Below are 288,358 nucleotides of genomic sequence, written 5' to 3' on the forward strand. Positions count from 1 at the left end.
ATTTCCAGAGAATTCCTGGTGCTGGCTCCCCAGGTCTTTCCAAATGAGAATTTGTGGCCTGTTTGGGGGGGGGGGGAGCAACAGAATTAACTTGTAGGCATCTTTTGTGTAATCCACTGACTATTGCTTTTCGCACACAGAACGGAGCATTTACACTGTGCCAATATTGATTGACTTAAATCCCACCTTTTTGCCAAAGCACTTATGGTGATTTATGCTATTTAATAACTTTACAATCTAAACAACATAATGCATAAAGAAGAGTGTACAACTGGTCTCACTAGAAGTCTTTCTTACTCACTCTGGCCTCTCCATTGAAGCTTTTTCTTTAACAATTGTGTTAACTTAATTATGCTAATATTCCTTTTTAAGTAGAAAGCAAATCTGTTACTTCCTGAGCATGCTTGTGCCCCCTTCCATCTTAGTTTCTGACACATTTCATTCAGTTTTGATAGGCTTATGCTACTAATCGGTGGCATTGCTAGGAGAGTGCAAGGGGTGTGGGCCACATCAGGTGATGCACACAGGGGGGTGACACCACTACTGGCCAAAATGTTTTAAGTCTTGGAATTTTCAAAAATACCATCCTTTTATATTAATCAATGGGTAATCTGCAGAATGCAATGCAACAAACCGCATTGAAATATCTCTATTCTGTCAAAAGTTATAGCCAAAAACCCAGCAGGGGTGGGGCAATGGTACATCACCACACCCAAAACTTGGGGTGTTGCCCCACCCGCTGCATGGGATGAGATCCATCATAGGGGTGACACAGTGGCCTCCCGCACCAGGTGCTACAAACCCTAGTGATGCCTTTGCTACTAAGTCATGAATGTAACTGCAAATTTTGCAGTTTTGACAAAAAATAACCCATGATTGCAACCCTCAAAACAAGGTGTATGCATGTTGTTAGATCTGTGACACAAATTAAATGTGAGAAGAGCTGCTTCGTGAGTACCCTCCAGAGTCTGCCTGTCGCAGCATTTTGAAAAACATGTTTGACTGCAGAGTCTCAAGGCAGTGCTTCCCAATCTTTGCTGTCCTGCAACTCTCCAGTGTGCTGCAAATGCAGCATGTGGCTCCCCGAAGTACTTGGCAATGACATCATCATCAGTTACTTCCAGGTTCTGAAACTGCGTGGGATGCTACAAACAAGGGTAAGAGACTCAGGGCAGGCAGAAGGGCCTTTCCCAGCACACAAAAACCAAACACAGGAGGTCAGCCCACTGGGCCTAACCTCTTACCCTTATTTGATTTGATTTCACAGACACCTGGAGTACAGTTGGGTGCAAGGTCAAGGAAGGCAGAAGTTGAAGACAACCTGCGGAGTCAGAAATGTATGGCTAGAGGAATCTAAATGGTAAAGGGGAAGAACCAGAGAATATTGTGGTTTACATCAGGGGTACCCAAACCCTGGCCCTGGGGCCACTTGCGGCCCTCAAGGACTCCCAATGTGGCCCTCAGGGAGCCCCCAGTCTCCAATGAGCCTCCAGAGATTTGCTGGAGCCCGCACTGGCCTGAAGCAACTGCTTTCAGCGTGAGGGCGACTGCTTGATCTCTCCCGTGAGCTGTGGGATGAGGGCTCCCTCCACTGCTTGCTGTTTCACATCTGTGATGCAGCAGTGGCAGTGGAGCTAGGGCTGGTCTTGCTTTGTGCCAGGCCTTTTATAGGCCTTGAGCTATTGCAAGACCTTCATTCATTCATACAAGTTCATCTTTAATATATTCATTTATGTAAACTTAGTCAAATTTTAAATGTAAATTCTTTTTTTCCCTGGCCCCCGACACAGTGTCAGAGAGATGATGTGGCCCTCCTGCCAAAAACTTTGGACGCCCCTGGTTTACATGAATGGAGTCCAGCTCATCATGGGTGACACCTGCAGAATTCATAGTTTGGTTTTTCAACCCCCAATGCTTTTTACTTGTCAGAGCACATATTTTATTAGTTACTGGTTGGCACAACAATCCTATATAGAGGTCAAATATAAATATAATCTAAGTGTAGATGTTTGAGGATTGAGAGCAGGGCCTTTTCTGTGGTGTGCCCTCCGGAATGCCCTTTCAGGGAAGGTCCATATGACTTAAATGCAACAGTTTCAGATGGTTAATTGATACAGACTAACAGACTTTGGGTTCAAGGCAGTGTGATTGTTGTGCTGTGCTTTTGTCACTGCTTTCTGTGCTTGATACATGGGGGGGGGGCTTGCTTCCAAATTTGTTTTGAAATGTGTTAATTATATGGTATGCTTTGTTATAGGTTTTGTTATAAGCTAGTTTGGATTAAATTTGTAAGAGAGGTTGGGTAGGAAATCTTAAAATAAAACAGATTTCCTGCCTACTTAAGTCACCAAAGGCATTTACTGTTGGTTGCAAGTTTGCCTGTGCTTAACTTAGGTTGGTAGCATATTGAGAACTTAAAAGGCAGATGCTGAAGACTGTCCCATTTCACAGAACATCTTACGTGACTGAGATGTGGGCCCCTTGTTTCCTTCCCTTTGAAGTGTCAACCACTGAGCTGAGTTTGCAATCCTTGCACAGGTAGGTGTTTTCTAAACAGAGTTGAACAGCACAGCTAACTCTGCAAACCAGATCACTTGGTGGTGCTAAAGCATGTTTTCTTCACCGCAGAATATCCCTTCCTGATCTCTCTGTCTTCCCCCCCACCACCACCATAGGGCAGCGATTTTCTCTCTCTCTCTTTTTTTTTTAAGAGAATCTAACCCTGATTTACAACTCTGATGTATAGGGCAAGTGCAAACTTCAGTTTGCCGATTCAATCTATGGTTTACTATAAACCAGGAACTGAGGGAGAGGATCAGAACACATGAGGAAAGGGGGAGAGGAGCATGCAAGGACTTTTTTTTTCAAGTTTCCTTTTGTGAAATTGCCCTTCATCCTCTTTGCAAAGCACAGTTCACTAAGGACTGTATCTACAGATATACAGATATACACCAGCAATGTATATCTACAGATATACCAGCAATGTGCTTCACCTTATCTAATAGCTCATAACAGGAATATTAAAGGGGCAAATGAATTGACTTGAACAACAGATCAACATTATTTTCTGCTTTGCTTCTAAGCTTCTCTAGTGAAACAGATTAAAGTTTTAAATGCGGGTGGATTAAAGTACATGAAATCACAAATTTAGGCTGGAAGAACATACCGGGGATGTAGCCAGTGTAGTTTGGAAGGAGTCCACAGTCAGCTCGGTATATCAGCTTTCCTTTTCTCTTTTGAATAGCACCTCTATTCTTGGTCACTGAAGTTAGGGTTTCCTCTGGATCAGTCTTGGGGATGGTGGTACACAAGATCTTCTCAGAGATATTTCTACCAGGAGGCAAACTAGGCCTTGCAGAAGAAGGAATCTGTCATGCCACAGAAATAATTTGGAGCCAAGCGATTATTCTGTGATTTGCCTCCTCCAAGTTCACCTTCCTCCTCAGCTGCTCAAAAGTCTCCTGCACCCTGAAACGGTTCTGCCCATTCTCTCCTGCAGCTCCTTGTGTCTGAACTCCAACCCAGAACACTGTGTTGCCACTTTTCTCTCCCTTGTCAAATCCCTTCTCAAGACCTTTCTCTTCCACAAAGTCTCTGCAAGCCCTTAGACAGAAACAGAGCTTAAGAATGTGCAAATCTGCTCATTGCCTCCATGTTTTCTCCCTTCCCTTCTTGCTTTTATACCCCTTTCTGGGGCAAATTTAAACAAACTTAAAGCTACTTGGGACAAGAATATGACCCAGTTTTGCATCTATTTCTTTGTAGTCTATGACATGAATTGATTGTGCTAATTTAAATGCCAGATTACTGGAGATAATTTACAAACCCACTGGGAGCCAGGTGAGTGATGAATTACAAGCCAGTATAAAACTGTGGTTTAGTAGTTGCAAACATGTGGTAATGTCAATACAGTTTGGTGTTACATGAATGATCCCTGGACTTGCTCTCTCCCTTTCACCTCCTTCATCTCCCCATTCCCCTCATGGGTCTTTAGTTAGCAACATCTTGGTTTTTCACAATCCATAGTTAGAAACCTTTGAATTGGAAAAAGACGGTTTGTATGAGCCCTGGAAACTAGAGTTTGATCTTATTTCAAGGCCTGGGTGCAGGGCAGTTGGAAACCATAGTCTACCAATTTGGATGTAATACCAAGCTATGGCTTGCTGGAAACTGAAAAGTTACTAATCAAGCAGAGTGTATGCACAGATGGTGTGCAAGGATGAATCTCATTTCTGTCACTCTAAGCTATGTTTCAGTGTTACATCTGGAGGGACTTAAGTCAGAGGATCCTGAAGTTCTAAATGTGCAATCACAAAACTATGTTACATGGAGTGTTTAAAAGCCATGATAATTGTGATGATGCTTGAAATGGGCATACCTTAATTGTCTCATCTTCTGGTTTGGTTTGAACAAGCCATCTTGACTCACTTGATTTTGGTGTGGCTTTTAAGTCTACGTTGTCCTCCACTGTTGACTGAAAGGCAGAAGTTATCTGAGGATCATTGTCATCAGTGCATCTTTGTGCAAATGAACATCCATTGCTGTGTGTGTATTCTGGGGAAAAAAGATGAGCAGTGTTGGCTGCAGAATGGAGGCAAAAATCCAAGAGGCATTTGAAATCAGGAAGTCTTGGTTTTAATCCTAGATAATACTTGGATTTCATGCTTGGTTGTAATCAAGAGGCAGATAAGAGAATTGGTGTTTTAACTTCCTCTTTCCTTTTATTAATTGAGACTGAAATTTAATATGCTCTTTCCTATTAGTGTCAAACTGTCTTGTGCGTGCATTGAACATGTACTTTGTCCAGGGTACAATTATGTATACATTTTCATGCAGTCTTTTTGTTCCAGGACAGGGTGGCCAGATAACAATGGAGGATTGCCCAATGGTTAAAGTGCTTATACCTTTAACCATTGTGTAGAAGAGGGCATTTTGGCAGGTGCAGGAAGGGTTTAAAAAGCTGCACCTGCCAAAATTCCCTCTTCTAAACAATGGTTAATGGTGTAAGGCACTCTGTCTTCCATTATATCTGGTCACCCTGTTCTAGGGAAATGGAACACAAGATGGAACACAAGTTTACCCCTTACCCCACAAGTTTACCACAACACAGTTTACCCCTTACAAGTAGTGGAAGGAAAGCATCCACTGATTTGGGATATATTTCCAAGGGGATGGAATAGCTGCCTATGGTCTTCCTGCTATAATTCAGGGTGGTGAGAATCACTTTTCCTCTCTGAATTTGTATAACAAAGACACAGTAATGTAAAATTTGGCTATGGAGAGGACTGTGTTGATTTATCTGGGATAGGAGTGCTTGAACCTGATCCTTAGTTTGGCCTTCTGCTGCTAGCCTAAAGGTTGATTTTTGGTAAACAGTTTGAAATCCAACTCCACTTTCACCCCCTCATCTACTATGCATGCACACAATTCATTCCAAGTTTGCACCATTGGGAAAGAACTGTAGTTAGATAGGAAGATGGCTTTGAAAGCTAGTTCAGAATCTTTTGTAAGATCCTCAATAGCTTTGCTAGTTTCCTTTTTTTTTTTTAATCTAGCACTTTCAAGTTAATATTACCTATGTTGACACAGAACTGACCATTGAAGTAGACAACATACTTGGATAGTGATATATCAGAGAAAGGGAATAGGAAAGGAGCTAACTGGGATTGAGGAAGAACAGAAGCAAAGCAAAATGATTGTGATGTATATGGCCCAGCATCTTTGCAGGGTGAATTCCAGGGGGCAGGGGGCAGGAAGGTACAGTGGTAGAAACTGCCACAAGCAGGGGTGGTTCCATTCTAGTTTCCAAGGCTGACCTGTAATCCCAAACTATGTCCTCTGTTTCTCATTCATAGTTTTAATTTAGGAGTGGCAATGAATAGTTCATTTACTATTCATTAGTAATAGTGAACAGATGGCGGGACAGGTGGAGTAATAGAGGACAGGTGAAAAATTCAACGCAAAAATACAGCGAGTCCTAACATATGTCCTGGTTCTGTTCTGGACATGTGTCCAGAAGTCAGAACTGATGGAAATGAGAACAGTGCTATCACACCTGCACAAAAGCATAAGGATGGACAGACTGCACCTGCGTGAAAGTGCAGACAGAGCTATCTATGAGTTGGATGGCTTTTACTCGGGGATGACCTGTATGGTTTTTGAGGGCATTCCTAGATGGTGTGCAATCTGTAGTTCCACCCTAAAAATTAATACTTGGGTAGGGAAAGGTGTATCCGTTATTATTGCCTGTCTTCTGAGATTACTGAATCACATAATTAGGATGAGGGCCTTACCATACATGGCATTTCTGTTCTGTGCCAGCTGAGTGTATCCATATGGCCGTCGAGGTGTCCTGCTGAGAAGATACCTGTGCCCTGGAATGCTAGCTGCAGTGTGCCTTAAATGTAGCAACTTGGCCCGCTGCATAAGCAGTTTTCTTGTAGCATTGCCGTAGGTTTCTCCAATGATGCTTTCGAGGTTTGGAATGAAGCCTGTATATCTGGGAGGTGGGGGAGGAAAGACCCACTGTCAACTTTCATCTACCTTGTGAAAATTCGGTTGAAACAAGGAAACAGCCAAAGCAATGAAAAGGGGCTATTTCATCCAGTAGTCTGGGCAAACTGGAATTTACCACCAAGTGTACACTCATGGAGAAACTGTAGCCAATTAAGACTCCCTGACATGTATTGCTATACACTACATGCATTTATGACCTTTGCAGTTTATATGCTTGGGTGCAGTGCTGACCCTAGAAGGGTGTGTGCCTGGGGCAACTCAACCAATGCAGGGCCCCCCCCCCATTATGCCCATATATTGGTCATGAAAGCGCAGGGCCCAGGATGGTCACTCTACTTGCCCAATGCAAGGGATGGTTCTGCTTGGATGTACGTGACTTCCCTGAGGACAGACCTGCCCCCCCCAGGCTATTTTTAAGGACTGCTGAAGACGCTTTTATTTTGCCCTGCCTATATTGATGAGATTGACTGTTTTAATACTGATTGGAATGGGTTTTACCCTGCTGCTTAATGGTTTTATAGCCCAATCCTAACCAAACTGCCTATGCTATGATACAGTGATGCCAAAATGGCCATCACTGTATCCAGCACGGGAAACGAGGCTGCTGGAGGTGTCCTTGAGGTAAGGGGATACACTTGGAGGAAGGATGGTATCAAAATGTGGAAAATAAATAAATGTGGGCATAGTGGGAAAGCCCCCACTTAAGACTGCAGTGTATTGCAATCTTAAGATGAACCAATGTAGCTACCATACAATCTTATGCGTTTTCTACAGCTAGAGAGATTGCTCTCCGTTTTTTTTGTATACTGACCCTCCCTAAAGAGTGGGGGTGGTGAAAGTGAATCGAAGGATTTCATTTTCATCTTCCGTGGCATACCCTCTCCTTGAAAGGGGCATGGGGCTCATGTTACAGCTTGGGTGTTACCTTTCCTGGCCTGATGTGCAAAATAAAGTTTCCTGTCTGTTAACTTTCTGTACTTCTAAGAATATTTGTTCCAATAATACACTTTGTTAGCTTTTTATTCTGAAACAATGACATTCTCAAATAAAGGCTACCTTGTACCTTGTATGTTCATTTGCTGGAGAACTACCATCGTGAAAATTATAATTTATTTATCACTTTTTTTATACCATCCTTCCTCTAAGAAACTCAGGGTGGTGTCTATGGTTAATCCCTTCCTTTTGTCCTCACAACAATCCTGTGAGGTAGGTGAGATTGTAAGAGAGTGAGTGGTCCAAGGTCACCCAGGAAGCTTCGTGGCTGAGCAAGGATTTGAACCTAGATCTTCCAGGTCTAAGTCCAACTCCCAAAGCACTACACCATCCTGGCACTTCTCTCTTCTCCCATTCCAACTTGGCTTCATTCAAGGCCATTCCCGAAGCAGCGATCTAGGGAAAAGTTTTGGCAACATTTTACTTAGTCCTAATAAAGGTACAATCTTATTTGGTTTAGGATCTCCCCCCCCCCAATCCATTTTAGAGTGTGACAGGTGCTTGTTACGAATGTTCGGGTTACAGTACATGTCTCTTTATCTTGTATAACTAACACTGCAGTCTTATACAAGGCCACTGAACTCAGCAGGGCTTACTACTGACTAGATATGTCTAGGATTGTGCTGTTAAGTTCAGATGTCTGGAGTTCTGCTACTACTATGTATAATGTCTGAAGGAGGTTTCAATCAGTCTTGCATAAAACTTCACAAAAGCTACTAAACAAAAATGTCTTGACCGTCTCTCCATACATATTATGTGATTTCCCAACCTTTCCAGCCAGTGATGTTCAGAGGCAGCATGACACAGCTGAGTTTCACTGGAAGGAAGATTCCCCACCTATGAGGAAACCATCCCCCAACCATCAACTACCATTGAAGAGACATGCTCCACTGACCAGTCACCAGCCCCTCGCCTAGTAAAGGAATGATCAGCAGTCTTAACAAGGTTTATGTGACAGACTTATGACACCTTGATGGTATGAAAGGAAATACAAAAACTATTTACAAAGCTGTCGTGCCTGGTTGACAATAGAGGTGATTCTTATCACAGGCCACCAGATGAATGACTATTTATAGGTCTGGTTTGCATTCCAAAAGGGTAGCTAAGATACTTTGGAGCAAAATCAACATCTCCTGTGGCACCTGCAGCACAACCACATACAATGTTTGGCACTCCTACACCCATTGAATGTCTGATGCCTACCTGCTCAACTAGGCTCACACTCTGAAGCAGCTGGACGTTCTAGCTTTATAAATTATGTTCTCTGCACAAACCTTTTAAGAGGACATGGTTGTCTGTGCGTGTGATGTTCAAAATTTCAATTTGCTTATTTGGGAAACTGAATTTTTTGGGTTAATTGTGACATCTGTGGTGTTGTCTGTTCCTTGGAGGCACCAAGAGATGGGTGGGTGACCAACTCTTGCAAGGAGATTGGTGTAATGAAGCTTGCAACACACCTCACAGCTGAGGCTGAGTGGGGTAAGAGGACAGCAACCTGGCGGGGGGGGGGTTTAAAGGGAGAACAAGGGCAGAGCAGAGGGAGGTGGAAGGAGACAAGAGAAGAGTGGAGAAATAGACTGGGGAAAGAGAAGACAGGACGGCAGAGGAGGGGACAGATGAGATTGAAATAATGGAGCAGGACAGCAGTTAGAGGGCAAGGTAGGACTGAAGGGAGAACAGGGAGGCAGGAGGAAGAGGACAGTGTGAACAAAAGAAGAGGTGGCACATGGGGGGGAAGAAAGGGGTGAGTGGCAGGGGCAAGGTGAGGCAGCAAGTGGAAGACTGAGGGTGAGAGTGGTCCAAGACATACATGTAAAAGGGAGAAATGGAACCAGGCAGGGCCAGAGAGAAAATGAAATGAGGGGGACCCTGCACATGCCTGATCTCGGAAGCTAAGCAGGGTCAGGCCTGGTTAGTACTTGGGTGGGAGACTGCCTGGGAATACCGGGTGCTGTAGGCTTCTACCATAGTCTTTCGAGACTGAAGGTTGCCAACCAAGCAGGGCAAAAAGCCAAAGGCAGGCATGGGAAGAGAGGGTCAGGAAGGAGGAGGACAAAAACAGGTGCTGAGGGAGTGCAACTGTGCCTAGAGAAGCTGCTGGTGGGAGAGAGAAGGGACCTCTGCAGGTTGAACAGGTTAACCACCCTGGTGGTGGTGACCCAGCAGTGCTTTCTGCAGAATCAGGGCTATTCCAAGTGAAGAGGGGAACTAACTAGCTTAAAGTGGGCATAAGTTCTCTAGGCCAAGTTTGGAAAGGAAATTTGGCAGAACACCAACCTCTGAGCAGTGGGAAGTAAGATTTCAGGCCATTGTATGATGTGGCTGAACCTTCAGTGTGCAGCGTGGAAAAGACTATTGAGCTCATCATGATGGAATAGTTTGCTGCCATCCTCCTGACAGTGGCACATAACTGGGTGCTATGCCATATCCCCCACCTCTTTGGAAGAGGTCCTTCACCTAATGGAGGAATTAGAAGCCACAACTGCGGCTACTTACCTGGTGACGGGTGGTGAGCAGAACCAAGTACCTTGGCCCTGGAAACCAGTTCTGTGTTGTGTCCAGCAGCCATAGACAAGGGCAACAACAGGAGGACCAGAACCACCCACCTGGGGTGGTGCACCATCTAGCAGTACCCACTTAACATCGTACCTGAGAGAACCAATCCCAGTGAGAACCCCTTCTCTGGGTCTGCATCCAGCTTTGCCGCACCCAGCACCTACCACCTGCTATATGGGTGGGTAGCCAGGACAGGTGAGATGAGATTGCCTGTTCGTGGACTGTTCCCAGGTTGATGCACAGACAGCAGCCCAAGTAGGCAATCCTGGGGCTGTAGGTACTGTAGGTAGGAGGGTGGTCGAGGCTCCCATAGGCTCCAGGTGATCCAGAGCAATAGCTAAAGCTCCGAAAGGGCAGAATGTGCGTGCATGCATATCAGGGGATTTAAAATAGCTGCAAAACCAACACTGCACTAAGAAAATAGCTGCGAGAAAGACCAACTCAAAGCATCGTAGGTCAATACTATTAGCCTCTCTCCATCTTGTGGTCACCTGGAACTTCTCTGATTGAGTTGATGGCACAGCAGGTGCTCCAAGATGTCTGCACAGCCCCTGCCATCTGAAGCAACTTGAGAGGCCCTGAGCTGTATGGCCTATACTGAGGCTCATATTAGCCCTGCCCCTCCCAGAAGCTGCATAAAACAGGCATGGGGAGAAACACAGGAAGTGCACTGCAGTGGCTCAGATGCAGAAAATGTAATGTGAAAAGGGACCCTAGAAAACCTGTAGTTTCCAGCCTTGCAAGTTCTCAAACCAAAGGGTGAAGAATGCCAGTTTCCTTGAGTGCATATACCCAGGGCCTAGGAGAGGGGAGTAAAGGGGATAGTTTGTACCTGGGCCCAGGATCAGGAAGGGGACCCAGGAACCAAAGGAGGGGCCCATAAATTTCCTAGGATCCTACATTCTCCAATCTCACTGCCCACGCAGGATGTTGGGGGCAATACCGTGGGCATTGGCCACGACTACTCTATACACACCAGGCCCAGAATTGCATACATTCCTTAACAGTGTCACATCTGGGAGGAAACTGACCTGCTACAGTAGCTCTTTGGTTTGTAGATTTGCTAACCATGAAGGAGTGTATAGGAGCTCAGCAACACAGCTGCAGGACTGTAGCTACTGCAGTTTTGGTGTACACAGGACACTTTCCATTCTAGTGTGAGCATAAATACAATGATACTCATATCCTGCAATGATTTTCTATATATGAAAGATTTTAGAGAGACTTAGGAGTATGTCTGGTTTTCCGTATTACTGTATCTACCTGCCAACACCCGGCAGGCAGGTAGACCTGAGCTCTGCATTGGGAAGACTGATAGACCTGGGTTCCAAAGACTATTCCAGCTGGTGCCACTTTCCCCCTACCTGTTTTGCCCCCATTACCACCGCCCCATTCTGTTTCAACCCTCCCTCTTTTGGAAGGGGCCCAACAGAAACTCTGTACCCCCTGATAAAATTCCTCTGCGAGACTCTGCATGTGCCCACTGGGTCATTGGTCACTTCCTGCCAAGCAGTGGAGAGAATTTTATCATTTGTGTGTTCCTGATCAGAAATTTGGGGAAGTAGTGGGATTCTTCTCATCACATGGCAAAACAAAACTAATGACAACTTACCCAGTGATTATTTGCACAGCATTGTAAATTCCCACTTGAGAAATGACATTCTGTATTTTCCCAAAGACTGGCTCAGAAATGACAATTGAAAAAGATGTGTGATTGTTTTTTTACATTGCCTTATTTCCCCCCGCTAAGCCATTTGCATGTTTTACCAACCAATCTTCAGATTTAGACCACTTTAGACTGCAACCAGAATCCCCAGCATTCAGAAGCTCTGTGCTGTCTACCCTATTTAGCTACAGAAATATTCTCATTACAACTGCTGCCGTTCTAGAAGTTCAATTTTAAGCTCTTACCCTGGTATGTAGATAGAATTGTAAGAAAGCATTCTCTTGACTGGGCTGGGGACTGTTGTAAGGAACTTGGATCAGAGGTCTGACAGCAGTAATTGTTGCTTTACTTCGAGCTCAGCCCAGAAATAAGAAATCTCCAGCTTACCTTCACCTAACTTTGCTTGTGTAATTGCAACACTTGCTCGAGCACCTATGTTTTGTCACCATAGCTACTTAAGCCAGGTGGGGCTAAGGAAACAAAACATGGAAAATGTAACACTGCCAGCCTGTACAATAAGTTGTCAACAGAATAACTTGACCTGCCAGTACAAAAGAGGAACTTTTAAACTAACCCTTGAGTACTGTATTTAAACCATGGTTTAGATGACATATATACTTACGCATTACTAACAGAGCATGATAGATATGCCTAAAAATACTTTGTATCTATCATCGCAGTGGTTGAGCATTGGGGCTGCAACACTTTCCTGGGAGTAAGCCCCATTGACTATAATGGGACTTCTGAGTAGACACACACAGGATTGGACTCTAAGTTACCTGAATAATGCCATTGTTACTTAAGGTGGAAAAGGGCAGACTTTCCTAAGGGGAGAAACCTTTTTCTGTTTTCAAGTTAACCACTCCAATTTGTTGAGATAGAGAATTTTAAAATAAAAGCAATATCATTGGGAATGTTTACTTTATGAAAAATAATACAATCTAGTCAATACTTTAATATTTACTCTCATATACCACTGACACTTCATACCCATTTAAAGACTGCTAAAGGAGAGGAGATACAAAAGCATAGTTTTCTGTATCAATTTCTGAGCACAGATTGTTCAGGAAGCCCACAAGCCAAATCTCAATGTTACTCAAGTCTGTGAAATGTGATCCGTGTGATCAGGTTTGCACATAGATTTCAGCCCTTTATTGCACAGAGGGAATGAGGGCCTCATCACATGTTACATATTTTTAGGTATTTACCTGAATATGAAAATGCAAATTAAAAGTGCAAATCTGGAAAAGGTCAAAAAGTGGAACCGGAAAAAATACAGAAGAAAGTGGTCAAAATGATCAAAAATGGCCAGGACACCTCCCTTAAGAGGTCAAGCTACAGTATTTGGGCCTCTTCAGACTAGAAAGAAGGTGTGTGAGGGGAGTGTACAATTGAGACATGATTGTCGATTTCTGGGTGGTGGTCTAGAATGATTAGAAGTAGACTGTCTGGGTGCCACATACAAGGGGGTGGCAACAGGATACAGGTGTCTTGTTGTCTTGTGTGCTCCCAGGGGCAGCTGGGAAGCTACTGTGACATATAGGAACCAGGTGGACCCTTCGCCTGACCCAGCAATGCTCTTTTAATGTTCATGACAAACCTTAACTTGTTGTGAAATATCTGAAATGACCCTGAGCTGCTGCACACAGAACTTCTCTCACATAGCACCACCTCAAATGCAATACTCTGCGGCAGAGTCAATTTGCGCATTAAGTCACCATATGATGAGTAAATAATCAACTGAGGGAAACATCAGTGATGTATGTATACATGTGAATTCCACCAAAGTATCTTGAAAGTAGAGGTTGGCAACCTTCTCCTGCATAGGGCGCCAGACACTGGGTCTGACAACAGTAAGAACGCACGTGCAAACTTCCCGATTAGGCCATAGAGCTAAGAAAAAAGAGATGGGTACAGCACAAAGAGTCACATACCCAGACAGAGAAGCTCAAACGAAGCTTCTGCCCTTGATCTGTTTACACAGCTTTACAGAGTTAGAATTAAAAACTTGGGCTGCATTCTTTTTTTAGCTAGGGAAATAGGTGGAAGTGACATTTCTCACGTGACTAGCATGCTTCCAGCACGATGTGTTTTAAAACGGAAGTCAAATAGTGCTGAACGTACCACTTCAGGTGTTTTTGCAACATTTAATCATTGCCTCCACCCAAAGGATCTCCTCTATGGAGAACTCGTGCAAGGAAAGCGCCCTACAGGTAGACCACAGCTGCGATACAAGGACATCTGCAAGAGGGATCTGAAGGCCTTAGGGATGGACCTCAACAAGTGGGAAACCCTGGCCTCTGAGCGGCCCGCTTGGAGGCAGGCTGTGCAGCATGGCCTTTCCCAGTTTGAAGAGACACTTTGCCAACAGTCTGAGGCTAAGAGGCAAAGAAGGAAGGCCCATAGCCAGGGAGACAGACCAGGGACAGACTGCACTTGCTCCCAGTGTGGAAGGGATTGTCACTCCCAGATTGGCCTTTTCAGCCACACTAGACGCTGTGCCAGAACCACCTTTCAGAGCGCGATACCATAGTCTTTCGAGACTGAAGGTTGCCAATACATCCAGTCAATAAAGGTACCTCAACATTATTCATCTCTGTATAATCCTTTTACAACCTTTAGAATGGATGGCTCCTTGTGTGCAAGTTCAAAAAGCCCCTCCTCTGCTGTCTCCACTACTTGTTGTACAAAATGGCTGCAATCAGTTGTTTCCTGGGAGCAGAACCATAAAATAAGATTGCTGACGGCCATCTTTTCTAGCTCCTAGCTTGCTCGGAGAAATTCTAGAGTGGCTGGCATGCTAGAACCTAAAACCAGAATGCAACCTGTGCATGCTGGAAGCTGAAAAAAGCTCTCTAGTGCTTCTAGAAACCTCCTTTTAAAACCTCTCTAGCTTCTTTTATAGTGCTAGAAGCCAAAAAAAAAAAAAAAAAAAAAAAAAAGAGAGAGAGAGAGAGAATGCAACCTTAGATTCTTTTTGGGTGACCATGTGGGCTGGGTGGATATATCCTTTTGGAACTATAGACCAAATCCGGGCCATGTGCTATAGGTTGCTTACTCCTGTCTTAAAGGGAAAGGAAAGGAAACGGGTGCAATCTGAGAAGAACTTGGTTGCTGTCATTCCTTGAGCAAGATGTCAGCAGGCACTGCTCTCTTATTTTCAGGCATATTGTTCTCAACCATAAAGGCATGAAACTTTTTTTTTCTCAGAAGTTGAATTTAATTCCTCTGGAACATTTTGCATTCTACAACAAACCACACCATGCGTATACACAGCCCTGCTTAGAGGAACAACTTCATGCAAAGTTTTTTTTGGTTTTGTTTTATTAATGGCATGGGTTTATTCTGTGTCCACTCATGCAACACTGTATTCTGAAAAATGTTAGTGAAGTACCTTGTAGTTGACTTTTAACTTTTTCTGACTCAACTTCAAGAGGGGATAGAATGACTACAGTACAAACACAGTCAGTGTAAGAAGGATTGTGAAGCTTTGAGTCCAATTTTTGATTCACTGAAGAGGCACTCCACTGGGACTTGGATGATTTTATCAGACATGAAAGACACCAAATAAGGTCTGAGTAGATCTCCTGCCCCCTCCTTCATCAGCCAGTAAATATTCTCTTGTGATCTCAAGTCTGTTTCAATCAATCAATTACAGAAAAAAATTGGCACATAGTGTCATTTTTTGCAGAGAGTTACTAAATGACCATTTAAGAATACATTGTGGTGTCCTACCCATGCCAGATCATTTCTGCTGCTACATTATTCTTAAGCTTTCCTTAAATTAAAAAAACACACAAAAAAGCCCAAAATCTATAACTTTGAGTTTGTTTGTTTTTTTAAATAGGAACACAAGATTTTTCTAGTTCTACATTTGGGGGAGTTATAATGATGTACCTGTAATTTAAAAAAAATGTAGTGAAATAGTTCAAAGTTCTTATACACTCCTAGTCACACTTGCACAGGCCTAAATTTTATAGTTTCAAGAAGGATCTATTTTTTCCCCTCCAAAATTGCCAGCTGACCCATCAGGCAGAATTTCTCAAATTGTAACCCTAAACCATATTTCTGAGCATGTGTGTGCTGGTTTTCCATTATGAAGAGAAACAGATTTCTTAAGAAAATGGACATCAGGGGCCTGTGCATCTGAACATGTGCAAAATATCCCCAGATCATTGTCTAAATTTAAAAAAAACTCTCCCTTTCCTTAAAATGTTTCTATAAAATAGAGAACTACATTAAGGATGCATTCATACACAGTTACATAGGAATAAATCCTACTGAACTCAATGGGATTTACTTCTAAGGAAAGATGCTCTGTTACAGCACTATGTCTACCTGCTGAGAAATCCCTTTGTCTTGATTAAGGTTTATGCCCAGATAAGTGTGTATAGCAGTGGTTCCCAAACTTTTTAGCATCAGGACACACCTTAAAAAAAAAGGTTTACCAATCACTCAAGCTTCTGTGGCTATAAAGGTTATTTGACCATAGCCAGTAGCAGATTGATGTAGCAGTTTAAGCCTTGATGCACATAGTCTAATTCAGTGATTCTTCACACATTTAGCACCGGGACCTACTTTTTAGAATGAGAATCTATCAGGACCCACCAGAAGTGATGTCATGATTGGAAGTGACCATCAAGCAGCAAAATTTTTAACAATTCTAGGCTGTAATCCTACCCACACTTCCTGTAAGTGTGGTCCCATTGACTATCATTGTTCAAAGAATATACATAGTAGCTTGTTAAAAGTACAGGTCTGTAACATTTCCCCAATCCAGTCACATACCATGGGAGCATCAAGTCTAATATATTAAAAGTAAAATAATGAAATGAATGAATGGAGACCCACCTGAAAATGGCTTGCGACCCATCTGGTGGGTCCCGACCCACAGTTTGAGAAACAGTGGTTTAATCTAAATGCTTAGTCTAGTCATAATCCAACTGTCAGTTTCATGACCCACTAAAAATTGGGTCTTGACCCACTGGTGGACCACAGTTTGGGAACCACTGGATAGGCTTGCAGCTTTACAGTCCCATTATAGTCAATACAGCTTACTCCCAGGTAAGTGTGGCTAGGACTGGAGCCTAAGAGCCCAGTCCTATGTATGTCTACTTAGAAGTTATTCCCATTCTGGTCAATGGGGCTTACTCCCAGGTAAGTGTGGATAGGATTGTAGCCCCAGTAGGTTTTTCTGACAGCAGGGCAGGAGGCTGAGAGCCCAATCCTATTCATGTCTCCTCAAGAGTAAGTCGCATTGTACTTAACTGGGCTCACTCCCAAGCATGTGTGGCTAGGATTGCAGCCTTACAGCCCAATCCTAGGCATGTCTACTCAGAGGTCAGTCCCATTATAGTCAACGGGGCTTACTCCCAGGTGAGTGGGGGTAGGATTGGAGCCCCACTCAGGCACCACCTGCGCCTGTGTGTGGGGAGGGCGTAAGCCCCACGAAACTCACAGCCCAATCCTACCCCCACTTTCCTGGGAGTAAGCCCCATTGACTCCAATGGGACTTACTTCTGAGTAGACCTGGCTTGGGCTCTCAGCTGGGAGGCTTGCTCTGGAGCCTGCCGCCGTGCGGCCCGCCCTTGCAGCCCCTTTCCCCGCGCAAGAGCCAGGGCGCGCAAGAGCAGGAGGCGGTCTCGAGACAGCCGGCAGGAGGAGGGAGGCTGGTGCAGGCTGCGGTGGCTGCCACGAAGCGCCGCCCTCTGCGTTCCTCCGTCCTCCTCCGCCTCCTCCTCCCTCCAGCCCCCGCAGCCGCCTCTGGCAGCGCGGCGGAAGTCTTGCAAAAGCGGCTGCAGGGAGAGGGAGGCGGAGGGCGGCTGGCTGCCGAGTGGCGCTTGCAGCCTGAGCCCGCGGCGGCATGGCAGACGGAGCCCGTTCCCTGCTGGGCGGCAGCCGCAGCTCCAGCCCGCTTGCCAGCCCCCTGTTGGGGAGAGGCGGCAAGAGCCACTCGCTGCCCACCCAGCCGTCCCCGTCGCAGCGAACGCCGCCCGCGTCGCCCTCCCCGCAGCAGGCGGCGGCGGCCACTCGCGGGAGCGCCCCCGGGCACGGCTTCAAGAGGGTGACCCTCACCAAGCCCACCTTCTGCCACTACTGCACCGACTTCATCTGGGGGCTGGCGGGATACCTGTGCGAAGGTGAGAGCGCCCCGGGGTGGGGGTGAGGAGGGGGAGGCGGCCCCACTCTTCTTGCAGCCCCTAGTGGGGCAGGCAGGAGGAGGAGGAGGGGCATTTTGTTCCTCCTCATGTAGTTTAGAGGAGTGGTCGCCTCCCCGCCCTTGTACCCTGCAAGGCTCTTGTGTCTCAGTTGCCTACTGGCAGACAGAAATCCAACAGGTAAAGATTTCTCCATCACTTCACTCTACTCTACTGGGGACTCGCACGCAATTCCCTATGGCAGTGGTTCCCAAAGTTTTTCTACTGGTGGCTCGCTTGGCCTGTTGGGGACACACACAAGGTTCCCAAACTTTTGGGGCTGGTGGCTCCCTTGCCCTACAGGGCCACGGGCTGCGGCTCCCCATCAGGGCTGCTATCCTGTACATTAGCCATTTTCAACCACTGTGGCACAGTGGTGTGCTGCAAATGGCCCACAGGTGTACTGTGGGAATTTGGGGGAGGGTCATTTATTAGGAGGGCTGTTGGGGGGTGGGAGCCCCCCACCAGCAGCACGGTGTGCCTTGTCAATTGTCAAAAAACTGATGGTGTGCCGTGACCGTTTTAGTATGTTGTCAGTGGGCCGTAAAATGGAAAAGGTTGAAAATCGCTGCTAAAGATTGTATAGGGTGGTGGATTTTTTGAAAGGATTCTGATGCTCCCTTGGCTGGTTTCTTTGGCTCCCCAGTGAGCCACAGCTCACTGTTTGGGTTCCAGTTTGAGAACCATTGCCTTATGGATTAGATGTAACAGGTTTCCTTTGTGTTTGGATTGCCTGCATTTTCTTCATGGTGATGGTTGGATGGGTGGCTACTTTGTGTTAGGCAGAAATTCAGCAGGGCAAGCATTTCCTATTGCTGCCTCAGTACTGGGAAAAAACTTTCCTGGTTGCCATAGCAAATGCAAGGGATAGGATTTCCAAAATGGGGCTCCTATGTCTTAACGGTTGTAAGGCTTTCCCTATCAGTTCATTAGGATGCTATGAAAACTTCCCATGTTGTAATAGATGCAGATACCAGGGGTATATCTTTGTAGGGTTGCCAGTGCCAGTGCTGATACAGGAGTTTTTTCCCTACTGACAAGGCTCAAGTGTGTTAACAGTTACCTGTCTAAAAGGCTGATGTTTGTCAGATGAAGTTCTTCCCTCCCTTCATTTCTGTGCTGGGAAGAACTTCCCGCCTTCCAGTAACAGATGTAGAGGGCTTTTTCTTGTGAGAGTGTCAGTACTGTATTTGGCTTTTCTGATGAGCTGCCTGTCAAGTAGAAACTTGGAGGTGAAGCTTTTCTCATTGCTTCAGCTGGCAGGGAAAGCCTTGATCTGAAATATATTGGGGGGGGTATCCGTTAGGTTAGGCAGCTGATAAAGTTATAAAGTCATGCCAGAGAAACAGCTACCTTACCATGTGAGCTCTTAAGCCATTTCTGCCCAACTTTGCATATATGCAACAGGAACCAAATGCATACACCTGTGTGCAGGGCAGAAATGGGGTCTAAATCAGCACCTGGAAATGACTAGTCTATTGGGACCTGTGTGTGTATTAATGTGCCACCCACATCAATTTTGAGAATTAGTAGGCTGCCAAGCTGAAGAAGGGTTTATCTCCTTTCTTTCTAATTGCTGGCAGGAGCACAGCTTTTAAAAATTAAGTCTTCTAACTCCATCAGCCCAGGGCAAGTAACAAGTCTTTCCAAGGAAACAGATTTTGTTAGACTTGATGATTCAAGATGGCCACCCATAGATAGGTGTGGATAGGCAGGTTGTAAGCTGGCAAACTCTTTACAGTTGTCTCTTGATGGCTTTGTCCCCTCTGAGCAGCTGCCCTTGGGATGCTACCAGTAGAGGGAAATGCTTGCAGAGGCGGTGTGTGTATTTGTTCCAAAGCTCTTGTGTTCATTTGGTGTAGTTGTATGTTTTTGTGGCTCTCTGGACTGGCAGGTGCCCAAACCAGGCAAAGTGAACAAATTTTTTCTTAGAACTCCCATATTAATAGGTTGTGATTCATATAAGACATCATCATTCACCTCTACTACAGTGTTTTTTACAGTGATGTTATCTCATGTCTATTTCCTTGAGCAATGACTTCCCTGTTAAAAATGATACATAGGAGGCCTTTTCCTTCACTCTCAGATGTTGTTAGGTCACTGATGCAAAGATATCACTGTGTCTCTTTCCCTGAAGGAGAAGCAAGAGAGGCAACCTGTCAGTGCAAGGGGTATGAATGTCGTCTTTTGGGGGCACTTCTGGGAAAACCCATTATCCTCAAGTAGAGGGCATGCTCTTCTCTCTGAATTGTGGTGATCTACAGGTGTGTCTGAAAAATTCTTCTTCATGTTCATGCCAAGAAGACTTCAAAATTTTAGCCAAGTGGTGTAAGAGACCTGGATCCTTTGTACCTTAAGAGTTGTGGAGGTGGCTAGTTGAACGAGAATAACACTAAGGCACTGTCAGTTCTTAGGAAGAAAACATTAACTGTGTGAGCTGTAACTGTGTGAAGGTTCTAAGGTTTAAAAACGAGTTGGGGTGACTCTACTTACCACTCTTGTGATGCTTCTTTTGCTTGCCTTTAACTTCTACCAGAAAACCAGATTTTATAGTTGAAATAAACAATGAGTCATTTGAGGATTAATTTGAATAAAGAACCTTCTTCTCCTGTATGTGGAAACTGGACTGTTTTCATTGTGGCACTAATTTAATCCTCTCTGAAACATACTTTTTTTCAGAAACATGGTTTCTGCATCCTTATTGGTAGAAACTTCAAGTCATGCTTCTTTTATCCAGCTGTTTGTGCATACATTAGACTCATTCACCAGCTGTGCACCTGTTTGCCACCAGGTGTGTATTGGGAGTGGGACTTCCCCAGTTTAATTGGTACAGTATTATCCTATACCAGTTCCCTGCAGTATGGGGAACATGGTAGAACCAGGGGAGGGATCGACTTCAAGGTCTGCTTCTCTCACCCTCTCCGTTAGAATCCTGGTGGCAAATGAATAATTCTGTTATGGGCACACTGAACCTATTTCTAAAGTGTGTTGCTGTGCAGTAGTACTATGTCCATAGTGCTGTTTCCTTTCTTACTAATTTATGTTGTCCTTGGAGGAAGCAGCTCTCCTTGTTTGTTCTTTGTTCATACATACAAATGTCTGAGCATCTTAGCACTTCACATTGATCTGTTGCAACTTGCTAAGATGCCGGCATTTTAAGATGACTTTGAGCAGGAAGGCTATGTACAGAAGGACAACATAGACTGTTTAAAGATGTGAAGTACTGGCACAATGATTAAGCATTGCTCATATCCATGCTACGTCAAAACTCCAGAGGGCGTGAGCCAGGTATAGAACCAGGGGCAATGACTAATGGATGTAGTTGAGAAATAACACAGTATGTATGGGCGTGCCCAAAGAGGAGGAGTTAATTTGATCCTCTCACTTCTGAAAAAGTTTAAGCAACGACCCACAAGAGTGCCTGTTGCTTCTGTTTAAGTTTCTTGCACTCATTCTCTCAGTTTCATGTGAACTCATTTAAACCCTGAAAAAGCAGGAGATTAAATTGTTTGATAAAAATGCTGTATCATAAATAATGGAGGAATATTAAGTCATTCCTGCATTACTTATGGCAGTGGTATTCAAACTGGGGTGCCGTGACGCCCCAGCCTGTGGGTCCTGGCCTCTGCCCCCTTAAGGGGCGGGGGCAGCCAGGAGACAGGGGGAAGGCAGCTGCGTGATCTGCAGGATCACGCTGCTCAGGGGGGCTCCAGGGGCTTGGGTGCACTTGCCCAAGCCTCCTGCAGCCTCCCGGGGGTGTGGGGAGCCCTGTGCAACCTTTGGCAGGGCTCCCCAGGTCAGGAAAAGTGAAAGCGGAGCGATTGCGCCCCGCTCTGCAAAACCGGAAGCGGAGCGCAATCGCTCTGCTTTCCCTTCTGTTGGGGCTGCAGGGACTGGGGTGAACTCGCCAGTCCCTACAGCAGCTGTCCCTGTGTGCGGGGAGCCCTTTTGCGGAGGCAGAGCAGATGGCTCCACTCTCCCTTTCCCTAACCTGGGGCACCCTGCAGGCGCTTGTGCAAGACACCCCGCACACAGGGATGGCTGCTGCAGGGACTGGTGAGTGCACCCCAGTCCCTGCAGCCCCCTGAATGACGCAATCCTGGGGATCGCATTGCTGCCTCCCCCCTGCCCCTGCAAAGACTTACTGCGGGTTTCAAACTCCCGGAGAGTTTGAAAACCGCAGACTTATGAGATAGCATTTTTATCAACAATTTAATCAGGAAAAGGAGTTACATTATTGCTTGCATTTAAGCAAAGCTGTAATTTACACATTTTGAAAATGATTGGTTAGGTCTCAATTTGTACTTTTCTCCTGATTTTCTACTCTGTTCTTTAGCTGGTAACCCTTTGAAATATTGCCCTATGCAAAGAGCTCTTCTTTATAACGATCAGTTCCTTATACTGTAGTACAGGGGTGCTCAATAGGTGGATCGCGATCTCCTTGTAGATTGCGAGGCAAAATGAGTAGATCGCGGAGTGCCGACCCCCCCCCCTTCAGGTGCCTCTGGGAGGAAACGCCGGGAGTAAGGCCCATTGTACTCAATGGGGCTTACTCCCAGGTAAGTGTGGCTAGGATTGCAGCCTCACAGCCTAATCCTAGGCATGTCTACTCAGGAGTAAGTCCTGTTATACTCAGTGGGGCTCAAGGTACACCAACATACATTGTACACATAAATGTTATATGTTATGATGGCGCAAACATTGTAAAAAAAACTCTGGTAGATCTCCGGGCCTTGCTGGGTTTCAAAGTAGCTCTCGGGCCAAAAAAGTGTGAGCACCCCTGCTGTAGTATGTCACAGTTGGTAAGCCCTGTTAAGTATCTCCCCTCTTTCACATTTTGTTTTATTTTAACCAACCTCTCATCCCTCTCTCTGTGACTTTGCTACTGTTTTCCTGCCACTGCTCCTTGATATATAGGGTACTTTGAACAATCCCTTGGCTTGGGGGTGAAACCAACTTAGAATTTTAGTTCTGTGTGGTTATGCTCTGTGTATTTTTTACAATGGCAGTACAATATTTGAGGTGAGCCTTTTGCAGTTAAATACTGATTGGACTGTATGTTTGAGAGATCTAGCTTCAAGTTTGAGTTCTTTTATTTAGCTCTGTAAAATGGTTGACTCAAGGCAAATTAAAATAAAGTTTGAAGCAAACATTTTCTTTTAGAGTACACTAAAAAATTCAGAAACAGTTGTTCATACATAGGAATGTCAAATGTAAGTTAGTTTAATGCAGCCATTTTCAACCAATGTGCCATGGTGCATTGGTGTGCTGTGAATGGTCCTCAGGTGTGTCGCAGGAATTTGGGAGAGGGTAAAAGTAGGGCCATTGGGGGATATGAGCCCCTATTGGCAGCGCAGTGTGCCTTGTTAATTGACAAAAAATGGATGGTGTGCCTTGCCCGTTGCCGTAAGATGAAAAAGGTTGAAAGTCACTGGTCTAATGGTTTAAATATTAATTTTAGTCCTTTTATAGGACTTGGAACACTTGTGAGTCAGAAATAGTTGCTGCTGAAGTTCTTGGACATATAAGAATACAAAGAGCTTCACCTCCTTTGGTTAAACACGTTATTCTCTGCCATCACCAGGTTCACATCACCCCTTTTCTTTAGTCTGCAGTGTCTCCTTATTATGCCTGGTTAGATGTAATATTTCCCAATCTCCTGTCTTTGCCTAGGAGATTTGGATCATGCTTCAGTCTTACATGCATCGACCTCTTTCCTGTGCAAGTTCAACCCCTGCTCCCCATTGTTCACCCCATGGTTTGCTTTAATTATGGTGTAGTATTCACTGCTGAAACAGAGACGCCTGCGTTGGCTCGGTCATGTCATGAGAATGGATGATGGCCGGATCCCAAAGGATCTCTATGGAGAACTCGTGCAAGGAAAGTGCCCTACAGGTAGACCACAGCTGCGATACAAGGACATCTGCAAGAGGGATCTGAAGGCCTTAGGGATGGACCTCAACAAGTGGGAAACCCTGGCCTCTGAGCGGCCCGCTTGGAGGCAGGCTGTGCAGCATGGCCTTTCCCAGTTTGAAGAGACACTTTGCCAACAGTCTGAGGCTAAGAGGCAAAGAAGGAAGGCCCATAGTCAGGGAGACAGACCAGGGACAGACTGCACTTGCTCCCGGTGTGGAAGGGATTGTCACTCCCGGATTGGCCTTTTCAGCCACACTAGACGCTGTTCCAGAACCACCATTCAGAGCGTGATACCATAGTCTTTCGAGACTGAAGGTTGCCAATACTATTTAAGGTCTACATCTGTACTAATTAGATTCCCTTGTAATCAGGGTCTGCAGACTCCTTTGGAAAACTTTCAAGTGCTGGTTAAGAGGGGAACTCTGGCTATGACTGTTGCAGGCATGAGGGCACACCATGGTTAAGATAAAATAAATTGTGGTGGGCAGAGGGGAGAACTTGAGGAAGGAACATATGGGCCTCCAGTGGTCTCTCAAACTCCTAAGCATATGTTGAGACATCCTTCTGTCCCTGTCATTCAGTTGATCAGATTCAAGCTTCTGCTCTTCTAAAGCTCTCTTCGTGCCTTGTCTGTTGCCTTCTCTCTCTCATGTACCCATCCTCATTCTCTCTATTTGGCACAATCTGCCATTTTGACAACATCTTTTCATTTCCATGGCTTTGCCTTCTGCCATGCTCTGTACCTAGATCTTGTGTATCTTAAGTTGAAGAGTAAAATTACTTTTTCAGGAGTTTTCTTTTAAAATGTCCTCCTAGCCTTGTTTTGGTTACCTGTGCTTCTATGGTCATTAGACCCTGCCACAGCATTTCTCATCTCTCTTTTTAAAATCCATATCAGACCTTGCTCCTGTGTTCCTCTGAGCCTTGTGCATTGAGAGACTGTGTCACGTCTATGTCTTGTACAATGTACAAGTATGTTATCAGGAAAGCAATGTTTTGAATTTTGCTTGTGATTTTGCGGTCAATGTGGCATAGCTTTCAACTACTATATATGTGCTTGGCAAAAAAAAAAAACCAAAAATTTATATAATGGTGGTGGTGACTTCGTCCATCCTTTCACTCAAAAAGTGTGTGCCCTGGAGTAAGACTGGAGTGTAAATCTGCATTTTCCTCAGTCAGTCTCAGTTCCTACATGCTGGAGCTCACACTGGAGACTTGCTGGAGCCAGCGCTGGCCCGACGCAACTGCTCACAGCATGTGGACATTTGTTCTACCTCTCATGTGAGCTGTGGGACAAGGGCTTCCTCCACTGCTTGCAGTTTCATGTCTGTGATGCTGCTGCAGCATTGAAGGAAAGGCTGGCCTTGCTTTGTGGACCGTTTATAGGCCTTGAGCTATTGCAAGACCTTCATTCATTCAGATAAGTTTCATCTCTAATATATTCATTAAAGTAAATTTATTCAAATTTGAAATGTTTGTTCTTTTTCCCCCCGGCTCCCTGACATAGTGTCTGAGAGATGATGTGACCCTCCTGCCAAAAAGTTTGGACACCGCTGCACTAGGGGTTCTGGAACAGAATCCCAGTGGATAACGAGACATGATAACTTTCTAGTCTGGCTAACTAATTTTTCTGAAACATGCACTCAGTGTTAGTAGTATGAATATTAGATTCAAAATAGCTGTGTTCACTTTCATTTTTCTAAGAACGGTTATACATATAACTTTCTTTCTTTTGTTGAGTAGTCACACCTCAACTGAGAAGTCAGTGTTGGAAAGATTTTCTAAATGTCTGCATCCCTGTTATAAATTAAAGACATATATTCTAGTCATTTTTTGTTGAATTTTAGCTTTGAATTTTTTTAAAGTGAACTAGATAGAATCAATATAAGAATGATAGTTTGGTTCTGCCTCTTTGACTGTTTATGTTCCCATCTTGAGATGTTCTCAGCTGCTGATGAGAATGGAAGGAGAAAGCAGATCTAATATTGGAAACAATTATTTAGCCATCGATTGCCCACCAGCTGCTGTGCTGGCCAGCATTTCTCCTTTCCCCTCTGCTTTGTCTCTGTCGTGGCCCAATTCTGTCCAACATCGCAGGGCCAATGGAGCTGCAATGCAGCCCAGAGGTAAGGGAACAAACATTCTCTTGCCTTGGGGAGGCTTTCATGACTGTCCCACCACCACAGGAAGCAGTGCATGTCCTATTGGCATTGCTGCACTGAAAAGCTGGATAGGATTGGACCTTCAGCCTCCTCGCCATGCTGTCGTTATGATGCTAAGAAGTGCTTTCCTGCCAAATCCTCTAGCTTCCCTTTGGAACTGGAAGATGGAAGGAGACCAAAAGTGCCAGTTTTGGGGGGGGGGTGCAGACTGTCATTTAGGTGTTTGCCTGGAAGCCCTTGACACTTATCCTTGGAATGTAGATGAGTGGGTGAGCTTACATTTTCTGAAACATCTTATGTGCTTTCTTTCTGCTAGTGGTGCAAACATGGAAAATTGCACACATGTAGATATAGAACACATGTCTTACCCGGGAAAAAGGTGCAAAGAAAATTTAAAAAATCAACTCTGAACATGTGCAGTTTAACTTTTCTTGTCGTGCTTGTAAATGTTTAAAGTGGGTGCTCTTCTTCTTAGCAGGGGGAGAGTAACTAGCCCACCTCACCCCAGCAGCATCTTTTCTAGTGGCTGTCTGCTGGTGTTCTTTTGCATCTTTTTAGATTGTGAGCCCTTTTGGGTCAGGGAGCCATTACTTATTTGATTTTTTTCTCTGTAAACCGCTTTGTGAACTTTAGTTGAAAATCGGTATATAAATACTGTTAATAATAATATTAGTGAGTGAGAACAAAGTAAAATGTGAATTTTGTTTGAAGGATGCTTGTTCTGTCCCAGAAGCAACTCCAGATGTACCTTTCTCATTCATACCCACCAGATCTGTAGATGTAGAACAATGTATTCAGTTCTGGAAATTAGCTTCTTAGAAGCAGTTATAGCCTTGATTTGAAAGGGAGAAAGGTTGCTATAGCAAGAGGAGTAGAATTCATCATCTGAAAGCAGAAGGGGAAAATGCAAGCCTCACCTTTTACAATGTCTAAATTGGAAGTATTTCTTTAAAAAATTTTGTCTCCCGTTTCTCTCTTGCAAAAGAGACCCACGGTGGCTAACAACCAAAGAAAAACAGAATGCAATAAATAATACATGCAATCTGAAACACAAAGCATAGCAATAAAAGCAGAAACCAGTCATAAATCACTATTGAGAACACAGATATCCAAAACAAAAGAACTTAAGTTCCCACTGGAAATTCAGCAAGGAGGGTTCAGATCTTAATTCAACAGGGAGAGAGTTCTTGTGCTGCTAATAATTGTGTTGCTACCATGGAGAAGGCTCTCCCCTTTGTTGCCAGCAGCTGAGCCTCAGATGCTGATGGTAGGAACCCCTCTCAGATGACCTGAGAGGGAGGGCTATTGCATATGGAAGGAGTCTTGAGGAAAAAGACTTGATGGTAATAGTCTTGACTTGACTTAATAGTCAAGTCAAGTCAACCTTTATTAGGCATAAAGTAACCTTAATAATAACCTCTGTGAAGTTACATATTTATATTCTTGGACTTCTTAACCCATTTCTGTCCCGCCCACAGGTGTATACATTTGATCCCTGATGCGGATATGCAATATTAAATGGCAGAACTCCAAATCAGGTCCACACAGCTTATAGCTCTCTGGCTCAGCCTGGCTGGAGTGAAATGTAGCCCCCAACCACTCAGGGATTGATACCTCATGATATTTATTTTAAAACATTCTACTCTGCATCTTCGCCCACACTTTATGGAAGCTTAACATGGTTTGCAATAGCTAAGTAATACAGTGAAAAAGCATAAACAAAGTGCACACTAACAAAATAAGAAACAGCAACCAACAAAAAACCAGAGCTAGGAAAATATTAACTGAAAGTACAGGCAAACAAAAAAAAATTTACAGAAGGCCAATGGAGAGGGAGCAGTTCTCAACTCTATGTGGACAGAGTTCCAGAAGCACCACAATGGAGAAGGCCCTGTTGTAGAGCACTTCTGGCCAACTCTCAAAAGATGACAGGGCTTGCAACAAGGTCACTTGAGATGAATAGTGAGATGGAGAAAAGCTTTATTTCAAACTACAGTTGGTCCTCTATATCCAAAGGTTGGCACCTGCAGATTTGATATAAAGCAGATGCTGAGCCTGTGTCTCACAGGACCTCCTGGGTGTGCCTTCTGGTCATGTCCAGGAGGTTTTGTGAGGCCCATCAATGGAAATTGGTATCTGCGAGGAGCCTGGAATGGATTCACTGAGGGCCCTTTTGTTCATAGGACTGGAAAGAGGTGATACCAAGCTTTCCTCGCCAGTGGCTCAGTTCAGCTTCTGAATACTGTACTCCTGAGAAAGACTTGTTTAGTGAGGCACCATAACTCAGAAAGAGCACTGGCTTTGCATGTGGAAGGTCCAGTTCCTGATTTTTAGCAGATTTAGGAAAGATGCTTGCTTGGTGCTCTGTAGGGCCATTGCTCTCCAGTAATACTGGCTTTCTCTAGTTAGACAGAGTAACTGTTTTCCTGAACAATTTTGCTTGTAGAAAGTTTCCCATCAGCTGTTTGTCATCTTATTGAACACTTCTCAACAAGTAATTATATATAATGTTCAAGAATGTTTGCTTTTAACTTCAGTCTCAGTTTATTAAAATCTTTGGATTGATTCTGTGGCTTTTTTTCTGCTGATCTGGATTTGGGCAACTGTTATCTTTACTGTGTGTACCATTCCTCTGCTTACATTCATTCAATCAACTCGCTAGTGGAGCTTACTCCAGCCAACAGAAGATTCCAGCCCACAGATGCAGCCTCTCTGTTGCTCCATATTGGTATGTGTATTGTTGTTGCTGTTATTATTGTTATTGTTATTATTATTATTATTATTATTGTTATTATTATTATTAATATTATTATTATTATTATTATTATTATTATTAACAGTATTTATATACCGCTTTTCAACTAAAAGTTCAGAAAGCGGTTTACAAAGAAAAATCAAATAACTAAATGGCTCTCTGTCCCAAAAGGGCTCACAATCTAAAAAGATGCAAAAGAACACCAGCAGACAGCCACTAGAACAGACAGTGCTGGGGGGAGGTGGACCAGTTACTCTCCGCCTGCTAAAAAGAGGAGCACCACTTGAAAAAGTGCCTCTTACCCAGTTAGCAGGGGTAACTCATGGACTTGTTATCTTTCACTATGTTTCCCTCCCCCCCAATACAGCAGTGCTCCACTTACATTAGTCGTGAACCTTATTTTGTGCAATGCGTCTGATGTTTTTCAGTCTTTAAAACTCAGCTTATTCAGGGCAAGATTCCGAGTAGGAGGGCACATTGCTATTTGTGACAGAAGAGTTTATATTGAGTGGGTATTAATCTCTGGATCTTGGATATATAATGGGCTAGTCAGGCCTATTTGGGAGTAAATCCTATTAAATTCAGACGGACTTCAGAGAAACCTTACATAAGATCAGACTGTAGATCCATTTACCAGATGAATATGCTGTATGTAGATTACACAGTATCTTAGATAAATCTGGTTAATGTAGCCTTTTAAATGTCCACACAAATTATCCATTTACAAAGTATCCCTATATGGCTGCTTGGAGGAGATTCTTACCACCAGTTCATAACACGCTTGGGCTGTGACCTTTATTTTCAGTGGATACAAAACTGTTCTTCCATAGTTATTTTTGGTTTTAAATGAGTTTTAAATGAGTTTGTTTGAAACCAGAACAGATTGCCCCCTTTCATTAAGCAGCCTTGAAATTTCACTTTCTTTGCTACAGTGCACGGTAGCTATAATTTTCATGTGCAGCTTGCAAAGAACTATACTCTCAAAAGTACTAAAAGTGATTTTTTAAAAAGCCTTTATTTTCTAACTTCTCTCATATGAATATTTGTACAGTACAGTGTTGTTAGAGAATATATTGCAGATCTGACTGTCTTTTGTCTTCTTGGGGAAACTAATATACACTTGGCATGTTGGGGGAAGAACGTCATGTGCTGTATCTAAATTTTGGTTCTGCAAGCATCTGATGGCCAAGACACAGATCAAAAGGAGGCTTGCAGTTTTGTGAGCTTTTCACAATGCATAGTTGACTGTGGCATGTCTGTGAACTGAGTACTGGTATATCTTACAGCCGCTGGTATATGCAACACAGTTTTATCCACTTGGTTGCAAAGCATTTCTTTTCTAGTAGGAGTAGGTAAATGCAACTACTGTACCAAAAAATGGGCAGCTTTCTTTCCGCGCTTACTCACCTGCTGCTGCTTGATCCTGTAGGTGGAAAAGACGTACTCCACCTCTGAGTGCCAGGTGGAGCAACCTCTTCCTGTTTCAGGCAATTGGATATAGGACCCCTTCATTCCTCAAAAGAAGGAAGGTTGAGGGCCCAGCCCTGTCCGACTTCCCAGCTCTGATGCAGTCCTGCCAACAGGTTGTGTACTGTATCCTGTGGCGGGTGGGACAGTCATAGAGTTCTTATCAAAGTAAGGGAACATTTGTTCTCTAACCTTGGGGCTGCATTATGGCTGTGTCAGTGCTGGGAAGTTGGATTGGATTGGATGATCTGAGTGATTGGCCCTGAGTGATCTTGGTGGATCAGCAAGCTAACGTGTAATATAATGATATGCTTCAAGCACAAGTTCAAAAGAGAACTTAAAAGCACCTTTACAGTGTTGTGAGCCTCATCTTGATGTCAGTTCACCTTGGCCTGATGCTGTTTGACAAGGCTAGCTAAATACTGTACATTGTTTCTTACCATACTGAACATTGTTTCTGTTTCACATGCTTCATGGGCTTCTCCAGCGATAATGGAGCTGCTATTTGCATTTTGTGTATACACTGTTTTTAGTGTTATAGGTTATCCACCCAGCCTTTCTCATCAAGGTGGCCCAAGGCAGTTTGCAATATCTGCTGTAAGAGCAAACTTGACACTTTGTATGGCGCTCTGAGTATATAAAGCACTTCATTTTTATTATCTTGATATTGTCCTTAGAAAAACCCTATAAGATGGGTTATCTAACAAAATTTGTTTTAGATTGTTCAGAGTTTGAATCCCCTACCTCCATCATTTGGTTCCCATATCCCCAAGGGTTATGAATATCCCCAGTTAAGAATCTAGATAGTGAGAAAATAACCAAATTTAAAAAGATGTTAAAGGTGGAGGAAGCACTATGATTGAGAGAGGAAAAAATTGGGGAAACAATGTCAATCTGAACATTGCAAAATTCCAAGATAGTGGTTGTCAAACTTTGGGTGAGGATCCACCAGTGGGTCATGAAACAATTTTTGGTGGGTTGTGAAATTGACAAGCTGATAGCTGCAGGGAAAATGTATTGAGCCCTGTGGAAACCGAAATGGAGCAGTATGTGTGCATTTACTCATGAGTAGGCAAGTGTACCCCACTTTACTTTGAAGGGTTGGCTGAGTGAAATGCAATGCCACCAGATTGGTCCCAATCCGATAAATTTGGAGCTCAACAAGTGTTCCAGAAGGCACCTCCCCCCCACCGTAGTAAAAAGGATAATGGAGACTTTGTTGGTAAAGTGAAACTTTTAAGTTTTGTAAAGCTAAGTGGGTCCCGACAGAGTGTCATTTTAAAAAGTGGGTCCAGATGCTAAAATGTTCGGGAATTACTTTAAAATAATTCCACCATCTCAGAAATGATGAGCTCCTTAAAAATGAATGTAGAAGACTACAGGGCTGGTGTCCAAACCATACCCAAATATTTCACTTTTTATTTCTCCTCTCATTTACTTTTTTTAAACCCACATGTCGAAAGTTCTACAGAGACAGGGAGGGAAGGAAGGAAAGTGGAGGAGGTCCCTTGCTCACCTTCCCTCTTGTATTCAGGCTGTTCCCACTTGTTTTATTATAAGATAAATGTTGTTGTGGCAATCCTTTGCCCCCCACTCTTTCCTCTTGCCTTTATTATGTCATGCTCATGGAAAGAGTTTCTGGGGTAAGTGTAGAAAGAGCATGACAAATGAGCAAAGATAATTGCATGTTTATTACAGATTTGTTTATTATCAATCAGTTAAAGATAGTTTGGTAGTTGTTACTAATTATGATGTTGCAATCTTCCAATAATACATCTTTGAATACTAGATTGTAGTATTTAGTACTGTTGTTCTCTCTCTCTCTCTCTCTCTCTCTCTCTCTCTTTTAAATAAAGGCGTGGAGGAACTTTTTTACAATATAAAAAATCCACTTTTGCTCATCTCCTAAACTGGAGTAACTGAGCAAGGGTAATATTTGCAAAATTAGTTTTGGACAGTATAGCTTGATATATACAGATTTTAACCCCAAAATCAATGATATAAAGCAGGGGTGGGCAAACTTTAAACTTTAGGGCTCCTGGATCTTTAACAATTGTATAGAAGAGGAAATTTCACCAGGTGCAGCTTGTCATCTCATAGAAGACAAGTTTCACCTGCTGAAAGTCCCTCTCCTGCACAATTGTTAAAGGTTCAGGATCCATAAAGTTGAAAGTTTGCCCACCCCTGAAAGCTATGCAGTTAAATATACAGTTTATAAAGTTATATACACAGTTATGAAGTTAACTATACAGTAGTCCCTTGGTATCCATGGGGGATCTATTTCCAGAGCTGCCATATAAACCGACATGCAGATACTGGGGTTCGCATTAAAAGCACTTTTAAAAGTTTTAAACAAGTTTTTAAAAAAGTGTATCTTTTGCACCGCACATCATGTAGGCTGTAGGGCAATCTCTGGTGCTCCCAGAAGGCATTTTCAGGCCCTGCTGAGGCCTGTGACCCCCCCCCCCTTATCCCTGGTTCACCTCAGAACAAATTGTGGAAGTGTTTCCCGGACACTTTTGCTATGCATTCTGGGGCAAGCCAGGGCCAAGAGAGCAGGTCGTGGGCCTCAGTGCAACCCAGAAATGGCTTCTGGGAGTGCCAGAGACTGCCCTGTAGCCTGTGTGGTTTGTGGCGCTAAGGTAAGGAACACATTTAAAAGTGCCTGATGTATCCCAGAAGTGGCTTCCAGGAGCAACAGAGACTGTCCCCCCGCCGCCTGTAGAAGCCAGGGACTACTGCAATGTGAACAGTATGACAAGGAGCAGAAACACTTTAAGTTTTAACTTAACCTTTATGTTTTCCAGTTTCTTTGACTATATTTCAGCAAACTCAATCTATTGTCATATTAACAATAAACTTAACATCATATTAATTAATAAACTTAATCAGTAGGATCCACTCTTTGCAAATTAATAATAATAATAATAATAATAATAATAATAATAATAATAATAATAATAATAAAACTTTATTTTTATCCCGCCCTTCTCCCTAACGGGACCCAGGGCGGCTAACAACATATTAAAAAAAAACAGATTTTAAAAACATTAATACATAGCAGATAAAAACATTTAAAAACACATTACAGGGCCATAAAAGCAGTAGTCAGATTAAAAGACAGCATAAAAGAGCAAGTCACCGAGGAATCAAGCCTGTAAAAAACTAAAAAATGTATAAAAATGTTAAAAAGGCCAGAAATCAGAAGGCTTGTTTAAACAACAGTGTTTTCAGGCCTCGCCGAAAACTCTCAAGAGAGGGAGCCATTCTCAAGTCAAGGGGAAGGGAGTCAAATTAATATGACTATTGGCAGAGAAACATAATCAGGATCACTTCAAACAATGACGAAATAACAACTGTGTGATGCTTCAGTTTAAAAGCTACAAACTATAAAGACTTATGCTTCTGTATCTGATCTCTTCAAGGTTATCTGTGTTCAGCTGCAGTGTGCCAAGGAGGACACTGGAGAGAAACAGGAGTAATTAGGCTTCAAGCCAAGAGTAGCACATAATTAAAAAGAGGGCAAGTCTCATAGAGCCCATTCAAAATGGCTGCTTGAATTTTCATCCTCAGAAAAATGCCATTTCCTTCTTTAAAATTGTTTTTGCTAATTAACACATGATTAAAGCTGAAATCCTAAGAGTGCCTACAAAGTTTGACATTTATGTCATTTTTTATTTACTTTTCATTAAAAAAATCAAAGTGGTTTACGTGAATAATTAAGAAAGCAACCAGCCATAAAGCACAATTAAGAACGATATATAAAAGAAGCAGCAGTAAAAACCAGCGTGAGTAATAAAAACATTAAAATAGAAAAGCCTTGCAGTATAAACAAGTTTTTAGCTACTTATAAGCCACAGGCAAGGAGAGCTGTGCACACCTCTTTGGGAAGGGCTTCCATTACTTAGGGGTCACTGCTGAAAATGCCCTGTCTCTGGTACCTGCCAGATGGTGGGCCAAAGAGCAGGGCCTTGGAAACAGGGCTAGAACGAATCCTTGCTCTCAGATGGATTCTAAGAGCCAAAACTAGCATTTTAATGGGTCCAGAGACAAATTGGTAACCAGTGTAGTTAGTGCAAAGTAAGTGTTGCATATCCATACATGGGCAGCATTCTGCACTAGTTGAAGCTCCTGAACTATTTTTCAAAGGCAGCTCCGTATATTTACCATTTCCCAGTAGTGTATTCTGGATGTAATCAGTGTAAGGATAACAGGGGCCAAGTTCAATTTTTCCAGGTATGGCCACAGTTGGTAAACCAGTCAGAGCTGGTAAAAGGCACTCATGATGGTTGCTTCCACCTACGCATTAATCACAGTATTAGGACTGCTCACAAGCTGTGCAGTTTTGTGGGGACTGTAGCCCACTTCTAAAAAAAGACAGAATTCCTTCACTCTTAGAGCATCAATATTTCCCACCCATAGCATCGCCATCTCATCCAGATTCAACTTAAGTTCGTTTGCCCTCTAGATCTTCCTCCAAGCGCTGGTTTGGGGTTTCCACTGCCTCCCTAGATTAGATAACTGGAATGAGAGGTACTGCTGAGTGTCATTTGCAGACTGATGACATTTTAGCCTAGGGTTGAAATGAAAACCTAGGGTTTTCATACAGGTATTGAAAAGCATAAGGACTTGGATGGGACCCTTCTGTACCCCAGATGCCAAAGACCTGTATCACCCTGTGGAACCATCCCTCCAGGAAGGAGTGATGCTACTGCAAAATAGTTTCATTCTCTCCCCCCCCCAGCTGTTAACCCAAGAGCCTACTTAGAAGGTTTTCATAGTCAATGGCATCAAAAGTCATTGAGAAAGCTGAGAGAACCAACAGGGTTGCACTCCTGTTTCTCTTCCAGTACAGATCATCCACTAGAGCAGTGTTTCTCAGATTTAGGGTTGGGACCCACTAGGTGGGTCGTGAGTCAATTTCAGGTGGGTCACCATTCATTTCAATATTTTATTGAAATGAATATCTAATATTTTTTCTAATATCTAATTTATCTAATATTTTTCATATTAGACCTGATGCTACCATGGTATGTGACTGCATTGGGGGAAATGTGACAGACCTGTACTTTTAACAAGCTACTATGCATATTCTTTTAACAATGGTAGTAAATGGAACTTACTCCTGGGTAGGTGTGGGTGGGATTGCAGCCTAGGATTGTTAAAAATTTTCCTGCTTGATGATATCGCTTCCAGTCATGACATCACTTCCGGTGGGTCCTGACAGATTCTTATTCTAAAAAGTGGGTCCCGGTGCTAAATGTGCAAGAAACACTGCACTAGAGTGACTAATAATTATTAGTCTCATCCAAAATGACTTGGAGATGAGTTGCTTCCATCTGCTCCAGAGCCTTGCCCAGAAATGGTAAATTAGAGACAGGTTGGTAACTATTCAGATTTTCCTGATCTAGGGAGGAGTTTTTCAAGAGGGTTCGAACCACAGAAATAGCACCCTCAGTAAGGGAGGTGTTCATTAACTCTGACCAGTGGCGTCGCTAGGGGGTGTGGACCACACCAGGTGACATGCAGTGGGGAGGCTGAGGCACTAAAATCACAGTGGTTAGGAGTAACCCCATCATATTATATACCGTTGGATGTGGAATTTCGAGCAGAATGCATTGCAAAAAATCAGAGTGAAATATCTCCTTTCTATCAAAAGTTATGACCAAAAACCTGGAGAACAAAAAATGCATGGATCCTTATGGAAAGTGAGCATGTTTTTCCCTATGGAAAGTATTGCATGTTTACTTGTGAGTAGGCAAACGTGCCTTAGTCCGTTGGAAAGGGCAGACTGAGAGGAATCCAACGACACCAGAATGGTCCTGATCCAATGAATGCAGCCCCCCAAAACACCTGAGAAGGAAGTCCCTTCCTCCAAGCAGCTGAATGTATTGAGTCCTATGGAAAGCAAAACTAAGCCTCATGGCCACGTTTACTCACAAGTAAGTAAATGTGCCTTGGCTGGTGTGAAAGATCAGGTGAAGGAGAGTGGAAGGCTACCTGAATGGTTCTGATCTGATGGAGCTCAACAAATGCTCCAGAAGGCAGCCTCCCCCCCCCCCCCACTTAAAAGGATCAAAACAGAGGCTTCAGCTAATAAGGTGAACCTTTTTGAGACTTGCAAAGCCAGGTGGATCCTGACAGTGATCTGGTTTAAACAGAAGTTCTTAAATTGAACTGGGTACTGGGTAGGGCTGAAAACCTTACTGATTTTGGAAGGGGGGTGTTATTGCAGACAGGCTGCAGAGGAAATTCACTTGGTGGAACAGGGCTGGCTTCTGCTTATTTAATTATTTGTTTTACTTTAATTATTTATACTGATTTATTTTAATTTGCCTGATGTCACTTCGACCATGACATCACTTCTGGTGGGTCTTGGACAGATTGTCATTCTAAAAAGTGGGTCCCAGTGCTAAAAGTTTGAGAACTGCTGCAATAAGCTGTTAGTAAGTTGACACCTGGGGTGTGTGACACCACTAGTGACCAAAATAACTAAAATCATAATTGGGAAGAATAATACCATCATGTTATGTATCAATCAATGCGTAATTTTATGCAGAATGTGTTCTATCTTTGTTCTATCAAAAGGTACAGCCAAAAAACCAGTGGGGGCAGAGTGACGGTTCATCACCATGCCCACCACCTGGGGTGTAGCCCTGCCCACTACATGGGGGGGGTGACGCGCTGACTTCCTGCACTGGGTGACGCCACTGCCTCTGACATCTACACATGGAAATATTTAACTTTGCCAGTGTTAATACCACTTAGAAAAAATGTCTAACCTGATGAGAAATAGGCTCAGACTACTGAATGTGATCTTAAGCTTTTAGCTACGTTAGGTATCCATAAAAATGACAAGGTTGGAACACCGACACTGATGTAGCATAATGACTTAAGTGTGAATAATTCATTGAATGACCTTAGGCGCACCGGTCTGTTAAACTTACCACCTCTTATTTGCGAGATTGGGACAATAATGGCTTATGCCAGTGGTCTTCATTTTTTGCACCACAGCCTAAATCAGGGGTGTCGAACATAAGGCCCGGGGGTGGCCTGCGGAAGTTTTTTATCCGGCCCTCAGGCTCTCAGCTGCTGAGCAGTGCTGAGGTGTTACTGCTAAAAGGGCAGCCCCCAAGAAAATTTGGCTGTTTCGTATCTTGAAATATGATCAAGATTTGTGTGTTTTCTGTTCTGTCATTTGTAGTTAATGAATTCCTAAGTGAGAAAAAGTGCTTATTTTTGGTTATGACCTGTTTAATGACATCACTTCCTGCCTAACGACATCACTTCTGGCCCTCAGCAGGCATCATGAATGCCATTTGGCCCTCGGTATGAAACAAGTTTGACACCCCTGGCCTAAATAAAGACTGGTGACCCACTGCAGATCCTGGTCTCCTTCCAGGACCCAATCTGCCCAACCCCCCCCCCATGTTTCCCCCACCTCTTGTTTCCTCACAACAACCATGTGAGGTAGCCCAGGATAGTACAGAACAGGGCAGCCTTAGGTACTGTGGGGCAAGACAGTGAGAAGGGTCTGTGCAGTATTATATCAATAACTCAGTTTTGATAAGTCAGTACCATTATTGGTTTGGATCCAAACCCTTTCTTGCACAGACTTTGAAAGGTTTCTGTGACCCCCAAATGAGTCTTTGCAACCCCATCGGCATCATGACATACAGGTTGAAGAATACTGGCCTATGCCATTCAGGGCTGTTGAAAGAAACACAATGTATATGAAACAGCCTGAACCATTAAATTGGATATACAAGTACTAGTTTTTTTTAGTAGTAATGTTATCCTCACTGCCATTTATATATCCACATTACAGTGCTTTGTCAGCTGGGGTAAAGGTTCCTGGATTGAAATTGAAGAAAGCAGAAATTTGAACTGTGTTCTTGTGATTTATAATCCATCTTTTTTTTTAAAGGCCCATTAACGTATATACTTTATTTTCCACAGTTTGCAATTTTATGTCTCATGAGAAGTGCCTGAAGTATGTGAAAATTCCATGTTCATGTGTTGCTCCAAGTCTTGTAAGGGTAAGTGTCCTATGGTTTGTTTCCTTTTTTTTTTTAAAGAAAACCTTAAATGAACACCTCTTATGCTTAACCTTGAATCTCCTTTTCATTACCTTTTTTGGCTATCTTCTTATTGAAAACAGAATGGTGTAAAAAGGTGCTTTACATGCCACAGAATATTAATCTTGAAGAAAACTAGAAATGCATCTAATGAGATTTGTTCCTAATCTTGGGTCTCTGTAGGTCTTTTGCTAAAATGTTAAATAAGTCAAAAATCACTTTGAAGAAGGGATTGTGAAATGCCTGGCAAAATGCATAATGCCCCCCACTTTTGGAATCCTTATACCATTAAAATGCAAGTTAACTGAACTGCAGTAGACTAGGACAACATGCTGTGTGGCAGCATATGATCAATATTATGCAAGCATGCTAAGCAACTAGGATAAAAGACGTGTATCTTGCAAGAGTGCGGACTTATCATTATTATTCAGTATTTCAGCCTTGCCTGAAATGTATTCCTATTTTCTAGTATGTATTAAAAAAAAAAACCAGTAATGGATGATGTAATATACTGGGGCTAATAGTGATATCAGAAGCCTTAATTACTGTTCCTGTGAATATGAGCAAAAGGAAGCTGAAGTCCGGGAGACTGGAGTACAAATGGAATTGATTACATCTTGTGACTATTTACCTTGGTGAGATGTTAATGAATATTTGCAGTAGAAACTATTGGTGATCTGGCGAAACACAATATTTAGAATTCAAGCCCAAAACCTGGAGACACCATTTAGTGTACGTTACCTTCTCTTTAGTTTCGTGTACATGTCTGGGTCCGTCAGTCGTGTAGCTGGAAGGGGGTACCACTGAGTACTGCAGGCGCTGCAGTGTCCTGTGGAAGTGGCTCCTCCCACTTGCCGTGGTTTGGCAAGCAACTGCATGTTGCCATTGCTGCCTGAAATGTCTCCAACAGCAAGTGGACCACTTACATGGCATGTTGTGGCACCTGCAGTACTTTAGTGTTTTGTGCCCTCTATGCTATGCTACTGGTCCCTGTCAGGCAAGTATTCTGAGCTAGGCATCCAAGACCAAGGGTTCAAGTGAAATCAATGTGCCTGAATTGAGCTAAGATTAAAAGTAGACCTTCAAATGCAGAGGTAAAAGAGGAGGTGTCAGAGTGCACGGAACCAGCTTAGGTGGGCTGTGTGTGGGGGAATGTCAGCCTTTTGCTCAGTAAAGTGCCCTTCTTCTCCACAGAGTTTGATTTGCATGTTTTGGTGGTGTTCTTTGTTGCTGGTCCACTCTTGTTATAGTATATGGTAGTGGTTCTCGAACTGACGACTGGGGAACCGGAAGCAGGCCATTCCCCCTTAAGAGGCGGGGCAAAGCACTGATGGTGGCAACAGCATCACAGTGTTCTTGGTGCTGCTGTGACCAAAGGGTTTCATAACATACCTAGGGGGTAGCCCTGGCCATTTGGAGAGTGTGGGTGGCTCTCAATTTGCTCTGTGGGCCTCCCTGCTGCTCAGAAAGGGTCCTTTATCTGATCATGACCCTCTTCTGTCACCATCCCTGCAAATACTTACAGGGTTCCCAACTTCCCTGTAGAAGTTTGGGAACCAATGGTATATGGGTTTTATGTTACTTTTTTGTGGCTCATAGTTTCAGGTCATTCTAAAGTTTGTTCTGTCTTATTTTCTCTTAATGCAAATTTTTCAAAATTGGAATGCATGGAGAGGTATCTGTTTTTCAGTAGAAAGGTTATGTTACCAGATTTAGGAAGAATTACAGGATTGAGAGTACCCTTAAGTTCTGTTACACTATATATTTAAGATACCCTTGCTGTATTTGTTCCTGATGTGAACTTGAACTAATATTGTAAGAACTTTCAAGGTCTGCCAATCTCTGTATGCCCTCTTATTCAGAAACCTTTGTATTTCCCCTTTAACATTTCAAATCTGTTTCATAATTATAATTTGACTGGGATGTTCTGTCCACTTCTACTGCTGGGATGTTATGTCTACTTCTATGGCTGTATGTAACAACAAGTTTTTGTTGTTTTTCCTTTTTGCAGAAGGCAAATTTGATATTTCCATAGCTTGAGCTGGATTTTAGAAATCTGACACTTTGCAACCCCATGAACATAGTTTGTGGTTAGTCAAGCTAGCAGAGAAATGGGAAAGTACTTTTCTCAGGAAAGCATCTTGTTTTCTCAGGAAAGTAGTTTTCTCAGGGAAGCATTATGATATTTGAAGATTAGACTTTTTGTTTTCCCATAATAAAAAGGAATTGGCATCCATGTTTGAAGATACAGTAGTTTACTTTTGGAGGTGCAACAATGGTGTGATAATCTCTGCTCTTATCTGTGGAGGTGTATCTCTCCTTGTCTAATGGACAGGATAGATTCTAGAAATATGCCACGAGATGAAAATATGCATTGGCAATTCTGATCCCTTTGCCCCTCCGGGCCAGGATGGCAGAATGCCACCCCCTACATCTGTCTTCTAAGGGATGTAGTAGGCCGCATACGATTTCTCCAGCCCTCCAAATGGGGAGGAAGATGGGGGGGGGCTAGGAAGGCCCCCCCTGGCCCCCCCAGGTATGCAGTGAAAATATGTGTACTAACTGAACAGAGGCACCTATTAAAGTGATGTTCCTCTTGTATTTAGTGGCAGGGGAGCAACTATCTTTACCCAAGCATTATATCGTTTCTAGTTGCGGTTTGCTGTTTCTTCTGCATCTTTTTTAGACTGTCAGCTCTTTTGGGATAGGGGGCTATGTATTTTGCTGTCTAAACCACTTTGTGAACTTTTGTTGGAAAGCCACACACTTGTATCTTCCTGCCACCCTTTTGTACTAAAAACATAAACTGCTGTTTTTCAGTTTTAATGTGATCTCTGTAATATCGATTGAAAGTCATGTCCCACCCCGATTTTATTTATTTGTTCATCACTCTGCTTGTTTCTGTTGTTGTCTGAACAGGTTGAGGTCGGGGGGAAGAAAATCCCTTTGCAGTTTGTATTCCTTTGTGGTTTGATTTTTTTTTTTTTTGCAGTAGCCAGTAAAATAACCTATTTGTTGTTGGAATTTTCCTTCTGTTGGTGCTGTGCAGAATGCTTTTGGTTTCAGTGCTTCATCACTGAGAACAACTTTGCTTTCAGGCTTGCAAAAGCAGTCCCTTTTCTGTAAATGGGGTCTCCAACATTAGACAGTGTAATGAAATGTTCAACTGCTGCTACTAATTATGGACCATCGGATGGGTTTAATACTCTGCTGTGCAACTGCAACCGCATTTGGGATATCTGTTTTTGTGTGTTGGCTCCATGAATCAAATATTCAGCTTGGCGCTTAGCTTAAAAGCATAACACAAAGCTTAATGGTAGTTTATTCTATGTATGGCAAGCTTTTATTTTAGTTCCCAACCTCTTCTTCCTGATTATACAAAGTAGCTATTTATGGAAAGCTCATACAAAGAGTGTTACAGATTTTTTCCTGCTGGATTCTCAGAATATCCCAATTTTGTAAGACCTGAAATGCATTTTGAATACTTGAGGGTTGGGGGGGGGGAGCTGACCAAGAGTCAATTTCCTTTCAATTTTTCTTTTGATGGTAAATGAAGCTGAATTATTCCTCTGTCTTGCTGAAAATGTCACTTTTAAACAGGACGTGGAATTCAAAGTTGAGTAAAGGCTCTTGAACTCAGAAGGATGACGTGAGTCAAGCGAGTTCCTGTGTCGACTACTTTCAAAAGAGAATTACATGAAGTTCGTGTACTATGACTAATATCTGTTGCATGGGTTTGGTTTCAAGTTGTTTCCAGTCCATGATATAAATCAGAACCCCTTTTTTTGAGCTGCCTATATTGTCCAGTACCTATTAACAACACTTTAATTATGGGCGAAATGGTAGGGAGGGTCCATAATGGAATCAACACTCTCTCTCTCTCTCTTTCTCTCTCCCCGCAGTTTTAGCCAATTCATGATTTTCCTGTAGCCTTCTAAAAGCAGTAACTAAGGGAGTCTTCACAAAAGGCCGGGTTCTGGGTCCATTCTGACTCTGAAATCCAAACATTGTCTATGAAACAAATGTTGAGAACTTTCTTCTTTGGGAACTCTTTCATTTCCTTGCTTTATCTTGCTTCATTTCCATGATTCTATTACTAAAGATTCTCTTCATCTTCTCTGACCAGGGAGGTAGGGAGGGGAGAGAAAGCAGATGGAATGTTAAAAATATATTTTTTTATCAAACACGTATAAATTGTCTACTGATTTTACTCAAGGAACTGAAAATAAAAGTGTAACAGTACAATTTATAACAGTTTATTAAAACAAACTCAGCAACAAAATTAAGACTTCCTATAATAAGCGAAACAAACAAAGATTTGGCCTTAGTCCTGAAATGAGACTGAATGGGGGAGGCAGAAGTGAGAGCCGCAACTGCATAAGTTCTGGTGAAGGCCTTAGGAGTGGACAAGTGGGAAACCCTGGCCTCTGAGCGGCCTGCTTGGAGGCAGGCTGTGCAGCATGGCCTTTCCCAGTTTGAAGAGACACTTGGCCAACAGACTGAGGCAAAGAAGGAAGGCCCATAGCCAGGGAGACAGACCAGGGACAGACTGCACTTGCTCCCAGTGTGGAAGGGATTATCACTCCCGTATTGGCCTTTTCAGCCACACTAGACGCTGTTCCAGAGCCACCATTCAGAGCGCAATACCATAGTCTTTCGAGACTGAAGGTTGCCAACAACTACTGGGTGACCCAAGATGTGACCTGGTTCAGATGTCATATGTCGCTGGTTTAATTGTGGAGTCATAGTGTGTCATGTTCAGTGCTTGCACCCTGCACATGAGAACAGATAGTTTTCTATTTCTGTTCTCTGTTCAGAACAAACTGGAATTTACCATGACATCCGACCAGACTTCCTTGTAAGCTGTGTGGCCGTTCAGACCTGTGCACCTCTCAGCAACCTGGAGCTTGGTGCTGATGTCATCACCACGTGCTCCAGAACTACACCTACGTAGCCACTGTATGGTTCCGCCCACTCCCCTCAAATTTAGAGGAAATATTGCATCAAACCCTAACAAATCCTGGTTTGCTGTATCCAGCGTTTGCAGATGAGTCAGGGTTTGACATGAAATTCTAAATTGAAAACAGAAATTGAGAGCTTGCTCCCCTCATATACTGGGGAGCATAAAGCCCAAGCCTCATTTAAGTTGTCTGTAACCAGGATTACATTATGGTTCTATGTGATGCCAGAACTAAACCGCTAGATCCAGACAGATGAGCAAGGTACCCCAGAGTAAGCTGTTCCACTTAAGGGTACTTTGTATAGATTATGCTGTTACAGAATAGAAGCACACACTGAATGCTGATGTGTAGCTAAATGTATGATAAAATGGCTCTCTGTATGAGCTCTTCATCTCTTAAAAAAAAGGCCTCCCCCCAGACTTTTCCAACAGATCTTAAATTATGGAGATGCTCGTATTAGCATTTAAACCACTAGTCATCTCCTGGTGTCTTATATGTAAATGTGGTTAAGACAGGGCAACACGACATTGTGGGCACCTACAGTTTCATTTTTACCCACTGCAGAAATGTTTCCTGCATGTTATATGACTACGAATGACAGAAGTGATGTGTCCTTTGTTTCAGGGGGTACTTAAAAATGATTCATGCTTACATGTGCTTGAGAGATATTTTTTTCATGTGCTTGGCATATCCACGTGTCAGCTTATTTATACAAGTGCATTAATCACCTCCAGACTAGTACTATATGTGTTTAAGATTCATGAGTTCACTTAATTGAAGGGATGTAGTTTTGTGTGTTGAGCTATTGGGAAATGTCATGTGTGGATTGAGTAGTGTCTTGTGTGGAAATCCAGTTTTACGTAATTGAGCTATAGCATTCCCAATGAAGTCTCATCTAAACAGTAGAGTGTTAAGACATTCGTGCATTAGGTTAATGCAACATTTTTCCAAATGCAAGGGCATGGTAGAAAAAGGGCATCATAACCACCTTGGGCATTTGCTTTGGCATGGAAAATAACTTTTTTGAATGAATGAATGAATGAATGAATGGGAATTTGTGGTTGGATTACTTCAGGCAAATGGACTGTTTAGTAATGTTTATGTACATGTGGGCAATTTCGTTCTATTTTGGATTGGCCATATTAGCATGCCACTAGACGAGCACTGATGAATAATAATTTTGAAGATGAAAAGTTGCATCTTAAGTAGTTGCAGGAAAAGGGGTTTTTGAGAGGGTAGGTTGAAAAGGAGGCAATGTGTCTTGGCTACCAGTTCATTGGTTGAAATAATTATATGCTGTACATACTATGCATATGATAGGCCAACACAAGACCTCTTGACACCCAAGGCAACATATCTACCCTCCCTTACCCAATGCTTCCTCCTGCTTTTTTCATTGTTACCCATACGGTGTCTGCTGGCCTCTTGGAACATTTTTCAACCATTTTTGTACAGGGCCACACCGCAGAGCTGAGAATAGAACCTGAATGCCCTGTATGTGGGAATGTGCACAAGATCTTCTAGTGTTCACACTACAGGAAGCAGCACTACACGTGCTCCTTCTATTCATACTGCACTCGCACTTCACAAGTGCTCCTTCTGCAGCCTGCTTTGTGCTGCCTGCTCAGATCTACACTTTGCTGCTTTCTGCATACTTTCTACACTTTTTTTTTTAAAAAGGTATTGGACAAAAACATCTGGATTTTGAAATAGTTGGAATATCCAAAATAGTTGGATTTTGGATGTCCAGGTGAGGGATAATCTATCTGTACTCTCCCTGCATTTGCCCTCTCTGTTCTCTTTTGCCAGGGAAGCAGAGAGACTGGGGAGGATGGCGAGAGCAGGCATCTTGCCTGAGGATGGCACAACCTTGAGAGTTCAAGCGGCCATCTGAGGCGTCTGGTCCTATTTCCAGTGGTGTTTTCGTCTGGCAGGTGGAGAGGAGGGGATTGCAGTGGCATGGGGTGAAGTGATGCTGCGAGAAGGACAAGGAGAGAGTGATTTGGGTACAAGCAAGGAGGATGAGCAAAGCTAGAGTCATACGGAGAAGATGCAAATGTTCTAGGCAGGGTATTTGTGGGGGGACAGGAGGGCTGAACTTGTAAGAGATGGGCAAGAGTGCTAGAACCTCCCTTCATGCATAGCTGCCAGGGAAATGTTATGGGTCATTGGTAGGAAAGAACCCAGCCTGTTTTTTGTGACCTTGTAGGAAACCCACTCAATTTAAATATTAGAATGTGTTTTGTAAGGATAAATTGATGTAAACTTAATTTGTAAATAGAAAGACAGATAGCACTCTGAAAAGTGCTCTGTGCATGCTCATGAGCACTCTATTAATATTTCATGTTTTCAAGGCTTGAGTGACTATATTTTCACATTTTGTACATTTTTCGTAAGTTGCTTTGTGGTTTTTGCACAAGTCTTCCACGTTTATCACATGTTCTCTTCTGCGTGCCTTTCTCGCACATCTTTCTCGCATGGTCTTTCACGCTCTCTTCACACGTTTTCTCCTTGCACGTTCTCTTCACGTTTGTCTTCTCACATTTGTCTTCTCACGTTTTTCTTCTCACATTTTTCCTTGCATGTTTTTTCCTTGCATGTTTTCCTCACACGTTCTTCATATGTTCTCTTCACACCTGTTCTTCATGTTTTCTTCATGTTTTTTACGTTTTTCACGTGTCTCACGTTTTCACCTTTCCTTCACATGTTTTTCATACGCTCTGCACATGTTTTTCACATTTTTCCACCTTTCCTTCACACATTTTTCATACACTCTGCACAAAAAAAGTTTTTCATGTTTTCTTCACATGGTTTTTGCCACAGGGTTTTTGCCACATTTATTCACTTTTTTCCACAGTTTTTTTCATGGTTTTTTCACCTTTATTTCACATTATATATATTGAGCATAGCTTCCCAGGTAACAGTTTAACATCCTTCTGGTTTCATTTCACTGTGAAAGGTTTTTCAGTGTTCTTTGGCTATGAATATTGTTTATGTTTTGCAGTCATGCATGTCATTGTTCTAAGCGTATCAGTGTAAGGAAGGCTTGCATAGCAGAGGGAAACCCCTATAAAACTTGAAACAGGAAGCGTAACTGCTGAAGATAGCTGAAAATAGAACGGGCATCCTTGTGCCGCAAATAGCTATTAATGCATTCATTCTCTAGAGTTAAATCATATTTTTGTTTTTGCTTTACTCTCTCTATGCTTTTTGTTAATGTGAAGTGAATTGCCTTTCCTGTAAAAACCTCAAACTTGGAGGGGGGGGGGAAACCCATCCTTTTGTAAATTATATTTTCAACTTTACCCTGCTTCTCTGGTTAATTTATTACTGCAAAGCTGGAATTTAGATATTCTTGTCTTGCAACTTTTGGATTCAGAAAGCACAGTAAAGATCTGTATGTAAAGTACTATATGAAGTGACCTCTTTGATTGCTTCATCTTTTATGTGGTTCTTGTATGTATCAGTGCAAATGCCCACAGTGTATGTATAGCAAACATCATAAAGTGGCAACTGTACTGTATTTGTGAAGCTGTGGAAATGTGCAGTGCACAGGTACTGAGTAGCTGACACCAGGTGGGACTCACTGGCATATACTCCTCACAAGAGCTCACAAACAAACCTTGAAGCTTCACATTTTATAGCATTTACTACTGCAGATGCACTTGCTGCACATAATGTAAACTGGCCTATAGGTTTGCCTGTCGCTTGGCTGCGGTACCTTGAATTGGTGTCTTGAGTCAGTGAAGTGTAGGCAAGCAAGCTGAGATTAAATCTGAATAAGACAGACTCTCTCCTGGTCAGGAGCCCTGCTGATTTGGCAGTCGTGTGTTCATAGTTTGGGACTACAGTGGAGTCGCATTGTACGTGTCTTCAGGGTACACTAATTCAATTATATGTGCTCAGCAAAGAGTTTTAATTGTGTAGGTGAATCCACCATTCGACTCAATGAGCATATGCCTCAGAGGGAGTGTGGAGTTATGAATCTGCTGTTCCCTTAGTCAGTCTCCCGCATGCCTCTTACAGTGTGGTTCTAGTTTTTAAAGATACAGTATGCATTTTCTGTACAACATTGCTGTTACTAGCAATTTTAAGGGATTTTCGAGGGAAATGTTGTGTTTGTGCAATTTTTGCTTTGCGCAAGAGCTTTAGAACCAAACCCCTTGTATGATTCCCCTGTAGTCCGGCACCAGCCTTGCTTTTGGATGCTGAGGTAATGGCTGTGGCCCAGGGTGTTTTTCCAACTTGGCTGGTGAACAAGCTGCACCTCTTTCCACCTTGGTCTGACCCGGCTTTGCTTACTCTTACTTTGGTCACCTCTCATTTGGATTACTGCAACATGCTTTACGTGGGACTAGATTGAAAACTTTTCAGAAGCATCAACTAGTACAAAATGTAGACGTGAACGTTGTATGAGGCACAAGATATTTTGGTGGCACTGGTTAGCATTTTGTTTCCAGGCCTGATTCAAGATGCTGGTTATATTCTTTAAAGCCTAAGGCCCAAATCCCAACAAACTTTCCCACACTGACATAGCTGTGCCAATGGGGCATGTGTAGCATCCTGCAGTTGGTTGGCAGTCATGGAAACTTCATCGGGTATGGGAATGCTTGTTCCCTTACCTTGGAGCTGCATTGCCCTTACCTCAATGCTGGAAAGTTGGTTAGGATTGCACCCTAAGTGACTTAGAACCAAGCTACACGACGGGCCATCTCCCTTCACATGAGTTTGCCCAAGCTCTGAAATCATCTGTGGGAGTCTCTCTTGAATCTCCCACCACCACCTGAAGTGTAGCTTCCAGGGATATGTGAAAGGACTATGGTGGTCCCTTCCCTTTGGAACTCTCTCCCTGAAGAGGATTATTTGTACCCCTCTCTTTTGCTGTTTCAGAGAATGCTGAAGACAAAGTTGCTTTCAGCTGGCTTTCTCCAGTAATATGTATGTGTTTTCAGCTCTCTTGGTAGTTGGTGTTCTGTGTTAGCAATTTTGGTTTGGTGAGTGCTCTTTATTTGACTTTTACCGTATTTGGCTATTTTTGTGAGCCACCTTGTATTATCAAAGAAAGACAAGATGCAACTCTTAAATTATGCGCCAACAGGATTTTCACAAACTATGCATCTCGGGAGCCAGCTGATCCCAGCTTTTGTGTGTGATACACATCTGTGTAGCAGTTGCAATTTACATTTTCAGATGTTTAAAGTATATGTTTAAAGTATATGCCCCTAAAAAGCATAATAAGTAAAGATGCCTTCAGTATTTTTCACAGTGCAAGCTAAATTCCTCACTTGGGTTTAAAGATTGATATCTAGGCCTGATAGCTGGGAATAAAGCAGTGAAAGTAAACTAGGAGTAGAGTAAGCCTTTAAGGGCATATTGGGAATAGCATAAAATCCCTGCATTAAATGTTGATTAGAAATTTGTTCTGAGTCTTAAAGGCAGTTTAAAAGTATTGCTAGGTTAAGATTGCTACATCGTCCTGTGCAAATTGATTTTTTGTAGTGTATTAAGATCACATTGTAGAAGAGGTTTTTCAATAATAAATGAGAACCAATGAAGTAAGTCCCTGCTGATTGGGCAAAGAGACACCATATAAGGCAGTGTCTCTTATATTTAGCTGGGGGAGAGCAGTGATTCCCATTCACTCCGGCATAGTGTTTTTTCAAGGGCTTGTTTGCTGATGTCTCTCTTGCGTCTTTTTTATGATCATGAGTCCTCTAGGACAAGCCATATTTTCATTTATTTTGCTATGTAAACTGCTTTATGAACACTCTTGCTTCAAAGTGGTGAATATTTAATATATGCCATAAATGACGCAGTTTTCTCAGTGTGTCTTGTGACATTGCAATATGGAATGAATGCAGCTAGTTGTTCATGGTGGATATTAAGAACTGGTGTAATTAAGATTTTATGCCATAATAGAAGAGTCGACCCTTGTTTCCCTAGCATTCTCTGCAGGAATCTTGAGGAGGATGGTATTAGATAGAGAAATTATATTTGTGCTTTACCATCCAGTTTCTGAAGCAGAAGGTATAGACACAGTCTGACAACTCAGTGCGGAAAGGCACTTTTGGATGTGTGCTTTCAGGGAGGTTTTATTTTTGAGGGAAGGGAAACCAGTCAGAAATTGCATCATTTGATCACATAAAGAAATGAGAACATTCCTTTTGCAATGCTTGAGCAACAGAGAAATTTCTTTTGTCCCTGTGTTGCTAGGTCAATAGTGGCTCACACTATCCCTTCCTTATCTTTAATGGTGGAATTACACTGATTGCAGGTAGATTTCTTCTCTTCCTTTTGGTTTTTCTTACCCTCTTAATAGAGAGGCATTGTACTTGTGTGATCTTGGGTATAATTTTCAGGTGCGCTGGGCTTTATAACCAAGATTGTGTGAGCTCTGAATTTCATTTCATTTTCCGCTTTTAGTTAAACTGGAGATCTTTAAGACGACATTGCTCAAGGTGGAAAAAAGTACTGTTTGTTTCTTTCAACCTCTTGGGCATTGGTATGACTTTCACCTTCAAAGCCAAATATATCTTGCACTTCGGCATCAGCTTTCTGCTTCATTGTTGGACACCAGCAAGCCTTGCTCTCTTGCTAATGACCTTGCTAATGAGAGCTAGGATAGTGTAGTGGTTTTGAAGTTGGATTTAGGGCTGGGAGATCCAGGTTCAAATCCCTGCTTAACCATGAAGATAAACATTTGTATAGCATTTTTTGAGTAAGACAGTGCCTCACATGTATTCCTTTGATATGAATATGAAGAGCCAGGATGGTGTAACGGTTCGAGAGTTGAACTTAGACCTGGAAGATCTAGGTACAAATTCCCGCTCAGGCATGAAGCTTCCTCAGTGGCCTTGGGCCCTGTCTCTCAGCCCAACCTACCTCACAGGGTTGTTGTGAGGGCAAAAGGAAGGGAGGAACCTGAGCTCCTTGGAGGAAGGGCAGATAAAAATGTGAAAAATAATAATGCTGATACATATGCTCATATCATATAAGGTCCAAATCATTTGAACCGTATATGAAGGTTGGTGATGTAATTCATCTAAGGGAGAAAAGCCTTCTAATCATCACAGCTCTCACCCACATCAGTGACTGCTTTCAGCACTTGCAGTTGATTCAGTTCTGTTTTTAATGTCTCCTCTTTCCAGCGCTCCCACCGGGTACTTGCTATTACCAGTGTCACCATCTACATATAATTTTACATATGAACTAAAAAAAAGAGTGCTGTCTCCGCATTCTCATAATGGCACAATAGGAAGATTCGCAAGAAGATATGGTGGTCATAACCATCTGTTCTTTCTGATAGTCAAAGGAAAGCTGTTCCTGGGTTTTTGACTACCATTTGGCTTTCTTTGCTGCTAGTCATTAATGCTTGGTTCTAAAGCAGGGGTTACATCTTGTCACAAGTTGCAGAAAAATCAGCTTTATGAATGAATGAAATTTAAATGAATGAATAAGTTTTACTTGCATTTTTTTTGTAATCCGCATGATATGATTCAGAAGAAAAGAGAACTATGACAATTACTAAGTTACAATGCTGTTCTTAAACTGAGAAATGATATATAATGGGTGAAAATGTCACGCATTAGCAAATGCTCTGACAAAAAAACAGTTGTTGCGGGGCAGATAAAATCTTGTGGTGGGCTGGATGCGGCCCCTGGGCTATAGTTTGGCAACCCCTGTTTTAAAGGAATAGGTACATTCACAAAGAGAGCTCTGCCCATTTTCTGTCACAACATGCTACAAGGATAAGAGCTCAATATAATCCCTTGTCAGCCAAGATCATGCAGCATCTCTAGTGGAGCACATGCTGCCTGTTATGGGCTGGCGGGGGGGGGGAGAGAAACCAAGGCAACCCACGAGAGGTAAGTAAAAAGCATTTTTACTTACCTTTCCATAGGCCATCTGGTCTCCAACTGGTCCCTTCAGACTTACACCAACTTTTTAGCTGGTGTAGGGAAGTCTGGGGTGGGTCTGGGCTAAGAAGGGCAGAGAAGTTCTTGGCATGTGCTAGTGCCACTGTGATTCTTTCGCCATCAAACCACTCCCAACCAGTAGTGGGGGGGGCGGTACCTAGGGCCGGGCGACATGATGATTTCTGATATTACTGAGTGCACAAAAACTAAAACTTGCTTAAACTGTTGTCTTTAGTGGCTTATTTGATTTTTATCCCAGACTTGTACAGTTTCAGTCTGATGTATGCAATTCAAGTAGATGTATTTTCTGTGCAGGTTCCAGTTGCACATTGTTTAGGATCTTCAGGACATTACAAGAAAAAGTTCTGCGCTGTGTGCAGGAAGCAGTTGGAATCTCCAGCATTTCGCTGCGAAGGTAAGACTGAAACGTAAGAAGTTGTGGTTTTATCAGTGTGGTAATGGCAGCAAATTCAAAGGACAAGAAGCGCCACATTGCATCCTAATTGAGCCTTTTTTGGATTGTGTATCACCTTGGCTAGATTTCCCTTTAACAAAGGTTTTGGAAGCACCCTTCTGCTGAGGTTGGCATATGGCAGCTGGTTGGTCATTCCACTCCACTTGACTGAGTCAGACAACAAGTAAAAGGGGCTCAGGTTTTTACTGGTGTTTGGCTTTTGTTTAAGGCAGAATTCCTCTTATTTTAGGGACCTCTTTTCTTACCAGGGGGAGAGGTTTTCCAAGGTGGGCTCTTTCTGTTTGAGCCTCCTAACATTGGGGGTGGCAGTGGAGACCTAACGAATCCCCGATTACCCCTAGACCAGTGGTTCCCAAACTGGTGGGTCATGACCCACCAGCCCAGGAAGCACTTGTCTCTGGCTCCTTAAGGGACAGAGAGGGGGAAAGGCAGTACCGCAATCCCCCGGATTGTGCCGTTGCCGGGAACAGGGGGATTTCACTTACTTCCCCTTGTGCTAACTTCGGAGGGGGGGGGAGAGTGTGTGGAAAGCCCTGCAAATGCTTTTGCAGGGCCTCCCCCAAGCCTTAGAAAAGTTAAAAATAACTATCGGAAACCAGTTTCATGATTTAAAAATGGAGGTGGTTTCTAAGCACTATTTTTAAGTTTTCTAAGTCTTGGGGGGGGGGGCCTGCAGTGGTGTCTGCAGGGTTTCCCGCACCTCCCCCCAGAGGCCAGCTCGGGGGGGGTAAGTGAAACCCCCCTGTCCCTGGCAGCAGTGTGATTTTTGGGGATCATGTTGCTGCCTTCTCCTCAACCCCACAAAGACTTAGTGCTTCCTGAACTTCCAAGGAGATGTTTGGGAACCACTGCCCTAGACCAACCAGGGTGGTGGTGGTGATGGTGGGAAAAGGTGGGAGGGGTGTTACTAACTGTTGGGCGTTTGGCCTCACCCGTTACATCTTCCCTGCAATCAGCATTTCCTAATTCCTATCTTAACTGCTGCAGATGTAATTTTAAAGACACTTTCTGACATCCCAGGATGATGGAACCGAGGAATTCCACAAGATGGAAGATGGATGAATATTTTAAAGAATAGAAAAGAGTAGACTCACAGGGGAAAAATTTTTTTGTTTTAAAAAACTTAAAGGAAGTTTGTTTGAAAAACTGTATTTTCTTATTCCAAAAGAATAGTGTGATACCAGTATTGGTGAAATGCTATTGCGGGTGCACTGTCATTTGTTGGAGAAGGTTGATTTCAGAAGTCATTTTTCTCCAAATAAAATTCTGCTGTGATTTCGGTCTGTTTGGTGATTTAAAAGCTGTTAAAAGCAGCTTTTAACAGAATCAGGTCCAACTAAGTGACAGTCTCTCTCTCTCTCTCTCTCTCAATGAGAAGTACTTTCTCAGCACCGCTTATTTGGGTTCCTTTAATTCACAGTGCTAGAGACCAAAGTTGGGACTGTGTGCAAGGCATGTTCTCTGAGCTGTATTCCCTGGAAGTCCACTTTTGAACTTGGGTTTAGATTCAATCACCTGTTAGTCTTTCCTTCCCTGTAAAGGTACTGAAATATCTTAAGAGGAAAGCAGGAGACAAGAAATTTAGATATATGCAAGTGTAAAACCAATTCACTTTTGCTCTGCTTACTTTCAGTGTGTGAGCTACATGTACATACAGATTGTGCCCCATTTGCTTGCAGTGACTGTCGTCGGTGCCATGAAGATGGCCATCAAGATCACGTTAGTACTATGCCTTTTGTTTAAAGAGATTATAAACCTTTCTTCTAAAGCTTGAACAAAGTGGATTTTTTGTGTGCTCTTGAAAACCTCTATGCTCAATATTTTCTTTTTGCCTTTCTGTAAGATTCTATATTCTGAATTCAGATACAACTTATGTGAGTAGTTTACATGTTCTGTAGGAATTTTTAAAATCTCATGGAAAATTTTTGAAAATGGGTTTATTTGTGGTCTTTTCAAAATAGGATACATACCATCATCACTGGAGAGAGGGAAATCTTCCTTCAGGTGCACGGTGTAAAGTCTGCAAGAAAACATGTGGCTCTTCAGAAGTGCTCTCGGGCATGAGATGTGAATGGTGTGGTATTACGGTATGTATATTTTCAGTTTTATAACGTGACTTCTGGCCCCCCAAAGATCCTAAAACAACTCATAATAAATAAAAAAATTAAAAAAATATTTCCGTATTTTTAGCCAGGAAACCGTTACAATACATTTTATATTTAAAGAAATAAAACACTGAAGTACATATTATACAGAAATGAGTATAGGCTGGAAAGCCAAAATGCCTTGAGTCTATAAATGGTCACCATATTTAACAAAGAAAAAGTTATGTAAACTACATAGGACATACTTATACAGATATAATCCTGGTGAGACAGTAAGTACATGATGAGAACAGCAAATAAATCACTTTGACATGAACCGACAAAAGAATGCCTTTTTATCTTTAATCTTCAAATATACTTTCTTGTGTTTTTTTTGATGACAGCTTAGTGGGAAGAACTGGCAAAACTTCATGCTTTCTTCATGGTGGTATTTTGAATAAGTTTTTATCTGTATACTCAGGTTTACATTATTCTTTTTGTGTAGCTGTTTAAAATACACGAGCGTACAAAGTTGCCTTGTCCTGTTCTGTTGAGTTTGTTGTTGTCTACTCCTGTGGGCAGCAAATTTCCAAAGTTTTAGGCAGGTTTTCTTTCCTTTGTCTTAGCACCAGAGATTCTTTTAGCTTGAGATGGTAGAGATTGAAACTAGGGGCTTCTGCCTGCAAAACATGTGCACTGCCACTGAGTTATAGGTCATCCCCATAGATATAGGTATTCCTGTCTAAAATGTTTGGTTCTGCAAGGTCAGATTCAGTGCAACAGTAATAGAACCATCTTGTGCTGAAAGTCTAAAGGGGGGAATGTTATCAGCGGATAGACTGAAGGGGAGGAATCATCATTCCCCATCCCTGTTTCCTTCTTACTCTGAAATACACATGGGGGGCATATAATCTAAACTGTGGTTGTTAGTATTTTTGTTTGCTGTAACAAAACAAGAAAATCAAAGCAAAAGGTCTTTGCATTGTAGAAATGAAAGCATCTCAGCTAGTATTTCACCATACTTCAAAAAGCAATGTGTACAAGAGTGTGCTGGCAATCGGTAACAGCCTTCCAGAATTCCTGTAAATTCTATTTGCTATTCATTAAACTTAATTAGTTGAACTCTCTGCTTAGACAGATTTTTTTTTCAAGTTAATGTATCTCTACATGAGGGGTGAAAGGTTGGGTTAGGATAGTTGTACTTGGTCTTTCATAAGAAGCTAGGAAAAAACTTTTTAAATTAATAAAATTTGAGTTAAAAAATAACAAACTAGACTGACATCATGAGGATTACTTCTGTCGTAGTGGTTTAACTTACTTTAGGATCTCCTCTATGGAGAACTCGTGCAAGGAAAGCGCCCTACAGGTAGACCACAGCTACGATACAAGGACATCTGCAAGAGGGATCTGAAGGCCTTAGGAATGGACCTCAACAAGTGGGAAACCCTGGCCTCTGAGCGGCCTGCTTGGAGGCAGGCTGTGCAGCATGGCCTTTCCCAGTTTGAAGAGACACTTGGCCAACAGTCTGAGGCTAAGAGGCAAAGAAGGAAGGCCCATAGCCAGGGAGACAGACCAGGGACAGACTACACTTGCTCCCGGTGTGGAAGGGATTGTCACTCCCGGATTGGCCTTTTCGGCCACACTAGACGCTGTGCCAAAACCACCTTTCAGAGCGCGATACCATAGTCTTTCGAGACTGAAGGTTGCCAATACCTATAAGAGAATTGAAAAGTCTTTAGCTGTGCTGAAATGGCAGTGCCCCCACACCTCAAATTGTGTGTTTAATGAAATTAAATCTACAGTATTTGTTTCTAAATTTTAAATGTCGTCTTTCTCTGTCTTCCTAGTGCAAAAACCCATTTTGTAACATTTTTTTAAAATGAGCGAAATCTTCAAGTTTATGTCTGTGCAACAGATGTAGACGGCATGTTTAAAGAGATGTGATTGCTTCACCTTCTTCCTCCAGCTCCTGGATCCTGGGAATTTAGTTGTAGAGCTGTGAGGAGAATATGGTTCTCTGGCAGTGATTTCTCAGCCATGCTAAAAGAAAAATCTAAAATTTATCAGTTGTCTAGGGCAACTGGTAGTCAAAGCAGCAATCTTAACAGCACACTGGCAATACAGCCAGCACTCAATCATCAGTAACAGTATTTCCAGTGTGTTTTTCTCCAGCAGCTGCGCTGTACAACTGAAGTAACTTAAATGTGGTTAATTAAATAGTGAATTATTTTCACATTCTGCAGCTATTTAAAATATGAGATGAGATGCGGTCTAGTGTTACACTCTATGTGAGAAGCACCTTGTGTGCTCTCCAGTTCTTTCATATCGTCGTGTTTTCACTGTGAAGAGAGACAGAGATACAGAGAATGTGTCCCTCCCTCCCACTGCAAAACATCTGTGCCTCAGTTTGTTCTTGTAGCTTGCATTTATATGTCTACAATTTTTGGGTCTCCGAATGATCAAATTATGCCGCATATTCAACTCATGACAAAAATCGATGTTACTTCATTGTCCTTCATTATCTTCTGTGTACCTTGTGTATCACACCACCGAAATTAGTAACTCAGAAGAAGTTTTGACCAAACTGTGATGCAGTCCGCTGACTGGCTGACAGGGGCTTTGCATGAGCCAGCCCTAAGTGTGGTTTCCTACAGAAAAGGCTGTCTAAAGGAAATAAAAAGTGGAGTGGTAGTTGTGAAAGCAGGTTTGGGCCAGGGAGAAGTTCCAATCATGGCTGCAGGGCTTAAGCTGCCAGTCAGTCTTGGAGGAAAATGCTGGTGAGGTAACTGGACTCCCCTTCTAAGTCCTTTGGCTGTTCAGCTTCCAGGGAAAGAGATGAGACTTTTGGGCAAGGTTTCCTGGGCAACCATCATGTAAGTTTAAACCTATATATGCAGTACTTACATTAGCCATTTTGGCACACCAGTTGCTAGAATGGGGGGGAGGGGAACATAAGAACATAAGAGCCCCACTGGATCAGGCCATAGGCCCATCTAGTCCAGCTTCCTGTATCTCACAGCGGCCCCCCAAATGCCCCAGGGAGCACACCAGATAAGAACCGGAAGATAAGAATCAGATAGGAAGAACCAATGGATGCTCCAGTTTTTAGAAAACTTCCTTGTATGGTTGCTGAAAAGAATTCTTCCTTGCTGTTTAAAAGCTTGCTGCTTTAAAAGCTTGCATTAGTGCGTTAGTGCAGATAGTGGTGCACAGACCTAAGTAACCTAAGAAACAAAGTGAAGATGTGAATGCATGCAAAAAGAAATGGAGAAAAAAATTTAAATTCAACTGAATGTGTTCATTTTGTTTTAAATAGTTGGAAATATATGGGATATGAGGCGTAGGGTGACCGAATGTCATAACCCAAGGCACTCCAAAATGTAGTACATCCAAGAAAAATGTAGTACATGACAGAATAAAAGCTGAAACCACTCATATATTGATTTAATATGGTTAATAATAATAACTATATTACTTATTAAATTTAAAACTATATTGCATATAATTAATTACATATACTTTATTAATTACAAGAAGGCTATGTGCTACCTGCTCACAGGGAAAAGGAGGGTATATAACTTCTTTTCCAGGACACAAGGCTAAAAAAGAGGGCCTGTCCTGGGAAAAGAGGATGTCTGTCACCCTGATCAGGCAGCTCCAGAATTGGTGGCTTCTGTCTCCAAAGAACCTTGCAATATTATAAAGAAATGACAGCTGATGAATTTTGTTTCCCGCCATAAAACTTACTGAACTCTTTGCAGATTGGGCAGCCACATACATAAGCCTTTGATATGTAAAGCATAACTCTGTTTCACCAGATGCCTTGAACTTTATATGAAATATTCAAACTTGTAGCAAAACTGGTATGTCGCAACATGTCTCTTTGGCTTATTTTGGATAGACAGGTTCATATTCACTCATAGGTGACCTGATTTCATGTCTTGACTAGTTAAAGTGATAGTTGATCCATGCTCTGCCTTAATTTTCAATCTACCTGCTTTATTTAATTATATTTCTCTAAACTCGTTTTTCTTCTAGGCAGATGTCTTGGGGCCCAATCCTATCCAACTTTCTAGCACTGATGCAGCTGTTCCAATGGGTATACGCTGCATCCTGTTGTGGGGGCACAGTCAAAGAGGCCTCCTCAATGTAATGGAACATTTCTTTCCTTACCTCATGTTGCATTGTGACTCTATTGGTGCTGGAAAGTTGGCTAGGAGTGGGACCTTAAAATAATTGATATGGACATTAATTCACAGTTGCTGATGTATGTGAAGATTAGCCCTGTATGAGAAGATTCATGCGGATTATTCAGCTTTAGGCCTTTTTTTTTTTTTTTTTTACTAATACTGCTTTTCAGTTAGTAGTTTCTGCATATTTCCCTTAAGAAATAAAAACATTATTATTATTAAGAATGTATTTCAACAATTCTTAGTTGTTATCAAAGTAGTTGTACAACAAAATAAATCAATACAAGGTTTCCTGTCCCCAAAGGTCTCTCAGTCTAAAAATAGATGAAGAAGAGGCACCAGCAACAACCACTGGTAAAGACAGAATGCTGGGGTGAAGATGGACAGTAGCTCCCCCCCGCTAAATACGAGAGGAGACCACTTTAAAAGCTACCTGTTTGCCCAGTTAGAAGGGCGGTGTACTACATCCTTCAGTTGATTGATTCATCACCACTCTTTCCTGAGTTTCACCCCTATAGCAGCAGTAAATAGTACTAATTGATAGGCTGGTGGTTAAGCAAATTGTTTTTTATCTTGGGGTGGGGAGGAGAATTTACTAGAAAATTTAACAGAAGTAGTCATTAAGAATATATTAAATAATCAGGAATGTGCAGAGGTCCTATATGCTCGGGGTCCATTCATTCATTCAATGGAGAGAAGGCCAAATTGCATACAGAAACATGCTCATGGGACAGCTATTATTCATTTCAGTGATCAGGAGGTCATGTCAAGTGTGACCACTGAGCTATTGAGCAGAAACCTCTTAACATTTGGGACAAATATAGTCTCACTGGCTCTTGTCCCAAGAGTTGGAGGTTTTGGACCTGTGAGGATGTAGGATCTCTGCACATCCCTGCTTACATGGCAAACTGGATGTAGACAAATGTGTTTAGTGATATCATGTATTTGTAATTAAGGGAATGCAAAGAAACATGGAAATTTGAAGCGTTCATAAATAGATATGTGATAATAGAATCTGAAAGCTTTGTTTTTGTCATAAGGCTCAGCTTTTCTCTTAATCATTGTGACATGTACATTCTTGTAACTAGCTACAGAAAATGCATGGGGTCAAACAAAAATAGTGTAATTCTCTGGGTGGCCAGTTGCTCTTGTGAATCAACATTGACAGCTCTGAAATATGTGAATGGAAACTTTACAAGAACTTGATGCTGTGTTTTCTATAGGCTCATGCTGCTTGCTATGTGATTGTACCTCCAGAATGTACATTTGGAAGACTAAGAAACATGATTCTGCCTCCAAACTGTGTGCGCTTATTTTCTCGCAACTTCAGTAAAATGCACTGTTTTCGGATATCGGAAAGCTTACAAACAGAAACAGGTAAAGTTTTGAATAGGTAAACTATTTATTTTGCTAGCAATCCTAGTGGCTGAGTTTTCAGTGTTAATGAATACTAATTTGCTTTCTTTGTCAAAGGAACATTGTCATTCTAAAAAGTGACACTCCAAACAGTGTTGAGAGCAAGAGCAGGCAAGACATAGTTCTCAGCCTGGTTTTCTTACATCTGCCATTACATTTCCTTGCTTGTTTAGTTCTGGAAACCTATCTGCAGGCATATGGTCTAGTTGAACAGGGAGAAAATTTTTTCTGGTGTTTGCAAGTCTTTGATTTGGGCTGAATATCTACCTCTGGTTTAGAGGGCCTAAGTTAACTTGCTGAGAATTTAGCAATAATTGCTTTAGAAGATGGTTGTGAAGGGAGAAGCAGGACATCTCTAGTTTGGCATCCAACTTACATCATTCTTTGTTAGTTTATATTGGTATTAAATATCTTTAATAATGATAAAACATTAAAAAGGGAGGAGGAGGGAAAGAGGGAATGTCAATGTCAAAGAATTTGAGAATTTGTCTGTTGTGGGTAATATGTAGGGAATTATTAAAATCAGGTGAGTTTGCCTACAAAAACAAAACATACATGCAAAGTGGCTGCTCCTTGATAAATGGATGGAATTGCAATATTATTAGTTGCTTACTTTCATATACAAGCAACTATAGGAATGGACCACAAGGAAAAGGTAAATTTTAGCATGTATTTATTTGTTTATATCCTGCCTTTCCTCTACCAGTAAAGCAGTGCCCAAGGTGGCTAACATCATTTTAAAAATGCAGTAAAATAAAACTTCAGTACAATGCAAACTGATCATAAATGATAAGCAACATAACTGAATTCCCTTGAAATACATCCCAGAACAATATTACTGAAAGCAAACAGAACACTCCTCCCATAGCTAACAATAGACATTTGGCCCCCAACAGCTGAACAGAATAAAAAGTTTTTAGCCATCACCAGAGCAGTGGCAAGGACTGAGACAGCTTTACATCATGATAAAAAGAGTCCTACAACCTGAGTGCAACCATGGAGAAGCTTCCCTTATGTCCGGCACCAAGGATACTTCTGTCAATAAAACATGCTTGAAGCCTCTCTTGCTTCACCTTTGGAGGTAGGCAAGTTCCTTGGGGAGGCAGTCCTTCAGGTACCCTGGTCCCAAGCCATTTGGGTTTTCAAATCCAGGCTCCTTGATTTGCATCCAGAAATGGACTGACTACCTGCGTAGTTGAAGCAGCCACATGATGTTTTCTCTGTGCCTTGTGTCAGCATATTTGTAGTAGCATTCTGCATTGGTTGAAGTTTCCAAATGATGTCCAAGGGCAGCCCAGGTACAAAACATTACAGTAATCCAAACGTGATGTAACCAGAGTGTGGAGCAACCACAGTTGAACAGTTGGTGCACTAGCCTAAACTGAGCAAAAGCTCTCTGAGTCACAACTGGCAACTGGGCATCCAAGTGCATGAGAACTGCCATCTCAACATCTGTTCCTTCAAGGGTAGTGCAACCCCTTCCAGAATGTACTGGCAATCCCTATTCTGGGTCACAGTCCTTCTAACTGGTGGCACCTCTGTCTTGATGGGATTTCAGTTGGTTCACCCTCATCCAATCTCACTCCAGGTGTCAATTCAGGGTCTCAACAACCTCCCTAGTTCCAGATGGAATGGAGATGTAGAGCTGGTTGTCTTCTATGGACAGGTGGCACCCAATCTTCCCATGACCTTATGATGATTAGAGGTGGTGTAGAGTATTTGTTCCCCATCTGTCTTTTGTCTTTACTCTTAACATTACATGCAATTAAATGCTGTAATAGGAAAAGGCAAATAGTAATGACAGCGTTCAAGTACGACAGTAAATACCTTCTTCGGTGATTGAAATCTGAGAAAACAGAAAAATCTGAGAAAACGGGTCATGCACCATGCACGGGTCAGAATTTGTAAAATGTTTTTCCCTGTATGTCATTTGCTGTACCTATACTGAAAAGACCTTGTAGAGTTGTATTTTACTGCCACCTAGAGTACATTTTGTACAAATCTAAATACCTATGCACACCCTTTCTCTAGAACATATTTTTCTTAAGAGAATTATTGTGTGTCAGCTATTATTAACCATAAAAGCAGGTCTGTGGCTAATTCTTCTTTCAGGCTTATGAGCTTTCAGAGGCATCTGGCTGGCTTCCTTTGGAAACAGAATACTAGACTAGATGGACCTTGCTTTGCCCACCAAGACAGTTCCTGAGTTCTTCCAGTTGTCTTAAATGTGATGCATGTTAAGTTCTGCACAATCTGGTGCCGGTAGTGCTGTTTTGATACAGCCTATTTTTATTACAACTCTTTGCTAGTCCAAAAGAGGATGGTGCTTCAGAGCCATTGGAAAAGGCAGCTTGAGAGGTCTAAATGAAAAGTCAGTGTGAATGTCAGTAGTCATGGCAGTAAACTTGTTCATATTACTAGCAAGAGTTACTTAAGGAAATATGAAGTGTGCACGTGGTTTTTTCAACCTGACTAATGGACCAGCCCTCATGGGCAAGACATCTGCTATTTATAGCTTCTCTTAAGCAATACCTCATTCTAAGGCTTGTGTAGAGATACTGCTGGTTCCATCTTAGCTAAGGTCAAGTGATAGTCTCAATAAATAGTTAAATGGGGAACCCAGGTTAGCATTAATCATGGTTAAGGTCGGTGCCAATATTTTTCTTGAGCTACAGCTAAGGGCAGGGCTTTTCAAGCTAGGGCGTTGTGACGCCCCAGCCTGCAGGCCCTGGCCCCTGCCCCCTTAAGGGGCGGGGGGAGCCTGGAGGCAGGGAGGAGGCAGGATCCTCCTGGGGATCGTGGTGCTCGGGGTCTGCAGGGGCTTGGGTACACGTAGGCGGAGGCGGGGCGCGATTGCTCCGCATCTACTTTCACTGCTGCAGGGAGCCCTGCTGCAGGTTGTGGCAGGCTCCCCGCACCCCTGGGAGGCTGCAGGGGCTTGGGCACGTGCCCCCCTGAGCAGCGCGATCCTGGGGATCACGCCGCTGTCTTCCTCCGCCCCTGCTGCCTCTCCCCTCCCGCCCATGCAAGAACTTAGTGGCTCTCAAAAACTCTCTTTTTGAGAACCACTGGCTAAGGGGATGGGTTGGAAAGTCTATGACTGGCTTCCAGTCTCTTAAGTGCAATCTCTTGCATTTTGGATTTTAATTTATTTTATTTCTCGCGTACTGTTGCTAATTCTTTCATTTGCATTATGTACCTCAGCATAGGGTGAAAACTCATCCTGCTTGATTTACATAGATAACTAAAAGAAGGGGAAACTCATTTTTACACCTTTGCAAGATGGCAATCTCTGTCATTCAGAGACATTCGTCTGTGAGGACTGGGCTTGAAGTGCTGAATTAACTGGGGTTGCTGAGCCTCATAACTTATTGCAGGTTGTTACAGACTTATGCCTAAAGCTACTGTGTAGCAATCCTCCTCCATTAGATATTGAATTTTCTGGTGATTTTTGAAAAGGAGCTGCTGAATACAGTCATTTCATGCAAAATCTTCCTCTGTTGTGATGTTGTGTTATTGCTACTCAAAAGGAAATTGGTGTCTGTGCCCCTGTGTTGCTAGATGTGGAATTTTGCTTTCTTTCATCATATTCCATCGAAGTTTTGTCATAGTGTCCATACTTCAGTGGCCAAGTTACTCAAATGATTGCTTATATGGGCAGGATTTTTAGGGGCACCAATGAAACAGCTTACAGTTGGAGAGCTGCATGTGGTCTGTGAGTTGCACGTCTTTACTGCAAGGGATCATATGGTGTGGCTGTACGTGGACATAAAATGTCTTCTGTTGGCCCTGCTCCCACTCCCTAGATATGGTCTTTCATGTGGCTGCAGTCACATGGCTGTGTTGTAAAGAAGATGGGGTAGGAAGGGCAGATAAAAGCCAGCCATTCTGCCCAGGTTTGTTTCCAGTGCTGTAAAGTCACTATTTTTGATAGGAGTTGCTTGACATGCTACCGAGGAGCAAACCAACCTGTCATTGAGTTATGTCCAAAAGGGAGCAGTAGCCAGTTCTGACACTCTGATAATGCCTATGTCTCCTATCACCTGTTTTTCACATTCAGCTTTGAGCTGTATACCTTAAGAATGTAAAGGGTGAAGATCGTTGGGAGGAAGCAATAATGGGCTCTGTTTCAATTGGCAAGTAGAGAATTGGAAAGAGACTGCTATTCTGCTCTTTCCGACTGGCTATCTCTGGGACAGGCGTCCTGTCCTGTCCTGTTACTGTGGCACAGTTAACATATTGAGGCTTATGATGGCCTCAAAGTCAGCATGAACTTTGTCAAGTTTCTTTAAGCCAAGAAACACACAAGCTTCTCTATAATTCAAGATAGCTATTTGGCTTGCTTTCCACCCTCCCACCAATAAATCCTTTTTCTTAGTTAAAAATCTTCCTGTTTAGGAGGAGGAATATGTAAGTACTATTTGGCACTTGTGATTTTGTCTGAATTGGTTTTGGCCAGAAGAATGATTTTATTGAGCTTTAAAGCTGACTCTCTGAAGGCTAGCAATGTTGAGTGCTTCTAATCTTTACTCTCATTAGCTTTCAAGAAAGATTTCATTATGTGCAGGTCTAGCTCATGCTGCGCTTTGTCTTCAGTTTGAAGCAGGACCAGCCCAGCCATGAGGCTGACTGAAGCAGCCACTTTGAGCGGCAAGTGGGAGGGGCAGAAAACTTACACGGGGTGCACTGCCACCAATGTTGGCCTGCTCCCCTGTCAGGCTCACTGCCCACCCAGCAGCTTCAATTGATTGAGAGTGAGAAGAGAATACAGGCAGCAGCCAAGCACCTGTTCCTCTCCCCCCCCCCCCCCCCTGCAAGCAATCAATGTGTGGGATTGCAAGAGGAAGCAGCTGGGCAATCCTGTTCTGAACACACACTTGGTTTTACCTCCTTCTTTTCTGCCCAGGAAGAAGGCTGGGGGGGGGGCAAATAGGAGTAGGTGAAGTCCCAGCATTATGTTTCTTTCCTCTTACCTTGAAGCCCTCCATCCATTGTTGCTTCCTTCCACTTATTCTCTTCTTGACCTTGTTGAAACAAATAGGATGATTGGAATATACCTGCTTTGTGACTGCTTTCCTCACCATCACTGGTGGTGGTGCACACGATGCTGATGTGTGTGCAGGGCTGTTCTGGTTTTTCAACACATTCAAGCTAGCAGGGGCGGTGGATCTGCACCAATTTTAGAACTATAAATAATCTTTAGAACATTTTATATACTGCTTTTTTAACAACAGCAAGAAAAGGTTTTCAAATGGGTTTGTGTGGCAAAAGGGAGTGAGAAAATGGTTCTCAGTCCCAAAAGGGCACATAATGTTTTCTGATTTTAAGAAGGCACAAGGGAGACGGCAGCAACAGCCTTTGGGGAAGATGCTCTGCAGGGATGAATGATGCCACCCTGGCATCAGGCAGTGAAAAAAACTTCTCTAAAATGGTTTTTGGGTTAAGTTTGGTTCTCTGCTTCTCTGAGTTAATCTGTAACTCAGTTTCCTCTTGTAGGAGTCATCAAAGTTTGTTTTGCTTCAGTTGTTTAACCTGGGGATTTAAAAACTTGTACCTCTGGTGCGATGCCCAGTGTTTCCCCATACCAACATGTATTGCTATCTGTGCTTTAAAAAAAAAAAAAAAAGAATTTCAAGTGTCATGCAATTTTACCTCCCATAAAATATGGAATGCATTACTGCTAAGTTGAGCACTGTGAGGAACAGTGCTTTGGGAGACATAACTAATGAAAAGGCAGGACTCTGATGGTGAATGACCCTACGCTTCCCAGAATGCATAACTCCCAGAATGCATGGCTCCCATTTCCTACAATGGCTGGTGATTATGCCAGGATACGGAGTGTATAGCAAACTGGTACTAGAGCAGCGTCTTGGGAGGGATTGCTTTCCTTGAAAAAGCTTCTCAACAGATGCTAAGTGGGCTAAGAAGCAACCTATCCAGTAAGAAGAAATTTCCCTATATTTAGCAGGGAGAGAACATAGCAAACATCTTTCCTATGGCTATTTGTTAGTGTCTCCTTTTATCTTTTCTGTATTATTAAAAGATTATGAACCCTTGAGAACAGAGAAATGTCTTTTTCATTTATTTTGCTATACAGGTTGAGCCTCATTATTCATGAGGGTTCCATTCAAAGCACTCATGGATGGCAAAAAACGCACTTTAGCAAATCAATTGAAAAAACAAAGTTTCTTTACTCCAGTGATTGAAAAACAGTCTTGTTGACCTTTTGATGTAGGATAAGAGTCATTAAGAAGACAATCCATCAATCAGTCCTCCTCCAAATGCTTCACTCAGCCACTCCCTTCACCAGTGCAAAGTGATCACCTTTCTTTCACTGCTCAGGGGGAAGGGAGGGGTTGCCTGGAGAGAGAAGGTTTGATGGATTGTCAGCCAGCTTCTCTCTCTCTCTCATATTAAGGAGGCTGTTGTTAAACGACTGTTCAGTTTTTAAAACTGATTTTAAAGGGGCGCATTTTCCCCTTCTCCAGGGATCAGCACATTCCTTCTCATTTGCAGTGGCCATTTGTGCTGAGTCAAATCCGTGTATAAAAAATCCATGTATAAATAGGCTGGACCTGTATAAATCGCTTTGTTAAATCTTTTGCACAAAAGTGCTATATAAATATTTATATTAATAAAAATTCAGAAAAGGTGGACATTGCAAATACAATGGTTGCAAACCATGTTTCAGTATAAGCTCTGAGAGGGAAAATCTAACATCATTGTTTTGTTTCCCATCATTCTGTTTAGGCTTGTTTTCAATACAACAGTTATTTAAAACGGCCACCTTTTTGTGCAGTACACATTTAAAAGAGCTTGAACTTTTCTGTCTGCAGATGATGACGATGATGTTGATAGTTCAACACAAGTATCCCAGAAAGAATCCCAGGTTTCAACAGACTCAAGTAAGTAGGTTTTTTTTTTAATTAAGCAGGAAGCGGTTTGCTCAGAGAGGTGTGTCCAGGGTGAACATAAATGGCTTTTCATGATCATTGGAAAGTCTGCTTCTTTAACTCCTACTACCGCATTGCTCTACAGCAGTGGTTCCCATACTGGTGGATCTTGACCCACTAGCCAGGGAAGCACTCTGCTCTGGCCCCTTCAAGGGTAGGGGCAGGGGGATGGCAGCAACGCAGTCCTCAGAATTGCACTGCTGCCAGTGATGATGGGGGGGGGGGATGTTTTGACCTTCCTTCTGCTGCACCAGCCTCTGGGAGGCGTGGGGTGCCCCGCTGAGCCCTCTGCAGCCCCAAGCCTCTGTGAAAAAGAATTGTAGAAAATGTGATTGGAAAACACTTCCAGTTTTGCAAAAATAAACCAGAAGTGGTTGGGGAGGGCTCCGCAGGCCTCCCTGCACTCCCTGGAGGTCGGAGCTCAGAAGTCACGTAACCCTCCAATCAGCCCCAGCAGCAGTGTGATCCTGGGGATAGCATTGCTGCCATCCCCCCACTCCTGAAAAGACTTAAGTGGTTCCCTCCTCTTGAGGAGGACTTTGGGAACAACTGCTCTATCGGGAAGAGCCTGGACTATGTCTTTCAACTGCCACTCCCACCATCATAATCCTACTTATGTTTTACCATTGTGTGGATTTTAATAGAGTATTCGTGTGTCTGAAGGGTCAAATCTTGTTGTGTCTGTTTCTCTTTTCAATCCAGAAAAATCCCCACGGTAGCTTAATAATAATAATAAATCGATGTGGCTGCAGTTCCATCTGACACATGTCATTGTTCTGAAGTAGCGTATTCCCCTTAGGACCATAGGTCTTTTTTGGTTATCTCAGGGCAGAGTGAGGAAACATCTGCACGTCCTGAACCATCTCCTGTTGTTTAGAGCAGTGATTCTCACACATTTAGTACCGGGACCCACTTTTTATCTGTCAGAATCTGTCAGGACCCACTGGAAGTGATGTCATGACTGGAAGTCCATCATCAAGCAGGAAAATTTTTTAACAATCCTAGGCTCCAATCTTTCCCACACTTACCCAGGAGTATCATTGTTCCATCATTGATATCCCATTAGTATCATTGTTAAAATAATATACTTAGCACCTTGTTAAAAGTACAGGTCTGTAACATTTTCCCCAAATGCAGTTAAATACTATGGTAGCATGAAGTCTAATATATTAAAAATAAAATATTGAAATAAATGGGGACCCACCTGAAATTGGCTCGTAACCCACCTAGTGGGTCCCGACCCACAGTTTGAGAAACACTAGTCTAGAGGGTGCATTCCCTTGCTAGGTGCTCCCTAGTCCTCCCCCCCCCCCCGACTACAATTTTATTTATTATCCCATGGCAGAGAGGTAGGAGCCAGGTGAGGGGGCTGGGTGATGGCAGGTGGCTCTCCTATTGTTGCATTCCCTATCTGGTTTTCCCTAGAACTGTAGGTATTTCTACCTTCTAAGGCCAGAAAGCGACAAATTGGATGCAACAGCTGAATTTTAGGTTAGCTGTTAGGTGATCACATTTAACTCTCTTGTTGCCTCATGTTACACTGACTCCTGCTGTGCACTCTTTTATGTGCTCTTGTTTCTGCCCCCCCCCCACTATAGGGGATTTTTTTTAATTATCCAAGGGTTGAGAGGGAGCGGCCAGCTGGAGTAGCTGAGCTGCTGAGTGGTGACAGCTGGGTGTTCTGTTGTGGGCTCAAACGTTATGAAGATTTAATTATGTTCATTAAATTTTCTGCTCAAGTGCGGTGCTGTAATACACATAATTATATATTTGTGTCAAGACTGGCATTTACTTATATTTACATCAAGTGGAACTCCTATACCCATTTCTAGCTCTGGAATAAGCGGTGGTGTTTTTTGCAATGGTAGGAATCCAAGAGCTCTTAGGTTTAGTCAAGGGCCTTATGTATTTGCCTTGTTGAAATTTTTTACCTTGAGCACCTAACCCCTTGTGCCATTTTCACAAGCTCCTTTTGAAACTCCCTGCAGAAAATCTCTGATGGATCATACTGAAGGCCTTTCTGTTCCAGCACCTTGCATTTCCCTACAGAGACCCATGTACTGTCTCTGGGAAGCCCACAAGTAGGAGAAAAAGACATCTCACCTACCATTGCTCCCCTGCAACTGGTGTTCAGAGGCATTAGCCATCTGATAGGCCTATCATCTGTGAACTTATCTAATCACCTTTTAAAGTGATCCAAGCTAGTTGCTTTCACCACATTTTGTGGCAATGAATTCCACAGACTAATTATGTACAGTGTGGAAGAGGTAAGCAGTTTCCTGTGTGGCAAACCAGCGGCAGCATTACAAAATTGAATGATCTCCTTTAAGAGTCTAAAGCAGCTATTTTCAACCTTTTACATCTCATGGCATGCTGACAAGGCACTAAAATTGTCATGGCACACCATCGGTTTTTCGACAATTGATAAGACGCACCGCACTGATAGCAGGGGCTTGCGTCCACCAGTGACCCTAGTAACAAATGATCCTTCCCCAAACTTCCGTGGCACACCTACCAACCACCCGTGGCACACCAGCATGCCATGGCACAGTGGTTGAAAATGGCTGGTCTAAAGTATGAAGAAAGTCACAAAAGAGACTAACAGTCCTGCCACTTTGCTTGCATTGAAAAATTCATTTAAAAAGAAAAGATGTCAAGAGGCTTGGTGCAATGTCTATACTAGGCAATAACCTTTTTGTATATATGTGAGTAGTAAATGTAAATTTTTGTGGTTCCTAGTTGGTACCAACTGTGATTTTACTGTCTTCAAGTTATCCCAATTGCTTTTGCTTTCTCTTGGTTAGTCGTGCTGTTTATTAATACAAAAAATTGTTTTTTTAATACTGCTTGTGGGTAAGCTTTTGACTGTAGGAAAATTTAGGATTTTCCCCCTTTAGGATCAGTCTCTCTTTCTTAAGAGATTGATTAATAGTTCCAAAGGCTACAGTTTAACATGAGTGTTTTGCTGGCATTCCAGGGGCATACCTCAGACTCGGAAGTACAGGCATGCCCTGTATCCATGGAGGTTCTTTTCTGGAACTTCCATGATTAACTGAAGCCATTGTTACCAGTGAACAACCCCCCATCCTCCCACCCTTCACCTCCAAAGAGTTCTCTGAGCCCAGCAGAGGCCATGGATGTCTGTCCTCGGCCTCTGCTGGAGTCAGACTGAGCCTGAGGGGGGAACCATAAAACCAGAAGTGACACTTTTAATGCCTTAAACTATTAGGAGGCCCGGGGAAGCCCCAGGGCATGGGAGGCATCTGTGGAGCTGACCCGTGGATAAGTGAATCCGTGAATACGAAGGCTGCCTTTACATGAATCTGTAAGTTTGCAATCTGTCTTGAGAGCCAATGCAGTCCAGAGATGATAGAGACGGTATCCCAAGTGCTGTTTCTCCCAAACACCCTCTAGTTTCTTTTGCCCTATGCCTATTGACACTAAATTGTATTCGGCAAAGTACCAAGTGTGAGGAAAGGAAATAGCAAGTAGTGCTGTAAAAATAGAGCAACAGAAGCTGAAGTGATAACTCTTGAGAGGTGTGTGTTGGAGGTGATAATGGTGTGATGATGGGGTTTCTACTTTACCAGAAATTACACCATGACATATGGGTGACCAAACCTTTAATCTTTGCATTGTAAATATAAATCGCTGTTCAGTTTAACAAAGCAAATGTTTGTGTTTTGGACTTGGCAATGCTATGTGACTATAATGTGAGGGTTTAGAAGGCAAAATATACACAGAATTCCATACATCACTGAGTCTTAAGGTGTTACAAGAAATGATATTCTGATGTTCGAACCTATGCTAATACTCTTCTTGTCTGATCACAGGCACTTCTGTATTATGGCAATTTTTTATTTGTTTGCTGTAATTCTCCAAGTACATATGCTCCTGCTTTAGGTTGTTTAATTTGGCTAGTTTTGAAATTATGTGTTTCCTGTTTTTGGAGGTTCTGACTCTTACTAAAAGCATGGTATTTTTAAAAAGACTAATTCTGTTTTTTGTTCATGTTTCTGTTGTCTGTCAAGTTTGGTAAACTTTGTTCTGTTCCCTGAGCTGTAGAACTTGGAATGAAGGCCGTTGAGGGATGATCATCTTGCTTTTATCAATTTTATAGGTCCTTTAAAAGCTTGCAGCCAGCTTTTGTCTGCATAAATACTGCTGTTAAGTGCCTTAAACTAGCCTAGGATTATAGTCTGTGTTCAGATAAGGACTGTCTTGCTGGTATCAGTTTGATGAATTTATCAAACTGTTTTCCTGTAATTGCCCCCATACCTTCTTGAAAAGGTGTGGTAACCACTCATACAATATGTTATAGGAAGATGCTTGGGTGCCACTGAGCTTTGTGTGATGCGCAATTGGAGGAACATGCAATAATATTGGTTTTCTTGGTAAACCACTTTGTGAATATTTTTGTTAGAAAGCAATATATAAATATTCTTAATATAGGTCTCCCCCAATATCTGCAGTGGATAGGTTCCAACTTCCAGCTGCCACCGCAGATACTGTAAGCTGCAGAAAGCAGTGAATTCTACTAGAAGCAGTTCACAAATCCCCCCCATTGCACACATGACTTATCTATTTCTGAATACAGCCCTCCTGACACTGTCTCTCTGCTATCTGCAAACGCAAGCAGGAAGAGCTAATAGGAAGCGAAGTAGAGGCTAGAAATAATATGAGTATCGCTTTTTTCAGCTCTGTCACCCATCCTGTTAGCGCTTCCTGCTTCCTCTTAGTGCCTCCTGTTTCTATCTAGTTGTGTCCATAGCCAGGAGGTTAGTCTGATACTTTTGAAATCCAAAATTTGGCAACCTTATTTGTAATTCTGTTGGGCTGGTAGCCCTTTGGACAGCAGTGCAGTAGGAAGTCATGGGAAAGAACATGTTTCAAACAGTGTCTCAAAAGGTATTGTATCGGTTCAACAGAAGTAAAGCAAACTTTAGTTAGAAGCTAAGAACTGTTGTGTTCAGTTCTAAGCAGTGTGACAGAAATGAGAGAGAGATCCAAAGCAGAAACCATTTAAAGCTACTTCAAAAGTTCCTTAGTAGTTGGATGTTGCACACTAGTTTTATTTCTCACTCTAAATGTTAAAATATAATTTTTGCTTTTAGGCAAACAAATATTAAAAATATACGATGGGAATGATGCTGTAAAACGCAATCAGTTTCGGCTTATTACAGTTCCAAGGATTGCAAAAAATGATGAAGTTGTGGTATGTATGCCAAGGATTTTTTAGACTGACTTGCACATATCCTAAAGCGGAGGTTCAGGAAATTGTTGGCTTCGTTATTGCATCTGTATGTGAGACAGATTGTTTGTTCTGAGAAGAGTTATTAGGCTTTTTATTCCAGTACAATAAGCATTCGTGAAATCGACAAATATGTGGTGTTTGTAATTCAAAGACTGTCCATGGCAGTAGTCATTATAAAAACAGATGAACTGCCATGCCGTGTCCCTTCCGTGCTTCCAATAGCCTCTGTTCTTTTTCTCTGATTGTCAGTACAGAAATGGAACAATAGGACACTTCTGGTATGCCAGTGCCATTTTTTCCAACTTGAGTTCAGTGCCTCTTTAAAGCCTACTGTCTTCTGAACAGTAAATAATTTACTGTTGCTAACTTTGATTTGGAGTCATTTGGGAATCGGCAACTGGAGGCTTCTGGGCCAATTCCAGCCTGCTGAGATGTGTCCCCCAGTTGCCAATGTTGAGACAACAGATGTTAGATAAAACAGTATGTGCTAATAGTACTTCCCAGCAGGTGTCTTCAATGAGAGAGTTGAGCCACTGTCCTACCACTCCTCACTCTTATCAGATTGTCAGAAAAAATTTAATAGCTGGATCCAAGTTTGAATATATTGTCTGTCAAATATGTGAGAGCTGCATCTCCTTTCTGTTCATATGATCTTTTAAAAGCAAGCTTACTTGGTGTATCTCTTCTGCTGTAGGAGGCTGCACTGAGAGCATGCTACATCAACGATGATCAACAGGACTACGAACTTCAGACATTTACTCAGCAGGCTTTGTTTTGTGATGACATAATTAATAGAAATCATGCCTCAGAAGAGGCCCACCCTGGATCAGTGTTCCGAGAAGCTGTTCCTGAAGCTTGGATCATCCGAGCGAAACCTAGGGACAATGAAGTCATAAAAATTTATCCTGGTTGGTTGAAGTGAGTGTGTTATTTCCTCCCCCTCCCCATTTGTGAGAACCTGTCATCCATAACGAGAGTAACTTGTGCAGCCTTGGATGATACATGTGTTGAGGAATTCTCTTTAAAAATCAGAGGTTCCCAAACTTGACTGTGTGGAGCCTCTCTACAGCCAAAGAAAGCACTTTGCTCATTTCCTAATTCCAGCATATTAAAGAGAGTTCTCCTCCATCACTCTTTCTGCAAAGAATTTGAGGAAGGCAGATGAAAGGAAAAAGGAAGAGGATATTGAACATATTAGAAAAGTCATACATTTTATTTGTTCTGAACCCTTTATTAGCTTTAAAGATGAATATCTTGGCTGCCCCCATACTCTTCTTACAGTCTTTAATGTGGCCAAGAGAGATAGCCAGAGTGAAGCAGGCTCCTATGTTTCCTGACAAGTTCTAGCAGCCATAATCGCATTGCTTTGGTTGTGGGGAAGGTGTCACTGTTCTAATACAGTGTGCGCATGGAACTGAGGGGGAAATTAGAGAAAAGCTTATGCTGTTTCTTTAGCTTTCCTTTTAACTTTAGAAACTAACAGTGCCTTCTCAGGAAGGTCTGCTGTAGAGCTATGAAGAAAGCTAGAGTTTCACACAGTACTGTAGTCCTTTCTGGCACATGCCTTAAAATGGAGAACCTGTTCAATTTTATTGACTGAGCAATGTGTTGCATGTAGATCAGTGGCTCTCAGACTTTTTAGCACTGGGACCCTTTCTAGAATGACAATCTGTCGGGACCCATCAGAAGTGATGGCTGGAAGCGACATCATCAAGCAGGGGAAATTTTTAACAATCCTGGGATACAATCCTATCCACACTTACCCAGGAGTAAGCCCCATTAACTATCATTCTTAAAAGCATATAGTCGCCTATTAAAAGTACAGATGTGCAACATTTCCCCAAATGCAGTCACATACTGTCAGGTCTAATATATTAAAAATAAAGAATTGAAATGAATGGGAACCCACCTGAAATTGGCTCGCGACCCACTGGTTCAGGCTGTGTCTTTAATCTTTTCTAGTGTCTTGAGGTCTGCTCACTCATGTAAGATCTCTTAGCTCAGATTTCCACATTATATTAATTTCTAGACTGCAGAGTAAACTTCCATATGTGCTGAAGTTTGTGGTACAATTTAAAGGATGTGTGAATAATTCTTGTGAGTGCTCTGTCATGGCCCCGTCCTGACATGTAGTCTGTTTTAGTGATGGCATAGTATGTTAATGTATGAAGTAATCACACTTAAAACCAGACCAGATACATATACATGTAGTGGCCTTTATTCTCCAAGAAGTATTCAGTATTGCAATTTGTCATACTGAATTTTTTTTTTCATTAAATGCAGAGTAGATTGTGTAATCAAAGTGTAAAAACTGTTGTCTCCCTCTTTGCTTTCATACATTTCAGGCCGCGATTTTTGCATATTAGATGGTAGCAAGCCAGAGTTCATTGATGAATGGGATCTAAATGTAGCAACTTCCTACATTTGTTAGGCTCTAGTTAGAGAACAGGAAACTAACATTGCAGGGTGATGACAGAAACTTGTTCATGTATTTACAGATGGTTCTGACCAAGTTACATAATAAGAGGGACTTGGGTGTGCGTATGTCTGATTACTAAGAGCAAAAAACATAAGGATGCGAAATTCTTCCGCTTGTTGTCTGCCTCCTTACTTCACTTTCCCCTTCACAATCTTCCAGTACCAAAAAATGAACATGTTGTGGAGGAACGGGTCTAGGGGCATGCCTCATGTGATTGAGGCAATCTACTGTAATCAGGTGAATGTGCCTCTGTCAGGTGTAGTTTGTGCTTCAGTGTCTGGTTTTATGGGCAGCAGAATCAATGTTAGGGAGTTTTGTGGGCTACCCTGTTCTGTGATGTCAGTCTACAAAGCAGGTGTTCTTCACTGACCCTACCCACCTCATACAACAGGTTTTTTTCCCCATAGGGTTGGTGTGGCCTGTGTCTCAATACGAATAAATAAAGAAAGCACTACTCAGATGGTAATTAAAGAAGTTCTTCCATTACTGGGATACCAGGTATGCAGTGCGAAATGGGGTGTGCGCGTGCATGTGTTTCACTGCTCTGGCTTACATTTTATTGTGTTGCTTAAACCAAAGTACCACAGAATGCTTGTTGTACAAACGCTAAGCAAAAGACATGGAAACAGTAAGGGAGTTCCATTGTGGGTTTGCTAGATTTTTTTCAAATGCCGTATCTGTTTTTAGTGCCTTAAAACACAAATGCCTCTTGAGTTGAAAAGGTTGTATAATTAGAAATCTGAATGTGTTTATCTTTCAGCTGTCGGAATCTCCCCATAACTTCAAATTGGTAGAAGTACTGATGGGATCTAAGCAAGGTAAGTAACCGATCGTGTTTATTATTACATGTTTAATCTTAGCAGTTGTCTTCAGAAGCCTAAATGTTAATTTAAGGAGTCTAGAAAATTTGACTTTGAGGAGCTATTGTTAATATTTCTTTTGTCTCCACTTACTGCTTGGAAGATTTAATGTAACTGCATGAATTAGTATCCAAATTGGGAGGTTTGAATGAATTCCATGATTGGTTTTTCATTAAAAAGGGATCACATATAAATTGTTTTTCTTTTCCTTAGTTCAGAGAATGGTACTGGATGATCACGAATTGATTCTTGGCAGATTTCAAGACATAAGGAAGGTAAACAAATAAGGAGAACCATTGGCATCACTTTTCAATAAGTCTCATTTATTGAATGAGGGCATCTCATAACTTTTTGATAACTTTGTAGTGATTCTCAACTCCTTTATCTCTTTTATAGACTTCAATTCGTCAGATGAATCAAACAAGATTTTATATTGTAGAAAGCAATATATCAGCTGTGCGGGTACACTTGTTTGTGGGTGGGCTTCCACCTCATCTCTCTACTGAAGAATACACAAACATCCTCAAAGATGAATTAACTATCAAAAGTAAGTCTCATTCCATCACAGATTCTATTAATCTATCTCTGAAATGCTATTTACATTTTGAAATTGTTCCAATTTTTTGGTCATATTTTCTCAGGGTAACTTTTTTGAAGGTTTTTTTTTTTAAGGGAGTGTTTATGTGGTACAACTTTTGAAATCAGCTTCTAAGTTTATGAAAGCACACCACCATTTGTAGAAAATGTTTGATTTATTAATTTATTTAGAGTATTTGGTGTCCTATTCTTCAGTCCCCAAAGAGGCAGCTACAGAAGTGCTTATTCTTTAATCAAGAGCACTGTGCGTTTCATCCATTGATGCTGTATGTTCTCCTCCGTCAGTGATCTGAATAATGTTTTATATTTCTTTATCTTTTGTAATATTCAATAGCCATTTTTATTTTCTGTTTTTATATGGTTCTGTATAAAAATGTGCTTACTTTAATTACTTATTAATTAACACTTTGAAACTTTGAACTCTTTGGAAAAATGACCTGAAAATGTTCTAAATTGAAAACAAAAAACCAAACAGATAAATAAAAGGTTTGTGTCCTATGTGGCATGCATGGAAGCAAAGTTCCCCAGCTCTTCCTTGGACCCCTGTGCCCTTGAAAAACCTGTTTGGCAAGTTGGAGGATCCTTCAGAGTAGGATTCTGTGGATGTGAAAGGCTTTGGGACGGTCAGCAATTATCCCCCCCTTACGTAACAAAAATGTCTCCTGTTTGCCAAAGAAGATGTTGGGATGCAACCTAAAATATTGACATGAGCTTCACGTAATGATCCCTTGAAAAGAACGGAAGTTGGTGTATAACACTTGTTTGCTTTATAATGCTTACCAAGTCAAGTGTTTGTGGCAATGGGAGGCAGATGGGGAAATGGAGATATGTGATCTGTTGGTTAATCACAGGATAGCAAATGTGACTCATCCTTATTTATTTTAGAAACACTGTATGCTGCCTGCCTTACATTCAAGAATGACCAAGGCGGCTCACAATCAAACCAATGAAATAAGCCCAACAACCATTTACAGTAGAAAAACAAAGTACAAGAAATAGCATCAGACATCAATCGAAAAAGCACAGAACTAGTCCAGAAAACTGTACAGAGGCGATTCAAAGAGAGAGCACAAAACATCAGCAGCATAATTGATGAAAACCTTAGTGAATTGCTCCTTTTTCAAAAACTGACAATAGGAAGGTTATCAGCAACCCCAGTGCATGTGTGGAGCTAAGTCTGCTTGTTGCCTTTTGGAATCCCACCCATGTGGGATTTGTTGCCATGGCAACAAATTAAGATTATAACATTTAGTTTAAATGTGATTTAGCTGATACATTCTACCAGCATTTTTGGACCTGGATTTGTCTACAAGGAACTAGTTGATCTTGGTCACTTGGCTTGTTATGCATGGGTAATTTGTGTTTAAATTCCACATGCCTTCAGATTAACTTTGTTTATCTTGCTCAAAAATGTAAAATTTGTAAAATGGGACAGAAGTAATTTGTTAAGCTTTTTAAAAGCAATCTGCTTTTGGGAAAAAAATATTTTAATGCTATACTTTTTTCTTTTTTAATGTTTGCAGCAAATCTAGTTTCTGTGAGTCATGTATATTCATCTCAAGGTGAGAACAGACTATTTTAAGTGATGCTTGCTACATTTTCTTTAGAATCTTACAGAGTAAATCTACCAGTTGGACTTGCTTTGGGAACAGCAGCATGGGCCGGTAAAGAGTACAGGTGCCCCCCATAAGAACAGCCCCACTGGATCAGGCCATAGGCCCATCTAGTCCAGCTTCCTGTATCTCACAGCGGCCCACCAAATGCCCCAGGGAGCACACCAGATAACAAGAGACCTGCATCCTGATGCCCTCCCTTGCATCTGGCATTCTGACATAACCCATTTCTAAAATCAGGAGGTTGCGCATACACATCATGGCTTGTACCCCGTAATGGATTTTTCCTCCAGAAACTTGTCCAATCCCCTTTTAAAGGCGTCTAGGCTAGACGCCAGCACCACATCCTGTGGCAGGGAGTTCCACAGACCAACCACACGCTGAGTAAAGAAATATTTCCTTTTGTCTGTCCTAACCCGCCCAACACTCAATTTTAGTGGATGTCCCCTGGTTCTGGTATTATGTGAGAGTGTAAAGAGCATCTCCCTATCCACTCTGTCCATCTCCTGCATAATTTTGTATGTCTCAATCATGTCCCCCCTCAAGCGCCTCTTTTCTAGGCTGAAGAGGCCCAAACGCCGTAGCCTTTCCTCATAAGGAAGGTGCCCCAGCCCCGTAATCATCTTAGTCGCTCTCTTTTGCACCTTTTCCATTTCCACTATGTCTTTTTTGATATGCGGCGACCAGAACTGGACACAATACTCCAGGTGTGGCCTTACCATCGATTTGTACAACGGCATTATAATACTAGCCGTTTTGTTCTCAGTACCCTTCCTAATGATCCTAAGCATAGAATTGGCCTTCTTCACTGCCGCCGCACACTGGCTCGACACTTTCATCGACCTGTCCACCACTACCCCAAGATCTCTCTCCTGATCTGTCACAGACAGCTCAGAACCCATCAGCCTATATCTAAAGTTTTGATTTTTTTGCCACAATGTGCATGACTTTACACTTACTGACATTGAAGCGCATCTGCCATTTTGCTGCCCATTCTGCCAGTCTGGAGAGATCCTTCTGGAGCTCCTCACAATCACTTCTGGTCTTCACCACTCGGAAAAGTTTGGTGTTGTCCACAAACTTTGCCACCTCACTGCTCAACCCTGTCTCCAGGTCATTTATGAAGAGGTTGAAAAGCACCGGTCCCAGGACAGATCCTTGGGGCACACCGCTTTGCACCTCTCTCCATTGTGAAAATTGCTCATTGACACCCACTCTCTGTTTCCTGGCCTTCAACCAGTTCTCGGTCCACGAGAGGACCTGTCCTCTAATTCCCTGACTGTGGAGTCACATTTCCCCATTTCCCACATTACCACATTCCCACATTCCCCATTTCCATCGATCCGGTATCTATGAATTCAGTGATCTGCGGATCTGGGGGGACCCTGCACCCATTAACTTAGTTTAGATCCTTAATGTTGCGAAAATGTTCTTCCTTTTACAGGTCTCTATAAGCATGCAAGCTTATAGCATTTGCAGGCAGACTGCAGACAGCCTGAATGCTTGAAAAGACTAGATTGAATGCTAACAGAAAGCAGAAAGTTAACTGCTTCTTGTTAATGTTTGATCAAGTCTCTTCAAGCATTCAGGCAACCTGCAGCCTGCCTGCATGGGCTAAAAGCCAGTATGCTTTTAGCAACCTGAAGAAGGAAGAACATTTTTTTGCAGTGGTAGGAATCTAAACAGCATTAATGGATATGGGGGGGGCACAGAGATATCATTCTTATCTGTGGGGGTTCCTGGAACGAATCCCCTGTGGATGCGGGGGACACCTATTTCTGATTATAAAGTGCCATCATTTGGAGGGTCAGTCCATCTCTGCATGGTGTGACCAGGAGCAGTTTTCTGGCTTGCATGCTTTGCCTCCCACCTCCCTTTTCTGTTTATAGAAATGAATGCTAGGTATAGGGGTTGTTTGAATTCTGGTTCACTCCTAACTCTGAAGATAGAAACACCTTTTGCTAGTAATATGAGAGTTAGAGGAGCTGTTTCATTCAGATAATGGTAGGATCTCACTTTCAGGTGTTGCTCTTAATCAGGTGTGCCCAAACCCTGGCCCTGGGGCCACTTGTAGCTCTTGAGGATTCCCAAACCGGCCCGCAGGAAGCCCCCAGTCTCCAGTGAGCCTCTGGCCCTCCGGAGACTTGCTGGAGCCTGTGCTGGTCCGACGCAACTGCTCTCAGCGTGACGACCAACTGTTGGATGTCTTGTGTGAGCTGTGGGATGAGGGTTCCCTCCATTGCTTGCTGTTTCACGTCTTGATGCAGTAGCGGCAGCAAAGGAAAGGCTGACCTTGCTTTGTGCAAGGCCTTTTATAGGCCTTGAGTTATTGCAAGACCTTCATTCATTCATACAAATTCCATCTCTAATATAATCATTTATGTAAATTTATTCAAATTTGAAATGTAAATTAATTCTTTTTTCCCCAGCCCCCAACACAGTGTCAGAGAGATGATGTGGCCCTCCTGCCAAAAAGTTTGGACACCCCTGCTCTTAATCAGAGATTTCAGATTGGCTCTTAATCTTGCCACACATAGAAATGCAAGGAGTAAAATCTATGCCACCCCCAGCATGTCAGCAGGAAATGGCAGAGGAACAACCCTGTGCACTAAGGTCTTGTGCAGTGGCCTCATTTTATCAGACTTTCAACAGAAGCATGCAGGAAAGTGTTCCATAAGGAGGAGAAAGGAATGCTTTTCTGGATGGTGTTTAGTGCAGCTGTGATGTTCTGCCTTGCCACCTGAAGCAGGTGAAGCAGGGTGGTGGTGGTAGCTGTATAGTTGAACAGTCCTTGCCCTGTTTCTGATGCCAATCCCCAACCTGTTGTCTAGCAGCTGATAGTGATTTAGTGAGCCCTCTGTGAGCAGGTACCAGTCTCCCCTCTTGCAGCTCTGTCCTGAAAGGTGAAAAGAGAAACTTGTGCTAATGGAACATTCCACGTCCCATTTTCAAAAGCTACGAATGTGTTCTCTGCAAAGCATTCTGCTTTCTGAACAGTCAAAATACAGTGCCTGAGAAAATGCAACTTCTTTAACAAACAAACCTGGGCAAATGACCTGCAGACTTTGCATTGAAAATGAGATGCGTGTATCTGACAACGAAAAGCATGCTTTAAACATCCGAAAGCCCATAGAGGAAAGTCAGGTATTGCTTCTTTTCCCATAGTGCTCATTAAAACAGCCCTTAGTTCTGCATGCCTTGCAGAGTTCCTGCTATGATCTTTTTGTAAGGTGGGCAATATGCTGCAAAAACAGCATTTCTGTTTTGAGTTGTCCCCTTATAATGTGCAGGGATAATTTCACAGCCGCCAGTGATGTGGAGTTGGGGAATGCACACTGTTATGCAGGCAAGTATTCCTGCAGATTATAGGGGAAAATCTTGATGCACCGATGTTGTTTTTTGCTAGCAATTCAGTGTCCCCTGTATCATGTTTCCGCTCCAAAGAGAATTGGAGTTGCCCTGCATTCCTTGATTATCTTTGGAAGACACAGCAGCTTATAGTACAGTTTTCCTCTCTGGAGGAACTGGATGCATTCTTAGAACTGGTAAGTACTTACTATCCCCTCCTTGTTCCTGCGCTATTTGAGCTCTCAGTGAAAAGTGCATCGACTTCTATCCTTGTGGGCCTTAAGTGCTCGTCACTCGGAGCACAAACAGATCTGCAAGATGGTGTGTGCAGAGAAAGCACAAAGACATCAAGAATATTGTATCTAGAAGCTCTGTTGGGACCTACAACAGGTATTATCCGAGGAGGTGTATCATGACTGTGCCCATTCTGCTGCCCAGAAGTAACCTCAGTCACTGAAGGTCATAGTGTTTAATAGACCTCCACATATGGCAGAGCTACTTTTAAATTTTAAGTTAGTGATTTGAGTTACGATGTTTATCCTGACACCAAGGATCAAATACAAATGTAAGCTTGTTAGATCACATTATTGTTCGGATAAGTCTATGTGTGTTTCATATAAAACAAGTGAAGATATTCTCAAATTCCTTTATTTCAGGTGCTGTTGTACTAGAAATCTCCTGTTTCTCTGAAGCCGAAAGACTATATATGCTAGCTAAAGATACCACTGTTAATGACAAGACTCTAACTGCTGTTGTCCTCCCTGAAGTCCTGGTAAGTCCCATTGTTATGTGTTATATAGGAGCAGGTACTCTTCTTGTAAATATAACATATAATATTATAAGAGTGGAAAGTTGGGCAGAAAATAAATTCGTCCGTTTTGGTCATCTGTATTGTAGCTTTCTCGTCAAATGGATAGTGATTTACTTCGTGTATTATCCTATTTCCAGGTAAACTGTGTATCATCTTCCTCCATAGAGGTTGGTTACCATCTAAGAACAGATGGCACTTGCAAGTCCTTGGTGGGAACCAAATCCATCCTTTCCTCCTTTTTTGTCCCCCTTTCCCAGTCTGGCGAAGAAGTGAACCTGTTCTGGCCTGGTAGGCATCTTGCATAGAACAAAAATGAGAAGATGCTTTGGAGGCCTTGGCTGATGTCAGTGAGACCTCTGGAGCATCATCTCGCTTCACTCTGAGAGGTATACCTGCCCTTGTTTCAGCCTGTGGAACTATGATTGTGGTGAACCAAGTGCTTCAGAGTCTGATGTGATTGCTGGCGGTGTCTGGCCCTTGAACAACTTGCTTGAAGAATATTAATTCCACAATAAAGCTGCAGTCTTCTTGACAGCATCCATGTACATATATGCCATTTATATGTGCTGTTGAAGTTCAAGGGGAATTATCTGCATGCGCTTATGAAAAGTGCAGATGGGAACTACTTGATTTTGAACGTGTTTCTAGTATACCCTGGGATAGTTACGAATCCATCCTGCAAGCGGCTATGTCCAAATACTAAGTGGGTAGTTATAACTCATCTTGTACACATGATTGCTTTTTTTAACTTGATTTCAATCACTAGTGACATTTTTGTTTGCCTAGACTAAAAGTAGAGATGCTTGCACCCAAGTTTGTATCCAAGCTCCAGTTTAGCACTCTTCCATTAAGAGCATTTTTGAAGCCTGTATTAGTGGTATACTAAACTGGGATGTTGAGGAACGTGAAGATAGCAACCTTATCACCTGTGGAATCAGTAGTTAAAGAGATTCAGATAAGGCTATGTAAATTAGTTGTCAGTTGCTTTACCAGGGAATCCAGGTTAGTGTTCATGAATGAAACCCATATGACTGCACAGGTACGCATCACTTAACAGACAGGGGTATGTTCTCCGATCCAAATCCCTGTTATGTGATTAGGTCATTAAGTGAACATTCAGCCCAGTCTAGTGCCTTTGTTGTATAAACAGACACTCCCTGCTAGATACTCCTTGTGCAGGCTACTGGAAACAGATTGTGTCTTCTTTGCATAAAGAGTCTCTTCTTTGTTGTGTAAACAGACACTCTGCTGCAGGTTTGGGAGAGCTTATTGCCTCATTAAGAGCCTCTTTGTTGTGCTTTGACCACAGTCATATATGCAGTCCGTCATTAGATAGGTTGTTAAGCGACACACTCCTGTACTTGGAGACCTTTTGCATTTCAGCTTCTTAAAATACCAATGCCAGAAGATTTTTATTTTATCTATAACGGAAAATATTCCAATATGCTAGATGTTGGGAAAGTGCAACTCACCGCACCTGTCGGAAAGAGAGTTCATCTATATAGTTCCAGGGGCAGAATGCAACACTGATAGTTAAGCTTGAGTGAGCATAATACATACATGCCTTTCAGCATTTTCTTTACATGAGAACCAGAAACTTGAAAAAGAAAATTAAGATTCTTTGGGGTTTAATTTTTTACAAGGGATGCTTAAAATGACTTTTTTCCACTTTCTGCATTGCGTTAATAAACATTTACATTCCAGACTAAAGTTGATTGTGTTATCACTTGTGAATGAAACTTGCTCTTTTACATTGTCATTTTGGGTTCTTAAAAGACAGTATTTGGCAAGTATAAGGGAAATAAATTATACTGTGAATACGGCTTATCTAAATATTTTATGTACCCAGTTTTTTGTTTGATGTACACCTGCTCTGATGCCCTTTAAACAACTAATCTTCACCATCTTGTTCCAGTAAAAGTTGCATTAATTAAATTTTTGGCTGCCAGTCAGTGTTAATAAGTACTATAAATATAATAATAAAAGTAGTATATTATTTTCTATATGAGAGTAACAAATGTGATATTTGTAATAACTTTAAATGAAAATAAATTAAATGCAGTCCTGCTCCCAGTTGGCTTAGCTCTTTTGCTCTGGCTAAAGAGAGTATGGGAGCAATTAACAAATAAGGGAATGGAGCAAGTTTTACTGCCAGCAAAGGAATGTGTGGTTATAAACAAAGAACAGTCATGTTTCATTTTGGCCTTAAAACAATGAGCTATTTTTGGTCTACCTAAAAGGAAAACAGCCTTAACATTTATAATATGGAAGGATAGCTAGAACATGGCTCAAATAATGAAGTTGTCTATATATTTAGAGCATAGCAGTAGATTAATTTTACTGCACTTAAGGTACTCTTTAAAACAGAGTCTGTATCCAGTTGGCTCTCTTGAAGCCTGTTGTGAGCACAAAACTAATTTCTTAGCTATTTGGCCATGTTTACATCTTCTGAAATTATCAAGACTATATAGTGGCCTCATTTACACATACCTGAAACAGTATGGAAGAGGTTTCCCTGTGGCCTGATTCCTACGCTCCTCAGTATTGTGAGTGAAGGACACAGCCATATGGATCAGGTCAATCATGAGTCTCGCCCAGGCAGACTGTTGTCTAGCTAGAAAGTGAGAGAGATCTGTGTGATTGCTCCCCTTTCCCTCCATGGCTGCTTTCTCACTCATATCTGAGCAGTTTGTAAGTGTACCCATAGGGCAGTGGTACTCAAACTTTTCCAACCAGTGGCTCCCTTGAACCCCCTGTGGCTGTTGGCCGTGACTCCCCATCATGTTCCTGAGGGTTGGAAGTGACATCATTAAACAGGAAGTGGCCAGAAATATTAACCATATTAACATTAATTATATTAATCATATCATTAATTAAATGCAGATCTTAAAAATATTTATTATTATTATTATTATTATTATTATTATTATTATTATTATTATTATTATTATTATTATTATTATTATTAATACACAGCAATATACATGCTTTATAAATGATCAGCTGCCGATGCTGATCTCAGAGACAGGATGCTGGAGTAGGTAGATTTTGTCTGGTCCAGGAAGACTCATTTTTTTAAGCTTTGTAAGCATACCAATAGAATTGTTTTATCAAATGAACTTTGTGAACAACCAGTCTGACCAACATTACACCCACCCACCCCTGTGGACCCCGATCCAACTACTGGACCCCATTCTCCTTGGGTAGGCTTGAACCCTTTATTAATTTAATTAAATTAAACTTTTCCAGCAGCTGGTGGGGAAAACAAAAATAGACCATGAAAATATATCAGAGCTGATAAGGGTTTGGTTAGGAAGCTGATTTGTCTCCTATACTAGGAGATGCACAGCTGAAGCCTGTGCATGTCTACTCAGAAGTAAGTCCCATTAGAGTCAATGGGGCTTACTCCCAGGAAAGTGTGGATAGGATTGGGCTGGCAATCACTTTATCAATGGCTGATAAGCATTCCCTTCAAATAAGATTTATCACTTTAAAAATACAGCCTTTCCTCTTCAGTCAAACAACAAGATTAATAAATCACTTTAAAAACAGTACCCTGTTTCTGCTCCTGGCCAAGTAAAGTGTGTGCTTCTCTCTCTTCCTCCCTCCCCTTTGCCAACTGTATGGAAACAACTTTAAGAGCCCTGGTGACTGGTGAAATAGGAAGCGTCTTATTTGGGGAGGGGGAGGAAAGCGGGAAGGTTTGGAGATTGAAAGGGGGGAGTGGAAGAGGGAGGAGTTGAAAAGAGAGATTTCACTTGGATGAGAAGCTTTGATGAGAAGATCCTAGGCTGGGAACTAGGAACCAACCAGACAAGGATCAAGGAGGGTTTCTTTCTGATGGTCAGCAAGGGCAGGGACAGCAAGCTGAGCATGCTCAGTACTTGCCAGATGGGGGCTGGAGTCAAAGAGCTTTGGAAACAACATGCAGCGAACACAGAAGGCGGCAGCCTCGGAGTGGAGGGAGAAGAGGGCGGGGCGGCAGCAGCCACTCTCGCAGCTGAGCAACTCCCGTTTCTTCTGCTTTAAAAAAAAAAGTGCAGATGATGGGCTTGTATTCTGCCCAGGGGTGTGACTGCATCGCTGCGAGAGGACATCCCGCGCCTCCCCTTTGAGTTCCTGGTGCCTCCCTAAGGAGCTGCGCCTCACAGTTTGAATAACACTGCCATAGGGAATAAGTTGTCATACTGTCGCTGAAGCCTGCTCACGGTGCCAAGATGGATCCTTTTTCTTAGGATGTGCAACCGAAATAGTAGTATTGGCTTTGGGATCTGCTTGCTATGTAAGATGTGAGGTTGCAAACAATTACTTATAGAGAAGTGAACCCCATGGAAAAACCACACTCACTCCCACCCCCCATCTCCCTCGACATGTCAAACACATTACCCTTCTGCAGGGTTGACCCATAAACCACACAACCTGTCACGCACCCCACTTGGCATTCAGTCACTCTCATTTCACTATTATTACTATGTACAACACTCCCTCTCACTGAACTCTCTCACCCCCTGTCCCCCTCTCACAGAGCCAGAGGTCCCCACCTTCTCCCTTGTCCCTCTCTCACCAAGACAGAGGACACTAGCTACTCCTTGAGTTCCTTAATCCAAGACCAAAGGTTAACACTCCTGAATCACAACCACAATTCACTCACATGACACCTCCTCAACCAGCCACTCACAATCCTGCATTCGGTCTCACAAAAAACCCTAATGCTGACACAATGCCTCCTAACCTCTCCCAGATGTCCAACACGGCACTGCATAAAAGGGGAGGGTATAGTGCTGGTGATCAGGGATCCAAAGATGATGAGCCGCTCAGCAACAAGAGCCATAACAAAGAGTCATACAGCTTCCTGATCCACAAATTATGTGACTTCCCATTTCACAGAGAAACCAGAAGTGGTGTTTTTAATGCATTACAAGGCATTGAAAACATCACTTCTGGTTTCTCTGTGAAATGGATCTCCCCTTGCCTCCAAAGGGGCTGTGTGTGTGTGGGGGGGCGAACCTGATTCATAGATAACTGAATCCGTGGTTTTGGGTGCCCCCCATATACAATTGGTTTATTTCATCATTTTGGTAAATATTCTGCATATATTGTTAAAATTCTTAAATGGGCTTAATATGAATAAGAGACAGGATGTACCTGCATGTGAGAGTTGCCTAACTCTGTCAGTTGTGAACTCTAGACTGTCCCCTTCCACCCAGCAGAGGAAGGGGTTCACAATGGCAGTCATAGGGAAGGAGGAACTGCTACTTGTTTTTCTTCATAAGCTACTTGCTTCATAAGTTACTTGCTTATTTCTGCATGTCTCTCTTACTAGTGTCTAGTTTTTTTCGAAGAATTAGGAGGAGGAGGAGCAGGAGGAAATTAGTTGCTAAGGAGAGCTATGTGCAGAGATAAATGGATGGAGTGTGTTTGTTCATCTGTCTCACTGCATGTATATGAATGAGGAACCTGTGGCCTGTCACAATCAAACCTAGTCCTGTAACCATTAGAAGGCAAGAGCTCTTCTAGTGCATTCTTGTATAAGAAATGTAACATCAGAGTAGTAATATTTCTTTCTAGACTGGCTAGTTAAAATTGGCTAGTTGCAACAAACTAGTAGACTTGTTGCAAACATTTAGACACCATGTGTTCCTCATTCAGGGATGTTTACTCAAACCTAAAAATAAAATTAGTTGAAGTAAACATTGACTCAGTTCAGACATTGCACCAAGCCATGGTTGTGAAAAATTGAACCCTGTGGGTCAAGTTGATCTCTGAATTGATAAACTGTGGTTTGTGATTGGCTAGTACAGTGATTTTCAACCTTTTTCATCTCATGGCACACTGCCAAGGCACTAAAATGGTCAAGGCACACCACCAGGTTTTTGATAATTGCTAAGGCATACCATGCTGTCAGTGGGGGCTCACATCTCCCATTGGCCCCATTAAAAAATGACCTTCCCTCAAATTTCTGTGGCACACCTGTGGACTGCTTGCGGCACACCAGTGTGCCACGGCACAGTGGTTGAAAATGGCTGGGCTAGTCAATCAGAAACCATGGTTTGAAGTGGGTTTGCAAACCATGAATGGTGCTTGTAATGATTTGGCGTGACCAGGTGAACTGAGCACCACATGGTCATAATTGTTACTCTCCCTCTGGAGGCAACTTCATTTATGCATGTTTATTACAACAGGCAGTTAGACAACTCTCACATGCATAAGAACATAAGAACATAAGAACAGCCCCACTGGATCAGGCCATAGGCCCATCTAGTCCAGCTTCCTGTATCTCACAGCGGCCCACCAAATGCCCAGGGAGCACACCAGATAACAAGAGACCTCATCCTGGTGCCCTCCCCTACATCTGGCATTCTGACTTAACCCATTCCTAAAATCAGGCGGCTGCGCATACTCATCATGGCTTGTACCCCATAATGGATTTTTCCTCCATAAACTCGTCCAATCCCCTTTTAAAGGCGTCTAGGCTAGACGCCAGCACCACATCCTGTGGCAAGGAGTTCCACAGACCGACCACACGCTGAGTAAAGAAATATTTTCTTTTGTCTGTCCTAACCCGCCCAACACTCAATTTTAGTGGATGTCCCCTGGTTCTGGTATTATGTGAGAGTGTAAAGAGCATCTCCCTATCCACTCTGTCCATCCCCTGCATAATTTTGTATGTCTCAATCATGTCCCCCCTCAAGCGTCTCTTTTCTAGGCTGAAGAGGCCCAAACGCCGTAGCCTTTCCTCATAAGGAAGGATGCAGTTACATCCTGTCTCTTATTCATACTAATCCCATTTAAGAATTTTAACAATACATTTGTACCTGGCCATTCCGCTGCTTAAAATTGTTACGGTAGCTTACAAAAGTGAAAGCACAACAAAATTGTATTACACACTAAAAACAAAAAAATGATAAAACAACAATTAAAACGCTGTACAGTGCAGTTCAGCAACTGAGTTCAGCTCAGAGATGGAAAATGAAAACAGAGAAACACTTCAAATCTGATGATTTGTCTGCTACATTGGGAAGCTTTGGACCACAATTTGGGCTCCAAACTATGACTAGTGCAAACTGTGGTTTGAACTGAGCTTCTGATACATGCAGGCTTGGCTGTTGCTGTTGTAGAAATAAACAACTTTGTCTATTGCTTGGTTATATTAATTCATTCATTAAATCTAAAATTAATGTCTCTCTATTGCTGCCATTTCTCACTGGCTTAAGCCAACAAAAGTTGCTTTCTCCAATCAACATTGGTGTGGCTGCCAGTAGCCCTTTAAGACAGAGGCAAGCTGTTCATGTATTTGAGCATCTACCTAGAACAATCAAATGTTTATCTCCCATACAGATTGTAAAAAGCAGATTGTTGTGATCTCGCCTCTACCATGAACTGTGTTTGTGTGTATCTTTTAAACACTTTTGTATGCATTGTCAGAAAGCCCTAGCTCAACTGGAGATCACAGTTGTGGAAATTATGCAAAACATATTGATTAAACTTTGCATGACTGCAACCGTCATATTTAATATCTAAAGCATGGGGTGACCATTATTTGATTTGCCTGGATTTCACCTTTAAAAATGGGAATGATGACTTATCAATCTTTCAAGGTAACTGTAAAGAATAATTGCTTGGAAAACATCTCTGAAGGACTGTGATCATTTGAAATGAGCTAATAGAAGTGTTACGAATAAAGAGGAATGTGTGCTACTAGCAGAACGTACTGTATCTTAATTTGAATGCTAAAAGAGAGGTTACAAGATTTACTTGTTTTATATCTTGTTGCTTACAGGCTGTAGCCCTGTAAAATGATGTGTTTAATACTTCTAATTGGTTTTTATGCTAGAATATTGTTTGCATTAATTTTGTTAGAGCTATGCCAAAAACAAACAATCTTGAATTTCACTCTGAGGATGTGCACACAGTTGAATTTCTTTTCTATACAAGCTTAAGGTTGAAATGAATAAGTGCTAAATGGAATGAAATAAATGAAAAGTGTGGATTAACTTTTGCGCATTGCAAAAAGGGTTGCACAGGAGAGACTCGCAATAGATGACAAGGCTCTGCTTTCGCGTAAAATGTGCACTTTGTATTAATTCTTAGAAGTTGGAGGGGGAAATCGTATCTTGTTGATCTTATCTACAACTTAGTTTAACCATATTTCCTTGTCTCATCTAGTCAACAAAGCTTCCACAGAACTGCTGTCCCCTGCTTGTATTTGTGAATCCAAAAAGTGGAGGCCTTAAAGGTCGGGATTTGTTGTATAGTTTTAGGAAGCTGTTGAATCCTCATCAAGTTTTTGAACTGACAAATGGAGGCCCACTTCCTGGGTAAGTTTTGATTTTGTTCAGTATAGATTTCTTATGTATTTTCTTCAAGTGGTATTATTTTCTTGGGCTCCTTCCTTCCATTCTGCTGCTGCCTGGTCTTGAAGGCAGATGATATACTGTAGTCCAGCTGGAGAAGTTAAGTGACCTGACCCTGAGTAATTCTGAGCTAGGAGACTGTCTGGGAGCCGTATGTGAGCTGTTCAGAACACCTTGGCAGGGAGAGTAGGCTGTAAATAAAACTATTCATCTCTTCCCACCCATCGAACTGTTGTAACTATTTCCCACCTTGGCTCCTTTTTGTCCCTTGAATTCCTGCTTGTGATTTGGAATTGTATATTGTGATACTTTTCAGTCTGTGGGCTCTGGTTTTTTAAAAAATAAAATAGTATCTTCACAACATGAACAAAAAGGCAGGTTTGCTTTGAGCATTGGCCAAGAATTAAAAACAGGCACTGGAATTTGAATTGTTGGAGATACATCTAAGGCAGTGTTTCTCAATCAGTGGTATGGGTACTACCAGTAGTACCACACACCACCTCATGGGACACCTGCCACCCAGTTGTGAGATCAGGAACATGACACAACACACAGTGGTAGGAGGCTTAGCTTGGCTGGCAGAGTTCCAAAGCATGCTTTTCCATGATGGAAAAAAGCCCTCCTGTCCACCCTAAGCCTCTTACTGGTGTTTGTTGCCAATCTGGCCTGCCAACCCAGAAGTAACAGGCGATGATGTCATCACCAGTTACTTCTGGTGGTACTTCGAATAGGTGGACCCTGTGAAGTGGTACAGTGGAGGACGAATGTTGAGAAATACTGATCTAAGTCTTATAGAGGCTTAGTGGGTTTTGCTTTTCTTTTAATAGCAGGCTGTGGGCCAAATCCTATCCTATTTTCCAGTGCTGGTGCAGCCATTGCCAACAGGGCATGCACTGCATCCTGCAGCTATCACAGAGGTGTCCTCCAAGTAGGGGAATGTTTGTTCCCTTTCCTTGGGGCTGCATTGCGGTTACACTGGCCTTGGAAAGTTGGATAGGATTGGGTCCTTAGTCACTTGAGGTGGTGTTTGGGGGCGGCTGTTCATGCAGTGCAAATCAAAATCTTCACTGACGTACATCGCTAGGTGTCCAGGGCTTTGAGTCACTGGTTTCCAAAGTTCTTAGTGCTGTAATTGGGCGACAACTACAGTGTGAGTAGTTGTGCAGCTGAGAATGAAAAATATTAATGCCAAAAGACACAATGGAGTAGGGATGTTTAACCCCACTGTCACATAATAAATCTTTCTGCTATTTTCAAGTTTTTAATGTCGGCTAACAGAACTGTAGGGGTGAATTTAATAAATGGCATTTCTATTTTTGCATTTGGGATTTGGCAGCAGCTATAGAAATGTAACAGGCGCTCATTTGTCAAAGGAACAGTGATGTACCAACTGTGAAATGGAATGTATCTAGAGTAGAGGGAGGCAAGAAGAGGGGGAAAGAAGGCAGCAGTGTCCAATCTGCTTAGCTATCTGTTGTTGAAAAGTAGGGCTCACTCGTATTATTTGATTCCAAATTTCAACAGGTTTTATTCTGTGATCTTCTGTACTAATTTCAACATCAGTAAATCTTGGTTGGCTGGAGCCTCTTGAAGTGCAGTATTACTTCTTAAAACCACCTGAAGCCCAACTAATCGTTTTGATGCACTGTTTAGAAAATGTTAACCAGGATGGTTGAATTTGATGTTTGTTTGAGGCTGGGTTGTGTACAACCTCCTCCCAAATACTGCATTATGTACTGGTTGAGCAGATTTTTTTGGCACTTCCAGCAGGCTGTTTCTCTATATCTTATTGGTACAGGTTCTCCTATAATTTCCTCCTCTGGTGTTCGGTTTGGTGTCATGTAACTGAAAAGTGTTGTAAAAAAAAAAAAATTCTCTGTTTAGCAGCAAATACATTTCATATATATATTCTGTGACAACTGGATAAGTGCAAATATCATAGAGAGATAAATGTGTAGGCTTGTATCCAAAGTACTGGACAACTTGTTCTAAGTGTCGAGAGGAATAGTGGACTTCATGCTGTATGACAAGCCACTTTTGAGATGAAGAAGTGTTGTAAAACCCAGTTATGATATGGTACATGAATCTGCTGTTCAGAGGAAATTTCATGGACTTGCTTAATCTTTGGTTGCTGGCCATATTGTCTGAAGTTTAATTGATAATTTAATAAGGTTTCATATATGTCTAAATGTAACAGCTAATTGAATTTCAGCGTCTATTATGTGCAAACTAAAACTAGCCTTTTTTTGAAAGATCTCCTGTAAAATAAATATTAACGTTCATTTTCTGCATGAGCATTCCCTTGTTAGCATAGTTCTGTGTTTGCCATGATGGTGATTACGGTAGAAAAGCTAAATTTGAAGTATAAAGGAATCAAAAATTTTGAAAAGTATTTGGTACCATAATTATTATTACCAAGTTTATATGTAACATGGTACTTAGGATATTTCTCAAAGTGAAAGCAAAAGCTTTTACTCTCCTCTCACGTATGAGAAATGAGGTGGGGGGGGTGAAGCCTTAGGAGCCCTTAGGCTCATTCATCTAGCACAGGGGTGTCCAAACTTTTTGGCAGAAGGGCCACATCATCTTTCTGACACTGTGTCAGGGGCTAGGAAAAAAAGAATTTACATCTCAAATTTGAATAAATTCACATAAATGAGTATGTTAGAGATGGAACTTGAATGAATGAATGAATGAATGAATGAATGAAGGCCTTGCAATAGTTCAAGCCCTGTAAAAGTCCTTGCACAAAGCAAGACCAGCCATTCTTTGCTGCCGCTGCTGCATCACAAAAGTGAAACAGCAAGCAGTGGAGGGAGCCCTCGTCCCACAGCTGACTTGAGGGGTTGAACAGTCACCTTCGTGCTGAGAGCAGTTGCGTTGGGCTGGCACATGCTCCAGCATGTCTCCAGAAGGCCAGAGGCACATTGGATACTGGGGACTCCCTGTGGGCCGGATTAGGAGTCCCTGAGGGCTGTGAATGGCCTCCAGGATCGGGGTTTGGGCACCCCTGATCTAGCACTTAAACAATGGTTTAGCAGTATCTCTGAACTGGGTGAAAGGCTTTCAGGGTGGCTGAGGTAAGAAGACAATATAGAACAGAAAATGAAGCATTATATCTTACACACCTTGAAATAAGGACTTGGGAATGCCAGTGAGAGGCTTGACTTTTTTATTTGAACAGCAGATCTCTGTGCCAAATCATAAAGTCTTTTTGAAGCACAGAAGTGGCTGCTTATTCAAGTTCCCCTGACTGTTGCTCAGTTCTTTGGATCCTTACCTCTGTCTATTAAAAGGCAGGTGATCATCTAATCCAGGGGTCTCTAAACTTTTCAGTGTGAGGACCACATTGTATATTTTACACATTTTTTTTTTCAGGCTGAAAAAAAATCAAATGAATGAATGTAATTTTAAATGAATGAATGCATTTTCCTTGGATTTTTTTGTCATCGTCATGTTATGATTCAGAACAAAGAGAAATGCGACAACTATAAAGAAACAACGCTGTGCTTAAACTGAGAAATGATATATAAGGAGTAAAAATGTCAAACATCATTAGCAAATGCTTTGACCAAAAATAAGTTGCTGTGGGCTAGATGTGGCCCTCAGGCCGTAGTTTGGAGACTCCCAAGCTAATCAATTGTTTGAGCAAATTAATGACATCTGAATTAATTCAGACATGTCTGCAGTAATGTTATACCCATGTGTTTTATGTTGTAGATTCCATATGTTCTCTCGAATTCCAAATTTCCGAATATTGGTATGTGGTGGCGATGGCACTGTTGGTTGGGTTCTCGGTGCGCTAGAAGAAATCCGGCACATGCTTATCTGTTCTGAACCATCTGTGGCAATTGTGCCTTTAGGAACAGGTGAGGATAAAACTGGATTCCCAAAGCAAACATTGGGAAACTGTTAACTGAACTCATGAATGTGCAGATTTTTTCCCCCACTCTAAAAATATTCATGTTCTATTTTTGTCATTATGTAAAATATTTGTTACAGTGAAGTTGTTATGAACAAAATGTTCGAAGCATTTAATATATGTAAGTGACTGTTTAAAAGACAATGGGGTAGTGTCTATATTGACTGTCTGATATTTAGAGCTAGGCCTTTTGCCATTGTACAAATTAATGAAAATGCTCTTCTTTTGGACTAGGTAATGACTTGGGGAGAGTGCTGCGCTGGGGTGCTGGTTACAGTGGTGAAGATCCATACTCCATTTTGATATCTGTGGATGAAGCTGACAATGTACTAATGGATCGCTGGACCATCCTTTTAGATGCTCAAGAGGCTATTGAAAGTTCAGAAAATGGTGTGTTAGAGCCCGAACCTCCTAAGGTATTTTTCTTGTATTTTTTTCCCCTCAAACAAGAGAGTGAAACTTTAAACTCATTAATTTATGGAGCAATCCAATGAAAATTGTGCTATATGCCAATTTTGATTGCTAAACTCATTGTAACAAATTCCCTTCCCTACTTACTACAGGCTGAGTATCCCTAATCCGAAATGCTCCACAATCCAAAACTTTTGAGGGCAACTTTCTGATGGCTCAATGTATACAAACTTTGTTTCATGCACAAAATTATTTAAAAAATATAAAAGTATTAAATAAAATTACTTTCAGGCTATGTGTATAAGGTGTACAGGTCCAACCTTGTTATACATGGATTTTTTATACACTGATTTGACTCAGCACCAATGGTCACTGCAAATGAGAAGGAATGTGCTGATCTCTGAAGAAGAGGAAAAATGCATCCCTTTAAAATCACAGTTTAAAAAACTGCTTTTCTTACTGTTGTAGAGAGACAGTCATGCAAACGATCATTCCATTCTTCAGCTGAGCCAGGCAAAGGCAGGGGTCCTGTGCATTTGTAATTGCTAACTGCTTCTCTACATCAGTAAAAAAAAGTAGTTTTTAAACCACAATTGTAAAGGGATGCACTTTTTAATTTTTTTTAAACTGCTTTTATTTAACACATTTTATGGTATTAGCAGGGAGTCCCAGAATCAAACCCCTATAGATGTTTAGACACGACCTTATTCCATTAGGAGCAATGGAGGGGCAAGAAACCTGGAAGTGGGTCTTTAAATCTATTTTTTCACTGTTTTTATCCACAGATTTTTTTTATCCTGTAGAGGTTCTGGAACGGAACTCCAGTGGATAACGAGGGACGACATGTATATGAAATTTGTGTTTAGACTTGGGTCAAGTTATCTCATTATGTATATGCAAATATTCCAGAATTAAAAACACTGCTGATCCCAAACATTTCAGATAAGGAGTACTCAACCTGTATATAAGGACTCAGTGCCCAATCCTATCCAATTTTCCAGCACTGGTGCAGCCGAAGTGCAGCCCCAAGGTAGGGGAACAAATGTTCCCATACCTTAAGTAGGCCTCTGTGACTGCCTCCCCACCACAAGATGCAGTGCCTACTGTCATGAATATGTACAGTTTAGGCCTAGTAACATGTAAAGCCTGAACCAAGCTAAAACAGTAACACAGAAGTGCCTTGCAGTCCTAGCTGCTAAGAATTTACAACCCAATGGAAGGTGATAATGTAGCACCTAGGCAGCCAGAAAGACGCCCATCAAGGATGGAATGCAGCTGTAGATCTCCAGGGGGGAGGGAAGAGCTGAGAGGGTGAGCATCCAGCCCCACTTCCATAGGACAGGATCTTTTGGTCTTTGTCTCTGGGTGAGATGGGTGGTGGGTGCACATCCTGCCCCGCCAGGACCATGTGGCCTCTTAGGTAACTGACCTGTGGATCTATAAAAGAAGCTGACCAAGGTGAGAGTTAGAGAATAATAGAGTTAGCCAGTTAGCTTTTATGCTGATACGTTTCCCAGAAGTTTTTATGCCTCTAGCATTTGCTGCCTTTTGTAACTTTTTGTAACCCTATGTACTTAATAAAGTAAAAATCCTTTTACCATGTTGGTTCATTGTCTGTTGGGGACAAAGGTTCAGAAACCTGCCTAGCCATTCAGCAAGCTACCAAAAATCCTCATTGTGGACTAGTAACTTGAGGACTGAGACTTTAAGTAAAGAAAGTGCTCATTGCCTACAAGGGATATAGTTAAGCCTAGAGGGTCTCAGTATCCCTGGACTGAGACACTGGCTCTTACAGGGTGGTGGCAGTACTACCGAACAGGGATCTTTGAGGGCTCTAGGGTTCAGACCCAACAACTCTGAGCACCCCAAAACCCTGGGAGTGTGACGAAGTATACGACACCTACCCTATTGGCACCGGCTCTGGAAAATTGGATATGGTCGGGCCCTCAGTCAGCAGATCATGGAGAATCAGGGTAATGTGTAGAGGTTATCCCATATCCCAACAACTCTGTGATAAATGTTAGGTTACAGTATTTGATAACATACTTTAAAAATTAGGAAAGGTCTGCATAAAACTGTGAGAGTTCTTTTTTCTGTTTTTAAAATTTTTCAGATTGTACAAATGAATAATTACTGTGGCCTTGGAATCGATGCAGAACTGAGTCTAGGTTTTCATCATGCGCGGGAAGAAGAACCAGACAAATTCAATAGCAGGTATCTACAGCCTAATGCACACATTTTCAACTAATACACATGTGAAAGTGTCCATTGGTATTCATGGACCTAAAGCACATTTCTTCTTTCCTTGTGGACATACACTGTATATGAAATGACTACATTTGTGAAGAGGCCCATAACAGAAGAGAATGTGATTGAATACATCTGGGGATTAAAGGATAGTTTCTCTTCTAATACTTGTGATTTATGTGTTTACTTTCCTCTGGGTTACTAGACACTGGCTGATGACTGAAGGGAAGAGGTAGTCATAGAGTTGTCCCATGGGACAAGAAAGGCCTGATTCACATAATGGCAGAAATCTGGAGCATCTTCTGTGTAGCTTTCATGTTGCCTGGGAACATATGCGAATTGGAACCACATGGCAAGGCCAATGATATGATTCACATCAACCTTGCTAATAACCATATGATTTTAAACCACTATCAAGTTATATCTGTGCTGGCCAATGGCTGTTCTGAGGAACCTCTTGTTTTCACAACTGCCAAGAATAATTAGTTACTGTCATAAAAAGTCTGCATTTTTTGGTGTATATTTTGTCTATTTCCATGTGGGAGCAAACTTAAAACTAAATGGTCTAGTCTGTGCCTGTTAGAGCTGGAATGCAATTTATAGGCCACTTGCCAGACAAAGGAATGCAAATTACAACCAGCAAAACCAGTTCTGCCAGTTCTGGGGGGATCCAAGGAGAGTTCAGCAGATTGGTTGATCCCATCTGGCTCCTCTCCCAGCCAGGAAAATGTAGAGATTAGGAATGGAAGACATTGCTTCAGCTGAGGAGCTTAAGCCCCACCAACCATAAGCTCCACTTTCACTTTCCCTGACCTGGGGAGCCCTGCATCTACACAGCAGTATGAGTTTTATAAAATGGAATTGATGTTGTCGAAAGAAGCACCTTTGTTACAATGCACCCTTACTTAAGTAATAAGTTCCTTTCAACACAGCTAGGATTACTATGCAAGTAAACATGCATAAAACTGGGCTGCTTTTCTTCAGTTCACATTGAACTCCCATTTTCAGTTTAGAACTCTCTGGTCAATGTTTCGAAATTGTCATTTAGAAATGTATTTTTCCACATAGTACTCTGAATCAGCAGCTAACAATGCACCAGAAGGCCAATAGGACATGGTTTTAATTATTTTGTTCTGAAACCATTATATCATGTCTTTTCACCTGCCACTATCAAAAGGTGTCTAGGCTGTCTCATAGCAGTATTTAAAAAATATTTTGTTTGGTTTTTTCTAAGACCAAATGATTACACTAATTTATAATACAGTGAACGAGAAAAACAATAATCAGATCAACAAGGCAGCAGTGATCGCAAATTAACAAAAGCAGCTGGTCCTATTCAGCGAGGGGCAAAACAAGGTTAAATCTGTGCTTAAGCAACTCCTTTGGCTCTGTTTCTGAGCCCAACTAGAAATGTCAATGGTTTTTCTTTAAAGTCCTACATGGCTTGGGACTTGAGTGCCTTATTTTCCCAAGCTTTTAAATCTGTGATGAGCCTATTTTAATTCTGCTGTAATTTTTCTTCTGTGGTGTTCCTGTGTTGTCTTGCTGATGGTTTATGAATGTTGTTGAATGCTGTAAGCCAGTGGTCTTCAACCTTTTTTCTTGCCATGACCCAAATAAATAAATTGGGGATCCACCATCAGTCCTGCTACCTCCTGGGATGCTATTCACCTGCCCCATTTCCCACCCCATTATGCCCCCCCACACTGTTCACTGTGACTAAATATTCTTATTAAAGAGAGCAGAAAAAAGTTACTACAAAGCCTGGCACTAGTGAAAGCTATTTTAGCAGAATTGCAAAGAACCTGAGCAGGACTGGGATACATTTTCCTGATACCTGATGCGGGGTACACTAGATGTCTCCCCCTTTACCTGGTGGTGCTCTAGTCCAGTGGCCTTCAATATTTTTAATTCCCATAAGTTGCCACGACCCCACAACTGAGGCTTCACAACTCCAAGGTTGTGAACACTGTTGTAAGCCATCCTGGGAATTTTTTCACTGAAGGGTAAGATGTATTTCATGGACAAAAATCCATGAAATAAAGTAATTTTAAAATATTGGGAGCAAATGGGTTCCTGTCATGTTTTAGGCCTGTAGTGTGTTAACTTTCCAGAAGAAGCAGGTATCCTACAAATTTGGAGGAGGAATATGTTGTGTAAATGAGCCATGTACAACCAGTGGTGCAGTGTGAAGTCTGCATTGTGCATGAAATGAACATTGAATGGAAAACTTCTCCCTTTTTTTTTGTAGGTTTCACAACAAAGGTGTTTATCTAAAAGTTGGGCTGCAGAAAATGAGTCATACCAGAAATCTTCATAAAGAAATAAAACTTCAAGTAGACCAGCATGAAGTTGAGCTTCCAAATATTGAGGGCCTTATTTTCATTAATATTCCCAGGTAGAAAATGTGTATGTGTATGTGCCTGCCCATGCAGTTTTGGTGGCATCTTTGTTTCTATAAGAAGGCAATATTTGCATTAAGATGGCATCCTGCCTCATATTTAATATCCAGTATCATTTATTAATAGAAGATCTTGTTTGTGCTAAGCCTTGGACTCAATCAATATGTGCTAATAATATATTGGAATTGGTTAGATGTCCCCAGGAATTATTTGCAGAGTTCAAAATGCATTGATTCCAAGACGGCAACTCCTTCACTGAAGTATGGCAGAATACATAAGCATATAAGGACTTGCAGATGGACAGATGTTATACCGGGCCCAGTCCTATCCAGCATTTCAGTGCTGATGCAGTCTTCCCGGGGTGTGCACTGCAGTCCTGTGATGAGGAGCTTGTCACAGAAGCTTCCTCAATGTATCATGTGTAAAAGGCAGGGGGTAGAAAGATGTGCATCTTGCTACCCTGGCCACTGTTTCTTGACACATTCAAAACAACCCTCCATCTAAAGCTGAGCGGCATTATCTTCTGAACTTATTCATCAATATCCATTCATGGCATATGCAGGCAAGTGTTTTTTCTTTCATCTTGTGATCTGTGGTTATCTGGTTATCTTCTCTGTCCAGTTGGGGATCTGGTGCTGATCTCTGGGGCTCTGATAATGACAATCGGTTTGAGAAACCAAGAATTGATGACGGCTTACTGGAAGTTGTTGGAGTCACTGGAGTTGTTCACATGGTAGGTCCTGGGCCTAATGCCAGTTCAGTTGAGTAAACCAGTGTTTCTCAAACTGGTGGGTTGTGACCCACCAGTCTGTGTAAAGGGTCCCCCATTCCTTTAAGGGACGGGGGGAGGGGAGAGGGCAGCAATGCAATCCCCGGGAAAAAGAGCGCAAAGCACTTCTTAGTTGCGTTTGCACTGTTAAGTTTTACCAATTCTCAGTCTTATGTGTTTGGTTCTTCTTGACTTTTAATGTGTTGCTGCCAATAGGGTCAAGTACAGGGTGGTCTGCGTTCAGGCATCCGCATTGCCCAAGGCTCCTACTTCCGTCTCACGCTTCTGAAGCCGATTCCTGTACAAGTCGATGGGGAGCCCTGGATCCAGGCACCAGGCCAGATCATTATTTCCGCTGCAGGACCAAAGGTCTGGGTATAGTTTTTTGGGATGGGCAGTCAAAATATGTTTGTTTTAAAACAGGAAAAACTCAGTGTAGTATTACTGCAGGGGATGGACAGAGTGGATAGAGAGATGCTCTTTACACTCTCACATAACACCCAGAACCAGGGGACATCCGCTAAAATTGAGTGTTGGGAGGGTTAGGACAGACAAAAGAAAATATTTCTTTACTCAGCGTGTGGTCGGTCTGTGGAAGTCCTTGCCACAGGATGTGGTGCTGGCGTCTAGCCTAGATGCCTTTAAAAGGGGATTGGACAAGTTTCTGGAGGAAAAATCCATTACGGGGTACAAGCCACGATGTGTATGCGCAACCTCCTGATTTTAGAAATGGGTTATGTCAGAATGCCAGATGCAAGGGAGGGCACCAGGATGAGGTCTTTTGTTATCTGGTGTGCTCCCTGGGGCATTTGGTGGGCCACTGTGAGATACAGGAAGCTGGACTAGATGGGCCTATGGCCTGATCCAGTGGGGCTGTTCTTATGTTCTTACTGTGCTTAGAGTACATCCATCCATACCTGTAGATCAGGAGCCTCTAAAGTACAGCCCATGGTGCAAGATAAGTGTCTCGGATGTGTTGCAGTACGGCAGTGGTGAAGCCTTACCATTCTACCTTTCCGCCTCCTGTCGTTGTGGCTAATCTTTACGGTAATTTGTACCAGGCAACTACTTCCACTGCCAGTCGCCCCAGAAGACTCTGTACCAAGATTTTCTGGGGAAAGTGTCTGCCCAGTGGGAGTTTCTACAAAGACTGGACATGACAACGGAAGGCGACAGAGTAGAACAGTAAGACTTTGCCCTTGTGCCTCGTTGCACCCGGGAGGCTTTTCTTGGTGTGCAAGATTTGGCCTGTGGGCCATAGTTTGGAGGCTGCTCCTATAGATTATCAGTATTCCAAACGTTCTTTTGGATTGTCCAAGGTAGTGGTTCCCAAACTGTGAGCCATGTCTCTCCAGAGAGCCCTGGAATCCAGCCCAGTAGGTCATGGGAGCTTCCAGTCAGAAAAGTTTGGGAACCACTGCTCTAAGGCCAAGTTCTCACAGAGTTCTCACAAATGTTTGCGTTGGATTCCTGCACAATTGGATATTCCTCCTTACAAAAAACATTCCTATACACAGGCAATAGCATGTTAGAACAAAGGCCTAGCTCAAAAACTTCTCCCTGACATTTGATTTTCTATGTGGAGGGAATTTTTTGTGCAAAGCAGCGTTCAGTCCTATTGATATCATACAGGCCTATATGTCAGGGAGAATGCATTGGCTGGCTTCCAAAGTCCTCATGTTATTTTCACTTGCTTCTCCATGTGCCCAGGTGTTGTCAATTTCCCTTCTGTCTACAGTCCTTCACATTGCATTGAATGCCACTTGAGAGAGTCCCCTGACTTTCAGGGGTCGCTTTTCTGGGAGCTGAAAGGGAATTGAGAAGCCCAGTTATTCATGCCGCTCTTTGGATTTTCAGCCATAGTGCTACAATCTTAGGTTTGCTTCATATGTTAGTGGAATCAGGCATGCGTTAAAGAAATTTAAAACATATTTGCTTATACTCTATAATTTGTGGGGAGAAAAAAGTGTGTGTTCTGTCATATGTACCCTACAGTACTGGCAAGCCCATGTCAATTATGTCCTTCCCATTAAATATAAAAATTAAGCCCTTGTCTATTACAGCGCACGAAGCAGCTTTTTACAGTGTAGTTTGTTGCTCAAATAGGAAAATAGAAAAGAAAATGTTATCTAGGGATTTGAAAACAGAAAATAAAATCTAAAATGATCCTTAGCATTGTTGCTTCTATTGGGAGAGGCATATGTTTGACTAAATGTTGTTTGTAGTGACTGTCTTCATGTAATTTTATTGAAGGTTCATATGCTGAAGAAGTCAAAACAGAAACAGAAAAAAACTGGAAATTTGAAAGACTCCAGAACTGAGGACATGTCACTCGGTGAAGGGGGACCCTGACCGAAGAAGCTGCCCACAGAACAAGCACAGCACACCTCCTGTCGATGAAGGGGACCTGCCTGGTGTGGTAGAGTTTCTGAAGAATCGCTTATGAGCCTGCTGTTCCGTTTTTGTTGTACAGTGCCTGCCCCTAGCTGACATTAGGTATAGGTGTCTGCATCATGTTGATCAGGTGCATTTGCAGTAGGCAGGCTTTCCATTTTTGCTTTTACACAAATAACTAATAAATTGGAGATCCTGCTATGCTGTGCTTTTAAAACTATGGTTTTGTTTTACCTTTGTCTCCATCTTGGAACCATGCCTTTTGTTAAAATAAGCATTTTGCTTAATTATCGTTCCCTGTTTGGAGCTTAAGGATGCCTGGCATTCTTCACTGGGGGGAAAAATAACAGGATATGTTGATGAACTTAGCAAACTTAGGTTGCTGATTGATTTGTGCAGCATGCTTCAACTAGGGCAAGGACAAATGGGTTTAAATTCAGGGTGTGATTAATCTCCTGCTCTGTGGGGCTTGCTTCTGCTGTTCACTGCTGTGTTCCTGGTTATTACCCATTAGTGCACCTTGCCGCTCAATCTTCTCCAGTCCTTGGTGCACAGGTTGCTCATACTTCCTTAAGTGGTAATATCAGGGTGCATTGCAATGTGCTCAGTAGAGGGCCAGGGTGCAGGGGAAGGAGCCAAATAGTATGGGAATCCCTTTCCCACACACACAGCTTTGTGCCAGTTGTGCTTCACTTGTTTTAGATAATACTGGTAATTGCGTAGGGGTTGAAATAATAGGTAAAACATGTCCCTTCTCCACAATCAAACCCTCTGTGGGAGTGGACCCGATCTCCTCATTTCCCTTATTTTTATACAACACAAACTTGATATACACTACAGGCTCCTCGCTTTCTGCTCTCCCATGTGCGTATTTCTTTTCTATAATTTGATTTCATTTGGTAAAGCCCTTTTTCCTTCAACATAGTGTGAGACTGTTGCTGGCAAACCAAATGCTGAATCTAGATTTTTGTAATTATGGTGCAATATAGTAAACTAATATATTTCCACATTAATTAATGTCTATTAAGTACTGATACACTAAACTGAATTGTGCAGTAGTTCATTCTTTAGTGAAGAACTGATCTAGGTTTTAACATGTTCATACCATCTGATCTCTATCTGTATTCTTCATCAGGTAAAAAGCTAGAGCTGAATGTTACTGTACTGTTTACGTGCATACTGAAACTGTACAGAGGTCCTTGCTAATCACTCTTTCATCAGGCTTTAAGGGCAGTGATTGTGAGATCTTTCTTGCTCACAAGCTTAACTTGCTTCCTTCTAGCTTAACTTAGTGGCGTTTGCTAGTGTTAGAAAGGATTCTTGAGAACCACACTCCTTATATCAAGCAATCTTACTCTATTTTTCACAGTTTTTTGCAAGCATAGAAGGAGAACGGCAGCAAAATAACTACCTTGAATTTAATGTCATCTCTGATAGCTCTAATAATGGTTAAAGACAATTATTTTTGTAGAATTGTTTTTGGGGGTGGCTGGCTACCTGAAGTTGTACTGTATTGTGGAGGAAATGTTGATCCAGAGTGCCAGAACAGTAGCTCCAAACATCATAATTATTCAGACAGATGCAGATGATATATTGCAAATTATGAGCAGGCTCTTCTATGACAAACATGCAGAGGCTGCCTCTTGGGTCTGCGGATGGAAGGGGAGGGGCTCCACCTCCTGGCTATCCTGGAAACTTCTGCTTGCACAGCCCTAACCTCCTGTAACATAAACTAGTCTTTTTGTAACTAAGCATCAGTTTGTCCTCTTTCAAGAATATTCTAAGACCATTTGAATCATGCATCTCTTTTTCTTCCGTCCAATCTGTGATTGGGCAGGGATCCAAAGAACCACAAAACTAGTGCCCTGAGCCAAAAAAAGAAAAACTGTAGACTTATTTTTTTCATATAGTGGCTGACCATGTGGTGAACAACTCTTGAGTTCTTTTCTCCTTCTTAAGGAAGGAGTTTCTGCAGCAAATAGGGATCTGGCATGGGGACCAGCTGTTCAGGGTGGGAGGGGGCGATGTCAAATTCCAGCAGATGAATACAGGCTCTGGGCCTGCCAAGTATCACTTGATGTTCCAGCTTCTGGTTCCTTGCCTCTGCAGTTGGTTAATTAAAGCTTACACCATGTTGAAGTTGGTTTCTAAAACTGCTAATTAAGCATCAGTGCTGATTGGTGAAATAGTACAGTGCAAATTCAATGCAATATTTTTATGACATGAGTGTGTGCTTTCCTTAATACTGTGCTCACACTGATTATGGTATCGGTTGCAACAGCACAATGTGTATTTGTCTGCAGCGGTTTCAAGGAGCAGCAACCATGGGTGCTTCTTCATTTGCACAAGCACTGGCTGCAGTAACATTGTGCACTATCAAAAGGACATTTCTGGCACAGAATCTAAAGAAAATCTGAGAGGCTAAACGCAGAACATGGAAAATGGCTGCCTTATGGTCTGACTCAACCTGTTATCTGTGAAAACTACTCCCCCATACAGTACTTGTGCAGCTTCCTTTGCGGAGAAGTTGACACTATGTTTGCATGATGGAGTGTGTGTGTGTGAATGAGAGAGAGAGAGAGAGAGAGATGCTTGTGACACAGATGCTTCCAAGAGAAAAGGAAGAGTGTTCAGATTCTTAAAATCTCAAATGGTCCCCTGCATTCTTCCCTTATATATTTAACTTGCATCCCACTGTCACATCAGTGTAATCATAAATGGAAAGCATTTAACGCAAGCCTCTGAATTTAGATTATTTCAGCAAGTGTCATGAAAGCATTTCTTTGCAGAATTTTGATTCTGAATTTGTTTTAGTTTTAAGATTCAGTAATTAGGTCTATATGCTCAAGGTTTTTTAGACCTGTGTTTCTGTAGCAGTGACTTTCTCTCCCCCCCCCCCCCAAATTAATGCAGACCAGTTTCAAAACATAGGGGAATTTTGGTAGCTTTTATTTATTTTATTTTTTGGTATATTTTATCAGGGGGACTGCTGAATAGAAGGGGAGGGGAAATGTTCCTTCTGAGCCTTAAGTGCTACTTTGGATCCTGGTTTTTATGCAGGTCTGGCATATTGGTTCATAATGTTCATATTCGGAGGGCACCAGGATGAGGTCTCTTGTTATCTGGTGTGTTCCCTGGGGCATTTGGTGGGCCGCTGTGAGATACAGGAAGCTGGACTAGATGGGCCTATGGCCTGATCCAGTGGGGCTGTTCTCATATTGATCATCCTCCCCAGTAGGCATGAGCCAGTTAATGCTGGATAATTCTATTAAATTCCATTTGTATTAGTGGGAGCAAGTTAAGCACATTCTTGAGTCTTCTGTTGAAATCAAACAGGAGTTTTGGTGGCATGAATCATGCCCGTGGTTTTGGCTGTATGAACAGACATCACCTCATTCTGACTTCCCTGGGTAGGTGTCGAAAATGGCCATAGCTGAATCATATATAGAGCACATTTTCCTGACTCCTTCAGGTTTCTGCTGCAAATCTTTCTACTTCTAAGGAACCCACGTTAACCAAAACCAAAAGCACAGCCCTGGACCAAGCAGTTAGCTTAGTCTCGGTCTTGCCTCTGATCTTTGTAATAGCATGTATATTGACAAGCTTAAGTGTATTTTATGGCATTAAGGATGACTGTGCTTTCTAAAAAATAAGTTTACATGGCTCTTTGCATAGAACATGCTTTTGACATGGCTCAAGCTTAGCCACACTTGGTAGCTGTTGAGTTTTTTAGGCATATGCAGCTTTTCAGAGTTTTTAGATGAGCATTGACACATTCAAATTATTTTATCTGAGGAGAGTATGTTACTTCTGTGACTATTTTGTTTAGAATACAGTTATTTTTATTACACTATTGCTGAAAGTGATTTTGGATTGAATAGAGATACTAAAAATTAAACTCCATATTTTACTAATCTGTATCCTTTACGTGATTGTCCTTTTATCCTTAAACTGTGTGCTTTTATTAAAGCACTGTGTTGATTTACCTGGGCATTATAGATGACTTGTATGTTTGCACAACAAAGAATATCTTTCTGTTATTCTGTGCAATGTGCTTCTGCTCCTTCTTAGCATCTCTGTAGAGATGGAGGGGATGTCCTGCCAGTTTTTATTAGTTCTCCTGAGATTACTAAAGCTTTCAGTTGTGGTGATGGGATTTGTGAGGGAGCTTTTTTTCCTAACAGGAAGGTTGTCATCACCATAATTTCTATGCCAGCAGCTCATCTGACAGTGATCTGGTGTACATGTGCTCCAAAGTTCCAGCAAACTATGATTAGCAGATCAGGAACTAGTCTTGAGAGAGAGAGAGAGAGAGAGAGAGAGAGAGAGCTCTCAGCTACCTTTTCCTTCCCAGTATTAACCATGGCATCACACAAATCATGGTTAAATGCAAACACAACCATTTTCAGCAACCCACTTCAGTTCCTGGACTACAAGATAACCATGGTTGTGTTGATTAATGCTAGGGAAGGAATGAGTGGGAGGAAAAGTGAGGCTTATGCTTTTATTTTGAAAATCAGGGTTTGCAGGGCACTATCATCATGTCTGTATCAGGCTTTTGTCACCACTGAATATAGCCAGCATCAGAGCAGTATTACATTACTGTTTTTGTATACATTTGTATATTGTATACCATGCATATATGGGGGCATGAGTAATTTCTTATATGGAAATGGCACTCTCTGTGTGTGTTTACCATTGTATACATCAGAAAGTAAATGCAGATTGGCTTCTCAGTGACTGAATTAGACTAAAAAAAACACCAATCCTCACTGCCACTGGTACAGCTTTTCTTCTTGTACAAAATACTCGTATCTTCATGTTCAGGTACAAACCTTGGTCAGCACTGATAAAAATGTTACACCAGAATAAACCTTCATACAGGGATCTTTGAAACAGACTTGAGTGTCTAAATTTCAAGTGGTAAATTATGTAAATTTTCAAAGTTTTACAAGCATCTGCCTCCATTGTTTACACCTCCCTCCATTTTGCACTTGTAAATATGAGAGAAATGTCATTATTTTGTATATTTCATTGCAAAGTGCTTCTTTTTTTTCCTGCCATTTTAAAACCTTTGCGGTAAACTAAGAGCTGTGCAGTTCAGGTTGAGATCACATCTGTAGTATTCAGCTGGAAATTCTGTTGATAGTTCTAGTGTATATTTATTAGTGCCCATTTTTTCCACTGATTTTTTTCCCCCTGATACCCAATTACAGATTAGGGGTGGGATATGAATGTAAGGAATATTTTTGTACCTGATTCTCTCAGCAGTTAACAAAAGTGAATGTTCACTTTAAACTCAAAAGATAAATTAACTATTAAGATGTGTACAGTCCTTTACAGACATTCTGTGGGAGATCTGGAATGTGTGTTATATTTGCACTGGGCCTACGCATTCATAGCTTGACCAGTGTCTGTAGGTCCAAACTGCAGACCGTGCACTCCCATTTTGTGGTGCTGAAATCATGCAGTTTGAGTTTGTGACCCCACCCCAGCTGCTATTAGTTGTGATGGAAAAAGAACTTTTTCTTTTTGTACCTTGGCTAATAGTACCATTTGGGCTTGATTTACAGGAAAATGTCCTGTGCTGGCACCACAGCCCAGACCCAATTCAGGACCACCTGTGATTGCTTTAACTTCTAATCCTAAAATAGACTTGAGAGATCTTGAACCACCAATAGGACTGCATCAGTTGAAATCCATGATCTCCAAAGTGGCTAACTGTAACTGTACTGGAATAAATGCTGTATCAATCATGGTTTAGATTGTCTAGTTCTGCATTGACTATAAAGCTGTTCTTTGCATTGCTTACAGTAGCACAAATGTCGTTGGGTTTGTGTTAGTGTTTTTCTTGAAATGCACTGTTTTGACTTGCCGTTTTGATGTTTACATAATAGCGACTGTTGATTGTAAATGTTCATATCCATTAGGAGGTATCTCTGTTTGCTTGCTTATGGAATTTAATACAATAATTGCCTGTCTTGACCCAGCCTCTTACAGAACAATCCTGCAACGAAAGCTCTGAAGTGCGACTTCACTCTTACGCTAGAACAAGAATGAGCAGGGTTTGTATTGTATTGACACAAACCTTGAACAGAATATTTCTAATAAGAAGGTTTATATTTTCTGAAGATAATTTGTAAGGAAGGTTTTATATGAAATTATAGTAGTCTTAATGTTCATGTTGGTCCAAATATTCAGCATAATAAATGCATCTATAATAATGGAGAACCTTTTTCAAGGATGTTTTCCCCATCAGATTTGGTAAAAGGTGTGGGTATACAGTTCCCATTTATTGCTGCATTTTTATTGCAGGATTTCAGTGTACAAATGCAGCGCATGCTACATTTCCTGCACAGAGACTGCTTCCATGAAGGAAATTTGCACACCCTCCACAGGCATGCGATTGCATGTGGTCAGCACACGTCTTTCTGTGTATGCACACATGGCCGGCCCTAATTGGTGGCTTTTTATACTGTGTAGATGTGGTGTGTAGATACAAGTCTGTTGGTCTCAGTAATTGTACGTGTGCTTGCAGGATGTGCAATTTCCTAATGGGAAAATGAAATTTGACCAGGGTAAAGTAGCCGTTTTCAGCAAGGCAGAAACGGTTTTGTGGAATGTGTTCCTTTTATTGGAACACAACTTTATGTAAATCACACTCGGCCTTTCAACCTTCTCTGTTACTGAGAACACAATCAGCTGCTTAGCTTTTACAGCTTAGGGCACAATCCTAACACAGACATAAGGGCAAAGCAGCTCCTAGGTAAGGAAACAAACATTCCCTTACTTTGAGGAAATAAGGGCACACCCTCTATGAGTGTCCCCCAGCTGCAGGGTGTAGCACACATCCATCCCATTGGCACAGCTATGTCAGTGCTGGAAAGTGGGTTAGGATTTGGACCTTAGATATTTTCTTAAGTCAGATTCATTCCTTTTTAAGTCGGTGGTTTTCAAACCATTGAGCATTGCTGCCACTATGTGAAATGAGACTTTGTCCCAACAAGTGTCACTTGCTGTTTTCCAGCTACGTGTGGCTGGACAAATCAATCATGATGAACATGTTGTCTTTAAGAGAAGTTTGTCTTCCATTACTGATTTTCTCAATGAAAGAACTCTTGATAAGTTTCTGAAGGACCTTAAGGTTTTCCAGAAGTCTGAAAACCATTGCTCTGCAGTTAATGGACCAATTTCTGTTTGACCTTGGCATTATGTAATTGGTACACTTTTTGATTTTAACTTTTTTAGTAATTTGTTGATATGAAATTTATCGTCATAAGTGGCCTTTCTTGAACTTATTCACTCCTTTCCAGTCCCAGCCAAGTATATGAAACCAATCAACATTCACACCTTTCAGTGCTCCAGAAACCAAGAATTGCTGTTTTCCAGACAGCAAGACTTTCTGGAGAAATCTTAAGAAATGAGTGAGACTGTCATTAATTCACTAATGTGAATTATTAGAAATGGAATTTAAAATCAGTTATGTAAGTAGTTTTGTTTCATAATTACTAAAAGACATTTAGAAGCATTCTAGTTTCTATTAAATAAGGCTACATAGGAACTGACCCAATGAAATTGCAAAGCTTGCAGCACAGATCTGAATTGCAAATTATTAGCTTTATTAGCTAATTAGCTTTATGCCAGTTTGGATATCATGGCTGCCCCAAAGATAATGATAATGATAATTTGGAGAATGATAATTTGGAAATAATTTGGATAATTATCATGAGAATGATAATTTGGAGAAGATATTGAGAAATTTCTGTTGGACGCCCTTCACAGAACTATAGTTCCCAGTGTCTGTTTAGAGGTCAGATTCCATTCTTCTTTTTCCCCAATGACATGTACACCACAGAATTGGAAACTATAGGATGTCAAACAGAATTCTCAGTATCTGCACCAAATTGCCATTCTCAAGATTCTTTGGGGAAGCCGTGACAGTCAAAACTGGTATAAAGCCAACATATAGGTTTGAATATATTCTGTACGCTAATGTCCACTGATGTAGTTAATCTTGGTTTTAAGTGGTAAAACAATCATCTTTCTGTAATTAGTGCAGTGGCTCTCGTAATGTGGGGTGGGCCCCCTTGCACAGGAAGGCAGCTTAAGTCATCTGGCTAGAGGGCAGAAAATTTTGGCAAACGAGAGGATCCTGAAAAAGCAAAGCCAGAGATACTTTCTTCCCAGCAGCAGAGGCCTAGCTTTACAACACCCGAAACTGCTCTGCTAACTACTGGTATGATGGTTACAATGAGGCAGGGAACATATGAGATTTTCTGACCACAGCTATTCCTTCCCTTCCTGGCTTAGTTTAGCTCTGCGATGCTGTGCTGTCGGCTTTTTCTAATGCTAGTGTTGAATTGATGCCCCAGTCCAAAGATCCAGGAGCAGGTTGGGTTCATGTAGTCGTGTGTGAGGAGTCTGTGTCCCCCTGCCAAAGAGATCACTTGGAAGGTATAGGGAGTTTAGCAGGGGGGCCACGTTCAAAAACTTTGAGAGCCACTGAGTTAACAAACGGCACTGAATGAGACCAATAAATAAGCTCAGCAAAACTTTGTAGCAAATCCCTGAAAAAGTTCCTCCTATTATGCTATAATGTAAGGCAAAGCAAACCAGCTGGAATAGTTTCCCTATTGTGTAGTAATTGCTCTTTGCAATCTGTTGGCTTAATAATTATCTCGAGAGTCATTGTAATACTATAACGTTAGGTGAACACTATTTCCACATTGTGTGCCTGAACAGCAGCTAGAAATGCACATCCTCCTTGTCAACTTCCTGTTGTTCTGTCTCAAACGGGGTTTTAGTGTGCTTCTAGTTGTCAACCTTGCAAACCACTTTTTGTCTTTGAATGATCTGTAGCAACTGTAAAAATAATTTATATAATGTGCTCTTTCTTTTTTGTATTGAAATATCCATTTGTCTTCAGAGTATATTCTTAGGGAGATTCTGTATATATTTTTGCTATGTATTTGTGTTGGTTTCATTTTGATGGTGTAATTTGCACTGATTTGAAAATTCTGTATTAAGTGCTTTGTGATTCTTGGACATCTGATTATAATTTGTCTGTGACAAATATAAAGGCCGATTTCTGTTAATAACCTGGATACGTTTGTTGTTTGTGTTTTTGTGCTAACCAGCAAGTTTGTAAAGATTTTTCAGGTGACTTACAGCCCAATCCTATGCTTCCCAGTGCTGTGGGCTACAGCAGTGCCAAAATGGCAGCTGCTGTACCTTGTGGGGCCAGGGAAGCTGCCAGAGGTATCTTCAGAGGAAGAGAGTATTTGTCCCCTTACCCCGACTGAAACCCCAGCCTCTGCAATGGGGCTTCTTGAATCTGCACCAGCTAAATCACTGGAGCAGACTTGAGAAGCTTCTAAGCCTGACATGGGGTATAGGATGTGGTGGTGGAGTCTCTGCCAGTCACTCCTCTCCAGGGCAGTTCCTTCTCATTCTGCCCTTCCCCTGCTGATCTCCCACACCTGCTACCCAAGGTAATATGGATCATGTAGTTCAAATTACTTGGTGAGCTTTCAGTACCTCCTATTATGTATGCTCTTTCTCCATGGAGTTTGGGGAACATCCCATGTAATCATCACAACAGTCCATGAGTATGAACACTCTTCAGCACTCAACCTGGGTCACTGTGAAGTAGCTTGTCAGAAGAGGGAATAGTTGACCTGCTCTCTGACTCCTTTGAATTCCAAACTTATACTGCCTCCATTTTGTGGGGGAGGGACTATTGAAGTTGCCTGTTAAGATGGTGTACAGATAAGCAACAACTCTACTTCAATGTCTATCAAAATAATTTACTGTGCTATTGTATGCAGTTATGGCACTTGAGAGGCTTCTGAAGAGTCAACAACTGTGTCTGAGGCACTTGGGATTAGTTCAGAGGCCAATCTGAAGCATTTCATGTTTGCACAGTTATGGCAACATCATCTTCTGTTTTGTTGACTGAACAGGCACTCGCTTTCTCCGTGCTGATCCTCCTATAATTGGTGTGAAAGGCAGTGACGAAGCAACAAGCCATCACGCTCGCAATTCCAGCCATCACTAGTGTTGAAGCTGTAGGATAAGAAAAAGAGAACAGTATTTCATCAAAACTGATTCTTCTCAAAGAATCTCTGGTATGAATGGGGAAAGAAAATCCAACTGCTTGCTCTTCTTAAAAATATGTGAAAAGAGCAAAATCAGATTAAGTAACCATAGAGTAGCAAGCTAAACTTGTTCATGAATGTTTTTACCATTTGGAATATTAAAATAAAACTAGAACATGTAACCAAAATCAGCCACTGCGCAAACCTCCTAACTGAGGGGGAAAAACAGTTCTCACTAGAAACAATGTGGTGCAATGGCTAGAGTGCTGGACTTGACCAAGGGTGTTGTAGGTTTGAGTCCCTGCTTGTCTATCGGGTGGTCTTGACCCAGTCATTTACACTCAGCCTTCTCATGAAGACCAAGTAAAATAATCTAGGTGTGCTACTGTGAGCTAGCTTAGGATAAAATATGTTAAATCTAAATATATGATCCCCACATGCTCCCTGAAGTGACAGTCCGGCAAGAGCTGCATTGTACAATTCCACATGGTTGGGCTGAATTCTGTGTAGCTTCCTTGTTTGCTTAAATAGAACCATGTTTCACTCCAGGATTCAAAGTCTCTACCCCCCCCCCCAACCAGAGTTCCCATCTTAACCCTGGTATGATGCAGGTGTGCAAAATCTAATTAAGACAGAACCTTAGTTAGTAGTGTTAAAGAAAGAATTCTGAACCCCATGGTTAAACTCAGAAAGAAAAGATTTCAGCACCATTAGCTTTTTCTTCAACATTTTCTTAGCGTCTATTAAATCTCTTTCCAGCAAAGGAGGCCATGCAGCCTCACAAGTTGAGAGCTGCCTGCAAACTCAGTCAGGGATTCAATTCCCAAAATGTCTTGAGAGAGCATCTGATATAGAAGGGACCACTTACTTGACCAGTTGAGCAGTCCACCTTCGCTTGCTCTACAAGTAGAGAATGGGGCTTCTTTCATTTGAACAGCTAGGCTTTGGAACAAAATCATAAATAAAACTCCTTGGACCTGGCTGTTTAAAATAAAAGAACAAAAACAAAAATCTGATTGTTATTCAGCTTCCTTTGTTGACTCATAGTTATGAAGTGCATTCAATGGATTCACTGTCATGTCTGTAGAATCTAAACAGCCATGCAGTAACAAAGATCTCCATTCAGTCTCTCTCCCAGTGATGGTCCACTAGTAGACCCAAAGTGGGATGTGGCCCCAAAGCACTTCTTTTGTGGTGCCAAAATTGACCTGAAACCCTGTTGTTCTGTGTCTTTATTCCTGGCACTTTATTCTTATTTGCCAATATACAGAACCAGAGTAGGAAGGGACCGGCAAGGTCATCTAGTCCAATCCCCTGTCTGTAGCAGGAAATCCTCCTACAAGCATTTCCAGCTGGTGCCTGTCAAGCCTTTGCTTGACAATTACATCACAGGCAGAGGGTGGAACTCCAGATTCACCAGCCTTCTCCATGTAGACTAGGGGCTGAAGACATATTAGAATGTGTGTGTTGCCAGCCCACTGAACTATGGAGCAACTCTGGAAGAAAGAAGGAAAAGTCTCATAAGATTGCAACAGCTTTTGAAAAGGGGACTTGCTCAAGGCAGTAAAGGTGAGTGTGGCAGTGTTCCGTGGCTGCTGCTATTGCCTGATATATGTATACATATACAGCACATGTATATACATGCATGCTGGGTGAGTGGCAGGGGAATGTGATCCAGACCAGTCTCATATCCTTTTGCTGGGACTGATGGCAAGAAAGCATCAGGTCCCACAGATATTTAGTGGAAAAACCAAATGCTGGTTTGTTGGAGCGCGCACACACCCCCCCCTGCCAAACACCTTGTTAGCTTCCTTCCCTTGGAAGATGCCATGACCAGCTGAGTCTTGCTTGGGCAGGCAATTCAGACTTGTAAACAAGGCTATGTCCTGGATACTTCCTGACCTCACAAAATAAGTGCCTTCAAGGCTGGCTTCCCTCACCAGCTTCACTGCAAATTCAATCATGAGTCATTCGCTAATGAAGACACAGGCTCCAGCACAATGGACTTTTAAGGTACAGTGATAAAAAGCAATTGTTTTACCATTGAAAGTGATAGCAGCAGAAACTATAGAGTCAACCTGTAAAGCAGTAGAAGCTATAGATTCAACCTGTAAAGCACTGACCGGTGATAGCCTGACCTGTCAAGTTTGGAAAGTGACCAGTGATGCATTGACCAATGTTCAACCTCACATGAACACAGAACCATTAACCCCTGCTAATTGGGTAAGAGGCACTTTTTCAAGTGGGTGCTCCTTTTTTTAGCAGGGGGAGAGTAACTGGCCCACCTCACCCCAGCACTGTCTGTTCTAGTGGCTGTCTGCTGGTATTCATTTGCATCTTTTTAGATTGTGAGCCCTTTTGGGACAGGGAGCCATTTAGTTATTTGATTTTTCTTGTAAACCGCTTTGTGAACTTTTAGTTGAGAAGCGGTATATAAATACTGTTAATAATAATAATAATAACCACCTTCCCTGAAGCTTTTGTAAATAGCTATGTCAGTGGTTCTCAAACTTCCTGAGATTTACTCCCAGGGTAAGTCTTTGCGGGGTGGGGGCAGGGACAGCAAAGCGATCCCCAGGATCGCGCCCCTATGGGGAAAGGGGAGCTATTTTTTTAACTACCCACATGGGCTTCCAGGGTCTGGGGGTGTGTGGCTTTTAAACAGTGAAAGTTCTAAATGCAATTAAACCGGAAGTGGAATTTCTGGTTTAGTCGTGCTGGGAACTTTCACTGTTTAAAAGCCGCGGAGAGCCCTGAAGGCGCTACGCTGGGCTCCCCACACCCCCTGGACCCTGGAAGCACATATGGGTAGTTAAAAAATAGCTACCCCTCCCCCCGCAGGGGTGCGATCCTAGGGATTGCTTTGCTGCTTTCCCCCTGCCCCCGCCCCTTAAAGGGAACGGGGCATCTTTGCACAAGCTGGTGGGTCGCGACCCACCAGTTTGAGAACCACTGCGCTATGTAATCGGTTTGGGTTTTTAGAAACTTGTGTTGCTTTGTGTAAGCACCTGTTCTTCAGGCATTGCCTGTGCATTTAGGTTTGGTGAAATCTTCTCCGGCTCCCAGGTAAGAATAAACCAAATGGCTCTGTCAAATAAGGCAGACAGAGCCCTTCACTCTCAACAAGACAAGTTAACTGCAAATAGTGCCCAGTTGTCAACATCTTCATGCCATCGGTGCATCAAGTCTCTTCTCTAGTAAGCCACTATGGGATATTACAAAACTTGTTTAAGCGATCTGTGTATTGACTACAGAGGAAAGGTCAGCCAATTGCCTCTTAGGAATCTGGCTAGCCTGCTTCCTGTATGCTGGAAATAGGAGGAAGAATCTCTATATTAGCATAAATGGCCAAAGCACATTATATAAAAGAGACCAAGGTAAGTGCAAATGTCCCTTTTTTGATGCCTCTCCTGGTTCTGCTACTTACCTGGTCACAAAAATTAGCCCCGATGACATTCCTTCTCCCACTGGATAGGAGCATTCCACAGCTAGTTCCATAGAAACAGGGTAGGAAGCAAATCCAAAGAACCCAAAAAGTGAGCTGACTGTTGCCACAGCATAGGTCTGGTTCCTAAGTTGAGAAACCTGCAAGAAGAAAGTCTATACTGAACGCTGATGGAGTCCAAAAATTCCACCTCAGCAAAGTCCAGACCATGTCTGTCCCTAATGCAGCTGCCCCTCTCAGCTCAGAAGAGAACCTCATTACCAAAGCCAAACGGTGTAATCCTGTTCTCCAAATGGTCTGCAGAACACCTCCAGGCATTTAGGTTAAGCTCCCAACTTATAATGGGAGGAAGATGTATTTTAAGAGGTGCAAAGATGGCTTTTAGGAGCACCTCGCCCCTTTCTGCAGTCTCCCAGACCTATACTGCCTCAGCAGAAGGTGGCAGACTGTTGAACCACAGGCACCGGCTTTGTCTGCAGACATCATTTTTTGCACTTTGTGAACCAACCTTGCTGAACTCGTCTCCATAATGGTAGTTTAGATCAACTACAAATGGTAGTTTAGGTCTCCAGACCACTGCATGCCAGCAAAGGCTTCCCCAGCGCTGATGGTGTTGACTGTTCTTCTGGGAAGCCTCTGTAAAGCGCCTCCATGCACCCTCATTTTTGGTCACATCCAGCTGCTTCTGCCTGGAAATCCAGCCTCAAAGACTGCTGGGGTATCAGAGGCCAGAAGCGGCTGGACGCAACAAAAATGGGAGGCAAGGACGCGCTTGCAAAGGCTCCTCTGCAGAACGGTAAATGCTGTCTACAAGGGGAAGACCTTAGGAAGCGTACAGGATCCGGCCTGTGGGTCAGTGTTAGAGAGCCCTGGTTTAAAGGTATGATTGAGTTCCAAGGCTACTTACCACTGCAAATGCAATGCTACTCAGTGCACTAAGACTAAGAGAGATCTTGGTTGCTTCTGTAAATTTCTTTGTTCTATCAACATAGAGCCCAAGAAGAAAGGCACCAATGAGTCCAAACACAATGACTAAGGCACCGTTCAAACCTGCAAAAGACTGCAAACAACAATGGATCAGGTTGCAAAATCAAGCAGCAGACTTGGCTTGTTTTTTTCCACTCACAACAGTTTGTGATTAGAAGGGAACCCAAAACCTTCTGATTATTCGCTAACATTCTAACATCCAGGCTCATGATGGTGTCAGGAGAACCTCTGTGGAGGGCAAGGCTCCCCATGACTTCCAATTTCACCACACTAAATGAAGCCCCATTTTGACTGAGGTGCATTTGTTCACCATATTATTTTAGTTTTATTGCTACGTATCTAAGAAGCTGGTTCAAAGTAGCTCACATATTTGTAACGCAGCATCTTGAAACCCGGAAATGAAGATGAACCGAAACACATCAAGAGGTTCTACCTTGCGGCATCTGTGAGATCCTGTGTTCAAATAAACACCACATTTCCTTGGATCAGGCATGATGTTGTACATGAAGTGGGGGAGAACTGTGGAAAAGGTCAGGGAACCAGACCAGCGTAATGAACCAGAGGCCTGTAATTTATTTACCACCAGTACAATCCCACTATATAGGTGTCCGTGATGGTAGAATAGAATGGAGAATTTCCTTTGAGTTCTTAATATGTCATTTACATGGCTAAACTTATTGGATTTCTTATGCTGGAAATTTTTTTCCCCAGCATTATACTTGTGCTTGAAATGTTTGTGCCCCCATGTTTGGCTGATTTCCCAATATGTTGATTTTTGCCTGCCAAACAATAATTTTAAACACAAACATTTAATGAAACTCATGAAAATGAACAGGAAACTCCAAAAATCTTACTTAAAATCAGACCCGTAAGCCTGGGGTGTCAAACATAAGGCTGTGGGCCAGATGCAGCCCCTGGATAAATTTTATCTCCCAGAGCCACCCTTTCAGTAGCACAGCTTCTGACAAGGTGTCACTTTGCAAAGCACCTCTCAGCTGTGCTCAGGAGAAGTGGCATTGCTGAAAGAGTGGCCACACTCACCCATACTTTGATCAAAACTTGCGTATTTTCTCTTCTGTCATTTGCAGTTGATGAATTCCTTATTTACAGCCCAATCCTCTGCATGTCTACTCAGAAGTAAGTCCCATTAGAGTCAATGGGGCTTACTCCTAGGAAAGTGTGGATAGGATTGGACTGCGAATCATCCGCTTAATGATGCCACTTTCTGCTTACTAATGTCACTTACTTACTTGCTTACTAATGACACAAAAGGACATAGTGGAAATGGAAAAGGTGCAAAAGAGAGTGACTACAATGATTACTGGGCTGGGGCACCTTCCTTATGAGGAAAGGCTACGGCATTTGGACCTCTTCAGCCTAGAAAAGAGACGCCTGAGGGGGGACATGATTGAGACATACAAAATTATGCAGGGGAAGGATAAAATGGATAGAGAGATGCTCTTTACACTCTCATATAACACCAGAACCAGGGGACATCCACTAAAATTGAGTGTTGGGAGCGTTAGGGTAGACAAAAGAAAACATTTCTTTACTCAGCGTGTGGTTGGTCTGTGGAACTCCTTGCTGCAGGATGTGGTGATGGCATCTGGCCTGGATGCCTTTAAGAGGGGATTGGACAAGTTTCTGGAGGAAAAATCCATCAGGGGTTACAAGACATGATGTGTATGTGCAACCTCCTGATTCTAGAAATGGACTATGTCAGAATGCCAGTGCAAGGGAGGGCACCAGGATGCAGGTCTCTTGTTACCTGGTGTGCTCCCTGGGGCATTTGGTGGGGCTGCTGTGAGATACATGAAGCTGGACTAGATGGGCCTATGGCCTGATCCAGTGGGGCTGTTCTTATGTTCTTACTTCTGGCCCTCAGTAGTCACCATGACCGCTAACTTCGGCCCTCTGTATGAAACAAGTCTGACAACCCTGCTAGAAGCCATTGATCAGGAGGGGTATAAGGAAAATTCTACAAGTCCATTTGGGGCCATTTGTGACATTACCATGGTGGAATGAGAGCCACCCATAGGACAGGCCTGGAGTGTTTTCTGCTTGGTCTGATTCTAAACCAGAGCATGCCAGCACTCGTCCTGGTTGATCCTTTGGTGCCCAGCAGTCTCAGGATGCATATGGACAGCATAAGGCATGCATGCTCCTCTGCCAGTCATAGTCCTCCTTCTTAAAAAAAAAACAAACACAAAAAAAATCCTCCAGGACTCCTACAGGAATAGAGGCATGCCCCTGGCTCCTCTCAATGATGCAGCCACATTCCTGTGACACCCCTCCCATGTTTCTCAGCTCCACTTGCCCAAGCTTTCACAAGCTTGTCCGCTAACAAGATGATGATGTCAAAGAACCATGAAGTAACTTACATCAGAATATCCATTTATACACAAGATCTGTTCCAGCAGAGCAGAGAAACAGGTGAACAGGGCGATCCCGCACCCAGTGCAGAGGGCTAGGATGATGTATGGCTTGTTTCGCAGCAGCTAGAAACACAAGACAAGACAGAGTTAGCAGACAACAGCTCACTGTTCGGGAAGAAGCCAGCTCAGGCTTGCCCTCCCAGCGGTTTGCTGACCTGTCTAGCTTGTTCTTGAGGGCAGCTGGTGATGTGCCAAGAAATTCTGCACTGTGGTCAAATTGAAAATGCATCCTGGAGCATATGCACTGAACTACTCGGAGACCAAGCACTGTGGGGTTTTGATCGGCAGCCTACGGTGGGGGACGCCACTTTCCTGCCTCCAGCATGTGTGTTTGAAGAGCTCTTATTAAAGAGTTTTTTTGGTGCCCCACAACAGCAGGCTGACTCTTGTTTCAGGTGCAAAAGAAGTCTTCCTGCCAGTGTTGTTTTGAAGGCATCCACAAATGGACCCCCCCCCCCAAATAAAACAAGGGTACTGCTATGGGGAGGATGTTTGATTTGTGGAGTGAGATCTAGATCAGAACCTCACTCAGTTCTGAAACTCTTTAGATTGCTGTGGGGGCATCACCTCCTCTTGCCCCTAACAACCCACTGTAAGAAATGACACCTCAGAGGATCGATGAGGCTCAGATGCTAAAACAGCTAACCCAGCATTATAAATCAGGACAGGTGGGCTGCATCATAATCCTAACTTAGTCATTGCAAAGCATTTCACATGTATTATCTTGACCGAGATAATGGATTTTGTTTTATGAAATAAAACTTAAAAATCTTGACGTAGTCCTTACTGCAACCTTGGAAGGTCAGTATGATTAGCCCCATAATGCTGTTGAGCAATTGAGGCTGCAGTCCTGGACACACTTTCCTCACTGAAAACAATGGGACTTACTTCTGAGTAGACACGAATAGGATTGCACAGTGAGGCTGAGTGGCTTGGCTCAGGCCATCTGGTGAGTACGTGAAAGAGGGGAAAGTTGGACAGGAAAGTCCTTGCAATCACTTAGCCACCCCGGTGTGCCAGTTTTCTATGCCGTCTCCTCCCCACTGTTCAAAGCTACACCTCCTAACAAGAGCCAAGAAGGGGCTCAGGTTGTCCTCCTCTTTCTCCCTTCCCTCTCTTTCCCACTGGTCAAAGGCAGCTTGCAGAACCTTCTGTAGATTGGCTCCCCCATCAATTTGGGTTGACTTGGTATTTCCTTCAGCTCATGCCCTGCTATCTGCCCTCTTACATGGGATGCTCTGAAGACCAGGACCTGCATGGCAAGTTGTCCTTCTGGCAGACTTCTAAGGGTGTTGCCTCACAGCACCCACCTCACAGGAATGTTCTAAGCACAGGATTGTTCATGGGACAATCCCAAGTGAGCTGGAGGGAGGGAGGGAGGGAAAGGCAAATGTGATGAATGGCTGTATGTTGTCCACTTCTGGAACTGTCCCACCATCTCAGATACTCCAGCTGCCCCATCACAACCCTGGCAGGGAAGCAGCCATTGGCACTGTACAGCCAACGCATAGCTAGTTTGTCTGGTCCTCCCACAATCCTGTGGGCCATCAAGGCACAGGATTGGTTGCTCCTTGCAGGATGCAGGCCTTCCCACTTTAGGGCAATGCTGGCTGTTTAAGCAAAGGGCTGGATCAGGCAGAGCCCAGGTGGGATGGGGAAGAGGCAACCCAGGAAGGAGAGGACCCAGGGCTTCATAAGGCATTAAGGGCCAGTGCTGAGCAACTGGGCAGCCTACCTGAGGGCTGCTCTGTAACTGCACCCCTGGGGCTGATGAAAGCCCAGGGAGGCAGCTAGGAAGGTAAAGCAACTGCTGAACTATGAGGCCTGGTTGGGAATCCTGGCTGCTCAGTCAGCAACTCCCCCTTTGTTTCTACCTCTCTGAGGCCAAGAAGGACTCAGATACCACAGGATTGCACCTCTTTTGTGGCAACCTTGTCTGAGGAAGAGGAACCTACAGTTGTATTTATTTACCTAAATCTGCACTTTTGTTTGAGCCTACCAATAGGCTGTCAAACTAAATTCTTCCTTGCATCATACACAACTAGCTGATCCAAATTCACAGTGCACCAAGGAGCAGCTGTTCAGCAGATGTAATCCTTCAGTGGCTGGCCCGAGTTGCACTGCCTTTCCGTATTGGAAGCTTCAGGGCTAGTTCACAGCCCACGTCCAGCAGCAAGTGGGGACTTGTATGTGCAAATGAGAGCCTAGAATGCTGCAAAGAGATAGAACTTGCAGAACTCTTTAGCGCTGCTTTTCAGTGGAGTCTGTTTCAGCTACAAGCCATCAAAAGCAGTGAACAACCCTTTGGGGTGTGTATATATATGTGGAGGACTATAACCAAATCCGTTATAAGGAACAGAACACAGAAGAAAAGATATATATTCCTGCGATTGGCAGCCTAATCCTATGGGCCTGCTATGTGTTCCAGTGGCACAGCACATTTTATGGCAATTGCTAAACACGATCAGCCACTCTGTGCCAGTGAACTCCTGAAAAGACCCAGCACTAGTAAGTTGGCATGGGAGTGTGTGGGCAAAACAGGGTGGAGACAGGGAAGAGGAGGGGATATATTGATGCTGGGAAAGGGGTGACATTGGCAGTGGCAGCTCTGCTGATATCCTCTCTCTCTTCCTGGCTCTGATGGTGGTGGTGGGCAACCTTCAGTCTTGAAAGACTATGGTCTAAGCCTATAGCACCCAGTATTCTCAGGTGGTCTCCCATCCAGGTACTAACCAGGCATGACCCTGCTTAGCTTCCAAGATCAGACGAGATCAGGCATGTGCAGGATAACAGTTGCTGTGTCTGGCTCTGATATGAGTTCTCAAGTCTACTGCTACTTGTGCTGGCAAAATTGCTGGGGCAGGTTCGAGCAGACTCATCGCAGCAGCTGGGACTTACCCCTGGGCAATGGAACAAATGTTCTCTTAAATGGAGGAGGCCTTTAGAACTGTCCTCTGCAGGATGCAGTGCGCACTCCAGTAGTGCAGTTGCGTTGACAGGGGTGCTTTAGATCAGTGTTTTTCAAACTGTGGGTCGGGACCCACTAAGTGGGTCACAAGCCCATTTCAGGTGGGTCCCCATTCATTTCAATATTTTATTTTTAATACATTAGGCTTGATGCTATCGTGGTATGTGATTGCATTTGGGGAAATATTAGACCTGTACTTTTAATAAGCTACTAGTATATTTTAACAATGATAGCAAATGGGACTTATTTCTGGGTACGTGTGAATAGGATTTCAGCCTAGGATTGTGAAAAACTTTCCTGCTTGATGACGTTGCTTCTGGTCCTGACATCACTTCCGGTGGGTCCTGACAAATTCTCATTCTAAAAAGTGGGTCCTGGTGTTAATGTGTGAGAATCACTGCTTTAGATAGAATTGGGCTGCCCTTCTCATATTACTGATGAAACTGCAGTAGCTGGTGTAGCACAGTAACTAAGAGACTGAGGAAGTCCCACGTCTGAATCTCACTTCTGCCTTGGGCCTTAGTTAATAATCTCTGAGCCTCAGTCTTCCTATCTGTTATATGGAGATAACAACGCTACTGCTTTGTAGTAAGGATTACAACAAGATAATTCATATGAAACGCTTTGAATGCTATACAAATAAGGATTGTGTGTGTACACGGTATCCCTGTTGTAATATCGAGGAAAGTAGAATAATTGTGAGACTGTTCTTTATCTTCTGAAGACTCATAGCTGCTTCAGATGCTGCTGGGAACTGGGTTTGTGCCAAAGATTTCTCTGGATCTGATAGCTGCAAACACTTGCAGATCTTGTCCTTGATCCAGCTGCATGTATGGAGCCTGGCTAAGCAAAGTAGTAATTTTGCCACTTGAATATCAAATTAAATCTACCTCCCATGGCTTCCTTCCTGAATAGATCTGACTCAGTCCCAGGAGATGCATCAGTGGGGTATAGGAGGAAATGTCGGAGCAGCGCATGTTTGTCCACACAGCTTTTCATTCAGCTAGCCATACATGGAAGCCAGCTTCCATGCAAAGTATACTTGCTAGCTAGATCAGAGTCTTAAGAGGAGCAGCCATGGCTCAATGGCAAAATGCATGTTTGGTGTACAACAGATTCCAGGCTTCTCCAGTTAAAGGACAGGAGCACCTAAGGGAGGTTCCCCTTCCTGAGACCCTGGAAATGGTCAGATATACCAACAGTCTGATAGATCTGAAGAGTAAGTATCTTCTGTTCCCAGGTCCTATTTTGCTTTGCGCGCAGCTTACCATTTTCAATCCTTTACAGAAAGACGGTAAATCAGAATGACCAGCACTCGCCGAGGGTGGTGTTGGCGGGACGCTGGCATGAACGCCAACTGTGGCTAAAATGCAGGCAAATGCGGCTGGCCCGGCGTACACTTCGAGCTGGAAAATACAAGCCCGCAAAGTCGAAACAGCTCAGTTCCTTTGTAAGGATATGTCAAGGGGACTATGTTTCAAATTCACTTGCTTTCACTAACCATTAAAGGAATGTCTTTTGCTTCTCGGACAAGGGCAGGTGACAGTAGGTTAGCTATAAGGAGGCCCAATGGATTGGCTAAATGGGGAACAAAGAGCAATGTTACTAAAACAACCCAAGCACAATGCCAAACATTTAACACACATGCCAAGGGACGGAAAAGCAAAGAGGGAGTGACATCTGTACCAGATTATACTCTGCAAGTACTAAGGTACTCTTCCTAAACATTAATTGATGATACTGTTGGTAGGCCTGACACAACATCAACACACTTTAGGAGAAAAGATCTAGAGTAACTGTTGCAAACATGATGCATTATGTACTCCTGGTGAGAATGACAACTATGTTACTTGGGTATCTTAACCCATTTTTGCCTGGCCCACAGGTGTACACATTTGGTCATATATGCAACATTGGGCAGATATGGCTTCAGAATGTTGCTGAAAACAGATTCAGGTGCGGCATTATCTGAACTATTACAAAACTGAATTAAAAGGAAGGCTGAAAATACAAAGCCTTCACCAACAGAGATGTTTTTACTTAGTAAAATTCTGCCAAAGGGAAAAATGTTATTGATGAATGTTGCAGGGGGGGTGGGGAGGGGGCGGAACTTTTTAAAGTAGATACTGGAACCAATTTTTTGGCTTCCATCAATGGCAGTACCTTCATTCCAAAGTCGTAAATGCTGCTTTCCCATGCTTTGAAGGTCATGACTAGAACTTCAAACCTGTGCTGTTCATTGAAATGCACAGTACACGAATGCATTAAGCAGTGCAACTAGAAGCAGACATCAAATGCACACCCCCTACTACCCACTGAAGTGCCAGGAAAAGCACTATGGTGAAGGGGGGAACTTGCCCTCAAGCGAACTCATAGGCTAGTTGTGAAAATTAAGCAAACAATCCCACATTTGCGACTTTAAGCAGGGGCTCCTCCAATAAAGATGGGAGATTAGACAAGGCAGCCAGAAGGAGAGGAGACAAGGCACTGTAGCTATGGCTACTAATAGGACTGCTGTATTTGGAGTCCGAAAGGGTGTCTCTTCCAGATCTTATAGGATAATGATCCCAGGGATCATAAGTACTTTTCATGAGCGATAACAGGGCAACCCTTCCATCGGGACCACAGATGTGGTTAGGAAGTAACTATGTTAAGGATACTTGCAGAATCTGCTTTTCCTAGATTCCACCCCACATTTTGAGGTTCTGCATTATCAGCAACTGTTACCCTGCGCGTGCCCAATCTCATCTGATCTCGGAAGCTAAGCAGGGTCAGGACTGGTTAGTACTTGGATGGGAGACTGCCTGGAAATACTGGGTGCTGTAGGCTTATACCACAGTCTTTTGAGACTGAAGGTTTTCAACCATTCGTTTTTTGGAACACAATTCAACATGCTGGCATCAGTGGCTCTTCCATAGGCATGTTCCCAGACATTTGAATTTTTTAACCATATTTTTTAAATTTATTTTTGTTTTCTTCAGGTTCTTGGAGAATTGTCCAATTGCCTTTTAAACATAATTGCAATGCCTTTATAATGTATTTATTTCTTCCCCAATTTTTTTTTAAACCTTTCCCAGATTTTGAAACACAAATGCTGTTTCAAAATCCACAGCTCTTACTCAAAATCAAATTAAATAGAGCCCCAGGGATATGGGAATACTGGTACAATAAAGAAACTGAACCGAAGGAATTAAGTGCTTCAGGGCAGCTGATATGACAAGTAGTTTTACATGTTACTGATGAGATTTGAGTACTAACAGCTGCTTTCACCAACAATCACTTTAAAAGTAACATGAAAATTGGGCCTCTACCTGCTAGCACACTGCTGGTTTAGTCTGGGTCTGGTGGAGAGAGAACTTATTCTTGTGGTTCTTCTATTCTTAGGAGTTTCACTAATGCATATAAACTCAGTGTTTAACTATGGAATTATACAGGACTTAGCATTTATATAGCATTTTGAAGGATTTAAAGCACTTCACATACATTATCTCAGCAATCCTTAAAACAGCACTGGAAGGTAGGCTAGTATTCGTTTTACAAGCGTATATTCCAATCTACAGTGGAATATCCACCTTATCTGTGGATTCGGGACCCACAGATTTCATTATCTGCAGGTCCCCGAAAACACAGATTGGACCCACGTGGGCCCTCCAAGAGGTAACTGGAGCTGTGCTCCCATCGCCTCCAGAGGGTGTTCTGAGGGCCAGGGAGGCTGGCTGAAGAAAGAAGCCTTAGAAGGTCATTTCTAGTTTATTGGGGGGAAAAAATTGGCCCTCTGAAGGCCTTTAAACATCACTTTCATTTTTTTCCAAAAAAAAACCTGGAAGTGACCTTCTAAGGCCTTCAGGGGGGCTTAGAAGGCAGAATGCTTCCCCATGCATGGCCTCCCTGGTCCTCAGAACATCCATTTAGCCTATCGCCTCCAGAGGATTACAGGACCCCCGAAATCAGTGGATTTCACCATCCTTGGTTTCATTATCCATGGTGGGTCCTGGAATGGAATCCCCACAGATAACGTGGGATGCCCTGTACTTTCAAGGTGTCTCGTATTTCAGATACACGACTGATGTTTATGGTCAGCTTACCTATAAAAACCACTTGGAGTCTATAAAACTCGGTTCTATGAGTAAGGCAGTATATATAAAGGATTTCCTGCTTCATCTGTCAGACTAAAGCAAGACCAGCCAAAGATCTCCTGATACCTGAGGCTGCATGTCAAATGCTGCCCCTCCTTACCTGATGATGTGTGAGCCTCTGTTCTTCCTACTCTCCAATGCTTTAGCTTAGTACTCTCCTTCCTTCCACGTTTCTTCTTCCTCTCTGTCTCCCTTTCCGTTTTCCAATTGAGGGAATGGAAAGAGGAGCAGTGGAGACGAGAAGGTAAACAGAGAACATTCTCCTGAACACCTCCAATCTGCTGCCTTAGGCAACCACCTTAGTTGGCTCCATGAATGGGCTGGCCTTAGTCTATTGGCCACGATGCTATACTAGCTCTCCAATAACCAAGCTGGGCCTTCCTGTGCCCAGTTACTTACACATTGAGGCAATCATATTGGCAGTGGCTCTCTGGTGATCTGGGAACCATACAGCTGCTAATTTGGTGGGAGAGAAGCAGATGAGGGGCTGCGCCATGGCACAGAGGCACTGTCCGATCAACAGATATACAAAGTTCAAGGAGCCCAGACTCAGAAAGCTGACAATGCTGAAAACACGAATGATGCTTCCGACCATGTTCAGCCAGCCACAGAGGATCACCTGCAACGGAGAAGAGCACATTGCCAGTGGCAGCTTCAAAGATCCATAAGACAAATGCAAATGGCAATATTTTAACATTACAGTGACCTCTATACTCTTTTTTTTTTATTATTGAACAGAAAGTCATCCCTGCCCCCCCACAGTGTGTTCTTGTTCTAGTAGATAGCTGTAAAACTGATCAGGATTGGCCCACAACCTCAACCTTCAGTGTTTGAGGCAGTGTGCTAATTGCTGTTCCCTTTATCTCAGGGTCGCCCAAACCCTGGCCCATGGGCCGTTTGCGGACTGTGGGGACCCCCTATCTGGCTCCCAGGGAGCCCCTCATCTACAACGGGCACTCAGCCCACTGGAGACCCACAAGAGGCCTTGCTAGCTCGACGCAACTGCTGGTCACAGCAGCAGCAAGGGGATTGCTGGCACTGCAGAGCTCTCCTGCTCTTGCAGGAAAGTTCTGCAGAAGCCCTGCCCATCCAGCACACACACTGGGTTGGGGAGGCAAGAGCTGAGGACCCACGTCAGGCGGGGGTGAGTACCCAGGCGCTTGAATGTGCTGCTTGGTTTACTCTGGGTGGGGAGGGCTGGGCAGGCAGGTGCTGAGGGAGAGAAATCCTGAGTTGCTTGAATGTGCTGCCTGGGTGTGCTCCATGTTGGGGGTGGGGGAGAAGTGAGTGGCACCTGAGGGGAGAAGTTGTGGGTTGCTTCTGCGTTAGTAGCGTTGGCGAAATGGAGGACTGCTGAGCAGGAGGGAACAGCACGGGTCCGTTTATGAAGGGGGCGACATGCTGGCTTAGCTTGCTTTGCTGGGCAAGGGAAGTGCTGAGTGGGAGGGAGAAGCTTGTGAGATCCTTACTCCGTGTTAACTTACTCCTGGTGTATTTGTATTATAAATAAGCTCAGTAGAATTCATTCATTCATTCCTATAAGTTCCATCTTTAATGTATTCATTTATGTAAATTTATGTAAATATAGTCAAATTTGAAATATAAATTCTTTCTTTTTCCCGGCCCCCAACACAGTGTCAGAGAGATGATGTGACCTTCCTGCCAAAAAGTTTGGACACCCCTGCTTTACTTGGTGATGTGTCGGCCTCTTTTCCTCCCACTCCTTGGATCGTAAAAAGAAGAGGGGATGGAGCAGAAGAAGAAGCATAGAGGAGAGCAGAGAGGTGGGACAGAGTGTCCAATACTCTAGCCTGCCACTGTCTTTTCTGCCACACTTCCTCTTTCACTCCATTCCCCTCTTCATCTTCTAATCCAGGAAGTGGGAGGAGTTGCAGTCAAGGCAAGTGGGCAGACAGAGGAAAATGCCCCTGGCCCATCTGCCTCACAGTTGGACCAGCCCAATGACCAATAACACACTGAAAGCTAGTGTAGCACAGTGGCTAAAAGGCTTGAGCTTTGCTCAAGGAAATTCTTGGGTTCAAATCTCACCCACTATGAACTCGCTAGGTCGCCTTAGGAAAGTCACTGTCTCTCTGTTCCATCCTCACATTTCATCAGATGATGATAATACTGACCTACTTTATAGAGCTATAATAAGTATCACTATGAATGGATGAGAAGTCCTTGGAGCTCTCATCGAGCCCTCAATAAATGCTAAATAGTGCTACTGTCTCTGAACATGAAAGATTGTGCTTTGGGCGTCAGTACCTGTCTTACCTGATCTTCCACTCAAACACATGCCAAGCAAACAGTTGACAACCTTATCATCCCAGACCAGGGGTGCCCAAACCCCGGCCCGGGGGCCACTTGCGGCCCTCAGGGGCTCTCAATCAGGCCCTCGGGGAGCCCCCAGTCTCCAATGAGCCTCTGGCCCTCCAGAGATTTGTTAGAGCCCATGCTGGCTCGACGCAACTGCTGTCAGCAAGAGGACGACTGTTCAACTTCTCACCTGAGCTATGGGACAAGGACTCCCTCCACTACTTGCTGTTTCACGTCTGTGATGCAGCAGTGGCAGCAACGGAAAGGCTGGCCTTGCTTTGTGCAAGGTCTTTTATAGGCCTTGAGCTACTGCAACACCTTCATTCATTCATATAAGTTCCATCTCTGATATATTCATCTATTTAAATTTATTCAAATTTTAAATTAATTCTTTTTTTCCTGGCCCCCGACACAGTGTCAGAGAGATGATGTGGCCCTCCTGCCAAAATGTTTGGACACCCCTGTCCCAGACCATGGAGCTAGCTTCAGATTCAAATCCAGTCTGGCAATGCGCCTGGCTCAGTTTCAGACAATATTCTCTACAACTTGTAACCCTGTCAAGCCAGCTGCAAAGTGGTACATGGCCAAGCCAGCAGGCCGTCCAGCTGTGGCCATCCATTTTCCCATCACAATTAAAGATGGTGCCAGTTCATATTATGCATGAATAGCCAACCATGAAAGCCATGCTTTAGCAGCCCAGTTTGCATTCCATTTACTTGCAGGGTCTCTGTGGCAAAGTGGTGGGCTAGTTGTCTTGCATGGACTAGAGAGGCCATGTCTTGACCACCGAGGCCCAGCAGAAACAAATGAAGAACTCCAAATTGATTCCTTGCAGGTAAGAGTTCCAGAGTTCATAACAACCTCAGGGGAAAAAAATAAGTTAAGAGCTCAATCCTGACTTGCGTTGGAAGCAGGTAGGCCAGTGGCCTGCGCTGCATCCAGCGCAAGTATGGGGCCAGAAGCAGTGCAGCCGAAGGCAAAAGGAAATGCTTCCCTTTACCCTCTGTCATACTGTAGTGACCCCAATGGGTCTACTCAGATCTGCGCCATCTCATCTGAGCACCCTGGAGCTGCGCTGGGCCGCCAGGGAACAGGGTCAGGATCCAGCTGTTATGCTAGCCCTGCTCCTCGCCCGCCTGCCCCCGGGAACGCCGGCCACCTGCCCTCCCCAACCCCAAAATGCCTCCCTCCCACCTCCTCCCCATGCCCCCCACCGACCCTGTGTTGGCTGAGCTTGGCCGATGCAACTAACCTTCTCCCTGGGGGCCACAGCGGAGCCCCAACCAGTGGCTTGAAAGTGCTTTACAACACTTTTGCAACACTCCCAGGCCAGTGCAAGGGACTTGCGCCAGCTCAAGTCCACCTCAGGACTGCACCCTAATTCTCTTAATGGTCACATTTAGTTGTATGGCACTCTCCATACATTTAAGAAGAATCCAAAAGGATTCTGATATTCACATTTTTTACCTCAAGGAACTCCTTCCACACTGACCTATCTGCTGAGGAAACTGTAGAAAATACTAGAATGTGTTCTAGGATGGTGCTCAGTTCATACAGTAAACTTCACTGTCGCTCCATAAAACTGCCTGTAACCTAGAGCACAGCAGATTTTCCCCTGTGGCCGTACATTGCAAGAGCTTGGTAGCGGTGGGTTAATTGTCTTGCTGGTCATTGCTGATCTTCTGACTGAAGAACCCTCAATATGTTTTCAAGTAACCCCAGGTTCTCTTGCACACAATGTGAACCTCACCCCAGGGGTCAGTCCAGTTATGCTACCCTCCATTCCAACTTACAGCACATTTCAGTCCAACGGTGTCCAGAATCCATATTCCCAGTAGCCCAAATGGGACGGATATCACAAGGAACACAAGAGTCAACCAGTTGACCCTATCCAACGAGGTATGGAAGTATTCCGCTGTTATATCAGCAACTGGAGCAAATGTTAACCATAACTGCAAACAGGAACAAAACAGGATGTTTTAGTACATTGACCCCCCCCCCCCAAAAAAAAATCCAGGTATTTGGGGTGTAATTCATGGGTGGCAAAGTTCAGACACATTTAATCATGACTCCCTCGTCATGATTGTTTACTGTTGATTTACTGTTGTGCAGTAAATCAGTCTTATAAGGAGCCTCTAGCCTGCTCTCCTATGGTGTACAAGAACAGCATATAATCTCCAGGGCATTAGGCAAGGATACTTTACAAAAATTGGTTAAACTCAAAGAGTTTGAGGAGGCCCTATATGCCAACTGGCCCAAGTCTCTGCTTAATGCTGGAAAGCCAGAGATGGCGCATTCTTACCAAGATGGATAAGACCATTGGTCTGAAGACTTCCAGTGTAGGAGAACCCATGACCCCTCCTTCATCTTCTAGGTCACAGGTGACAAAAGTCAGCACATGTGGTTAGGAAGACTGAAAATATTAGTAAAATCATGACAAGCACAGATAGTAAAAATACCTGTGGTCAACAAACTTTTGTGAACTTCCTTGTCAGGTTGTACAAGGGTAGTTTGCTCACCCCAAACTTGGTGTGAAGGTGCCATCAGAGCACCTTTTAAAGATTTTCTACAATTGTGCTTTGAGACTCCCATTCTGTGGACCAGTATCCAAAAATGTTACTAGAATTGTCAGTGACTTACAGCACAAGCCTACACATGTTTATTCAGAAGTAAGACCCACTGAGTTCAATGGGAACTCCTCCCAGTTAAATGTGCATAGGATTGCAATCCGAGAGGACCGTCACTGTGAATAAAATACAATTCCTTGTAAAATATTAAAGAAATTCATTATTGGGGATTTCCTTCACATTTTAAGCTCGGTTCGGGCCCATTAATGCAAACTCGGCCTCCACAGGAGAAGGAGCGGTGGGTGCGAAGCCCCCAGCACTTCCTTCTCTGGGGAGAACCTGGAATTAAAATTTGGTACACGTGTGGTCCAAGAGTGCTGGACAAGATGATGCTTGATCTGACCCAGAATCAGATCAGTTTGCATTTTTCTTCATAAACTCAGTTTGCATTCCGCACACGTAAACAGACATTCTTGCTGCTGGTAGGAACAGCTTTTCTTCCTAAGCTCACTCAAGCACCAAAATCTCCTACAGCCCTACATTATTATTAAGAATATTTATGTGCTGGTTTTCAACAAGAGACATATATGCTGTTAGTGCATTCTATATATGCATTAGTGCATTCTATGATGGTGTGCTGGTTTCCTCCACTGTGAGGCTTAACTTTGTACCTCAAGTTTGACAATTAAAAGTACAAATGTTCTGTTTTTGCACTTGTCTGGTAAGTAGTATGTCTTGGAGTTTCTCAAAGAAGGCATTCAACTGCGGGCTATCTTCACATTTTGAACAAGAGACATGATGGCTGATTGCACAAAATAAGGTCCATAGGGATGAAATGGATAATTAGAAGCACCTCTTCAAAAGATGCTCCTGTGTTTAGAGCTTCTTGGCCTAGAAGCCAGCTAGGACATCAGTGGTTTAAGGAGTAATCAGACCTCAGGTCCTGGATACAGATGATACTAGGGTAGTGTGGGATGGAACCACAGGGAAGTACCACTGATAATGCTGTAATTTGTGGCTTGCCAAGCTGTCAAACAGCCGTGCCTAATGACCTAGAGGGGGTGGATGAGGTTTTTGCTTGTTACTAGCCAGGAACTGGAAAACCGGGAGAGAGGGAAAGAAGCAACTCTCCTGCCACGATATGTAGCTGCTCCATTTTGGTATGCAAGAGTTTGTGCAGGGGCCTGAAGGGCAGTTTCCTTTGCAAACCAAGATGTTAATTTGAAAGAAGGTAGTAGAACCTGCTAGGCAGTCGTAGCAGTGTCTGGGTGCAATTTGTTTCCGAATGCTAAGTATGACCCAAATCTGAAAGATCAATACAGCATGGCACCTCAGCTCACCAGGATAGCAACATCCCTAATTTTGAGTTGAACCAGCAGGTGACACACTGAGCTGTAGACTTAAGTTTCATTTAGCTTCTCACAGCAGAGATTCCATATCTCACCGGCAATACACTGAAAGCATTATTAGCACATTTCTCCTATGTTCATTTACATATGAACATAGCAACACTGGCTGTCTTAGTTATAGTGAATGGCTCTCTCACCATGGCACCTGATTACCGAAAAAAGATATTATAACCTGGCACCTTATAGGAAAAAAAATTATTTTCCCATAATGGCTGGATGATCTCTCTAGCCTTTGGAATCTCACAGAGTTTGAGGGAGACACAGAATGAAGTCAGAGTGGGTGTGTGAACAGCTTCTACCAAGCAGCTGCTGGTGATGAAATTGGCAGAGCAACACCTAAAGAGAAAGAACCATTTTCTGTAGTGACCCACCCATTCCCACCCTTTGGCATTGGAGTTTTATGGTGTCAAGTTTGCTCTTTCCAGAATGATTGCTGAGTTTGTTGGTTGCAGCCAAACCAACACACCATTTTGTGCCACCTTAAGGGCTAAGACATTCATTGAGCCGTACACTTTTATGAACTGGAGCCTATTTCATCCGTTGTACCTAATGGGGGCAATATATACTGACATCCACCCACATGCACCCTGTCCGCAGGAGCAAACAATGCTATTTACACAGTGGGTTCAAAGGTCAAGAGAGAGCAAGACTAGTCACGGGACTATGGCGGGCTCAAATAAAGTCAGACTCCAATCAAATGAATAAGAGTCATTTAGTGTGGGCATCACCCATTCCTGACTAGTGGCTGCTGGCAACAGGCAGGCTCTGCCTTGTGTCACTTGACCTTTTGTTCTTGTTTTGTACAATGACAATTGTTCCCCCCCCCCCCCGCTTAGCTCTGCACTTGCAGTATAGAAACAGACCCACCCAGGCAGAGAGGGCTGGCCCACCAAAGCTTCTGCCACAATTAAGGTGCCTATTCTTAAGAAGTCAGAAGACGATTTATGAAATAATTGTGAATGAATTCCAAGGTGGCCCTTTCCCTTTGAAACTTTTTTCCCCAGAGCTGGGAGATTTTTAGAGTCTGCTAGAAAATGTCCTGGGAAATGGAAGGACTCCCTCTACTGTTTTCTGAATGTTCCTGTTCTTAATGTCTTATTTGTGTCCATTTATGATCTTGCCCAGAGGCTGATCAATTCAGTCTATCTCTAAATTAAACATCAGAAGGGCACTGCCGGCAAACACTGTGTTAGCAAAATTGCTGGTGAATGAACCCTTGCTGATAATGGCCGATTTCATCTGATTCCACTTAACGTTGCCTGAGTCAAAGTGGGCTGTGATTGCATTGGGGAACTATTTTGAGCAGCAGGGAGGCCCACAATGGAGGCTGTGGTCCCCCCACACCCTCTGGATGGCCGGCACTACTCCCAGGTACCTTTTAAAAAAACCTTTACGCAGCAGCAGCACAATAGTGAAGGTTCCGTTGCAGCTGTTACTATTGTAGCCATTCCCCTTAAGGGGGAATACAGTGGTTCCAATTTCCTTGGGAGATTGTGACCCCTAGGTTGGGAACCACTATATTAGTGCAACCTAAAAATCATACTAGCCTTCTTTGCAGTTACATCACATTACTGACTTGTGTTCAGCTTGTGATCCACTACAACACCAAGATCCCTTTCACATGTTGTATTGCCATGCCTGGTATTGCCAATTCTATTTATCACTTTTTTTTTTTTTGCCCATGTGTAGAAACCTTGCACTTTTCTCTTTGAACTTGATTTTGTTTGTTTCAGCCTAGTATTCCACTCTATCAAAGTCCTTTTGAATGCTTCTCCTGTCTTCTATGGTGTTAGCTATTCCTCACAGTTAAGTGTCATCTGCAAATCTGCAAATTCAACTAGAATTCCTTTTATCTCTTCATCTAACTCACTGATAAAAAAAACTGGGCTCAAGACAGAGCCCTGGGGTACTCCAAACTATCCTTCAGGTTGTTGAGGAGCTATTGATAAGCACTCTTTACGTACTGTTGTCCAACCAATTATAAACCCATTTAACAATTGCATCATCTGGCACAGTGTTTCTCAAACTGTGAACTGGGACCTGATTTCTGGTGAAACCCACAAAGTCTCCAATGAAAACATGGGTGATGGAAAGATCAGCCCTGAGACCAGGGCCTAGGAGAGGGGGGTAAAGGGGGTAATTTGTACCCGGGCCCAGGGCAAAAAGAGGGGCCCAGGAGCAAAAGGAGGGGGCCCAGAAATTTCCTGGGATCTGACATTTTCCTGTCTACTCAGATCTGTTGCACGTATGGGATGCTGGGGGAATTATCATGACTGGCGATGCTGGGGACACTACTGATGCCACATGGGTGAGTAGACCTGGGCTCCAAAGACTTTTCCAGCTGCCGCTACCCTCCCTTCACCATGCTTTGCCCCTCCCTGCCCCTATTCTGCTCGCCCGTCACCACCCTCCCCTGCTCTGTTTCACCCCCCCCTTTGCAAAGGGGCCCAAAAGAAATTTTGTACCTCCTGGTACAATTCCTCTTGGAGGCCCAGCCTGCGACTATTCAAAAATCAGATAGTTGCTAACAGCTGAGCTCCTGCAGTTTGCAAGCTTATGTAAAAATAGGGAGATAAATGTCAGAGCATCTTTTTTCTGTTGTGTGTTTTTTCCCCAAGTCCGTCAATGACAGCTAGTGCGGGTAGGTGAAGGCTGGGTCACATAAACTAAGCCTTTCAAGCCTTGAGTCTATTCATTAGGGAGGCCTCATAATGAGAAATGGGTAAAGATTTTGTTAAATAAATAAATAAAGTATTACTTGAAAATAAATAAATACATCTATTATTTCTTTCTAGATCACCTTTTTTAAAAACTCTCATTAAAGCTAGGTGGGTCCAGATAGAGTGTCATTTTAAAAAGTGGGTCCCAGTGCTCAAAATTTGAGAGCCACTGATCTACCCCATATTTTACTAGCTTGCTAATAAAGATGTCACGGGGAACCTTATCAAATGCTTTACTAAAATCAAAATAAATTACATCCACAGCATTCCCACCATCCACTAAGCTAGTAACTTGATTTAAAAAATGAGATTTGCCTGGCAAGGTTCATTTTTGACCATTTTATGTTGGCCTCTAGTACCCACTGCACTGATATCCAGATGTGTACAGATTGTTTTATCGTTTGTTCAAATATCTTTCCTGGCCCTGAAAGACAGAGGGGTCTGCAATGTCCTAGATTCTCCTTTTCCCCCTTATGTGCCAACTCCTTTTTAAAAACCATTTCAACTACCAGTAAGTGCCTTCAGCACATTCTGAAGAAGGGTGTTCCAGACATTAATTTCATGCGGAGGATTCCTTTCCTCAGTCCTGAACTGATAACTCTGAGCTGCTGTATTATGTGGGAGAAAGAGAGATGCCACCCTCTCTCGATACTGTATTATGCTTACACAAGTTCCCTACTTAAGGAGAGGTTAGGTTCCAGACGTCTGTATACAACCCAAAACCAACATAAATCAGCAGTTCTTGCCAGTCCAGTGCTACTGTGGCTGCATAGAAGCTCCAGCAAAGGATGTACTGTGCCGGCACGGAAGTGCTGATGCAGTTGTCCATTATTTGGATGTCTGTATGTTCAGGGACATGTGCAATTTTACAAACCTCTATCACCATGGCTTCTTCCTCCCTCCCCCACCCCTCCATTTGTGTTTGGTGCCTTTTGAGAGCCAGGGTGGTGAAGTGGTTTGGGAGGTGGACTTAGACCTAGAAGATCCAGGTTTGAATCCCCCCTCAGCCATGAAGCTTCCTGGGTGAACTTGGGCCAGTCACTTTCTCTCAGCCTCACCTACCTCACAGGGTTGTTGTAAGGACAAAAGGAGGGGAACAGCTGTGTACAATGCCCTGAGCTCTTTGGAGGAATGGCGGTATAAAAATGTGAATACATAATAAATAAATGTTTTGTTATTCTTGGCTTTATAATTTGCTTTTAAAAGACTGTTTTGAAACAAATGAACAAACAAGGTCTCCACCCACTTGAAACTTTACAGAATGTCCCCTATCCCAGTCATTACCCATCTATCAACGCTTTCTCATTTTAAAAGACCTGCTTGAGAATATATTTTCCTTTGATGTGTGTTGCTGCTGCTGAGCAGTGCTTTTATCATCATCATCATCATCATCATCATCATCATCAATAATAATAATAATAATAATAATAATAATAATAATAATAATAATAATAATAATAATAATTTCAACTATTCCCATCAGCAGATGCCTTATTTGTTTTCTTCCTGACCTTGCACATCCTAGGCTGTGAAAAGTCCATTTCTTAGAGAAGCAATTTGCAAGCACAAAGAACTTCAGAATTCCTCCTATTCACACACTTACTCCAATCAAACAGTACAGTACACATCAATCTGTACAGTACACAATCAATCACATCAGTACACATCCTCCTTTCCTTCAGTCTCTGCTGGTTTTCAACACAAATGAAATGAATGCATCAAAAAGAGACACACTCATGCTGCTTTAGAACCCCAGGCTCTAGTTGTAGGCAAAGAAATACGCTCTGCACGTTTGGAAGCTCAGTTATTAATGCCACCTTCCCATGGAAAGCTCGATTCCAGGCGCTGAACCCTGGATCAGACTGAACCCGCAAGTCTAAGCACTCTGGGAGGACATCCTATTGAAACTGTAGAATTTACCTAGTGTGGGGAGGAAATCCCATTCACTGTGGGAGATCTGCCTCCAAAGCAAAGTGCTCCAGATCGGGCTGCAGAAGGTGCTTTGAGGTGCCCTTTCCAGCATTCTGGATTTGCAAGCTTGCATAGAAGAAAATCTCACAGAATACTGTTACCAGCTGAAATAACTATGGCGGGATCTCCCTCCTAGCTGGTCCCAATTGATAGTCTCTGGCCTTTTCAGAAGAACGTAAGAGCCCTGCTGGATCAGGCCAAAGGCCCATCTAGTCCAGCCTTCTGGATCTCACAGTGGCCTACCAGATCCCTCAGGGAGCACACAAGATCACAAGAGACCTGCATCCTGGTGCCATCCCTTGCAACTGGCATTCTGAGGTAGCCTAGCTCTAATCAGGAGGTGGCACATACCCTTCATGGCCTGTAACCTGTGATGAACTTTTCCTCCCGAAATGTGTCCAATCCCCTTTTCAAGGCATCCAGGCCAGACGCCATCACCACATCCTGTGGCAAGGAGTTTCACAGACTAATTACATGCACATACCCATCACGGCTTGTAACCGTGATGGGCTTTTCCTCCAGAAATGTGTCCAATCCCCTTGCCAAGGCATTCAGGCCGGGCGCCGTCACCACACCAAGCGGCAAGGAGTTGCACATGTCCAACCCCCCCTTTTGAAGGCATCTTGCCGTTCCTCTGGAAACCCTGCTGGGCAGCCTATTTGGGAGCCCGAGTTTCCAGGCAATCGTTTTGGGGATTGGGGCCCGAGCAGCGAGCCAGACCTACACACCAGGCACGGGCTGGGGGAAAAAGTCTCCGCCCCGCAGCCTCCTGCCGTTCCCTACCATCGCATTGGAACAGTTGAGCAGGCAGACGACGACCAGCAGGAACCAGCGCCGCTTGTACACCTGGAACGCTCCCGAGCCGCTCGGCTCTGCCGCTGCCACGAGAGGCTCGGGGGAGCTGGAGATCTCCGCGTCCATCTCTTCGCGGGGCTGCTTCGGAGGGCGCCCGCGGTCCCTCTCTGGGTCCGCCCGCTCTCCAAGCGCCTCTCTTCAGGGCATCATCCCCGGGCTGCCCTGCGTCGCCCCACAGACCCGTCCCAGCAGCGCCACCTTGCGCAGCGCTCGGCCGTCCGGAAAAGCCAGTCCGACGCACAGCCCACGCCTCCGCCGCACTGGCCGGGAATGCGCTGGGTTCCTTCTTCCCGGGCGCTCCCAGGGCTCGGCCCTCCCCGGGCCTGGCGCGGGGTCCTAGCGCCGCCCGTCTACCTCTTCCATCTGCCTTTAAACCAGTGCTTCCCAAACTTGGAGCACTGGGACCCACTTTTTAGAATGTCGGAACCCACCTAGGTTTACCAGATTTTAAAAGAGATCTAGAAAAAATTTCTTTCTTTCTTTCTTTCTTTCTTTCTTTCTTTCTTTCTTTCTTTCTTTCTTTCAGTCACAGAGTCCTCCTCAAGGTATGGGAACATTTGTTCCCTTATCTTGGGGCTGCTTTCGGCTGCACTGTGCTGGACAGTTGGATAGGATTGAGCCCACACTTACTTACAGGTGTGTGCCACTTAACGAATAGAATACATTCTTCTATCCCTGTTGTTATGCGATTAGGTCATTAAGTGAACATTCACTCCAATCTCTTGCCTTTGTTGCGTAAACTGACACTCCCTGCCAGACACTAGCTGGCTGCACAGGCTACTGGAGATGTATTGCCTCCTCTTCGCATTAAGAGCCTCTCTGTTGTGTAGACAGATACTTGCAGGCTAAGGGAGATGAGATTTCCTCATTATTGTAACTGGTGTGTGTGTGTTGCCCCCTTTTTGTTTTACTACCATCTTTCCATATACAGTGACTATATTTTAATCTCTTCTAGCAAAAGTGCATTCAGGCAAGACTCTGACCCACTCAGGAGATAATCAAGTTAGGGTGCAATACTAACCCCATATGTCAGTGCTTTCCAGCACTGACATAAGGGCAATGCAGCTTCCAAACACTCCCTTACTTTGAGGAGGCCTCTGTGAGTGACACCCAACTGCAGGATGCAGCACATGTCCCATTGGCACCGCTATGCTAGTGCTGGAAAGCACTGACATAAGGGGTTAGGATTGCATCCTTAGATCATGAAGTAATCCAAGCTGAATGGTGTTGGTGATGTGACTGGAGTAAGAAAAGGAGAATAGGAGGCAGGGAACAGAGTGCATACCCTTCAATACCCCTGTTCTCTTCATCCTTGGAATTAGGGCCCAAGACCCTGGGCCAGCTTTCTGTGCAATAAGCCCAATGTTGAAAATGGCTGGACTCATGTCCAGTGCACTGGATATTTGTTGGACATCAGAGCCTGCCTGACTCAGGGATAAGGAGGATTTGACCATGTTATGAGCAAAGAGAACTTATTGTGAGAAAACAAGCTGTCTGATGTGTTGCATGGTCAGGGGTGGATCCAGGAAGAGCTTCAGTTGGAGGTGACAACCCTCTTCACAACCTGAAAAATAAATTGATGCAAGAAAGACACCAGTGACAATAGCCACTGGAACAGGCATTATGTTGGGAAGAAGAGGGACAGTAGCTTTCCCCCTGCTAAATGTAAGAGGAGTCACCACTTAAGAGTTCTCTCTTTGCCTGGCTGCAGAGGGCAGCAACATTGCTGCAGTGTAAAGGAGAGAGAATTGAAACCCAGGCTTACTCATGTGACTTATGACTCAGTCCTTGCAGACACACCCAATAGCTGCTGAGCAGGCACTTCTTCGCTCCTGAATGGGCAATGTCAGAATGTGCTGCTGAACACTGGGGAGCCATGGAGGGGGAGGCAGTTGGTGTTTCCCCCCATCATGTTTCTCCTTGCCTCCTTTCACTTGTTTTAAGGAAGGGATGGTAACATCCGGTCCAAGGCTCAGTCCATCCATCCATCCAGGGGATTTCTAATTGATCCAATGTGACTCCTATGACACACTGAAAGAGGAGTGCCCAGGCTGATTGATGGAAGAAGGCAGGAAGCGCTTTCTCAAAGAGCAACAGCTAGCATTTCAGAGTGGTCAAAGTGTTTCACTGGCATCATCTCAGTCATCTGTAAAAAGACAGTCATCTGTAAAACAGCCCTGTAAGGTAGACCAGTATGATTATTCCTATATTGCAGAGACTGAGAAAAATAGCATTTTGCCTGAGGTGAGATTTGGGTGAAATGAGATTGGCCTTGTAACTCACACTCTCAGCTGTTCTACTCCATGGTTTCCTCTTGCTTCTTTCCAAAGGCGTATCCCCTTTATTCCAACTGAGTGCTACCTATGATTTGATTGTAAACCTGTGGGCAAGAGGCCATTTGTTTTAATCGTGATGGATCAGAAGTACCACACCTAGTTGTAAACAGGCACTGCAATTATTGTGGCGTGGCGTGTTTCAGGGACTTCATTTTCATTTTTTTGTTTTAAGAAATGTATACCCCACCTTTCCCATGCCAAAGCAAATATCAAAGGTGGCTTATAAAGTTTTATAATCAATTACAATGTATCACAACAAGCAAAAACCTCAAGTAGGGCATTAAAACATTAATTTTAATTTTGGGTGTTTACCCTTCAAATATTTCATGGGTGCAACCAGATGGTGGGGGGGTCATGGGCCCCTAAAGTGATTCCAATAGGGATCATGTGTGCACACACTCCACATGTGCTATTTATGGAAGGAGAAAAGCTTTCTCACTTCTCAGGACCCATATGTGAGGAAAAGGACTTTTCCCCTCACTGATTCCATTGTCTTGGTGTTACCTGCAATCTCCTTCCCTATTTTCAAAGTAACAGGAACCTGGATAGTTCACATCTTTGAAATCATCAAGCAGGCTAGTTTTGTTCAATGAACTCACATTGCTGCAGATGTTGCTGTACTCAGGCATATCCAGGCAGTTTTAATACCAATTACGTACTTGACTGTGTGATCATTGCATACCCCCTGCTGTTCACTCAGTTAAGTGTCCTGATTTTGACACTGCTGGTTGCAATAGCCTATATCAGTGTGCCTCTAACTGTGGGTTGGGACTCACTAGGTGGGTGGCATAGCACCTAGCTCAGCCACCATTGAAAATTCAGAGCTGAAAATACAGGGGACAGAGCTGCTGGGCAGGGCAGGCTCCCATGGGAGAGTGGCATGGTGCTTTGCCCTGAAAATGTGGGAAGATGGGATGCTGGAAAGGGGAGAGGGCTATGTGGTTGGAGCAGGATCAAAGTCTGCGTTTTGCTTCGACTTCCAAGCAGGAATGTTTGAATTCCAAGCTATGCAAAACAACAGCTTGAGCACCCTGTGTAATGGGACCTTTGGCTGATTATTTAGGTCTGAAGCCTAAATTGATGATGTCACTTTCAGCCATGACATCACTACCAGGTTAATGACATTACTTCTGGTGGGTCCCGACATATTGTCATTCTAAAAAGTGGATCCCGGTGCTAAACATTTGAGAACCACTGGCCTATGTGATATGCATAATGCTCACTGTAATATATATATATATATATATATATATATATATATATATATATATATATATATATATATATATGCTCACTATATGCATAATGCTCACAGTACTGCTTACAGCACTTCACCTGCATGTTCTCAACAACCCTGTAAATTGTTCTGGAATTATTTATTTGTATCCCCATATTACAGATGCAAACATGGTGTGGGGCAGGAGGATGCTGAGAACAAGTGATTCATTTTAGGGCACAGTGAGATTATGATCAGGATGAGATTTTTACCTGGTCCACAGTTTGTGATGGAAAGGCCCTTCCTAATCCATTAAAAAAAAATACAATGAGTTTTCTATAAATTCAAATTGCCTACATCCAGGCTGCAATCTGAAGCACACTTTCCTGGGAGTAAACCTCAATGAAAACAGCAAGGCTTACTTCTGAGTAAACATACCTAGGACTTCACTATTAGGGATAGCTTCATGTAGGCAGCTACTTTTTCAAAGGAATACCTTGCACCCTCTAGTCTGGCAGTCACTGGCTACATTTGCATGTCAACTGTAAATGAACACCTCTGGCCCAAAGAGTTGCCTTTCCCTTATCCTAATGGCCCATCTATCCCTTTGAAGTGATAAATTCTTCAAAGCGCCTCTTTAATCTTGTAAGAAACCCTGTTTAGGGAACCATTTTGCTTGTGAAATGAAGCCTTGCTTCAGGGGAAGTGCTCTAGCCACCTGGTTGTGGGAGACTTTGAATGCTGGCTGGAGCTCAAATTAGTACCTTCAGCACCCCAGAGGCAAAGATCCTCTCCTCTTCCCTAGGATCTTCCCTAGTATAAAAGGAAACTACTGCCCCGGGGCTCAGTTAGTCTGATGCAGCATAAAGAGCAGGGAGTCTGAACACATTTATTATAGCATAAACCTGTGAGCCCCATGCCCTACAGTCCACTTCATCAGAGACATAATCAGGTATCTCCTGACACCTGAAAGATTTACAGCAGGCCTTCCTAAAATGACAACATTCACTCAAGGATGGGAAAAATAGAAATTGAAAAGGCTGGGCTGGTATCCATGATCAACTTATGATGACAGGACAGATTCACTAGTAATGCTCACAGCTAAAACCACTCCAAGATGTTACTGATGATTAGCACATCCTGGACAATGACACCTCCCTTTCATGTATGCCTTGGGTGGTGGGCTTGTCTTTATTTATACAGTCACCCCCCCCCCCAACACCTTCTCACCTGCAGTAACAGAGCACACAACGGAGGCACAAACACAGGGAACAGACCATGCAGCCAACCCAGACGCCAAACTTCATATTCATTCAGGCAACACCATTACAGGACATCAGCAAGAGAAAGGTAAGGATAACACAGCATTTGAGTTGCTACTTGTTATTGTAGGGCTTTCCTGAGATTCCAGGGAATTGTACTTTGGTTAGGGTCTCTGTTGGCCAACCCATAAGGCCAACTGAAGTGGCTACTTCAGGCAGCAGGTTGGTAGGGGACATCCACCTCCATTTGCCCCCCCCCCATTGCTCCTCCTCCTCTTCTTTCAATTCCCTGGATTGGAAAAGGAAGATGGGATGGAGTAGAAGAGGAAGTGTGGAGAGTGGCCCACTCCTCCACACTTCCTGTTTTGCTCTTTCCCTCTCTTTCCAGTTCAAGCAATGAGAAGAACAGAGGCTGGCATATCAACAGGGAACATTTGGAATGCTGCCCCAGGCACCAAGAGATCTTGGGTTAGCCCTGGAGACAGGGCCCCCAATTGCCAGGAGTCCCTGAAGAGAGGACCTATCTATTAAGCCAGTTTAAGGTTGTGGTGTGAATATCTCCTCTTACTCATGACCAACTTAGATGGATGAAATTAAAAATGGGTCTTACATTGCAGGTTGCAAATAGAGATGGGTCAGCAATTTGAAGAGGTTGAAGGCTATGGTAGAAGTTTTAAGATTCTAGGCCTGGGAGTGTGGTCCTTGAGAAAACACAGGCTTTCAACATTTGCATGACTTTTATGGGCAGGGGGGTTGTGCTCATTCTCACATCATGCTTAAAAAATAAATGCAACTTTCAGATCTGATTATCGAACAGAAAACGTGGTCCATAAACCCATTGCCTTTTCCTGTTCTCTTTGTATGTCAGCCTGCACAAGTCAATAAGCTTATACGACGTTAGCACCTTGTGCTGGTTTGCACATGCATGTCTATCATATGATTAACACTTGTTTTCTGTCCATGCAATGCCTTGTAGTCTTGTGACACCACTGAAAAGTATTGTCTCCTGAGAGGACAGGAAAGTTTAATCTGTTCTGTTCAATCAGAGCTGGTCCATTAGTCATTGGTGAAGCGGTTGTGATCAGGTGACCTGAGTTAAGGCCCAATCCTATCCAATTTTCCAGTGCCGGTGCAGCTGTGCCATTGTGTGGTGGGGAGGCAGTCACAGAGGCCTACATTGCAGCTATCCCGGTGCTGGAAAGTTGGATAGGACTGGGCCCTCAGTCAGCACCTAGACTTGAGACTATCTCTGCCTTTTTTAGAATTTAGTATAGCTAGGGAGACTTGCAAGACTCAGGCTGCAATCCTAACCTCACTTTCCTGGGAGTAAGTCCCATTGAACACAATAGGACTTACTTCTGAGTAGACCTGGTTAGGATTGTGCCCTCAAATACCTAAGAGTAAAAAACCCACAACTTTTAAAATTCCATGCATCTCATTGTTCTTGAATTATAGGATGGAAGCACTGAGGATTCCGGAAGACCCTGGAGAGAACTATGGGCAATGTAATTCATTTGTTACATTATAATCCATCTTCATTCTCACAAACGCCTTTTAGATCCAATAGCAGAAGGATAACTTTTGTGTCCGAGTCTATAATACAGTGCTTTGAAGTCTCATCATCAATTACTTAGGTCAACCAGCAGAGGGAGCCCTTAGTGGCCTAATTTTAAGGCATTAACAACCATTTAAAAACAGAATTTAGAAAAAGGACTGATTCCAATGTAATAAAAATGAATTGTTAGTGATTGTCTACCTTTTGACCCTCTAATAGATTTGCTGTTATAGCTTTAATGATTTTGCAAATCATTTCAAGATGCCCCAGACCATTCACATTAAATTAAAATAATTGTATTCGTAATTGTCAGATGCAGAAATACATATAATTAAACACCACTTTCCAACTTAAATGTCTCAGCAGAACTTAATGTGCTTGAAAATAGAGACGCCTCAACAGAACAAGGTGGAGTTGCTGGTGAACTTAAGTATGGTAGTGATGAAATTGGCCAAACAAATATATTCTGAACGTATAAGGGAAGGACTCCAATTACTTAATAAATGAGGTTTGTTTGTCAGTCTTTTGAATAACAGCTGACATTATAAGGCTGGGACTGTCAATCTAATATTGTGATTTTCTGAATGTGATATGATAATTATGATATTGTATTAATATGGATAACATAGTGATACAATATTTGATAACTGCATTCAAACCTAAGACCTTAAGAAATAGTTCGAAAAACCAAATTCCCAGGTAAGCATGTAGCAGTGGTTCTCAAACTTTCAGCACTGGGACCCACTTTTTAGAATGAGAATCTGAATCCCGCTGGAAGTTACGTCATGACTGAAAGTCAAATACTATGGTGGCATCAAGTCTAAAAATAAAATATTGAAATGAATGGGGACCCACCTGAAATTGGTTTGTGACCCACCTAGTGGGTGCTGACCCAGTTTGAGAAACAGTGGTGTATAGCAGGGGTTTCCAAACCCCAGCCCGGGGGCCAGATGCGGCCCACGGCAAGCCTCTATCCGGCCCGTGGCCAGCCTCTTGTCCCCTGAAAGCCTCTGGCCCATTTGGCCAAACCTGACTGGAATGATGCTCTGGTTGTATCTGGAGGGTGTTCAAGGGCCAGAGAGGATGAATGAATGAGCCCATTCATTCATTTATTCACTCATCTAAGTTCCATCTCTAATTTATTTAAATAAATTTTATATTTAAATTTTTCTTTTGGCCCTCAACACTGTGCCAGATATTTGATGTGGCCCTCTGGCCAAAAAGTTTGGAGACCCCTGTGTATAGGATTCCAGCCTGCATGTACATGAAAAGCCAGATGCATAAAATACAGAGGAGACCCTGGAATTAGATTCAGACAGCTCAGCTGACATGGTCAAAACCACCCCCATGTAAAGCATCCTGACCACCCCAGATGCAGCCATATGGAGGCTGTCTGTCTCTGGGTGCAAAGAGTTGGCAGTAGCTCCCAGGAACGCAGGAAAGGTTTGTGGAAATCAATGACAGATTGCAGTGGTGGGGATCATAGATGGGTCAGCTACATGTTGTGCCTCCCAGAGCTCACAGATGTGAGATGCTGAGGATAACTTGACTACTCCCATTTAAATTTTAATTACATTTTGTCAGTGTTACTGATGTGTGCCTGCCTTGTATTTTAAGGTAAACTCTTTAGGGCCCAGGCTTCCCCAAATGCTGGGGAAGAGAGGACAAGACGTTTCCAGGGGTGTGCCAAGCAGTGGGGCTCAACCTCAGCCACAATCCCCCCTCAGCCACAAAGCTTCCTGGGTGACCTTGGGCCAGTCACTTTCTCTCAGCCTCACCTACCTCACAGGATTGTTGTGAGGACAAGAAAGAGGGGAGGAGCAACTGTGTAAACCGCCCTGAGCTCTTTGGAGGAAGGGCGGTATAAAAATGTGAAAAATAAATAAATAAAATAAACCTCTGGAAGAGATCTGCTGGGTCATATCCAAAATTGGTGATTGGAGGAGCACTTTCTTTTTCTTATCTAACACGGAGTAGGGCCTCTGCAAGAAGTCGCTGCAAGTTCAAGCTGCTTAGTTCTGCCAACTTCTGATCAGTGTTTAGTTTCAGACAGGCAGGCCATGTTACCAACAAAGAGCAAGGGGAAGAAGGTAGAACTCTTGCTGAAAGAAGCTTTCATGTGCATTTGCCCCAATTCACAATTTCTGATGTGCAGTATCAGAGTGTGCATTGCTACATGCAAGAATCTACACAACAGAGGATTGGCAAGAAGCTAAGGATCATGGCAGGCAGACTTTTTTTCACAATAAAGTTTCCAAAGAATAAAAACTGCAAACCCTACCTTAGTGGGGGATTACTGAGAGCCATCTGCCTGAATTTCTAAATAGCATTTCATGCAGCTCATGCCTACTGGAAAGTGTCGTCCTCAAGACTGGAAGCTCCCTCTGCAGTCACAGATGTGTGTAGACAGACCACCTGTGATTGCTTTGTTTGTCCGGAAAGGTGATCTGCAAATGCTCACTTATCACATCTGTAAATTTCACTTATCGTTACTAAATCCTGACATAGAAAATGCATCTGAACCCTGGCTCAAGAGCTGCCCCTAGTATGCCTGTCAAATATCCAGCTTAAGCTTGTCATGATGGTAAAGCATGACGGGTGATGGCAGAGAGTGCGCATGTGTGGGGCTGTGTGTGAAAATACGGTCATTGAAGCAATAATAAGAAAGAAAATTCCAGAGATTTGACAGCCCAGTCCTATTTACTTGTCACACTGTAGTGTGCAGGCGTGCCATAGAGACATGTGCTGCATGCAGTGGTGCTGGGGCAATCAGGTGGTCTGCAGGAGCTAAGGGGAAATATTTTGTGCATATATGATACCTTTTGTGTATGTGTGATACCATGCTCTTAATGGCCTATGGGTCTCCTCAGATCTACACCAGCTATATAGCTGGTGTAAGTCTGATGAGAGCCAGAGGGAGGGGCGGGTCAAAAAAATGGGGGATAGGATCTGGTGCATGTGACTGCTGCCAGATGCGCTCTCCTGACACATACCCCAGTTCCTCCCACAATAGCTCATTACTTCCCTTTCCCACCCACTGCCCACCCCTGCCACCAACTTACCTCCTTTGGCAGTGGTTGGGTGCTCTGCTAGTGAGCACACACAGTTGCCAACCATTCATGTAGCACCAATGGAGAGGGCCTTCTGCTGATGGAATGCTAGCTTGGCCTCTCCAGGTGGCCCTGTTTGAAGAGCCTCTGCTAGTCTGTGTCACCAGTACTGAGCCAGACAGACAAGTGTTTTGACTTCATTAGACAAACTGTCTAAGGTTCAGTCTGAGAGTTGAGGCCAGGGCTCCTGCCTCACTCTAATGGTGCATCAGGCACTACCACTGGTCCTGAGGGGTCAAGGGTGTGGGTCACCATTCTTGTTCAGCCTTTGCATGTGCGGAGTACAGTGTTGCAGCATTTTGCTCACATGCACCTGGGGAGGGGTCCGACCGGGAAGGGGGACTTTAGGGGATGAGGAATGGAATATTTCTCAGGCATGGAAAACTGGCTGCAACATTAGTTTGTTTATTGTAGAAACTTCTATCCCACCCATCCGTGTTCCAGGGGTGCTCAGAAAGTAAAAAGCAATTAAAAAACCAAACAACGGAGAGAGAAGGGGGGTCTCCAGTGATCTTAGTAGTGCATGGACAGTTTCATGTGAAAGCAAGTGCTCCTTCAGGAGCCCACATTCCACGTCAAAACTGCTGGGGGGACTACTCACACACACCCCAGCATCCATGAGAGGCAGCCCAAGGAAGAAGAAACAGAGGGACTGCATCATCATCTTCAGAATGCTTTCTGCCTTAATCTTCCCTGAAGGCAACACACTTATCTGGCAACTGATAAAGGCTGGCTGATTAACACTTCCTAATGACACTTAGCACATTTACAGTCTTTCATCAGTAAATCTCAAGGCCATTTAACAGAGATAAGCCCCTTATCCTTTCATGAGGTCAGCTACTCTCAATTGCTTGTCACCCTGAAGCCTGAAACTCTGGAGATGAGGGAGATCCACTGTGTGCTGTTGAATTTGGGCTTTGATCTTAACAGCCCTGCCTGGCTGGGGGAGTCTTAAAGGGCTGGCTTTGTCAGTTTGGGGAGCTGGCTGAAATTCTCTGCCAAGTGCAGAAATGCACATTACTGTACAATAAACAAAGGTTTGCAACTAAACCCAGCAGGCCTGTGTTTTCTTGCCCCCTACTGCATAATACAACTCATTCCATGTCGTCTTGATGTCGCTGTGTTGGGATTGTCTTGCTGCTACCTATGGCAGCCCAGAACTTGGATCAGAGGTGAAGACATGCTCACTGCAACAGTATCCAGAGAGCAGTAAGATTGGCTACACATCACCAAAGCAAAGTGAGAGGACTGACACAGGCCTGCTGTTTTTACTGTTGGTACTGATTTTATTGGAAAACACCGTGCTGTGATACATTGGTCTCTGTTCAGTTGCAAACCCAGGTTTGCTGCCACATTACGTGCGAAGCAGCACTTCAGTGAGCATGTGCCATTTCCTGTGCTCTCTCCGAAGTTTCCCTGTGAGATCCAGAGCCACAATTAGAGAACACTTGTTTGTTCTCAAGGGTAGATCAGGTGGTCTTCCATTCTGCATTGCCTTCCATGACCTGCAGTGGGTGCTGGTGTGACTCATGTGCTGGTATTCCACAACAAATGTCTCCACATTGCCACATCAAATAAATAAAGTTGTTGGCAACTAGTGGATCTTGAGCGTCCTGCAGTTAACCAGATGTTGCTTGTGAGGCAAGTATTTCTGTAAGACAGATGTTTTCAGCAAGCATACTGGCAAATATGATTCCTTTAGCCGCGTCTCTATAGATGTTTCCAACCAGGAGGCTTAAACTGAGTTTGTCTTTTAAAAAAATTGTTCTTAAATGCTAAGAGCTAACTGGGCAAATAGGCACCTTTTAAAGGGCTGGTTCTTTACTATTCAGCAGAGAGACAGCGACTGCCACTATTCATCCTAGCACAGCCATCTTTTCCAGTAGTTGTTGACTAGTTTCTCCCTGGTTTCTGTTTTGGATACTGAGCCCCTTTGAGACAGGAAACCCATCTTCTCATTTCTTTCACTACGCAAACTGTTTCATGATGTTTTGTCACCATTAAAAAGCAGCACATAAATATTCTTTAAAATATTTTTACAAAATGTCTGTGGTTTAGAACTCCGCTTGACTTTGAAAGGAACTCTTCCACCCTCAATCACAATTTGCACACAAAAGGAGCACCAGAGAATCTCAAAGGTTCTGTTTCGCATCACATGTGTGAGAAACCATCTTTGAATATCAGGATGTGAACATCAGGACGGTGTCATTAAATGGCACCAATTCTGCAATGCATGTTTTGTGGTCACACATTATCTTGCTATTAGCATTGTAATGTATGAGAAGATGAGGCTCCTAGGAGCGAGATGGCAAAATTCTGGATTGGATCCATTTAGATTGCAGGGATGTGTGAGTGTGATACTGTCAAGTGCTCACACACACAGACACACAACCCTTCCGTGTAATAATTTTCCCCCACAATGCTTAATTTGACAGTGTCACAATGCCATAGGGAAGGGTATTGTGGGGGAAAAATGGCAGGCAGTTGGTTTCTGACTTGTTGAATCCTCCATAGAAGGCAGGTACCAGCAATTGCTCTCCCTAAGATTCTGGGCCCTCAGCAGCTGCTGAGGGTATCCTTTTGTGTCATCTGCCTGTCTTTCTTTTTCGGGCTACATGCAGAATTTTTTTTTTTAATATTATGAAAGTTGAAAAATACGACGCTCTAAGTGCAAACTGAAGTGATACAGTCCAGAATTCGACACCTCATACAATGTAGAGTGCAGATGGACTCTAACACTCAATTAGGATTTATGACTGGCCTGAAAGAGAAAGCTACTCATAGATGCTTTATGTTACAGTGCTGAGGTGCACCTGTCATTCTAGACTGCCCTGTATTAAAAATGTAATAAAGAAATTTTTTTTGTCAAGATTGTGAGATCTTTTGGGATAAGGAACCATTATTTCTTTATTTTGCTAGGTAAACTGTTTCCTGAACTTTTTTTGGAGGGGGGGGGAGGGAAATATATAGATATAATCTCCCCAAACATACACCCACACGCCCGTATTCTGAGTACTGATGACATATCATTAATCATGATTGATGGTGCAGTTTCACCACCCAGTAGGAAGTAAACTCCCAGTTCAGCTCTATTCCAGGTGATTCAGAGCATAATGAAGCATGGCAGGAAGCTGAAGGGCAAATAAGCTCACCTCAACAACAAATTCTCTTCTCTAAGGAAAACACCTCAGAGGGATGACTGTCTACATTTATGCAAATCAGTTGTGTGTCATCTTAGCAGCACTGGTATTGATGACCTATTGTATGAATGAACTGTCTTTAGTGAGATGATAGAGAAAGTAGGACAGGGCTTTTGTACTTCGAAATAATGTAGCAGGTTTTGCTGGGTGCAAGACTGCAGGAGTGAGACAAACTGTAGAGCTCTCTCTCTGAATTGTTGACTGGGGAGGAACCCCCTAAAATGCTATTTGTTGCATGGAATTCTGGGGTATGTCCTTGGTGCCCACTCCATGGTTGTCTTGCTTTTCAACAAAAACATTCTCAAAGTAGGTTTCATAGCAAGTGACAATAAAAACATTCTATAGGTGCACCTTTAACGTTGCCTTTCTTCTCACTGCAAGCCATTCTACTAAGTTGAGCCATGAACCACTTGCCTTTGGTCTCTGTGCACACCATAGCTGTCCCTTGTATGCACATGTTACATGTGCTTCAGAGCACACATGGTTAACATGCACTCATCAGGCATTAGGCAAAGAGTGAAACTCTGGCACAGAGTCTACTTGCCTGTGCCTGCAAGCCCTGCTTCTCCATTGATGTGCTCTGAAACAACCACTACCTTGCCCACCATGGTTATGGTATTTGTCTGCAGTGATCAAGGCTGTACCCAGGGAGAAATCCTCCCTGTGATTCAGAACACTGGGTGCCCAGTCTCACAGAGAGTATCTCTCCCCAGGTAACTCATACTTTCCTTAACACCTAAGGAGTGCAAGGGGAAATTTGACAGGGGCTGCTGTTCTTTGCGGCTACCCTATGTTGAGCACCTGTGGTTAGATGAAAATGTTACTGCGACTTCCCTGCTATTTAAAGCATTATCTACACAGAGGGTTTGTGGGTCTTAGGGTGCTCGTGTTGGAGTTTGGTGCAACTCTGTCTGCTGTCCAGAGGTGGCAGGATATTGTCCTGAAAGGGTTAAACCATGGCCCAGTGACCCTACACTTTTATCTGTCTCCTTTGGATGACCTATGTGGGGGTGTGCCCATATATCCTTCCCTTCGCTCCGAGCATGCCCTTTCTTCCGCTCTTCCTCACTGAACACTGACCTGACAAGATGGGTCACAGCAGGGCTCTGCTGGCGACGCCATCTTGACCACATGGCACACGCAGGACGAGGCAGCTCCATGGCCTTGTTATCTCAAGTTTAGTGTAACCTCTGATCATAATCAGATGCTGTCCAAAAAACATGCTTCTATGGAACCGTGAGTAAATGACTTTCTTTTGCAACTTCAACCAGCCATTGTCGTTTGTCTTTCTTGATTAGCAGTCAGCCGGGTGTGGGAGCTGCTGCTGAAGCTACTCTGCTTCCCCCCTAAAGAGGAAACAAATTTTTTTAAGATTCCTCCAACAGCTCGTTCTGTACACCCAATTCCCTGCAATCAACAAGGCACTGATATTTGCATATCCTCATGGCAAACCCAGGGAATCATTTGCTGCGTGTGAGTTGCTGAAATGTAAGATTGTCTTTTTAAACTCAATCAAATGGGGCAGTACTCTGTTACAGGACCTCCCAATCAAATTCCAGCTCTAAAAATGTCACCCGCTATATGCAGAAGTTCACAGAGGTGAGCTGTGCCATTTTCAGTTTGTAATGAGCAAAGCTCCTCCATGGCTACTTCCATTTATTTTAGCAGTTATATTTTCTTTACAAGAAGTATATCTTCCCTTTCCATTGATGGTGTCTAGGGTGATGACAATCCTCAGTAATTATGACAGTGGAACAGAGTTGGCGGCACACACAGTGCACTGCTGGTGGTCATTTTGGAACAGATGCCACAAATGGCGCTGTTGGTATCTGTGGCCTGTTGTTGCTACCAGCTACCCACAGGCCTGCAGGTAAGCTGGGATGGGGGGGGGGGGGTTGGTGGGAGGAATGAGATGGGGAGGGGAAAAAACAGAGTGGGGGTTTCTGGACTGGGCAGGGGGGTGGCAGGAGACAGAATGGGGAAGGCAGGGCTGGATCCCAGCAGTAATGACTTGTGCTGGAATCCTATCCTCATTCTCTCTCCCTTATTCACCTTGGACTCACTCCTGCGAAATAGCTGGTATAAATCCAAGGAAACTTATTGGGGAAATGAAGGTTTACCTGGAAGAAAGGGAATGAAAATTCCCTTTCCTTGAGGTGGCCTCCATGACTGCCGCTTCCACTGCAGGAGGCAGTGCATGCCCCTTTGGCACAACTGCATTGGTGCAGGGGAAGTTAGTTAGGAGTGGGCCCTTGAAAGTTACATACACATTCTAAGAACAAAATGCAAAACAATTAAAGCCACGTAAAATCAGGAACAGGAACATATTGGAAAATAGGTACAATGCTGCATTGTACCTATTGTACATTGCAGTGTCCCCCTAGGACACTAGGGGGCGGTGTGTTACTCAGGAAGTAAATGACTCAGCGGCAACCTGTCCCAGATCTTTACTTTGTCCCTTTTTGACCTGTGGAGGTGTGTTCCTTCCTCCTTTCCTTCCTTCTTCTCCTCTCTTCTCTCTCTCTCTCCTTTTGATCTTCCAAGTCCGCAGATCCCTCTCCACGATCAGCTGCCCGGAGTCTACCATGTCATGAAGTTTCACATATCCAAGTAAAGGAAATAGCTCTAGATTCCAAGTCTGGGTACTATACTGTCAACATGCTTGTGAACTGTAAGTAAAGTATTTTTTTTGAAACCTTTTCATTGCCTCTGCTCCTGTTTTATTCCGAGCAACAAGCTAGCAGGAGGTTGGTGGGGAGCAACTGGAAAAGGGTCTTTCTCAAGATGACTGCTTAATTTAGACTTCCTTGTCCAACATCAATGTCATAAGCAGTATAAATAATATACCACTTGAAGTCAAAGCAATGTTCCATAAACAAATCCTGCCAAAAAGCTTGGGAGAACAAAACAGCTTTCCTGAGATGCTTAAGATATATTTGGGTAGGACTGTCTAAATAAGGGTGCCTTGACTGAGAAGGTCCTATGGTAGCCACCTACAGAATCTCAAGTGGTGAGAGCACCTGGAGCAGGAAGCTTCAGCAGGCAAGTTCACATGTGAGAGAAGACAGTCCTGCAGCTACCTGGATCCAAAACATTTAACCCTGTCAGTATTCCATACTTTTGAGTTCATTAGTGTTCTTGATTCTTACAATCATGGGTCTAGAACCTTTCATGAAGACTAGCTAGGATCAGGATGGATGAATGTCACTAAGAAAACAAGCACACCCTCCTCTTGCCCCCTCTTTGAATAGTGGAGGATATTTTGCAACCCAGAAGGGGTGGCTGGGCTGTCATTACACAGCTGCAATGTGATGTGTGCTTTAGTCCTCAATGAGTTGAACTGAGAACAGCAAGAGAAAAAGCAGAGGGTAAAAATTCCCCTGTTCTTATGTTCATGGGGCTGTTCTTATGTTCCCCATGATCGCTAATCAAATTAGCTTGATTCACTCATCACCCTGGGATTTTCAAAACTCAAAACAGCATCCTGGAATTATTCACAGAGCTCGTGAGGATAATGGGGGAAGGATGAATGGTGCCTTCTGCGTGGCACATACAGTTTCTGAAGCATCCGGGAACTGCTCAGGAATCTCAAGAAGTGTGTGGCTGCTCAGGTTCTTTTGGAGTATAACCTGTGCTTGATTAGGAAGGCTCCTGGGTCACCTCTGCACTTTGTTTATGCACTTGGTAGCATGCTAAAGATTTTAAACTGTGGAATGGCCTTAAATGTGGAGGAAAAGAGAAACAGATGGATTCACAAGTACACTGAATGCAAAACAATCACAACAAAACCCAAACATAAAACAATGTCCTCCCCCACCCCACCAGCCAAGCATCCCATTCCCACTAAATTCAGCGCTTTGCTCCCTGACTGGTGACCCCAGTGGCTGAGAATCAAGCATGTTCCTGTCTTCATAGCTCCTGGCTGAGAAGGCAATTCAAACCACCCATTGGCCATCTTGGATTACATCAACATGAATACAATTGTTGTATCCCCTGTGCTTCTTTTAGGGACATTCTCAACTCCAAAAGCAGAGTACTTGGGGATATCTATTGCTTTAAAAAGGTGTCAATCCAGCAATGTTAGATACGTTCTAGAATGCAGATGCCCTACATGCCAAAGCAGCATGTTTGAAAAATACATATCTGTCTCAGAAATCACAAGCTGGTTACAACAAACAAGCCTGAGTGACCTGCCCAAGGTTTAAAAGATGAAACATCTTTTAAGATGAGATTTAGACATGAGCATACTATACGTATATCAAAAAGAACGTCGGTCCTGAACCCTGTAGAAGGCAGAAAACATGTCTGGATATGTCTTAATATGAAGGATATCTGTTTAATACACATTTCAGTGTAGAACTGAACAATTATATGCTGATCTCTTACTGGTCAGTCTCTTGTTTATTATATACACCTAAGTCCTTACACACAAACACATTTGACAGGGAATAGATGGGTTAAGGATTTTGCAACTTTCTCTAGCCTTACTTACTGTCAATCTGCACATCCAAACCACCTAGTCCTTCCTCCACTGGACTCATTATACCAGCAATGGCCTGATAAATGGGAGAGAAAGCTTATCCAACATGCACATTTTCAGCATTTAGACATTAGGTTCCTACCTCATTTTTGTGAGGCTCTTCTCCTTGCCATGCTCTGTCTGTCTGTCTGTCTGTCTGTCTGTCTGTCTGTCGGTCGGTCGGTCGGTCGGTCGGTCGGTCGGTCAGTCGGTCGTTTCTTTCAACCTGTGAACCTTATCCTACAGCCCCACTGGTGTATCCAGAGATGGTTGAGCCCCATCCCTGAGACCTAAGCCTCTGTCAGCCATCAGTGATGCTGAAGTTTCATCCTGGTAATGAGAGCTGCTTATGAGCCTAGCCCTGCAGCTTCTCATCTGCTGCAATGTCAGGGCAATTGGTGTACCTGCCATGGGAAAGGGATGTGGCAAGCCCAGGGTGCTCAGGGCACCACCGATATGCACTGTGCCAGACTGCCAAAGCCTCATCTGCTTTCACCTGAAATTTAGACCTCAAGCAGTGCCCTGGGGGCCACTTGAAGAGGGGCACCACTGAGTAGCAGCTTTCCGGCTGACTCTTGGCTTCCACCAGACTGCTGCAAACTTCCAAGCACACCACTGTGCTTGGGGCCTACAGTGGCTTGGCAGAAGCTGAAAGTCAGCTGGGAAGCTGCTGGAGAAGGAATGGAATGGTGATGATGGCAGCCACATTGAAAAGCCACTGACATCCTCCTCCAGGCCAGAAGTGATATCATGGTGTCACATGACATCACAATTCATGGACCCCCTTCCTGGACCTGATCCAAGTGGACATGAACCAGCGATTTTATTCACGCAGTAGATCTCTCTGTGCCACAAAGTTCCCTTACCAGTCCTTCTCTCACAGACAGACAGGAGGTGCCCTTTAATGCCCACTTCCTCCAAAAGGCAGCCAAGGGACAAGATGGCCAAAGCCTTCTAGTCAGTTTATGGTGCAGTGTTACCAAATTGGGGCTTCACTCCTCATCAAGACACACCAGATCTCTGGTGGGCCAGAAGGGGAGAATGTGGGGTCATCAGGCATAGCAGCAGCCATGCTGAGGTCACGCAGCCTAGCCATCAACTCCCCCTGGCATCATCCAATGGAGCAGAGGTTCCCACCTGGCACATCTATCACTTGTGATCTACACATTTTCATAATTGTCCATCAGCTTGATTCACACCTTTGGTGTGGACTGAGCAGAGCCCACTCTGCACAGCTGAAATACACTGCTATTCCTGGGACTGAAATGGGGCTCTGAAAGAAAATGAAGAGATTCCCTATTAACAGGTAAGCCTACCATCCTGTGACTGCAGTCCAAAAGAATATGTGCCGGCAAGTGAGAAAAGTTCATGTGTTTCCTGCAGCTGCAAAGAGCTGTGTGAAAAATAGGTGGAGAATGTTGACAGCCTCTTTTCTTTTGCACTTACTCCAAGAGGAAAAGCCCCTGTGATGAGTGCCCTGTTTTCCCCCTGATCATTTGCCTATTTTTCCTCATTTTGGGGATACTTCTAACACCTAAAAGTCTGTACTGGTCTGTGCTGGCTCAGCAATCTAAAAAGCTTTCGGGACATGTCCCTGTAGCAGTTTTTGTCTGAAATGCCATTATCAACTAGCTATGTGATTTGAGTGGTGGTGTCAGGAGTGGATTGGGTCTGGGAAGGGGGCAGGTTTGGTTGACCAAATCCAAATCCCCTTCCCGGACCTGATCCTGCAGTCTGGATCCATGTGGACCTGCACTAGCAATTTTCCTAGTGCAGGTCTGAGTAGATCTCTTCATGCCACAGACATTTCCTTACCTAGAGGAGATCCTTTGACTGCCCCCTCCCCATAGAAAAAGGATAGGGGGAAGGATAGGATTGGGCTGTTGGGGAGGCTCTGCTGAACAGAGGAGAGGTTTTTGGAGGGAACCTGCAGGCCAGGGAGAGAAGCAGAGAGTTAGTTACAGCAAAGGAACAGGTCTGTGAAGGGCTGGTGAAGGCCCAGTGAGGAACTGGAGTGGAAGGTCCTTGGGAAGGAAGAGGGGACAAAATTAAACCTGGATCAGTCATTGCACAGGCTGAGCTGTGGAAACTTTGGTGAATAGAAGAGCAAAAGTTCTGGTATGTCAGAGATGTTCAAGCCCTCCATGCTTCCATTCAGCCCCCAGGCTTACTTTAACAATTCAGGGACTGGGAGGAGCAGAGATTGGTACATCACCTGTTAGGAGGGACAGCATGTGGCATGCTGCTTCTGGTGCTGGGAGGTCTTGGGCAGGCCCTGGTCTAATCTGCTTTGCTTTTCAAGGTGTCCGTTAATTCTTAGCTTGGAACCAGAGCTGCTTGTTCCTGCTGCTGCCACTTCCTTCTTGTTTCTTTTCAACCTGTATGTGTTGTCAACAGTGTTCTGAACAAACAACCAACAACTTAATAAGCCTCTCTGCCACCACTCACAAGCCTGTGGGTAATAGGGGAAGGGAAGGGAGTGTATCCATTTACATTGGTGTTTACCCAGCTTACCTGAAACTAGGTGTGAGGTGTTAATCATCACTGAGAAGCATGACCACAGAAAACAATCAGGCAGTGAGTTTGTGCAATACTCAAATTCGACACCACTGACTGTGTGGTGGCACAAGCAGCAGGGCATTGGATGGTGGGATATTCAGAAATCCCTGCCCAGGGGAGTTCCTGAACTTGACTGCTGGATGGAGTCAGACCTGCACTCTTGCCTGTTTCTCAGGTATGTTCTCCTGCCTCCCAACTCAATAGGCTAGAAGCAAGACCTTATCCAGGCACGGATGACCTTCTGTACAGTTATGCTCCCTAGACTGACAGTATGAAATACATTGTACTTGAGTTGCAAGAAGCCATCGGTGATTTACTGCAACTCCTAACTCAATGTAAATGCTGCAGCTGTTGGTAGTGCAGTGGCTAGAGTGTTGGGCTGGGCCAGATTCAAATCCCCATTCAGCCATAAAGCTCACTGGATAACTCGGAGCCAACCATTCTCTCTCAGTCTAACCTACTTCATAGGGTTGTTGTGAGGATAAAATGGGTGGAAGAGAACCATGAATACTGCTCTGAGCTTTTTGGAGAGAGGGCAGGACAAAAATGTGGAAACTAAACTAACCCCAAGATGAACACCTCACCACCCTGGTAAGCGGAGTACCAAGACTCTTCTGTGTTCTTCTAGGCCTGGTGTCCCAAGGCATTCACACAGTGCCAGTACCTAGACAGGACTCAATAAAGCATCCTTGGAGAATGAAAAGAATGCTCTGTTGTAAGACTACTCCATTTCATTAGTTACATTTTTATCCTACTCTTTCTTTGGAGAGCTCAGTGGTGTACATGATTCTCCCCTTTTATCCACAACAGTCCTATGAGGTAGGTTAGGCTGGAAGATGGTGATTGGCCCCAGTAAACTGCATGGCTGAGTGGGACTTTGTGGCTTTCCATGATCCTAGTCCAAGGCTCCAACTGCTATACACACTTGCTCTCCCTAAGGAGCCCCAGAGGTTTCCTTCTCTGTTTCAGCTATTCAATGGAAGAAGATCAAGTACTAGATAAATTTCCATGGCGTATTTCTTTCCTAGAATCCAAACAGATAATGATGCTGTTGCAGCCAGTTAAATATGTCCACTTGGACACCAATTCATGGCTAGAGAACCTGCCCTGCAATTACAGTCTTCACTGGAGGACCTCCCTTGGATATTCCTACCTTTTGAGGTAAGGTGGTTGGCTATCAGAGAGAAGATCTTATGGGGGTGCCCAAATTTTACCCACAGGCCATAGTGTGAGGAGCCCTGTATTAGGCTGTTCTCTCATACTTTTAAAGACATTTGATCACCTTTTTTATGAGGTCCTCCTTTAGACTCCAGGGGTCTTCTCCAAGTCTGCCTGGAAACGCCAAACCTGAGAACTTCTATGTGCAAAACAGGTGATTTACAACTGAAGTTAGTGCCCTCCTCAGAAGAAGAGAAATGCAGGGGAAAATGGAATCAATTACTTTTGCAGGAACTGTAGCAAACAGCATAGTGCAGAAGTTGCAATATAAATGTTATCGATGGAGGCTTTCTCAGAATTTCTTTCTTTCTTTTTTACCTTAAAAAGGAACACCTGGGAAAATAAACAAACTATAAAAAATGTTTAAGCTTGAGAGTTAGGAAATGAATGGTTAGAATTTTATGTTTTGATCTATGCACTCAAGGTAATGGAAATTAGAATGAAAGACACTTTAACTACGTTGGCGTTAGCAGCGATTAATTAAAAATTAGAAGCTGATCTAGCTTTTATTTTTCATTAAAGTTCTTCTTGTTTAACTTTTAATGAAATTATATTTTAGTATCTGGTGTGTGAACCACTTTGTGGAGAGGTCTCACTAAAATTTTAAGGATGTTAAAAAAAGAAATCAAAAACTACATGTGCAGAATGGCAGAAGAGCTGAATTGAGGAGGCACTGAGGGCAAATCAAAGCATTTAAAGTTGCTCTTTACTGGAGCGAAAAAAACACTGCAGAGGTGTGCACAGCATTTGCTCAGCTCCCTTTTGCACAGCTCCTTTTAAACTTACCATATTTGGACAGTCCAGCTGTTCACTTCATTAGCAGGGCAAATCTCAGAGTGGCAGAGAGCCAACAGCATGTCAGAGAGCCAATGTAGTATAGTCTGGACAACATGTGAGAATTGGGCTTGGGGAACTTGGGTTGAAATCCCCATATGACAAAGAGGGGAAAAAATGTTGCTGTCTCCCAGCATAACCTATCTTGGCTTGGGTTGTTGTGAAGACAGAATCTAACGACCCCCATGTATGCTGAACCAAGCAACTCTTTTGGAAGAAAGGGTATAAATGACAAACAGAACCTCAAGAATTTTATGCTAAAATGATGTGTCACACCTTTTAAATTATTAAATACAGAGCTGGAAAACAGCTGACTAATGTAGCACTATCATCTATGGAGGACATATTGAGGAACTCAAACTAAGTGGCAAGCACGTCATTTGTGATTCATCATTCTGAAAACTTTATTCACATTTTTGGTGATTTCTTATTTGGTGGTGTTGTAAGCTGCCTTGAGCCATTGTTGTAAAGGTGGAGATAAAGACATTTTTTAAAAAGTAACTGTTCATGTGACGTGTATAGTTTTTCATCAAAATGTTATTTTATTTTTTAGGAGAAATAACTATTTCTTATGAATGGAATTCCTAAAATACAGACAATACTGTCCATAAGAATTATGAGTGACTCTAGTTCTGGCAATTGGACAGGAAGATGAAATACTGACCAAACCTGTAAAATGTTAGATAGATGGCAATATCTAACAGAAAATAAACACAGCTAAGAGAACTAACCACCTCCCTGACAGATGGTGAATACAGATTATTGTTTATGTGAGGTTCCTTCACATGATAATACCATTCATATTGTGGGGGACACAGACGCAATGACACAGAAGGATCCCACCCACCTACTTGCTTTTTGTGATGACCTTATTAGCTATTGCTTTTAAAAATTACAGAGAGGACATGATGTAGCAGACATGATGTAGTGGGGAAGACTACAGAGGGACCTGGCTAATGTAGTGGGGAGTCAAGGGGTCATGGATTTTGTTAGGGGCAACCTGCCTTTCCAAAATTTGAGCACTGCAGATTACTGACATCATGTGGGGACTGTTTGGTGCCCATGGTGCCACACACGCTTAGTAGCAGCAACTACTCAGGCAAGGGGGCCACTTGTGCATGTCTTTCCCACCAAAGGCACTGGTGTGGCAAGGACACATAAAATTGGCTTCACCTGTGGGATTCTAGTTTCCAAAAATCACTGTGGAAAAAGGCCACAGAGATGTGGCTCCCCCAGTTAGCAGAAGATCAGCACAGGCCTATTAGGGAGGCTCTCTCCCATCTTCCCAGGGTTCTTGGACCGCAGAAGAGGTGACCGGACCAGGGAGTTCATTCTATCAGCTTCATAAGGAACAGCACTGCCCTGAGAGAACCTTTGGGGCAGCTCTTCCTTCTTTCCCCCTTATTTAAGATACATATGTCCTGAGGGGAAGAAAGAAAAGGAGCCCAGGCCAGCGGAGCTCTGACTCTCCGCTCCTGAAATGCCCAGTGAATGGCCCAATAACTGTGAAAGCTCTTGCAATTTATTTTGTTCTAGTATTTTGCAATTGTCAATCTGCTTCTACGCCAAGGCACTACAGAAATCTAGGAAGCAAGAGAAATGTGGGGCAATGCCAGCAGCAGGTTGCTGGAGGCTCAAGGGCAAGACACTGCAACCCCCTCCACTCCTGCCTCAGCATACTAGCAACAGGTTGTGACAACAACAACAACAATACAGGTATTTATATACCGCCAGATTTCTCCTCAGACTTTATTCAAGGTGGTTTACATAGGCAGGCTATTTAAATCCCCGTAGGGATTTTTACAATTGAAAGAAGGTTCTATCTTTCAAGAACCACAACATTCAGATGTTTCTTTCTGATCTGGTTTCACATTCTGGCCTCCATCCTCCTCGGCTCAGCTTGTCAGCTGCTTCAAGGTCACACGGTGGCCTCCAACTGGCGACCTGTGGATGTTATCTTCAGGCAAAGGGAGGCTCTACCCTCTAGACCAGACCTCCTGCCCAATGAGTGGCAACTTCTCCTACCCTCTTCATTGGGAGGTGGGAACTGTGTGCTGCTAGGTAATGGGGTTGGTCTGACAGGGCTGACCTTATGAGAGGCATGCGCCCAGTGTGGGTGACCTCCCTCCAAAGCTCCCCGTGAGGAGAGCAGCCCAAGTGGGAACTCACTGCCAGCATGCATGTAACTACTTGGGCATTGATGCTGCAACCCTATGTGCACCTCCTAGGAGTAAGCCCAATGGAACTCAGTGGAACTTACTTCTGACAGGCATAGGCTTGGGCTCTAAGGCTGCAATCCTATGCACACTTTCCTGGGAGTAAGCCCCATTGAACTCAATAAGAACATAAGAACAGCCCCACTGGATCAGGCCATAGGCCCATCTAGTCCAACTTCCTGGATCTCACAGCGGCCCACCAAATGCCCCAGGGAGCACACCAGATAACAAGAGACCTCATCCTGGTGCCCTCCCTTGCATCTGTCATTCTGACATAACCCATTTCTAAAATCAGGAGGTTGCGCATACACATCGTGGCTTGTACCCCATAATGGATTTTTCCTCCAGAAACTTGTCCAATCCCCTTTCAAAGGTGTCCAGGCCCGTCGCCATCACCACATCCTGTGGCAAAGAGTTCCACAGACCAACCACACGCTGAGTAACGAAATATTTTCTTTTGTCTGTTCTAACTCTCCCAACACTCAATTTTAGTGGATGTCCCCTGGTTCTGGTGTTATGTGAGAGTGTAAAGAGCTATCCACTCTGTCCATCCCCTGCATAATTTTGTATGTCTCAATCATGTCCCCCCTGAGGTGTCTCTTTTCTAGGCTGAAGAGGCCCAAACGCCGTAGCCTTTCCTCATAAGGAAGGTGCCCCAGCACCGTAATCATCTTAGTCGCTCTCTTTTGCACCTTTTCCATTTCCACTGTGTCCTTTTTGAGATGTGGCAACCAGAACTAGACACAATACTCCAGGTGTGGCCTTACCATTGATTTGTACTTACTTACAATGGAAGATTTGTACAATGGAACTTACTTCTGAGTAGACATGCATAGGACTGGGCTCCAAGGCTACAAGCCTAGCCTACTTGGGCTAGGACTCTAAGGTTGCAATCCTATGCGCACTTTCCTGGGAGTAAGCCCCATTGGCTACAATGGGACTTACTTCTGAGTAGACATGCCTAGGCTTAGGCTCCAAGCCCTTTTTTTTTTTTTTTGACATGGGGTATCAACGCTTCACAAATGACCCGACTGTCCCAGAGTGGGACGCCTGTGTGTGGGAACTTGGCGTGCACCAGAAGCCCCCACGTTCAACGACATGGAGTCAGGCGCGAGAGGCGGGGGGGGGGGAGAGCCATGCCCTGGGCTAGCAGAAGCAGCAGCGTTGTCATGGAAACGGAAGGTGTGTGCGTGTGTGCGCGCACGAGGAGGGCAAAAACCGTTGCCCTCTTCCCCCCCCGTTCCCTCGCTTCAACCGCCACTTCTACCCCTCTCACAGCAGCTCGTGCCACCCCAGCAAGGCCACGCCCCCTCCTCGTTCTATCCCCGCGGCTCTAACCACACCTCGCTGCCGTCTATGACTGGCCCGTTCTCAAGGACTTGGCTGCTCAGTAGCAGCAGCGCCGTTCGGGGAGGGGAGGGGGCGCTGAGAGGCGGTGCGTTCGTTCTGTCGGCCCGAGTGCGCATGCTCCCGGTCCGCGGCGCCCCCGCTCGGGTGCGCTCGGCTCCGCTCGGCTATTTCCGCCTCTTTGTTGTACTAACTCCCGACCGGAATAATTTTTTTCCCCCTTGTAACCTACTGCGGGTTGTCTGAGGAATAAAAAAAGAGACCCCCCCAAGACCCCCCTCCCGAGAGTGTGAGGGGAACGGGCGCCCTCCCCACCTCCCCACCCGCGTGGCCAGCGCCGTCCTCGTTGCTGCTGCTGCTGCTGCTGCTGCTTCCTCCTCCCCTCCTCCTCCTCCTCCCAGCCAGGTCAGTGTCTTTCTCTCCTCTGCCTTCCTCTCCCTGCCCCTCCATTCACCCCGGTGCAGAGGCCCAGGCTGGCTGGCTCTGCACGCACTGGGCCAGGTGGGTGGGGGGCGCCTCCTGCTTGCCTTGAAAGGCAGGGACACTTATGGGGAGGGGGGCAGGTGGCTGTGCCAGGGCTGTCTGGGGCCAGAGCCTTCCTCCTCCCCTCTTTGACCCCCTGCTGGGGTCCCCCTCTCTTTTGGGGGGAGGGGGGGAGGTGTGTGTAAAATTTGGGGGGTGGTCTTAGAGGGTGTGTGTCTCTCCTGCTCTGTAACTTTCTGTGGCTGCAGCAAATGCCCCCCAGGGAAAGGGTGGCTCAGAGTTGGAGACTTTCCCTGACTCCCCCCAAATTGTAGCCTCCCATTATAGCTTCCTTCCCTCCCCTCATGCTTCTCTTGACTTCTCTCCCCCCCCACCACTTGGGTGCTTGGCTCTTCCAGAAACCACCTAGATCTTTCCCCACTGAGGACTCCCACCCTCTGCTTTTAAAAAGCTCCAATTAATTTTACAGGCTTTCTCACCACCACCAGCCCCCTCTCCGCCCCCAAGTTCTGCCAAAGAGGAATCTCTCTTGCATGGTGACTAAGGGTTTGTGCAGATCTGTGCCTTGTGTGGCAGTGCCCACTGCCTGTGCTTGTCTGATGTGTAAGCCAGCTATAAGCAAGTTTATGGGTCTTGAAAAGAAGAAAGGAAGCGATTTGTTCAGGGTGTGTGTGTGTGTGTGTGTGTGTTGGTCAACTGTGGCACGATTTCAGGTTTCTGCAGTTAGGAGACTGAAGTTGGTTTGCTGAAGTCTTGGCTCAGGAGTAGCCAACTTGCAGCCTGCCCACGTTGTTAGCAGCCTGGGCTTTAAGAGTGTTGCTGGCCTCAGGTGTCTATGCTCCTGTCTGTAAAGAAGTGACATTATGCAATCTATTGCCCAGCAATTGGTAATTCTGGGAGTGCTTTATTGTTGCCATCAAGGAAGATAATTCTCAGAGAATTAGCCAAATGCTCTTTAATAGTTTATATTATATATGTTCCTTTGGTTTTAGTGGTGTGGAAGAGACGTTCTTGGGAAAAGTTGTTCGAACCCAGAGTTCAGATGAGTGATCTACTACTTCAGATGAGAGTTAAGGCACTTGGTTTCAGAAACTCATCTCCCCCCCCCCCCAAGTGGCTCTGTTTTTCTGCAATGGGTGCCCTTTACAAATCTAGATATGTTTGTGAAAGTGAAGACTGATTTACCTGAGACAATTTGTATTTGTGAACTTGAGATCTTTGTTCGTAGCCTTGGGGAGAGCGTCCAATTGTTGGAAACACACTTTTGCTGCTTCAGATTTATTTCATTTCAGATATATTAAATCACTTCATTCGCTGTTTAAGTTTTGTGTTGCTGTGCTGGTTAGAATCTGGTGTTGTTGAATAGACACATCTTCGTAGTTACAAGTAGAATTTCAAACTCTCCAGATTGCCCTAAATCTTCTTACAAGCATAGTTTCTAATTTCACTATTTGTACTGTAAATGAATGTACTACTGAATGAAAATGTGTACTTGATCTTGAAGCTACAAGGGATGCCCAGCTTTATATAACTGCTTATCCTTGAAGTACTCCATATTCTTAATTCAGTCTTTGAATGCATATCAAATCAATTATATGTTTTAGTGTACACTAATACACTAAGCTGAAATGCATCTTTTTGTGAACCCCTGACTCATAAGCTTTATTTTGCTTCTAACCTCTGGTGATGTTTGCCATTATTGAAAGGTGTATGCAGTGTAGAAAACTTTATTGATAAGTGAGAAGCTTTTTGCTAAGTCATAAGCAATTGTACACTTCATATCATAGAAAGTTGTGAATGTTAATACCGCATATAGCAAGCATTTGCTTCTACCTGCATAATGTGTGAGGTCATTGCTTGTGTCTTTTTTCCTCCATGTAGGAGCCACAGAAACCTGTACCCATTTCTGTTGTAGCTTGTGAAGTCATCCCAATTTAAGTTTGCTAGAATATACTTAGTGTAGAAATGAAGCTAACTGCAGTGGTATCAGCCCAGAATTATCTAATCCTGTGGTTTTCAAACTTCCAAAGAACCCTTTCTTCAGTAACTTTTCTGCCAGGGAGTGTCTGTGTATTGCAGAAGTTTCTGTGGTGTATTTTCTGGTATAGAACCAGTTCTTGTCAAGTACTGGACAGGCCTTGTACCCGTGCAAACTAAAATTCCCTTTGGTCTTTTTCTTGCCCCCTCCTCAATGGTGGCTGTGCCTTTTAGGAGAACATTGGTAGTAATGGGCGAGTTGTTATTCAAGGAAGGTGGCTTCTCAGTTCTGATCTGTTGGTTAAAAATCCTAAGGATCCTTGGACCATACTTTGAAAACTACCAGTTACAGCCCACTTGCTTTTATTTTATTTTTTCCTGATATAAAGGATTGTCATTGAAGCCCTTTTCTGACCATAGTTACTGAAGAAATTCAAAACACAGTATGTCCCCAAGTTTCTAATTCTGCAGTGGGCCCACTTAGGGCAGCCATTCCTGCTCTGGTTGGAAAATGGGGAGAAAGGCAGGAAAAGAATGATGGACAGGAGAGAGAAGGTGCTGGTGAGCTGCATTCCGCTAACTGGCAGGTCACTTGCTTACTTGAGAAGGCTGGAATTGGTGGAGTGGTGAAGAGGCAAGAGGTGGGCTGCAGAAGGTTGTGGGGGCCAAGTGGGGCAGTGCAATGAGAACAGCAATATGGGGTCGCCAAGCTGGGCAGAGATACCATCTTCAGGAAAAATCATCTGCAAAGAGATCTGTTAAGATCATTGTTGAGGATAAGAGAGTGGGCAGGCAGAGGGGGGCTGTGCTGTGCAGAAGGGCAATGAACACACCTTTTATGGACCTTGGAACATGTCCCAGTGGGCTGGGCTAATGGTCCATGCAGGCTGCCTTTCTGGCCTCAGCAGCAGCCAGCCAGATGTCTTTGGAAAGCACCAAATTGGCAACAGCGCTCCCATGTTTCTTGCTCTGTACCTTCTGGCACGTGAAGATATACTGCCCTTGAACTTGGAGGCTCTGTTTAGCTATCATGGTAATCACTAAAAGCAATATTGAATTGGAGTGGTACATTGAAGATTCTGTACATAAAAAGTGGCACATGGTGTGCTGAGGGTTGACCAGCCCTGCCTTAAGTGTAAAGTGTGTACTTTAAGATGAGTATACAGTGCCTCTGCTGAAGGCTGAAGTTGCTTAAATAGACATGTTAAATTGGGTTATCTGATCTTAGACATGGAGCTCCTGCTTCTGCATTGGGAATGGCTCATGTAAATTTCATGCAGACAAAAAACTTCTGATCTTAAACCAGCAAAACTAAATGACAAGTTTTAATACAGTGCATTCTTGAAAAACTGCACACGTTTGATTGCAGCGCTGGTTTTCACTGTGGCATGAAGTGCCCAATGTGGGTACCCTATTTTTGTGTAGCTGTGATTGGCATAGAGAGTGGCTTGTACTGATGCAGCTGTAGGGACATCCATCTGGATGAGAAAGTAGGACAGGTCTGTGTTGTAATGCTGCCTGTTAGCTGAACTCCCATTACAACCAGTTACTATCATATTTCAGGTATTCAGGTTTATTCAAGCATTGCTGGCTCTGTGATGGCCAAAAGTTAGGTGAGATGGTGCCTAAATAAGTAACTGAATTCTGCCCCTAGTCCATCTCCTCTATGCTTCTGATCTGCCCATGTTTCACCTGTGAAAGGCATTTGTGTGAAATTGCTGTATGAGGAATGGGCTATTGGTGCATTGTGGTTGACATGTTCCCTTTCCAGGACAGTATTTTAGGTCAACCAACAGCAGTGGCCCAGCAGTTTGAGCGTGTGAAGTCTTGCTTGTACCTTATAGGGTAACTGTTTGCTCAGTTGTTTATAAGAATTGGGCTGCAAACCACTACTTTTTTGTGAAGCAAGATTGTTTGGTGTAAGAATATTGCAATATGGAAATGAAAAGGCTCTGGCTTTAAAACTCTGTCAATTTTTTTCTTGAAAAAGTAATAATAAAATGCCTGTTCCTTGCCTGCATTATCCTTAAGATTCAGGGTGAGTAACACAGGTTTTTCAGCAGTTGCATATTAAAGAAAAGCAAGCTCTAGTTTCCCAGGTGTTAGCAATACAAATGATTTTGTACATGTATATGAACATACTGTGTGTATGTGTATATATATATATGGTGATGCATTCAAAAGTGCCTCTAATTGATGTGCTTATTTATTGCTTGCAAGGAGCTTTTATATGTGAGAGTATTTTAAGAAGCTGCCCCCCATTTCCCTGCCCCCCATTTCTCCTGGCAAACTGAAGTGGGACTAACTGGAATTCTATCATTTTCTTTTGTGTAAAGAGATTTCAGACTTCTTACTTTTAGAAAGCTGTTTGCAAGGAAGAAGGTTGTGCGGAAAGCTTGTCCCTGAAATTCTAGTTTTCTGTTGCAGGAAGCTTTTTTTGGTAAAATATGGAGGCACATTCAAGTGTGTAACCTCCTAACAGCAGATTGCAGAGGTACAGTTCAGAAAAAAGCTCTGTAACTTGGTTTTGTTGAGTGTGCACGGGGGTCCCCATTATACGTCTCTTGTTCTTATACTTCCTTATGTTTAAGTCCTCAGTGTTTGAGGAACTAGACATAAAAATTCCCTGCACTTAAGTTCTTTACATTTGGCATACCATTGCCACACCTGCATGCTCGTCCTTTCCTCCCCACTCCATCCTCTTAAAAGAACATGAAAGGACAACATTGCTGAAATGGGGATGAAGTACTAATTTTATTTACAGTTCTGTAATGTATTAGAAGAAGGTTTTATGTGGGGTGGAGTTCAAATAATTTTGCTTGGAAACAGCGAGGTGTGGGAGATGCTCTGCGTACAGAATGCCTTTCAGCAAACCATGATTATTAGTAATGTTTTAGAGTTAGTTTATGTACAAATGTTTCAAAGAGCATGTACGATGTGAAAATGTTTTTTAAAACTCATATTTACTTAGTATTCAGTGCGAGGATCATTAAAACCAGTACTGGTTCAAAATGGGAGGAGGTGTTATGGGTTGCTACTAGAATATGGGAAATTTATGAGTTTTTCCATGTTCGGGACTGCATATCATTCTCTGCAATCTGTATTCCTACCTTATTGCATTGTTTCTTTTGAGAGAAATTCCCCAGATAAGTACACTATAGGACATGGAGATGAGTTTTATTTACATTATTTCTTATGGGAGAAAGTTCTCCTTTATGCACAGTCTTGCTATAAGTTTTCCAGTCCCTGACCCTAACATAAGGGAGCCCCCTGTACTATAATCTGTCCCTGTCTTCCCTCTTAAACTGGCCAGCCTCTTGATCAGCTGTGCCCATGCTTGTAGTGGGCGGTTGCAACTTGCCTCCATCTAGTATTCTCATTCTTCAAAAAGATAAGAGGAAAAAGAGCATCATCTTCTTGCACCCCCCCCCCAAACCAATCCCCAGACTGTTGCAACTTTTTTGTTGTTGTCCTTAACCTTGTCATAATATTTTTTTAAATCTCTCACTGCTTTGACAAGGAATGAATGCTGTTCTTGCAGATGTGTGGTTCAGCTACTGTGAACAAATACCTTTTATTATCCCTTCAGACATGACCTGTGTGAATGACAGATGATTTCATTGCTGAAAGTTAAGACCAACCTTCTAATAATGACAGCAACTTTTTAGAATTGTGCAAGTTGTGAAGATCATCATGATCCTGTTTTTTTTCAGTATGTCTTACAAGAGGTTTGTCTTACTGTGTCAGACAATCTGTATCAAAGGAAATGTGCATGGATACGCTTATTTCACTTTGCTGTGTTCTCTTCCCCTTGAGATTAAAGCAAGTCTGCCTCCTGTCTGTTTTACTGAATGTAATGTAAAGTTCAGTGTAAATGAAACTGGTCTTAAGTAAGTTGCTACTTGTTGCTGTAGAGGCAAATTATTACCTTGTCATCCAGAGAAATGCAGCAACAGTTTTTGGAAGTGTTTTCAGCAGTAAGACCCGCTTACTGTAAGAAATATTGTGAGAAAATGTGAGAAATTTTCTGCATGAAGAGTACTATTATGTTGCCTGCGTGTACGTACGATAGAGATCTATATCTGCTAGATATGTTCCTGCCAGCAAAACCTAGATGCAAACCCACCCTGAGGTGTGATTTATGCTTGGTTTCATATGAACTTGTGTCCTGTTTTTACATGGAATTGTTTTCCGTGCAAAACTGTTGTCATGCTTGAATGTTTGTTGCCTTCATGGGCTAGTCTAGAGGTGGGCGCAGTACTGGAAGTCAAGATCAAAAGGATAGTGTCTCTGTTGCACACTAAAGTATCCATGCAGGTTCCTCCCCCCCTCCCCGCTTAAACCTTGAGGTTGGTTTGCCTCTAGTCCACTGAACTAGGAAGCTGGTAGGAGTGTAAGCCTGGCTCTGTGCCATTGCCAGTCACATGGGGCTGTGTTATCCTGTTCAGGACTGCTATAAACCACAGCTGGCTGTGGCACGACACCCTTTTCACAGATTGACCACCCATTTGGTCAAAATACAGAGAACTTGAGTGATTTATTATTGACTACCCGGTATATTTCAACTTCAGTTTAAATGCTCCCTATGATGCTATGCAAGTCAACCACTCTGAAACGGAGCAAAGGTTTTCCAAGCCCCAGAGATATAATAAGAGGATGAGAAGCTATGGCAGTGGGCTTGAGGATTAGAGGCTTGTCTTTTTCCCCTTCTCATACCTTCTCAAAGTGGCTCTGTTACTCATTGCTTAGTTACCAATTAGGGTTGTAACATCTGTGGAGAATAGAACCACTAGACCAGCAAAATGCATGTGGAAGCCTTGGACTGTTGTGCAGTATTGGATACAGTCTGATGCAAAACAGGATCCTGCATTACTGCTCTAAAGGGCCATTAGACAATTTGGATGAATCCAGTGCTTGACCTCCTAGTTATTACAGTCTTTTGCAGTTGTTTTTCCATTTTGCATGTCTTTGATAAAATAAAATTTGGGGCCATGCATGCCATTCTGCATACTTGAGCCAACAATGGGAGCTCTGAGTAGAAGGACTCTGAAGCAGAAACTGCTGCCAAGGCTATTAATCAAGTATAATCATAGGCAGACGTAGTGTGTGAAGTTGGTCTGTGCTGCATGTACCCAGTACTGCCAAAAGGTGGGAGGGATTCATATGATGCTACTCAAGGGTTCGCATCCAAGCCTTTGCTTTGTAACGTAGAGCTTAAGGCTGTTTACTGAGATTTGGGCTTCCTCCTCCTGAAAGTTGTGCCATTGGTGCAACAGCAAAACTTAACCACCTTGTTGCTGACATCTTATGTGCCTCCATTTTTTTTACTTCTAATTCAGCGAATGGCCATCACCATTTAGCATTGTCTGGTGCTGCTTTTCTACTTAATGGAATTTTATTTGACGAAGCACATTCTAAAAAAGTGCATCACTTTTTTTTTTTTTTTTTTTGCAACCACACTTAATACCCGTAGTTTAACCTTGTGAAGACTCTCACTGGGAGTCAGGAATGTCTGTTTTGGGTTATTAGTTTGCCAGATCTGCCAACTTGTTCTATTCGTAGGTTAGTGGTACCATGAGGTAGTTTGGTAAAACCACCGACTTACCTGGCAAGGCTGCTCTGAAAATGATGATGTGCAATTTTTAAACAGTGATGTGCTAATGTAAGTATCTGAAAACTCCAGTCCTTCCCTTGGGAAAAGTGCACAAATGTCATGTGATTAGATATAAGGTTGTCAAGGTAAGGGTTCTGAATCTAGAAATGTACCATATGTGTTTTATAAGTAAGGACACTGTTCCATTTGATCCATTCGTCAGAAGCATTAGAAAAGCCCTGCTGGTTCAGCATCCTGGTCCATCCGCTGTCTCTGGGAAACCAGGAGAGGCATATTTCTCTTCCACTATTGCTCCCTTCCAACTGGTGTTCAGGGGTACACTGCTGCTGAACTTGGAGGTAGCGCATAACTCTTATGATTGGTCACCATTGATGGATTTGACTTTGACAGACCATGACTTTGCCCTATCCCCTTTTGGCTATCCCTGCATCTTGTGGCAGCAAATTCCACCAACCTGCTATTTGAAGAAGTACCTCCTTTGTCTGTCCGAAATCTCCTGTCAGTCAGTTTCAATGAATGATCCCTGGTTCTTGTATTGTGAAAGAGGGAGAAAAGCTTGTCTCTATCTACTCTCTCCACATCCTGCATAATTTTGTAGGTCTTAATCATGTCGTCTTTAATCCTGGATGACCTTAGACCAGTCACTGTCACTCAGCCTCATCTACATCACGAGGTTGTTGTGAAGATAGAAGGAGGGAAGAAACTGTGTACACTACCCTGAGCTCCCTGGAGCAGTGGTTCTCACACATTTAGCACCTGGACCCACTTTTCAGAATGAGAATCTATCAGGACCCACTGAAAGTGATGTCATGATCAGAAGTGACATCATCAAGCAGGAACATTTTTAACTATCCTAGGCTGCAATCCTACTCACACTTACCCAGGAGTAAGTTCCATTGACAGTTATTGTTCAAAGAATATACATAGTAGCTTGTTAAAAGTACAAGTCTGTAACGTTTCCCCAGATGCAGTCACATATCATGGTAGCATCAAGTTTAATATATTAAAAGTAAAATATTGAAATGAATGGGGACCCACCTGAAATGGGTTTGTGACCCACCTAGTGGGTCCCAACCCACAGTTTGAGAAACACTGCCCTGGAGTGTTTCTTTTTTTCTCAGCTAAGAAGCTCCAAGTGCCATAGCCTTACATCATAAGAAAGGTGTTGAAGGCCTTTGCTAACTTTTTGATCAGAGTAGTTGATCATACTAGCTTTATAAGGAAGTTGCTGCTTACCATTTAGTCCATGTCTTTGGAGGGTAGCAGTCCTAGAAGTGGTAGTAATATGTAATCGGGGTTAAACAGTTTTACCCACATGAATTTTGCACCTATGTGAGGTGGTTGATTACTCATGTCACTTGAATTTAGCTTACAGTTACTGCTAACTTTCTTGTCTTAAAGTGCTACACATAAACAAAGCACAGTCTTCTCTAGTGAAGCAGCAAGATATAAACAAATTGTTCAGAGATTGTTCGACTGTTTGATTCTGGTGTTACTTCCTAGCAAGCATTCTGTGGTAATGTGCAATTGCTCCAGTTTGCTGCAATCCTACCCTCATGTACCCAGGAATGTCCCATTTTCTATCATTGTTAAAAACATTTACAGAATAGCCTGTTCAAAGTACAGGTCTGTAACAGTTCCCCAAATGCAGTCATATACCTTGGTAGCATCAAGTCTAATATCTTAAAAATAAAATATTGAAATGAATGGGGACCCACATGACTCATGAGTGGGTCCCAACCCACAGTTTGAGAAACGCTGTTCCAGACAATCTGAAAAAATTAGCAAAAGTTTTTTTTTACTCCAAAAAGGGATTGAATTCTTGTAATTTTTCTACTGTTAAACAATTGGCCAAATCGTATGCTGTCCTTGCTAAACTAGGACAAGGGAATTTTTTGGGCAAACTGGTTTTTGATAAACTTGGCCAATTGCTCCATATTATGATGAGGTGATGGATATCAAGGGGAAAATGGGCTTTTAGAAAGCAGCTCAATTTAATTGAGGAGTGTAGCTAAATTTGGACTGATTCTTGTTTTTTGAAAATTTGCATCTTCAGGGACTCTGGATTTGCATTAGCTTACCAATTAAGCTAATTGGGGCATTTGGTGGGCCACTGTGAGATACAGAAAGGTGGACTAGATGGTCTTATGGCCTGATCCAGTGGGGCTGATCTTATGATGGGTCTAATAATGGAATCAGTAATGCACTTTACTGGTCGAAATCTAATTTTTAGATACAGTGTTTTTGTTTTTGTTTTTGAGATAGAAAGTATGTGAGATTCTGCAACAGTTGCTCTTTTATTTGAGAGCAGAACTACATATTCTGGGAACCTGAGCCTCTGCTAAAAGCTGTAGAGTGATGTGAGGAGGGTATGATTTAAAGAAGAAAAGTGGCAGAAGTAGCTTTATTCTTCCTTTTACCTCCTGCTTTTCCACTGCAGCCTCCTCACCCTAGCCAATTTTCCCTGTGCTGTGCAAACATGCATGACTGGGGATAAGTGACTGGAGGCTGGGCAGAAGGGGTTGTAGGTTAAAAGGGGGTGTGGAATGGGTAAAGCATTGACCTCCCATGCACTTCTCCGTGTCAAATTGTATCCTCTCATTAGCTGTAGCTGTTCAGCTTTCCAAACCTGTAGTTTTGATTTGATCCTACTGCATGTTAACTCATTTTTGCCCGGCCCAGAGGTGTATACATTTGGTCCCTGTTGTGTAACAATATGTAACATTGGGCAGAAATGGCTTTTGATAGATGCAATTTTCTGTGATGGGGCAGTTGAATGGCTAGTAAGTGATGCTTGCATTCTGCAAGCATATACAGTATCTGGATTTCTAGTTGCTACTGGGAAAGACTTTTTCTTAAATCCAAGCCTGAGGAGCCAATGGTATTCCCATACCATAGCATTCTGTCCCATGATCTGTGGCTTGGCTTTCTCCGTATTAAAATTGTTCAACCTTGTCTGATCTCAGAAGCTAAGCAGGGTCAGGCCTGGTTAGTACTTGGATGGGAGACTGCCTGGGAATACCGGGTGTTGTAGGCTTATACCGTACTAAAATGCTGACTTCTTATATGAGGTGAGCTTCATGACATTGGACATAGCAAGACTAGATTTTCAGACTTTTCTAGTTATTGGTGTGACTTAAGTGAACCATATTTCAGCATTTGGTGTAGTCTGGAAGCATTCTATTTTCACGTTCACTCGTGTCCCCATTGCTAAAGAGAGACTTATAAATGCCTTCCTTTTCAGATGTTCCTGGCAATTGGGCTGCCTTGGAATATGCGTAGGCTGCATTTAATCTTCTTTGCTACCTCTGGAGTAATGTAACCATTTGGTGTACAATTTCAGTCCCTCTGCTTTTTTTGGAGGGGGGAGGTGGATGAGTGGTAGAAATATGCTATGTTAAAATGTTTCCAGTCATTGATGTGTATTGTACTAGATGTATACTAAAGTTCCTGGACTCTATTAATATAATACTGCTTTTCAGAAAAAAAGGTTCACAGGGAAGTTTATAGAGAAAATCAAATGACTATAAATGGCTCCGTGTCCCAAAAGGGCTCATGATCTTTAAACAGTGGTTTTGAAGGCCTCTGGTTCATTGTGAAGTGCCATACCAAGCCACCCGTGAAAGGGAGTGTGTGTTTCCTCTTCAGACTTGGCTTTGGGGAATAGGGACGCTTCAGGAGCAGTCAGAAACTTAAATAAGTATTTGCAGAATGCAAGCATCCTTTCCTAGTTTTATAAATGAAGATGCCCTGGCTGGCGGGGAATCAAAATGTAAGAATTTTTGTTGTTTTTGTAGACTTTATCAGAAACACTTAGCATTGGTTGGCTTAGCCAGTTTGTAGAATGAGTGCTTTCTGTGGATACTTGACACATTTCCGCAGTATGTTACCAAAAGTTCTATGAAAAAGCGTGGTTCCCAAACTTTTTTTGACTGACGGCTCTCTTCACTTACTGAGCCATTGGCTGTAGCTCCCCATTAGGGCTGCTATCCTATACATTGTATCGGGTGACAGGTTTTGCATGAAGATTCCATGACTCCCCCGGGAACCACAGCTCACAGTTTGGGAACCCTTATCCTAATCCAACCATTTTCAGCCACTGTGCCATGGCTCACTGGTGTCTTACGAGTGGTCCACAGGTGTGCCACAGGAATTTGGGGGAAGGTCATTTATTAGTAGGGCCAATGGGGGATATGAGCTCCCCACTGGCAGCAGGTGTGCCTTTTCAATTGTCAAAAAGCTGGTGGTGTGCCTTGAAAATTTTAATGCCGTCAGTGTGCCGTGAGATGAAAAAGGGTGAAAATCACTGCCCTAACCCATCAAATCCCACCACCCTAATCCTAGCCCATGTGGGCAAAGTTTGCGTGGACTTTTTTCTGGCTACCATTGCCAACATGGAGGAAATAACTTGCTCAGTGGGCCAACCCAATATTCAGCTTGGCACTAGATAAGGTGATATGCAAACAGTAACTTTGCACAGTGGCACTCCTTATCTCAGTTGTTTTTTCTAGCATTTCCTAATTAGGTGTGAAGGTTTTTAGCATTACAGTGAATGAAGTATATTCAGGCACCCTACTACCACCTTTACTTAGGTGGGTAGTCAGCTATTCTGTTTGCAATTAGGGATGAAAGCCAATAAACTGAAACTGAATCCTGAAAAGACAGAGGTTCTCCTGGTCAAGAAATCCTCAATGCAGGTACTGAATTATCTACCCACTTTGAACAGGGTTGCACTTCCCTTGAAAGAATGGATGCACAGCTTGGGAGTTCTCCTGAACTCTCAGTTCTCTGTGGAGAACCAAGTGGTAGCAGTTGCTAAACATGCGTTCATCCAGTTTAGGCTGGTGCATCAACTGAGACCATACTTGAGTCATTTGAACCTGGCTACGATGACCCATGCTTTAGTAACTTCAAAACTGGACTACTGCAACACGCTCTATATGGGGGCTACCCTCTAAAACAGTTCTGAAACTGCAATTGGTTCAGAATCTGGTGGTTTGAGTGGTTACGGGGGCTAGACGAAGCTGGACCACTGCTTCATCAGCTGCACTGGCTGCCCCATTGCAGGGTTGCAGGGGAAAGGGTTGCAGGGGAAACCCTTTCCCCATTGCTCACCTTACCCGGGGAAAGGGTACAAAAGTTCTCTTCTCCAGAGGAGCCGCCAGCACTGCCCAGGTTTACTCAGTATGCAGCGGCAGCCATTTTTGGCGCTGCAGCAGCTTTGGGTGTTGGGCAGCTCAGGACTGGGCTGTTAAACTGTGAGGCCTTTTGGAACAGGAAACCATTTATTTAGCTATGTAAACTGCTTTGTGGATTCTTTTTGGTTGAAAGCAGTATATTGTTTACATATTAATAAGATGACGGGAGGTGTGGAAATTCAATTAAAATATTAGGCTTAGGACAGAACCAGATGTGCTGACAACTGCATCTTGCTGCTGCTGAAAATGGAAATCTTGAATCGAGTCCCCCCTCTCCATAGCATGTAGATGTATAATTGCATCTTGTGATTCATTTCTTCTCTTTTGCTTCCCTCCCCGTGGCAGACAATATCGTGAAGTAGAGATGGAGAAATGCACAATGTAGTGATTCGTCATCTATTTTCATAACACATTATGGGAAGAGAAGAGAGAACATAACATAGGGGTGTGATGATTTGGAAGGAAGCTGGTGCCTGTGCCTCCCTCCTACCCTCCCCTTTGCCTCAGACAAAAATGGTAGATTTTGCTGCCAACATGAATACAAAAATAGTATGTAACCAGGGGACCAGGAGGACTGGCGCAAGGCTCACGGTAAAAAAAATCAACCAGCGATCTACCAGTGAAGGCTTAAAACATACACTATTTTTTAAAACACAGGAAGTGGTGGTTGGATAATACAAGCCAGAAAACGGGGGGGGGGGGAAGGGGGGACGACAAGCACACTTGGCAAAGGGCTTGTCATTGGCCAACCTAAAGCAAAATAATTTCTTCATGTGTCTTTGGTTACAAAATCATACACAAAGCAACCTCTTTGTCCATGTTATCTTTCTGCAGTAGCACTGATTTCACATCTTTCATATTGAGCCTTGCATTGAAGCTTTTCTTAAGGACAATACATATATGGGAGCAAGGAGAGGTCAGTCATCTTAGTGGGAGAGAACACCCATTTTGTTGTCTTTGAGTTCCATCCTGATAGTACAACCCATGCATGTCTACTCGAAAGTATGTTTCACTGTGTTCAGTGGGACTTACTGCCTCAATAGTGACCTTTGAATTATAGCTTTAGAGTCTGGGAGTCAGGGAGAAGATGCTTTTGTACATTTTATGTCTCTTAAATAAGAGAGCATTCAAGAGTATTCTTCTTATGCAGCCTTAGAACAGTAACTTTTTTCTTCACTGAGGTGCTTTTGCCACCGGGTAGATGGGACTCGTTAGCCTGGGAAGGCAGCTCATCTGAGAGAAGGAAAACTCTGATCCCAAACCTCCACTGCCTTGTGGCTACATCCAGTTATGGAAAAGGCTTCAGGAGTCAACCTCGAGGCAAAATCTGGAGCCGGAGTCCCTGAGGCAGTTCACGGCTGAACACAGTCATGTTCTGGCAACTCCTGCGACGTCGCTGGAACCAACCGTATTGGCTTCTGCCTTTCCATTGGACCATTTCAGTGAAGTGGAGAGGGGGGATTTGCTGCATGGGTAACAGTCTATCCTCCATATCTACTTTACCCAGGCTTTGCACACTGGAGAGGACACTCTGTTCCAGAACACTATTCAGACTATACCATAGTCTTCCGAGACTGAAGGATGCCAACAATTTGCCATTAACAAGCAAAACAGGTGTAGATTAACTGACACAAAGGTAAGGTGGTGGATAGAAATTAAATAGGTGCAACTCCCCAATATGCATTGATCCTGTGGAGGGATATGACACCTTTCTTACCCCCCCAATCCAAAATTAACTGAAAAGAGCAACAGATTTTGAAGTTTAAATGAATAAACTGAATAATGAATGAAATGAATAAACACTACTTTTGAAAACAGAGAATGATTAGGTTCAGGCCTGATGCTGACCAAATGCAGGTTCCTTGCATACTAGAGAGTGAAACCAAGGTTTAAAGTGGGTTGGCAGTCATGAGGAAGCTGGGTTTGCATCTGTGCATGTTGCGCAAAACCAGGGTTATGACTGGAAAAGGAAGGGGGAGAGCTGAGATTACAAGGGTGGGTTGGTGGGGAGTAATCCATGACAGCAAACTTTTGCAGCAAGCATGTAAAAGAGTGATAGATGTGTATCCTTGAACATCAGTGTGTGTGTCTGGCAGCCTTGATTAGAGCGGTATTTCATATGTACAAAGTAGTTTGTTTGTATGTCTCCCTTATTCACACCTTATCTGTGTACCTGCAGCAAGTATATTTGTGACAGGGTGTGTGGAGCTGCCCTGGGGTAACCTCACTCCCACTTCACTTCAATCCTCTTTGTTTGAGACTTGAGCAAGCCCTGTGAAGAGCAAGCCCTGTGAAGGTTTTATGAAAGCAAGTCTCAGATTAGCATGTTTTCTTTTAGATCTTTCTTGTCTCTGCTGTGAACTTCATATGACTTAATAGCCAGGCTGAAAAAAAAAATCAGTTCCAAGATCCCATCATTGATTTTTCTGACCATTTTAGGCTCTAGCCCTGTACTGAGATGAATAAATACTTTGCAAATTGTAGGCATCTGGGTTTAAAAGGTAGTTGGTCTTCTCCAGTAGGGAAACAAATTATGACATTTTAAAATCTAATTTCCATAAGATTTGAATCGAGTGTGATTCTGCCAAAGTTACACTTCAGGTCTTATTAACTTTTAGGGGATGAATTCAACATTCGCTGAAACATCTCTTGTTATCGGTTTTGCTTAAAAGTGCCTAAATGTGCCTTAGCCTCCTTTGTTTAGTTAGATTTTGTTTTGTATAATCAAATTTTTAAAATTCAGTTGACATAAACTGGAAATACACACCTTAATTATATTATGTTAAAAAAAACTGATTTCCTAGTCTCTTCCAAAAATTGTGTGTGATCCTGTATTGTAAGGACTTGCAACCAGAATTTTAAGAGCTAAACTGCAGCAGCCATGGCGTCTCATATAGGTGTAAAGTTTAATTGGACTAAATTCATGCAAAGTTGATCAACTGGGAATTGAGAGCAAAAACTTTTCTCCTCCTGCCTAGGAACCAATTTATCCTAAAGTGAAAGGCAGCCTAATGCTGATATTCTAAGTACATTCTAGCAATAACATTCTAAAATGTAGAAATATATTCCCGACTGGGTTTAAGTAACTTGCTTTAGTCGACCAGCACTGTGATTGGAAGTAATTTCTGCTAATTTCCACAGAAATTTCTTCTGTTGAGCGCAGCCTTGCAAATAAGTCTACCTTTGAACTAGCCCATCTACAATTGGATGGCCTGAAAGAAGTAACTATTTTACGTGGCTGACTGAAGGGAATTTTGTCACTGCCAAACCGCTGAGTGACTTTTCTCATACCTGCAATAAGTGTACTTAGAACTGCAATCTTAAGCATATTGGTCCACACACTTTCCACTAAGCATATTTGAATGTTTGTCTAACTTGCCTGCAATGGTTTTCCACTGCAGTTACTTCTGCTTTACAGTTTGTTTTTTAGTGCCAAATTGCACGTGATCACATCTTTTGACTTAACCACCCCTCCCCCCCCACACATTTTAAAGCAGAAGTAATGGGTTCTGAATTTGGAATTCTGTACACTCTCCTGCATTGGAGATACTTTGATCTAAATCTGGCTGCAGTAGTTGTTTTCTTTCACTTTGATTTCTCCATTGTGAAGATGGTTGCTTTGTATTTTCATTTGCATTGTTTTATGACTGCAGTTTTAAGCAAATGTTGAACTAAAACTCTTACTACAGTGCCAAGCTGAAGGGTAGTCTACTCTGCCATTAACAAGATGTTCCTCTCCCCCCCCCCCCCCATAATGTATGCTGTAATCCTATGCACAGTTACCTGGGAGCAAGTCCCATTGAATTTGGTGGTGCCTGCTTCTGAGTAAACATGCCTAGGATTGTGCTGTAAGATTATTGCCTTAATAAACAGGGGATAGTTGGAGGGGTAGTAGGGAAATTTATTTTAACCTTCTCTTTGAAGATTACAGTACTCCTTATTTTGTTCTCTCAAAGTGAGACCTGATGCTGAAATAATGCTAGTGATTTCCTTATGTTCAGGAAAGTGACAGCATGCCACAGGCATGCATATTCTTTTCTCCCCTGCCAGTTTGAATTCCCCCACTCCCTTCCTTACTGTTGCACCTGTACTGGCACTAATCATTCAAAACCAGAGTTTAAAAATGCTTTGCAAACCCTGTTTAAAGCTTCCCCTAGTCAGTGTTAACCCTAGTGGTCATTGGTGCAAATGTGATGGTAGTGGGGGAAAGTGGTTATCCACAAGGGTGAGAGGAGGAAGGAGAGGGTGAGTGAACCAGCCTTCTAGCCTAGTTAGGAGATGGCTAATGAAACATCTGTATTGAGGCTGTGAGGCAGGCCTCTCAAGTGGTGTAAGCAGCTGTTAATACGAAGTGTTCCCCCGCCTGCCTGCCTACCTTTCCATTTAGCTAGGTGTATGTGTTTACCTTGAATGAGATGAGACCAAAGTGTGGATTAGACTTCTTTTACTTTCTCTTGTTTTTGTCCAGAAATCTCAACACTGTGATCTAGGTGATTCTGTGTATTCCCTTGCTTCTGTTGATCAGTAGTTTTGGAAGTTGTTCTTCCTTGTAGTCATTTTCTTAGGATTCCTGGGGTGTCCACCTGAGCTTTACCATCTGAAGCTTTTGTTTTGTCTAAGGTATGTTTGGGAAAACCAGGCTGGCTGTTCTCAGATGTGGGAAAGCTCTAGTTTTAACTTGAAATGTTAGTCCGCCATGCAGTTTGTGCACGCACGCACACGCACACACACACACACAGAGATGTATGGGTATTATGCTGCTTTTAGTGGTAGGGATGAATACTTTTTTGTATTAATCAATAAGGCCACTGGTAAATATGTGATGAATTCACTGGAAAATCCTTCTGGTGCCTTCTTATTGTTTGTTTGAAATTCCTTTATCTACCAACCATGTGTATTTCTGAATTGGTGACATTATCGCTTGTTTGGGGAAGCTAGTCTGCCTAGAGATAGGCATGCCCAGTCAATTGGGCAGCAAACCTGTCTGTTTAGGTAAAGGAATGAGATGGAGAGGCCAGGTGGGCTCCACTTTTCCAAACAGGTCATAATTATCAAATCTAGGTTACTTAAGACCAAGACAAGGATGCTCTTGTTTGTACTTGCCCATTTGTGGGGAACCTAGTGCTGGTATCTGGAAAATACCCAGTTACTCTGGGTAAGTGCAGGGACCAAGGATTTATGGGTCACTAGAAATATGTCGTGCTAGGGACCATATTTCTAGCTAAAAGCTAGACATAAAACATGAGCTGTTCAAGAGAGTGTGAGACCCTCCTACTGTGTGACTTTCCTCCATAAGGTTGTGATGAAGTATGACTCCAACAAGGTTTTAGATCTTGTACATGTTCTAGAACTTGTACACAAACCAGAACCTCTGTTATGACCTAATAGCAAAACTAATGGTGTCCGCTTCTTGGATTGGACTCTCCCTCGCTTCTTTTTGGATCTTCTAGGTCTAATAGTTTTTAAACAATTATTTTCAATTGGTTTAATCCTCAAGATATTAACTCAGTATGAAATCCTGGGATACAAAACGCCCGTTCAGCAATTTCACAACAAGGATCCTATTCCTCATTTACAAAGTATTCCAGCTGTTTAATGAAAACCTGCTCCTTCTATTAAGTTCTAGCATAATTATGTGTCTTACAACTTGAATAGAAATCCCCATGTATTACTAATATATTCCCACTGAAGGACATTAATAATCAGTTTAATACAGTCTTTAATGAGTCGGTGCTTTAACTTTTGAAGCCTTGCAACACTGTAAGTAACTATACTTGCGTATTTTTTGTGCTTTGGAAGGAAGTAGTGTTTTTAAAGGCTGTGTGAAAGTGTGGGTCTTTGGATGTGTCTATACTATGAATATAAATACATTGGTTTTATGCCAGGTTAACTGTCAAGATTTCCCAATAATGATTCTATGTTCAGCTCTCTAGTTCTCTTACAGAGCTGCACTTTCTAGGGTAGCAGGAATGACTGTTCTCTCCATGAGTCTTTGCTTTAGGTTGATTCAGAACTGTTTGTTACTGTTGTCAGTTAGGGGCACGGAATGCTCCAAGATTCTCCACTTAATATTACAAGTTCTTTCTGTAGGAAGTGTGAAGTGGGCCTTTGGTAAAAGTTTTATAGGTACTGATGTGATGAGAGATGTTTTGGTTGAGAATTCTCGAACTTGGCGTTTTCCAGCCTGGTTCACAACCTTGTCCTAGGTTAAAGCTTTTTGTGTTTTCTCATCTCTTTCCAGGACAATTTTCATGAATTAGAAAGTCACAAGTTGATTGAAAAAGCTAGAGACTGGCTGGCCAAGGTGTCTTGCTTTGTAAACTAGTCTCACGTGCAGGATGAGGTCACCCATTCCTCCCATTCCTCACCTTTATTGCTTCTGTTAGAAGGATTTGAAAGGTAAAGTTGGCTGTACCCTATTCTGCTAGCACCTTTTGAAGTGCTAATTTTGAAGGAAGCAAGCCAAAAAGAGCCAATTGGCTGAAAGCATTTATCAGGATTACTATTCTAATGAGTAATTATCCAGTTCAGGCCTTCTTTTTTTTAATCCAGATAAGTTTGTCAGAAGTTTCTTCAGTGTGCTACTTTGGAAAAGGTGTTCAAATGTGTGTGTGCACATGTGAGGGGGGGGTTATCAGGTTAGCAACACAGGGGCTCCTAACATGAATTGACCTTGAAGAAACTAGCTTGATTAAACTATGTGCAAAGGATGTAGTAAATTGCCTTACAGCAGAGGCTTCTGGCCTATTCTGCGCTTAACTCACTTAGGGCACAATCCTAACCCACTTTCCAGCACTGGCATAGCTGTGCCAATGGGATGTGTGCTGCATCCTGCAGTTGGGTGACACTCACAGTGGTCTCCTCAAAGTAAGGGAATGTTTGTTCCCTTATCTCGGAGCTGCATTGCTCTTATGTCAGTGCTGGAAAATGGGTTAGGATTGCGGCCTTAAGTACACATTACTTAAGTGCATTTCTTAACTCACATTGCCTTCAAATGTAATGCTGGGGCCTATTTTTTTTTTTTGTTAAATTCGTTGGGTTTTAAGTGTTGAAAGCAAGAACTTTTATTGCGTCAAAGCTTTCTTCTGGAACAGTCATGTGTACCCAGAAGCTTTTAATTATTTTTAGGGCCTTTAGAAATTAAGCCAGGCTAACAGTTTTAAAAGGAAAAAAGAGCACTGATTCCTGCTTAGACTGGTACATGTGTGGATAGAGTTGCCAACTTTTGATTTCCAAAATTCTTATATCTGGATAGGGTAAATGTAAGTTGAGAAGCAGAGCCCTGTGAACTAGTGACAAAGGAGTTATAGCCATAGCAGAAGCGTCAGCAAGACTGATGTGAGAATTTGGACATTGCTGTCCTCTCCAGTGGATGTTGCTATCTTCTGCCTTCAGCAGAGGCTAAAAGAAGGTGGAACTGAGGGCAAACTTTATCTTGGAGACCTTGAGGACTAGACATAAGTGTTTTATTTGTTGGTGTCAAAAGTTTCTGTGTGTTTTAATTGTCTTTTTGCTTTTAATTAACTCTAGTGTTAGGTAAACCAAAGTAGGGGTAATATCTTTATTGGGACCACCTTAAGTCACACAGCAGTGAGCAGCACATTTTTGGGTTCTCCAGAGCTCTTCATCATGCTGGATGTTGGGCTGTCAATTCAGTTTGACCTAAGTATACTGGAAAACCCAAAGTCTTGCAACTAACTACAGCAATACCTCCAATAGTGCAGGGGATATGTTTCTTCCCAAAAGTCTAGAGTGTGAAACAGAAATGTAGAGGCATAGTTGACAGTTAGGCAGAAATTGAGTGCTGGTCAGCACTGTGCTACCTGGAATGCACTGTTCTCATTGGCTATTGGTCATACCCAGGGCAAAGAGCATTGTAAGCAACTTACAGCATTAAGGGAGACATTACTGCACTTTGTGACTTTTTAGTTGGTATCAATAAAGTCATTACCTTACTCTGGCTTGTGGGTGGTGGTTGTTTTTACAATGGATTTATATGACTGCCTATGATGTTAGAAGTTGTGTATAATCTCTTTGATGCATTTTAATGCTTGTGAGCTGCTTTGGGAGCCAGTCTTGGCTGACAAGCAGGTATAAGTAAGAAGTAGTGATAGGAGTCATGGTGTACACCTGGTCAGTCTGTGCTAGAGCTCCAATACAGGTAGAGTAGCCATGAAGGGAAGATAATAATCAGATATAGACGCAGTGCCAGACTGTGGTTTGTGCTAACTGCAGTTGAGACAGCAAACCATCCTTTGCATTCTGGAAGAACAAGCAAACCATGGTTTTTCTTGTTGCCCACATCCTCTGCCTTCTTAGAGAATCCACAAAAGGTGACCCCCTCATGTCGCAAACTATGATTTATCAGTTTGGATGTGTAATGCCAACCCCAATTTACCATTTACAACCCAACTTCAAACTGTAGTTTCAGATCCTGGTTTATTGTTTGCAGAATATGGTTTGTTTTGATGATTGCTTTGACATCATGATTAAATCATTCTTTCTTTATGTCTGAATCATCTCTGTGTGAGGGCAGTCCCCACAGCTGTCCCACATTTCCATGCTCTTACTGCCTCCTTTTTTTTATTTGTTCCACTTCTTGTGGCTCTCAAGAACCTGCGTATAGCAGTTATGGAGGACTGCATATATATTCATGCTGTGGCCTCACATGCATGAGTGATATGGTGTGCTGCATGTGACTTCAGGGACATGGAGATTCAGGGCCTAATCCTATCCAACTGTCTAGCACTGATGCAGCTGTACCAACAGGGTATGTGCTTCGTCCTGTGGTGGAATGGGGGTAGTCATGGAGGCTTCCTCAAGGTAAGGGAACATTTGTTCTATTACCAAGGGGCTGTGCTGCATCTCCAATGATGGTGGAAAGTTGGTTATGATTGGGCCCTCAGTCTGTATGCCATGCGTACAACTAACTTTTATTCCAAAAAATCCGCATCAGGTCAAGTTTGGGTCTTCAACACTCTATTCTGGCAAATGGACCAGAGATTTTTAAAAAATCAATCAAAGTTCTTTTGATCATCTGGCAACTCTTTGTGCTGTGGAAGTGCTGAAATACGACATCAAAATATAATTTTTTTGAGTCAATATGGCTTTAATGCTAGATTTCTGTAGTGCTCCATTCCCTCCCCCCCTATAACCTCATTTTGGGTATTCTTGAAAGATGAACACTCTCAGGCAAACATGAATGCGTCCACAGAGATGTTTGTGGCTGTCTGATTAACATTACAAACTTAGGGCATGATTCAGTGAAAGCAATGCCCTTTCCCACTGAAATAACTGGAAAGTATAAAACAAGGAAAAATCTCTTGTATAGAAAAAAATCACTGGGTTTTTAAAACAAAGTGTTTAATTTTGGTTTGATTGTACCCATGAAAAACATCTCTTACACAGGCAAGTGAAACTAATCAATCTAACTCGAAAAGGAAATATAGCAAATTGAATTAGAGGGGATATTGACATGAACAACTTGATACACTGTCCTTTCTCTGCCTGCTTTTTGCTCAGTGTTCTTGCTTTCTCTTTTGCATCATGTGTTTGTAGTATTCTCCTCTATCTCTGGAAAAATAAAAGCAGCCAATAGGGAAAGGGTACCATTGATGTATACTGAGTTTTTGCAAGTCAGAAGAAAAGGACAAGTCCTGCCCTCTAGGATTTTGCAGTCTAAAATTGCCAACAAGACCACAGAGGGAGAGAGGGAAATGGGAACTGCAAAAAATTGTGAGCAAACATTGTTACACATGCTTAAAGTTAGTTTTTTGTTGGGTACCATAGTATCTATATGTGCACTCTTAAATCAATGGTGTCTCTAGGAGGGTGCAAGCCATACTGGGTGATGCACACAGTGAGTGACACCGCTATTGGTGTTGCCCACATTTTTAAAATCCTGGTATTTTTGAATAATACCATCATGTTATATATTATTCAATGCGTAATTTCATGCAGAATGCAGTAATACAAACCGCATTGGAAATTTTCTATTCTATCAAGAGGTATACCCAAAAAACCAGCAAGTGGGGGGTGATGGTACATCACCACTCTCACAGCACTGGGAGTTGCCACGCTTGCTGTCTGGGTCCATCATGGGGGTGATGTGCTGGCCTCCCGCATCGGTTGACACCACTAGTGACACTGCTGCTTAAATGGCCTGTAAGGAGTAATTGTATTTAAAACTTGCTTACGTGTGAGGAGGCTAAGCTTTCAGTCTCTGAACAGTAACAACATAAAAATTCTAGAATTGGGATTATAATTTTTGCATGCTGTTTTTGGCACAAAAACAAGGAATGAGATGGTAAAAAGTCACTCATATTTTCAGCTGAAAATGAAACAAGTGTTATGCACTCTGCCTGGCATCTTCCTAATATACTGAAACTTAGCCAATTAGAGACTAGACCTTAAAATTATATTCTGGTATAAAAATTTGCAGTAAAAGTTACTTTTCTTATTTGGACTTAAGTGTTCTGAGTTTTGAATATGTGCTTGTGGAGAACTGAGTAGATAGATAAGATATTAAAATTTATTTTTCATTGGAAACAGGAGCAACTATCACGAGGGGATTAAGACTGTCTTTTTACTAAGGGGGAAATATGGCAAAAGTAAAAAAAAAAAATTTCACCTGTACCATATTACCCACTGCTTATGTCCTGCTGTTCACCAAGTATAGAATCTTAACTTGCACATTTGCCTGCTACAGTTAGTGGTATTTGTCCGTTGGCAATAAACCCATCTATTTAAGAAACATAATGTATTCAAATGGTATGTTATATAAGAACATAATGCTACTTTCAGACTGCCTGGCTGAATTTTCAAATGTATCACATTTCAGACTCTATAGGGTATTTAAAACCAATCTTGCAAACACAATGGAGACTTTTTAGCACCACCTGTTTCCAGATGTCATCAAATATAGTGCACCCAGTTGCTGGCTATAGCAGCAATACCTTGTACCAGAAGTGGCTCTGAATCTGCAAAGTCACCATTGATCTTTATTTCTTCCTCTTCTCCCCCTTCAATTGTAAACCTTTTCTGTATTGGATTTTTGTTTTGGATTTTTGTACCATGACCAGGAGCAACATGGATACAGGCTGAGATCCTAATTCTGTGCTTACTCCATGTTGTCTCTCTCATCACCTTCAGTTTGCTTTAATATACTGCAGTGTTTCAGCCTGTTCTTACTCTGCACTGGCAATCTCTAAATTGGAGTCCGCTGTGCGCTGTAAACAGCCTCCCTGGTGTGATGGGAGCTTACTGTTTTGCCGGGGAGGCTTCCATAGTTGCTGCCTTTTGCCCCCTCCATGTTTATTCCACCCTACTCAGTCTGCTAGGAGATCCCTGAGCAGAGCCTGCTGGGGCAGCAGAACATGGAAGGGGCAGGGCAGAGAGAACATGGGGGGGGGTGATCAGCGGCAATAGTAGAAGCCTCTCCCGCGCAATGGTAAGCCCCCTTCACATGTAGAAGGGTACCATAGCCAGCCCATGGGCCAGAGTTTGCTGACCCTTGCTTTACACCAGGGGTGTCAAACATAAGGCCCGGAGGCTGGATGCGGCCCACGGAAGCTTTTTATCCGGCCTTCAGGCTCTTAGCTGCTGCGCAGTGCTGAGGTGTTACTGCTAAAAGGGCAGCCCCCATGAGAATTGGGCTCTCCCATATCTTGAAATATGATCAAGATTTGTGTATTTTTTCTTCTGTCATTTGCAGCGAATGAGTTCCTAAGTGAGAAAAAGTGCTTATTTTTGGTTATGAACTGTTTAATGACATCACTTCTGGCCCTCAGCAGGCATCTTGAATGCTGTTTGGCCCTCGGTATGAAACAAGTTTGACACCCCTGCTCTACACAGTCTGGGCTAGAGTGCTGATACCTGGCTGGTCACTCTTCTTGTTGGCTGTGTGCCATGCACAAACCAGCAATTTCCTGAGCCTGGGACGATGAAAAGCTCTTTGACAACGGAAGTCAGGATGAGGGTCTTCCCTGGCCATGTTAGTGATGCCTGGCTCACAGCCAGTTACTATAAAGAAAGTTCCACTGTACACTTTTCCTGCTTCCTTGAAGCACTGACTGGTGAAAGAAGAATCAACTGGCTGAACCATCCTCCGTTACCTAGTCAAGCAGAACTATATTGGTGCCAGACAAAATAGTGTTGCAGTCCTGGTGTTTCCAGGACTCATAGAGTAATTGTGTATATGTGATGTTTGCAACTATGAGAACTGAAAATTTTGTTTGTGTAAATGGAAGCTGAGATGGTTGGGTCTTTAAAGCCTCTCATTTAAACCTCTTCATTGACTGGATCAATCTGTTTTGTTTGTAAGCTCAAATCTCCCCATTTTAATGCTTGTTTTTGGGGGAGAAGATGTTGATGACTCTGTATCCTGTATCTTGTGTCCACTGCCCTCCTGGGAAAGCTTTCTTTTGTGTGGTGAGGCAATATAACAGAGTGATGAAATGTTCTATAGTTTTTCTGAACACAATTAAATTAAAATACTGTCACTGCTCAGGAAGATGTTTTGAAGGCCGCATCCACAGGCTGCAATTCCATACAGCCCGTCCCAGGTACTAGCACCACTGAATTCAGTAGGATGTCGATCTGACTGGACATGCCTGGGATGGCACCGATAATGCCACATGTCGCCAGACTGCCAACAGAAGCGGCGGGGGTGTGCTGACAGGACTTCACCATAACCATGGATCACATCACAGCCAGTGCCCATAGGCACAGCCACTGCAGCACAGCCTGGCACTACCCATGTATCATGTAGGCATAGTCCCCAAAGATCTGTGCAGGCAGGCAAAGCAGTGCAGGCAGACAAGCCATACTGTCCAGCCACACCTGCAAGGCACCCTGTGTGCAGAAAGGCCTGCTAGCAGCACAGAGCAACCATACATGTTGCCTCCTCTTAGGCAGGTGCCAATGATGGGTGTAGCCTGCCACATCACCATGCTACCTGCTGCAAGCAATGTCACCTCCATGCCACAGTTAGGCTGCGCGTGGGATGAGGGAGGGGGACATGCTGTCCTGAAAAACCAACCTGGCCCTAGCCAGACCCAAGCTGTGCCACCCCCATGCCAGCTTCCCAGTATGATGGTGGTCCAAGAAGGTGGGCCACCCCACCTGCTCCCAGAGCCACAAAATCTGGGGATGCAGAGTAGGGGGCCTGTGACTCAGGTGCCCATGTTAGTCCCAGAAGGCCCACTGTTTATGGATGGCCGCCTTAATGGTCTTCCATCTACCCCTTAGCTAGCTGACAGTTTGGTGGAGGACATGGAGCCCCCCTCCTTGCCATACCTGTTTAGAGCTGCTGGAAAGGATAACCTGCAAAGATCTGAGAAGACAAGTGTTGGCTATATGTCTCGGTGAACATTGGCCCTGTGTTTTGTGCAAGTTGATGGGTGTCTGGTGCAGAGTGTTGTTGTTGGTGCAGAGTGGGGTGTGCACCAAGTGTTCCCCTCCACCAAAGTCCCCCAGTGTGAGAGAGGGATGTTATAGCCCCTTGAGCTTGCTTGCTTGCTGTGTGTCCGTGAGTGCCAGCCAAAGCTGGGCTTATAAGGTAGGGTCAGTGTGGATAGATTGGCTGCCAGAGTTATGCTGTATCCTGTGCACTGTGGGTTGGGAAAGTGGTCTGGGAAGTTGAAGGATGTTGTGCTTATAGATGTAATATGTGGGTGCCCCTTATAGGACTCATCTAATCTATAGCTGGTCTGTGGCTGGCATAATGATTTTCTGCAGAAAGGGGTGTATTTGCCCAGCGGTGTGGGAATAGAATTTGATGCTGCTGCACTTGCGGCGCTCCACCTGCGCCATGATACAACATGCCCAAGAAGTTTCCATGGAAAGCCCCTAGTGCCAATGGAGTTGTGATGATGGGTGTTTTGCATCAAGTTTGTGTTGGTGCAAAGTTTCAAGCACGTTGTACCAGCATTAGGTTTGCGTCGATGGCAAAAGCGGTCTTCCACCAATAAGCTCTCAGTGCAGTAGCAGTCATGTTTGCACCAGTGCTTCTTATGGATAGAATTGGGCCTTTACTCATTTAGTACATCAACTACTTTTAGCAGTTGGACTGAAGCATACTAGCAAAGAAGGCCATAGACTCCAGAGCCAGTTACATGGGATTCTGGGCATATGAAAAATGACTAACAGTTCCACATGACCTGGTGGTTTTCTTTTAAAGGGCTCTTAATCTGCCTCCTGACTCTTATGAGGATTGCATTGGCATGCCATTGATCTGTGGGTTGGATTGAAGCTGTCTTGGCATATGAAAAATGTGCTGGGAGGGGCAAAGCACCAACCAAACCAATTAGAACCCTTCATGTGAGTGCTTTTTATGTTCCCAGTATCTCTTTAAATTGCACTCTATATGGGAGGAGAGAGAATGTGCGTGTGCACCTGCACCAGGGCACAGAAAATTCAAGAGCCACCTTTAGTATCAAGTGTCTCTGTATCTAAGCATCAACAAATCGATCAACAGGTACAGAATCAAGGCTGTTCGGAAATCTTGCAGCTTGTGCAATTGATAATACTGTCTGCCTTACCAAAACAGCCATTCCCATAATTCTGTACTGCTGTCTGCAGTGCTTGTTCTTGAGTGCAGCCTGTTACCAATCTGTCTGGAAAGGTAGTCCCCCCCACCTTTTTTTTTTTTGGATAATTGAAATGTTTACACTAACTTAGCAGAATGGTCTGTTTGTCAAATTTTGAGGCATCTGAAGCTATCGAGATCAACTCCCACTGCACCAAGATGGCCTGTGGGCCTATTTCTTCACTCCACCTAGAAAGAAACAGATACAGATTGAGGTCATCAGTCACATTTAATTGCAGCAACTTGTATGAGATAGTACATAATGGGGAAGTCTGTGGAGGAGGCAAGAGATGTATTTGAGTAATGTGAGCTTCTCTCTCACTGCATGCATCTATTTTGCAGGTTTAGCAGCAAATGAGGTTGGACAATACACACAACTTCATTAACTAGACTACTCAAATTCCTCTGGCACCATCTGCTCTCTAAATGAAGCAGGGGAAGAAGGTGAAAGAAATGGCTCACAATTATATAACAATGAGTATGAGAATGAATGGTGCTTAATTTGTCATTTGTGGTTGTTCTGTCTTAACACCTTTTAAAAGTTTGTCTGACTGATGTATAGCGTAAACCACAATGAAAGCTTAAGTGTCTTTTAGAGATGCATATCAGGAAACTTTATTCTAGAGTCACTGTTGCTTAATTGGTTGCTTAATTTGGCGAACGATCCTATTGAAGAGAAGTATACTATAACTAAAAAAATTTTTTTTTAAAGTATAACTTTTATATGATCAGAAAGCATGTAGCAATCTCACATTTGTGGTGTGTTCTTTTTTTTTTTTGCACATGCACACTGCATGTATGTACTGCAGGAGAGGCCTTTAGCCTTTCCTCAAGATGCTTCCTTGAACATGTTTTAGTTGCCATTTTCCTTTTTGCCAATTCTGTGATTGCATCCTTCCCTTGCTCCTCTAGTGCAGATGGGTCTTGTTTTGTGCAGCAACAGTCTGGGTTTGCAATGGTATACCCTGAATTGGCACTACAGTCAATTGAGACTCTTTGATGGGTGAACCTGTAAGAAGCAAGTGTTCAGAAATGTCTGTCACATTCATGCTTTATAGTAAGTCTACATTTAATCATATACCTAAAAATGAAATGTGTGACGGGTTTGTTTGGGAGAAGGCAGTCATAGCAATTCCTCTTTGTTGAGAGATCAGATAGCTAAAGGCACTAGCAATATCGCATTCCTCTTCTGACTCAAGTAAGCGCATCCAGAGCTTCCTTCCCCTTCCTCCTCTAGGACCTCAGCTCAAAGGATATTGTTGACTGGGAGATTTCAGGTTGTTAACCTTGAAAATGAATCTGATTGTTGTCATTTAGCAAGGGTCATTCATTCCTGAGTGCTGTCAGAGGATTTTCTGAAGGGTTGTCAACTGATATTTGGTTATAACTCATTCTGACTATAAATTATGTAGCAGTAGCAGTTCACTGTACCTTAGTATTCAGGAATGAAAAAGACAAGTAATTAAACGTTTTGAAGGAGAATAACATGTTCATAGTTGGGTGATATCTGTCCTGCAAGGTGTTTATCTCTTTTTGTCATCAAACCAGAGCATTTGATAATGCTTTTTTACTTTGCTGGAAGATTGATAAGAAAGCTTGCTTTGTTACAAATGAGCTGTCCAGTTGTGTGTCTTTTGTAGAATTGGAATGGCTAATGGTTCTTGTTGGTATAATGGACATGGATCAGTGCTCTGGAGCTCAGTGGAGGCCTAGAACAGTGATTGTCAACCTTTTTCATCTCGGGGCACACTGATAAGGCACTAAAATTGTCAAGGCACACCATCAGGTTTTTGGCAGTTGACAAGGCACACCATGCTGCAAGCAGGGGGCTTACATCCTCCATTGGCCCTACTAATAAATGACCTTCCCCCAAATTCCTGTAGCATACCTGTGGACTACTCATCGCACACTAATGTATCATGGCACAGTGGTTGAAAATGGCTAGCCTAGAGGCTCAGTGATCAGAGTGCAAAAGGTGGAAAGCAGCTGGGCAACAAGTATGAGAGTACAGCCATCTCCCGATCTTGCCCTGGGAACCGTCTTGGGGGTGAAATGAACAGGCCTCACTGGAGAGCTGCCATTCATCATTAATAGCAGAGTTTGCCCATTGGTCTAATTTTGTGTCTTATGTCCTCTAAGTTGGGATGAGCTAGGTCATAGGGATCTCTGGAGAAGTATGAAATTCTTGTGGGTTGTTACATGAAAACAATGGGGATGGGTGGGTTACTGACTGTGGTCCTCAGTGTAACATTCGCTAAATTGCAGCTTGAGAATTTGGAATGTCTCATCTACATAATCTGCCTGTAATTGTGCACAGAGTTTGAGTTTCAACTTCAGTTATGTTCTGTGCCTCTTCCTTTTTAAATAATAAAAAAAGACTCTTAACTGGGATTTTGCTTTCTTGTATAGGTGGAAAGAAGGGAAGGTCTTGTTTCACTGTCCAAAATGTATACTTACGTATGAAGAAGATTTTTTTTCCGACCATGAGGTATCCAACAGCTTGTTGATTTTTGTTCTGTTTGACTTTTGGAACATAAATGGGAGTGAAACAAGCCTATCTCTGCTCTTCCAGCTTCTAAGTTTTAATAGGATACTTAAAAATGAGTTTATGCATTTTTTAACAGTGTCATGTCACCAGCAGGTGAGAGAACCCTGTTGATTTTTTTAAAATTATGGTTCTGTTTTATTGAAATCCACTTTGGGTTTACCATAGATAATGTAAAGTTGAATATAAGTTGGTAAAATAGGTTGATTTAAAATCCTATTTTAAGTAAGGTAATAACTGGTCTTTTGTTACCAATTCAGCCTGATTTTTATTGTGGAAGAAGTTCAGCAGAGAAAGGTGATAGAGTTCCCATTCTTGTCACCATGTGGTCATAGGGAAGAATGTCATTTAAATTTGGTTTCAGTTAGTATACTTGCATTAGCTTGATATGTGTAACTTTTCACTCTTTTTAGCAGGTATTCACCATGCAAATGTCAACCCTGCTCCAGTATGTATAAAGATATTTACCTAAATTATTGAATGCACTGAAACGAAATTCCTCTAGCAGCTGCACTGTTAACTTTCAGATTTTTCCCCCCTGCTTTTCAGGTCTCTGGATGGCAGACTCTGAAAAGAAATGCAGTTTTAAGAGGTATGTCTTGTCGCAAAATATTGCTGTCTGGGTCCCATGCACCACCTGGAGCTGTTTGAGAAGAAATTGTGCGTCTTGCTTCAAATAGATGAAATATGAAATTGACAAAATAGAGACTGAATGTAGTTCTTTTGGAGAACAGGCCAAGATTAAAACGTGTCAGAAACTCTTAATTCTGTCAGTGAGTCCCTTTAAACAGAAATCCATGCTGCAGTTCCACCAGACATAAGAACTGTAACATCAGTGTTGTGTTCCTTAACAAGTTTAGTAGAATCGTTCACCTCCAGTGTTATAATATGAAAGTTGTATATAAACTCAAGGAGAACAGAGTCACTCTCTTTAATCTTGGATTTTTCTGTGTAGGAAATATTTTGCTTCAGGTGGGACATCATTCTTCCACCTATAGAATATTTAAATCATATAATCATAAAATACTTCCATTTTCTAGCGAACTCATCCTTCCAACTAGAATTAGGGAATTCTCGTTAATGGCAAGAACTCTTGTACTCAGGTTCCAATCACATGGCATTTTTAGAATGTCATAAACATTTTTCAGCAATTAAGTTGTCCTTGCAAGGCTAATGGGAGTGACCAAAAGCATCAAGAATATACCATAAATGACTGGGGTGTCAGAAAAAGCTAACTACATAAAAGCCTGTTGTTGGTTGTCTGTCCTACTCTGTCCCAACATTGTCATATACTAGTGTGGCAGAATACAGAACACAGCATGGTGCTATGAAGATAAGAGCTGGCTTGATTGCTAAACAGTGGGACCACTGGGGGCAGGAAATGGGTGGTACCCTTTCCTACCCTTTCCATAAGCATAGTATTTTACTTCCCCCCATATGGTATAAGTAAGTGGTTGCCAATTATTCCCAAGGGGAAAAGTAAAAAGCTGCACATCTGGGTGCAGTGTTATGGTGGGAGTGAAACTTGCTCAGTATCCCTTAACAATGGATAGTTTTTGCCACAGAGATGCAATATAGAGGCCATCTCATTATTATAACGGCTTAAAAAGCTTTCTTGTAGGAATAGAGTGAGACCAGCCTCTCCACTTCAGTTGGTTTGTAGAGTAATGGTGAGTGAGGTTGGTGAAATAACCCAAGCTCACTATTCTACCCCCTCATTCCCTGCCCATCCAGCTTGATTAGGACATTATCTAGTGGTTTATGCAACCAAAGTATGTATATTCTTTTTGCCGTGCAGTAAGGAGAAAAGGATTCATGGGTAAACCAGTTTGGGTGGTATGGCAGGAAGAGAGAGTGGAAGTGAGAGGGATGCTTGTGGGAGTGAGACTTCAAGATGTCCTGGATCCGATCAGGAGCTACTTGTGATAAAGAAATGCAGTTCCTAATGGTGGAGCCCTCAGATGCTTGCCTGCCTGCGAATAGTGAAAACTAGAAAACACCTCTTTTTTTAAAAAAAAAAAAGTTTCTGAATCATGTGGCAGATGTCCGATTTCTGAGTAGGATTTCTCATGCAGGGAAGACAACAGCTCTGACTGAAGCATGATCTACCACTGTTTGAAGTGTCTCCTAACCGCAATCTGCATCTGTTTCCGCTGAAGCACCTGAGTATACTGTTTTCATAAATTAGCTAGGATTACACTGTGTATTTTGAGGATTAAATGAACTTGTTCAGCTTCACCTCTAGGCACCTGAGATCTCTGTGGCATTCAGTTTTACATACTGTGTGTGTGTGTTAAAAGAAGTATCTTCCTTTAAAGGAAGAGCATCTTCACACAATGCATTATTTAATTTACCAGATTAACTGCTCAAGATTGGAGGTAGCTAAATTCCTGATCTGTTAAGATTTAGCTTGACAGAATGTTTATTTTCTGGGGGCTACATGGCAGAAAAGCAGGTGTGTGGGGGTTGGGTGGGAAGAGAGTTCTCCTTAACTCTGTATGCATCCCTTTTCTTCTAGTCATTTCAGCACTTCAGGAGGATGGTGATGAATAGTGATGGCTCTGCTACTAATAGACCATATAGTGTGTGTGTGTGTGTGTGTGTGTGTAAAAGAGAGAGACATCAGCCTGCCTTCTTCTAAATAGTTGCCAGCCAGATCTACAGTATGATAGTTGAAAGAAGGGCAGCCCAATCCTACCCTGTACTGGCACAGCCAGGCCACATGGCCTGCACTATATCCAGTGTATGTTAGAAGGCGGCTGAGGGGATATTTTTCTCCTTATCCCAAGTAGCGCTGCAGCCTGCCCTGTTGGGCTATTTGGATCTCTGTATAGCTGGTGAAAGTTAGAGCAGCCTGGTGTAATGCTGGCAGCACCGGGAAGGGGGTTAGGATATGGTGGAGTACTCTGCCGATTCTGATCCGCCCCCCTACTCAGTAATGCCCCCTCCCTGCCTCCGATCTAGCCTCCTACCATCATCTCCCAGCCCCTGCACTACTCATTATTTGATCTATGTGTGGTGGTGACTGTTGGGTTGGATGCAGTGCTGGTGGGGTGGAGTGGGCCACTTTGCTGATGCTGTTTACTTGCCGGGTGTTGCGGAACACCCTTACAGCTCTTTTGCAACACCTTCCACCGGCACAGGGACTGCTGCGCTAGAGGAGCTCCGTGTTAGCGTTGAGCTCTCATATAAGTTGAGGACCTGACCTATGTGGACTGTAGAAATTGTGCGTGGTGAATTGAATGTAAAAGTTGTGTTGATTGAATGTAAAAAGTTTTCTCTAATTTAGTGTGCATAAATATTTGAAAGCGTCTTGAAGAAGGAATTCTATTTTTAATTATTGGAATCTTTTTCTCTAAAAGATTCTCAAATGTGTCATCTGGTAGCAACTTTTATTTAAGGATGTACATGTTCAGGAAGGCAGAAGAGGAACATAGTCAACGTAGTGTCTTTTAAAAAATACTTTGTTGGCTTTCTAATGTAATCAAATCTAGGGACACAGATACATTGAAAATTCTCTTGCAGTCAAATTACAAAATGTAGTTTTGTATATTTGCAAAATTAAAATTTTCTGACTCAGACTCTCAGCAATGCTTATCAAAGCAGCTTAATTTAGTTACACCCTGCAGTGTAGGAGCCCATTACAACAGATGGTAAAACTAGTCTTCCTTCCTGCTTTAATTATTTAATACTGTGGTCCTCTTCTACCAGATTTTCCCAGTGAGGGGGTGTGAACAGGTGTGTTTTTCATCCTGGTTCTGGTTGACTTGATAAGTTTTAATACAATAAAAATTGTGTTATCTGGCATTTGGTTAAACTCAGTTACCCAGGATCTTCTCTGCTCAGAGGCCTCATCTCAAAGAGTGAAGATAAACAGATATTTTGTCCTATAGATATCTGTCCCATAGCACTGTACTCACGCTCACTCTTCTCTCTCCAAGTTACATAACTTTTGCGCAACATCAGTTCACCTGAGGCAAAATTTCAACCATTTCTTGTTGACCTAGTGACTCCAAATTCCTAGATTCTGAATTCCTGTCAAGCTGGTTTTCACTGCCCTAAAGTTGGCTGCAGGCTATATCAATCTCTGGTAATGTCAGCAACAGGTCAACATGTAAAGTGACAGGCTGATATTAAATGTATATCCATGTATGGCATACTTTAGCTACTTTATAGACCTTGTCCTGGAGAACACACATTATATAGAAGTGAGTAAGCAGAACGTGATGTTTGAATGGTGTTTCCTAACTAGGAATCTTGTACTTAATGTACTTCACATTGGAAAATTAAGGAGTTTTATACTGGAAAAAAAAATTACTGCCATTGTTATATTGTCTGATGGACTGTGTGTGAAGTCTGCAACAGCATACATTAGAGTGTACTCTTAGGCCTGCCTCAGGTGCACAGTTATTCAGTGGAAAAACATATCTGTTGGTAACATCCACGAGTTTCTACCCATGTGGGATTTGCAAACATTCATTAAAGGTTTTGCTGTAGCAAATGCCACCTTAGTTCCTTCCCTGGTGCTGCCAATCATCCTTCAGCAGACTTCCTGCATCTGCATGTATCCGAGCAGCACTCGCCCTCTGGAAGGGGTGTTAGCTTCCCCCCACCTGATTCGCTCTTGAGGGCAATAAACAAGGTTCACATGTGGTTTGTTTTCTGTGCCAGATCACTTGGAGGGGCAACCCACTTGCATGGGAGCAACCTCTTAGCCACTTTTGGGGGCTCCTGAACAGGTGGGCGTAGTACTGTGTCCCAAAGCAGACAAATGGAGGTCAGCCACTTAAGCAACTGCCTGTCACATCCATGCTAAAAAAAAGACATCACAATTCAAACACAATCATGTGTGTACACGTGCTTTCCTTTGAACACAGTGGGTCTTACTCTATGCGTACCTATTCCAAAATAATGGCACCCTCCCCCTCTTCTTCCTCCAGTGGGAAAAGGATCAGAGCACTGATCAGGGGACACTGTTGGCTTTCCTGAAGGGGCTTACTTCTCCCTCTCCTCTCCTTCCCCCCCCCCGCCGCAACCAGATTCACAGAGCAAAAGATGAAGCAAAAGTTGCTTTCACTGTAATTGTAATTGTAAAGAAATATTGTAGCATTAACTCCAGGATGCCAACTTTGTCTATAGCAGGTGTGCCCAAACCCCGGTGCTGGGGCCACTTGCGGCCCTTGAGGATTCTCAGTGCGGCCCACCGAGAGCCCCCAGTCTCCAATGAGATCTGGCCCTCCATAGACTTGCTGGAGCCCACGGTGGCCCAACGCAACTGCTCTTAGCATGATGGCCAACTGTTCGACCTCTCATGTGAGCTTTGGGACAAGGGCTCCCTCCACTGCTTGCTATTTCATGTCTGTGATACAGCAGTGGCAGCAAAGGAAAGGCTGGCCTTGCTTTGTGCAAGGCCTTTTATAGGCAATGAGCTATTGCAAGACCTTCATTCATTAATATAAGTTCCATCTCTAATATATTCATTTATGTAAACTTATTCAAATTTCAAATATAAATTAACTCTTTTTTTCCTGGCCCCCAACACAGTGTGGCCCTCCTGCCAAAAAGTTTGGACACCCCGGGTCTATAGTAACTAGTATGTAGGTTTAGTGGTTGTATTTTTTGTTCTTAAACCAACCTCTTCTTCTCAACTACAGTTTGTTTTAACAAGAAAGCTACTTAACCCTCCCCTCATCCTTGGCTATACTGTAGATTTATATTGAATGTAAATATTTAAGTTAGCAGAGTCTACTTACATGCTCACTGGAAAACTGACTACCCTGGTTTTCTTACAGACACCAAAGATGCTGACGAGAAAGATTAAGCTTTGGGACATCAATGCCCATATAACCTGTCGTCTTTGCAATGGTTATCTTATTGATGCTACCACTGTAACAGAATGTTTGCATACCTGTAAGTATGAAATTTGTGTATGAAGAGATTATATTTGATTTAATATAAAGTTAGGTGGGTTTTATGGAAAGTAGTGTTTGTAAGACTTAAGTTAATCATGTATTTTAAAGATTTAATGGGGAACAGTTCTGGAGGAAGTGATGTAATGGCGGACTAGGCAGAAGGAAGATGCTTGGAGCAGACTATATTGTAAGATTTATTACTTGTAAAAAGTCTGCTCTCTTCTTTCCCATCTGAAGTAGAACTGAGGGATATAAAATCAGTGGCCTCAAGGGAGGTTGGATAGTTGAAAGGAAGGCAAACCTACAGTTTCAGTTGGTGTGATACATACGAAGTCTGATAGCGATGCTACCTTGTGGAATTGCCACAAGTGTAGGCTTAATTTAGCAAGATGAGTACTTCTCATGCAGGGCTAAAATAGATTGCTAAAACCTTGTCTGACCTGGAGGCTTTCAGGATGAGTTTTCGCCATTGTGGAAGTGGTAACCTTTGGAGCAAGATAAAAACCGGGTGGTGCTTATGCGGCCTTCGAAAATGTAGCCTCTTGACCATTGTTAGGCCACCATCTTTCTGTGGCTTTGGTGGATTTTTCATATCTGAACAAATCAAGAGGCTCTGATGGCATTTGAAAGAATCTTTTGTTTCCCAACTAGTGTGGATAGATGGATGAGCTGTTTGTGGTTATTGTGTTACTTGTTGATTATCAGCGCAGAACAGATTCATTGAGCTTGCCATTATTCAGTGCTTCTCAAATACAGGCATATCTCACTATTACAGCAGGGTAGTTTCCAGACCACTGCTGTAAAGTGACTATTGCCTTAAAGCAGTTCATAGGCAGCAGTATGTTTAGTGATTGTGGTGTTCCAGGAAGAAGAGAGACGTTTTCCAGTTAGACTCACGGGCTGTAAAGTTTCCAAAAGAGGAAGGGTAAGAACGTAGCAGTTGAAAACAATCCTCACATTTGCAAGCCCCCCAAAATGGGGGGAGGTTCAGAGGAAAAGAAAAGCACGCTTGGAGAGTCTTGTTGAAGTTGGCAGCAGCATCCACAGTTCTATCCTTTGTACGTTTGCTTGTATCTGGAGTTGTCCTGTATTGTGTTGATAAGCAGGTGTAGGATTGGCAGACCTAGATGAGGCATAAGGCTGCCATTTTAAGAGCAGTTTGGTGGAAGACCCCCCCCCCCTTGAAAAGTGCCGCATTAGTGAAGAGCTGTAAAGCGAGGTATAAGCGAGGTGTGCCTGGAATGAACTTTTCCCAGCTTCCTTTTTGAAATTTTCCTTGCTTTCTCTGTTCTTTCTCCCCTTAAACTCTCTGCTTCCATCAGCACTGATTGGTGTTTTCTGTGTGTCCAAATCTCCACCCTGCATCTTAGTCATGGTATTTTTAATTCATATATTTTCTGCTGGCATTTTGTGCTATAAGAAAGCAGAGAAACCATCTGATTTTTGTTTTCCTCAGTTGGCTCCTAGTTTTTTGCACCTCAGCAGCCTTCACTCTGGAGGGCTCAGAGTGTTGTACTCTGGGTACTAGCAAGCATTGTCCTAGTTTTAACTTGGAACTCAGTCGACTGAAATAGGCTTCGTTTTGTATGAGATGTAGATGGCACTGTTTAACTGCAGAAGCCAGCCTTTAGTATTGTCTGGTTTTCAAAGTTACTGCTCAGTAATACGGGGGCAGAAATTTTTCTGCTATGATTTTTTTTCACAGAAGCTGTTCTGTTTCTTAAAATGTAGTTCCATGAAATTATTAAATAATATAGTGAGCTGTAATTAACTTTTTTGAGGTGACTGTCCCTAGGAAGTACACATGTATGTGCATGCACTCAGCGGACAGTGTGATAAAGCTAGCAAGCTAAAAGTTTTCAGTGCCTTCGTTCATTTTTCCTCTAAACCAGTGGTTCTCAAACCTCTAGCACTGGGACCCACTTTTTAGAATGAGAATCTGTCAGGACCGACCGGAAGTGATGTCATTTGCCAGAAGTGACATTAAGCTGGAAAATTTTAACAATCCTAGGCTGCAATCCCACCCACACTTACCCAGGAATGTCCCATATACTATCATTGTTAAAAGCATATACATAGTAGCCTGTTAAAAGTACAGATGTGTAACATTTCCCCAAATTCAGTCACATAATATGGTAGCATCAAGTCTAATATCTTAAAAATAAAATATTGAAATGAATGGGGACTCACCTGAGATTGGCTCACGACTTACCTAATGGGTTCCGACCTACAGTTTGAGAAACACAGCTTTAAACAATTTAGGAGACGTGCACCCTTTGGTTTCGCATCCAGAGTACCACTTCCATGAACACAAGCTCCCCTCCAGAGTGGAAGGAGTGCTTTGCTTTAGCAAAGGACAACACATGACTCTGCATGTCACCTGTCGTGGAAAGGAAGAAACTGGGGTCCTTTTACTTTAAATACCAACTGAGATTTTTTCCCTCTTGACCTGGGATGATTGCGCCTGTGATTGGGAGTTGAAGGCATCTGTGAGGCTGAACGGAAGGAAGGGGGAGTGAGCTGTGTTACTGATAAAACCTCCTCCAGTTGGTGGGGAGAGACTGAGCTTTCTTGGGGAGGTTAATACTGTTTAGAATGTATTGTGGGGGGGAAGACTTTTTAGTAAAAGATTAATGTTGTTGTTTTTATTAGTCTTGTTAAGAGTCTATGTGTTAATATTGAATGGCTTGTTAGTATTCTGTACTTTTGTAGTGCTATGTATTTTAAATATTTGTAAATAAATTACCCTTTTCTTATTATTTGGGAGGACTTCTGGGTTCATTCACATGAGATCAGTAAGTATTTGGAAGCTGAGAACTCCTATGATCACATGGTTGCCTGCTGTAGTAGAAGGAGGCAGGAGGCATGTGTGATACTACCCATAGCATTGTTATGTCTTATAATGTTTGCAAGAATGCCAGTAAAAATATCAGCATAAAACTTTGAAATTGTTTGAATATAATATTTTAATCATACTGTTCACTTTACTCTGTGTCTGCCCTCTTCTAAGTCAGATCCTTCAGCTCAACTTTTAGCTGTTGTATAATTATCTTAGAAGTGTTTCATTTGCATAAGACTAGTTTTTGTTGCAAGTTGCATCAACTGTACTTTAAGGCACTGGAACATTTTTCATAATTCCTGTTGCTGCCTTTGTGGTGTTGCTGGCTATGGAAGGAGATTGGCTTTTAGTGAAGTCTGCAATGAAATGCTAACAAAATCATAACTAAAGGACCTTCAGATATCCAGTAACACTTATCAGAATAACTATCTTTACTACTGTAGACAGCCTTAAATCAGTTAAGGTACACTGTCAGATATGTTCGTACTTTCCTGATAAATAGGACTAACTATGTACACAGACCTCAGATTGACTCTAAATGCCAGAATATTGTTGCTTTGTTTTTCCACAAAATGCAGCTTTCTATAACCTAGTATTCTGTGTCGACATCTAGTGGAAGGGTTTAAATCTCACCTTGAAATGTGCCACAATAAATGTTAGATTGGAATTCAGATGTAAACTTACACATACGGTTTATACTGGTTAACCAGTGTACTGGATGATTAATTTGTTCTCTGAAGGGAAATATAAATGCTAGAAAATATGCAGCATGTTTGTTTAAGGACATAAGAGACCTGCTGGATCAGGCCAACGTTGGAATTAAAATTCAAATGCAAATAGTTATCAAAATAAACAACATACCCTTGCATTCCTGTGATCATCTTAACTGTAAATTCTTTTGTAAACAGTCTGCAGGAGTTGCTTGGTAAAGTATTTGGAAGAAAATAACACCTGTCCCACATGCAGAATAGTTATACATCAGAGCCATCCACTACAATATATTGGGTAAGTATGATCTGCAGAGATCTACTGGGTATGTCTTTCTAATCAAGATTTCTCATCACTTCACTACTCTACCCAGTGAAAATTGCTGTGGTGTGCCACACAACTTTCCTTTTTTTAAAGTCACACTCTCATACATGTAGCTGAAGGAAGTGATGAATTGTTTTCAGTGTTAAGAAATAAAAATTCATCATAAAAATTCTTTGTGGCAGAACTTGCTTTTCAATTTGTGTTTTTTTTTCTTTTTTCTTGCCAGTCATGACAGAACAATGCAAGATATTGTTTACAAACTTGTTCCAGGTCTTCAAGAAGGTAATGGAACCATATTTGTTGTTGTTGTTTTTTCAAGAAGTGGATATACAATTTCTCAACAGAAACAGTTCTTAAAGTGGTCACATAGTAGAAGAATAAGAAGAAATTTCCCTGTCCCCAAAGGGGCTCACAATCTCACAAAAGACCCAGAGGAGACACTAGCAAATAGTCTAGTGGGGGTGGGTGGGTTGGGGGTGCTATGGAGGGATGAATAATTGGGTGAAAATTGCATGTGGTTAAAACTCCACATGCAATTTTGTGTTTGGAAAACACGATTCACATTTTTATAACATTTTAAAGAATGGCAGTAAAGGAACTTTGGTTCCTGATTGCGGTCTACTCAGTTGCTTTTACCAAATAGGTCCTGAAGAATTACTCTGCCTGAAGTAAAATCAGATATCGCCTGCTTGCATTTGTATTGCTGCAAGTGTCAGAAATTTTGCCAATCGTGATGTTTTCATCTCTTAAGAATTACTGGTAGAAGCTAAGAAGGAAATGTCAGTATTAACATTTGACAGAAAATGTTGCACCCAACCGAGTGCTTTCAGTAAATGTCCAAATTCCATCGTCCTCCTTTCCATCATATACTGGTAAAGCATTCTTACCAAAGAACAAGTATAAATTTCTTGAAAAAGAGTCGCCCTCATGACAGAAATATTTCTGACTTTTCTTGTGGGTTTCATAAAAACTAGAATTACCAGTAAAGTTTGACATTTACGTTCAAACGCAGACAAGTCATTTGTTAGGGGAAAGTTTGCTCTATCTATAAATTGCTTTATCCAGTTGTTGCCGTTATCTGTTTAGCCAATGGGAATACTGTATCAATTACGTGTGATTTGACTGTATAATTACATTAAAAATGAAGCAGACAATGAGTGTTTCTCCCCAGTTTTAAATCTTGCCACATATTGAACAAGTATGTGAGACAAAATCAATGGTTTTAAAGGCAAGACTGTGAAATCCAAATGTAGCATTACATCCTTTTGAGCAGTTCTTCAAGCTCTGAAGGTTTGACAAATTGTTTTGTAGTGGATTAGCAAAAAGAAAAGTTGCCAAACTTTAGAGGGTGCCCTTGATACATTTCCTGAAAGGATGAGGAGTCAGTTTCTTACTTGAGTTGATGAAGGCTTGTTTCTAACGACACTGTTTTAAATTGCTGCATAGCGGAAATGAGAAAGCAGAGGGAGTTCTACCACAAGTTGGGCATGGAAGTACCAGGTGACATCAAAGGGGAGACGTGTTCAGCCAAGCAACATTTAGATTCCCATCGTAATGGTAAGTAGACGTTGAGCATGTTTGTTCTTTGAGTAGAATCCCTACGTTTTGCTAAGCACTGGAGCTTTGTTTCTAGTTAGTCTGGTCTGAGTCAATGTGCTTGTCAGTGTATACTTATTCCTAAAACAACTGCACACTGGTTGTGAAGGATGGCAGGAATGTTGGCCTTACTGTCACCACATGGGCTGGAAAGCTGCTGTGGGGATCGGCACCCTGACCTGTGTAGGTCTTAATGTTCTGAATGAATTCATTTCTATGGAGCAGACTTGCTTCTGGAAGGGCTGGGTGTTTTGATAGCCTTTTGTCTCACATGTGGTTGTGGTCTCTTTTAAAGTCTTCCACTTCATCACACATACTCTGTGCTTTCTTCATCAGGGGAAACGAAAGCAGATGAGAGTACAAACAAAGAAGCATCAGAAGAGAAACAGGAAGAAGATAATGATTATCACAGAAGTGATGAACAGGTACTGTTTAAAGATGAGCTGTTATTAATATACCACTAAAACAACAAAAAAAATCATAAATACTTAGCAAAAAATGAAAAAAGGCTCCCAAAGGATTCACGATCTAAACAAAAAGCCCACGGAATCAAACAACCGCCTCCCCACTGGAAAGATTCTTTGTGGGGTGAACTGGACAGCCTCTATCTGTCTGCTGAATGTAAGGGAAATGCTACTTGATGGATTCCTCTTTTCTCAGTTAGCAGGACCAACATATTAAGCAGATTACAGGGTATAGCCTTTTCTGAAAATGCATGGGAAATGGGACCAGTTTGTACTTAATGTCTTTTTAAAATAAGGTGTTAAGGGGAGCAGCAGGAGATATTACCAGGACTGTGTTCATTGGGAAGAACTTAAGCACTCACTAGATGAGAAACTTAGTTAAAGTCATTTGACCTTTGTGGATACTTTGGAATGCCTTGTTTTCAGAAATGAGTGCTAGGTGTTTGTGGCCAGTCCTGACAGTGATCTGAGGTGTTGCTTCTTCTGCCTCTCCATACCTCTTGTCATTGAAATAATTCATCTGATCCCCAAAATAAAAGCATTATATACATGCCCTATCTTATTCATCTCTGTTCCAGGGTAGCAGGTTGGCTTTGCCAGTCACTGCTTTTTAGAACCATTTTCTGCCAGTTTGCCTGTTATCTAACTTCAGTGGCTGTGAAAGCATAGCCTCTTAGGGGTGAAACAGTAGTTCCTCTAAGTTTTACTCCTCATTAATGAGTAAAATATTTCCCCTCTCTGCTTGATTTGCAGTAAGAAATGCCAGTTCTGTTTGCCTAGGTTTTTCAGTATTGTGTTATTTCAGTTCAGTGTGGAGAAGAATGGCAATTGAAATTGGAAGGTGCTCATAGATCATTGGTAGAGCACATACTTGCAGAAGATTTTGGGTTCAATCTCTGGCATCTCCATTTAGAAAGGATCTTAGCTAGCACAAACAAAGTAGGATCTCTTCCTGTTGTTGGACCATAGTAAAGACAGCTTCATGTTTAATGTTCTGCTGAAATCTGGTAACCTTTTGATTTCTGTTTTTCCTCACTGTAGACCATAAAGATGAGCTACAAGAGCTGTTGCTTCTGTCTTTAGCTGTGGTTGTGTGCAGTTGGACAAGTCTTGCTAGGGAGCCACAGATTCAAATTGTCATGGGTTTCATGGAATTCTGAGTCTTAATAGGTTGCTGTGGAGTAGCTGGCCCTGGAGTTGACAAGCCCAAGCGGAGGTGCAGTGTTATGACCCCAGTTGTATGGGCAAGCCCTAAGTGCACAACTTCATTTCTGTAGAGGGTCATTCAAAGTGCAGTGTTTTACCTAGGTGAGGACCACCACAACCATCAAACTTTCCAAACATCACCACCCCAGGAAGCCACTTCCACTATGTTGAAATTGCTGTTTACCTATGCTGCCTAATTGCATGCGCAAGTTGGTGGTGAACAGCCATTCTTGCCTCTGTAGGTATGATTCTTTGCACATCCCTTGATATGTGGAAGGTGGTTGCACAGCTTCCATGGGCACCTATGATGATTGTTGTTCTCACCATCAAATTGTTATAACAAAGTTCCTCCCCATCTTCCATTTTTAAAAGGCCCAACGGTTAAAATCTATTCTTCCATGTTGGTTTTTCCTGGAGGCTGTATGCTCAACCTCTCCACTACCCACTTCCAATTTGAATAAGCAAAGCCTGGCATACCCAAAGTATTCAACAAGGCTAATTCTATTCCTTCCTGTTATATGAGAGGCTGGGGACAAAACTTATGGCTAGTGATGGTGATGCACTAAAAGCAGTGCTTCTCCCTCCTCCCCCCCCACATGTCTTCCATCTGAAAAGTTTCTAATAGTATACAGAAGTTACTTTTAGCATTTTCTTTTCTAAATGTTAGAGGAACAGTGTGGTTCAGAGTGCTCCTTTCTCTGTTTTTGTGACTGCGAAACGAGAATTTGGAGGCTCTTCTTCTTAACCCATACTGTTTGTGGTCTTTCCCCTAAAGGTAAGCATCTGCTTGGAATGCAACAGCAGCAAATTGCGTGGATTGAAGAGAAAATGGATTCGCTGCTCAGCACAGGCAACAGTCTTGCATCTAAAGAAGTTCATTGCCAAAAAGCTTAATCTTTCTTCTTTTAATGAGGTAATTTAATGAGGTTAAAAGCACAGTTTGTTTACAAGAACGGGACGCATACAATGAGGTTATCAAAGCGATCTCTTAAATTTTTTTAAACTGTGTAAAAATAAAATATAATTTATTAATAATAAAAATGTAGTGAATGTGGGAACCTTGTTTGCCAGACATGAATTTGGATGAATAGCTGTCGCAGTGTGTAACTTAAAACAGTGGTCTTCAAACTTTTTTGTGCCACAATCCCCAAAATAAAGTATGACCCCCAATCCCGCTCTCTCCCGGGACCAATCTACCCCCCACCCCCCCTGTTTCCCCCCTACCTCTTGTGTCTTCACAACAACCCTCTGAAATAGCAGTCTGAGCAGGACCAACCTTAGGAACTGCAGGAGGAGAGTGAGCAGGAACTCAGTTTTGATAAGGCAGTACCATTATTGGATTGGATCCAAACCTCCTCTTGCACAGGCTTTGAAACCTTGCTGCGACCCCCAAATGAGGTTTCACAACCCCATTAGGGTCACGACCCACAGGTTGAAGAACACTGAGAAGTTGATGCCTATGAAAAACCATTATTTTTGTTGGGGATAGGAAGCTAAAGGAGCTCTCTTGTTTGGCAGCCCAGTGCAAACTCTTAGGCAGCCTAATTCTATCCCACACGGGCCTATGCAGTGCAGCAGCACTGATCGAGCATGTGCTGCATCTTTTTGGGGGGAGGGGGCAACCAGACAGTCCAGGAGATTCACTCACCGCAATTCACCTGGCCACCAGTGGTTCTCCTCAGATCTACACCAGCTGTTTAGCTGACATGTCCAAGGAAGCTCAGGAGTGTGTGTGTTTGGACTGGGTAAAGGGGGATATGATCTTGATGTCTGTGACTGCCACTAAGATTCATCCTCCCCCCCCCCCCCGAACTGCCCCCTGCTTGCCCCACCTCTGCCCTGCTCTGTTTCCAATTCGACCTTATCTGTTCTGGCTTCACCTGTGTGAATGGCTGGTGCATGTGCAGGGCCTCCAGTCGTTTGCACTGGCAGTCTCACATTGCACAACAATGGCACCCCTTTTGCAGTGCTACACTGGAACATATGGCAGTGGATCACTACTGCAAGCCCTCAATAGGATTGGGGCATTAGTTGTCAACAGCTTGTGTGGCTCCTTCCACGAGACTGAGGAGGGCATGTACCTGCAGGGATGTGTAAAGCTGCCTGGCTCCTCATGCACTACTTACTCCTACTGGATGGCATTGACTACCCTTGCAACTCTCAGCTTTTCTGACACTGAGTTCATTTTGACTTGTTTCGCCTGTCTTGACACAAACTCAACAGATTGCTTCCATTTTTTCTTAGTAAGAGGTATTTGCAGTGAGAAGTAGGAAACTTTCAAAGAGAGATCCTCTGATACATCTGCCCTGCTAACTGGGCAGTCTAATAGATATTTTGTGTCACTTTCACCCTTGTTTGTTGTGTGGCCTTCTGTTTGGTGCTTAAACAAGTTTAGTTTACTGTACTTTGTTGGATTCACGTGGAGAAGAGCCTTGTAACATTCTTTGCAATGCTGTCTAGACTTTTCCTATCAAGAGACTACCTTTCATCCTTAGACTACCATTTTATTTAGTGTTGTGCTTGATTGTACTGTGATTGGGACATGTTATATGCTTGATGGATAGATTTTTGTTTATCTGTTTTTATTAGCTGGATATATTATGCAATGAAGAAATTCTGGGCAAGGACCACACTCTCAAATTTGTAGTTGTTACGAGATGGAGATTTAAGGTATGTGAAATGCATCCACAGATACATTGTAGTTTTAAGTTTCTAGATGCTTACTTCTTTCGCTTAAATCAGTGATGCCTTAGGGCCTCTGTAAGACCCAGTAGAGCAGTGGTTCTCAAACTGTGGGTCCAGGACCCACCAGTGGATCATGACCCCATTTTTGTTGGGTCATGAAACTGACAGGGCATTTTAGGCTCTGTGCATCAAGGGTTAAACAAGCTGCTACTAGGGGGGAAGCACTGCTACCCAGTCACCATTATAGCCACACCCTTGACATTTATAAATTGGGCAACAGCCTCTAGGGTCTCTAAAAAGTTTGAGAACCACTGCAGTAGAGGGTATTATGTGACCTCCTGTGGCCCTCATCCCTCCCTGCACCAGGAATGAAATTGTATTATTGCACCACTTCTGCTTCGGTAGGTACCCCACCCAGCACAACCAAAGATGATGATTCAGAAGTCTCCATGTTGGCATGCAGCTCTTTATGGGAGGGTCTGCCACGTTCTTTAGGCTTGAGGGAGCCAGACCCTCCCTAGACAGCTGCATAAGGGCTGCAATGATGTCAACAACAGTCTGGGGATGCTCCAGTCCCCTAGCAACTTGGCTGGGGATGAACCACTCCCCTAGGCTTGATCAGTTGGTCATCACTGGTCTAAATCCATGTCAATATTAATCCAAAAATCATAATGATTTTTTTTTTCTACTTCACACCAGATTGAGATTGCATTGGCTGTTTTCTCAAGTGAGTATATTTTCTTTTCTTTCAGAAAGCACCTCTACTGCTACATTACAGACCCAAAATGGACTTGCTGTAAGAACTATTTTGTCCTTCTGGACAGTTTTTTGCAGAGACTATCATCCTGCACCTTCTTAGTGCATCATGCAGTTCACCCATGAACAGCCAGCAGAATCCATTCCTGAGATAGTAGTGCTCTCCCATCCAGTCATCATGAATATTTCTTCTAGGGATGCATTAACCCACCTTTCTGGACAGAAACATATATTTATACTATTTTCTACAAAAAACAGAAATTGCAACTTGAGAGGACACTACCAGCACGAAGTTTACAGACATCGAAAACACTTCACAGTTTCCTGTGCGTAGCTTGATTCCTGGTCATCATCTTGCAACGACACAAAATGGGTTAAAAATGTTGTGAAGGAAATCTTTGAGGATTTGCTATCATCAAACAACTTTGGGCTGCTTCACAACTGAAATGTGGCATTTTTATGTTTTTTTGCAAGGTTTTCTGTCTCTTAATATCTCATGGCCATCTTGTCTGTTAGTAAACCCTTTGCAGAATATTTAACACTGACAAGAGCTAATGGCTGAGGGTGACTGCTGCATTACACTGTTTTGAATTATGATCCTCGGTCCCTCTGCTGACTCACTTGATGAGATTATTAAAAAGGTTTCAGTTTTTTCCCATTTTGTTGCAGGTTTATCAGGTTGCATCAAGGTGCTGAGCATTTAGAAAGAACTTTCTTATCCATGGCATACTTAAGCTGGGGCTGATGTTGGACTGAGGGATTTGCCTTTCAGTCAGTGAAACGAGCCATTGGCAGCCTTAACTCCTTATTCAAAATAATAATTCTAGAGTTCCAACACACTATGCTAATGCAACACACGCTTGATATGTTAGTATGTTGACCTTTCTGCTGGTTTCCCTATTAAGGCAGTTGTGTTCACCTGGTTCTTTATTGGCTATCCTTATAGGGTCAGACTGAGTTGACAACGTGGTAGGTTCTGACCTTAATCTACAAATCTTGATTTCATTATTTTTTTTAACACAACCCCTAAGGAATCCATTACTCCCTTAAAATTATGTAAGAGCTCTTCATCTCTCTCTCTCTCTCTCTCTCTCTCTCTCTCTCTCTCTCTCACACACACAGTAGGTGTCTGAACAGGTATTAAAGGTAATTGCTGCTCTACTCTAAGTATCTTGACACATTTTTTGTGAGTGTACTCAAAGGTAACTTCTGCAAGTTTGCACCACAAAAAGTGGAGTGTGTGACGTAACTACGCTTTTATCCTTCATTGATAAAAGGACATGTAAAACAGGGGCAGTGAACTTCTTTTGTTTGGGGCCATGCTATTAGTTTAGTAATTGGCTGTGTAGGCTGCACCCAAGAACTTGCATGCATACTTTCATTGTTGCATGTATTCCTACACACAGGCATGTGTTTTGTGTCTCTTTCACACATGCATATATTCATACACAAAGGCATGAATATTTGCATGTACACTAATGCTACAGGCAGGAGGTTGGACTAGAATGGCTTCCTGCTATAGGCAGGAGGTTAGGCTAGATGACCTTGTGGGTACTTTCCAACTCTATGATTCTGTGAAATCTTCTTTTCCTCCAAAAGGCACCAGCGTGGTCAGGGCCTATAATGTGCAAAAGGAAGCTGCTACTGGAATTAGTAGGCATATATTTCCCATGATGCTTTGCTGTTCTGCAAAGTGCTCTTTGAGCTTAGCAGTCTTGCTTACAACTCTGCTGCCGGTTGACAGAGATGGGGTTTGGGCCTGGTAAGAAAAGGAGAGCAGCCAGCTGAGTAAGGGTCACATGTGAGGTGACCTTTGGCACAATTGACAGGGAAAGGTAGTGGGTGCCTGAGCTTTCCCCCTCTTTCTATAAGTTATTTTTCTGCTATTGGAGGCTCATATTTGAACAATGAACATATTTAAACTTTAGCAATTAGCCAATCTTTGCTATTTTTTTTAGCTTAGTTGCTCTACAGTGGCTCAGTTAGTGGCTTTCCATTGTGGACCAAGCCCAAGCAGAGTATAGTGTGAGAAGTCATGTTGTTGGGAAGTCACTCAGTGAATGAACTCTAAAAATGTGCAGGAGTTGTGGTGTTTTTTAAACAACTTCTTAAATTATCTACATTCATAGGTTTCAGCTCGTGCACTGAACTCTTGCTAGTCCCTGTTCTCTTGAATGGATGATACCAACATAGTGATACCTCCATTTTTCTCACTTAGATCTAGTTGAATAGCTTCTCTTCCCATTCCTTATTATTTCATTTGCATCAGCTACAGTAATAAATTCATGATTTTTCTTGGAAATAACCAAGACCTTCTCCTAAGCACCATTCTCTTCTGTGCCTCCTGTGCTGACTTCTTCTGTCAGTGCATTTCAATGTTGGGAACCCATCTCTCCAAGTTGATTCATGTAGCCATCTTGGTCTCTTATTAGAATGGCACCTATGGGTATGCTTGGAAGTCAAACAGAGGAACAAGGAAAACTGAGCAAGTAGGAAATGTTGGGGATGGGTGGGTGGGAATATAAAAAGTTATGGATTAGCAGTGGAAAGGGAGAAAAATGTAAAGTACTCTTTCAGTGGAAAGTTTTTGTGCGTGAGCCCCATTGAAATAACGGAGTTTTTATAAGAGTACACTAAACTTATAGGGTGCTGCATCAAACTAGAAGTTCTCTTGTAGAAGTCTCTTGCACCCTCTCTATTCATTTTAGCAGGGCTTGCACAGGCAACTTCCCACTTGATAAGTACCCTTAAAATTTTTAACTTTTTAGTTCTTGTTAAGGTTGTATTTTTTTTATGGTAAGCAGTTGCTTATATCATGATAAATATTGCTTGTTATTGTCCACAGGTAATTTCCAAGATTAAACATAAAATTGGTTCATGGATGAATATAGCTTTGTGGAGTTTGGACGATTACATGGGGATGCCTGAGGCCATCACAAATAGTACAGCCTCACACTTGAGGTTTTCCCAAAATTCACAGGCTATGTGGTGCTATCTGAAAGCGTATTGGCTAACACTGTTTAGTGAGCCTTAAACTTGGACACCCTGTCTAATTCCCACTTGATTCAGTTAAACCCTGAAAGGGTTTAATGACCACATACAGCTATTCAGCCTACCTCGGACTAGATACACAGCTAAATGGTAACACCAATGCCATCTTAAAAGATGGAATGCAAATATTCTGTGTAACTTAAAACTGAGGGATGAAATAGTATTCAGATGCAAAGTACAACCCCACATCTCTTGACTGCAACAGTCTACAGAATCTGTATTGCTAAGTTTCTAGCAAATTTTTGAATCACTTGAATTTGATACGGTGCTATATAAATATATTTAAATAGATATCTAGTTGGGTGCGTGAAACCAAAGCCAGCAGTTGTCAGCTTAAGCTGGTTTTGTTGCTCATACATGAGTGTTTATCTCTGCTTTTATAACAGCCGGATGAAGACAACCTCGGCAGAAAAGTTTTCTTTCTAAATGTCTTCTCAGAATACTTTTTTTAAAAAAAAATTCTATGGAAACTGTGTCCCTTGGGGTGGGGGTGTGTGTGTGGGGGTGTGTGTGTGTTTCAAAGACCTACCTGGTGTGTGTATCAGAAACAACTACAATGAATACCAACAGAGCAGATCCTTGTGATAGAAATTGTCTCTCTTCTGTGAAGCTTTTAAGGGGCAGGTCGCAACAGTGGCTGTGTTGGCAGACATTCTGTTGATCTTCTGACTTCAGGTCTTCAAATCACATTCAGCTTAAGTGTCTTGGATTCACTTAGGGCCACATTGAGGTTATCATGGTTGGTAAGCGATATATAAAGTTACTGTGAAGTTTGTTTTTTTGTAATTACTGCTTACCGCTGGTAAATAAATGCAGTAAAATTGTCTTGTTGCATTATCTTCAGCAACACAGGGACAAGCGTAACGCAGGTTCATGGTCTTGCTTGGTATAATTTTCTTTTTAAAACAGAGAAATCAGAATATATAATATTGAATTTTAAATAAGATTTGGGGGGTTTAAAAGTTAACTTTATAAAATTATTTATTCTATTTTAAGCCTTCTATCTTACTTTTTACCATCTAAGTATTTTTTTGGTTTTGATGGTCCAGCTTTATTTATGGGCATATAAAATGAAATTGTGAGATGTTTTTTACAAGCTTCTTCCTTCTTTTTGTGAGGGCCAAATTAGAGTACATTAAATGTGGGGCTGCCGTTGAAAATGGCAGGCATGTGTCTAGTTCCCCCCCCCCCCAATGCTAAGTTCATGTTGGTCATTTGCTGATGTCATGATGTTCTGTGTTTTCCTCTCCCCCATCAGTAAAGCAGGATAATGCAGAATGCCATAACATGAGTCTGGGTTGGGGGTGGGGGGACGTGATGCACTGCTGTGTTTGGCATTAGTCACACATTTAGTGTAACATCTAGTGTGACCCCTGAGTTTGATCTTTTTTGTATGTTTTTGTTTTGTATGGATAAAGAGCATTACTTTATGCTTTTTGTGCAATAGGTTTGAAACATGCTTTGTTAGGCATACCTTTTAAATTGTAAATGTAGCATCTACTAACCCGCAGATCTGAAGAGGAATGTAGGTGGGTTTTAAGTGTACGTTCAAGTGGGCTCTTCTGGTTTTTTTCCCTTTCCTTCTTTCCTGAGATTTTTAAGAGTGACACTTTGAACTTGTGTCCATGTGCAAGAATTACCTGTCAGCAATATTAAAAAAAAAAAAATCATTTGGCAAGACCTCTTAAATGTGGAAGCAATCGGCAAGACTTGCAGGCTATCTGAAAATCATTTCTGTGCCATTGGTATGTCTGGTATTTATTTTGCTCTCTTATTTGTATACCATCTAACTTGGAAATATTTGTTTCTTAGTGGGTGTGCAATGCTCCAGATGCAGCAAGCTAACCTATGGGGAAAATGTGATAGTTTTAAAATATTCGACTTCAAAGTATGATGGTGCTATGTTTTTTGGGTTTTTTTTTTCTCCTCAATAGGATTTTAGCCTTTTGAAAGCTTATCTGGCTCTTATTGTTTTCATAACTCAATTAGTTTTGGGAGATTGATTCTTCTGATTTTTTTTTAATGGATGATAAATCTATTGGTATATTTAGCCTATCTGCAGTTATTTGAAACTGAGCTGTAAGTTTAAATGCAACAGGAGAAAGCCAACCAGTTTGTACATCCACGCAATGACTATTTGATAACTTTACATTTTAACCAGTACATAAGAAATGAATTAACTGCAAGTGGTTAAAACTGTATTTACAGAAAAAAAAAATCCTTTCTGTATTTCCTCAGGTAATTGCTGCGGTTTAAACGCTTCACGTGATACCTTAACTTAGCATTTATTCGTGTGTGTGCCCCCGGATTGAAAACTTAAGATGGGGGACACAGGCAGGCCATTGCATGTCAGAATTGCAAGTGGATATATTCACCTTGTAGTCAAAATGTGCACAGGGAACACAACATTTTTTTCTGAAGGTGTGTACCATTGGCTTTGAAACACTTTCCTCTTTCGGCGGAAGTGGTGACTGAATAGACAGTCTCCAGGAACTTGTTTCTAGCCCTAAAATTGGCTGCTGCGGCTTTCCTCTTTAGCAAGTACAAACGTTGCCCTGAAAGTAGCTTACAAGGGCCAGGACCACGCATTCAGTTGTGGATCCAGGGGCTCTGTCAAACAACTGCAAATCAGTGTGGTGGCAGGAAGAGGGAAGGTGCTTAGCTGTTTCCACCCACAGGCTCCTGCTACTTTCATGCAAGCTGCAGGCTTGCATCCAGAACAGCACTGTGGCTGGAGCAGGTTCAAGTGGAGGGCATAAGATTAAGCACCCTCCCTTACCCATAACTGGTATTGCAGATTGCCTCCTCAGGTGGCTTTATATCTGTTTGGCAGATACAGGGTTTTCCAACCTGGAACTATCCACTGTGTCCTTCTGGCCAAAGAAGCTTTGTTTAGTTTGGCTGATAATCCACAAGGGTCATGTGTAGGCCTAGCATGGAACTTGTGGAACCATCAGCACCAACATTTCAGTTTTTGTAAGCGGGCACATTTTACTTGTGTGCAGGAGAGGGTATTGTCAAATATCCTATTTGAAAGGCACTCGCAATAGAACAGTCAAGCGACTGGACAAAGAGATGAGAATACCATTCATTTGCAACCAGAGAAATTTAGGGTTATGGGACAATAAGCCAGTGCAACCGTTTAAGCCTTTATCTTCACTACGTGGCATAATAAAAGTTACAGAAAACTCTTGCCGTATTAAGAAAATAAAAAACAAAAATCATATTTTTGACTTGGCTTCATTTGAAAGTTTACATTTTTTTAATGCTTTGTGTTGCTGTGTAACTTTTGTACTATTGGTGGCTAGTTTTTGTCTGAATAAGCCTTTTTGGGGATTATTGCTTAATGTTTTGATTTTATGATAGTGAAGCTTGTATTCAGTGTTCTGCCAATTAATATTATATGCTTGTAATAAAAGCAAAAAAAAAAAAGTCTGGCTAAATTTATTTAAAATTTTTATTTTGCCCTTCTCATCAGTGTGTGTCCCAGTATTTTAAAAATCAGTACAGTCTCTGATCATTTCTGTTTGTCTTCCAAGAACATAAATGTTTTGCACAGCAATTTTCAACCCTTTTCATCTCATGGCACCCTGACTAAGCATAAAAATTGTCGAGACACACCATCTGTTTTTGGACAGTTATCAAGGCACACCATGCTGGGGTGACCCTACTAAAAAATGACCCTCCCCCAAACACCCGTGGCACACCTGCATTTGATTGAAAATAGCTGACTTTGCAGATACAACACTGTCCAGGTGCTGATATGATACCACATTGTGGTGTCCAACTGAATTTAGATGGCACCATACTCTGTGAAGTGGCACCATACTCTGTGAAGGGCAAGGCTGTTTGAGTGAGGCTGAGGAGTTTCACATTCTCCTTTTCTGAATAGCTAAAATCGATCCCTGCTTTACAATGAGATTTAAATGGCACTGAGATGTATCTTGATATTTCCCTTCCTTATGGGTTGCTCCAATAGTCCTGCAGGGCATACCGAAGGTTTAGTTGTTTAAAAAAGATAAAAATTGCACCCAAGACATTCCAAATCCTGCAGCCTGGCAGAATGTCTTATGATATTAAAAATCCATAATAAAGTCATTAAAACAATAGCAGAAAGAAAATAGCATAGATTAGCAAGGAGCAGAATTAAAACTAACAGATCTAAAAGGCCTGAGAACACAGGAGTTTTACACGATGCTGCAAGCAGACAGAAATCTGGATTTTAACAACAACAAAAAATCCCCATCTATCACTGCTTTGGGGTTTAATAGGAACAATGGTTTGCAGGCTGATGTGAAAAGCTTTTGCATGGTTTGGTCTCCAGATACCCAAGTGCCACATTGCTGAATCTGACTATGTAGGTGAGCATCTTAAGGCCAAAATGTGCCTGGCTGGCTAATGCTGGAAAGTGTTGTAACTTCATAAGTGTTTATTTTGCTATGTAAACTGCTTTGTGAGCTGCTTTTTTGTTGTAAAGCAGTATATACCATATTAATACAGGGCCAACCTTGTTATGCACAGATTTCTTATATATGAATTTGACTCAGGATGAATGGCCACTGCAAATGAGAAGGAATGTGCTGATCCTTGGAGAAGGGGAAAAATACATCCCTTTAAAATCACAGTTTTAAAAAAAACTGCTTTTCTTACTGTTGTAGAGAGATGGTCATGCAAGCAGTACAGGTATAATCTAATTATCCAGATTTTTCACCTGTGGAAAAATCCACGGATTTTTCTATCTCAATATGTTGAGAAGGGCCCTTTAAATTAAAGGAAAATGGTTGTTTAACAATAGCCTCATTAATGCAAGAGAGGGCAGCCAGCTGACAATCTGTCAATCACTCTCCAGGCACTTAGAATGGCTTCACTCCAAGGCAAGTGACCCCTTCCTTCTCCCTGAGCACCTAAAAGAAAGATGATCGCTTTGCTCTGGGTGAAGGGAGGGGTCACTGACAGGTAGTGAAGCCTTTCTAAGCGCCTGGAGAGAGATTGATTGATGGATTATCTGCTTAATGACTGTCTTACATCACAAAGGTTAGTAAGGCCTAGCAAAGGGACATGTTTTTTAAATGAATTTGCTTTAATGTGATTTTTGCCATCCACATGAGTTCTGGGAACTGAACCCTCGTGAATGAGACTCAACTTGTCCATGCATTGATAGGATTTTTATATTTCACAGCTGTTTAGAGCTGGTTTTTTTATATAGCACACTGAATATGTATTATCTCTTTGTGTTCTGCCTGCTTCTTGCATAATAAACATAGCAGGTTTTCCAGAGAGACTCAGTGCAGGGGACTTTGAACAGATGGACAATACAAATAAAAGGCAGCTCTTTTGAGACCAAGAATGATATTGTGCAATGCTGAAAACAAGGGCTGAGGCTGGTATGAAAAAAATCTGACCATGGCTGCACCTAGACTAGAGGCTCAGATTATCTAGGTTTAAAGCTTTCTATGCTACAGCAGCATCAGTGTTAGTAAGCTCAAAAACTAGATCCCTGTCCCCAAGGAACTTACAATCTGAATGCAATGAAAGAATGGATGTAAGGATAATGAGAGATGGATGTAATGCATGCGTATGCCACACAAGTTTTTTGACATTTCACTTAAAAACCTTACTTAAAATTCCCTTGCAATCTACTGTAAACCACCTTGAGGATAATTTGATTGAAAGGCGGGCCATAAATTGAAACAACTTTTCAGCAGCCTAAATGGTTGAGGCTGTTTACATCCTAGAGTTCACTTGCAACCCAAATGTATGCATGGCTACTCAGAAATAAGTCCCATTGAGTTAAATGGGGCTGGCTCCCAGGAAAGTGCATAGGATTGCAGCCTCAGTTCCCTGCAATTCTACCCACCCAACAAGATTGTGGGAGGACGGGCTTTGTTCCATTGTAAACAGGTGGGACTGGGCCTTCTCAGCTCTCAGGCTTCGGAGTTCCCTCCCCTGGAAGGTTTGTACTGTCCTATCTCTCCCACTGCCCAGACAGCTGCTGAAGACCTGTATTCTTCTGCTGTGGGAAGAACCAGCTCTGAAATGGAACTTCCAGAGAATCTGCACGCATGGTGATTGTGCAGTAGTAGCATGGTGGGTGACTGGAAGAGTTGAATGACTGGAATCCTGGGCCAGGATGGAAGATGGAGGTGAAATTGGCAAGCAAATTTCTTAAGAGGAAAGGACTTACAGCACATTCCTAAACTGTGGCGGTACATCTGATCCATGCAGTGCAGACTGCATGGTCTACACTGTATCCAACACAGGAGGAACAGGCTGGAGGTCACCTTGGGCCAAGGGAATATTTTCCCCTTTACTCTGCATAATACCTAAGCCTGCCCTATGGGGCTGCTTGGATCTGTGCTAGCTATTTAGCTGGTGCAGACCCAAGCAGCCTGTGTAGGGCTCTGAGGTTTGGGAGTGGGGGCTAGGATGTGACGTGCACTGCCATTGCCAACTCTGTTCCCCTTCTGGGCCCGATCCCCCATTCCCTACTCAGAAATACTCCTCTCCACCCCGGAATGCTCTCCTGCCACCCTTACCCACCCCCTATGCCACCCAGCACAATTGTACCTGCTCTGGCCAGCGCAGGGACTGGATCTGGCACCAGCAGGCTGCTACACAATCATTGTGCCAGGACTGCTGACTCTCTAGTCAGTGCAAATGTGCTTTACAGTACATTAGCAACACTTGGGAGCCGGAGCCACAGGCTTATGCCAGCCCAACACACCTTTAGGATTGGGCTGCCAATTGATTAATGTTGTGTTTTGTTGTTGTCATCCTTCCCATGGTAGCCTATGAGGCGGATGAGCCAAGGAAATGCAAGGTTCAATGGCCTCAAGGACAGTGGCGGTGCTAGGGGGGTGCGCGTCCACATCAGATGACGCACAAAGGGGGGTGGGTGATGCACACTAGTGACCAAAATTGCTAAGATCGTGGGTTGTAGGAATAATACCATCATGTTATATACCATTCAATGCGTAACTTACAGCAGAATGCAATTTTAAAAAACCATGTTGAAATATCTGTGTTATATCAAAAGGTATAGCCAAAAAACCAGCGGAGTGGGGCAATGGTACATCAACATGCCCACCACCTGGGTCATTGTCCTGCCCACTGCATGGGAGGGAGTCCATCACGGGGGTGATGAAAACCCTAATGATGCCACTGCTTCAGCATGATGATTAAGATCCAGTACTTATGCCGGAGGAGGTATTTGGTGCAGGCCAACTATTTTTGCAGGCAGCCTTGTGTTCTTGTTTCTCCCTTTTACCATAGGTGAATACAAGGAGGACGAAGAGGCAGACATTAAGGAGAACATTCTGACATGTCGTTCTAGCCCACTGAAATTAGTGATGACCTCAAATGCAGAGGAAGGTTGCGCAGATGTTTTTCTTTGACTCCCTGGCGAGTCCAGGCTCTTTAGACGTGTTCACATCCTGGCATGTGTGCTTTCTAACTCTTGATTTGAAGCACTTGCCTAATTCATCAACCTGTATCCTTTATTCAGCTGGTCTCATTTACTCCTTGAGCACACTGCACTGTTTAACTTTCCCCTTTTTACAGCTCAAGCGTCTGAGAGGCTGTAATTTTACAGCATGGGGAGAAAGAAGCAGTCATAAAAAGGGCCCTTAATGACCGCAGAATGGTGCATTCTTGTAATTTTGCTGTCCTCTTTTTTTTTTTGTTTTTTTTGAAGAGGTGATGCTAATTCAACCGCTAATGTGTGTGTCTTTCCTTTTTGAGAACACCTGGCAGGAGAAATGAATGATGAATTAATAGAAGCAAAAAGGCCATCAATTTGTTCCAATGCAAATTAAAGTGGTGGCTGGCGAAAGAGAAATCTTTGTACTGTGGACAAATCATTTATTGCAAATTATCGTTTTTCTGTTTGGAAGGAAGGCAAAAAAGATTTTTTTTTCCAAAGAAACACTGGGAATGCGGCTTTCTTCTAAGATTTTGGGGCAGGCTTACAGTGCTACCTTATGGCAGGGCTTGTTGACCTTCTTGTAGTTTTGCAAATGTCACCTTTGTGGGCACCACTTCTTACTATCGGTACCAACAGACACAGAATCGAGGAGATTGCCCCCCAGTTGTCCTTGCAGCAAGGAAGAGGCTTCTCTAGTTGCACCTGCCTCCTGATCTTCCTTCCACACCAGCGGTTCCCCTTGTTCAGGTTCTCCTTGTTCAGTGGTTCTCAGATATTTTCAACCTGCTGCTTCCTTGACATACCGGGCCATTGGCTGCGGCTCCCCAATAGGGCTAAAGTCCTATGTATAGGGAGGTTGTTTTTTTGTGAGAATTCTTTGGCTCCCATGACTAATTTCCGCAGCTCCCTGGGGAGCCACGGCTCAGTTTGGGAACCACTGGTTGGCAACCTTCAGTCTCGAAAGACTATGATATAAGCCTACAGCACCCAGTATTCCCAGGCGGTCTCCCATCCAAGTACTAACCAGGCCTGACCCTGCTTAGCTTCCAAGATCAGACGAGACTGGGCATGTGCAGGATAACAGTTGCTGCACTTGTCCAATCCCCACCTCTCTTGACGGGCCAGGCTACTCCACTTTCACACTGCTGCCAGTTCCCCATTGTCTCAGCCATCAACACTTCTGGTTGGGTCAGGCCGGGCAGAGCAGTACGTAAATAAGCCAAAGTATGGTGCTTGTAGCAGAAAAGCTGGACAGTTACAACAAGAGGTAAGGACAAGGCTGGAGGCCCTTCAAATCCTTTATCTTCACTCATTTTATAAAAAGAATGAATTATGTGGAATTATGGGGTGATCTGATGAAGCCAAGGTGGGTTTCAGACTTTCATGGGGTGGGGAATAAACCTCTGCTAGAGATCTGAAAGTTTCTGGTGGGTCTTTGAAAACTGTTTGGCCATAACAGACTTTCTGAAAGGCTTTGTAAACAGCAGGGTTGAAGAACAGTGTGTGTACTTCTGCTTTGCCATGAGTACAGTATGTCTTACTTGTCTTAGTTGAATCTGATGTAGAAAACAGAGCGCAGAATGTGCTGCAATACAGATATACGAAGAGGTCACCAGTGCAATCCTAGGCATGTCTACTCAGAAGTAAGCCCCGCTGAGTTTAATGGAATTTGCTGTCAGGTATAGGTTTGCAGAAACAGGTCTTTGGAGTTGACAGTTTCCTTTCTTCCATTTTGTTGTCAGTAGATGGCGCTATTGCTACACTGATTCTTGACTGAACAGTAAGGGTAAAAGAAGCATCCCCTATTATAGCAGCTTCCAAAATAGGTGGGTTAAAATAAATTAGGATTGTGATGTTCTACTATAAGCAGTTCATAGAGCCATAGGAAAGGGGTTAGAGTCATAAATGTCCAAGAGTGGGGCTGGAGGCAGGGCGGGCTGAAGTCATTTTGTTGTAATAGGCAAAGGATGAGATGCACAAAACTAATACCATAAAAGCCAACCCTTTAAAAAAAATTGCAATAACTTCTTGTTTTTTCCCATTTGAGAACAGAGACACATTGCCAACAAGGTAGAGGGATGTGTGTGTGTGTGTGTGTGTGTGTGTGTGTGTGTGTGTGTGTGTTTTATGATGGATCTATAGTAGGCATGTTGATCATAAAACACTATGATCTATAGTGTTTTATGATGGATCTTCTGTTTCATTAGAAGGAAGAGTTGCACAAGTCCTGAATAGTCTGCAATCAACAGAAAAAAAGTCAGCAATAATATTCTCAATTGTCTTTCAGACTTGAGATATTTTGGGGAGCCTCTTCCACATCTGTTTAAAATTGATTTTATCTTCACTGAAGGGTAATGAATTTGGGATGTGAAAATGCTTGCTTTTTTTTTTTACTAGTTTCAGAATCCCATATAGAACCAAGCAGTTCTTTGACATTTCAGTGCATAGCCATTCTTGCAAATGCCTTGTTCTGATCCACAAAGATTTAAAAAGCAAGAAGCTGAACATAGGATTGATTGCCAGGATAGACCCATTATACAGCACAGATAACTGTTAGATCAACCATTTTTTCTTGTATCTTGATAAGATTATCAAGCTAAACGGCTAAATTGTGAAGGAGCTCTCAAGAAAATTGCCAGATTTTCTCCTTCGTTGGACAATAAAGCTGGGTACTTCTAACCATGGGAAGCAAATATATTCTTCTCAAGATTATATTTGCTTCCCATGGTTAGAAGTACCCAGCTTTATTGTCCAACGAAGGAGAAAATCTGGCAATTTTCTTGAGAGCTCCTTCACAATTTAGCCGTTTAGTTTTCAGTATTGTATTTGCTGAAATTAAAACTTGTATGTGCTGAAATCGACATGAATATCCATAAACATTGCAAGAAATAAAATCCACTGGATGGTTTCTAACTGTGGATTATGGCTGAAGGACATAGCCTTTCAGAGAGTGTATCTGTCATGCACCCCGAGGAGACTAGTGCTACTAGTTTATTGGCAGAGAGCATAGGGTAGCAATGCTGTGTGAGGAAGTCTTCCCTGCTCAAATGAACACAAAGCATTGGAGGCATCCAACATGGACATTTGATTTTCAGGGTGGCCCTTCTATTGTGTCCTAGCACACAGAATTGCAATCAACAATAGCAGAAGACAGCCATAAAGACCCAGTTTTTAGGCTCTGGTATGAAAAGCCTCTTAAGTTTCTTTAAGTAGCAATATTGTACTTGATGATGTCAGACTTTTTTCCCCCCAAATGGTGGAGCTAGTGAGCTACCAAATGATACTTTGAGCCCAGACTCCACAGCACACTCTTGTCCTTCTGCTGCAATCCTGGGAGGGTGGTGTGGATTCAGACTTCCTATAAATGTAAAATGCAGATGGCTAATCTGTTCTGTTTTGTTTCCAGCCTGTTTTATTTAGCTTTATTTCATTATTAGACTTTAAAAGTTATATAAGAGAACTGGATTTCTGCATGTAATTCTTCTTGGTTGTTTATGTCTTGGCATGCATATTCACCCATAAATCTAGCTACTTTACTGAAATGGAATTATGCCCAAGAAAATTACCTGAACAATGCAGGGTATAATTTATATTCTATGATGCTTTAATGCTGCTTTTGCCTCTTGTACATTACAAGCGACAAAAGATTTTGGTAACCTGTGATAAGAGTTGTGAGGGTGGAAAAAAGTTGGTACATTTGAGGAATTTGAAATTAAAGACAACAGTTGAGCATTAATTTGGAAAGACTTGTTAATGGTCTCAGACTGGGGGTTCAGATAAGCATATCCAGGAGCCTGACAGCTGTGCAAGCTTTGAATATATGTAGAAGTAGCAATAATGCGTGTCACTTCTTGGATAATTGCTTCTTTGGAAGCTTTCTATATGCTGAGCAGAGGTGTAACAAGAAACCCCGGCCCCCAAGGCTGTGACATCATGAGACATTGTGACATCACATCTGGGTTCTCCCAAGAGAAGGAGAAGCTGGTGGTTCCATGTCCCTTGTTCAAAGGGAAGCCTCCACAGGAGAAAGAACAGGGGTGCAAAGCCACTGCAGTGAGTGCCCCTCCCTCTGGGAGAACTATAAGAAGCCCAAGGCAATCACATCTGGATTCTCCCTGGGGAAGGAGACACTGGTAGCGCCCAGGGCAGGTGCCCTCCAGGATCCACCCTACTTATACCTCCATGCTGAGCATTGGCTTTCAATCCTTTTGTTCCTGACCTTGACTGTTACATTTGCTCTTACTGTGTATAAAGTTGTGTGTAGTCAAATTCTGTACCTTGGAGACCCACTTTCTATAAGAACAAAACTCGTGCCCTATTAAAAAAAATTAAGCTAATTTTCATTTTTCTGTTTCTATTTTACTCTTGCCAGCTGGGCAGGTTCCTCCTTTTTTTCCAACAAGGCTCCACTCCGTTCAGTAGAGCCTCCCCAACAGCACCTGGTATGACTTGGAAAGGGTGAGGAAGCACAGTCCCAGTACAGTTGAACTACTTTAATTTAGAAGGAAACATGGTAAGCCCTATTCTAATTCAGGAGCAGGCATCCCTCCTTCAGCAGGGCCTGCCTGGCCCTTTCCTGGTCACACACAGCAAGGGCTGCTAGGATGTTTAGTCCCATTACAGCCCTCCGAACTCATTCACTTATAATGGCTATTGCTATGGGGTGGGAGCAGAGGAAAATCTGCTCCCATCTCCTGCACAGCAAGTGGGGGGGGGGGGGGAGGAGAGAGAATGGGACCTGAATACACATTGCCTGAATAGAGGAGTTCTTGAAACAGCCCTTATAGCTTGCTTGGCAAGTTCACCTGCTGCAGAAAGATCAATGTATCAGAGCTGTGATTGTGAACATAAGTGCTAAGACTGTGCTGAGAAACAGAGCTTAGGAACAGGGCTGCACTGACTCTTTTATGTGCTTAACCTGGAAAGCGGCCATACTTGTGCATATTTTTCCCATGTCTGCTCCTAATCACAGTTCCCCAGATCTATTAGTGCTTGGGACGGGTGAGGGGTGGCAAGGAATGGCACTACACTCTTCTGACACTTTTGTGGCATGTCAGTGCTGCACTGCAAGACTTCCGTCCCAGGCCAGCCATAGTCACGTGCCGCTCCAATGGACTAATTGGGGTAGTGTGAATGGGGTGTGTCAGTGGCGTAGCTAGAGGGGGTGCAAGGCACTAAGTTTTGCAGGGAGCCTCACCGCAGCATGCAAGGGGTCCCTTCCCTTCAGGGTCATTCCAGGCATATGCCTCCGTTTTACTCCCACCGCCTAGAATGGCTCTGAAAGGGGGGGCCCTTGCACTCTGCGGTGAGGCTCCCTGCAAAACTTAGTGCCTTGCACCCCCTCTAGCTACGCCACTGGGGTGTGTCCATTCTGTTAAACAAGTCTGGTGTTAAATGACATCTGCAACTGACTGTGCACCCAGATTCTGCTCCAACTGGTCTGCTTCAGACTAAGAACTCGATTAGCGCAAGGAAGCATTGGCGTAGGACAACCAGGGTGCATTTCATCTTTCCTACGCCCCCCCTGACACCCGCCTCCTTGCATACACTTTTGCATCTCTTTGCAAATGCCTGTGAAACGGCTCTCCAAAAAAGAGGCACTTCATGGAGTTTATGATATGCACTTCTCCCTGGATTTGGTCTGTGACACTATTAAGGAATGTGCCTCAAGTTCCCAGGAGGCATGAGAGTTTTTGAAGTGTGTCGCTGCCTCCTTTCAACACCGTATGCTTAATGTGTAACTTAATGGAACATATTCACTTCTCCACGAGATCACTTAATTTCTGCGGTAGGGTTCCGAATTCTCCTGTTTCAGACTTCCAGAACGATAAAGAGAATAGGAACATGAATTGCTGCAGACCCACGAGAATCAAAGGACTACCCTGAAAGTCAGGCTAAAGTGAGCTTGCAGGAAAATGATCTGAGAAGTGTCCTTTCTCAATTAAATCTTTTTGTGTTTTTCTTTTGCCACAGGGAACCGGAGAGATGCTCCAGCGAATGCATAGAGATGTATTACCATATAGATCACATCATAAGTGTACCTTGTCGAGATTGAAGTCTGCTAGAACAATCCAGTGTATTAACCTTTGGGGCTTTTGGAGTGTTTCGTCTTGAATGCTCAGATCACCTGGGGTGGTAGTCAGGGTGCATTTGATGTGAATGTTCACCAAACCCAATTGGCTGACACATGGCTCCCAACCTTTCCAGCTAGCCCTCCCCCGTTTCCCTAAAGTGAAAAAAAATCCTTAACTTGGGAAAGGGGGAGAAGGTAACACAAGGTGGGGGGGGGCCTTGCAGTGGGGGCAAGGAACAGGGCAACACCTTTTCTGTGTTGGCTCTTTGCAAACATGCTTCCTAGGGAAATTCACAAAAGAGAAGGGGAAGAAATGAACATCTGGGTCAGGTAAACCCAATTTATCTGGTCCCAATCCTAACCAACTTTCCATGCTGATGTAGCCGCAATGCAGCCTTGAGGAGGTCACTGTGACTCTGTGGCCTCTGTGACATCCTCTCCGGCAGAAGGCAGTGCATACCACATTGGCACAACTGCATCAATGCTGGAAAGTTGGTTAGGATTGGACCCTAGGGCTGCAATCCTATGAACACTTTCCTAAGCTCCATTAAACTTAATGGGGCTTGCTTTTGAGTAGACATACACTGTGATATGTGAGCTTTCTTTAAACCAGGGGTGTCCAAACTTTTCGGCAGGAGGGTCACATCATCTCTCTGACACTGTGTTGGGGGCTGGGGGGAAAAGAATTAATTTACATTTCAAATTTGCATAAATTTACTTAAATGAAAATATATTAGAGATGGAACTTATATGAATGTATGAAGGTCTTGCAGTAGTTCAAGGCCTATAAAAGGCCTTGCACAAAGCAAGGCTGGCCTTTCTGTAGCTTCCACTGCTGTATCACAGACGTGAAATAGCAAGCAGTGGAGGGAGCCCTCATCCCACAGTCCACGTGAAAGGTTGAACAGTCGCCCTTATGCTGAGAAAAGTTGCATCAGGCCAGCACAGGCTCCAGTAAGTCTCTGGAAGGCCAGAGGCTCTTTGGAGACTGGGGGCACCCTGCAGGCCATATTGGGAGTCCCCAAGGGCTGCAAGTGGCCCCTGGGCCAGGGTTTGGGCACCCCTGCTTTAAACAATAGCACACTTCTTCATCTTGTTCTAGTCATTTTTAAGGAGCCACAAAGTTGTTGTGTTGTCACAATGGTCTAATAATGAATCTAATGCATTACCTGTCCAAAACCAAAATATTGAGCAATGTCTTATAAGCTGCAGCAACAAATGTTTCTTTTTTATCAAGCAGCATAGCAACTTGAGAAATAAGCAAGAAGTCCCTGTATTTCATGGTTCAGACAAGCTTGCAGATGTGGCTGAAGACTTGAATCCAAAATGGGATGGAATGCGGTTGCAGGATTCAAAAAGTCCACATTCTCTAGAGGTAAAAAAAAAAATGCTTTCACCTGCAAGTTTCAGTTATGGAGGCTGGCCCAGTAATTTGTTTAGGATGTCCTATATTCAGGGCTTTTTTTCTAATGGAACGCGGGGGGACGGAGTTCCGGCACCTTTTTGCAGAGGCCCCTCCCCTTCGGAGGCATTCCGGGGGGGGGGAGCAAAACAGAGGCAGAGTAGACAGGCACAGGATTGGACTCTAAGGCCGCCATCCTATCCACAATAAGCCCCATTCACTAAAGTGGACTTCTGAGTAGACATGCATAGGATTGGGCTCTTAGGCTGCAATCCTAGGCACTTTCCTGGGAGTAAGCTCCATTGACTAGAACGAGACTTACTTCAGAGTAGACATACCTAGGATTGGGCTCTTAATCCTGGCAGAGAGATATATCTGCACCCGTTTTCACATGCTAAGGGCAGGTGAAAAGGGTTTCTACGTGTGTACAACATGCTGTCCAGCCTTGCCAGAGATCTTCCTCATCCTTCCCCCACAAACATGCCCTCCGCCAGCCAGCGTTTGCAGCTCCTCTCCAGCAATGCACAGCAGCTGCTCAGGGCAGCAGAGAACATACAATTGCATGCCAAGTGCCTTCCCAAAGACACAGAGTATTCTGATACCTGAATTAAACCATATTTAATCGCTTGTTTGCAAAAGTAGCTGTTTCTATGTGCACCTAAGCACCCCTCTTGTGTAAGAATTCCTTTTTTGTTCTTACTCCCACAGTTGCTTAGAGTAATTTTACTACATGGAACTCATGTAAGCCATTTTTCGGAATCCATTCACTGCTTCCTCTCCTCGAAGTAGTGCCACACTACATGCTACAAGTGCACCTATACAGTATTTTTCCCCATGTGTAGAAAAAGTAGCTAGGGGGAAGGGGATGTGGAGATTGACAGCCCAATCCTATGCATGTCTACTCAGAAGTAAGTTCATCTTTAGGGGGAAGCACATAAAAAATATTTTATTTCTCCAATAAAAAATGGTTTAAAAATAAATAAATAAATAAATAAACAAATAAATAAAAGATTAACAAGTTGTGAGTTCCTGCACCTTTTTTTCCACAAAAAAAGTACTGCCTATATTCATGGGAAAATGAATTATGTGATCAACACATGGAAACACGCAGAGTCCTGTCCTCTACTTACACCTTTGTGCTAATGTCTTCTAAAATCCCATGACGACTGATGTGCACTTTTTGGGGGGAGGGGGGAATCTCCATGGAGATCAGCCAGTCTTCCATATCAGAATATAGGACTCTTGCTGTCTTGTGTGCTCCCTGGGGTATTTGTTGGGTCACTGTGAGATACAGGAAGCTGAACTAGATGGGCCTATGGCCTGATCCAGTGGGGCTGTTCTTATGTTCTTAAACTACAATTTCCAGGAGGCCTTGCAGGTCTCTTGTTATCTGGTGTGCTCCCTGGGGCATTTGGTGGGCCGCTGTGAGATACAGGAAGCTGAACTAGATGGGCCTATGGCCTGATCCAACAGGGCTGTTCTTATGTTCTTAGTCCATTCCACCAGCAAGTAATGATATTCTTATTCCAGACAGACTTTTCACGACTACGGTAAATGATATTGGTTTTAGTTTCTAGGCTGTTGTTTCTGTTTTAGACCAGCAATTTTTCAACCACTGTCCTCCGGCACATTAGTGTGCTGCAAATGGCCTGCAGGTGTGCCACAGGAGTTTGGGCGAAGATAATATATTATAGGGCCATTGGGGGATGTGAGCCCCCAGCTGGAAGTGTGGTGTGCCTTGACCATTTTAACTGATGATTAACTGATGGCGTGCCTTCTCATTGTGCTGTGAGATGAAAAAGGTTGCAAACCGCTGTTTTAGATTTTATTTTTATGAATTTCATTTTTGATTGCATTTGAGGTGCTAGCTTTTTATTTCATACATTGCTTTCACTGCAGTCTGGATATGACTCCTATGGAATGGTCTTCACATGACACAGCCTTCCTGAAGCTAAATAGGTACATACGGGTCCATGCCTGGATGGGTGACTGCCTGGAAATTCCAGGTACTCCACCTTATGCTCCATAATGGAAGTAAGGAAATAATAAGGGCCATTTGTACACAAAAGCCGTGTTCTACATGTGCATGCTTGATTGAATGAGGAACTATTCCCACACATGCCATAGATACTTGACTATAAGGCGAGAAATTTCTACCAATAAATTGAGCATAGATTGACACCTCATCTTATCTGTGGGACACTCAGGGATCAGGGCTGTTCAAGTGTGTCTTAGCTTCTCCAGGCTTCTCCTGGCTGCTTTAATAGTGCCTGCAGAGGGTCTGTGAAGCATCTGAGAAACACTTTGAGTAATTGCAGACAGCTTACAAACAGGCAGCTTTATTGGAGCTCCATCTGAACATGCTCCTTAACTCCAAACCCAGGAGTGCCTCTTAAAACCACAGTAACTGTATAAAAAGTTGTCTGGCAGCAATTGAAGCAGGGTGTTATGCTGGGCAAGCTGTTTATGTTGCTATCTATCGGTGCTGCATTTGTTTTGGATGGTTTTTAAAACTGCAGATGCTTTTCTGCAGTTTTAAACCTGGATTTTTTAAAAAAAACAATTCAATGTAATGTTCAATTCTATTGCTTTAAGGGGGGGTGACGGCACACAGTACTACATAAGGACCTTGTTAATATCTTCAAAAACAGTGGCATAGGTCAGATTCTTTCCCCTCTTTCAATCAGGCTCCAGAGCAAGCTGCGGCTCCACCTCACAAGCAGTGACGTAGCCAATGATCACGTAGCCCAGTGCCAAGTTCAAAATGATGCCCCAGAAGTGATGTCACAACCGGAAGTGACATCACAGCCGGGCTTTTGAAAAAGTGAAAATTGAGGGAAAACCAGCCTCCTCCCCACAGCAACTTGCCACCCACTTGCTCTGCTGCTTCTCCCCCAGTCAGTGGCACAGTTAAGGCATCTGACCGCTACCTGAAGTCAAAGCGTATTTTGTATCCCCTCCCTCATGACAAAAAAATCAATCAATCAATCAAAAGTGTGCCCCTTATTGGTTAGAGACACTGTGCTGGGGTGAAGAGGGACAGTTATTCTCCTGCACAAAATATAAGAGGAGCACCGCTTGAAAAAGTTCCTCTTTACCTAGTTAGCAGGGGTAATTGTATTATGATGCATGCAAATGACAGCTGATTCATACTAACACCTTATTGGTTCCATGCTGTATCATAATAACATCTCATTGGCTGTCAGAACAGTCAGTCTCATAAGTCAGTTTTGAGTTAAGAAAATCCACTTTTTGTTCCCTAAGGCAGTTCTGTTTTCATTTTCTGGTTAATTGGCCATAACTTTTGATAGAATACAGATACTCCAATGCAGTTTGTTTCATTGCATTCTGCATTAAATTTCTTTTCCAATGACATATAACATGGTGGTATTATTTGTACATACCAAAATTATCACAGTTTTGGCCACTAGTGTCAAGCTCAGCTTGTTGCCCCCCTAAAGCTTGTTGCCCAGTGCAACTGCTACCCCCTGCACCCCCTTAGCTATGCCACTGCTCACAAGCACCATTCCCCAAGTTTTACCCCCCCCCCCACTTATCCAAGTGGCATAGAACATTCCATGATTTTTTGCTGAAAACCTGCACTTGCCTTATCTGTGAGATTGCCTTATAGGTGAATATCTACTGTGCCAATAATTTTCCTCCATGATTCAATAGCTTTAAGAAGCTAAGATCCTGCCAGGAAGCTGTTGGGGTGTGAGATCGGGGAGCTGGATTCAGTCCTACCTATGCTGTCACCCCAAAAGGCTAATAAGTAAGATTCAATCTTTTTTTTTTTTTTTTAATGAGCCTATATCATGCACGCAGCCACAGACATACAACTATGGTCTCCTGGTGTAGGACTTCTTACTGATTGGATTTAGCTTCTGGTTCTGCAGAGATTGAAACCTCTTTATGTGACTGCTATTTATCCCATGATCACAAACATGTAAACACTCCTGAATACTTTAGCTGTTAATTGCTAGTTGGCCAAGGAAAGAACAGTAGACACTTTCCTCACCTCCTGATAGAACCTTGGAAATAATTGGCTTTCTGCTAACTAGTCTAGTTAGTTTCAGATTCTATGAAAGAAACTTTCTGCCTGTCTTAGGATAGCATCTAATGAATGTCCTGAAAGGAAATGAGCGTCTTTGTAATACAAGGAAAATAGAGAAAGGAAACAGCTGAGCCTTCCGCCCAATGGAAGGGAAGGGAAGAGTCAATTATGTGCTGCATATAGAACCCATCTGAGGAAAACAATATCCTGCCTCTACCTTTAATGTATCCAGATCAAAGGGTCGTCTTACATCTGGAGTCCTTTCTTTTATTTTTGCCTTGCTGTAGGCTGGTGGCTGAGTCGCTTGGAGGCATCGAGGTGCACTCTGATTTCTGCTTTGACCTAGATAATCTTGATCCCTTTTTGCTGCTGATCTTAATGCTTGGGTTGCTTTGTGCATCTAAAGGTAAACTGGAGTGCAAGGAAAGCCTTTTTGTATTTGCCCTTTGCTTTTTTATAATGGATGTGAGTCAGCCTCCCAGCTTCAGGATTGCTTGAACAAATGTGGTTTGGCCTCCTTTAATCTCTCTCTTATGGAGTTTTTCAAGAGTGTAATGCAGTGGTTCTCAAACCTTTAGCACCAGGGCCCACTTTTTAGAATCAGAATCCGTCAGGACCCAGGAAGTGACATCATCAAGCAGGAAAATTTTTAACCATCCGAGACAGCAATCCTACCATTCTTACCCAGGAGTAAGTCCCATTTACAGGTCCAACTTTGTTATACATGGATTTTTTATACAAGGGTTTGGCTCAACAAGAACGGCCATTGCAAATGAGAAGGAATGTGCTGATCCCCGGAGAAGGGGAACATAAGAACATAAGAACAGCCCCACTGGATCAGGCCATAGGCCCATCTAGTCCAGCTTCCTGTATCTCACAGTGGCCCACCAAATGCCCCAGGGAGCACACCAGATAACAAGAGACCTCATCCTGGTGCCCTCCCTTGCATCTGGCATTCTGACATAACCCATTTCTAAAATCAGGAGGTTGCGCATACACATCATGGCTTGTACCCCATAATGGATTTTTCCTCCAGAAACTTGTCCAATCCCCTTTTAAAGGCATCTAGGCTAGACGCCAGCACCACATCCTGTGGCAAGGAGTTCCACAGACTGACCACATGCTGAGTAAAGAAATATTTTCTTTTGTCTGTCCTAACCCGCCCAACACTCAATTTTAGTGGATGTCCCCTGGTTCTGGTGTTATGTGAGAGTGTAAAGAGCATCTCCCTATCCACTCTGTCCATCCCCTGCATAATTTTGTATGTCTCAATCATGTCCCCCCTCAGGCGCCTCTTTTCTAGGCTGAAGAGGCCCAAACGCCGTAGCCTTTCCTCATAAGGGAAAAATGTATCCTTTTAAAATCACAGTTTAAAAAACCTTTTCTTACTGTTGTAGAGAGACAGTCATGCAAGCAATTACAGGTATAACCTAATTATTCATGGATTTTTCACCTTTGGAAAAAGCCATGGATTTTTCTATCTCAACGAAATGAGAAGGGCCCTTTAATTTAAAGGAAAATGGTTGTTTAACAATAGCCTCATTAATGCAAGAGAGGGCAGCCAGCTGACAAACCATCAATCATTCTCTCTCCAGGCATTTAGAACTCATAGGCTTCACTCTGAGCCAGCGACCCCTCCCTTCCCCCTGAGCATGTGAAAGAAAGATAATCACTGTGTATTTTCCCCAGCTGGGTGAAGGGAGGGGTCGCTGGCTTGTTTCTAAGCGCCTGGAGAAAGACTGATTGATGGATTGTCTGCCTAATGACTCTGTGTTACATCACAAAGGCTGTTTTTAAATCGCCTTGCAAAAGGACATTGTTTTTTAAAATGGATTTTCTTTAATTCGATTTTTGTCATCCACATGAGTTCTGGGAATGAATAATGAGACTCAGCCTGTACTATCATTGTTGAAAACATATCCATAGTAGCCTGTTAAAAGAACAAATCTGTAGCGTTTCCCCAGATGCAGTCACATGTCATGGCGACATCAAGTCTAATATATTAAAATAAAGTATTGAAATGAATGGGGAACCACCTGAAATTGGCTGCCAACCCACCTGGTGGGTTCCGACCCATAGTTTTGAGAAACACTGGTGTAGCTGGATGGCGACATGTGTTTCAGGACCTGATATAAGAAATGCAGAAAGACACCCCCCCCCCGTGGTATCCTGGTTTTGAAATCTGCCCTATCTTCAGCTGTATCATATGGAAAAATAGACTTTCTGCCATGCTGGCATGACATCATTCATTTCATTGCCTCTGCTCCGCATCATTGGCTGCTATTTGTTGGGAGCTAGAAATAGCTCCCTGATATCAGGACATGGTTTAAGTTCCTCTATACATTATTGGGGTGGGGTGGGGGACTTGTGGACCTCATTTTCAGCAGTTTTTTGTAGTTCTATCCACCATCTTTGCATTGGGTGTCAGGTTTCAAATGGATTTTTTACCATCATTTCCTCCCCATTTGCTAGAAACCAAACTGGAAACCTGAACCATTCATGCAATGGACTTGTTTGGGTATCCTTCACATGGGAACAGGTTACCCAGTGCCCATTTCAAGCATTTCAATTAGGTTTCCGCCGGATGTTTTGTATTTGCTTTTAAATATTTAAAGAGGGAAAGTGACATAATACCTCTCTTAGGGCCAACTATAAACCACAAAGCTCTGAACTATATTTTGAGTTTCATATAACTCTTCCTTAGGTTTTGTATCAAACAAGAAATGGGTGGTGGAGGTATTTTTCTGGTGGTGGGCATGGTAAAAATCCCATCACCGGTATGTTACAGACTCAACATGGTGCTTCAGGAAGATTAATCAGATTGTCCCTAGTGTTGGACTTCCCAGGCCGTGCTGAAGCATTCTGGGACAAGGAGGCAAGGCTGCTCTCCTGTTGGCAATCTGTTGTTACTGAATTGAGCCTTTATTGAACTGGCCTGCAAAGTACATTCACAGATATGAATGGGCCCTAACGGAGCAATTATACTTACAAAAATAGAAGATAAAACATGCAGGCAATATTCTACCCATAGTGCTTAGTGGTAAAAACACTGCTGCCCCCCAGTGTTTTGGGCCAATGAGGCACAAACTAGGTATCTGTTGCTGGAAAACAATGATAAGCAGTTCCAACAGCTTTATCTATGGGGAGCATTTGGCTCCCAGCCACAGTCCTGAGGGTGGGTTTCTTTGATCCAATGCTCTTTCTCTGACTGAAATCCCCCCAAAACTATTTTTAAACTACAGAGGGGAAAAAGGACACACATATGTATTGTTCCTATGTTTACCCTCTCCCTTTATGGCTAACAGTAGCTTGAAAACAAGTCCATTTAAGTTGAGGAACTGGGGCTGGGTACACTCCCCTCTCCTCCTGTATTGCAGGACTGATCCAAATTGCCTGCTCCACTATGATTGCTTTTAGTAACGGAAAAGGCATCAAGAGATGTATTCACAAATCTCCCACATCACATTTAGTTTCCTCCAGTCTGAAAAGGCAGTCCTTATAGTGGGGCTGGTCCATCTGTGAAGCCAACTGAAGCACTTGCCTCAGGGTGCAGACTGGTGGGGAACTCCCAGTTCTGTCTGCCTACTTGCCTCCACTGCCCTTCCCACTCCCTGGAGAGGAAAAGGAAGAATGGGGGGGGGGCAGAGAGGGTGAGAAAATGTGGAGGAGAGTGCTGAGCTAGAGTACTGGAAATGGGAGGAGCAGAGGCTGTTGCTCATCATTGGGTAAGGGGGACAGCATTTGGCATGTGTGTTGGCATCCTTCAGTCTCGGAAGACTATGGTATCATGCTTTGAATGGTGGTTCTGGAACAGAGTGTCCTCTCCAGTGCGCGAAGCCTGGGTAAAGTAGGTATGGAGGACAGACTGTTTCCCATGCAGCAAATCCCCCCTCTCCACGTTGCTGAACTGGTCCAATGGAAAGGCAGAAGCCAATACGGTTGGTTCCAGCGGCGTCGCAGGAGTTGCCAGAACGTGACTGTATTCAGCCGTGAACTGCCTCAGGGACTCCGGCTCCGGATTTTGCCTCGAGGTTGACTCCTGAAGCCTTTTCCATAACTGGATGTAGCCACAAGGCAGTGGAGGTTTGGGATCAGAGTTTCCCCTCTCTCAGATGAGCTGCCTTCCCAGGTTGACGGGTCCCATCTACCCTGGCATGCCACCTCAGGCAACAGGAGGAGATCTTGGCTGGCTCTGCCATATAATATTTGTTCTGCTAATAAAGCCCTGGATAGAAATTTTTCCCTTGCTGGAGAGTACATTGCTCTGCACCAATTGTTCATAAATAGCACACCTGTGAAACTCCAAAACCTGCATGTTGATTTACACTTCTGAAGCAGGGGTCAGCAAACTTTTTAGCAAAGGAGCCAGATGTTTGGCAATACCATCATCATGTCATCAGTGAACTCCAGAGTTGCGGTGCTCCCAGAAGCAGTTGTGTGGGGCTCGGCTTGGGAGGCAAAGCCTCTTTTCCAATTTGCTGTGCAGTTACCCTGCACATGCCTGATCTTGTCTGATCTTGGAAGCTAAGCAGGGTCAGGCCTGGTTAGTACTTGGATGGGAGACCACCTGGGAATACTGGGTGCTGTAGGCTTATACCATAGTCTTTCGAGACTGAAGGTTGCCAACCATTTTAGACAGGGAATGGCAGAACTGCCTACCCAGGCTTGCGACAACTTGGGTGGGAGAATTTATCTCCCAAGCCGAGCTCCACACAGTTCAGATGACCTTGGATGCTGGGCCTGATATGGCCTGCAGATCATAGGTTGCTGACCCCTGTTCAAAAGCTTAATAGCTAAGTCAAGACTGGCTCTAATGTTCAGTAGGGTGAAGCAAGCTGCTTGAGGCAATGGATGTGGAGGAAGAGCAGATTTTGAGACATCCCCCCCTCACTTGCCTGTTGGCTTCATAGACGACATGTTGTAGCCCAGCCACATAAGTGGTCCTCCTTTCTCCTAGCCCCACCTTCAGCTATACTTTTCCAAAATGGAGGAGGATCAAGAGCAAGAGGCAATGTCAGAACATGGCCATTGGCCCACTTGTTGACTAGGTGTAGCAAACTGGTCTCTGCTGACACTGCTGGGCTGCAGCTGGGGGTTCCAAGACCTGCCTTTTACTGCCAAAGGGACAGCAGTGTACTAACCTGTACTTGCCACAAATGGCACACTGGGAGCTGCTGTAGTGTGCTGTGAAGTCTTTGCCACCCATTGCCCGGCCACCTTTTAGGTCTAGCAGTAGCCCAACTAGTCAAGTCCAACAGACAGGAAAGAGGATGGGGGACACAAGTGTAGACACAGCATGAACATGTCTGGAGTATGCATGCATGTGGGGAAGTGGTGCGTGAGTGATTTGGGACTCTACTTCAGGCACCAAAATGTCTTGGGCAGCATGTCTGAAGAAAGCACAACCTGAAATTCCACAAAGGAAAGCAAGATGCAAAGAGCCCAAGAAGTTCATTTGTTGCTGTTTTGCACACAGAAGTCTGGAGCAGCTGGGAGTACAACAGGCGGAGGTCTTCACCTGTTGTGGAAGTCACTATGGTAACGTACTGTGATTAATCATGATGCTGTCACTTGTGTCGAATAGGAAAAAGTTTTCACCGCTGCAGAAGCTTGTTTGGAGCATATTTTGATGGATGGTGAACATCCTGTAGAAAAATTCTTAACCCACCAAATACAAGTTTTGGCATGAAAATCAACAGGGAATGTGGCTTTGTCGGTTCCCCCTGGGATCTCTCTGCAGTATTCAGTATCTTTCTGGGCATCTTTGCTGGGAACAGGCTGGATGAACAGCTCTGCTTGTTCCTGTAGGGTTGCTCCTAGGAGATGGTGATGGGAAATGGATACCCATTGGTGTCCAAATTGCAGCCATGGTCCAGGGACAGGGTTAAATCCCCCCTCCACCCTTACCACAGGCCCAGTCCAGATAATCTCTCTGTACAGTTGATATGGAACAAAAAGAAGCCAAGCATTTACCATAATAGTCCTTGTTTGCTCCTCCTATAGTTACATTCAGGTTGGAGGACAACGGCCACCCTGTCTGTGTGGGCTGCCTTGAAAAACAATTTGGATTTTTCAAAATGGATCCAAAACATTAGCGCCAAAATGCTAACAAATGGAGCAAGGAGATCAGTTTGTAGAGCACAAGACTTTCACCCACTTCCCAGGGTGCCTACTTGTTTCTGGGCTTGTTAAGTGTTGACTCTGAAAGCCTATGTTGCATAGGGACCTAATTACCTCAAGAATGGCCTTCTGCCATATGACCCAACCTGAGCCCTGACAATTGGCTCTGGCTGCTGAGACATCCTTTCTTGCTTCACTCAGATAGGCTTTCAGTGTTTAATGGCATACTGTTTTGTTTTTTTAAAAACAGATTGCCTTGTAGCTCCCTGACGCTGTTGCCTTGTAGTTCCCTGATGCTGTTGACTGTGGACTGTATTTTTGGTCTGTTTTAATTCTGCCAAGAGCTATCTTGTTGTCTCTGAGTTAATTTGTTTGCACCTTGTTTGATGTTTAAGTTTTTCTGTAAGCTACTTGAAGTATAATTTAGATATAATTGGCCAGGAGGGAAGGCAAGAGAGAAGAGCCCAGGAAGGCAGCAAATCTCATTCACTTCTGAGGAGACCATTAGTGGCCTGAGAGAACTGGAGGCACATTCCCTTCCAGGGGCCACTGAAAAACACGTGTGCTCTGAAGCTTCAAAAGCAAGAGGGGAGAAGTCCAGGCCACGGAGTCCTTCACATCAGTGGTATGAGACAATTCTGCTTCCTACGTTCTACAGCAGTCTTTTTGTTTGTGGTGTGCTGGTTCAAGAACTGGTTGAAATTTGGTTCAAATCCTCCCTCAGCCACAAGGCTTCCTGAGTGACCTTGGGCCAGTCTCTCTCTCTCTCTCTCTCTCTCTCTCTCTCTCAGCCTCACCTACCTCACACGGCTATTGTGAGGACAAAAGGAGGGGAGGAACTGTGTACACCACCATGAGCTCCTTGAAGGAAGAGTGGTACAAAAATAAATGCTGTCAACTGCCTTGGGTGTCTTGGCCAAGGCAGAAAGGCTATATATACAGTACGTGAAACAAAGTCCTTATAGAAAAGAGTTGTTGGCATCCTTCAGTCTCGGAAGACTATGGTGTCATGCTCTGAATGGTGGCTCTGGAACAGAGTGTCCTCTCCAGTGCGCGAAGCCTGGGTAAAGTAGACATGGAGGATAGGCTGTTTCCCATGCAGTGAATTCCCCCTCTCCACGTCGCTGAAATGGTCCAATGGAAAGGCAGAGGCCAATACGGTTGGTTCCAGTGGCGTCGCAGGAGTTGCCAGAACGTGACTGTGTTCAGCCATGAACTGCCTCAGGGACTCCGGCTCCGGATTTTGCCTCGAGGTTGACTCCTGAAGCCTTTTCCATAACTGGATGTAGCCACAAGGCAGTGGAGGTTTGGGATCAGAGTTTTCCTTCTCTCAAATGAGCTGCCTTCCCAGGCTGACGAGTCCCATCTACCCGGTGGCTGTTTAGTCGCCTCTTACGACAAGTACAGCCAAACTGAGGGCCTATTCTTATTCCCCAGCCACCAGGGGAAAAGAGGTACAAATTTAAAAATCGACAGTTTGAATAATCATCAAGAGATACGAGTTTAATAATCAATAGTTAATCAAACTGTTGATTATGCTTCCAAGTAAAATGATCTTTAAGACTGTGCTGAATGTTGCCAGTCAAACATATTTGGTGCAATCATAGACAGTTGGGGATGTGAATGAAATGTCTTCTACAATTCCCCTTTAATTGTGACTGTTTGCATCCACAGTGATCCCACTCTGTCTCTGCTTCTTATTTTGGCACCTATCCCCCCCCCCCCAATCCTACATTGGTAGCCACATCTAATTAGAGATGGGAATTCCCACACCTTCAGGAAAGGTCATTTCAACCTTTTCCCTCTGAGTTCCCCTTCGGGAACGTCCCTCTGCCCACATCCAGAGAAATGATTTCTCTAGAATAATTGGAGAACAGTATGTGCAGCACCAGGTTTTGGGATAACGGTATAAGACAGAATATTGCCAATTCCTTGGTTTTTTTAAATGACATTTTGACTGTTGGGATGCAATTGTACCATTTTTTAGCTCAGGCTCCCGCAACTTGTTGGGGTGTCTGTGAGCAAGCGTAATTTTGAAACCACTGAATGTGGCTTAAAGTTAATTGAAATTCTACAGCATACCTGAAAATGATCATTGACATCCTCCAAGTTCCAAATTCAGATCTGCTGTGGGTCTAAAACCTAACAGGGATCAAATACATGTGTCTGAATCAAATATGTGTATTACCTTGAATCAAAAATGTGTAAATTACCTTCCTCATGAAGGGAAGCCATTCATTAATCTTCCTCTTTTGCCTTCCCCTAGCAAGCCAGCTCCATTGGTTTCTCTTTCCCTGGGAGCAGAAACAGTTCCCACCCTCCTAGCAGAAGGTAAGCAGCAATGCCAAGACCTCGGTTGTGTTAAAGACTCATTGGATATGTATAATTTTAATGGTGAATGGTTGTGCGTTCTTCTCAGTTTGTTTCTTTTTATGCAAATTATGGTATCTTTCAACATAATTAGTGTGGGAAATCACTAATTGCTGGTTCCGTCCTTTCCCCATTTTTATATGTGTATTCAGTTTTTCAGTAATTGTATCTTTCTCTTTCTAACTTTGTATTATGAAATTAAATGAAATCGCCCTCCATATCCATATGTGGCAGGTGCGATGAGTAATTTGGTTAACTCTCGAAACCTCTGCACAGTGACTTGCGTTCTTCCCACCTCTCCTCAGGCGCATACATCTGTGGACTGGGCGGTGTGTATGGAAAAGTTTTGTGGGGTCAGCGGAAAAATACGCTGATTTTCTCTAACTAGGGCAGGTTTTGAGGACTCATAGCTGTGAAGAGATGACTAGCAATGGACAATGCTTAACAGCATCCTGGAAATTGGGGGGGGGGGGCGAGACTGTATGGGATTTCCAGTGGTCAATGATGGCACCTCTGCACTGTGCTCCTCCCTACGACTAGTAAAACAAGGCTAGATTATGCAAAATAGTAAAGTTGCAGAATAACAGCCCAATCCTGAGCTACCCGGAGCACAGGGCTGCCATGGCATCCAACATGCCCCAAACAGCTGCCACCACTTCCACAGGAAAAGGAGACTTTCATCTCCTTCCTCCGAGTAAGGGAAGTGGTGGTGGCCCAACATGGGGCTCAGGATCCGGCAGAAGAGAGCTCTGCCGGTCCCTCCCCCTGTTCCTTCCCCCAGCGTGCCTCTTCCCTGCCTATCCCCACCCCAGAATGCCTCCCCCACCTCTCCCCCCCATGCTCCCATTTACCTTTCTGCTGCTCAGCTATCCGGGCAACCAAGCAATGGAATGTGGGCCCAGCGCAGGCTTGCCCTGGGCTAGCTCCAGTGCTGGACCTGTGGTAAGGTCTCACAAACGTGACTTGTGGCACGTTTGCAACAGTGCACGCTGGCGTAAACCGGTGTGTACAAGTCTGGATTAGGTCCTATTATTCACATGTGCTTCATTTGCCTAATTTCTATACAGGCCTGGCCCAAGTCTCCCTATGCCTAAGGAAGCACATGGTCAGCACTGTTCTCCACCCCTTTTCAGTCACTCACATGCTCTCATCTCTAGATTGAGTGAGAGGAGGGATTTCAGATTAATTGCCTTTCTTGCATTCTTTACAATTAGAAAGTCAGGCCAGGAAAGAGAACAGGACACGTTTGTATCCGTTCTGCATCACCTTTGGTTGCGGCTGGTTCAGAAGTATTGTTTAAATTGTATTTAAGAAGGAGAATCGAGGGCGGGACAAATGGATGGGGCTGTGCAAATAAATCTGGATTTGGTAGTCTGTTGCTCTCATTGAAGTTTACAGGGCTTACAACTGCATATCTCAATTTAGAAGTAAGATCCATTGAGTTGAACGGGGCTTACTCCCAGGTAAGTATAGGTAGGATTGCAACTTTAGTCCTACAGGAAATGGTCCTGCACCTGGATTCTGTTGCGGTTTGGGCAAATCTAAACTTGTCTCCTAACACTGAAGAATCCACTCATCACTGAGAGGATCTCCATGGAGGCATAGTGTGCTGTTCTAAGAGTGCATAACGATGCGTTTTGTTCCCTCTCCTCACTCTGGCCTATTGTCAGGATGGGTATTTTGCTAGCGAAACAATGAGAATCTGTCGGAATGAAATTTAGCAGAATGGCCTGCAATCCGACAGCTCGTTTTGAAATTAAGTTTTTCATTGTGTATCCGGATGCCTTTGATCTTGATCAGCGAATGAATCTTCTGAACCAGAGCCTCTTGAAATGATTATTCCATTTCTGGAGAGGAGGTTTTAATGTTGTTGAAAAATTGAAAAACTCAGAATCATTAAATTGCATTTCACTTAAATTTTATATAACCGAGCTGACTTTGGGAAGATTAACTTTAATATGTTTCCCCTTTGATCTCTCAACTGAGTTTCATATTTTTATTTCTAATTTACTTTTTTTTTAAACGTTCATAACAGAGTCACCAAAAGCCGGTGCGGAACTTTGCAAATGGGAGCATATTATTCATCACCAGCTGATAAACAATAGGTGTTTATCAGCTAGTCCATTGTTGTTGTTTTTTGCTGTTAATAACCAAGATCACATCAGTGCAGTTCTATTCTGTGAACAGAAGAGATGCAGAAAATGTATAAGTAAACTAAAAAACAGAGTGGAGATTGGGAGCTAGTAGATTGGGATGACCTGCGGCCATTAAAATGACTCTCAAAGGTGAAGCTTCTGTTGCATGAGTTGAAAGACCAACCACATTGATTCCACTGACAGACTCCTGCTCTAGTGAAAAGGCAAGCAAACAGCTAGTTAGCTCTTTCCATCTCGGTGTGAAGAGGCCTTGAGAATGCTCCCCTTGTGCATTTCTGCTCCTCATTCCTGCTTGCCTGTGTCTGTGCTTATCGTGGAGCATCACACAGGGAGGAAAGGAGGCAGGCTAAAGAGCGTCTTGCCTGCCTCATGGAGTGAGCAGCTAAAGTGCAGGCTAAAGATGAGGACAATGATTTGGCTAAAACTGGGAGCATCACAGGGCCCGGCTTGTGGCATTCATGATGGGCCTCACAAATTATGCCAAAATCTCTGCTGCTCTTCACGCTGTGGAGGTCAGCAGTGTCCAAATTAGAGGAGGGTACCTTAATGAAATCCACAAGCCCTGCAATCTGCTGCAGTCTACTCCCCCATGACCACAGTTGCTCAGCAGAGGAAGTGGAAGAGAGGAGAGTGGTGGGTGGGACTGTCTCCTAGGAGATGTGACAGTTCTGCCCTTCTGCTCTTTTTTCTCTTCCTGCTTTAAACTGAGGGAACATGGAATTAGGAGTTAAGATAGTGGTGGTGGAGGAGGATGGGACTGGTCTACATGCCTGCTTAAGGCACCACTGCTCACATCACAAGGTAAAGGTATCCAGTTTTGCAAAAAGGAAGGGCCAGGCCCTCTCTGACTTTTTGTAATCCAAGCACCACAGGAGAAATGGTTCAAGAACTCTCTGTCCATGTCTTGATTTCTCGGGACCACTTTCTGTTACCCAGCAGTCTCATGAACTTATGAGTCAATTCTATTGAAGGATTTCACTGGCAGAACACATGTTCCGTCAGTGTAACCTCCTTTACGGCCATCACAAACGCGACTAAGCCAGTGCGCATGGGCTGGCCACCCCTGCAAGCACTGAGCAGTCAGCTCTGCATGCTGATGGATGCTGGACACCCGCCAGAGGAGGTGAGCCGGCACAGGGGGTTGATCGCAGAGAGGGAGGGCAGAATAGGGATTGGGGTGGGCACATCGGGTCAGGGAAGGGCATGTAGAAGGGTGAATCGGGCCTGGGGGGCGGGATCGGCAGCAGAGATTCATGCCAAATCCCGAGCCCCTTCCTAGCTAGGCCTGATCTGTTGTCACGGAGCAATGCAGACTTGTGCCAGCTGGTGCAGGTCTGAGTTGCCCCATAGCGGCTGCTGGGTCTTACTGCTACAAATGTCCCTTTACCCAGAGGAGATATCCAGTAGCCTAAAATCTTCTTTGGGATGCAGAAGAAGCTGTACTGGTGCTGCTGCATCACTGCATGGGGATTTAGGTAGGATTGGGCTGTTAGACTTCAATCCTGTACAGTTATCTGGAAGTAGGCACCACTGAACAAAATGCCTCGGTTAGCATGCATAGGGTTCCATCGTTAGTACTGTTCTCTTTTGGTTTTTGACATCTGGTCTCATGATTCACTGCCTGTTTTGAAGTCAGAGCAACCATTTCATTATATTTTGCTCTTGGCTGATATATCTGCCAATACCTGAAACCTATAGATCATATTGAGCAGGCTGATTTCTCCACCCCACCCATTTTCTGTTCTCTGTGTGCTTTTGAAGAGTGTTGATCCAAACCCCGATTGATTCCTTTCATTCCTCATCAGATATTCCTCCCATGTGCAAATTGGCTGTTATTTATAATTAATGCATTTTGAGCTTTCTGCCAGCGAATAATTAGCCATTAGCTTATTACCAAGGTATCCGGATTTCTAATGTGAGATCCAATCACCCTTATGCCAGGTGCTCTCAAGACAAACAGTAAATGGCAATCTGTGTGTTCTGTACTGTTCCTAATCTGGCACTGACAATTCCTTTCCGTTCTTGGAGGAAAACCAGAAATGGTGCTGGAGTTAAGGCTGCAGTGAATATTTGCCAGTGTCAGTTTTGGTCTGAGAACAGCGACTGGAGTGATAGGGTTGAAATATGTTCTGAAGTACTTGGTGCAAAAATTCAATCCTGTTGTTGCGTGTTAGTGCTTTCTTCTGTTACCCTGCACATGCCTGATCTTGTCTGATCTTGAAAGCTAAGCAGGGTCAGGCCTGGTTAGTACTTGGATGGGAGACCACCTGGGAAAACCGGGTGCTGTAGGCTTATACCATAGTCTTTCGAGACTGAAGGTTGCCAGCCATAGCTGCTGCTGCTTTGATGTGATTCTTCTCCTTCCTAGATTAATCTGGATGAATGATCTCAATGAACCTGGAATCACATAATGAAAGGGAGGCCACAACACTACCTGCGTGCCATCATGGGGACCAAGGAAGTCACTGGAGAGAGAGCAAGAGCAAGGCAATATGAATCGGGGCCAGCCCAAGACCTCCTGATACCTGAGGCAGCATGCCCCTGCGTTGACTCAATCCCCTCTACGTTTATTCTCATGCATGCCCACACCTCCCCCTCCATTATTGCAAGGAGCATAATCTGCAGCCTGCCTGGTCCACAGTGCTTCTGCTTGAAATGGATGTGGTGCAATCTGGGTTCCCAGCCTGCACTGCTTCTGCTCATATCAAACAGAAGTGGCACGGGCAGGCAGGTTGCAGATTGTGCTCCTGGTATGTAAACTAAAGTGAAGGCGGATGGGCTCGAATTTGCCTGCCCTTGCCTACTTTGTAACCCCCCAAGTAAGTGAGGAGAGGTGATACTCAGTGCTATTTCTTCCAGCAGTGCTGGAGGTAGTGGGTGGGGGGGGGGGAGAGCACCTTACCACAATTCACCCTCACACAGAATAGAAAGATGAAAGGGGACACATCCCTTCAAACACCATGCAAGCTTGGAATGAGGGGAGGGAGTAGCAAAGCATTCCTGTCTTGTGCAGGTTTAAAGGATGTGTTTCCTTTGAACTTCAGCAGAGTGCACTAGAAGCACTAGAAAGCTGTTCTTTTTTCACCTTCCAGCACACTTTCATATTCTAGCATGCTTTGCCACACTAGCAATTTGAATTGCAAGCTTGGAGCTAGAAAAGTTGATCGCCTCCCTGCATTTGATTTCCTGGCAGTTGCATGATGGTCTCCATACATTATGGTTACAACATGGTGAACTTCATGCATTTGATTTCAATGACTGCTGTATGATTGGATGCCATTTTGTGGTTTTTTTTTTAAAAGAACAGCACTAGAAGCATACTTGAGGCATGCTAGAAATGTCACTTCCTCCTCTTTCTTATCTGAAAAGCAAATGCAGCCTATAAATCCGGTGTGAGAATGGAGCAGGGGGACGGAACGGGATGTTCTGATTCCTGCTTGCACGTAACAAGCAGGGAATACGTAGATTTAATGTGGCTTACGTAAGAACAGCCCCACTGGATCAGGCCATAGGCCCATCTAGTCCTGTATCTCACAGCGGCCCACCAAATGCCCTAGGGAGATAACAAGAGACCTGCATCCTGGTGCCCTCCCTTGCATTGGCATTCTGACATAGCCCATTTCTAAAATCAGGAGGTTGCACATACACATCATGGCTTGTAACCCATAATGGATTTTTCCTCCAGAAACTTGTCCAATCCCCTTTTAAAGGCATCCAGGCCAGATGCCGTCACCACATTCTCCGGCAAGGAGTTCCACAAACCAACCACACACTGAGTAAAGAAATATTTTCTTTTGTCTGTCCTAACCCTCCCAACACTCAATTGGATTTTTGATGGGCTGGAGGGAGGCAGTCGCAGACTTGGGATGAAGGAGGGCACCCCCAAATCTGCCACACCTTCCATCAGCCATCATGATGCAAACTGCATCAAGTGGCTTCACGGTTAGCTGATGTAAAGTTAATGAATAGAAACTAACAGTCAAGCTACAGGTTCAGATTGATTATCTGTGGATTCAGGTCTCATGGTTTATCTAACCATGGGTTCCAAACCTGTGGGTACAGCTGGATCTGGTCCCTCCAAGTGCAACCAGAGCTGTGCTGATTGCATCTGGAGGGACTTCTGAGGGCCAGGGAAGCCACTCCAGCCTCTCAGACCCACAGAAGGCCTTATAAGGCCTATGGAAGGCCAAAAATAGCAAAGTCCAGTTTTTGACGGAAAACTCAAAGTTGCTATTTTTGGCCTTCTAGAGGCCTTAGAAACCTTCTGAGAGTCAGAGAGGGTTCCCTGGCCCTCGGAAAGCCCTCTGGATGCAACCAGAGCACAGCTCCAGTTGCGTCCGGAGAACTACAGGGTGCCTGACCCACAGGTTTCATGTTACCCTGCACATGCCTGATCTCATCTGATCTTGGAAGCTAAGCAGGGTTAGGCCTGGTTAGTACTTGGATGGGAGACCGTCTGGGAATACCAGATGCTGTAGGCTTATACCATAGTCTTTCGAGACTGAAGGTTGTCAACCAATCAGGTTTTGGCATCTGCAGCGGTTCCAGGAATGGAACCCCCATGGATGCAAAGGCACAAGTGTTGTTATTATTTTGTCATTAGTGTATGATGCATTTTATATAGAGTGACCTCCAATTAAAAGGCTCTTGGATAGCAAGGCTGAAAACATCTCTGCCTGGGACTCTTGAGATTTGCTGCCAGTTAGAGTAGACAATATCAAGACAATGGTCTGACTTGGGATAATGCAGCTTTATATGTTCAGAATGTATAGCTTGTATGGTCTGCTACACTCGCTTCCTGTGTGATCTCTGAGTGCACAAAAAGAAGATGGAGCAGGCAGGTGGCATCACCCACTAGCTTGCTACCTTAACATAAGAAGAGCCCTGCTGGATCAGGCCAAAAGTTCATCTAGTCTACCTTCCTGTATCTCATTGTGGGCCATCAGATGCTCAGGAAGCACACAAGACAACAAGATACCAGCATCCTATTGCCACTCCTTTGCACCTGGCATTCTGAAGTAGCCTAAAACCAGGATGATGCATATACCCATCATGGCTTGTATCCTGTGATGGACAGTCCTCCAGAAATCTGTTCAATCCCCCTTTAAAGGCATCTAGGTCAGATGCTATCACCACATCCTGTGGCAAGGAGTTCCGCAGGTTAATCCCATGCTGGATAAAGAACTATTTTCTTTCCACATATTTCCCTTCCACAGCCTGCCTCCTGAAGAGAGGGGTTCAGATAACCTCACGGCTGGGTTGCTCCTGCATCCAGCTTATCCAAAACATAACTTTTGAGTAGGCCGGTTGGAGCTGCAAGTCTCCTGAAACTGATGGAATGCAGCCTTCTACTACAGTTGTGTAATATTTTTCTGAGCTGGGTTCCTGAGCTGCTGAACACTTAAGTGCTCTAAATTTGTTTTCAGTCTGTCTAAAATGTTATTTGCACAGCATATAAGAGTTGCTTTTAAGAATTTATTTTAGGACGTGATGAAGTTTCCAAGGAGCATGTTGTCCAGGGTGTTTCAGCAGTTTTGTCACGTCAGCCTAAGCAACTTGAAGCAATTATGCAATGTAATCAGGCACTGAAAAAAACGGTGACACTTGGCTATTAATTTTCATGTGGGAAGCCCACTCTGCATTGTGTCTGTCAGCAGTCTTCTGAACTAAAGTGATTTTGAATCACAATGGCACAAAAGCAGAGAGTCTCTTGGGTATGTTCATAACATTTAAAAAGACTGCGAAGCAGCGAGTGAAATTATTTCCCTAATGTTTATTTTCAAATGATTTATAAATAATTCTCTGTATTTATCATGGAACGCTTGAAAGGTCTCCGGTTTTTTGCCAGAGGGAGACGGGAAATGCTCTGTGCTGGGCATGCAAATGTGCGAGCCTTCGGAATGAAGAACTGACAGAGCAATTTGAAGACTGACACTGGAGTCCTACGCATGGTAACTTCAGAGTAAACCCCACTGAACACAGTGAAACGCTCTAGCGTGCTACCTTTCTTTGGGACCAACACAAACATTGCAAGGTACTGAGCAAGCTTTGGAGTGGACCAAAACTCTCCTTCAGGCCAGAGGTTTGCAAGGGAGTTGGTGCCCCTTCCTCCCCCCCCCCCCAACGTGAAATGACAGTTGTTATGTGACCACGTTAGGTACCTGGCAATTGTCTGGGAGCCAGAATTAATGTTATTGAAACTGTGGGAGGAGTAATGAACCGAAGGAGGCAGAGCTGTTTCCTGGCCTCATAGTTGTTGCTCGTGGCATCTTTTATATCTCTCTCCCTGCATAAGTTTCAAACTTTCCATCGCTTTTGGGTGTGGCTAAGAGTGAAACAAAATGTAGAATGGGTACTGACTCTTGGGTTGCCAAGAGCATCAACTGCCACCAGTATCCTTCCCCGGGGGGAGCTGGGATTGTGATAGTAACCATGGCAGTCGACACTGCTGTCAACAGACTTTTGGTTCTTCAGCCCCACTACCTTAGCCACTGCTTTCCTTTCCAATCACTCCCTGGATTCGGAGGAGTGTCTCTCTCACTGGAGGTCTTCAAGTAGAGACTTGACAGGCACCTGCTGGAGATGCTCTAGGCAGGGGGTTGGACTAGGTCATCTTTTGGGTCCTTTCCACCTCTATGATTCTATGACATTGGCAGTGAGATGGAGGCTGGAGCTCCTTCAGTCTTGAGAATTGGCTGGCAGGAGCCGACAGCTGCCCACCATCACTGTTCCTTCCTGATAGCTTTCCACAGCATAGGAACATAAGAACATAAGAACAGCCCCACTGGATCAGGCCATAGGCCCATCTAGTCCAGCTTCCTGTATTTCACAGCGGCCCACCAAATGCCCCAGGGAGCACACCAGATAACAAGAGACCTCATCCTGGTGCTCTCCCCTACAATGCCCTAGGGAGCAACTGGGTATGGATGGTGATGAGCTCAGCTAAAGTTGTATGAGTAGCTAGGTGGGTGACTGTGGGAGGCTACAGGCAGATGAACACACAGGGAACCCCCGTCTGTCTCTACTTTCCACAGGCCGCCCATGCAAGGTGACTGCTTCCCCCGCCTCAGGGGTCAGGCAGTACTGGACACATTGAGGGAACTTCTGCACCGCCTTACTGAGGGCATTGCACTCAGTGACCCTGCAGCCATAGAAGGGCCTGTGTTGCAGTTCCACTTACTCAGATGTTGACTCCCCCTGTAAAGACTTGTGAATCCCTTTGCCCAACAAAACTAATCAAAATGGTAAGAGTGATTGTTCTGTGAGAAAAAGTTCTTGTTGACATTCTCTCTTACAGGATTTTTTGCTTAGATCGCCGCTGCTCAATGATGCATTTGATTTTTGCAACTGCCACCCGAATAAGCTAGACTTCTTCTGAAATGCTAGACTTTTAATTCTGTCCCCCCCCCTTTTTGGTTTCCAGCCGAATATTGCTCTTGGCATGCAGCACTCGTTCAGCCCCACTAATCCTCTCCTGCATGTTATTCCTGGGGAAGAAAGGAGAGGAAATGAAAGTAAAGCCATAAATATATTTCGGGTAGTGAAAGTAAGATGGGGGAAAAAGTGGATTATACTTGTTTTATTCATGAATCATTGCAAAAACAATTTGGTCTGACTTCAGTGTAGATTCTCTTGAATGCCTCCGTGCCGCTAAGTCGCATTTAGTCACATTCCATTCTGATCATTTTGGTTCCCCACGAGCCCTTATTTACCTTATTGGAGAAACAACATCCCACCAAAGAACTGAAGGAGTGAAGAACTGGAAATGGAATGCCAAGTAATAGTCTCCTTGATGACAGAGCTTCCTTTCTAGGACTAAAACAAAGGCACAGGTTGCATTTTTTTTTCCCAAGCAAATTTCTTATGCAGCAAGCAACCTGAATATGCAGAAGTATCCATTTGTGCTGAATTTTGCTTAGCAAAAAAAAGATGAAGATGGGTTGATGACACTTTGCATAAATATTAGAAGAGTAATATAGTAGATGGGGGAGTTGTAGGATCATTTCATGCAAGATGTGGCAACACACCAAGTGCCACTTTAAGATTATTATCCATAATGTGGGAGCTGCTCCAGGGGGGTCATTCCTTCCCCCTGAAGATGATGTCAAAAGCTCTGGGTCTCAAGTGGGGAAGCCCACACCTCCTTGCTTTACTTTTTGGGAGGGACACCAATGTAAGCATGTGCTTACTTGATTCAGGGCTTCTAATGCTAATCTAATGCTAATTTAACCCCTGCTAATTGGGTAAGAGGCACTTTTTCAAGTGGGTGCTCCTTTTTTTAGCAGGGGGAGAGTAACTGGCCCACCTCACCCCAGCACTGTCTGTTCTAGTGGCTGTCTGCTGGTATTCATTTGCATCTTTTAGATTGTGAGCCCTTTTGGGACAGGGAGCCATTTAGTTATTTGATTTTTCTCTGTAAACTGCTTTGTGAACTTTTAGTTGAAAAGTGGCATACAAATACTGTTGTTAATAATAATAATAATAATAATAATAATAATAATAATAATGTGACTTATGATATATTGGAAGGAGCTGCACTGCTGTGGCTCCCATGGCACAAAGAACCCCGAATGACACTCAACACAGAGTACCTGTGCGATACACATGTTGATAACCATCAGTCTGTTGTTAACACAACATACATCAAGTGCACACTTTAAAAATCTTAATTGTATATGAAATATGTGAAGAGATCCATGCAGCCCATTTAGTCAAGTATGCTCATGGCTTGCATGCGTGAATTAGCCATTGCTGGAGCCACTAAGACCTAGTTTTTCACAAAGAGTAGTCCGTTTTCATATCATGAATGAGGAGGCCAACCCGTTTCAGGGGAGGAGCCATAGTTCAGTGGAAGACCCATGCTTGCATGTAGAAGTCCCAGTTTTCATCTCTAGCTTCTCCAGGTAGGGCGATATTTGTCTGGGACTTTGAAGAGCCACTGTAGAAAATACCTAGATGGGCTAATGGTTTGACTCCCTATAAGGCAGATTCATATGCCCATATGGATTGTACCACTTGACCTCTGTTGGGGGACTTCATGAATGAAAGCTCCTCTAGATACTTTCCTTGAACAAATAAATTCTCCTCTTTTAAATAAATAAATAAGAATAAAATTTACTGCATATAGAAAATTAGATGGACCTTGATTTGGTCCAGCAAGGCAATTCTTGTAAATTTAAATAAATCAAATAATTCTACTCCAGATCATTTGCATTTGAATTTTTTTTACTCTGATTACATGGTGTAATTTATATCCTTTTTTTTTTTTTTAAGTGCCGTCTCTTTCTGATGTTCACTGACTTCTTGGCAGAACTTCCTGAGACTCTCTTGGAACAGCCTTAAAAACAGTGGGTCATTTTCACCCGATGGTGCTGTCTTTTTCACAGATTGCACAATGCTGTTTCCTTGCAGCCAGCAACGTGACTCAGATCCCAAATGTCTACTTCTTATACTTCTAGCTTAAGCAAAGATGCTACATAGGCTGTGACATTATTGATTAATCCCTGAACAGTCAGCTTCTAAGCAAAGAATACTCACTGGGAGAGAGTAACTATTTTGGACTTGCAGATTACCATGAGAAACTGTTTGTTTTGGCATGGGAAAAAAAATTGCAGGGCTCTAAAATTGTACTTCTTTGGGGAATATGGTGTAACTAGAAAAACACCTCCACAGAATATAAGGGAACAAGAATAAAACCTTCTTTATTCTTCCTCCTATAGACAAACAGAACGCTGAGATGGATTGCTGGGCTGAAAATGTCACTCGGTTGCTGATATGGATGAACAAACTATACCCTTTTAAGTTGAAGATACTTCTCTTTTTGAGAGATGTTTTGATGACATGTTCAGGTCACTTAGCCCCAACTGTGGATAAGCAATTTTTGTACACCATTGTATATCAAGTGGGTATTATTGATCCCAAGTGATCATTATGTTCCCCATTCAGAAGCACAGCCAGCAGCATAAATTAAGCAAATCTGAATCATATTATTTGTTCAGAAGCTGATTTATATCACATTTCCTTACCCTCAAATGGGTCCCTCAGAGTAGTACTATTCATATTAAAACATATATTGATAAAACAAATTCAGCAGCAGCACCAGAAATCTTAAAGCTGCAAAACCATCAAGAGCAAGGAGGAGGTAGAAGCAACTCTAGAGAAAATACCCTAAATTTGGCATGTAAATACACAAAGTGAGGGAACTTGGCAAATCTCCCAGAGTAGTCTAGGTACTGCTACAGAGAAGACCTAATATCATGTCTGTATCTTCCTCCCATACCCTATACACATGGTAGAGTATCCCTTGATGGACATAGCATGAAGGTAGGTTCATGTAGCAGGAGATAACCATTCAGATACCTTGAGCCCAAACCGTTTAAAGCTTTAGGGTGCAATCCTAACTGCACCCTATGCTGGCCCAAGTCCCTTGGGCCACCCTGGGAGGGTTGCAAATGTGCTGTAAAGCATATTTGTGCCTCCTTAAGGAGAAGTTGGGCCGGCGCTCTGAGAAGTGCCAGCCTGCGGAGGCTGACATAAGCCTCTGGGCTGACTTCCGCCCAGCTCCTTGCGTTGGCTTGGATGAGCTGATGCAAGGACAAAAGGTAGGCATGGGGGAGGCAGGGAGGAGGAGGGAGGGGAGGCATTCCTGGGTGGCGGGAGGGCGGCCCTGGGGTTGGGTGGGCAGGGAGAGGGAGGCAGGGCTAGTATCTGGCGGTTGTGCCGGATTCCAACCCCCATTCCCACGGAGAACAGAGCGGCTTCAAGCTGCTCTGCTCTCCTCGGACTTGTGCCACTTCCAGAGGAGAGTCTGAGGAGACCCATTGGGTTCAGCAGCCCTTACCCAGGGGTAAGGGGAAATGTTTCCCCTTGCCTCTGGCTAATCCACTTCTGGCCACAATCCTGTGCTAGATACAGCGCAAGCCTCCTGGCTTGCCTGTTCCAGCACAGGATAGGTTTGTGCTCTGAATGGTAGGAACCAACATCTTGACTTGGGCCTTAAAACAAATGGGAAGATGATGGAGATGATGCAGTCAAAATTGGTCAGAAGACAAGACTCCCATCAGCAGCCCTCCTGCTGCATTTTGTGCTGACTGAAGCTTCCAGACAACATTCAAAGACAACCCAACATAGAGCACCTTGCAGCAATCTGATCTTGAAGGAATCAAGTCATGTGCATCCGCAGCAAGAAGAGGTTTATCTAGAAAAGGCCACAGTTAGGGCCCCAGATAAAGAATGGCAAAAGCACTCCTAGGCATAGGAGGCTACATACATGGTAGATCTGAGTCTAGGAACCTATTATTAACAGTATTGGGCAGAACAGGTTGAGCATCTGCCTTCCCCACACTACTACTGGTACTTACATCTTGTTTGGAATATCTTTAATTTTGCTAGCTCACATCCTCCACTGATTCAGAACAGCCACAGCTTTTCTGGTTGAAGAGAAGAGAAGTGTTCAGAGTCATCTACCTACTGGTGAAGCCAAACTGCAAGACTTCCGATGACCTTTCCCAGCAGTTTAATGAAGAATAACACAGGAGGTGCAATGGGACCTGGGCCACCCCCCAGAGGGACTCTTGCATCTGGTGCTGCCTGGCCGTGCACTCCCTAGTGAAGGAACACTTCCCCTGGCCTTGCCACAAGCTGCATGTCTTCTTATCTTATGGTGGAAGCGGTCTAGGGGATGTTTTAGACTGACAGGTGGGGTATATATCTGTAAATTAAATAAGTAGCCTGGTTACGGATCTTTGCTTCTTCTTTGGGCTCTCTTTTAGAGTGTTTGTCTTTAATAAGTAGCAGGCTTTTATAATGACTCATTGTGTCGTGACTGATCATAACATTTTTCAGGCTGTCAGTCATATGATACAGCTGTATTTATCTACTATATTACGTAACATATTTTCTGTCACAGAGCCATTCCTTGGTGGGTGAGACATCCCAGGCAGAGTTTGTCTCTGCTGTACCCACAGCGGAGCGATCTACTTGATAAGTTGACTCTCCAGCTTAGTTATAACTAACAGCTTCTTCATTTGTTGCATTTTTTTTAGGTGTTTTTAAGTGGAGATTTAAAAAGTGCTAATGGCAAACCAGGATATCATCGGTGGCAATACTGGCCCCTTTGCCACCCTGGGTCAGGACCACAAAATGCTGCCCTCCCACTGAGGAAAATGCCATCTCCCTGCACCTGTCATGTCCAGAGGCCTTCTGAGGGCCGGAGAAGCTGCATGGGGCCTCCCTGCCCTTCTAGAAGCCTTCTAGTAGTATTAGGCAACCTTCAGTCTTGAAAGACTATGGTATCGCGCTCTGAATGGTGGTTTTGGAACAGCGTCTAGTGTGGCTGAAAAGGCCAATTCGGGAGTGACAGTCCCTTCCACACCGGGAGCAAGTGCAGTCTGTCCCTGGTCTGTCTCCCTGGCTATGGGCCTTCCTTCTTTGCCTCTTAGCCTCAGACTGTTGGCCAAGTGTCTCTTCAAACTGGGAAAGGCCATGCTGCACAGCCTGCCTCCAAGCGGGCTGCTCAGAGACCAGGGTTTCCCACCTGTTGAGGTCCACTCCGAGGCCTTCTAAGAGTCTGAAAACATCACTTCCACTTTCCCAGAGAAACTGGAAGTGATGATTAAAAGCCCTCCGGAAGCCTTAGAAGGCCCTCTGAAGGCCTGAAACTATCATGTTCTGTTTCCCTGAGAAACTGGAGGTAACTTTTAATGACCCTCCGGAGGCCTTAGAAGACCTTCTGAGGGTTGGGGAGCCGTGCGTGGCCTCTCAGGCCCTCAGAACACCCCAGAATGGAGAGGCAATGAGCATGGGTAGCCCTTGGGGCAGCATGGCTGGTGGGGGTGCGGGAACACTTGCATGGGGACACTTCCTAGGTATACTACTGGGTATTGTTCACATATGTTTGAGGGTTGGGATCTACTGGCTTCTGGTTTGAGTGCTCTTGGGGAAACCTGGGTTTGTTGCAGTGGAATGTGTGAAAGAGCCCTGAACCACAACACTTTTAAAGCTTGTTTTGCTAATGAGACATCATTCTGGCACTGTTAACTGTACGATGAACATCGAGGGTGTTGCAAAAACAAGAAAATTTTGCAGGTCGGTTAGATCTTGGGATCTTTCCTGGGCTTTTTGTATCGCTATTTGTAACGATCCTCTTGCGGAATGGTAGTACATGATGCCTTCAGGCAGCAGTTGGGCTTGGGCATAGGGGGATCTGGGCCAGCTTTAGGCAAGATTTAGGTAGCAGAATGGACAATATAAAACTTAACATTGGAGGCACTGCTTCTGTTTATAAGACACAGCATGTCTGGGAAAAGGCTCAGTGGGAGTAATTAAAAAGCATGGATGTTCACCGTGTTCTTTCATGATGGGGGTTTTGATGGTCTCCACACAGTGAGGAGAACCGCTGAAAACATTTACTGCTGTGTCAGTGAGTTTAGTTTCTATATTTGCTGCTGTGCAAACGCGTTATTGGTCACTTTGGGATGCAAAAGGAAGAACATAGAAAAAGAAAATGACAAAAAAATGTGGAAGAAAATAGAAGAGGGCTGTATTAGCTCTAGAAAGTGAGCCTACTTGGTTTGTAGTTCATTAGTTCACATGTCACCATCTTGGCTGTCCCTTAACAATTACTTTAGGGATAAGAGGTGATGAACTGTCATACCAAGACTGATGATAATTCAAATCATTTGAAAGCCTTAAGGAATGTAGGACGTTGCGTTATACTACCTTGTTTAGATGACATGTTTTTAAGTCTTGGTTTTCACATCTTGTGAAATGTTTCACAACAATCTCTGTAGGTTTTACACATGGCAGTTCCTGGATTATTGATATTAAAACATCCTGGTTGCTGTGGGCAACTTCCATATTGCTGAACTCCTTGAGGATAGGCACAGTTCTACTTTGTTTCCTTAAATGAGTTACTAAAGCTACTTGAATTTTCAATGTGCATATATTTTTTTAATAATTTCCTATGCTGCAAATATTGTTCAAATAAGTACTCCATGTGTTGAACTGTTGAAACTCCATCCATCCCTGTTTCCTCTCATAAGGATTAAGGATTCCCCATGAATAAGGACTCCCCCACTGATTGCAAGAGTTGATGTTGTGCTTGTTCCTTCTGTGGCATGAACCTATTTCTCTAGTGCAGTGGTTCCCAAACTGTGGCTTGGGACCCACTGGTGGGTTGCGAACTGATTTTTGGTGGGTCGCTAAAGGATGATGGAAAGATCAGATAATTAATTACTTCTAGCTCTGAAACTATTCAAAAGTCAGATACTGTAGCTGCTAATAACCCTGCAAAGAGCTCAGCTCCTGCAGTTTGCCAGCATGTGTAAATATAGGGAGATAAATGTTTGAGGGTCTCTTTCTGGTTATTATTACCTATAAATAAATAGTTTCTTTCTAGATCTTTTAAAAAAGTCTGGTAAAGCTAGGTGGGTCCTGATAGAGTGTCATTTTAAAAAAAGTGGGTCCTGGTGCTAAAAAGTTTGGGAACCACTGCTCTTGTGCCTTCCAAAGTTTATTTCTTTTTCTCGTTGTAAGAATCAGTAAGGGTGATAACTTTTGTTTGTAAGCTTCATTATAAATATGATCTTATAAAAGATCTTAAAGGGCTCTGCCCAGGGAACCTCTCTGGAGGTTCTAAAAGACCTTGGCTGGTGGCAGTGTGGTACTACCAAGTTTTTTTTCACACTTGGCCATGACAATTGGGCAGTAACTTTCTTTGACAGACATAAACATAAGAAGAGCCCTGCTGGATCAGGCCAAAGGCCCATCTAGTCCAGCTTCCTGTATCTCACAGTGGCCCACCAGTTGCCTCTGAGGACACACAAGACAACAAGACACCTGCATCCTGGTGCCATTCCCTTGCATCCAGCAAGGTAGCCTACTTCTAAAACCAGGAGGTTGCACATACCCATCGTGGCTTGTAACAGGACAAGTCTTCTTTCAGAAATCTGACAAATTTCCTTTTAAAGCATTCATTTTAGAGACTGTCCTCATCCACTTCTATCCCTGTTAACTCTTCACATTGGCAAGGCTTCTTGCATGTCAGTCCCTGTATTAAAAGGTATAATCCCAACTATCCTCTTGATCATCTTGTGGAATTGTTATGTAATTACTGATGGCAAGGCAAAGGTCAAGTGGAAGGCTGCTGGACCTAATCCCTCTACACTTAAGGTGCTGATTTGTGCCAAGATGAGAATCAATACTTTACTCCAACAGCTTCACCCCGAGCTTTCTGACGCTGCTGCTTGCTGAAAGAGAAATAACATCACATTTTAATGAAAGTCAAAGCAGGTATAACGGTTAGGAGCAACACCGAAGGCCTTTGTGCACAGTAGGTCAGATTGAAGTGTTTTAGCCTGCATTCCTGTGACACCCTACTTGATCACAATGGTGTAACATCCAGCTGGTGAATTCAGACTGGAAGGAACGCTGGGTGCCTTGGACTCATCAATGATTCACTTGCCATATGTAGCTCACAGCAGGTGTTGAAGCCATTTCCCTTTGGCTGCTTTCTGCGCGTGGGTGCTGAGCTATCCCTGGAAGGAAAAAATACATGCAAATGGCTTCCTTTGCCATTTGACCATTCATAAAATTTGACTCTATTCCCTGCCAGTGTGATCTGAATGCAACGTGCACACAGAAGTAATTTTTTTTTCCATTTCGTACTGCATCCTAACCCCTCAACCATGCTGCAGGCATGTCCCTTCCCGTCAAAGCATGAAATGGCCAATAGGGTGTTTTAACATACAGCGGGCCCTCGTTATCTGTGAGGGTTTAGTTCCTGAAACTCCTGCGGACAACAAATTTCATGGACGCTGGTGTTCAGCATCTGATGCACCGCAAAGACTTACCGGCAGCCTTTAGAGGCTACTCCTGGGTTGCGTCAGGCCCATGACACTCCCTGTTGGCCTCCACAGGCCTTGGCATGCCTCGTGGAAGCATCTGGAAGTAACTTCTGGTTCTCGTCCAAAAACCCGAAGTTACTCCAGAAACTGGAAGTTGCTTCTGGAGGCCTCTGTGAGGCATTCTGAGGCCTGTGGAGGCCAGTAGAGTGAACTGCAGGCTTGGTACAACCAAGGAGTGGCCTCCAGAGACTGCATGGACCTCCAATCCATGGGTGGCTCAATCAGCAGATGGTTAAATCCACGCATATGGGACCCATGGAGACGGAGGGTCCGCTATATTTAACTTTGATGCATCTGGTACCAGCAGTGGATGGAAATACTGAAGACAGGCATCATTTCTCACTTTACAGTAATGGCATGGAGTACTATGAAGCTGCATCATGGTTTCTCTTTTCCTTCCTGTGCCTTGAAGGCAATATGTTCCGGGCATCATGGGAGAAGACTATGCTACTGTTTACCCTACCCCAGCATCCTTCCTTGGAAATTAAATGGTAAGGTGGGCTGGAGATACAGAATTTGATTTTCTCAAGTGTCTGGGGGCTTCTCATGTTACCCCAGAGGCATGGGAAAGAGTCATAATACATAACTGGGCTCCATGTATTTGCTTTTTAGGAAAACACACACAAGGACCATGTAGTTGGTCCCTGAAGCAATTGTATAGTGGTTGTTCATGATTTGTTTCTGGCATTCAGGACACAGGAGAACTTTGTGATTAGACAAGGATGAATTCTTTATCGAGTTGGCCTAATAGCCATTGATTTTTAAATCTGCAAGCCAGAACTGTGAGACATGTAATGCAGTGTTTCTATTTGACGATTGTGATTTTTCCAGTCCTAACCCTGATGCTCTCCTCCCTTTGCTGATGGACCTATGGCTGCAAGATCTGTGACAAGAGCAAGTTTCTTTTAATAAGAGCTTAATGGCAAAGTTCTCTTTTCTGTTTCTGTTTCATCCTTGGAAGGAAATCTTGTAAAGTGTTCCCAGCTTTGTTTGCTCTATTGGGACTTGTGAGCAAAGTGAATTAAACTGTCTGAATGAACTCTCTTGAGGATTGACAGAGATTCTTTAATGAAGTACAAGATTTTGAGCTTGTGCGTATATGAGAGAGCAAGTAGATTTTCTTCATCAAAGGTCCATTTCCATTTCTGGAAGAAAATTGTTCTCCTACTTCAGACTCACATCAGAACAGGTTTTAAGTTACAAAAAAAAATGCAAAATACCAACTACCCCCAAACTACTAATGCAACTTGTTCAAAAAACTGATCAAGCAAAATTTGGAGTGTTTCTTTCTTTTTTCCCTTTTTTTTAAAGTCTGTCTGGGCCTAGGAGTCACCAGGCCAAGGGGAGAGAAATAAGGCCCAACTACTCACAAGGGCTTCGGTTACAAAACTGAAACTGCATGTCCAGTTCTCCCACATGGCCTCTCAGTCAGAAGTCTTCTGGGCCAGCCTCATGAAGAAATCCTGATGATGTAACAGATGTAACACGAGCAGAAGGAGTCAAATGATATTGTAAGAATGGCAAGACAGACGATATTTTGGAAAGAATTCAAAACTTGAAGTTAATATTCAGTATATAATATTCAGTTTCACCCCTGCTTAACTGAGTAAGAGGCACTTTTTCAAGTGGGTGCTCCTCTTTTTAGCAGGGGGAGAGTAACTGGCCCACCTCACCCCAGCAGTGTCTTTTTCTAATGGCTGTCTGCTGGTATTCTTTTGCATCTTTTAAATTGTGAGCCTTTTCGGGACAGGGAACTATTCGATATTTGATTTTCTCTGTAAGCCACTTTGTGAACTTGTGTTGAAAAGTGGTATATTAATACAGTTAATAATATGGGAGAGTCAGTGTCAAGAGCCAGGGATGTTTTTAATCATCCATAGTCCGTCCGTCCCCAAGAATGGAAAGCTTACTTGCATTTTATTCTTTACTGATTATTACCCTTAAATCCTACCCTTCTTTGGAGAACTCAGGGTCGAATAACAGAGTATAATACATGGAATGTGTTTTGGCTTGGGTTGTTTTGCTCCCTCCATTCCCAAATCCAAGCAGGATAAAGCAAAACTCCTGGCAAGGTGCTAGGGTGGCTTTCTCTGCCGTGGTTCAGTTCAGGTTTGCACCCACTCACCCCACACTATTTCAGGGAGGAAAATAGCTTCAATTAACTTCAATGTTCTTGCATCTCAAGAGTGACGAAGAGCTGGTCTGCAAAACCTGGCTTTTCTTCTCTTTGTAGTTTTTTCCCCTTCCCCCTCCTCGCTCCTTTGAAATACGTTGGCATTAGAAAAGACTCTTTCAGTTTTATTTTGAGTCCCTGGTGTATTGGGTTAGCCTGTGTGATGTATCAGAATATTAAGCCTCCCACAAATGTGTTGGCTGCTTCCATTGTTGCCTAGATGGGAGCATGATTTATAAGGAGTTTGCTGTTTGTTACAGTTGTGTTACATTATCTCATGCTGGCGCAATATGGGCAAATGGGACGGAATATTTGCATAAGGCTGTAAACCAAGCTAATGGAATGTGACAGGATGTAAATGTTATCTGCCCAGGTGAAGACTGGATTTACTTTGTGGAGATCCATAAAAGAAGCTCAGAGGAGCCTATTTTACTAGAACTTCAGTGAAAGAATAGCTCAGCTTGCAAATCGGTCTTCTCTCCGCCTTGCCAAAAGCAGAGCTTCTTCATCATCAGAGATGAAAATGAAAACTCAAGTGAGGCATTCAAGAGAAATACTAAAGATGTGTCACTATTACTCTGGAAGCAATTGCCCCTAAACCTTTCTGGTATTGCCAAAGGTTCGTTCTCTCTCTCTCTCTCTCTCTCTCTCTCTCTCTCTCTCTCTGCAGTTTTTATTTATTGCTCTTTGTGCAACTTAAGAGTGTGCTGTGCAATTGCCTATCTTTGGGAATGGAACATCAGTTCCTAGTATGATGGTGAATTATGTATGGTCCTGGTTTTTATTTTTTGCAACGCTTCCTTGTGAAGGTGGGTGACGAATTCCAAGGGAAAAGAACATGTTGCAGCACAAACTGTAGGGATGCCAAAATAAAGCAGTAATGGTTGTATTTTCAAAGAGATTGAGGTTGCATTATACCATACAAACTTACTGGGGTTTGTTTCTGAGTAGACATGCAAAGGATTGCACTGTTAGGAATTGTATCAGACCATGCTGGTCATGAGAAAAGACTTGCCTCTGCTGGTTTCCGGAAGTGCTGAAATGTGTGGGCAGCTTGATGAAAGTGTCGACCCAATGTGCGGTGGCAGTGAAGAAGGCCAATTCTATGCTTGGGATCATTAGAAAAGGTATTGAGAATAAGACGGCTAATATTGTGATGCCGTTGTACAAATCAATGGTAAGGCCACACATGGAGTATTGTGTCCAGTTCTGGTCACTGCATCTCAAAAAGGATATTGTATTGGCAACCTTCAGTCTCGAAAGACTATGGTATCGCGCTCTGAAAGGTGGTTCTGGCACAGCGTCTAGTGTGGCTGAAAAGGCCAATCCGGGAGTGACAATCCCTTCCACACCGGGAGCAAGTGCAGTCTGTCCCTGGTCTGTCTCCCTGGCTATGGGCCTTCCTTCTTTGCCTCTTAGCCTCAGACTGTTGGCAAAGTGTCTCTTCAAACTGGGAAAGGCCATGCTGCACAGCCTGCCTCCAAGCGGGCCGCTCAGAGGCCAGGGTTTCCCACTTGTTGAGGTCCATCCCTAAGGCCTTCAGATCCCTCTTGCAGATGTCCTTGTATTGCAGCTGTGGTCTGCCTGTAGGGCGCTTTCCTTGCACGAGTTCTCCATAGAGGAGATCCTTTGGGATCCGGCCATCATCCATTCTCACGACATGACCAAGCCAACGCAGGCGTCTCTGTTTCAGCAGTGAATACATGCTAGGGATTCCAGCACGTTCCAGGACTGTGTTGTTTGGAACTTTGTCCTGCCAGGTGATGCCGAGGATGCGTCGGAGGCAGCGCATGTGGAAAGCGCTCAGTTTCCTCTCCTGTTGTGAGTGAAGAGTCCATTACTCGCTGCAGTACAGAAGTGTACTCAGGACGCAAGCTCTGTAGACCTGGATCTTGGTATGTTCCGTCAGCTTCTTGTTGGACCAGACTCTCTTTGTGAGTCTGGAAAACGTGGTAGCTGCTTTACCGATGCGCTTGTTTAGCTCGGTATCGAGAGAATGAGTGTCGGAGATCGTTGAGCCAAGGTACACAAAGTCATGGACAACCTCCAGTTCATGCTCAGAGATTGTAATGCAGGGAGGTGAGTCCACATCCTGAACCATGACCTGTGTTTTCTTCAGGCTGATTGTCAGTCCAAAATCTTGGCAGGCCTTGCTAAAACGATCCATGAGCTGCTGGAGATCTTTGGCAGAGTGGGTAGTGACAGCTGCATCGTCGGCAAAGAGGAAGTCACGCAGACATTTCAGCTGGACTTTGGATTTTGCTCTCAGTCTGGAGAGGTTGAAGAGCTTTCCGTCTGATCTGGTCCAGAGATAGATGCCTTCTGTTGCAGTTCCAAAGGCCTGCTTCAGCAGGACAGCGAAGAAAATCCCAAACAAGGTTGGTGCAAGAACACAGCCCTGCTTCACTCCGCTTCGGATGTCAAAAGGGTCTGATGTGGAGCCATCGAAGACAACAGTGCCCTTCATGTCCTTGTGGAAAGATCTGATGATGCTGAGGAGCCTGGGTGGACATCCAATCTTGGGGAGAATCTTGAAGAGGCCGTCTCTGCTGACCAGGTCGAAAGCCTTTGTGAGATCTATGAAGGCTATAAAGAGTGGCTGTCGTTGTTCCCTGCATTTCTCCTGCAGTTGTCTAAGGGAGAATACCATATCAGTGGTGGACCTGTTGGCTCGGAATCCACACTGCGATTCTGGATAGACGCTCTCTGCAAGTACCTGGAGCCTCTTTAGTACAACTCGGGCAAACAGCTTTCCTACAACGCTAAGGAGAGAGATGCCGCGGTAGTTGTTGCAGTCACCCCTGTCACCTTTGTTCTTGTACAGCGTGATGATGTTTGCATCCCTCATGTCTTGAGGTACTCCACCTTCTCTCCAGCAGAGACAGAGGATTTCATGCAGCTCAGTGACGATGATCTCTTTGCAGCATTTTAGGACTTCAGCAGGGATGCTGTCTTTTCCAGGTGCCTTGCCAAAGGCAAGGGAGTCCAGGGCCACGTGAAGTTCTTCTAGGGTTGGTTCACTGTCAAGCTCTTCCAGCACAGGCAGGCACTCAATGTTGTTCAGTGCTTCTTCGGTGACTACATTTTCTCTGGAATATAGCTCAGAGTAGTGCTGCACCCAGCGTTCCATCTGCTGCGCCCGATCCTGGATGACCTCGCCTGTGGCAGACTTCAGAGGGGCAATTTTCTTCTGTGTTGGACCTAGGGCCTGCTTGATACCATCATACATCCCCTTGATGTTGCCCGTGTCAGCTGCTATCTGTATCTTGGAACAGAGCTGGAGCCAGTAGTCGTTAGCACATCTCCTGGCAGTCTGTTGGACTTTGCTGCGAGCAGTTCGGAGGACCTGCAGGTTGCGCTCACTGGGACAGGCCTTGTATGCTGCTTGAGCTCTCCTCTTTTCCTCAATGACTGGTGTCAACTCCTCAGAGTGGGCTTCAAACCAGTCTGCCGCCTTGTTGGTCTTCTTGCCGAATATGGACAAGGCGGTGTTGTAAACGGTATTCTTGAAATGTTCCCATCTGTTGGATGCGTTTGCGTCGGCCGGGCCTGGAAGAGATTCCTCAAGCGCTTGTGCAAATTCCTCCACTTTTCTCTGATCCCGGGTCTTGCTGGTATCAATGCGAGGTCTTCCTTCCTTTTTCGTGTGATACAGTCGCTTTGTTTGCAGTTTCACTCTGCTGCACACCAGGGAGTGGTCAGTGTCACAGGCAGCACCATGATAACTGCGTGTGATCTTGATGCTGGGAAGGCTGGAGCGTCTGGTGAAGATCAGGTCGAGCTGGTGCCAGTGCTTTGATCTTGGATGTCTCCAAGAGACTCTATGTTGGGGCTTTGTGTTGAAGAACGTGTTGCTGACACAGAGACCGTGATGACAGCAAAACTCTAGCAGGCATTGGCCATTTTCGTTCATCCTCCCAGTGCCAAACTGACCTAAGCAAGTGGGCCATGAACTGTTATCAGCACCAACTCTAGCATTGAAATCGCCGAGGATGAACAATGGCTCTTTTACAGGGATTTTCTTGACAGTGGTGGCCAGGTCATCATAGAATTTGTCTTTGGCTTCTGCTGGAGACGACAGAGTCGGTGCATAAGCACTGATGAGAGTGATAGGTCCTGCTGTTGACTGGAGCTGCAGGGACAAAATTCTTTCACTTCCCACAGTAGGTGGGATGATGGATTTCAGCAGGGTATTTCTGACCGCAAAGCCAACGCCATGTTCCCTGGTTTCGTTTGGTGGTTTTCCCTGCCAGAAAAATGAGAAATTTCTCTCCTTGACAGATCCGGAATCTGGCAGCCTAGTCTCTTGAAGGGCGACGATGTCCATCTGCAGTCTGCTCAGCTCCATGTCGATGACAGCTGTTTTGCGTGCGTCGTCTATTTCTTGCAGGTCATCAGAGAAGCCAGGTGTCATTGTCCTAACGTTCCAGGTGCCCAGCTTTAGGGCAGTAGTTTTCTGTTTTCTGTTGCATGGTGCAGAGTTGTCAATCCGCTTGTCGGTTTTCACCCTAAACCCCACGCACCCCATGAGGTTAACGGACCGTGGCGAGGCAACACCTTACTGGCTGGGGACTGCCCAGCTTAAGGCGGGCGGTAGCTGCCCAATGAGATGCAATGATCTCTCCCACCGTCGGAAGCAGCCCCTGGCGTCATGCTCTACGCCAATCGAGCAAAGACTTATAACCGGTAAACTGCTGCTTCCCGTGTTGTGCCGACGCCGTATGGCGAAGTTGGAGTGTCCTCTCCAGTGCGCGAAGCCTGGGTAAAGAAGGTATGGAGGATAGGCTGTTACCCATGCAGCAAATCCCCCCTCTCCACGTCGCTGGAATGGTCCAATGGAAAGGCAGAAGCCAATACGGTTGGTTCCAGCGGCGTCGCAGGAGTTGCCAGAACGTGACTGTGTTCAGCCATGAACTGCCTAAGGGACTCCGGCTCCTGATTTTGCCTCGAGGTTGACTCCTGAAGCCTTTTCCAGAACTGGATGTAGCCACAAGGCAGTGGAGGTTTGAGGTCAGAGTTTCCTTCTCTTAGATGAGCTGCCTTCCTAGGCTGACGAGTCCCATCTACCCGGTGGCTGTTTAGTTGCCTCTTACAACAAGTACAGCCAAACTGAGGGCCTATTCTTAGCCCCAGCCCCCAGGGGCTCAAAAAGGATATAGTGGAAATGGAAAAGGTGCAAAAGAGAACAACCAAAATGACTACTGGGCTGGGGCACCTCCCTTACGAGGGAAGACTACAGCGTTTGGGGCTTTTCAGTCTAGAAAAGAGGCGCCTGAGGAGGGACATGATTGAGACATACAAAATTATGCAAGGGGTGGATAGAGTGGATAGAGAGACGCTCTTTTCCCTTTCACCAAAACCAGGGGACACCCACTAGAGTATTGGGAGAGTTAGGATAGACAAAAGAAAATATTTTTTTACCCAGCATGTAATTAGTCTGTGGAACAACTTACCACAGGAAGTAGTGATGGCATCTTGCCTAGATGCCTTAAAGAGGGGATTGGACAAATTTCTGGAGGAAAAGTTCATCATGGGTTACAAGTCATGGTAGGTATGTGCAAGCTCCTGTTTTTAGGCTGCCTCTGATTGTCTGATGCAGGGGAGGGCACCAGTGGCATCACTAGGCTTTGTGTCACGCAGTGCGGGATGCCAGCACGTCACCCCCCATGCAGTGGGCGGGGCAATACCCCAGGTGATGGGCGTGGTGATGTACCATCACTCCACCCCCACTGGTTTTTTGGCTGTACCTTTTGACAGAACAAAGATAGAACACATTCTGCATAAAATTACGCATTGATTGATATATAACATGATGGTATTATTCTTCCCAATTATGATTTTAGTTATTTTGGTCACTAGTGGTGTCACCCCCCCCCCCAACATGGCTGTCAAATTACTAGACCTTAATGCAGCAGTTCTCAAACTTTTAGCACTGGGACCCACTTTTCAGAATGACAATCTGTCCAAGACCCACCAGAAGTGATGTCATGGTGGAAGTGACATCATCAGGCAAATTAAAATAAATCAGTATAAATAATTAAAGCAAAACAAATAATTAAATAAGCAGAAGCCAGCCCTATTCCACCAAGTGAATTTCCTCTGCAGCCTGCCTGCAATAACACCCTCCCTCCAAAATCAGTAAGGTTTTCAGCCCTACCCAGTGCCCAGTTCAATTTAAGAACTTCTGTTTAAACCAGATTCAGGATCCACCTGGCTTTGCAAGTCTCAAAAAGGTTCATCTTATCAGCTGAAGCCTGTTTTGATCATTTTTAGTGGGGGGGGGGGAGGCTGCCTTCTGGAGCACTTGTTGAGCTCCAGTTCCATCAGATCAGGACCATTCTGGTAGCCTTCAACTCTCCTTCACCTGATCTTTCACACCAGTCAAGGCACGTTTGCTTACTCATGAGTAAGCACGACTGTGAGGCTTAGTTTCGCTTTCCATAGGGCTCAATACATTCATCTGCTTGGAGGCAGAGACTTCCTTCTCAGGTATTTTTGGGGGCTGCATTCATTGGCTCAGGACCATTCTGGTGTCGTTGCATTCCTCTTTAGTCAGTGTGCAATTAGTGTGCAACTCCTTGCCATAGGATATGGTGACGGCATCTGGCCTAGATGCTTTAAAAAGGGAATTGGACAGATTTCTGGAGAGAAAGTCCATTACAGGTTATAAGCCATGATGGATATGTGCAACCTCCTGGTTTTAGAAGTGGGTTGCCTCAGAATGCGAGGTGCAAGGGAGTGGCTCCAGGATGCAGGTCACTTGTTTTGTGTGCTCCCTGAGGCATCTGGTGGAAGCTGGACTAGATGGGCCTTTGGCCTCATCCAGTGGTGCTCTTCTTATGTTGGTATTTGACTATTTGATCAATTTGATCGATGGCAATAGTATTATTTGATAAATGACATGCCGTGTCATAAGTACTCTTATTTCCTTTCTGAAAGAGCGGAAACAATATTTTGCCAACTGTGACATTCGGTACATTTAAAAAATCTAACTTTGGGGTTTGTTGGCAAAAATGATCCTTTACCAGCCCCCTTGATTATTTTCACTCCCTGGCTTGTTATTTTTTTGTTGATTGATTTGATACACTGTTGTTTTCATCATGATGTTGGTGCATTTTTTAAATTGTACATGTTGCTGCACATTTCATTGTTCTTGTAAGCACTGTTAGCCACCTCGAGCCTTCTCTACAGACAAGTGGGATATAATTTAAAAAACAACAACACACAAATGCATAAATATTTTCGAACAAAACTGCTGTCACACTCCAGCTTTCACATTCTGTCAAATGTTGGCTCTGGCTGCAAAATCTATTTATGCAGAGAATATCTGCAGAGACTATTCACCACCAACTTTCACAGAGGAGACGGGTAGGGGGGTTTGTTTCAGCTTTAATTTTTGACATACAAAAGTATCTGGTATTTGACAGCTTGAGAATGAGATTGAGGACACCTGTCAAAATGCAGATCACCGTATTTCAAAAACTTGAGGTAAGATCCTCTGAAGGATCATATTTAAAATCCAAAAGTTAGAAACTGAGGGATTTTCTTTTGGATGGAAAATGTGTTTATGGCTTTGAACTAAACACAACCACTTGTAAATTCACCCGATAACACTACCTACTTCAAACCTGCCAATACATAGACATTCCCCTCTTTGGAATTTTTCCACAGTTCTGGCTGTGGGCTGGAGTTTCCTTGACTTCCGAGGAAGAAGCAAGCCTAGTCCAAGGTTGTCACAAAGCAGCTTTATTTGTCTAAAATCTAAGAGCATCAACTTACAGGAGCATCTCCAGGCATGAGATTTACAGCATTTCCATGTCACTCGACAGGCGATGCAACCTGCCATCGTCCAGCAAAGTCCGAGAGCAAAGCAGTGACTGAACACAGGGACTTATAGACTTATCCAACTTTCCAGTGCCAATGCAACCTCAAGGCAAGGCAACAAATTTTCCCTTACCTTGATGAAGTTTCCATGTCTGACCTCCCCATAGGGTGCTATGTATGCCCTGCTGGTATGGCTGCATCAGCACTGGAAAGCTGAATAGGATTGGGCCCTTTTTTACTGCTAAAGCGGCCCAACAAGGCATGTTCCCATCACTTGGGAGAAGGGCTAACTAAGCTAAGTGCAGTTAAGTTGATATACATGCAGATCAATATAGTCTTGAGCTTTTGGGGTAAACACACAGGAATGCATCTTATCATTCCATTCCTATAATATCAGACAGGTGCAGCTGCTGAGTTCATTTGTTTTGGGCCCAAATTTTCAGCTACTCATGGAATAGTCCAACGGGAAAGCATAAGAACATAAGAACAGCCCCGTTGGATCAGGCCATAGGCCCATCTAGTCCAGCTTCCTGTATCTCACAGCGGCCCACCAAATGCCCCAGGGAGCACACCAGATAGCAAGAGACCTCATCCTGGTGCCCTCCCTTGTATCTGGCATTCTGACATAGCCCATTTCTAAAATCAGGAGGTTGCGCATACACATCATGGCTTGTACCCCGTAATGGATTTTTCCTCCAGAAACTTATCCAATCCCCTTTTAAAGGCGTCTAGGCTAGACGCCAGCACCACACCCTGTGGCAAGGAGTTCCACAGACCGACCACACGCTGAGTAAAGAAATATTTCCTTTTGTCTGTCCTAACCTGCCCAATGCTCAATTTTAGCGGATGTCCCCTGGTTCTGGTGTTATGTGAGAGTGTAAAGAGCATCTCCCTATCCACTCTGTCCATCCCCTGCATAATTTTGTATGTCTCAATCATGTCCCCCCTCGGGGGGGGGGACATTTCCCAGGCGATGGGGGACACATAGAAGATGGCTGCATCTTATATATAGGTACAGTATTACCAAATTTTGGTAATGAGTGATTAATTGAATATCAGTATAGATAGAACTTTTGAAATAAGCAGTGATTTTGTCTGTAAAAGCGTTGGTGTTTTAATTCGGTTCAGGGGGAGGTGGTTTATTGCCTATGTTGTGTCTATACAGGATAACCATTTAAGACAGTGGTCTTCAACCCTTTTCATGCCACAACCCCAATAAAAAAAAGAAAGTATGAGATTGGGTATCCACTGTTGATCCTGCTCCCCCCCCGGGACCCGATCCGCCTGCCCCCATCTCGCCCTCCCAGCACTGTTCACTGTAACCAAATATTCTTATTAGAGCAGAAAAGTGACCATGAAGCCTGGCACTAGTGAAAGCTATTTTGACACCATTGCTGAGAACCTGAACAAGACTGGGACCTGAAGGGGTACACCAGATGCCTCCCCTTTTACCTAATGGCACTCTAGTCTAGTGGTCTTCAACCTATTTCATTCCCATAAGTTGCCACAACTGAGGCTACATGACCCCCAGATTGAAGAACACTGATGCATGTGCAGGAGACACACAGGCTGTTTGTGCTCCATTGCTGAAAGAAGAAGCAGAGAGGCAGAAGCACCAGTGGGGTGTGTGTGTCATAATTTGTGGGCTGGGGGGGGGAAGTGTGCCTGTTTTGCGTTGTTTTTTTTTTAATTAAGAGAGATAAGATTGGGGCAGAGGGATGCATGCAAGTTATAAATATTCAATTTGTTGCAATGCTAGCTGCTAGCGAGTGATGAGTAGGGACTCTTGCTGCCTGGGCTGGGACTCTTAACAAATGCATATATCTTCAGTCCAGACTAATGATAAGCAGAGAGCACCAAACCTTTAGCAATGGGAGGTCTTGCATGTTAATCCTGGACCGCTACACAGCCTGTTAGGACTTGTTGGACAGCACGTTCCGAACTGGAGAAAGCAGACACTCGAGTGAGCTTTCTTTCTGATCTCATTTATTTACGTAAATATTTATATCCTGCCATATTCCACAGTTGAGATTGCTGGTTGGCAACCTTCAGTCTCGAAACACCATGGTATAAGCCTACAGCACCTGGTATTCCCAAGCGGTCTCCCATCCAAGTACTAACCAGGCCTGACCCTGCTTAGCTTCCGAGATCAGACAAGATCAGGCATGTGCAGGGTAACAGTTGCTGATTGCTACTGGTAACAAAAATAATTTTGCTAAAATCATGTAAGAAACCCAAAGCTAACTTACTAAAAAGCTGTATTGTTGGCATAAATTCAACCATCATAATGATTATGTTCCATAATCTGATTTTACAAGATGCAACTTGGACAGATTTAGGAAGGGAATCTTAGGTTAGAAGCCATGATGGGTACATGCCACCTCCTGGTTTTAGAAGTAGGCTACCTCAGAATGCCAAGTGCAAGGGAGCAGCACCAGGATTCAAGTATCTTATTGTCTTGTGTGCTTCCTGGGGCAACTGGTGGGCCACTGTGAGATACAGGAAACTGGATTAGATGGGCCTTTGGAACATGGAGGGATGCATTTTACTTTTTGAACAGTCAAACTTCACCCTAGCAGACATGTTTGCAAATCACTCGTTTGGAGGACTGTTGGTGAGAAAGCTCAACATTCCTGCAACATGAGAATGGTCAACAAAGTTCCTCTTTCATGTTGTGTATCTAAGCAGTGGCTGAACTCCATCCTAGATGCATTATGGCTATATTGTGGCTTATGATGTAAGCACCTGCTTAGCATGCTGTATCCTTTTAGAAGGGAAAACTGGGACACGCTTGTATAAGTTGTAACACATCTGGGCTCTCACCAAGGACTGTGGCTTGAGCCTCTGCCTTCCTCTTCCTACACATTCCTGAAGGTTCTTCTCAACTTACCAGTTGCAGAGTTTATTCAATCAATCTGTTATGGTGGGTCCCAAACTTACTTAAAAGGGGATTGGACAAGTTTCTGGAGGAAAAATCCATTACGGGGTACAAGCCATGATGTGTATGCGCAACCTCCTGATTTTAGAAATGGGTTATGTCAGAATGCCAGATGCAAGGGAGGGCACCAGGATAAGGTCTCTTGTTATCTGGTGTGCTCCCTGGGGCATTTGGTGGGCCGCTGTGAGATCCAGGAAGCTGGACTAGATGGGCCTATGGCCTGATCCAGTGGGGCTGTTCTTATGTTCTTATGTACTGGGGTCACAGTGCCCCTGCAGTTGCCTCTTTCTGTCTCAGTAAGGAGAAGAGAGAGGAGGAGCCACTGCGGTCATCCTGCAGTGCCCCTGTGAGTGCTCAGTGACACCCTGAGTTGGCGTGATGCACACTTCACGCCCCTGCTCTATAAGAGTCTATCCAAGTGGTTTTCAAACTCTCAGGGAGAATTTCAGCTGCTCTAAGACCTTGCAGGAGCAGGGGGAAGGCAGCGACGTGATCCCCAGGAACGCATCGCTCAGGGGGCTGCAGGGGCTTGACTGTACTTACCAGAGCTTCCTGTAGCCTCCCAGGGGTGCGGGGAGCCCTGCGCGACCATCTGCTGAGCTCCGTGAAGCATAAGAAGTGAAAGTGGAGCGATCGCGCCCCACCTCTGCAAAACCAGAAGTAGGGCGTGATTGCTCCACTTTCACTTCTTAAGCTCCAGGGAGCCCTGCAAACTGTCGCACAGGGCTTCCCACAGCCCCGGAAGGCTGCAGTGCGGCCAAGCCCCTGCAGCTCCCTGAGCAACGCGATCCTGGTGATCGCATTGCTGTCTCCTCCCTGCCTCCTTGCTGCCCCCACCCCTTAAGGGGGCAGAGGCCAGGGCCCTCAGGCTGGCGCATTGTGACTGATTTCTGAAACAGGCAGTGTTTATAATTGTAACAGTTTCCTCTCTCTCTTTTTTTTTTTAACCCTGTTTGATATAATGTTTACCCTCAGGGTGGGTTTGGTTGGGCTTATTCTAGTGTTTCTCAACATTTGTTCTGCACTGTTGGTTGGCAACCTTCAGTCTCGAAAGACTATGGTATAAGCCTACAGCACCCGGTATTCCCAGGCGGTCTCCCATCCAAGTACTAACCAGACCTGACTCTGCTTAGCTTCTGAGATCAGACGAGATCGGGCATGCGCAGGGTAACTTAGCAGGGTTCTGCACTGTAAAACTTCACATGGTCCACCAATTTGAAGTTCTACCAGAAGTAACCAGCGATGACATCGCCAGTTACTTCTGGGTTGGGAGGCCAGATGCAATACGACCAACAGCAGTAAGAGGCTCAAGGTAGATGGGAGAGCTCTTTCAAGCGCAAAAAAGCATGCTTTGGAGCTCTGGTTGCCAAGCTGAGCCTCCTGGTCTTGTTCCTGGTCTTGCTGCCAAGTAGCAGGTGTCCAGGGGTCTTGCAAGTACCACCAGACACCACCTCAATTACCGCTGGTGGTAATCATGCCACTGGTTGACAAACATTGGCTTATTCCAATAGCTGAAACTCAAATATATTCATTAACATTTACACCGATGAAGAGGGTTATGTGCCCTACAGATAGACCACAGCTGCGATACAAGGACGTCTGCAAGAGGGATCTGAAGGCCTTAGGGATGGACCTCAACAAGTGGGAAACTCTGGCCTCTGAGCGGCCCGCTTGGAGGCAGGCTGTGCAGCATGGCCTTTCCCAGTTTGAAGAGACACTTGGCCAACAGTCTGAGGCAAAGAGGCAAAGAAGGAAGGCCCATAGCCAGGGAGACAGACCAGGGACAGACTGCACTTGCTCCCGGTGTAGAAGGGATTGTCACTCCCGAATTGGCCTCTTCAGCCACACTAGACGCTGTGCCAGAACCACCATTCAGAGCGCGATACCAGAGTCTTCCGAGACTGAAGGTTGCCAACAACTTAGATGAACTTGCACTATTAGAATACAAAATTAGAACTAGAATCAAAGTGCATCCTCCCACTGACTCTGAGATTTACCGTACAGTCCTATGCATGTTTACTCAGACATACATTCCTCTGTGTTCAGTGAGGCTTACTTATTCCCAGGAAAGTGTGCGTCGGATTGCAGCCTTCATACCTGAAGACCTAGGTAGGGGGCTCAGCCTTGAGGAATGGCAACGCACCAACCCACACCTCAACAAATGTGAAGTTTGAAACAACCTTTCCAGAAGACAAAATAAAGACAGTGATTTACCATGATAGGTCCCAGAAATTATTAACTGTCCCAGGTAAATAGATGATGCATATACTTTAATAGGATTCAGGGAGAATCGCCACGTGCCCTGGCCTTTTCAAAAACAGGCTGCCTTGTTGGCCTACATAGGAGGAAACTTGAGATGCACCGACATAGAAGCCTCTTCCCCAATAGGTGAGAGGAAGGACAATTTCAAGGCTCCAGTGGGCACAGCAGTGCTCCACCTGTCACACTTCGGAATTTCTTCCCCAGAGATGGATGATTCAGCATCTTTCTAAATATCAGCTGGTTTAACTTTTTTTTTTTTTTGCTTCCCAGTTTGTGAATAGGCTCAAATGTGGCTACATTGCAGCAGGCTCTTTTTTGTTGGCTATTTAAGAGGCCTGCAGTTTAGATTTGTCTCTGTGCTGACAGGGGAAAAGGGAGAGAGGCACAGCTTACTGCCGCAGTGCCATAAAGCTGCTGCTGCATACACTTATGTTCATAATGAAGCAGATGCTGTGTGGTACAAATAATCAAACAGGGCTCCATTTCTGGCTGGAAAAATCCTGCCCCTGGGCCCATGCAGGTTCCTGAGCTCCTAATGGCAAGAAACAGTGACCCAGAAGGGGACACGATGACGAAATTTTCTTAACTGTTTGCAGCCCAACCCATGTGCAAGGGGCAATTCCTTTATTCCATGGCCACCCCAGTGTTCCTTTTCCCAGGAATGGGCCGAGACTCAGATGACTCGGCCATGAGTCACGAAAACGTGTATTTCGGGACTTGCACGGACTCAAGTCACATGTGTCAAAAACTTGGGCATTAACTCAGAGATTTTATCCTAAAAATGAAAAGACTGGAGTCAAGGCTTCATGTGTGCTTGCAATTCTGGTGTGTGTGTTAGCTTGCTTTTTATTTTGTCACATCCGGGACTTGACTCACTTTTCAAAAAGATTTGAATCAAAATGACTCGAAACAGCTCTGAAGACAAGTTGCTATGGCCACTGATATGACTCATAAGAACAGCCCCACTGGATCAGGCCACAGGCCCATCTAGTCCAGCTTCCTGTATCTCACAATGGCCCATGACATGGGCGACTCATGGGCAACTTGAGTCAAGGGGGGTGGAGACTCGGGACTCAGTCTCAGTACTGTGGCTCTGTCACATCCCTGCCTTTTCCATTGATCATATGATCTGGAAGCTCTACAAAGCCAATAGGTCTTTGCATCAATTTTTTAATACTGCTGGTGCCAGCCTCATGGTGCCTAATTAAGCAATAAATCACCACTTAACTTCAAAGGCGCAAAAGCTGAACAGGCTCTGCTAAAAACCTAAAAAAGGAAGGCTCCATAAAGCCCATCATCAAGGTGATTATAAGGACACTGTCTGAGGGATTGGCCAGGAGACAGCAGTCTCAGTCTTAATGGCTCTTTCATCAAAGATATAATCAGCCTGGGGGCTAACCCAGGTGCAAAGATCAAGTTCATACATTTCCAGTGCTAATTAACCTCTGCTCTTCCCAGCAGACATATTATTATTTGCTCCTTTTGCATGTCTTAGCAGTTTGGAACAATATTGATTAAGAAAAACACTGCAGTCCATATCAGCTACTTTTTCCACTCTCAAGCTGAGAACATTTCTGCTTAGACCTAAACGCCAGCAAAAGCATACTTGATCTAATGTGTTCTGGTCAGCATTGGAGGTCATCTGGATCATCAGGCACCTGTCAGGATCCAAACCCTTTAAGGGGGCCAACTGGCCCAGAATCACCATCCTGGCTGTCATGCTGCAGAGTGTGGACAGGGCAAACACAGTGCACACCAAAGTGTACCTGCCAGGGCGGCTACCACGAAGCCATTCAGGAACCAAGTCAGAATCAGGTTTGATCACGCAAAGATTAAAAAAAAACCAAACATGATTTGGTGCTTTTTTTTTTCTTGTTTAAGGCATTTAAATATGGACCGTACTATCTGTGTGTGTGGGGGGGTTCTGAAATGGAACACCCCCCCTCGTGGATACCAAGGTCCCACCTATACATGTAGCTTTTATTCCCCCAGGGTACTCAATGATGATACAGGAATATTCTTTTCATCTTTCATCTTTGCCACATCACCACTAGCTCGTGATGCCTGTGTATCCTGAGTATCTTGGGAAAGTGGAAGAGCCGGGCTTGTCCTCACAAAATGCTGTCTTCACAATATGAACTCTGCTGTTTATCAGCCAAAGAGATGATCCACAAGTTGTGGCTCAGCATTCCTAAAGAGAAGAGATACATGTGGAAAGCTGTGCTAGATAGGCATTGTACCAGGTGTGAAGAGACAGCATGGGCAGTGAAGCCTCCCAAGTGGATCAGGCAACCAGCCATTAGATGCTTTTTAGTGTGGCTGTTTTCGTTCTGCATTGTATTTCTCTGGGGGAGCTAGTAATGAAGGAAACCTTCTGACTGGGTCCCTCTGGACCCGAATCAGCCTTTCTCATCCTCACTTTGAGGTTGACTGAGCCTACTGCCTGGCTGGCAGACATCTTTCTCTCAACGTTTTCCATGAGCCGCATTTTAACATGGCCTCTAGGACGTTCAGCTCATTAGCAGAACATGCCTGAGCAGCAAGTAAGCATGATGCCTTCTGTTGCATCTGATGCTTCTGATCAATTTCTGACTTGTGTCCAGTTCTGGTAGCCGCATCTCAAAAAGGACATAGTGGAAATGGAAAAGGTGCAAAAGAGAGCGACTAAGATGATTGCTGGGCTGGGGCACATTCCTTATGAGGAAAGGCTACGGCGTTTGGGTCTCTTCAGCCTAGAAAAGAGGTGCCTGAGGGGGGACGTGATTGAGACATACAAAATTATGCATGGGAAGGATAAAGTGTATAGAGAGATGCTCTTTATACTCTCACATAACACCAGAACCAGGGGACATCCACTAAAATTGAGTGTTGGGAGAGTTAGAACAGACAAAAGAAAATATTTCTTTACTCAGTGTGTGGTTGGTCTGTGGAACTCCTTGCCTCAGGATGTGGTGATGGCGTCTAGCCTAGACGCCCTTAAAAGGGGATTGGACAAGTTTCTGGAGGAAAAATCCATTATGGGGTACAAGCCATGATGTGTATGCGCAACCTCCTGATTTTAGAAATGGGCTATGTCAGAATGCCAGATGCAAGGGAGGGCACCTGGTTGAGGTCTCTTGTTATCTGGTGTGCTCCCTGGGGCATTTGGTGGGCTGCTGTGAGATCCAGGAAGCTGGACTAGATGGGCCTATGGCCTGATCCAGTGGGGCTGTTCTTATGTTCTTATTATGTTCTTATGTTGCTTGCATTCGTTTCAGAAAATGGATCCAAACTGGGCCCACCAAGGTCCTTTTTCATCATTCCAAAACAAACAGTAAAACAATCCTCAGATGAATTGAATGGCATATATGGCATTCAGTTCAAAGGCGAACACATTTATTTTCATAAGTGGCTTACCTTGTAGTGCTGCAGCCAGGACGGGTTCTTTTATCTCTCTTTGTTTCAAAACAATGTGAAGTTGAAAAGATACAATACAGCTGCTTCTTACAGCAACCATTTTGAGATGATTCCAGTGCATTGTGGAGAAGAATGGTAGCTGTCGCAAAACTTGGAGCAATAGTAGAGTTGAAACCAAACATTCATGTTCAACTACTACTAATGCTGCCGCTACTCCTTCTCCTAGGCACTACCTGCATAGGGTGACCAGATGTCATAACCGCAAAAGAGGACAAGGCACCCCAAAATGTAGGACATCCAAGAAAAATGTAGGACACAGCAAAATAAAAGCTAAAAACACTTGGATATTGATTTCACGTGCTTAATTTAAACACTATATCACTTATTAAATTTAAAACTATATTACATATAATTTATTCATTGCAATTAAGGCTATGTGCTACCAGTAGGGGCCTGCTCACAGGGAAAAGGAGGACTTTTAAGTTCTTTTTCAGGACACAAGGCTCAAAAAGAGAACCTGGAAAAAGAGGACATCTGGTCACCCTGTTCCTGCAAGCGTTCCTGCCTGTAGGCTTACAGCCTCAGAGCTAAGTTCAGTAAAATGTCAATAATGAAAGGACAATTGGTCTGGAAGAGCCTGGGAACAGAGAGAAATCTTGAGCAGTTTTAGCAAACCTGAACTGAGTGTTTGTTTCCAGTGCTGAATACTACAATTTGAATTTGCATTTTGTGATGGTAATTTGGTTGTGTAATATTGGAGCTCATTACATTTGCATCAGTTGCTGATGTGTAGCACTCTTGAAACATAATCAACAAATGGCAAATTCACAAATACCAGGTAGCTCATCATTCCTTTGTGGGGGGGGGGGGAGGAAGGAAAAGAAAACTCTTCACATAAATTAGTTAATGCAAAGTATTCTGCTTCCTGCGCTAGCCGCAACTGATGACATTTAATTAGTTTCTCTCAGTCACTGATGTGGCGTACAGTATTTGACTACAAGAATAGAATTTGGAACAAGAGGGGAAAAAAATAGTCTAATGAGGGGAAAGAGGGAGCGCACAATTTGCTGAGGCTTACATGACTTTTGATGCCTTCATTGTGCACATGAACATGAGGGACACTTGGATGTGGAAAGCCGCCTGTACCCTTCTGAGGAACATGTAAAAATGTATGCTAAATAGCTATTATTTTTTTGATTGTATCGACTCAGAATATCACTCAAACTGGGATTGAAAAACAGAGGGAGTGGAAGAGAAACAAATTCTGACCAGCCACAAGATGAGGAGAGGCGACTGTGGAAATAGGTCTTTGAAGACCTTCAGTACCAGGTTTTCTCTCACTAGCAATGAATGAAAAGCCTCTTCAGAGAACCACAGTGGTGCATAGAAAAACCCAGAAACAAGGTAGCTTGAAACCCCATGAAGTTTATTTTGTAAAACCTGTTCACAACATTTCTGTATAATAATTTCAGCAGTAAATTAGAAATGCAGGCAATGAAGAGGATTTGCAGTGGTTGATCCAACTGGACTTGCCTTCTTGGAGTTCTCAGGCAATTTGGTTTAAGGGAAGGTGCTATGGGATCAGGGCTGGCCCATGCAGTCGCCTCTGGAAGCAGATTGGCAGGGGGCACCCTCCTTCCATTGAGAGCAGCAGAGGCTCCTCTGTATCACTTAGTACAGGGTATCTTAGGAGGGGTATCCCTTAGTAAGGATGGGGGCAGCATTTGGCACAGGCACCAGGAGGTCTTGGGCCAGCCCTGTGCAGGATGAGTTAAGGCCCAAGCAGTGAGGGATGGAGGGGGAACGGACATGATGAGAGGTAGTGCCTAAGACGTCTACACTATCACAGAGGGTGCACTTTGTGTTGCTGTAAGACCTGCTCAGGCTTGTTCTGTGTACACAGCCCTGAGCAACCCACACTCCTAATGAGGGGCTGATGAGGGACTCAGAACACTGCTGGTTCTGAGTCAGTTTGCTGGGCCCTCAGTGGACCTTGGCCTGGCAAGTGTCTTTCCTGCTAACCTCTGGCAATGATTCAATTCATGTCCAATCTTCTTGCAGGTTTCTGCCTGTCTCATATAAATAACCCCCTCCTCCCATTGCCTCTTCGTTTTCATAGTTTGGTCTTCAAAGCACACTGCTCAGGGCAGATGCACCTGACATGAGGTGGACCAGAAAAGCCATTTGAGGACTCAACCCAACACGATAGCTCTGGCAGCCCCTCGTGGCTTTGGGGGATTAGGTGCAGATGTTCCACTGAGTAGCTCTAAGACTTTCCATGGGAAATGCTTGAGCACCTTTGGCACCGGCCAGTCATGGCAAAATAAATGGGTGATTATTCATTAATCCTAACTCAGAGCAAGAGCTTATGCACGGAACAGTCTATCCCAGCAGATGGAGTAAGATAAACAGCAAATAGGCTGTCTGGCCTCAATGCTTGCTGGATGGTAATAAACAGGGTGACATGCTGTAAACAGGATGAATTGAGGCTAGAGTGGGCTGAACCAAGCAGGGGGATATAATGTGCTTACCTTGCAGCTTTCTGGCAGAAGTGAGATTTGGGATTGCTGATATCCTGGCAGCAAAAAAGCCATCAATATTCAGCTGGAAATTGTACACTGTGACTGATAAAGCACCCTGGAATCACATCAAAAAGAAATGCATTCCATTTCCCACGTACCTGAGTGATAGAAATTTCATGGGCAATCACTATAGTGGCCATTTCCTGGGAGAGAGCACCAGATTACTGTTTTGTGATGCCTGTTTACAAGTATATACCCTGAGTGAGCATGAGAAACCCAGAAAGTACTCAAATGCATCATGTAGAGCAGCATCAGTTTCCCCCAAAGCCAATAGCATCCCCTTGGAAGCACCATTAATAATGATAATAATGAATAATGTAGTTATATACCGCACTTTGTCAAAAAGTAGTTCACAAAGCGGTTTACATAGCTACATAAACAAATGGATTTTATTTGTATGTGTATTACAAATTTATACTGTGGTGTATACAATTTGGCTCAAAGAGTCTACAAAATACAGTAGCATGTGATAATCACAAAATAAAATGGAGATGTACAGTACTGAGGTTGTTATGTAAGCAGTGGGGAGTTAAAAGCAATAGGAAGTGCAATCTATGCATATCTACTCAGAAGAAAGCCCCACTGAGTCAGGTGGGATTTACTCCCAGGGAAGCACGTATAGGGTAGCCTGATTTTGCAATGGAAGGATTTTCGGGCAGGGGTAAGATTTGTATATGGCATTGTAAGTATAACTGGTGTGGATAAAACATCACTTCAGTGCTTTTGTCTTTTCCTTTATTCACAAAGAACTATGAAAGACACATGTAAAGACTAAGTGGAGTCTTGGATGGTTTTGGATAGTGTAGTGGAAGAACGAGTCGCTGATCTGCACCCATCACTGCATTAAAGGGAAGGCACTGATGAGAGGTAAGCCAGTTTTGACCTCCTTTCCCCATTCTACCTGACCAAAATTGAGTCCAAAGTTACATACTGTACTGGGAACTCTCAGCTCATCTTATATTCCATATTCAGTTTGTCATTATGCTGGCAGGAGAAACCAGGCATATTTCAGCCTTCTGGGAGTTCCCCTGCCAACCTCACATCAGAGAAGTACTCCCATTCTACAGTACTGAACATTCCCACCCCTAACTTTGGAATGAATTGTAGCCATTGCCTTCTGGAAAAGCAATAAACATTACATCTGGGGCAATGTTAGGGTGAGATTTAATCCTGCCCCCCTGCCCCAGACAACTTCAGTCTTTAGGGCAGTCGGTGGGCCTCATCCTTCAACTGTGTCCTAGACTGCAGTTCATTTAAGCAAAATCCTATGCATTTACCCAGAGGTGTCACTGAACAGCACTGAGCTCAATAGGTTTTACTCTTAGGTGAATGGGTATAGGATTGCAGTCTTACTTACTTTTTCCTCATAGAATTTGAAAGAAGGATATTTGCTTTAGCTTTGTCCTGTTCTTCAGCTCTAGGTAATGATGGAAAGAGACCAACAGGAGAGTTTCCATAACTACTTGCTGTCTGACTAATCCAAAGTCTTTTCTTTTTCCATCTTTCATGTCAAGGCAGCAAGGATTTCTTCTCACAATTTACTTTGAATCAAGCACTTTTTTGTGCCTTTTTGATGACTAGCGAACGTCAACAGGTATGGAAAGAGACTTGTGGAGAGTTTTTCTTATTTGCCTTTTTATTATGTTGCTTTTTTCTTATGCACTTAAAAAAATTAGGTTCCTTTGTTGCTTTTGTTCGTTTTTTCCCCTTGGAACACTTCACTGACTGTTGCCATCTCCTGAAAAGAAATGCATTTTTTTTGTTTAACCCAGGGGTACTCAAAGTTTTTGGCAGGAGGGCCACTTCATCTCTCTGACACTGTGTTGCGGGCTGGAAAAAAAGAATTAATTTACATTTCAAATCTGAATAAATTTTCATAATTGAATATATTAGAGACGGGAAATGAATGAATGAATTCAATCCAGTTTATGATTTCATTCACACTAATGGGGGGGGGGAAGATTCAATGTTGCAATGTACAGTATATGCAATGTTGGGCAGAAATGACTGAATAAAAAAAAAAAAACACCTCTCAACAAACCAGAATGTGGAGATGGGAATGAGTGAGTTGTGATTTTGTATGAACAAAGAGATTTTCTGCAGTTTTCTGACTACAACTTTCATTGTTAGCGGAACAGTAATACGTCCCATAATGCTGCTTCCTTCAGTGCTGATTCATTACAGCTCTCATATGCTGGTGTGATTGACAGCTGTTCTACACAATGCGCGCAGTGCATTCTGGACCACTCAGATCCCATTTCTTGCCTATTAGGTTAATTTATGTATCCTATAATGCTGTTTTGCACAGCACTCAGTGTGGGGATCCCCTATGTTATATTAGTGTAAATGCCACCAGCTGTCTGTCCAACTGATTCTGTAATTGGTTGGCCATGGTTATTTGTAATGTACAAAAACGTCTGGTGTTGAAAGTAGCAAAGGCTACAAGTCTGCACAAATGTTCAAGATTCTTTTTCAATATTACAGACATGTGCCATTAGCAAATATCCAGCAGTGAAGAAAGCCCCAGGTTCAGTACTCAGCATCTCCAGTGAAAAGTTTTCAGGGAGGAGCACTGGGAAAACCCTCCCCCCCCCAAGTCCAAGTTCTTGGATAGCCCAGCCAGTCAGAGTGATGCTCAGTTTTGATCTATCTGCATGACAAATCGTATACTTGTATGTTTAACTGCCATGGCTGCTTCCAGGATATCTGGAGAACTGTAGTTTACTGAGTAATGTCAGACACAGATCTCAAAAAACTGCATCTCCCTATCCCAAGGGATAGAGAATGTCTATTTAACCTATTGAAGTCTATGGTATAGTTGCTCACACAAAAACCTCTGGAATACAATAGAGACATTTCTTCCCTTTCCATATGATACCACAAGAGAACCAAATTGTGGGCTTACACACAGAGAAAATAGTGGAGAAAATTTTCTCTTTGTCCTATGAGCTGATTTGCTGCTAAGGCAAACTCAGTGATGACACACACACATGCAAACATAGACAAACAGAATTAAATTTGTTTTTAATGCACTTTGATGTTGCTTCAGTGAGTTGGTTTACATATGTAAGTGCACCCCTTTATGCCTCTTTGCCCCAGCATGGTGACTTTTCCTGTGACTATTGATGGGGTCATTTCTCCATCTCTTTTTAGACTGTGAGCCCTTTGGGGACTGGCAGCCATTTATTGATTTATTTTGCTATGTAAGCTGCTTTGTGAACTACGTTTTTTTGTTGAAAAGCAGTATATGGATATTCATAATACCGGTGCAGCCTATGGATTTTTTATCTGCGAATTTGTCCCAATACGAATGGGGTGGGGGTACTAAAAGTCACACATACCTTTGCCTCCTTTGCCCTGCGCTGGCCTCTCATTCCCTTTCCAGACAGCCCAAAACACTGCAAAAAGGCTCTGCCTCGCCCAGGCAGAGGGAAGCCCTAGAGCCCTGGAAGAGGTTTCCCTTGCGAAGGAACAGTAACTTTCCTGGAGCCCCTGAGCCAGCCGAGGCTGAAGAGGGGGGCGGAAAACCCTGTGTAACCAGAATACATTCAGCGAGGTGGAACAGCGAGGTGCGAAGGAACAGTAACTTTCCTGGAGCCCCTAAGCCAGCTGAGGCTGAAGAGGGGGGCGGAAAACCCTGTGTAACCAGAATACATTCAGAGAGGTGGAGGTGGAGATCTCTCTCTCTCTCTCTCTCTCTCTCTCTCTCTCTCTCTCTCTCATACACAGGGGTAGGTGTGGTAGCAACAGAGGGGATTGCTTTAAAAAACCCAGGGAGTGATTGCCAAATTCCCCCCCCCCATTGAGATGGTGCAGGCAATCACAAGCAAGCCTTCCCACCAAGCAAAGCATAAGATTTAGCTAAAATCCTCTCCACACTTTCCTGGGAGTAAGCCCCATTGACTGGAATGGAGCTTACTTCTGAGTAGAAATGCATAGGGCTGGACTCTTAAAAGCTCAGCATTCCAACTGTGAAAAAAACTGGCAACGGGGAGGGCTGAGTGTGGAGGGGAGGGGATTGATAACAGCTGCCTTGGTTTCCTTCCATCCGGAAGTTTCAGGCTGCAGTGTATTTGTGTAACTCTATGGAATTTAGCACGACACGTTTTTTGTTAATCGCGCCAAGTCACAGAACGGAACTAATGTGGATAAATAGGCTCCACCTGTAATAATAATAGATGAATGACCCATTCACATATGTCATCACATGATATTGCAGTCATCCAGTGATGAACCTGAATGAGAGAACCAGGCCTACATCCCAGATTGGAGATGTTGTTGGTTTCTGTCAAACTTGAAGCAGAATCTGATTAGTCATCCTCTCCAGCCAATCTGCAAAAAATACTAACAAACTGCATGATGAGATCTTCATTTTTAAAACTGTACAGTATATATCCTTTTTTTGCCTTCATTTTTTAGGGTGACTAGATGGGAGATAAGGAAGGAGACTATATTTTCATAAAGTATAGAAAAGGAAAATTCTGCACATGCAGACTCTTGTGTCAGGATAAAAATCCCCTCCTACCTACCAAAATATCTTTTTCTTCTTCCTTTGCTCTAAAGATACCAGAAATCTAACCTGCCTTGCATCTGGTCACACTTTTCTCCATGTTTTTCTTTTTCCGTCTCTCTAAACATCACCAGGGATGTAGTAGAGGGGGAGCCGGGAGGGCTTCCCAACTCAGAGCTTCATGAAGTGAGCTAGTGGAGGTATCCTAATTTCTCCTCCTGAGTGAAAGCTGGGCTAGAATGTGGCACACTGATGCTGGTAGTCAAATAAAACCCAGCATATAAGACTTGTTTGATAGAAAACATGTAGGGATATAGCTCTTGATGCATATTTGAAAAGGACATGAACTTCTTTCTCTATAGTTAATGCAAGCCTCTAATTGGAATGGTTTGAGGAGGCTCTTGGAGATGAGGAACTTGGAATTGAGCTTGCTTGTCTATAACGATTCTCCGAAAATCTACTACCAAAGGCAATGATATATGCTTAATACATTCCCTGTCTCACAAAGACCCAAAAGGACCCTTCTAGGTGGGTAGTTTCATCTTGGTAATTAGCAACTTGGCCCACAAATACTGAAATGAGTTAGTGAAATTACTGAAATTAATGTTAGTGGCTTATTCATGAACACCCCTCCTTAAATAGAAGTTTTTAAACATTTATTTGCAGACAACTGTTGCTACTGACAACTACTTAATGCATCTTTCTCCATTTGCTGTAAAACACATGTTTTTGTTTTTGCCCACCAAAGAAATATACTGGAAAGAGAGAGGGAAGATTTCAATTAATTTTGAGAAATTGTGTTTGCTGCTTTTTTTAAATGTAGGGTTGGGCACATTGCCTAATTAATATCAAGTGGTTTTCATCTTAACCGGCTGCGCTAATGCAGCTGCAACACCTAATGAGGAAAATGGATAGTTTTTATTACCATGCATTCCCCAAATAAATACAGCCGACAATAGGTATGGGATTAAAATGGGCCACTTTATTGAATTACAACAAGAGCAACAAGGCAAAACAGGGTAAACGATACCCATCCCAAGTGCGGGATTCTAAGTGGGGGAAACGGCCCTAGCCATCTACGTCCCCCAATCTCATAGGGCGTCCACCCGACTCCAGGCATAGCTCAATTGTTATTAAGCCCGCCTTTCACCGTCACCCGAAGAGGGTAAGCCTGCTGAACTGCTATGCCTTCAGGTCACCCCTGCAAGGCCCCCAAGTTCAGACCAGGGGCTAGCCAGCCAGAGTAGAGCAGTGGTTCTCAAACTTTTTAGCACCGGGACCCACTTTTTAGAATGACAATCTGTCAGGACCCACTGGAAGGGATGTCATTAACCTAGAAGTGATGCCATTAACCCGGAAGTAATATCATGGCCAGAAGTGCATCAAGCAGGAAAATTTTTAACACCCTCCATACAACAGAATCAAATCAACTAAGTTAAAAGTTTACAATAAGTATTTGTATTGGCACCTTCAGTCTCGAAAGACTATGGTATCGCGCTCTGAAAGGTGGTTCTGGCACAGCGTCTAGTGTGGCTGAAAAGGCCAATCCGGGAGTGACAATCCCTTCCACACCGGGAGCAAGTGCAGTCTGTCCCTGGTCTGTCTCCCTGGCTATGGGCCTTCCTTCTTTGCCTCTTAGCCTCAGACTGTTGGCAAAGTGTCTCTTCAAACTGGGAAAGGCCATGCTGCACAGCCTGCCTCCAAGCAGGCCGCTCAGAGGCCAGGGTTTCCCACTTGTTGAGGTCCATCCTTAAGGCCTTCAGATCCCTCTTGCCGATGTCCTTGTATCGCAGCTGTGGTCTACCTGTAGGGCGCTTTCCTTGCACGAGTTCTCCATAGAGCAGATCCTTTGGGATCCGGCCATCATCCATTCTCACGACATGACCAAGCCAACGCAGGCGTCTCTGTTTCAGCAGTGAATACATGCTAGGGATTCCAGCACATTCCAGGACTGTGTTGTTTGGAACTTTGTCCTGCCAGGTGATGCCGAGGATGCGTCGGAGGCAGCGCATGTGGAAAGCGTTCAGTTTCCTCTCCTGTTGTGAGCGAAGAGTCCATGACTCGCTGCAGTACAGAAGTGTACTCAGGACGCAAGCTCTGTAGACCTGGATCTTGGTATGTTCCGTCAGCTTCTTGTTGGACCAGACTCTCTTTGTGAGTCTGGAAAACGCGGTAGCTGCTTTACCGATGCGCTTGTTTAGCTCGGTATCGAGAGAATGAGTGTCGGAGATCGTTGAGCCAAGGTACACAAAGTCATGGACAACCTCCAGTTCATGCTCAGAGATTGTAATGCAGGGAGGTGAGTCCACATCCTGAACCATGACCTGTGTTTTCTTCAGGCTGATTGTCAGTCCAAAATCTTGGCAGGCCTTGCTAAAACGATCCATGAGCTGCTGGAGATCTTTGGCAGAGTGGGTAGTGACAGCTGCATCGTCGGCAAAGAGGAAGTCACGCAGACATTTCAGCTGGACTTTGGATTTTGCTCTCAGTCTGGAGAGGTTGAAGAGCTTTCCGTCTGATCTGGTCCGGAGATAGATGCCTTCTGTTGCAGTTCCAAAGGCCTGCTTCAGCAGGACAGCGAAGAAAATCCCAAACAAGGTTGGTGCAAGAACACAGCCCTGCTTCACTCCGCTTCGGATGTCAAAAGGGTCTGATGTGGAGCCATCGAAGACAACAGTGCCCTTCATGTTCTTGTGGAAAGATCTGATGATGCTGAGGAGCCTGGGTGGACATCCAATCTTGGGGAGAATCTTGAAGAGGCCGTCTCTGCTGACCAGGTCGAAAGCCTTTGTGAGATCTATGAAGGCTATAAAGAGTGGCTGTCGTTGTTCCCTGCATTTCTCCTGCAGTTGTCTAAGGGAGAATACCATATCAGTGGTGGACCTGTTGGCTCGGAATCCACACTGCGATTCTGGATAGACGCTCTCTGCAAGTACCTGGAGCCTCTTTAGTACAACTCGGGCAAACAGCTTTCCTACTACGCTAAGGAGAGAGATGCCGCGGTAGTTGTTGCAGTCACCCCTGTCACCTTTGTTCTTGTACAGCGTGATGATGTTTGCATCCCTCATGTCTTGAGGTACTCCACCTTCTCTCCAGCAGAGACAGAGGATTTCATGCAGCTCAGTGACGATGATCTCTTTGCAGCATTTTAGGACTTCAGCAGGGATGCTGTCTTTTCCAGGTGCCTTGCCAAAGGCAAGGGAGTCCAGGGCCACGTGAAGTTCTTCTAGGGTTGGTTCACTGTCAAGCTCTTCCAGCACAGGCAGGCACTCAATGTTGTTCAGTGCTTCTTCGGTGACTACATTTTCTCTGGAATATAGCTCAGAGTAGTGCTGCACCCAGCGTTCCATCTGCTGCGCCCGATCCTGGATGACCTCGCCTGTGGCAGACTTCAGAGGGGCAATTTTCCTCTGTGTTAGACCTAGGGCCTGCTTGATACCATCATACATCCCCTTGATGTTGCCCGTGTCAGCTGCTATCTGTATCTTGGAACAGAGCTGGAGCCAGTAGTCATTAGCACATCTCCTGGCAGTCTGTTGGACTTTGCTGCGAGCAGTTCGGAGGACCTGCAGGTTGCGCTCACTGGGACAGGCCTTGTATGCTGCTTGAGCTCTCCTCTTTTCCTCAATGACTGGTGTCAACTCCTCAGAGTGGGCTTCAAACCAGTCTGCCGCCTTGTTGGTCTTCTTGCCGAATATGGACAAGGCGGTGTTGTAAACGGTATTCTTGAAATGTTCCCATCTGTTGGATGCGTTTGCGTCGGCCGGGCCTGGAAGAGATTCCTCAAGCGCTTGTGCAAATTCCTCCACTTTTCTCTGATCCCGGGTCTTGCTGGTATCAATGCGAGGTCTTCCTTCCTTTTTCGTGTGATACAGTCGCTTTGTTTGCAGTTTCACTCTGCTGCACACCAGGGAGTGGTCAGTGTCGCAGGCAGCACCATGATAACTGCGTGTGATCTTGATGCTGGGAAGGCTGGAGCGTCTGGTGAGGATCAGGTAGAGCTGGTGCCAGTGCTTTGATCTTGGATGTCTCCAAGAGACTCTATGTTGGGGCTTTGTGTTGAAGAACGTGTTGCTGACACAGAGACCGTGATGACAGCAAAACTCTAGCAGGCGTTGGCCATTTTCGTTCATCCTCCCAGTGCCAAACTGACCTAAGCAAGTGGGCCATGAACTGTTATCA

At 43.5% G+C, this 288,358-nt stretch overlaps 3 protein-coding genes and 2 pseudogenes across 5 annotated transcripts; 3 read left to right on the forward strand and 2 right to left on the reverse strand.

Annotated features, from left to right (window-relative positions):
• Window positions 1-17,594: 17,594 nt before the first annotated feature.
• On the forward strand, window positions 17,595-101,830 carry DGKQ (diacylglycerol kinase theta). The gene is made up of 23 exons (XM_066616635.1): window positions 17,595-17,871; window positions 38,188-38,267; window positions 51,499-51,598; window positions 53,292-53,377; window positions 53,620-53,745; window positions 59,156-59,309; window positions 66,185-66,253; window positions 71,416-71,516; window positions 72,250-72,473; window positions 74,442-74,532; window positions 74,795-74,852; window positions 75,108-75,169; window positions 75,291-75,441; window positions 77,015-77,053; window positions 81,109-81,224; window positions 89,430-89,581; window positions 93,338-93,486; window positions 93,774-93,955; window positions 96,064-96,164; window positions 98,449-98,595; window positions 99,221-99,332; window positions 99,585-99,737; window positions 101,622-101,830. The coding sequence occupies exons 1-23, from the start codon at window positions 17,595-17,597 to the stop codon at window positions 101,718-101,720; spliced, it is 2,829 nt and encodes a 942-aa protein (XP_066472732.1). The 3' UTR covers window positions 101,721-101,830.
• Window positions 101,831-111,672: 9,842 nt separating this feature from the next.
• On the reverse strand, window positions 111,673-137,737 carry SLC49A3 (solute carrier family 49 member 3). The gene is made up of 10 exons (XM_066612627.1): window positions 137,600-137,737; window positions 129,943-130,101; window positions 126,230-126,449; window positions 123,196-123,272; window positions 122,963-123,100; window positions 118,673-118,789; window positions 116,212-116,364; window positions 115,287-115,444; window positions 112,728-112,840; window positions 111,673-111,827 (listed from the first exon to the last, which is right to left on the reverse strand). The coding sequence occupies exons 1-10, from the start codon at window positions 137,735-137,737 to the stop codon at window positions 111,673-111,675; spliced, it is 1,428 nt and encodes a 475-aa protein (XP_066468724.1).
• Window positions 137,738-163,236: 25,499 nt separating this feature from the next.
• PCGF3 (polycomb group ring finger 3) lies at window positions 163,237-211,359 on the forward strand. 3 transcript variants are annotated; one of them, XM_066616735.1, is made up of 11 exons: window positions 193,315-193,390; window positions 193,864-193,895; window positions 193,997-194,039; window positions 199,240-199,357; window positions 203,107-203,203; window positions 203,457-203,512; window positions 204,677-204,787; window positions 205,163-205,251; window positions 207,272-207,409; window positions 209,086-209,166; window positions 209,934-211,359. In XM_066616735.1, the coding sequence occupies exons 4-11, from the start codon at window positions 199,249-199,251 to the stop codon at window positions 209,979-209,981; spliced, it is 729 nt and encodes a 242-aa protein (XP_066472832.1). In that variant the 5' UTR covers window positions 193,315-193,390; window positions 193,864-193,895; window positions 193,997-194,039; window positions 199,240-199,248; the 3' UTR covers window positions 209,982-211,359. The 3 variants fall into 3 exon arrangements, with proteins under 3 accessions (XP_066472831.1, XP_066472832.1, XP_066472830.1); XM_066616733.1 differs by having other exon boundaries at window positions 193,323-193,390; window positions 193,861-193,895; XM_066616734.1 differs by lacking the exons at window positions 193,315-193,390; window positions 193,864-193,895 and adding an exon at window positions 163,237-163,448.
• Window positions 211,360-246,945: 35,586 nt separating this feature from the next.
• Window positions 246,946-247,067, forward strand: LOC136642453 (5S ribosomal RNA; annotated as a pseudogene).
• A 23,493-nt stretch (window positions 247,068-270,560) lies between these two features.
• Window positions 270,561-270,680, reverse strand: LOC136643360 (5S ribosomal RNA; annotated as a pseudogene).
• Between the last annotated feature and the right edge of the window lie 17,678 nt (window positions 270,681-288,358).

The sequence above is a fragment of the Tiliqua scincoides genome, chromosome 2 (genome assembly GCF_035046505.1).
Source record: "Tiliqua scincoides isolate rTilSci1 chromosome 2, rTilSci1.hap2, whole genome shotgun sequence".
NCBI lineage: Eukaryota > Metazoa > Chordata > Lepidosauria > Squamata > Scincidae > Tiliqua > Tiliqua scincoides.

What these genes read in the sequence shown, in the direction of transcription:
- DGKQ (XM_066616635.1), top strand. Translation starts at nt 17,595, where the DNA reads ATGGCAGACGGAGCCCGTTCCCTGCTGGGCGGCAGCCGCAGCTCCAGC. An exon ending in AAGCTTACAAACAGAAACAG is followed by an intron (nt 59,310 to 66,184) that starts GTAAAGTTTTGA and finishes TTCTGTCTGCAG; the next exon opens with ATGATGACGATGATGTTGAT. An exon ending in TCATGTATATTCATCTCAAG is followed by an intron (nt 77,054 to 81,108) that starts GTGAGAACAGAC and finishes CCTTTATTTCAG; the next exon opens with GTGCTGTTGTACTAGAAATC.
- PCGF3 (XM_066616734.1), top strand. Translation starts at nt 199,249, where the DNA reads ATGCTGACGAGAAAGATTAAGCTTTGGGACATCAATGCCCATATAACC. An exon ending in CATCCACTACAATATATTGG is followed by an intron (nt 203,204 to 203,456) that starts GTAAGTATGATC and finishes TTTTCTTGCCAG; the next exon opens with TCATGACAGAACAATGCAAG. An exon ending in TTTAGATTCCCATCGTAATG is followed by an intron (nt 204,788 to 205,162) that starts GTAAGTAGACGT and finishes TTTCTTCATCAG; the next exon opens with GGGAAACGAAAGCAGATGAG.
- SLC49A3 (XM_066612627.1), bottom strand. Translation starts at nt 137,737, where the DNA reads ATGGACGCGGAGATCTCCAGCTCCCCCGAGCCTCTCGTGGCAGCGGCA. An exon ending in CAATATGATTGCCTCAATGT is followed by an intron (nt 123,273 to 126,229) that starts GTAAGTAACTGG and finishes TTCCCCATTTAG; the next exon opens with CCAATCCATTGGGCCTCCTT. An exon ending in TCTGTAAAGGATTGAAAATG is followed by an intron (nt 118,790 to 122,962) that starts GTAAGCTGCGCG and finishes TTGTGTTTCTAG; the next exon opens with CTGCTGCGAAACAAGCCATA.